Raw genomic sequence first — 288,358 nt, forward strand, 5'->3', positions numbered from 1 at the left:
TGTTGGAACAGGAAGGGGCCATCCCCAAACTGTTCCCACAAAGTTAGAAGCATGAAATTGTCCAAAATGTCTTGGTATGCTGACGCCTTAAGAGTTCCCTTCACTGGAACTAAGAGGCCAAGACCAAGCCCTGAAAAACAACCCCACACCAAAATCCCCCCTCCACCAAACTTTACACTTGGCACAATGCAGTCGGGCAAGTATCGTTCTCCTGCCAAACCACCAAACCCAGACACGTCCATTGGAGTGCCAGAAAGAGAAGCGTGATTCATCACTCCAGAGAACACGTCTCCACTGCTCTAGAGTCCAGAGCACCACATCTGACTCTTTGCATTGCACTTGGTGATGTAAGGCTTGGATGCAGCTGCTTGGCCATGGAAACATATTCGACATCTGTGCACTTCAGCATGCACTGATCCTGCTCTGTCATTTTACGTGGCCTATCACTTCATGGCTGAGTTACTGTTTTTCCCAGTTGCTTCCACTTTGTTATAATACCACTAACAGTTAACCGTGGAATTTTTAGTAGCAAAGAAATGTCACGGATGGATTTATTGCACAGGTGGCAATGTATCACGGTACCACGCTTGAATTCACTGAGCTCCTGAGAGCGACCCATGCTTTCACAAATGTTTGTGGAAATAGTCTGAATGTCTATTAAAAATAAGTGATGTAGCGCTGCTAAATAGTAGCTATTATTTAGCAGCACTACATCACTTATTTATTTTTAATTTGCTTTACTATTGATGTTAGCAGCAGCCACTGACATCACACTATTTTTATTTTTCTTTCTGCTTGTGTGCGTTTTTTTTTTTTTCCTTCTCCTCTCTCTCATTATTGAAGTAGCGCAGGGGTTTCACTCCTATATTCAACTAGTCTGAATGCCTAGGTGTTTGATGTTATACACCTGTGGCCATGGAGGCGATTGGAACACCTGAATCCAATGATTTGGAGGACGGGCCCAATACTTTTGGCAATAAAGTGTAGTTTCTCTGCACCGGTTCCCTTTTAACATTTCACATATAATAGTGACAGTTTCTTATGAGATTACAGAGCTGAAGTGAGTCATCAATATAGTTTTCTTCATCTGCAATCTTTCAAAACCAGTAAAAATGTTTGTGTATGTATCTATGCAAAAATAAAATTAAACATAACAGTTTCCTGTATATTAACGTGTGAGGACTTCAGGGGGGTTGCAGGTCCCCATGATCAGAGATAGGTTATTTGCTCCACCCTAAACAACTGCTGATCACATACTTGGTGTCTGTTAAGTGCTGATTAAAAGCTGTGCTGCATGAAGAGATATTTACCAGGAAGGTACTGAATGTAGAAACAGAAATGTGATGGCAGAAAAAGACCAAGTGGTCCATCGAGTCTTTTTTTTTTTTTTGTTTCTGCATGTTTTTGTTATTTTGTATTTATTTTTTTCAATATACTATTTTTATATATTAAATCTAAGTATTCTTAAATAGAGGAGCCCCCACCCAGCCTCAATAGCTTGTGTTAAACCTCAACAGGGACAGCATGTTGGATATGTACCACTCATACTATGTAATCCTATGTCTCTATAATGGTGACATGAGTTAATTTAAATCAAAGTATAAAGTTTAGCTACTAATAGCAGCCAATCAAAAATCAGCTTTAGTACTTGGCAACGACTAATTGGTTGCTATTTAAACTTTGGTAAAGCACTGTGCATATTTTTGGAGTTATAGAATACTTGTAATAGATATAATAAATATTCTACACCACATTGCAAAGTCTTTTTGCCAGTCAGTTTATGTTTTAAACACAACCACCTTTCAATTTAATAGCATTTTGAATTAGTTGATAGTATATTAGCATTGTAGTAGATATGCCGCAGATTTGATGTCAGTATTTATTAGGGGGAAAATTCTTCTGTTTGGGATAAAATCTGTATAATTGTACAGTGTGTAAAATATAATTACCTGGGCCTGTGAATATGGGTATGACCATTTAAATTTTCATTCTGTGGTTATGAGTTCATGTGTTTGTTTGTTTTTTTGTTTGTTTTTATTATTCATCTGTATTGTACAGAACCTTCAACAGAGAAAATCCCGATACTATTCACATCTTCCCTTTCAGTGGAAGGAGACTAGGATCTGGTGTCCTCATTACACTCACACAGACACTACCACTATTTCAGACAAGGCTGAGGAAGAAAAGTGAAGCATCCCGAGGAAAATAAACTAAATTCAAGGAAAACACAACAATTTTTTGGCGGGAATTAAACCGATGACCCCGGTATTGCAAGGCCACACTCCTGTTCTTTGTATTCCAGGCACATCTGGATTACCACTTATGTGATCACCACCAAGCAGTATAGTTATATTAATGTGACGAAGTACATGATAAAAATTGCATTATTGAAAGCGGAGATTGAGAACAAAAAAGTGTAAACATGTATGGCAAAACCAGAACACTTTATTAAAAGCTTTAAAATGACATACAATGTTTAATGTTTATGATGCAGCATGCTACTTATTAATGATTACAATGGATGTGATTCCACCGTGGTCTTGAAGATGATATTAGAGCAGCAATAGAACCCTTACCATTACTAAACTCAGTAATGGTAACGGTTTAATCGCCAACTCTACACACTTTGTCCAGGTTCTTCAGCTGATGTTGAAGGCTTTCTCATGAGGCTTCGCTTTTGTCTATCTAATAATAGATGGTATACATTTCACTAATATATATATAATGACAAGAATGAAGTACTAATGTTTATTAAAATACTACCTAATGAAGATCAATTTGGGAAAGTGGTGATTTATTACATATTAGGTGGAGTTTTCTCTTTTTCTTTGCCCATGAATTCCTGGTAGTTGGCGTTGTATGCAAGGTTTGGCATAGTACATCATCTATACTGTAGTGGCGTACAACAAACTTACAGTATATGATGATATCCCAAGCACAACTCCTAATTCCTAGACATCATCTTGTTTTGCCATGAGCCACGTTCAGATCTGTAAAGAATTGAGAAAAGGCTGAATAAAACAGTTTACAGAAACAAGGATTCATTCCCAAAGGACCCACTACCTTGCAAGCAACTACAAATCCCAGCATACCCTGGCAATCACCAATTGGGCATGCTTGGATATGTAGCATCCTAGTATCTACAAGTTAGCCATATGTATATGTGCTCTGAGATATATCCAGTGGTTAGAAAATTCCAAAACAATTCCTACATAAAGGGGTTGATTTACTAAAACTGGAGATTGTAAAATCTGGTGCAGCTCTGCATAGAAATCAATCAGCTTCCAGCTTTTATTGTCAAAGCTTCAATGAACAAGCTGATGTTAGTAGCTGATTTGCTACCATGCACAGCTCTACCAGATTATGTACTATCCAGTTTTAGTAAACCAACTCCAAAGTGTCAAACTTAAATATTCTAGAAATGACTGAATTTAGAATCATCCCAGAACTCATTAATCTCTTGCTTTTTTTGCACCATAAAAATAATGATATTTAGAGTTTTTCTTCAATGGCTGGTTTTCTTGTTCAGAGTCTGTGCAGCAATACAGATCGTTTTCATTAATAAACATTTTAATGAAAGGTGCCCTCTCTGACCACACTGCTGAACCCAAGAAGAGTCTCTAAACATTTGAAAAAACAAAATATTTCAGTAATTTACAATAGCATTTCCCACAATGAAATGTAACATTCAAATTAAATATTTGCCTTCATTAATACTTCTTTATTAACTTGACCATTTGGGCACACTTTGAGGGGGATTTACTAAAACTGGAGAGTGCAAAATCTGGTGCAACTCTGCATGGAAACCAATCAGCTTCTGAATTTTATTGCCATAGCTTAATTGAACAAGCTGACCTTAGAAGTGGATTGGCTACCATGCACAGCTGCACCAGATTCTGAGTGCACCAGTTTTAGTAAATCTCCCCCTTTGTGTGCAATATAAATAGATCTGTATTGGATGGCCTTGGAATTTCTACACAACTCTTATATAAATAAAATAATGTTCATGATAATCTTAAAAATATAGTGCAAAATTAACAATATAGCAGTCAATAAGAAATTGGTGTTTATTACACTGACTACATTTATCCACTCAAAGTCAATATCTGGTTACTAAACAACATTAGTCTAAGGCAAATGTATGGGAAATACATAATAATAATAAAAAATATAGAACAGTAAAGCATGCTAGTAAACATTTTTGTAAATAAAGTATGCCATAATGTGTTAATTATTTTCCTGGGATTCCCAGGGTTGTCATACTCTTACCTAACACATGGTAGAGAAGATTCAGGAGTTTAGCAAAGTCACTTCACCATTATCATCCTACTCCATCCACAGAGGCAAGTCCCTTGAGATTATGACTGGGGCTTGGGTCACTCTCTTTTAAAGCCACATGCTCATTTACATATTAAATAGTGGCTCTAAGATTGGGCACTCCTCTTTTCAACATTGTCAGCACCAAACGATAAAGAATGTGCATACACGGCACCTGTTTTGCATATACAGCTATGATAGGGTTGCAATGGAGGGGCTATGATAGGCAATGTAAGCATCCGATGCAGCAATTCTAGCTGTACTTTGTAGATGTAGAATGAGATCCTGAAAAGATAAATGAACAGACATTACTGTGCAGAACTTCAATTGTGTGTTTGTGTGTATATATTTCAAATGGGGGAAATGTTGCAAACAGTGTATACTGTATATTCCTATCATACAGTATATTGTAAATGTTCATGACATACAAAACCAAACTTTGTGTGATTAACTGTATATAACTATATTATAAAAAATACTGTGCCTTTCCTATTTCATTGTTAGCCTTAGCTTGTTTTCAGCATAGAATATTTTTGTTTTTGTGAATTAAACTCTAATCACCCATGCTTCTAAGTGCTAGTCTAATTCTAATGTTTTACCAACCCTCAAGCACTCAGACTTAGCCCTTATCCTAACCCAGAGAATTTTGACTTAAAGTAGTCTACCCAAAACCTAACTTATGCCGGCCATAGACGGGTCGACAATCAGATGTTTTTTTGGCCGATTTTCGCACCGTTAGTGGGTTAATTGGTTGGCCGTTTTTCGGGGTTTTTGCACATTTTTTTAATCGGGCATGTTAGAAAATTTGCGGACGATTTTGACTATCGGACGATTTTCCCGACAATGATGGGCAAATCAGCCGATTGTTTTACCAAAAAAAAATCTGCGCATGAGCCATGACCTGCAAGAAGAAGAAGAAGAAGAATTCCAGTCCGCTATTTTATTTTATATGAAAAAGTCTTGCGGTTGCAACAAATGTATCCATTTGTATCCAAAGAAAAACATCTGTATCCAAATAAAAACATTGTAATCCAAATAATGTATTACAATGTTTTTATTTGGATACAGATGTTTTTCTTTGGATACAAATGGATACATTTGTTGCAACCGCAAGACTTTTTCATATAAAATATAATAGCGGACTGGAATTCTTATTATTCTTATGTATTGCTGTCACATTGTATGGTGTGCTTCCCTGTCTCTGCAAGGGACAGAAGTTATGGGGTTAATGCCAGCCAAAGACAGGACGAAAATCGGCCGTTTTTTTAACGGTGGTAACATCGGCCGTTCGAATGACCGATTTTTCGGTTTTTTTTTTTTTTAAAAATCGGCCGATTTTCAACCTGTCTATGGCCTGCATAACTCTAAACCTACTCACAACCACATTCTAAAACTATTCTAGCTAGCCCTGTAAAGAAACCACTATACTTACCCGTTCTGCAGCTGCTCTAGTCCGGTTCCATGCTGGGCTGTCAGCGGCGGCTTCAGTGTTTAGCAGAAGCAGCCAACAATGGAAGGCCCATAGTAACTCTATAGGACCGGTGATCCCAGGCATTTCTCAGGTCAGTTCTCTCCTGCACACAACATCCAGCGCTGGAGACTGGATCGGCTTCAGAAAAGGTATGTATAACGATTTCTCCTTTACAGTGCTAGATAGATTAGTTTTAGAATGTGGCTGCGAGTAGATTTGGAGTTAGTTAGGTTTTGGGTGAATTTCTACTTTAACCTTATGCTAAGGGCTCCTTTACTTTTTAGCAGTAAAAACCTTAGATGAAAAGATCTGTGGTTTTTAAAGTGAAGTTCTACATAAAAAATGCAAACAAATTGCTGCATGCCAGAGTTAGGGAATAAAATTTTCAAAGTTTGCTGCATACAGTCATGCTGCAAAAATGTAAACAGTCCAATCAAATAAAATGGAGCAGTTCCCATGTGCAGGAATTGTCCAGTGTACAGCTGAACTAAACTGCTTGAGAGGGTATGAGCCCCAGCTTCTATCCTTAAAAGTAAACCCCTGACAGTGCTTAAAATCTAGTGTTCAGAAATTACTCTTCCATTGCAATTCAGTGGCCATAACTATCATATTATCCTTCAAATGTGATTGGAGCAAGTGGTTCGATTTATTAGAAACAGCATATGAAGGGTGGTGAAGACTGTATAGCGGACCTCTACCTCTGGAAAGGATGGCGTAGGAATTCCAAGTGATCTAAAAAAACTGCCTTATTAGCTACTATTGAATTAGTATTGTAAACGTTTATGTAATGCCCTGCTATGTAACAAACTTGGTTGTCTTATCTTGGCCCTGAGCTACCACCCTCTCCAGTTCCTCTTCAGATGACAAATCTTACCTTTGAAATCATATCCTTCATGTGACATCATTTGTTTCACCAAATACATACAATTCTGCCTTGTATAATGAAGCAGAACAATGAGATACAATAGCCCGCACCACATTTGAGAACTGTCTGTGATACCTTTTTTATTTGCATCAGCAGTTAAAGTAGAACTAAAGGAAAATGATTCATTTTGGGAAGGTTCCCATAGCCAAAACAGGAAGCGTTAGGAAATAACTGGCTGTCACCAGAACTAGTGTCCCCTATAATATTGTTCTGGGGACAACCCAAAATTTCAGATTTTCTTTCACTTTCAGTAATAATGGTTAGACAAATAGAGAAGGTGAATCCTACTAATGGGAGAACAGGCAGCAATAAAACCTGACAATAATGCTAATCCCTCTCTATCCAAAACTTAAAAAAGTTTAGTTGTACTTTAGGTTTTCAGGGCAACATTTGGGTTTTATCTCCTTTATCTAAGTTCAAAGTAGCACTGCTTTTGTACTTACTGCACAACACCACTATGGTGGTACCCTTGTGAATCATTTGCACAGTTAACTCTATGTATAGGTCCTTACTTTGGAAGGACAGGTAACCCAGAAGAAGATTAGAGCAGTAACAGAGACCCAAAGACGATGGTGGCATTACTTTACCCAATTAGTGGCTTTATTAACTGGCTGCTCAATTACAGCACCTTCACACTGGTCTTCGGACAGCTACGTCAGACCCTTCCTCTTGTGAGGATTCCACTCTTGCCATAGCCCTGTTTTTCACTAAAGCTCAGGATTTGCCAGGTTGGCTGGAATTACTCATTTTCTGCAAACCTAATTAACGTTATCCTACTTATGTACTAATGCATAAAGTCTGGAACAAAGTTAAACAACTAAAAAGGGTTCAGGGTTTTACCAGTTATGCTCTTTTTTGGCATAATGAAGCCATCCTGAGCTGGCCAAACTTCAGTTTGCTCCTAGATGGTGGACATAGGGCCTCACACACCTACGCCACATTTTTCAAGACAGTGTCCTCTACCCTTTGGGAGCTGCAGGCTAGGTTTCACCTCCCAAACTCTGTTTTTTTTTATTATATGCAGCTTAAGCATGCCATGGCAGCCCAGGGTCCCTCATGGGACTGGCGTATATCCCCTACACCTATCTTCCATCTCATTCAAAATTCATCCTCTGTGAAAGGCTTTATCTCTCAGTGCTATAGGATGCTCCTTTAAGCATATTTGGAGGGTTACCACTGTAAGGCCTTGGAAAGTTGGGAGAGGGATGTAGGAGCCTTTGATGAGGATCAATGGGATAGTGTCCTGGAATCTGTTCACCTTAATTCTCTGCATCCCAGAGACACTCACAACTGTACATTATTTTACAGGCACACAATACCCCCTGTAAACTTCATGCCATGGGCCTAGTAGATTCCCCTACTTGGTGTAAATGTCGCAACCTTATCCATATGCTTTGGCACTGCCCGAAACTACACAGGTATTGGGCCAAGGTAGTAGACACTGTGTATGCAGTGTTCCAAGTTTCCTTGCCCTTGGACCCTAAAGTATGCCTATTGGGTGTCTTGGATGACCCTCAGCTGACAGTTTACTCCCAGGTGACTAATAACAGGGCTCTGTTCCAAGCTTGAAATCTCAGTCTACAACACTGGAAGGCAGAGCAGCCGCCGACTCATAGAGGATGGGTGGAACGAATGAGCCACACATTGTGCCTAGAGAAACCTATTTTTCAACACCGGGCATGCCCTGGCAAATTTAACAAGCTGTGGGATAACTGGCTAGCCACACCAGGCCTCTCCCCCATTGATGTGGCATTGGACAGACTCTTATAGTTAATTTCCTAATGGGACCTAACTCACTACTTCTTTATGTGGGTTGCTGTATCCGCCTCATGGTAGTGTGCATTCTTGTACCATTCTTGCTACTTCAGAATGCCAATATGCTATATTCAGCCGGTATTTCTATTATTGTGCTACCTCCATGTACATGTGTGTGTATTTTTTGTATCTTTTTAAACTTTGTGTAATGATTGCGCGGTCTGGATGACCTCATTTCACTTAATAAAAATGTATTCTTGGTTTAAAAAAGTAGCACTGCTTGAATCTTAGAAAAGCTGGATACACCTCAAAAACTTGTCCAGAAAAATTAGTTGTTAGACCTCTTGCACATGGTACTGATGTTTGCGCATCAGCATTTCTGGACGTAATTATTTGTGCGTATTCAAGTGTATTTGTGCATACAATACATTCCTTATGGCAAATCTATGAAAATTCTAAATATTTATGTATTCACGCATACCAGGGCAAAATACTGACCAGGAAAGCAGATTTTTCTATTTATTTGTCTTTACTTAAGAATACACAGTGCTTGTTTACACATCTGTGTGCACAGGCACATTGAACACAATGGGCTGCATTTTCCATCTGTAAAAAACCCCGCTGTACTGAGCATTTCAAGCTGCAGTGTGCAGGAGGCCTTAGTGCAAATAAAATATTATGATGAACAGTACTCAGCTGTGTTGTGGCAAGTGCGCTAGTATGGCTACATTTATCTTTGCCAAGATGACTAAATCCATTCCTTGTAGCTGAAATTAATTTAAGGGCAATACTTCTGTTTTTCTTGTCTCTAGTTATTAACGGTATGGCACTGACTCATTCTTATAGCTTTGCTGTTTCTTTGTCACCTCTCTGACCTAAAAGTTGCCCAAACTTACAATGCTTATAATATACCCTTCTTGACTTCTTGAGTGCGATTAATTGTCTTTTATAGAAACTTGTACCTAGAGAATGATGGAGGCTGCCACTGGCAACCTCTTTCTAAAAATGTCATTTCCCTGGCTGACCTTGATAAAAGTGATTGTAAACCTATTTTTTTTTTTTTTTTAAATAAACTTGTTATGCTTACCTTCTCTGTGCAATGTTTTTGCAACCCTGATCCTCCTCTTCTCAGGTCCCTGGATGGCACTCCTTGTCCCCCACCCCTTCCCACCATAGTAAGCTACTTGCTATGGGCACTCATGCAGACTCGTTCCTGAGCCCTCCTTTGTGTGTCCATAGACACACAGAGCGTGGCTCGGCCCAGCCCCCCGCTCCTTTCTCACTGGCTGTGATTCTCCTCCAATCCCTGTCCATCATAGCAAGCCACTTGCTCTGCAGCACTCATGCAGGCTCGCTCCTGAGACCTCCTTTGTGCGTTCTTCGTGTGCCTTAAAAAAAATACTGCATGCATGTAGTACTTTTTTCCTGCGGTGTGGATTGCGGCCCAAACTACCAGTTCTGGAATAGAGTGAATAGTACCTTGGCTAATTTGGACAAATTTTTAAAAAGTTGAACAGTGCAGAGTGCCAGAATCTATGCATTGGCACTGTTCCCGCTAGTGCACACCTGTGGCTGTGTGATCAGCATGGCTCTCTGATGTGAGAGAGTCGTACATAAATCATAAAATTTTGGTGCCCAACCCCTAGCCCAGAAGCCACATCTAATGTTCAACATTTTACAAATGGGCTTTTTGGAAAATTTTTGCTCATTGAGCGTTGCAGCCAACAAATGATTGCTTGCTTAATATTTTTGCAGTCGTATATACTTTTTACAAATACATATTTAAAGTTTAACTAAATTTATAGCCAAAATCATGTGAAAATCTGTGCTTAGGTCAAGAGACAAAAAGGAAAGTCACTTGCTCTGCAAACCAAATATCTCAAACTACATATGTAAAATGTGCAGTGCTAACCCTATGGTGCTAGTGTGAAAGCATCCTTTTAGGGGGCTCAGAACAATAAGGGTTCATTTACATCTGCAGTGTGGGGGGTGGTAAAACCCTACAGTTAGCTGCAGTGGCCAGAGGTGTAACTGTTTGTTTGCTGTACTGCACAAGGTTGCAGGGCACCTGCAGTGCAGCCTCATTCACTTAAATGGGTCATGCTTGGCGGGTGCTACACCCACCAACCTTGACAGGGTGTATACGGCCCCTTTCACATGGGGTGGACCCATCAATGGATCTGCTTGGTCAGCAGGGGATCTCTCCGTTGATCCCCGTTGAGCAAGTGGATGACAAGTCGGTGTCCGCTCCAGACAGCATTGTGCTGCTTTCTCACCATCTGCTTTAACCCTTTTTACACCACAGGAGCATGCAGTTGTGGGGTGCTTGTAAAGTGACCCTATTTACTTGATGGGTCGCGATTGTCCGGCAGTAGCATCCACCAAAAGCAACCGAGGGTTTAATTCCTGCTGCAGCATGTGTACACCTTTGGCTGCTGCCTCAGCAGCCAGGATTGGGGTTGGTAAAACCGCAACTCAGCCATAGGGTTTTACTATCCCCCAACTTTACGTGTGAACTAGCCATAGGGTGCTGCTGCCAAATGCAACAAGTGCATAATTCACAAGTGCAGCAGTCACTACTGCTCCTCTGAAAAGCAATCCAAGTGTGTTTGACAGGTGGAGAAGAGGGGGTATGTTGCCTCATCACCACCTGATTTAAACCTATGATTGCCATGTGATGCATGCGATTGCGCTGCAGTAAAATGGCAATTAGAGGATTAAATCAGGTATGAGGAGCGGACACTGGTTGGCACTGGGTCTGGTGATCTTTGATTTCTCCCATGCTGTTAAGGTAGATCTCCACCTCTTTAAGGTTGCCTACCCCTGATATAAACCATGCCAACATTTAAAATAAACACAACATTAAAATCATTAAAAAGTCCATTCAGAAAATCTTCATAGCTCTAGTGTAAAAATCTCTACTAATGTCATAACGTATGATGAAATGTATAGAGTGGAGCTGGAACGCACAGACGCCATCTATGATTCTGACCAACATGTGTGACTATATGGAGCAGGATCCCAGTTTTGTACTTTTTACCATTTTTATTTTTGAGCAAGTATGTGTTTTACTAGATTGTAATAATGAAGTCTATACTCTTTTACACTATTGGAGGACTCTTCCTTTATGTTTTTATATCTATGTGTGATGCATCCTCATTGGGAGAGCCCTGGATGATCTCTCTGGGACTACATTGATCTCCCAGCCTGATTTCAGGGGGTGTCCTTTTAATATCTTAATCACATCTGACCACTCAGCGATTGAAGGTCACTGAGTTCTGGTAAGCATCTGGTGTGTGTATTGTTGGTGAGCTGTGCCTCGAGTCTTCCCTTGTCTGACGCTGGATTTTTACACTAGTACTATAAATATTTTCTGGATTGTGGGTTTTTATGGGGTTTTTTTGCACATTTTATTTACACATGTCATTTCACTTTTAGCCATTCACTTATTCACTGTGTTTGTGCTTAAAAAGTTTGGAAATAGCAATAAAAAAAAAAAATTCATACCTAGACAAGGGTGGACTGACAACTCATGGGGCCCCCGGGCAATAGGGGATCATGGGGCCCCTGTGTCCTTGCCCAAACTCAAAAAAGCCTATAAAAAAGGTACCAGGGGCATCTCATGGGGCCCCCTACTGACCCTGGGCCCTCGGGCAGTGCCCGAGTTTCCAAATGGTCAGTCCGCTACTGTACCTAGATGATTGCAGCACCGATCTCAGCTGCAACTATACCATGCTGGCTCTCCCCCGAGAATTGAGCTATCAAACAAAACGCTGATTGCTCAGTTCTCCCCTCCACTCTGAGCAGAGAGCCGTGACTGTCAATCACTGACTCAATGCTCTGCCCCTTCAGCGCACACTGGAGCGCTGGACTGTGGAGGCGGGGATGAAGCGGCTGGCTCAGGCTTTCAGCGCCATGCTGACAGGCTGAGCTAGCTGCTGGTCTAGGTATCTGGGTTGATCCCGACTGTAAAGTTGGGAACTTTCCCGAGCCTGGACTGGCTGAGCGATATCAGCAACAACCAGTGGCGGACTGACCATTTGGAAACTCAGGCGCTGCCCGAGGGCCCGGGGTCAGTAGGGGGTCCCATGAGCTGCCCCTGGTACCTTTTTCATAGGCTTTTTTGAGTTTGGGCAAGGACACAGGGGCCCTATGATCCCCTATTGCCCGGGGGCCCTATGAGTTGTCAGTCTGCCCCTGGCAACAACAGACTTTAGCCCGCTGTCAGCTGAAGACAAGTCACAGGAGTGCAGAATGAACTGCACTCCTGTGATCCATATGAGACATACTTACAACCACAATAGCTTTGGCTATACTTCTCCTGTAATATCTGCACAGTAACAAGTTAGTAACATATATTTTGTCTGTATCTAAATTTATAAATGATAGCGTGGTAAGGAATTAGAACCCCAGTCAGTTTTTTTGCTGTCTGTGTCCCTGTTAGGTAGGGACAGGTATTTTTCCTGGTGACCACTGACACTGGGACTGAGGTTCCATGCACACTAGCGGTTTTTTTTGTAGACCTCATGCACACAAGGCCACTTTTAGGGGAGTCAGGTGTTTTGTTTTTTTCTACTGCTTCCAAACGGCACCCCATGTTATCGTATGTGTCCATGCACACATAGACTTTAAGAAGCTTTTAGTAGCAGTAGCGTTTACCAGCAGGAAAAAAAATCCAGGATCAGTGCATCCAGGAGAAACAGCGTTTTGGCAGAAAAAACACTTGGTGGGGCTAAACGAGCCTAAACACATGTTAACACTAGGCAGGTTAATTCATTTCAATGCCTAGAATAAATGATTATTCTGGCCAATTAAATGAATTAAGGCCCAAACGCATGATGCTTGTAAACGCGTCTAAAATCTTGTAAAAGTGTTAGATACTTTTACAATCGTCAGGCGTTTCTTCTGCAAAAATGCAAGTGTACAATCCAAGTGCACACCATCCTGCATTAAAAATGGCTGTGTGTATACGTGGGTGCTGCAGCGACCGTCGGCTGGAACCAGAGAGAATCAGCAAGGGAGAACGTCACCAGCACACCAAGGATCACCAATATGGGTCCAAAAGTTTTAATGAACGATCACATAGTTACAGCAAGGCAACGTTTCGGAGTCTCGCAGGACCCCTTCATCAGGCAAAAATATTGCTGTCAGAAGAAAGACTTCTAGGAGAGTTTTTTCTTTAATGTCCTGTGTGCATGAGGTCTTAAGCTCAAAAAAACGCTACTAATAGTGTTTTTTAGTAGCATTTAGGAGCATTAGCATTTTTACAGTACATGAAAAAAAGGCACAAAAAAGCTGTTAGTAGCATTTCTGTTTTTTTTTTCTGCTGGAAAAATGCTCTAAAAAACTCTACAAAAACTATTGTTTTGCTGCTGCTAGACGCTGAAGCTTAAAAAAATGCTAATAGCCTATAGTAGTGTGCATGAACACATAGGATAACACTATTTAGCCTCTAGGAGCAGAAAAAAAATGCTAATAAGAGTTTCTAGGAGCTTAAAAAAAACACTAGTGTGCATGAAGCCTAAAAGTGAGTGAAAATCCAAAATTTTTCACTATAACAGAAATAGAGGGAAAAGCCTTTCATTTGGAATGCTTGTGCAGGTGACAACTATCTAAGGAATTTCCTACAGGACAAAAGACAAATTTAAATCCTCCAGTTGCGATACAGATGGCATCAAAAATAAAATGGGGGGGATGGGCTATCTATGTAAACATGGTATATATACAAATATATATATATATATATATGAGAGGGAGAGAGAGATATGCTTTCCGATCTGTTTTAAGCGCTGGTTCAAATTTGAATATGTAGTGCTAGCTGTGGCTGTGAACACACTTCACAGTCTATACAGAACATGATGGCAGGTGGGGTTCGGCCATGAAATAGGACATTTGGCCGTCACATATTTGTGTTTGCTGATGTCGGTTGTGCACAGTAACATGGCTCCCATCATGTGATCTGGGTGGGTCATCTCATCACACCTACTCAGGAACATTAGATTACAGAATGCTGCTGATGCTGGCAGGACTTATCAGTTGTCACCAGAGTCCTATTGCTTTGAACTCTCATGACCAGTCAGCACCATCCCCTCCTGGGCCGTGTGATAACACGGAGAGCCATAGCTGGGACATATACATAACTGAGCAGAAACAACAACATAGAAATAAATGTTGTCAGTTAATATACTTGTACTGGTAGCTCATACAATATTAACGTTGTGGCCTGTATAGTCATTTATTAATGTTTTTTTTAAAGTTACATTATTTTTGGTGATTTGTATTCATATAGTATTTATATCATTTTTAGCACATCCTTGTTATGTTATATATGCCAATTATTTTGCTAACTTCTCGTGTTTATCTTTATAGGATAATATCCTTTTGCTGTTGAAATTAAAGTGTATATATAGCCAAACCTTTTTTAGTTTTTAGCTTAAGTAAGGAATAAGTTAAAACCACTGTCAGTTTTTATTTCTTGCAGTCTGTGTCAGTAGATATTTCCCATCACCTTCTGTTACAGGGATTCAAAAGGAAATAAGATTCTCTGCAAAGTGTTGAGGATTTCCCTCGTAGGTAGTTGTCACCAGGTGTCCCCATTAGAAGATGTCCATTATCTCCTACTCTGATGACATCTTTAAAATTCTGGATTTCTAACCACTTTCTGTCCCGTTCAGAATGGTCAACAGGACAAATAGAGGGGTGAATCTACACAGACAGCAATGGAAGCAAGAAAGGGGTCCTAATTTTCCTCTGTCAAAATATAAAAGAATTGTTTTGGCCATATATACAACTGGCCAGAGTGGGATATAATTTTGCTAAAGGGTGTGGACTTTTGGGAAACACAGCATTCAACAGATACTGTATATGAAATGTTGTCGGATACAGGAGCGGTAACATGTCTAGGCATATGTCACCCTTGTATATCTACAGTGCTGGACCAGAGTTCTGAAAGTTAAGGTAGAAAGACTCAGAATATTTTATTCATGTTTTTTAGTTGTTGGGACTTTTTACAATCTTAATGCAGACCTAAAGTAGCGGAAATATATCCGAACAGCTGTTGGCACCACACAACAGGCACCTCCAGGTCATTGATCCAGGTGCTTCAATTCTCAGACCACTTAGTTATGAACAGATCAACCCAAAAGCCAGGATCCACCACCTTCTGCCTACTAAGCCTAACTTTTTGTCCATAGTGATGTAAAGCCATGCTAGTCAATAGTGAAGGTTAGGAGTATCTTGGAGCAAGATCTTCACCCACAAAGTTGGATCAATATGTACATACGAGAGCAACCTTGAATTTGGGGAACTTGAGCCACCTAGGAGAAAATCTGAATAGATGTGCAGGTACCTGAAAGTGTAGGGGTTATGTTCTGTTTTTACACTTCAGAATTTATTTATGTTACACTGTATTTACAGGGCCTTTATGTGTAGTTCAGCTGTAAAAAGGTATACCTCACCCACATTTGCTAATGTGTTTCATTTTCTAATTTTTTTTAACATGTCCAGGCCCCACACTTTCTGGTTTCTTGCCTAGGTGAGAATGATGTCCTTCCCAAAGCCTCCTGTGATATTTACATCAGCCAACCCAGGAGGCTTCGGAGCAATGTCCAGCACACTGCACATGCATTAGTCAATCTCGGACACACTACAAATTTACAGTAGCTGGTCATCACGGGGCTGGGTGCAAGAACTCAGAGGAGACACCTGGCCCCTGATGGCATTAGTATAGAAGATGCCAGTGCAGGACCTGTCATGCATAAATGGAGCAACTGGCTTCACCAAATAATGCTGGAACTCCTGGGTTGCTTTTTGAGGACAATCAGTGGTAGAGGTAAGAGAAGAAGAAAAAAAAAACACAAGTGGGGGGCAGTCATATTTCTCATGAAGGCCAGAGGACTATTCCTCTGTCTAAACCTTATTCTGGAGAAGAACGCCACAATAAACCATAGTGGAATAGGGTGGTGCTTTATGTAGAGTAAAATTAACATGATCTTGGGGCCTAATCTCCATCAGTGATGCAAAGAGTTGAGAACACAGAATGTGTGGCAAGCCCTAAATGTGATGTAGCACTGCAGGTATCCCATAGAAATCCACGGTGAGTCATTGGCAAAAAACAATTATAACCAGTGAATGTAACATTTCATTATAAAGATGTTGCCAGGAACTGGAATTTCCATTGTAGAAAGAAAATCCAGATGTTCAGCAACTGGTGATGAAAATGACTTCATAAGATACACACAAGAGAATACAGAACTTAAATAGGCTTTAAAAATGTGATAAAAGTTCTGTGCGATGTGTATTGGTGGACAAGCTACAAATGATAAATAAAATTATGAATTTCTACTTGAAAATAATGCTTCTTTCTATAAATTTTTTAAACGAAAAAAACAGATACAATAAATGAATATATATATTGATATTGCAGGACGACTAGCTACGTTTGCTGATGTCATGAGTACATAGCAATGTTTACGAGTACACACAGTTCTGTCATCAGGGTGCGTGCAGGACTTGTATCTGTGTGAGGAGAAGCCTGGTGATAAGAGGCACATCTTTACATGACAGTGATCCCGCCTATGGACCAGCTCCAGTATTCTTATCAGCTGCCAGATGAAGGAACTGGAGTTTTATGAGGGTTAATATTATTTATTTATTTTTATTATTTATTTATTTCAGCGCTGTCAATTTACGCAGCGCTTTACACATATATATTGTACATTCACATATCAGTATTATAATGCACATCACAGTCCAAAGTTTGCATATTCACTATAGAGATGGTTTGCCGCCCAAATATCCTACTTGAGGCCCCAAAAACCTATTAGATAACATAGTATTCTAATGAAGTGACTTTTAGGGGCCGTTTCCACTGTTGCGTTTTTAAAAACACATGTATGTTGTTTGTGACCATTAAACACTATTAGTTCTGCATTTCTGAAAACTGAAGGGAATAAGCTGCAGACCACATTTTGATAAACCAACATCCACAAAAATGCAAAGATGAAATCTGTACCATTGTATACATGCTGCTTTTCCTCCCTGTCTCTGTGCAGCTTGATTTGCTTTTAACCCTTTCGCCGCCAGAGTCGTTTTTACATTTTTTTTGCACACAAATGTAATAAATCATTGTAAACCTGAAGATTACAAAACCCCCCCAAAACATTGTACATTTTCTGAAAGCAGACACCCTAGAGAATAAAATAGTGGGAGTTTTAATATTTTGTGTCACACAATATTACTGCAAAGGTCTAGGAAAAGCAAAATTTCAGTTCAAAACTCACTAAAGTGAAATTTAGAGCAAACAAATGCAATAAATTACCCACATTTTTGGCAAAATATAAAAGATGAGGTTACGTCAAGTAAATTAATACCCAACAAATCATTAGCAAGACCTCATCTGGAGTATGCAGATCAGTTTTGGGCACCAATTCACAAAAAGAACATTGGGGAACTGGAGAAAGTACAGAGAAGGGCAACCAAACTGATAAGAGGCATGGAGGAGATCAGCTATGAGGAAAGATTAGAGGAACTGAATTTAACTCTTGAGAAGAGGAGATTAAGGGGGGATATGATCAACATGTATAAATACATCAGTGGTTCATATAGTGAACTCGGTGTAGAGTTATTCACCCTGAGGTCATCACAGAGGACAAGGGGGCACTCTTTACGTCTGGAGGAAAAGAAATGTAATCTCCAAACACGGAAAGGTTTCTTCACAGTAAGAGCTGTGAAAATGTGGAATAGACTCCCTCAAGAGTTGGTTCTGGCCAGCTCAGTGGATTGCTTTAAAAAAGGCCTGAGTTCTTTCTTAGATACACAGAATATAACTGAATACTAACATTTATAGGTAAAGTTGATCCAGGGAATATCCAATTGCCTCTCGGGGGATCAGGAAGGAATTTTTTTCCCTGCAGGAGCAAATTGGATCATGCTTTGCTGGTTTTTTTTTACCCTGTTCTGGATCAACTGTGGATATAGGATTATAACTTTTTTTTTTTTTTTTAATGGATGAACTGGATGGACGTTTGTCTTTTTTCAGCCAGACTAACTATGTAACTATGTAACATGCCAAACCTTAAATTTTTGTGTGCCTATGAAATGGCGACAAACTTCAGTACCCCATATTTTCTATAGGTGATGCTTCAAAAGTCCCTATAGGTCATCAGTTTAGCGATACGGAGGAGGTCTGAAAAAGACCCTGCATGTCTCCTCTGCATTGCAATACAATGCTTCTTGGCTATGATAGCCGAGAAAGTGATAGGGGTTACTTGGAAGTGACGTCACACACGTCACCTTCCGGGTCGCAGAAAGAAGAGGAGAAGAGCTGATGTCTGTCTGCTTTCCTCTCTCCCCTCAACCCGCCGGCACCCGCCATGGCGTTTGTCGGACCAGCAGATGGGCAAGCAGGACCTGGTTACGTGGCGGGAGCGCGTGCAAGGGGAGCACCATTATTGGGGGCTGTGGAAGAAAGGAAGTCTATGGGGTGGATTTACTAAAGGCAATTAGATGTGTGTTTTGCAAAGGCAGTTACACTCATTTTCGCCAGTGGTAAAGCTTTGCTGAAATCATCATCCAATCATGTGCAAGCAAAAATGCTGTTTTTTTATATTTTTGCACCTGATTGAAGAGATTTATGAAGAGAAGCTTCACCACATCCACTAAGCTCTGGGGGAAAAGAGTGCAACTTCAATCAACCCCTATGCACCTTTAGGCTTGGTTCACACCTATGCAGTTTGCATTTGATCCAGTTCTGTAGTGCGTTTTGCGTTTTTGCACATGCTTTTTTGCACATGTGTTTTGATGCATTTTGTGTTTTTCTTTTCCTTCTTGCTAGGCAGATTTAAAATGCAAAACGCATCAAAAACACGTTGAAAATGCACTACATGCTTTTCTGCAGCATTTCCATTGAAGTCTATAGAACCAAAAATGCTTCTTTTTGCATTTAAAAAAAGTCCTTGACCCTTTTCAAAAAATGCACCAGGTGAAAACGTGGAGATGGGAACGTGTCCCATAGGAAATTATGCTAAATGGACTGTAGTGCTGGAAAATGCTTAGGTATGAACCTAAGATCAAGCACTTTCAGAAGCTGAGTTTCTTCATCTTTTAGTCCTCATGCACACTGGATGTTTTTACAGCGGCTCTTTTTGGATTTTTACGTTTTTTTCTAAATCTAGTAAACCCCCCAGCATGTTATGATATGTGTCCATGCACACATAGACTGTAATCAATGTTTTTTGGCAGGGACGTGGCTGGAAAATAAACCCAGGACTAGTGGGTTTCTCGAGGAGCTTTTAGCTGTAAAAATGCTCTAATGCTGAAAAACGTGACAAAATGCGGTAAAATGCCGTAAACCAGCATTTTTTGGACATTTTTTGACCAAAAATTTTTTTATATTTTGGTAAAAAAAAATCTAAAAACACAAATGCGAGAAAACACCGCTAATTGCAGCTAAACGCTAATTCAAAAATGCTAAAAAAGCTGAAAAACTCACTTTTTTAACGCAACTTTACATAGCTAACATTACCAGCGGTATCAAAACGTCCAGTGTGCATGGAGCCTTAATCTTTGCCAATGTTCCTGTTTAAACTGGAGCCATGGCTACTGCTCCAGGTTTCCTATTGCAGAGTGGCATCTTTCTGTTGCAGTGTTCTATGGAGCCACAGGGAGCAGATTTAGTGCATCAATAGAAACACACAGCTCATAGCCTAGGATGGCAAGGGCCTTCCCTGCTTATTCTTCCTCTTTTTTCCTGTAAAGACCAGAAGTTCGGGAAAGCGACACTGAGAGAGCAGGTGCCAGCAGCATTGAAAGTCAGAAATTGCAAATGCTGGGATAAGAATTGTAACAAACAGTTTACTGGGAGGTGTTTTATTGTGCTCAATGTGCTATAAAACACAGAAGGTTTAATGCTACTTTAAGATTTATTATCCATGTGCCTGATCTGCATTGTACCTGTGCCTGCGTGGGTTTCCTCCAGGTACTCCAGTTTCCTCCCACACTCCAAAGACATGCTGGTAGGTTAATTGGCTCCTGTCTAAATTGGCCCTACTATGTGTATGCATGAATGTAAGTTAGGGACCTTAAATTGTACGCCCTTTGAGGGTTAGGGACTGATGTGAATGTACAATATATGTGTAAAGTGCTGCATAAATTGACGGCACTATATAAGTACCTGAAATAAATCAATAAATAATATTGATATAGAATATTATTATGAAAAGATGGTTGTCAGAAACAGCACAAAATTTCAATGTAAACTGTTAGAAAACGCAATTGAAGTAACAGTAACAACGTTTCTTATTTCCCAGTGACCAGTACAAGCAGAACCATGCTAGAACTACTGCTTAGATTGGTCTTTTCAACCAGATGAGCCTATTTGTCTGTAAAACCAACACAGCATTTGTGACACTATTCTACATCAATTATTTTTCCGTAATGTTTGCTGTCATCAAAATATAGTAGGAAATGATCACTTGCAAATGGAGACGCACAGCAAATAAAATAGGAGGATTTTTTAAAGCTATGGTTATAATTTATAAAAGAACAGCCAATACCAATTTATAGCAATTTACCATTTTGTCATTCACTCCAAATTCTGCGCCCACATTCATTCTATTATATAAAGGGTGAATGAAAGTATGACCTTCTGGCAATTCCCACCTTTACAGTATGCTGCAAAAACATATTTTAACTCGGTGTGTAAATTTGATGGCTGGAACTTAGTATGGTGAGAACTGTGTTTTAACATAGTTTCAGTACCAGGAGGGTTATATTTTTTTTTTAATTTACAAAAAAAACCAAACCCCCTTTACAGGCATAATCATCCCAACACATCAGGCAGATTGAACATATTGATTTGAAAGGGTTCCCCCAAAAACGAGCTACCCCCACAGAGTACCAATGTCTAATTCTAACTAGCACCAAGCTTGGAGTTCCAACATGGGGAAAAAGTAGGTGGCAGCCTCCTTACTAGAAAGCAGGATTTAGGGATCCTCTGGATCTGTTCATGCTAGTCAAAGTGCTAGTCAAAGTCCTCTAGTGTGAATGCAGGGGGATGCTATCATTCTGTCAGTTTAAATTGTGCAGAAGTCTGTGTCTCCCCAGAGTTCTCTGTGCCCATATTTTGTATTAGTCCTCATGGGGGGAAGTTAGGGGACAATCCACCCTTCCAAACACACACTTCTGGCCATTGCCAGTGCTGAACAGTCCAGTGCCCATCATTATTAGCTACTGGTGCTTTGGGAAGGGTTCCCCTCTTTACGAAATCCTGCTCAGATCACCTTTCCAGTCCTGAAAGGCACACAAGCTTGCTATGGGGATACTAGCCTGTATGCCTGACATGCTGGACTGGTTATGGTTACGCAGGCTAGGCAAATTGGCTAGAACTAAGGCCTGTGGAAGTCCTTTCTAAATTTTCACAGCTCTTATTTCCTTTCCATAGGTAGCGCTACCCCTGCAGGGGTTGCTTGATAATGCTTGTCCCCAGTTGTTGCCTTGACCTTGCAAGTCAGCTTTGACACTCTGGGTTCAGACATATTTCAACAGTATAGAATAAAAAGAAACACAATTCTTAGTAACACCTCTATATTAGTCTTCTTCAAAACAGTAGCCCACACGAATAATGGCTTTATGATATACAATGCATAAAAATAGAACACTGGTAAAATAGGAATAATCAATTAGCAACGTGTAACAAATTATACAGTCATGAGTAGTAGGATTCAATTATTAAATTACAACACCAGCAGTAAGAGGGGGGAGAAAAGGCTTGTTGACTTATCAGCTCCCTTTAGACCACCGACACCGCAATGGGGGATGCAGAGAATTATACTCTGGCATAAATAGATATAAGTGTCCTAATTTGAACTACAATGGCCTTAGAAGAGAGGGGGTCCCTTCAACTAGAGATTGCAACTTGATGTTTAAAGTTCCTGATATGGTGGTGTCTGTTGTCTTCTGCTTGCAATGGTGGGGTCCATAAGCATTAGTGACTACTGGTAATTCAATGATGTTAAACAGATAGATTGTAGTATTGCTCAAAGCAAAGATCTCCAGGTACAGAGGTGTAAAGGTGTCTACATGCAGAGTCTGTAGAGTGATGACAGAAAGTAACAAGAGCTCTTGCCCAGGCTCTTGGCTATTTGCAGGGGTGAGTTACCGCCTGACAGTTCGTTAGCACAGTGAGCAGAGATGTCTGTGTGAAGATTGGATAGTGACAGTCCCAATGCAGATAAGCTGATGTGATCCCAGTGTGGCGATCAGCATCACCGCTGTGCTGAACTGAAGTGCAGAGTCTCACAGCAGTAAGCCAACAAGCATTCCTTTCTGTCACCAGGTCTCTGGTAGTTCTAGTTAGATCAGCACTCAGGAATAAAGTATGTATTGGCTATTGGACTACAGGTCCCAAGATCCTCTACTGTCAGACGAACTTGATCCACTCTGCTAACAGGAAGTGATGTAGCAGTCCCAGTTCTGGGCACTAGGGGAAAATGGAGTAATCATAGTCTCATCTGTAAATGTCCCTGAAAGGCATATTGATATAGCCAGTACCTGGCTACACATATACTGGAATTAAACCTCTCTTCCTCCAGATGCAAAGAGTGCAACCATTGTCATTTTCAACAACCTTAACCTGTTCCTGCCTGGCCAATAGCAGAATGACGGCCGAGCAGGACTCTCGTTGATCCAGGTTGGCGTCGTAAGATGTCCTTCCCATATCGTGCCGAGTGTGTGCCAGCGGGGCTGCAGTGTGGCGAGATCTGTCACCGGCTGTGTACCTTGGACACAGCCAATGACAGATCTGTGTACTGAACCATTGCCAGTACCATGTGACTTGCTGTGACCAATCACAGCAGGTCACATGCAAGGGTAAACAGTGGTTGGTTGGCTTCCTGTCATGCCATCCATTGTATACAATTGTGTACCTAGCTGTAACTGGTTATAGTGATCAAATGTACAAGCTGGGACAATCACAGCCCATTTGTGTCATGTGATTAACAGTAGCCAATCACAGCTAATCACAACAAAAAAACCTGAATGAATCGATTTCATTAAGTTAAATGCTTGCTTATAGCAGAGAAATTCTTTCCTATAAGCAATCATAAGTATAAAAAACAAACAAACATTACTTCCCCAAAGTAGTACAATATTACTATAGTAACATTATGCTACTCTGGTCACAGTATATTATGAAAAACAATCTTAAAAAAAGAAAAAAAAGTAATAAAAAATAAAATAATAAACATTGTATTAATTTTTTTTTCATACTGTCACCAGTCAGTGTCCCTGATCACCACCACACCCATTATATGGTGACACAGTATTACACTGGTGATAGTATGTAAGAAAAAAAAAATGTGTAAAAAATTATTTTTCAATTTCTTAATTTTCCAAAAAATTATTACAAAAAAATTACAACTTCAGAAAACTCACCATGCCTCTTATTAAATACCACAGACTGTCTACTTTGCAAAAAGGGATTATTTGGGAGATATCTGTACTGTCTTGACATTTTCGGGCCTCAATGATCATATTTCCCCTTATTTGCCTCTTGTCAAAGGCAAATAAATTCAGTTAATCTTTGCTCATAGCTGAGAACTTCCATGCCCCTTATACAATTAGTTGCCTTTCTCTGTACTCACCCCATTGTTGCGGCATCCTTTTTGTGAACTGGTGCCCAGAACAGTACTGTTCAAGAAGAGGTCTTACTAATGCTTTGTACGGAGGCAAGAATTTTAGGCCAATTTACTAAAGGAGTTGAGAGCGTTCACATATCAAACTGTGTGAACATTTGCTTCAATTATCCAGTCATACAAATGAAATAAGTAAACAGTAAGTAAAAAATATATGTGAATATTCACAGAATTTATTGTGTGAAGATTTTCAACTCTCTTTCTCCCGTGTCTATACCTCTTTTACAACAAGTAAGTATCTTGCTACCTGTAGAAGATTGGCATTGCATGCTGTTATCAAACTCTGACTATAGAAGCAAAGCTTACCGGCCCTGTAGTTACCAAGTGAGGACCTTGATTACTTTTTAAATATAGGCACCACATTGACCAATCCTTAGCACCAAGCCAGTCAATAAGAAGTAGAAACTAATGATTAGAAGTAAGGGAGTGCAATTCTTTCATGATACGTGGGTGTAGGCAAGCTGGTCCACATTGCTTCATTTACCCTAATTTTGTCTGTTTATGGACCGTATCAGTTTGAGGCCATTGGAGTTCCTTTGAGGTTGTGTCAACACCAAATCCAACTATTTCATTTTTCTTTGTATAGACACAACTGAAGAAGTTATTAACCCCTTGGCACCCCACAAGCCCTTTAGGGGGTTCTTAAAGATGGGAGGCAGAGATGCTGGTTATATATGCTGTTGCAGCATTTACATTTGTGTTCAAAATAATAGCAGTCAGACATCACTAACTTGATCAATCACTGTTTTTGGTAGAAATGATATTTCTACATTGCAAATAATTTACTAGCAGGTGTAGTAGAGAAATAGAAATCCAACAGACCCAACAGTCATGACATGCATGCTGCTGATTCTGTGTAATTGAACTAATTGAAAGGGGCATGTTCAAAATAATAGCAGTGTGGAGTTCTATTAGTGAGGTCATTCATTCTTTGAAAAACAGGTGGCAATTATTGCCCTTATTTAAGGAAGGAAGGCAGCAAATGTTGTACATGCTGGTTACAGTGCATTTCTCTCTGAAATTCTGAGGAAAATGGGTCGTTTCTATACATTGTTCAGAAGAACAGCGTACCTTGATTAAAAAGTTGATTGGAGAGGGGAAAACATATAAAGAAGTGCAGAAAATGATAGGTTGCTCAGCTAAAATTATCGCAAATGCTTTAAAATGGCAACCAAAACCTTAAAGACGTGGAAGAAAGCGAAAAACTACCATTCGAATGGATAGAAGAATAGCCAAAATGGCAAGGACTCAGCCAACAATCAGCTCCAGGAAGATCAAAGAAGGTGTAAAGTTACCTGTGAGTACTGTTACAATTAGAAGACGCCTATGTGAAGCCAAGCTATCCGCAAGAAGCCCCCGCAAAGTCCCACTGTTGAAAAAAAGACGTGCTGAAGAGGTTACAATTTGCCAAAGAGCACATTGACTGGCCTAAAGAGAAATGGCGCAACATTTTGTGGACTGATGAAAGTAAGATTGTTCTTTTTGGGTCTAGTGGCCGGAGACAGTTTGTCAGACGACCTTCAAACACTGAATTCAAGCCACAGTACACTGTGAAGACAGTGAAGCATGGTTGCGCAAGCATCATGATATGGGGATGTTTCTCATACTACGGTGTTGGGCCTATTTATCGCATACCAGGGATCATGGATCAGTTTGAATACATCAGAATACTTGAAGAGGTCATGCTGCCTTATGCTGAAGAGGAAATGCCCTTGAAATGGGTGTTCCAACAAGACAACGACCCCAAACACACCAGTAAACGTGCAACATCTTGGTTCCAGACCAACAAGATTGACGTTATGGAGTGGCCAGCCCAATCCCCGGATCTTAATCCAATAGAAAACTTGTGGGGTGACATCAAAAATGCAGTTTCTGAGGCAAAACCAAGAAATAGAGAAGAACTGTGGAATGTCGTCCAATCATCCTAGGCTGGAATACCTGTTCACAGGTGCCAGAAGTTGGTTGACTCCATGCAACACAGATGTACAGCAGTTCTCAGAAACAGTGCTTATACAACGAAATATTCATTAAGTGATTCAAAGGAAAGCAAAATCTTCAAACATTTTTCAGTTTATATAGTGAATGTTTGAGTTTGTAAAGAAGAATACAAACACTGCTATTTTTTTGAAGAGTCTAATATTCACTTTTCTTCAATTTTTTTAGAGGAACAACACAAATTTGATATATTTTTCTTCATGTTTTGATTTGGATTAGAATGTGTAGTGTTCCCAATGCATTTGTGTGTATGGAAATAAAAGCTATTAGAAGGATTTTGAGCTTTATTCACTTTTTTCAACACACTGCTATTATTTTGAACACAACTGTATATGCTCAGCAGCCCTGCCTACTGGTTCCCAGTTGTGACCAGGCGCAGTCAGTGACAGCTTAGTGACTGATGAGAGCACACAATGAGTGCACTCTCTGCCCACCCACAGTGCTAACGCATACAGTATGTGCACAACGCCAGCTGGAGGAGAATAAAGGAAATGTGCTTTTGTTTGGTCATCAGTGTGCTAAGTACTCAGGCCTAGTCTTCTTCCTATTAATATATTTAACCGCTTTCCAACTGCCCTATAGCAGAAATACTGCTACAGGGTGGCAGGGGTGCACAAAATCACGTATATATCTGTGATTTCGCATTTTCAGGTAGGGGGCGTGCTCCATTGCCGGCCTCACCTGTCAATCACTGTGTCCTGGCCTGTGATTCCCCGTCGGAATTTGGCAATCGCCGTGTATCACCAATGGCGGAGAGACCTGTATGTAAACAATACAGATCCCCTTGTCAGCTCCTGCACACTGCTTTGTATGGCTCTGCATAGCACAGCCATACAAAGCAGTGTGTTTACACAATAAAACACAACACAGCACACAGTTAACCCTTTGATCGCCCCCAGATGATAACCCCTTCCTGCCCAGTGTCATTAGTACAGTGTCAGTGCTTTTTATTAGTACTGATCACTGTATTAGTGTCACTGGGGATGTCAGTGACAGTTAGTTCCCTTCAGTGCAGGGACGGACTGACCATTTGGAAACTCGGGCACTGCCCGAGGGCCCGGGGTCAGTAGGGGGCCCCATGAGATGCCCCTGGTACCTTTTTAATAGGCTTTTTTGAGTTTGGGCAAGGACACAGGGGCCCCGTGATCCCCTATTGCCCAGAGGCCCCATGAGTTGTCAGTCCACCCCTGCTTCAGTGTCAGAATTCCTGCAGCAGTCCTGCAGTCCCGCAGCTCCATTATCACTGCTATTACTAGTATAACAAGAAAAAAATTCCAGTATATATACCATCATTTGTAGATGCTATAACTTTCAGGTAAACCAATTAATTTACATGTATAGGGATCTTTTTTTTTAGCAAGGACATGTAGCAGAATACATTTTGGCCTACATTTATGATGAAATTTGATTTTTTACATTTTTTTTAGTGGACATGTTTAATAGCAAAAAGTCAAAAATATTGTTTTGCTTTCCTCAAAATTGTCGATCTTTTTTTTTATTGCGCAAAAAAAATTAAAAATGCAGAGGTGATCAAATACTACCGAAAGAAAGCTCTATTTGTGGGAAGAAAAGGACATACATTTCATTTGGGTGCAGCATTGCATGACCGCACAATTGTCAGTTAAAGTATCCAAAAAATGGCCGTATCGCAAAAAATGGCCTGGTCAGGAAGGGGGGTAAATCCTCTGGAGGGCAAGTGGTTAAAGTATTTTTGGGGTTTTGTTTTGCTTGCTGTTTGTTTTGAATTGTTTGCCATCCTCATTTCCAGTTATCAGCTTTTGTTGCATTTTTTGTAACTTTTAAATGAGGAAAGTGTTTCTTCAGTTTTATGTACATTTTTTAGTGTTCTTTTCTTATTGTTTATGGATTTGCATTAAATTGATGACTGAGCCAAAAAGGGTTTTGCTATTGTCTATTTGAAATGGCTACTCTACTTTTGTCTGTGCCCTCTGTTGACAACATTTCCTATCTGTTTATTTTTTGCCTAGTGGCCCTCAGCAAGATCTGTCATTATAATTTTTATTTTACATTGTTTAAGAATAACATGTTGGTCCAGCAGAGCATCATTTTTAGTTAAGACATTTATAAATTGTCCCATAAAAGTTTCTTTTAATAAGTTCATAAATGCCAATCTTTTTTCTGCTCCAGAGATCAGGAGGTTTATTGTCAAGCAGTAACAGCAGCCTTAGTATGCTTAGACGTAGTTCACGTTTGGTTACTAAGTCATAAAGCCCCAGCCAATTGTTTACGTGGTATATTGATTAATGCCATAGTGATGTCGCTTCCTGCCAACCTGTTTTTCCTATTTGGATCATGTTCTGTTACAGGTGGTCTGATGTTTAAACACTGGTAAGGAAGAGGAGCAGCCACCCATAATAACCAAAGGTGTTTGATTTTTCACATGAATCTAAGATCATATTGGTCTTAATGGTGGACTGTTCATACTTTTCCTTAAGTCTTCTTAGATGGTAAATTTATAAATCAGACCCTGAGTCTCGGATGTGTATGATTTGATACAGGATCCAAATCATAATTTTTTAATTTACTGTACCATGTTCATCGGCACGCACTCTTTGGGCAAAGGCAAGTAGTTGATCTGTTTCAGGGTAAGTCATAGTTGCCAAGTATCACGCAGTCTCTGTCCATCCCTTGCGCCGTGTCCCCAGTCTCTGTCCATCCCTTGTGCCGTGTCCCCAGTCTCTGTCCATCCCTTGCGCTGTGTCCCCAGTCTCTGTCCATCCCTTGCGCCATGTCCACGGTCTCTGTCCATCCCTTGCGCAGTGTACACAGTCTCTGTCCATCCCTTGCACCGTGTCTGCAATCTCTGACCATCTCTTGCGTCATGTACGCAGTCTCTGACCATCCCATGTGCCATGTACGCAGTCTCTGATCATCTCTTGTGCCAGGTACGCAGTCTCTGACCATCTCCTGTACTACACCTGCAGTCTCTGACTATCTCCTTTACTTATATTGGGAGTCCTCCTGCGCTGCTATGAACCACCCTCCCCTTTCCCTAGTTAACAGCCGCTAACACTCTAACTGATACCCACAAACAGTGTACAAATAAATAATATAATAGTGTAGCGCTTGATAACATATAAAAACAACTAAAATAAATAAATTAGGTACATAAACCTAGTGACAACTCACATAGTGTCTAAAAAATAAGTGCTCTAAACAAGTGTAACTTAACTCATGAGTGAAAAACCTCATAAAACATATTAGTGTTGTAATAACCATTCAGCATAATATTTGTGTTAGTGCCACTCCTAATCAATAATACATGTGATCGTGCCAAATCACTAAAAGTAAATGTATTGTCCAATATCCAAAAAACAAATATAAAACAGTGAAGTCCAAGTGATGCTTAAATACACATGCAATGTGTTAACATGGTGTCACTCGTGAAAAATCCACTCTTCCACTTTGGCTGCAATGCCTCCTCACCTCCTTCCTACGACCCCTAGGGGCCAACAAGCCTTTAGGATCAACTTGGATCCTCAGCACTCCTGGATGGTACCTCTCAGGTTATCCTTCTGTTTGTCCTCCTCCACACCTTTCCGCCTCACGGAGACCTCTACTCCAATCCTCTGTAAATCCTCACTCTCACAATGGTGAGTTCAAGAAAAGAAATCCTCCATAGTGTAGTAGTTAAAATACCAGCATTTTATTTATAGAATAGAAAGTCACTCACATTGTGTACAGCGTTTTTCTTCTCCCCTGCATGGGTAAACTGCACTCATGTAAGGCTCTAGGAAAATGGCGTCCCGTACCGGAAGTACGTCACTCGGGACTCCGGAAACTGCGTCTCTGCGTGCCTACGCGTTACGTCACGTACCTCGTGACTTCATCTGGGTCAGATGAAGTCACGAGGTACGTGACGTAACGCGTAGGCACGCAGAGACGCAGTTTCCGGAGTCCCGAGTGACGTACTTCCGGTACGGGACGCCATTTTCCTAGAGCCTTACATGAGTGCAGTTTACCCATGCAGGGGAGAAGAAAAACGCTGTACACAATGTGAGTGACTTTCTATTCTATAAATAAAATGCTGGTATTTTAACTACTACACTATGGAGGATTTCTTTTCTTGAACTCACCATTGTGAGAGTGAGGATTTACAGAGGATTGGAGTAGAGGTCTCCGTGAGGCGGAAAGGTGTGGAGGAGGACAAACAGAAGGATAACCTGAGAGGTACCATCCAGGAGTGCTGAGGATCCAAGTTGATCCTAAAGGCTTGTTGGCCCCTAGGGGTCGTAGGAAGGAGGTGAGGAGGCATTGCAGCCAAAGTGGAAGAGTGGATTTTTCACGAGTGACACCATGTTAACACATTGCATGTGTATTTAAGCATCACTTGGACTTCACTGTTTTATATTTGTTTTTTGGATATTGGACAATACATTTACTTTTAGTGATTTGGCACGATCACATGTATTATTGATTAGGAGTGGCACTAACACAAATATTATGCTGAATGGTTATTACAACACTAATATGTTTTATGAGGTTTTTCACTCATGAGTTAAGTTACACTTGTTTAGAGCACTTATTTTTTAGACACTATGTGAGTTGTCACTAGGTTTATGTACCTAATTTATTTATTTTAGTTGTTTTTATATGTTATCAAGCGCTACACTATTATATTATTTATCTCCTTTACTTAGCCTGCAGTCCCTGACCAACTCCTGTACTATGCCTGCAGACTCAGACCATAGTCCTGTACTAACAACAGTAACCTCTAGAAACCAATCAGTGAGTGGTAATGATGTGCTGTAACCTCTAGCAACCAATCAGTGAGTGTAAACCAGTTCTTTATGTTTACATTAAGTTTTTTTAAGTCTATGATTGTGTTTATTTGTTTTTTGGGATGTTGGGGTGGAGAGCAAAATTGCATGGGGGGGAGCCCAAGAGAATCTCAGACTCTGTTTAACTACACCCCCTTTAAGCCACGCCCAACATTTAAGCGTAATTTAAACCACACCCATTTGTTCGCAGGGCATGCAAAGCCATCCTCTTTTTCTTATTAGGCCACACCCATGAATTTATGCCCTACCCCTAATTAACATACTGCTCTGCCTACACTGTGTTTCTGGTCATACAGGAAAAAAGGTGTCCCTAAAAATTTTTGCAAATGTTGGTAACTATGGTAAGTAACCTGAGGTCTCACAACCCCAGCGGATTCATTACACCGACAGCATGTGATTTCCAATGTTTCCAGCATGATTTCAAAGACAAACAGTGTTTTATCTAAAGCCAGCTATACTTCAAAATCACTATACTATCAAAATTTGGCAGATTCAGCAAGGACCAGACAAATTTTGATCCTTGTATGGGCAGGCTGATTGTACCCAAGTTGATCCATCAATTGTCTTGGGTACAACTAGCCTGACAGATATTTTTTACATGCAATTACTGCCTGCGGCTATAGCCACTTGCAGTAATCATTGTGTTCTGCTGGCTGGGAAGGCTCACCGCAACCCTCGCAAGCAGCACACAATAATACTTGGTGAGGCATTCCCCCATCAACACTGACTGTGCTCATGGGGGAATCAAGTGATTTTAATCCTACCATCTGTGGTGGAAGGAAAGAAAATGGACTCATCTATGGGCTGCCTAAGGATGAGGTTGACAGCTCTGGCCAGTTTTTGGTGAATTCTTTGTAACCATAATGCACTGCATAGGCCTTTGAACATAGGTCATCTGTCTTAAAAAGGCCTAATATGGGGGGCTCTGTCATGTGCTAGCCCCTTCATTTTAAAAGGGAAAGGGTGGGGGGGGGGGGCACAAGAGCAGCCATTGGGGTTGATTTACTAAACTTCGAGAGTGCAAAAATCTGGAGCATAGAAACCAATCAGCTTCCTTTTTTTGTCAAAGAATAATTGAACAAGCTGAAGTTAGAAGCTGATTGGTTACTATGTACAGCTGCAACATATTTTGCACTCTCCAGTTTTAGTAAATCACACTGTCAGTGTATTTGAAGCTACTGTAGGGAAAGATGACAAATTGCATAGGGAGAGATTAAAGTCAGCTCTTTGGGAAATTAACTCTTTGAGAATTATTTTCTTTGTGTTGAGAGCTTATTTGCCTGTAATTTCATTTAGTGGTTGATTTAGGGTCAGCAGTTAACCAATGAGGAACACTATTTTTGGGACTTTTTTATTTATATTGAAAGTGTCTTTATTTCAGGTTAAACTTTTTTTCTAAGCAGGGCTTTATTTTGGTAGGTTCTGTTTTAAGTTTGAGGCGCTCAAGGTGCAGCATCATTTTTGTTGCCAATCTGGTCTGTAGCTGCTCTCTTTTTGCAGCACACTGCTACATCTTTTTAAAGAAAAAGAAAAAAAACACAAAGAATATCTCACACTATCACTTAAACTCACTGCACCCCCCTATTCTCTAAAAGTAGACATTAGGCCTACAGCAGTTACATCTTTATGCCCCCCCTTTGCACAAATCGGTGGCTGACAAGTCATAGTGACTGGTACTGGATTTATATCGTAGGACACTGTGAATGATGTGGGATTACTTCTGGGGATCACAAAGCACGAATTGACAGGAGTGAGAGTAGCCTGCTATTATCCCTCAATGGTGGTGTTTGATCCTTATACCAGTGTTTCCAGAGTGTGAACACCCACTGATTCCCCATCTGGATCTGATTCCAGTGGGGAAAAAAAATGTGCAAGCACCTTTCCTGCGCATGCAGTGGGATTTGTGGTGCAATTTGAGCCATAAAAAATGAATGGCTCAAATCACATGTCCATATTGGTGGTCCATGTTGTGAACTTGGTGTTGAGTTATTCACCAGGTCATCACACAGGACAGGGGGTCACTTTTTATATCTGGAGGAAGAGATTTATTCTCCCAATACGGAAAGGTTTCTTCACAGTAAGAGTGAAAATGTGGAATAGACTCCCTCAAGAGTTGGTTCTGACCATTTTAGAAGATTGCTTTAATAAAGGCCTGGATTATTTCCTAAATGCACAGAATATAACTGGATACTAACATTTATAGGTAAAGTTGATCCAGGGAATATCCGATTGCCTCTCGGGGATCAGGAAGGAGTTTTTTTCCCCCGCTGGAGCAAACAGGATTATGCTTTTTTTTTTTTGCCTTCCTCTGGATCAAATGTGCACATAGGATAGTGTATATGGAGGTATTCTATGTGTGTGTGTGTTTTTCTTTTTATGTTGGTTGAACTGGATGGACTAGTGTCTTTTTTTCAACCAGATTAGCTATGTAAATTTGTGATTTGGACAGGAATGTGATGTGATTCCTGTCCGAATCACATGCGGCTTCCTGCACCGCAATAGAGTGAACCAGCACTTAATGTGAGTGTCCCAGAAAAATCTAAGTTCTTATTTATAGGACTTGACCATGCAATATGACAGTAATGGTCATAAAGTCACAAGAAGTGTCACAAAAGTACATAGTAGGGTTTAAAAAATACTAGGATGATACAGTCATGTCACCATGTCCTTACATCAAGAGCACACAAAGGCCGAAATTACAAAATACAGCGAGCCAGACTTCTTGTTAGTTAAATACAGTATATTCTACAAAATTTCTGTTCTGGTCTTTAAAAGCCACAAATTATTTCAGAAGTGAAGCAGCAACCCTGGTATGTTTGTTTTTGTTTTTTTATAACTAGCCTACTTGAATATTTGGATGGTGAAAAACAATTCCCTGCCATAGACTAGAGTTGAATTCTACTGGCTTAAGGCGACCTCTACTGCACATAGCCAGTATTACAGTTAATTTTTAGATGCAAAGTTTTTTTTTCTTCCTTTTTAATTGGGTTCTGAAACACATGTATATTGTTTATTAATAGATATGGCAATTGTTTATTTCACCAGTGAAAACTGCCTTATTTATGAGTGGGTCAAGGGGTGTGGAATAGTCAAAGGGAAAAAAAGATGTATGGTAAGGTAAGACTTATACAACATACAATATGTACAAGAAATATACCAAAGGAAGGAGTAAGAACAAAACATTCACACCTTAAAGTTAGCCCATAGATGGTTCAAATCTTGGCTGGTTCAGCATCTATATGCATGTTGATTGTACCCAATTCAATTGTTGTGTGACTTGGGTAAAACCAGCCTGTTGGATTTTTCATGTGATTATTGTCAGCGGCAATAGCCACTAGTAATAATCACTGTGTTCTCCTGGTGGGGACGGCTCCCACTGCCAGAAGAACACATTAGCTCCGCGGGAGGGATTCCCCCATCAACACTGACTGTGTTGAATGGGGAATCAAATGATTTTTTTTACTGTAATCCATGGTTGCAGGAAAGAAAATCGCATCGTCTATCACCAGCTAGGTAAAGACAGTGTTGATAGAGAGGGTTTTGGGATAAAAAAAAAAAAGACGAGTTATAACGCTCCCTTATTCTATCCAAAAAAGAAAAAAATGTTGTGCTTTAAATAACACAAAGAAATAACACTTGAAATAATACAAACAAAAATTTCTGGAGGACTGGGGCAAAGGTTCATATGAAAGCAGACAAATGACCCAAAATACAGCCAAAGCTTCATTGTAAACCTGAATGCCTTAGCTTGTCCCAGTCCAGAGATTACAGTCCAATCAGGACTGCATGACAAGACTTGCTGTTCACCAAAAATTTCCATCCAACACGAGAGGTAGAATCACGAGAGGAAGAACAAAGGTATACCGCTCAGGCAAACAATCCAGATCAATCCACAACAGGTGCAGGCTCTAGCTCGCCACCACACACGATGCAATAGGAAGAAGGGTCAGCCGCCCACCGGAGGATAGATGAGCTGTGGCTTTTATAAATACTCTGATAATTCCAACAATATCAAGGAAATAATTCAGAGCAATCTCTTTGGAGTGCTTGGGAGCAAGGCACAAAGAGGGAAGGATTATGTCTTCAGGTGGAAATAGATACCACCTTAGGCAGAAAGGCAGGATCTTGGGTGCACTTCTTTGTTGTCCTTGTGAAGGATAAGGAATGGCTCTTTGAAAAAGAGGAACATAAGTTCAGGAACCCATTGACAGACGCGATAGAAAGTAAGAAAGCCGCTTTGCAAAATCATCCAAAGAAAGTTTCCTAATGGGTTAAAAGGGTGGTTTCTGCTGGGAGGAGAGAACCAAATTAAATGTGGGGTGCTGTAAGGGTGGTCCAATTTGAGAAACACCTTGAATAAGGTTTTTACAAAGGAAGGTGATGCCAGAGGTTTTTGGAACAAAATGGACAAGGCCAAAACCTGTCCTTTAAAAGGACCCATGGCAAAAATGTCCAGTTATATGAAGGCCAGAATGCAAGGCACAAAAAAGTATCTGGGATTAAAGTGCCTATGTTCACATCAAGCAAAGAAGGATTTCCAGGTATGATAGTACATTTTTTGGGAAGTAACTTTTCTGACTTTGAGCAATGTGGGAATGACAGAATCAAAGACACTGCTGCCCCTCAAGACCTTGCTTTCAACAGTCATGCTGACAAAGCCAGTAACTGATAAGCAGGATGGAAGCGGGGGCCCTGACATAGAAGGTCTGGCCTGTTTGGAAGAAGCCATGGATCATCTCCTAGACATTTGAGTATGTCTGTGTACCATATTTTCCTGGGCTAGTTTGGTGCAATGAGAATCACTGGTTGCTTCCCCTGCTCTATTTTTCGAAGCAGTCAAAGCAGAATACGCACTGGAAAATACTGGAACAAGATCCAGGAAAACATGAGAGTCTGATGATGCCAGTGGTGGAGGATCCTAGGTCCTGGCTACAAACAGTGGTAACTTTACCTTGTTGTAGATGGAGGCTAGGATGTCCACATCTGGAGACCCCCATTTCTGACGTAGCACCCTCTAGTGTGCTATGAGAATAGTGTAGTGTATCATAGGTAAAATCATTGTGTATGACTTCTGGTAGTTGTGTGAGTCTGTGATTGAGGTTGGGTTATTGCAGGTAAGCTGGATGACACAACTGGTTGTGGGTCTATCACCTCCTCCTGATGCTGGAGGACCATAGAACCTTCCAGAAGTTGGTAAGCAGGAAGGGGTGGAGGCCTAATCTGCATATTCATGGGGGTCTGGTCAATCACAGCTTTGGAGTACCTGGTAGAGTGGTGGACTGGACTATTAATATGGGAGAGTCAGGCTGACAGGAGAGTTGTGTGAACGATGGAGTGCTGAGGAGACTGTCGGTGCCTGGGAGGGGACCCCTAGGTGTGTGTGGGGGGGTGCCTCCAGGTTGGGCTCGGGCTGGCTCAGGAGGATACATTCAGCAGTAAGGAGTGAATGGGATTGAGACCTGGAGCAACAAGGAGCAAACAGGACAATGTGAGTACAGTGTCACTCTTTGGGATCTACAAGGGGACAGACTGACACACGTAGCAATCTTTCTAAGGACAGCGCTGGGCTCAATCATTTATCCTTGTGGCAGGAGATCTTCTGAGAAACCAGGAGGGCTGGTAGTGCTTGCAGGCTGTGGAGCTGGGAGCAGCTCTAAAGGGGGAGAGAGAGGATGTCCCTGCATGTAGCTATAAGTTAAGTTAATTTTTGAGGGGCTGCTAGTTCATCGCCAATAAAAGGCAGCTGCTACTGATCTGCAACGACTGACGGCTTTCAGGAGAACAGTCAGGGATCTGCCTTTTTACATAGGAAGGAAGTGCCTCCCTTCCATTGATTCATGCCAAACTGTGCATCCCATAATCCCTATTTCCTTGTCCAAGTTGATTTTCGCTAATAAAACAACAAAACCAAGCCCATGAACAGACTGCAAGTCTGTGTGAGAAACACCTGTTGCCTGGCTGTGCAAAGAGAGGCTTAGGGATACCCAATTACACAGTGGCCCTCACGAGGGTAGTGGTGCACTGGCAAAGGTGATTGAAGGTGTCAGAATAAAGGGTCCATTCCTCTTGGTCCAGACAGTGACTGCTAAGGTAATCTTTTCCAAATGTCCACTCCTGGGATGTGAACAGCAGAGATGGCTGGAAAGCATTTCTCTGCCCATGACATCATCAGATTTATTTCCATTATGGCTGTCTGACTCTCGGCACCCCCTTGGCAGGTCATACAGCGCCTTGAAAAAGTATTCCCCTTGAAATTTCCCACATTTTGTCATATTACAACCAAAAACATAAATGTATTTGATTGGGATTTTATGTGATAGATCAACAGAAAGTGGCACATAATTATGAAGTAGAAGGAAAATGATAAATGATTTTCAAAATTTTTTCCAAATAAATATGTGAAAAGTGTGGCGTGCGTTTGTATTCAGCCCCCCGGAGTCAATACTTTGTAGAGCCACCTTTCCTGCAATTACAGATGCAAGTCATTTTGGGGATGTCTCTATCAGCTTTGCACATCTAGTGAAATGTTTGCCCATTTTTCTTTGCAAAATAGCTCAAGTTGTGTCAGATTGGGTGGAGAGCTTCTGTGAACAGCAATTTTCAACTCTTGCCACATATTCTCATTCAGACTTAGGTCTGGACTTTGACTGGGCTATTCTAACACATGAATATGCTTTGATCTAAACCATTCCATTGTAGCTCTGGCTGTATGTTTAGGGTTGTTGTCCTGCTGTCCTGTTCCATCCATCTTCCCATCAACTCTGACCAGCTTCCCTGTCCCTGCTGAAGAAAAGCATCCCCACAACATGATACTGCCACCACCATGTTTCACAGTGGTGATGATGTATTCAGGGTGAGGTGCAGTGTTAGTTTTCTGCCATACATAGTGTTTTGCTTTTAGGCCAAAAAGTTCAATTTTGGTCTCATCTGACCAGAGCACCTTCTTCCATATGTTTGCTGTGTCCCCCACATGGCTTCTCGCAAACTGCAAATGGGACTTCTTATGGCTTTCTTTCAACAACACCTGAGCTGTGGATCTCTGCAGCTCCTCCAGAGTTACCATGGGCCTCATGTCTGCTTCTCTGATTAATGCTCTCCTTCCCCAGCCTGTCAGTTAAGGTGGACGGCCATGTCTTGGTAGGTTTGCAGTTGTGCCTTGCTCTTTCCATTTTAGGATGATGGATTGAACAGTGCTCCGTGAGGAATGCTTAGGAATACTTGGTAATGACTAAGCACATATCTGTGTGAAACGTGTTTACTGTTCTTTGTCCAATGTAGGACCTGTTATGTTTATACTGTATTGTTTGTGAAGACTTCCGTAAAGGATTTTACTGCTGCTACACTGTTGATAGTGCGACCAACCTACTTCTGTCTGCAGCTTGCTATGGGGGCACACACTGATCTGTGTGTCCATTCACACACAGAGCCGTGGCTCGGCCCCACCCCATCTCTCTTCTCATTGGCTCACTGTGATTGACAGCAGTGGGAGCCAATGATTCCCACTGTTGTCTCAGCAAATGAGGAGAGGGAGTTCCAGGATAGCCGAGACTCCAGTGCACATTGCTGGATTGAGATGGGGCTTAGGTGAGTATTAGGGGGGGGCTAGGGGATGCTGCACAGAGAAGGTTTGTTTAAGACTTAGATGGCAGAGTCTACTACTAAAACAGACCACTTTTTGTGAACTCTTTTTCCACTGGATAGAGTTTGGCAATGATTCTTGGTGAAAATATTTTTAGGGATAATCTAACCACTTGGCCTCCAGAGGATTTACCCCCTTCCTGACCAGGCCATTTTTTGTGATACAGCGCTATGTTACTTTAACTGACAATTGCACAGTCATGCAGCATTGCACACAAATTCAATTTCCATTGTTCTTTTCACACGAATAGAGCTTTCTTTTGGTAGTATTTGAACCCCTGTGTGATTTTTATTTTTTGCGCTATAAAAAAAAGGCCAACAATTGAGAAAAAAAACCTATATTTTTGACTTCTTGCTATTAAACATGTCCAGTAAAAAACTTTAAAAAATCAAATTTCGTCACAAATTTAGGCCAAAATGTATTCTGCAACATCTTTGCTAAAATCTCAATACGTGTAAATTAATTGGTTTACATGAAAGTTATAGCGTTTACAAATGGTGGTATATATACTGGAATTTAAAAAAAAATTATTTTTACTAGTAATGGAGGCGATCAGCAACTTATAGCGGGACTGCGGTGGGCATTCTGACACTGCGGGGAACTTACTTGGTGTCCCCAGTGACACCAATACAGTGATCGGTGCTAATAAAAAGCAATGACACTGTATTAATGGCACTGGGCAGGAAGGGGTTAGCATCTGGGACGTTCAGAGGGTTAACTGTGCGCTGTTTCACATTATGTGCTGGTGTGTGTGCTTCACTGTAAGCACACTGCTTTATATGGCTCTCCTATGCCGAGCCATACAAAGCAGTGTGCAGGAGCTGACAGGGGAGAGAACTGTATTGTTTACATACAGTTCTCTTCCCCCGTTGGTAATACTCAGCGATCACTGCGTGCTGGTGAGTAATCACCCGGTGATTGACAGCCGAGGCTGCGAATGGTGGCGTGGGTAGGGGGGTGCGTATATATGTGATTTTGCTCACCCCTGCCACCCTGTAGGAGTATTTCTGCTATAGGGCGGATAGCAAGTGGTTAATTGTCATCTATTGTATTGCCTATTTAACTGTTCATGAATGGAGAATGTCTTTTTAGACTTAGTAGGTCTCTTAGTGCCCAAGGGGGCAAGGCAAGATGGAAGAGAATCAAATGCAACAATGCAAAGGCTTTTGTGCACATTGTGAGCATTTCCATATTGGAAAGCATATACAGTATCTCACAGAAGTGAGTACACCCCTCACATGTTTGTAAATATTTTATTATATCTTTTCATGTGACAACACTGAAGAAATGACACTTTGCTACAATGTAAAGTAGTGAGCGTACAGCTTGTATAACATGTAAATTTTCTGTCCCCTCAAAATAACTCAACACACAGCCATTAACGTCTAAACCGCTGGCAACTAAAGTGAGTACACCCCTAAGTGAAAATGTCCAAATTGGGCCCAAAATGTCAATATTTTTTAATTTGGACACCATTGTTTTCCAGCACTGCCTTAACCCTCTTGGGCATGGAGTTCACCAGAGCTTCACAGGTTGCCACTGAAGTCCTCTTCCACTCCTCCATGACGACATCACGGAGCTGGTGGATGTTAGAGACCTTGCGCTCCTCCACCTTCCATTTGAGGATGCCCCACAGATGCTCAATAGGGTTTAGATCTGGAGACATGCTTGGCCAGTCCATCACCTTTACCCTCAGCTTCTTTAGGAAGGCAGTGGTCATCTTGGAGGTGAGTTTGGGGTCATTATCATGTTGGAATACTGCCCTGCTGCCCAGTCTCCAAAGGGAGGGGATCATGCTCTGCTTCAGTATGTCACAGTACATGTTGGCATTCATGGTTCCCTCAATGAACTGTAGCTCCCCTGTGCCGGCAGCACTCATGCAGCCCCAGACCATGACATTCCTACCACCATGCTTGACTATAGGCAAGACACACTTGTCTTTGTACTCCTCACCTGGTTGCCGCCACACACGCTTGACACCATCTGAACCAAATAAGTTTATCTTGGTCTCATCAGACCACAGGACATGGTTCCAGTAATCCATATCCTTAGTCTGCTTGTCTTCAGCAACTGTTTGCGAGCTTTCTTGTTCATCATATTTAGAAGAGGCTTCCTTTCGGGACGACAGCCATGCAGACCAATTTGATGCAGTGTGCGGCGTATGGTCTGAGCACTGACAGGCTGACCCCTTCAACCTCTGCAGCAATCATACGTCTATTTCCCAAAGACAACCTCTGGATATGACGCTGAGCACGTGCACTCAACGTCTTTGGTCGACCATGGTGAGGCCTGTTCTGAGTGGAACCTGTCCTGTTAAACCGCTGTATGGTCTTGGCCACCGTGCTGCAGCTCAGTTTCAGGGTGAAAGCGATAACATCAAATGTAACACACCCGCTCCCCATTCACACCTGAGACCTTGTAACACTAATGAGTCACATGACACCGGGGAGGGAAAATGGCTAATTGGGCCCAATTTGTACATTGTCACTTAGGGGTGTACTCACTTTTGTTGCCAGTGGTTTAGACATTAATGGCTGTGTGTTGAGTTATTTTGAGGGGACAGCAAATTTACACTGTTATACAAGATGTACACTCACTACTTTACATTGTAGCAAAGTGTCATTTCTTCAGTGTTGTCACATGAAAAGATATCATAAAATATTTACAAAAATGCGAGGGGTGTACTCAGTTCAGGGAGATACTGTAAGCCAAAAGATCAGGTGAATATGGGGCTGGGGGTGAGAAATCTTCCGCAGCCTCCTTTAACACTACCTCTGGGTCTTTTTCGATCCTCTCAATGTCTGTGCCATCTAAAGAAGGTATTTCACTTTTCAACTCTGGCATAGTTGACAGAAGGAGCTTGGCACTTTTGTACTCTGGACAGGGATTGCAGTGAAATCAATTTGCCTTGGTAAGATAGGCATGCAACAAGTAGACCTGAGATAGCGCTAGAGAATTGGATGTAAGAAACAGAGGTAAAATAGGGTTTGCGCTGATGCATGAGAAGCATTGTCAATCTGAGCGAAGGAAATTCCTTGTGTTAAAAAGGGTGGTATGAAATGAGGTTGGGACAAGGGGGAAGGGGGAGGGGTGCAGAAGGGGCATATGCTCTGGGTTCAACGGCTCTGTGTGCAGGAAAGAGGCATACTGGGAGCTCCAGTAGCTCTCATCTGTAGGCCTCCCACTGACAGGGGTTATTGCATTGTCACTCCTGTCAGCAGGGCTTTTTTTTTCCACTAAAGTGCGGTAGTAATTGGTACTCCCATCTCTGGAACTAGTCCTGTGCCGATCTCTGGTTATGAGTAGCAGTGCACCTAAAGTGACAGCACCTCCTCAGTGCAGGAGGAGTGGCATTTGGGAGGCTGGACTATCATGCTGAAGAGCAGGGAACTCTCACACAGCATGACAGCCCAGTTTCCTGACTGCCGCTCCTCCTGCACCGAGGACTGCGTAAATAGCTGGGGGTGGGTGGAAGAGCTCTGTACTGGGATAGGGAAAAGAGGGGGGGGGGGGGGGGGGGAGTAGTGATTAGCTCATGTGTATTCAGATCAAGTCTTAACCCACCTAAGCTATCAAAGCCGACAGCCAATCATAGGTGGCGGAGGCATTCCCTGTCCTGCAAGGAGCATGTATATGGTATGGGTGACTGTGAGGAAGGAATGTAGGTGGTTATTTTTTTTTTTTTTAGTGGGAGGGAATGATGGGGGTAGTTGGGATTGAGGGAAGAGCTCTATACTTTGGAGGCGGAGGTGAGGAGAAAACTATGATGGCACTTCTTTCAGCAACATCACTGATGTTTGGACAATTTTTTTCTTCCAGTGACATCACCGTCCTAGGGACATTTTAGTCCTTCAAGTGACACCACCAACACCGGGGAATTTTTTCCTTCCAGTGACACCACCGACACAGGGACCTTTTTTTTTCATTCCAATGACACTACCAATTTAGGGACATTTTTTCATTCAAGTGACACCCCTGACACAGAGACCTTTTTTTCCCTCTCAGTTACACCACTGTTAGCTCAATATTTTTGCATAGATCTTAGACTAATCAGTTTACTGCAGTGTACCACATATATTGTTACCATTTCACTGCATGCTACAAACATAATGAACATTTTGGTGTGCACCTCTATTGGTCCCATTCCCTTCTCCACCCAATGGGGAAGCAAGTGTTGCAAGTGCTGAGGTGTGTGCCCCATTCTCCCTCAAAAGGGGAGGAGGGGGAAGGAGAGCACCCAAAATTGTCCCAAACCAGTGAAATCCTGAGAGCTAATCTCCAGATATGGCTGCAAAGAATTCCTCCCTTGACACAAAGGGGAAAACTGTGCCCCTCAAACAGTAGAGATACCAGATAAGGGCAGAGATTCAGAACTAATTTAGTCCCTAGGGGAGCCAATGCAGGGTGAACTCCCCACCTGATTTTGAAGCCCATCTTATTGTCCTCCACACCTCTCTGCCTGTGCAAACCCATGTTTTGCTGAGCGATAATCAGGCCAGTATATCCAAAAAGGAAGTGGCCACTTGGCTGGGAGGAACATCAGTCTAGGTACTCCTCAGAAGGCCCAGCACTGTACTTGCTGTGCCCATATAAGATATCAATGCAGACACCATTGGTAGGAGGATGGTCAGATGTAGGCCGAATTCTGAAGAATCAGTATTGGAGTAGAAACCACGTATGAGAACTGGAGTCCAAATGGCACTCTGCATGTGCTGTAATCATACAAGTGTGCTGTTTTGGACCGTGCTTTTAAACACTGTCACAGCCTGTATAGCACTCTCTATGGTAAAAAATGCATTGTTATTGTCCTGACCCACCCAAAGCCTCCAAAACCCAGGAAACATTGCAAGGGGGACTGCCTTAGCCCTACATTAAAGACAGAGTGACTCATCAGTCCATGTTGCAGGGCCATTTCTTTCCCAAACTACACCTATTACGATGCGTGCACCCTGCAGGGCCATCAGAGACTCCACGTCCCTCCCGGGAGATCATGATCCTGGACCTGTAGACCACCATGCCAGCAAGATCACTGGGTATTCTGCATGCTGAAGGCAGCTTCCAATGGATCGAACACCAAAGGGAAGACATAATGACATCCCCACACTTGTAGGATTCGGATATAGTCACCCTTGACATGCTGGCTGTAGTGACTGATCTGGATGGAGTTCATCTCCTCCCTGGAAGGGGTGTAAGGAACAGGCTCGAAGATGTAGGAATAAAATCCCAAAAAAGCTCTTTATAGATTGATATCTTGATATGTTTAAAGCGAATTATGTAAAAAACGTGAATTTAGTACTAACTCCTCTGCGACCGGTAACATACAATTAAAGTAGGAGTTCTGTGAATGGCAGAGGGAACCGGTGAGGGACACAGTGCTTTCCAATGGCTGCTATTAACCCTCCAGTGCCAGACATTCACAGCTGTGGGGGATCTCCAGCATCACTGAGAGGTGGATTACAATGCACGTCCCCAACGTTTTTCTTTAATAGACTTCGCGTTAAAACAATTTTTTTCCAAATGCCTGGTTTTTACTTGTGTTGAAAACAGAACTGTTGAGGACCACCTTTAAAGCTAATCTACCTCCAACTGCTGCATCACATACTATGCTGGTGACCTGACAGCCCTGTACACACAGGGGCAATTGAGTCACAGCGCAGAAAAATCTACCCCATGTCGTGTTCAGCAGTCAGTACCGCTGACAAACAATTCAATTGAGCTGCTGCAAGTGTAAAGGAACCAGAAGGGTAGAAGTGATCTTTTTATTCGCTCATTATCGAGTCCCTTAAAATAACACATCCAACAGCAAAGTCACAATCTTCCACAGCAGGTTTTTTTTTTTTTGTCTTTGTTCATTAAAAACACAAAAGACTCAGTAGCATTTTTTTTATTATATATGTATGAAACACTTAAAATCACAATAGAAACAATACAACAAGTCATATGGTGTACGTATGCAGTGCATACAATTTACATGCATATAATGTGAAATCACATAACAGTCATTGAATATCAGCCTACATAATAAACAAGGGATCACATATCTCTTCTGTCTGATCAAGCTAACCAAAATCCTTTTTCCCTGAGGTCACATTGACAATTCTCACAATCCTTACCCAACTTCTAGGTCATTCATTCTTTGCGAGTCTGCATAAACTATATAATGTATACATAGATTTATGTACATAGCTAAATATGTCAGTGGTGACCTAATGTGTCTGTGTTATAGGCCATTCTGAGAATCCATACAATAGTGCTGTGTGGGATTGACCTGGGAAGGGGAATGATGTGGCTTTAATGGATGAGTTGTTACATTCCCCAACAGCTTTCATTTGGATATCCAAAGGAAAAACTACCCAATTCACATCTTTTGGTGACCCTGTATAAAAATTCAGACTTCCAGTATAGGGTATTTACATTGAAATTGATGGAGGACTGGACCAGAACTGACAAAGGAATTAATGAAAGGGTACTAAGGCACCATACAATACCTTGTCATGACAATGGGCCATGTGATGAGCCGGTAACTAAACATCATTACGTATCACTATGGCTAAAAAATATACAACTTCGAAATGCAATTACATATTTAAAAGGGTCAGTTCAACCAACATCAAATATGTTTTCTTCTGATAAGAGCTCTATTTAGCTGCTTGTAGCCTGTGCAAGCATATTATGGGCGACTCCCAAGCTTACTAGTGCCCATCAAAGCAACACAAATAAGCGAATGATGGTGATTTCTATGGTGTAGTGTTGGCACAGACCTCCTCCAAACTTCTGAAAATACCTTTATTCTGAAAAGCTCTACAACACAAGCCACTCCAGTATTTCAGTCATTTGGTAGCGTGCAAGGATGTCCTTTTTTCCCCCCATGAGAAGTTAAAGCATATCTAAACCCAAAAACAAAAATGTAATACAAGGCAACCCACCAATCCTTAAATGAGGTAGCGTCATTTTTATTCTTTCCTTTCCCCTTTATTTTTACCTGTTAATGCAGCAAACTACACACTTCCTATCCTAGGTTAGCTACACTCTGTTGTATCTATGGAGGGAGTCATGGCTGCCACACGGGTTGGTTCATCTCAATTACATTGTGGATTGCTCAAACTATTAGGTTTCACAAAAAAATACAAGGATGGTTGTGCTTTCTTTTCAGCTCACAGAAAGCGACAAGGACACTATTATTTCTAGCAAGAAAAGGCATTTTCTACTTACTGAAAACATTATTAGCTTGAGGGAAAAAAACCCCCCCAAAAAACAAAAACACAGCTACCTCATTTAAGGACTGGTAAGCTGCAATATATAACATTTTAATTTTTGGTTTTAGATATGCTTTAAAATGGAAATTCAGTCAAAATCTAACTAAGGGTAAACCTACTCCAACCTCCATTCTAACCCTGTAAAGCACGGGTGGGCAAATGTGGCCCTCCAGCTGTTGGTGAACTACAAGTCAGTTTTGCAATGCCTCATGGGACTTGTAGTTCTAAAACAGCTGGAAGGCCACAGTTGCCCACCCCTACTGTAAAGAAAAGATCTGTAAATGTACCTATTGTGAAGGTGCTCTGGTCTGGTCCTATGATCAGCTGTAATCGGTGCCTTCAATGTGGAGGAGCAGCTGATAATGGATACCCTATGGGTGGCGTCATCTTCCAGGCATTTGCAGCCATTTCTGGTGATCTCTCCTCTACACAGAAGCCACTGCTGGAGAGATCATGTGACCGGATCAGCTCAGCTTCAGAACAGGCAAGTATACAGATCTTTTCCTTACAGGGTTAGATAGAATAGAGGTGGGAGTAGGTTTAGTCTTCGTTTTTGACTGCTCTTCCACGTTACGTACACTACCTACTTTCAACTCTACTCCATGGGTAAGTTCCAGAACAGGAAAATATGTTCCCAGATAATCCTTACATAAAATGGCCACTTTTTATGAGGTACAAATGTCTGGATATGCTCAATGCAAAATTAGAGTTTTTGGCCTGTAGCTCAAAGTTAACTATAATGCCCCTTCACAATCAAATTATGTCAAGTCATCAGGCTCTACTTATTTTATTCAGGAACCATTACACTGGTTTACAATTACAATCTAAAAAAAAAAAATCAAACTAAACCTTAAACTGTTGCAAATATTCTAATGTGAAAAATATATATTTTATACACAAACAAATCCAACAATTCATAGGGCCTAACCAAAAATATGTGTCTGGCTGCTAGGTGATGAGCAGCAGTTAACACAGTATAAAGTAAACAAAACAAATCCTTCATGTAAAATGTCCTGTGTTACACTGGTATGATCCATTTCAGATTATCCTCCCTTCCTAAGTTAGTGGTTTGGTCTCAGTTTGCTACATTATTTGAGTGCTCCCTGTACTCTAGTGGATGATCTGATAAGGATATCATCGAAATGTTACTGTTATGGCGTCTTAACATATTCAAACTCCATGCCTCCAAAACCTCCTCACTACTTATCCTCTAATTCTATACAAAGAATTACAGATAGTAAGGGTGTTTGTATTTCATAAGTTAGCACATGTATTTGATCTGGAAGACTGGAGTATTATGATCCAAGTGTACGGAGTCGGCAAATCTGATTTTTCTGGATGCAGGCTGTACAGTATAAGTGCTGCTGTATACAATTAGATGCAATACAAAATGGTAGCACACTAAAAAGCTGTAATCAGAAAAGTTTAAAATGTTGTCATACCATCACAATTGTTTCTCACTATATAAAATACAAAGGGTTGTGTGGGTACAGCTGTACTTGTAAAAAGGGACCATCCAAAAAAAACCTCATGCATTAAATAGGTGTCGTGTGAAATGACCATATCAAGTCAAAAAGAAAATGCTACACTGCTGTACAAACTTTATCAAAGTGCAGCTGACATTGGCAGTCCCTGAAGACTGGAGCATCAAGTTATAAATGAATGAATTAAAACCTTACAACTACACAAAATGTATAAATCGCTTTGAGCCATCTTACTGCCTATCATCTCCTACAGAAACTATAAACTACTGCAACACAAAGAAAGGCAGCAGTTCTGTACACCTGTATTTAAAAGATATGTTCACTTTTTGGAATATGTTACATGCATCACTCTCTCCTACCCCCCCAGTGACCCCCCCCCCGCCACCCGCTGTCACTATTTGAAAGCAACACTGCCACGTGGGGCTCCGCCCACACAGCCGCGTCATTTATTCAGTTTCCTGTAAATACATAAACTACAACTACCGTCAGTCATTGCGGCTCACTGCTTTTAGTTCTGAATGACCTGTGACATTGCTGATGAGCAGCCTTGCCGTTCATTCACAAGCCCTGTAGCCTGTAAACAGTCAGTACATATGAAGGTATGAGCTGAAAGCTGCAGGGCTTGTTTGCAGGAGTCTGGAATCCATTGATCACGGGTGCAATGCTTTCCAAACTCTTTAGGGGAATAAATAAATTCACATTTTTTCCTGCAAAAATATGTGCATTATTATTTTTTTTTTCCCAAAAGGTGAACTTATTCTTTTTATCCATAGTAGTACTTAAAATTTTCATCTCCATTCTTCCTATAAAATATATTCTAGTTTAGAATTTTAACAATGAAAAGGCAGTCTTCAATATACTTTGTGGTAGAAAATACCAGCAAATACTTGGAACCAAACAATGGAGCAGGTAGGCCGTGTAACAATATCTGGTAATACAGAATGGTTTTAAGAGGGGACACTCGTTCTAACACCTTCACAAACATCCTTACATTAGTATAAAAGGTTTGAAAACGTAAGGCAGAATGCATGGACTTGGAAAGACGCTGAAAAACGGCAAAAAAAAAAAAAAGACAGAAATACATATGAACTCTTAAGGTTGTGGTCTGTGGTTTGCAATGTTTGAAGAGGCCAGCTTTCTGTGAATTGAACCATTACTCACGAAAGTAGCCCAACAACAAATATCATGGAAGCGTTTTGTATTCCAACATAGGAGAACTACATTCTCTACTGTGCCTTAGGACTTTCAGTGAAAGTTTCATATGGAATAAAGTGTTAGGGTCAGTGTTGATTCCCTCATCTGATAAAACAGATGTGGTGCACTAGGCTCCATGTATTAAAAAAAGGAGTTTTTAAAGCAGCAATTGCAAGGACATAAATAAAGCAACCATCACTACGGACTTGTTTTTAAAGCTCCAGGGCTGTCATCCTTGCTTTACTACTTGGTGAGACACTTACCTGGAACAACCCTATGCATAGCAAGTGTCTTCTTTTGGGTCAACAAACAAGCAGTGAATGTAGAATGACAGCGCTGGAGCTGGTACCTTGAAAAACCAGTCTGTACTGGCAGCTCCCATATTTCCTGAAAGGTGTAGTTTAAGAGTTTTTACTCAAAAGCAGTAAACTTTGTTAAGCTGGTCATACACAGCTTGTATTTTGACAGAGTCAGCCAATATCCAAGCTGTGGGTGTCCCTGTCAGTACCCTCAGACTTTACAAAAGTCAATCTCAAAATCAAAGGAGCTAGGTGGAAAATTGTTGGCTGTGGGTGCTGTCTGGATACAAGAGCTGGCAGTGCAGACTCCTCCATCCATGCTATTTAGTGTGGATGGGGGAATTGATTGATTCTAAGTGTGTATGATTAGCATTACTCATATTCAGCAATTCATTTTTCAGCTCAGAGCACAAGCTGTGTTAGACTTGAATCCCTATATGAAATACAATGTGCTGAAAGGGTTGATTCAGTTCTGTAAATGTTTGTTGCAGCACATCTAGTAAGCAAACCATCTCAGCCGGATGACAGCAGATAAAGATACAGGCTTCACACTGCTCTTTTCTGTGGTTAATAAGCTCTGTGCTTTAAATCCAGTAAAAGATGTTAGAAGGTGTTAGAAGTTCAAGTTTAGTAACAAATGAAAAAATTAGCACAAGGGACATTACTTACATCCAATGGGATGTGTCCCTTGTGCTGCTGGATATTACGGACCTGTGACAGACACTCAACTATGTCTGCCCTTTCTGCTCACCTCCTATACTACAGCATCTATGACTGGAGCTGGTAGGTGTAAAGACAGTGCATAGTTGGCATCCTTGATGAGTACCTGTCACAGGTACAGAAGATCCAGCAGCATAAGGACACACTCCATTGGCTTCAAGAAAAGTCCCTTCTGTAATCTTCCAGTGCGATGGGGGTTAACAGAGCTGAAAGACCTTTGACAAGAACTTATTAGAGAGAAACTGGAGGAGAAAGAGCTCATTCAATTCAGGAGCTAGCATCACAAAGGACACATCCTCTTGGCTGTGTGGGCAGCACAGGGGCTAAATGGTTAGCACTTCCGCCTGGCAGCACTAGGGTTGTTGGTTCGAATCCCAACCACGGCACCAACTGCTTGGAGTTTGCATGTTCTCCCTGTGCCTGTGTGGGTTTCCTCCGGGTACTCCCGTTTCCTCCCACACTCCAAAGACATGCTGGTAGGTGAATTGGCTCCTAGTATGTGTATGTATGAATGTAAGTTAGGGACCTTAGATTGTACACTCCTTGAGGGTTAGGGACCGATGTGAATGTACAATATATATGTAAAGTGTTGCGTAAATTGACGGCGCTATATAAGTACCTGAAATAAATGTCCCTTGTGCTGATTTTTGTAATTTGTGACTCAACTTTATTCTGTAGAAAGAAGTGTAAAATATTGAACCACAAAGCACAGTGACCCCCTACCTTTTAAAAAAATCTTCCACTGAACTGATTACAGTACAGTGGAATGGAGATTCAGGGGGCGAAAGCACTTTTTACATTGTAGAAGTATATTTATTTTATCTACAACTTTTTAACTTTGTCAAGAAATGTCAGACTATAAACATATGGTTTAAAAATCTGAAACACATTGTAGAACTGCTAATCAATGACAGCTGGGTGTTCCTCTTCAAAATCTTTTAAGAAAACCACACAAAGAAGCTCAGAGGATAAGGTTTCACCGGAAGGATTTGTCTTGCATACAGATTCACAAAGGTTTTGTCAACTTTCAGTCTTCAAAACCTTTATACAAGTCCAAAATGTTTGGGAAGTCACAGTTTAAAAACAAAATTCACATATTTCCAAGCAAACCTTGCTCAAAGCAAACTATATAGAACACAAAAATAATATGTATACCTTCACAGCTATGACGCAGAGTATTAATACCGCTTCCCAAGACAGAACAAAAAACAACTGACTTTACTATGACAATAGAAAGATGGCTTAGGTTTCTATAGGACATCTGTGAATGTAGACAAAAGAAAACAAAAATAAAATCTAAACAGCAAAGCTATCAATATATTGTATAATTTCCTTTTCTAAAAAATAAATCAAGGATAGCCAACATATTATTTAAAGTGGAAATTGGGGCATTGTTATTTATTAATTTATATTATTGATCTGCCGTCAGCATTGATATGTCAGGCACTATATCTCAGTCACAATACAGGTAACTAAACTGCAAATATATCACATTCTGCCACCATAGCTTAGGTTGGCCATAGAGAGAGCGAGTACTTGGCTACATTCAGTCTGCCCATATATGATTCAAATCTTGGTTGGTTCCTACTGAACTGGCCGAGATTCGGTCTATGGCCAGCTTTAGGCTGCATTCAGACTTGAGCGATGTGTAGCTTGAAGTTCCAACAATGCTCAAACTTAAAAAATCAATTGTTCTCTTGATTGCAGGAACAGGCACCATAGAGAATAAGATTTTTTTTAAGTTTGGAGCTTCAAGCTACAAATCGCTCAAGTATAAGTGCAATCTGAAAGTGTGCAATGAAGGCAGAACCCTTCAGTGACATCAGCACCTCTCCCTCTGCCCATGAATGCCTGCAAGGTACCTCCCTGTGCTATGGCTTATTGCAGAGCAAATCTTGCACTGTCATGTGACTTGCATGGCTACAGTATTCTTTCCTCCAATGCTAAATTTTCAGCAAGCAGGATAACCACAATATGTATGTCAGTCAGGTGACTGAGCCTTCAGGATACACACTCGGGTGTTTATTGGAGCCTTTCCATGAACCACGTTCAAGCTCACAAAACATTCACACAATTATGATTAGCTGTACCATCTGGGGTCATATGTTTTTTTTCTTTCCTCCTTTTTCTGCTGCCACCCGAAGGCTTACCACACTTCTGGAACTAGTATATGGCACAAGTTTTATGGAAAGACTTCCCCATCATATTTATGGAATTCCCACATGACTTCTCCTAAAACCCAATACACAATGTTGAAATCTTTCAATAAAATGTTCAATTTACTGTCCGTTCTATTTCAAGCAACTACATTTTCAGCAGAGAATGACTGACATCAGTTCTCCACACTGTTGTATTTAGTACCCCAAGAACAGCTTGAGCCATGCCAATCAATGCTGCCTTCGCCTTCCAACAGTTAATCAAGAGCTAGAATATTTCAGCCACTTACATTCACCAAGACTCTGCTCCCAGTGTGGTAGTATTTTAAGTTATACACTTAACGCAGAACTAAGCCCTTCTCTCCTTTTTATCCAAGAAAGCTGCTATCTTAACCTCTGATGTGCAATTGCTATGGCGCTGCACATTTGATCAGTTATGACACCAGCTATTTGATGGTTTGAGAGATTGGTAGACAGCACAAGCCAATGTGACCGTTCCAGTACATTCCTGGCATGCCTTGAATGTAACTGATTTTTTTTAAACTGGATGGGTTTAATTCTGCTTTAATAAGAAAACATCAGGTAGTGACAAGAGAGATCTAAGGAATGTTCTTGCTAGTTAACCTGATGCTTTTGTCAGACAGAATGCCTTAGTTTAACACACAAAGTGTTAGGCATCTGATACTACAGACTTAAGCCTTGTTCACACTATGGTGCAAAGACCTAAGTTTTTCTGCATGCGATCTGCAAGGGCACAAAGAAAACAATTGTTCTCTATGTGCACTGTTCACACCACAACACTAAGAACACGTGCAAATTTTTTTCTGCAAAGAAATCTGCAACCTGTATAAAACTCATTGAAACACACATGAAAACTGATGTAATCTTGTGTCTCTGCAAGTGAAATCCAAGTGTCGGTTTCCATCAGTTTTTCTGCACATATGGTATAAATGAGGTCTTATACATATTGTAAAAGGAATCTATAAAGATATGTTGAGAAAACAAACACTTTTAAAACAACAGCAATTTATAAAAGAAAAAAACCTTTACTTTCTATCCTGACAGCACAGCAGCGCCAACATGCTTTGGAAACAGAAGTGGCTAGGTCTACTCTTCCTTGCACTACTTCACTGGTTTGATGTCAGTTAGAAGACCTTCTCTGTGGAGCTTTATGATAGAAGCTACTACTGCACCAGCAACTCCTGGTAACTTTGTAAATATAGATGTTCGTTTCATATTCACAGATGTTAAACATTGAACACAAGAAATTCACATTTTAATTAAGAAAACAATACCAAAATTGTGATAGGTTCCCTTAAAAAGAATCACTTTTTTTTTCTTTTTTAACAGTTTTCAGCAGTAACATTGAGATGAAGAATTCAATTGGGCGGGTTTACCTAAAACTACAAAGATAAAAATCTGTATACAGGAAGACAGATTTAGATCTAAGGCATCATCTGGACTAAAATGATAAAAAAACAGGTTCTTAATACATACTGAATATATAGCGCAACATATATAAATAATATCCCTAATTCACGTGCAACATCACCTTCAAATAAAACAGAAATTACACTTCTGAATTGCAGAATTTGCTTTGGTAGAACTGACTGGATACAAATCAACACTAGATGTCCTTCATGAAACTATGTATATTAGGATACAACATAAAAATAACAGCAATTAAATCCCAGACATTTATTGTGAAAACGGCAGAAAACTACAGGCACAGCAAACAGCGTGCCTATTATTTGGAATATGTATAACTGTCAAAAATGTATCATCACTAACATATTCAGCCCAGATTGTCTGTTATCTTTAAATATGGCTGACAATTCATCTAATAGACTTCATGAGGCCCATTTATTAGTAGCTTGTGGAATATTATTTCCAGCCAATCCGTATTGCCCGTTTGTTACCAAACTACTTCCTTCCATGCCTCTAAGATGAAATGGGGTAGTGTGATTAGCTGTTGCAAAACAAAACTATGGAGTTGAAGGCAAATATACCGGGCACTGCAAGTGCAGTTACTTCAGAGCTCAGTAAATGAGGTATAGCTTCACTCTGCAAAAGATATCCAATCACGTGCAAAGAAAATAAAAAACAAAACAAAGAACAGCAGCATTTTCTCCTCATTCCAGAGCTTCCCCTCAGATCCTGAGCCACTGTACTTGCAGTCCACAGACTATTTGCCTTTGGTAAATCAACCCCTATATGACAATAATTCTCTCCAACACTTGAAATCAAGCTCCACCACGTCAGCAGACTTCTGGGAATTATAATATAACAGGGCCAAACTAAAAGTTCGTATAATCAGATGGGCATGACCCCGGATTATTAGAGAACCTGAAAAACTGCTTTTAAAATGAAAATGAAGGGCTTTATAAAAAAGTATGAAAAAAACCATACCAATTTTCTTAAAAGGTAAAATCACCTTTCAAATCATTCAGTATCTTTACTACTTTTAGGGAATAACTAAAAAAGTAATGACACCTCTGATAATTAGTAATTTTCTTTACAGTAAAAAGTTGCTCTACTACGTATAAGTGTCATATATATGTATATATAGCTATATCATCACTGGGTGTATATTATACTAGGGCACATCTATTTCACAAGTTAAATGCTTGCAAAAGAAATTTCAGAGAAGTTGAAAACCTTGTGTAATAAAAACATACAGTCTATTCAAAGAGGCAATAGTAAGTTGTATTTCCAGGAAGTAAAGGCTTTTGAGGCATGAGAAAGGGTATGAGCACCAGCAGTAAGCAGTGTCATTGTGTGACTAGGCCTGCGCTACATGTGATATTTACACAGCCAAGACCTAACAAAATGGCTGACAATGAGCACTTCAAGCTACTGAAGCACAATATTTAGTCACCTGCATAGATTCTCAGTAAAATGCTAAGCAGCTGTAGCCAAGGCCAGATCTTTTTTGATGCAATTATACATGGGCCACTTTGATGAAGAGCAGTCAGCTCTGACACACAAACACGTCTAGCGGCAGGCGCCATGGGTCAGTGCCATAAACAACATATCAAAACGGCTGGAGTCCTTGCATTTAAAAATGAAAAGCAGCATTTTGGCAGCACTGACAGTATACACCAGAGGGTGAAAAGCCTGAAGGCACCGAGGCAGTGACTCCAGCCAAATAAAGAAGTCTGCCTTGCAAACATTGCATTACAGAAGCAAATCAAATAGCGGTCAAACATACAAAAATAAAAAAATAAAATCAGCTGATGACAACTAAAAACACAAAATGAAATGAGACATTATATTCTGGTCCTGAAATGTAAGGCACCAGATATTTCAAATGTAACTGAAATTGTCTTTTCTGTATAAAACAGAGTCCTGACATTGTTGAAGGCATTTCACTGAAGTGAACGGGGGTGGCATCTTGTCCTCCATCTTATGTCATGATGCCGGTGGCTTTCTGTATCAGGGGGATCTGTGGAAATAAAACAGAAAATTTGAGCGTACAGAAACAGAATGCACACATACAAAATATCATTTTTCATTAATAAATTAGTACATATATACAGTATATGGTCTATGGTATTGATAACCTAAAAAACTGACTGCACGTCAACTGCATTGATTGAAAAACATGTAAACTCAACATTTTATAATCCTGATATGTGCCTGCTGTACTTGTATGAAAAAGAATCCTGTTCTTTGTATTGCTTCCTTTGTGTGAAATCCCTGGTGTTCCTGCTAGTCCCTCTGCTTTCCAATTAAAAACTGACCACATTAGGAATGAGAGCACAGTGTGGTCAGCTCTCTTGCTCCAATGAGAAGTCTTCTGCCCCCACCCCCGCACAGCCTTTCACTGGGAAGATAAGTGTGCCGGGGGGACCCCCCTTGAAGTTGCCAATTGCCTGTGGGGGGCTTGAGTCGGGATCGGACACTTGCGCCAGTGACGTTCCCCACCTAGGCCCTCAGTGTATTGTACACCACACTGTTTGCGTGTCCAGACAGCCTGTCTGGTAGATCTCTTTGTTACTTTTCTCTCTTTGTCTGCCCCTATCTCCCCATTCCCCCTTTTTTTTTTTCTCTCTTTCCCCTTCTCCCAACCCAAGGGAGGGTTTAGGCACCGTTTTGGGTGACGCATCCCACCTCCACTTGTCGCACGGCCCGACTATGACTCCGATCAAATCTTCCTCCATCAACTGTAGGGGCTTCAACACACCGGAGAAGAGGAGCCAGATGCTATATCACTTCAACAAGCACGGCTCGCAGATCCTGCTTCTCCAAGAGACCCATTTTCTCGCAGATAGTATCCCCAGCTCTCCCTAATCGCCACTTTACTCATTGGTATCACAGCACTAACCCACTGGCTAGGTCACGGGGGGTGCCGATCGCCTTCCATCACACCTTCAACCCAGAGGTCCTGGACTCACTTGCCTTTTCCTCAAGCTAAAGCATCAAGACTTTGTCTTCACGATAGCGAACGTATACGCCCCCAACCAAGACCAAGCCCCATTCCTGACAAAGGTCCTCTCCAAGCTATCTGATTTTGGAGGTCCTGTTACATAGTCGGAGGGGACCTTAACGTGGCTCTCTCACCGGAACTTGACACTTCCTTGGGCAAATCTTCTCTCCCTGCGACGACCCTATCCCTCATTAAGTCGCGCCTTCAAGACCTACGCCTAGTGGACATCTGGCGAACCCAACACCCATCGGAGCGAGATTACAGTTACTATTCCCCGGCACACCAGTCATGCAGTCGCATTGACTACTTCTTTGTATCGCAATCTCTCCTCGATTACCCGACTTCCTTCGCCATCAGCCACCTTTTATGACCATGCCCTAATACACCTGGCCATCCAAAACCGACCGACATCAAAGCGCCATTTCTCCTGGCGTCTGAACGACACTTTGCTCAAGGACTCCCTGTGTATTGCAGAGGTATCACAGACCATACAACACTTTGTCCTTGATCACTCCTGAGACACGACAGATTCCCTTAACAAAATAGGAGGCGCTCAAGTGTGTCATCAGAGGGTTTCTCATTAAATACGGCGCGCGCTTAAAAAAAAGCAAGCCCGATCGGCAGAGACGCGTCGCTTGTTCTCGCTCATCGCGCGTCTGGAATCCTCCCATAAGAGTACGCTAGACCCGAAGACCGCGGTAGATATGTCTAACGCCCGCCGGGACCTACTCCAGATGTTGGACTCCTCCTCGCTGGTGGCACGAGATAAAGCACGCAACACACACTACACTTTAGCAAATAAATGCGGGCAACACCTGTCACGTGTTCTCCATCCGCGCCCTTATCACCGACCGATCCAGCACATAAAGGCACCCAACAACACCAAAATCTATAATAACCAGGGAATCTCATCCGCGTTCGAACGTTAGTACGCTCATCTTTATAACCTCCACCCGGCGTAGCCCGTTACCCCCTCCGCCCACTCCCCTTCAGACATGGCCCAATATATCCAATATATCGAGGAGACGGCACTGCCGGTCCTTGACACACAAGAAATCCTTGCCCTGGAAGAGCCCTTCTCGACAATGGAAGTCCTTGGGGCGATCAAGGCCTTGAATTCCGGCAAATGCCCGGGCGGGTTCACCCCCCGCTTCTACAAAATGTTTTCCGCCCCTCTAGCTCCACTTCTATCCCAAGCCTTCAACACCATCAACGATCAGAATGTACCTTCCCCGGCCTGTCGGCCAACATCTCAGTCATCCCGAAACCAAATAAAGACCCATCCCTCTGCGGTAGCTATCGCCCAATCTCCCTTCTCAACTTAGACGCTAAGCTCTTCGCAAAGCTTCTAGCGAACCGCTTGTCACCTTTTCTTCCCACTCTAGTTCACCGCGATCAGGTGGGGTTTGTCCCAGGCCGCGAGGCCAGAGATAACACCTCCAAAACCATCCACCTCATATCTTACATCAAACGCCATGGCTTAAAGGCATGCCTACTGTCATTTGACGCCGAGAAGGCGTTCGCTCACGTGGACTGGTATTTCCTACGCCTTGCCCTGAAACAGATAGGCGTGGGCTCTCGGTGCCTAGCTTGGATCATGTCACTTTACTCCCGACCCTCAGCAACAGTTCTGGTCAACGGCACAACTTCCCCACCCTTCCCTATCTCGAACGGGACTAGACAAGGCTGTCCACTCTCGCCCCTTCTCTTCGTACTGATAATGGAACACCTCGCGAGAGCCATTCGAGCGAACGACTCAATCACGGGCATTCGCACTCCCTCTGCGCACTATAAAATACCCTTATACGCGGATGACCTCCTAGTTTATGTCCAACAACCACATATATCACTCCCCTGTCTCTTCCACGGGTTCCGTAGATTCTGCCTCTTTAGTAACTTTAAACTCATCATCTCAAAAACCGAGGCCCTAAACATATCTCTACCTGCCCATGTGCTGTCGAACGTTCACTCCAGCTTTACTTTTCAATGACGCCCAACGGCCATTAAATACCTGAGATTATGGATCCCTGTGAACCTCACCGCTCTGTACTCTCTCAACTACCTACCCCTCCTCTCTAGTATCCGAAAAGACTTGGCGTCTTGGGGCACTTCAGCCCTCCCTTGGTTCGGCCGCATCAACACCCTCAAAATGGACACCCTACCAAAATTACTATACGTCTTCCAGACTGTACCAATCACCGTCCCTAAGAATTTCTTTCTCTCCCTACGATCCTTGTCCATCAGATTTGTCTGGCGCCAAGGCCTATCAAGGCTAAAACACAGAGTGCTCACATACCCGAAGTCCAAGGGCGGCGTAGGTCTACCGGACTTTGAGCTGTACCACAAAGCTACATTGACGACCCGAATCCTAGACTGGTTCCCCAGGCCATTACCCAAGGCCTCCTGCATGGCTGAACAGGATCTCTCCCCGGTCGACCTCCGAGCCCTCCTGTGGGGGTACAACCGAGAACATTGGCATCTCTCTGGCCTATTCCCGCTCACCTCGGCCTCTCTGTGTTTGTGGTACAGATGGGGCATGGTTGCTCTAGTGCCATCCGACCCTTCCCCTCTATCACCCTTGTTCGACAACCCGGCCCTACCCCAGAGTGTAGGAGCTGTGGCCATCGACCCCTTCACGCGCACCTCTTGGCCCGTCGCCCGTGACTTCATCTGCCCCCAATCAGGTCTCCCACTGCTCCGGGGTGGATCTCGGAATTGGTAGACGACTCTGAAACTATCCACATTCTGCAACCACCTACACTCCTCCCCCGACATTCACCGACCACTCACTGAGTTTGAGCGACTATGCTCTCTCCCCAGTCTGCCTAGACATGTCCTAGCCACCCTATATAAATCTCTTCACGACACTCTCCACCCCGAACCCCCACCCTACACCAGGGCGTGGGCCCGAGAACTCGGCAGAGACATAACGGACACAGACTGGTGCAAATCATTTCACTTCACCCATAAGTCGTCCATCTCCTGTTATTCACAAGAGAAGAACTTCAAGATCCTCGCTCGATGATACAGGGACCCCCTCTCTCTACATAAAATATTCCCCTCCACACCGAACCTGTGCTGGCGCTGTTCTAAAGCGGTCGGTACCCAGCTCCACATCTGGTGGGATTGCGACCTAATACAACTTTACTGGCGACAGATCTTTGCCATATATGACGAAATTCACGGTGAATCTTTGACCCCCACACCGGAAATTGCCCTCCTCTCAATCCTCCCGGGCTCTTTAGCTAATCAGAAGAAAAGCTTGCTGCGCTTCTTCCCATCTGCGGCCCGCCAACTGATACCCCTCTACTGGAGGTCGACGACCCCCCTGCCCCTCCCATTGTGGGTCTCGGTGCTAAATGATACCATGCGCATGGAGGAAATGTTGGCATTCGACAGCGACACCTTCGATAAACAAGTTGTTGTGATCGGTCTGGCTCCACTTCTCCTCATCGTCACGCCTGCGAAATCTATGCGCCCCTGATGGGATTTGAAGGAGTCATAATCAACACCCCCCCGCATACACCCAGAGTTGACTATCTGACACGCCCTAAGGGGGTGACCAAGGGGTCCACCCCGGCGAAATACCAGCGGCGGACCACCTAACAGGCCTGCTCCGGCCAACCTCCCCACCCAGGATAGTCTCCCCTCTCCCCCCCCCCCCCTTTTAAATTTTTTTTTCTTCTCTCTCTCTCCCCCCCCCCTCCCAACTGTGCGCCCCTTTCTCATTCGTGACTCTCTTCGCCCCCCTCTCTCTTTCCCTCTTGCCCTACCTACATCTCTTTCCCCCTGCCCCGCGCTCTCGAGCGTTTCCATTACTCTCTACAAGGGTTTCTCATTTAGATGCTAAGGAATTACTGTATCATCTTTGAATATCGTCTGATGGGTGATGCCCCCTCTTTGACTACGACCCATATCTTCCACATCCATAGACTACGCTAATTCCTATTTGAATGTTGCTATTCACCCTTATCAATGTTGATGTTCTCATAATTCTTTCTTTACTATGTATTGTTTGATTTATTGCAAAACCAAATAAAGACAAATTTGCCTTTAAAAATTAAGCAGTGATGATAGGGTCCCCAAGTACAGAGAAATCTTCACACACACAAACCTTGGTCAGGTCCACTCCAGTGAGTGCTTGAACAGAAGCAGGGACTTCAGCGAGTAGGCGGTTCATTTCACTGGTTATTTTACTGTTTTCACCACTAAGAATGACAATCTCATCCACCTTGGACAGAGGAGCAGAAACTTTGGCAGCAATCTGGGGATACAAATAACAAAGTCTGAAGATTAAACCTATCAAGGAATAAATATACCTTTGTTATAAAACATAACTGTTAATGCTCATCGTTATACCTGGTTGATTCAATGTCAGTTGTCCTAAAATCAAGATTTCTATAAAAAATAAAAAAACCTCAAACATTTCTGGAATGTTCCGAAGCATGCAAAAAGGGAATGATCCAAGGGGAGAGGTGTGCAGGGATGTGCAATTTGTATCTCCCGGCGCCCAGGATATGTTGTTTCGGGCACCGGCTGGTAGTGCTTGTTTACGGGTAAGCAGAAGGGCTTGTCAGGTGAAAAATTTGGGTGGCTCCACTGCCACCCAATTGTTTCCACACATGCTGAGAAAGTGTCAGCTCCCCGCTATGTCCCGGATTCCGCTTGCCCATCTGTGGCCCAGGTCAGGAATAGCGGGCGCTGCCAGTTAGACAGAAAGGAAAAGAGCTGACTCTGCATGTCTCATTAAAGAGAACCTGTCACCAAAAAACATCACTTTTTGTCCACTATGTGCTGAAAAAAAGAAAAGTAAAAATATATATACAGTCATGGCCGAAATTGTTGGCACCCTTGATATTTTTCCTGAAAATCAAGTATTTCACACAAAAAAGGTATTGCATTAACACATGTTTTGCTATACACATGTTTATTCCCTTTGTATGTATTGGAACAAATATAAAACAGAGGCAGAAAAGCAAATATGACATAATGTCACACAAAACCCCAAAAATGGGCTGGACAAAAGTATTGGCACCCTTAACTTAATATTTGGTTGCACACCCTTTGGAAAACATAACTGAAATCAGTCGCTTCCTATAACCATCAATAAGCTTCTGACACCTCTCACCCGGAATTTTGGACCACTCTTCCTTTGCAAACAGCTCCAGGTCTCTCTTATTGGAAGGACACCTTTTCCCAACAGCAATTTTAAGATCTCTCCACAGGTGTTCAATGGGATTTAGATCTGGGCTCATTGCTGGCCACTTCAGAACTCTCCAGCGCTTCTTTGCCATCCATTTCTGAGTGCTTTTTGACGTATGTTTGGGGTCATTGTCCTGCTGGAAGACCCAGGATCTTGGACGCAAACCCAGCTTTCTGACACTGGGCCCTACAGTGCGACCCAAAATCCTTTGGTAATCCTCAGATTTCATGATGCCTTGCACACAGTCAAGGCACCCAGTGCCAGAGGCAGCAAAACAACCCCAAAACATCATTGAACCTCCACCATATTTTACCGTAGGTACTGTGTTTTGTTCTTTGTAGGCCTCATTCCGTTTTCGGTAAACAGTAGAATGATGTGCTTTACCGAAAAGCTCTATCTTGGTCTCATCTGTCCACAAGACGTTTTCCCAGAAGGCTTTTGGCTTACTCAAGTACATTTTGGCAAACTGTAGTCTTGCTTTTTTATGTCTCTGTGTCAGCAGTGGGGTCCTCCTGGGTCTCCTGCCATAGCGTTTCATTTCATTTAAATGTCGACGGATAGTTCGCGCTGACACTGATGCTCCCTGAGCCTGCAGGACAGCTTGAATGTCTTTGGAACATGTTTGGGGCTGCTTATCCACCATCCGGACTATTCTGCGTTGCAATCTTTCATCAATTTTCCTCATCCGTCCACGACCAGGGAGATTAGCTACAGTGCCATGGGTTGCAAACTTCTTGATAATGTTGCGCACTGTGGACAAAGGCAAATCTAGTTCTCTGGAGATGGACTTGTAACCTTGAGATTGTTGATATTTTGCCACAATTTTGGTTCTCAGGTCCTCAGACAGTTCTCGTCTCCTCTTTCTGTTGTCCATGCTTAGTGTGGCACAGACAGACACACAATGCAAAGGTTAAGTGAACGTCTCTCCTTTTTATCTGCTTTCAGGTGTGATTTCTATATTGCCCACACCTGTTACTTGCCCCAGGTGAGTTTACAGGAGCATCACATGCTTGTAACATTCTTATTTATCCGCAGTTGTGAAAGGGTGCCAATACTTTTGTCCAGCCCATTTTTGGAGGTTTGTGTGACATTATGTCGAATTTGCTTTCTTTCCTCCCTTTTTTTGTTTTGTCCCAATACACACAAAGGGAATAAACATGTGTATAGCAAAACATGTGTTAATGCAATACGTTTCGTGAGAAATACATGATTTCCTGGAGAAATATCAAGGGTGCCAACAATTTCGGCCATGACTGTATATTTTTTAATTGTATAAAAAAGTTACACCCAAGCACATAAAATTCCCCCCACGCCACATTTACACAAGTACAATCGCACACGTTGGGGTGCCTATGCATAAAAATGCAATTGTGATATAAATGTTGCATATTTGCCGCGCATGCCGGAATGAGAGCAAAAGCACCAGACCTCCCCCGTAACGCTAAACTGATGACCTACAGGGGTTTTTAAACCGTCGCCTATAGGAAATATAGTGTACTGAATTTTGTCGCCATTTCACAGGTGCATGCAAATTTAAGGTTTAACAAGTTGGGCATCTATTTACTTGGTGCAACCTCATCTTTTTTATTATATTAAAAAAAATTTAGGCCATATATTGTTTTTGTGCTCTAAAATTAACCTTAGTGCACTTTTTACTGAAATTTTGAGTTTCCTAGATCTTTGCGGTAATATTGTGTAGCATAAAAAATTGGAACTACCACTATTTTATTCTCTAGGGTGTACACTTTCAGAAAATATTTAATATTTTGGGAGTTTTATGTAATCTTCAGGCCTAAAGTGATTTTTTAAAGGTGTACAAAAAAAACTAACATCTCTGGCAGTGAAAAGGTTAAAGGGCAAGTTCACCTTCGGGAACACGTTAGACTTTTTTTTAGGGTTGAACATGTAACCTCTTCCTGCAGCGGCTTGGTGATCCAAGCCCTCTGTCTGACAGCAGTACAGGGAGATGTTCCCCGTACCATCTGTCTCAATGAACTACCACGGTGCTGTTGAGTGCTCAGGTAGTTCGTTGATTCTTCCTGTCAGTGTGAAAAGGACTGCCCATACGATGTAGGGACAGACAGTTTACACTGACAGTCTGCAGAAGCCCTGCACTGCCAAAAAAAAAAAATAAATAAATAAAATTGGTGCTAGTCACACTCCAAGGTCTCTCCCTTCCCTGCTGGTCCCTGGGTGCAGGAGACAGGCAGGGAGGGGAGCTGGAGATAAACAGCGCAATGTTAAAAATATTAAAAAGTTCAAGTTGCCATAAGCCCCGATTTGTTTTTAAAAGCACCTCAGATTTAAATATGGTTTTGGTTGAAATTATTTTTTTTTAATCAGGACAAATAGGTTGTCATGAGGGACAAGCAGATTGGGACCCCAATTTAATCCTTGGACAAGTAGTTTATAAAAAAAATGTCCACACCTCTGTGTGTAGAAAGTGGCTGCAAGTTATTTTGGTTTTATATGAAAAATGACATCCTGGCAACCCATCAGATGTGCAGAAGACAGCTTAGGCAACAGGCATAACTAAGGAGATCCTAGAGATACTTTTCTGATGTAATTTCATATGTACCTTTGGTAGAATGACTTTTTGCAAAAAATAACCTTTTCGATGCCAGGGCTGTATTTGTATTTTTTTTTGCACGTTTCAAAAAACATTTTTTAGGCCTGAAGATTACTTAATACCCCCAAAACATTTTCTGAAAGCCTGGACACTAAAGAATAAAATAGTGGAAGTGCCAATTTTTTACGTCACATGAAATTAGCACAATGGTTTTGCCAAATGCAAAAATTCAAGACATACAGTACACTAAAGTTAACCCCTTGGCACTGGCGCCTTCCGGCCCTTTAAGGGTTTCAGAAACTTGGAGGCGGGGCTTTTGGGTCATGTGACCGCTGTGATTCACTGTCTCGGCGGTCACATGATCGGGAAAGGTCCCTATCGCAAGAGGAGATCGGAACCTTTCACTGAGTACTGGACTGTGCTGGGAGCGCACAGGGCGTGCGCTCTCAGCACTTATGTTTTTCTTAATTGCATACAAATGTGCGGCCGCTCGGTGTCAAGGCCCAGACACCAGGAGTCCGCATATTTGCGTGTGGCCAGTGCCAAGAGGTTAATTTTAGGGCACGCAAACACAATGGGGGTTGTACTAAAGAAAATTATTACAAATCTGGTGCAGCTTTGCAGAGAAACCAATCAGCTTCCAGGTGTTATTGTCAAAGTTTACATGAACAAGCTGAAGTTAGAATCTGGCCAATATGTGTATGGTAGCCAATCAGCTTCTAAGTACACCAGTTATAGCAAGTATTCCCAATATATTATTACATTTTTGGTAATATATATAAGATGAGGCTGTGACTAGAAAAGAGATACCAATCATGGCATGCCTTAAAATTGTATGTGCCTGTGAAACAACAAACTTCAGTAGCCTAAATTTTAAGAGCCCCAACAGGTCATCAGCAGCGGCGGACTGGACTGACCATTCGAGCACTTGGGCACAGCCCGAGGGCCCGGGGTCAGTAGGGGGCCCCATGAAATGCCCCTGGTACCTTTTTATAGGATTTTTTGGGTGTGCTGAGTGTGGGCAAGGACATAGGGGCCCCATGAGCCCCTATTGCCCAGGGGCCCCATGACTTGTCAGTCTGCCACTGGTCATCAGTTTCGGGCTGACCATGAATAATGGATCTATGATTAAAAATGTTGCAACCTGCAATTATTGGATTAAGAATTTTTACATAATAGTTTCCTGGGGAATGTTTCATGGGTTAAGCCAAAAAACACTTAGGCCCCGTTTACATCTAGTGATTTGGGATCGCGGGTGGAATTCTGCCCACGAATCCAAGTTGTATTGCAATGCTGACAAAACATAGCATGCCTGTTTGTGTGCAAATCATTTTTAATGGCACCTAAAACGTGGTGCGGCAGTGTGCACAACGAGACCTTTAGTCTAATATGGTATCCTCCACACCGTCAGGCCTGGTGACAGCTCTTGCCTCTGAACAGGACCCCTAGATAGTATGTTTCTTGTTTTGATTGATATTTGTCTTTTCCTTCTTTGGGAGACAAGCTTTGCACAATGCAGTTTGCCACAACAAAACCACACTGCATTTCAGGGGCCAATAAAAATAAATGGCGCACAAACACACATGATGCACTTTGCCAGCATTGCAGTGCAATTTAGAAAGGCAGCAATTCCAAATTGCTAGATGTGAACTGGGTCTGATGGTTTAATATTACTTTAAGGGACAGATAATAATGAAGAAACTTGTTCACTGGTATATCTTTAAAAGCATAGCTGCAAAGTTAAATAACACAAAGGGGCTCTACATATTTTTATGTTTAGAAAAATGATTTCCTGACCAGTACTTTTCATACACCTTACGGAAACATTTGAACAGACATGATGAAAAAATGGGGAAACAAATATAACTTGGCACTGTTGTAATGGCCCATTACCTCAGGCAGGCACTCCAAAACAAGGGCCATTTTAGCAGCCTCTCCATAATTCTGATAAGCTCCAGCTTTCAGTTTCATTCTCTCGGCTTCTGCTTTACCAATAGCTTCAATAACTGATGCATCAGCTTCTCCCACTTTTCGGATTTTCTCAGCTTCAGCCTGAGCTATCAGCACTTGTTTGACCCTATACAGAAACGTCACAGATATTTAAAGTAATAGAACACATTTCTTCTCTGTATATAGTATCATTTAGTTTAAAACCCCAAATCCAAATGTGTATGTCCTCAGTCAGTCTAGTGTACATCAGGGGAAAAAACCCTCCCCAAAAAAACAAACATTCAGTACATTTCTGCAATAGGTGCACCATTTCCATGTTTTGTTTTTAAAAATGACAAGTACAGAAAAATGCCCATTGATCTGCCAGAAATCCAGAGAGCATCTAACGTCCTGGTTTATTTTCTAAAGGGGTCAAATTGCCAATGTTTTCACATACAATTCACACATTTCTAATTGACACTTATGTGAAACATGTGAATCTTGGGTGAAAACAATGAAAAATAGACCCCAAAGTGAATATAGCCAAAACATTTTTGCTACCTTTGGGACAGAGTAGTGAATTATGTCTTTAGGTATGTTTTTCTGTGTATGCACAATTGAGATTTCCTATTAGTCCTTTCTCACAGACGTACAGTAAATCTCCATATGGAAGTGTAATCACCTTCTAAACAGTTATCATCAGAACAGGTGTCACCATTAAATGATTTCTCCTCACCACCTGTTCTGGATTTCCAAATGGTTGGCAAGACAAAAAGAAGTGAATCTCCTCAACAGGAACACAAATAGCAATTAGAACCTGACAGAAGTTCTAAACAACCACCATCCTACGTTAGTTATGGTGACAATTTCCAGGAAAAATAAAATAAATTGCAGCTTACTAATCCTTAGATGTGGTGGCTACATTAGTTTTCATTTTCAGAAAGTACACAAAATACCTTCTGATCTTTCCAGAAACGTGGTGATAAATTCCTGGGAAGGATCTGGTATACCCTTCAAAAACATCTTTTATAAACTACAGATTTCCCTGTCCCTTCATGTAACAGAGATAAAGACCTGTTTGTGGTACAATAAGGTGAGCTGCCTGGTGAGAACCATGGCTCCCTCCATAAAGTACAGGAATGAGCATAGCCAGCCAGGGACAAGAAATTAGTTATTTATGGGACAGGTGGAATTAAAAGGGGGAAAAATTAAAAGAATGCAGCACTCATCTAAGGGCTAGTAAGCTGCAATATGATACATTGTTTTGTTTTTAGATAAGCTTTTAAACAACAATTCCAGAATGGTTCTCACAGAGCGTGATATTGCTGCAGCTAAGTTTCAGCCAAATGAAAATGTAATACTTAACTATACACAAACTCCTGCACACATCTATGGAGATGCTAAAATTTGCAATATGAGAAACACAGACTGAAATATTACAAAGAAAAGGGTATGTACTTCTCTCCTTCAGCAATCTGCTGCATCCTATATGCCTCAGCTTCTGCTGGTCTCCTGACCATGGAAATCAGCTCCTTGTCCATACGTACAACTTCCTTCTCTTCAATATCAATCTGCTTTTTACGCTGCACAACCTCAATCTCAATCTCTTCCTGTCGAATCTTCTGCTGTTCTTTGGCTGCCTGCAACTCATAAGCCAGCTGGGCCTCTGCTTTCTGTATAAGAAATGAGAAGATGATATAATTGCAAGAAATACAAAGACATAAAAAAAAAAGAAAAAAAAAAGAAAGATCCAAAAAATGTTAATATTTTAATAAGCAGGATGGCTTGCTCCCCTACCTTAGTGTTCACTTCCTGGCTGAATGCTGCTTTCTGAAGTTCAAATTCTCTTTTGGAATCTGCAATTTTGGTATCAGCCAGGTACTTGACATCCAGCATTTCCTTCTTACACATGGCTTCCTATAGAAGAAATAAATCAGTATCTCTTATCCAACGAACAACCTCTACCTGTATTATGTGTGGTATATGATCGGGTTTATAATGGTAATACTCACTCTAATGCCCGCATCTCTTTCAGCTTCGGCAACACCAATATCAGCATCTCTCCGCACAACAGCAGTCTGTGTCTTGCCCAGGGAGCTCAAGTACTCAACTTTGTCATACACATCCTGCAAGCATAAAAAAAATCAAAAAAAAACATTGCCTTATAGTAGATTATTCACATTACGAACGCAGTATAGTGTCAAACATCTGGCTATTGCACAGCATAATGAGACAAGTAGTGACAGCCAGTACTTTCTGGTTATTTAGATTCCTGTGCACAAATATGTACGAGAAGGTAATTTCATTAAAGCAGGTGGACAATAAAAGGTTGCGTTTTCTTGCAATCCATCATTTGTCAATGATACACATAGCTACGACAAATACACAAAATAAAGCACAAGTTACATAGTTGGTAAAGTTAAATAAAGACACCAGTCCATCCAGTTCAACCTGATGTGCACATGCATGTTTGTCACTACCATTTTCCGTATCCCTGTACATTTCATTTGCCAAAAAACACATTTAGATGTTTTCTGAATTTATCTATACTCCCCGCCGACCCAACCAACTGTGGAAAGGAGTCCCACATACTTAAAGCTCTAACCGTAAAGAACACCTTACACAGTTTAAGACGGAACTGCTTCTCAACCAAATTCATTGTACGGTCACGTGTGTGCTTTAGAGAACTTAGGTTAACCTCTTCACACCGAGAGCACGCAAATGTGCGGCCTCACGGCATCTGGGCCTTGACGCCGAGCGGCCGCACATTTTTGTGCAATAAAAAAAAACATATGTGCTGAGAGTGCGTGCCACCAGCACACACGGAAAGGTCCTGACTCCTGATCTCCTCTTGTGATTGGAAACTTTCCAGATCATGTGACCACCGTGACAGCGAATCACAGCGGTCACATGACCCTAAAACCCCGCCTGCCTCCTGGCTTCTGAAACCCTTAAAGTCACTGTTTATGTCCTTCTCTCGACTCTCTCCACTTCAAGCACATTCTCCCTGAGGACTGGTGATCAAACTGGATGACAAACTCAAGATCTTGCCAAATCAGAATTTTGTACAGTGTTAGAATGATAGTTTTATTTTTTGAGTAAATACCCTTTTAATGAATGATACTTTGCTAGTCCTGCATACTATTGCTGAGTCTGTCATCTACTATAACCCCCAGATCCTTTTACATCCTCAATTTCTCATTAAAATGTAAAAAAACAATTTACAAAATTCAGAAAAAAGTTAGCCTAGCTGTAATACATTATTTTTTCTTTTAGATGCCAACTGTTCTGCATTCAAGAACAAAAACTGATGCTGGTTCATTTCGGTACATAGAAGTGCAATTTTTTTCTGCATAACTTTAGGGATATGATAAAAGTTCTCACCTTGATGGTGAAGCTCAAGATCTCTATACCCATACGACCAACATCAGGAGCTGCCACTTCGCGCACCAGCTTAGCAAACTGATCTCTGTCCTGATAGATCTGCTCCACTGTTAGGGTACCTGAATAATACATAATGCATTCATATAATGTTGCAGTCATCTAACCCTGAATTCTTACTATATATACACACACACAGAAGTGAGTACACCCCTCACATTCTTGTAAATATTTTATTCTATCTTTTCATGTGACAACACTGAAGAAATGACACTTTGCTACAATGTAAAGTAGTGAGCGTACAGTTTGTATAACAGTGTAAATTTGCTGTCCCCTCAAAATAACTCAACACACAGCCATTAATGTCTAAACCACTGGCAACAAAAGTGAGTACAGCCTTAAGTGAAAATGTCCAAATTGGGCCCAATTAGCCATATTCTCTCCTCGGTGTCATGTGACTCGTTACTGTTACAAAGTCTCAGGTGTGATTGGGGAGCAGGTGTGTTAAATTTGGTGTTATCGCTCTCACTCTCTCATACTGGTCAGTGGAAGTTCAACATGGCACCTCATGGCAAAGAACTCTCTGAGGATCTGAAAAAAAGAATTGTTGCTCTACATAAAGATGGCCTAGGCTATAAGAAGATTGCCAAGACCCTGAAACTGAGCTGCAGCATGGTGGCCAAGGCCATACAGCTGTTTAACAGGACAGGTTCCTCTCAGAACAGGCTTCGTCATGGTCGACCAAAGAGGTTGAGTGCACATACTCAGCGTCATATCCAGACGGTTTCTTTAGGAAATAGACGTATGAGTGCTGCTAGCATTGCTGCAGAGGTTGAAGGGGTGGGGGGTCAGCCTGTCAGTGCTCAGACCATACACCGCACACTGCATCAAATTGGTCTGCATGGCTGTCATCCCAGAAGGAAGACTCTTCTAAAGATGATGCACAAGAAAGCCTGCAAACAGTTTGAAGACAAGCAGACTAAGGACATGGATTACTGGAACCAAGTCCTGTGGTCTGATGAGACTAAGATAAACTTATTTGGTTCAGGTAGTATCAAGCGTGTGGCGGCGACCAGGTGAGGAGTACAAAGACAAGTGTATCTTGGCTACAGTCAAGCATGGTGGTGGGAATGTCATGGTCTGGGGCTGCATGAGTGCTGCCAGCACTGGGGAGCTACAGATCATTGAGGGAACCATGAATGCCAACATGCACTGACATACTGAAGCAGAAAATGAACCCCTCCCTTCGGAGACTGGGCCGCAGGGCAGTATTCCAACATGATAACGACCTCAAACACACCTCCAAGACGACCACTGCCTTGCTAAAGAAGCTGAGGGTAAAGGTGGTGGACTGGCCAAGCATGTCTCCAGACCTAAACCCTATTGAGCATCTGTGGGGCATCCTCAAATGGAAGGTGGAGGAGTTCAAGGTCTCTAACATCCACCAGCTCTGTGATATCATCATGGAGGAGTGGAAGAGGACTCCAGTGGCAACCTTTGAAGCTCAGGTGAACTCCATGCCCAAGAGGGTTAAGACAGTGCTGGAAAATAATGGTGGCCACACAAAATATTGACACCTTGGGCCCAATTTGAACATTTTCACTTAGGGGTGTACTCACTTTTGTTGCCAGCGGTTTACACATTAATGGTTGTATGTGGAGTTATTTTGAGGGGACAGCAAATTTACACTGTTATACAAGCTGTCCACTCACTATTTTACATTGTAGCAAAGTGTCATTTCTTCAGTGTTGACACAGGAAAAGATAGAATAAAATATTTTAAAAAATGTGAGGGGTGTACTCACTTCTGTGAGATACTGTGTATGTGTATATATATACATATACATATACATATACATATACATACACATATACATATATATATATATATATATATATATATATATATATATATATATATATATATATATATACACACACACACACACACACACACACACACACACACACACAGTCCCTGGGTTACAAACAAAGATAGGTGCTGTAGGTATGTTCTTAAGTTGAATTTGTATGCAATTTGGAACAGGTACATTTTTTAAGTGTACTGCAGCCAAGGAAGTATTGGGATTGCTGACAGATCCACCGGACAGTAGGTGGCAGCATGCGGTAGACAACAGGATGGTCGACTGGCGGTTTCCGGGACCAGTGTGACATCACGGTAATCCGTTCTTAAGTATGAGTCGGTTATTTTTTAACTCGGAGACTGCCAGTCTATATAAACCAGGTTCATGTTTAAGAGACAATTTTTTTTTTCACCAACAAAAAGTGGACAGTTCTATATTAATCTATCTTTCATTATCTTCCATGTGACAGGGAGAGTCAACAGCAACATATAGTTTGAAACAACCCATGCTAATAGAAAGCTTTTTAATCTCCCTGGTGGTCTGATTACAGTATGTCAATATTTTTGAAAGTCAAAGCAGTACACTGTTTTACATGGAAATTTGTTGTTTTATATTGTAGGCCTGTAATTCTTAGGAATAACTCACTTAAATCTGTCCAAACAAGAGTCTAGTAAACATCCCGGGTAGGATAAAGTTTGAAACACAATCATAAATTATAATAGAATAAATATTTAAAAAAAAAATTAAATTCAATAATGTAATAAAACAAAAAACATTAAAATTTGTCCAAACAAGGGTGCAATACTACTAGGCATATCAATGAGCTCAGTCCCAGAATCGTCGCTGTCATCACTTTCAGTGTCCGATGACGAATTTCCCCATGAATCACTATCGCTCAATTCTGCAAGTGATTCTAATTCCTTATCCCTGTTCTCTAGCTGGTCTAAAACTGCTTTTGACCTAAAAAGGGAAGCTTTTTGGATGCCATGGACATTCTCAAGTTTCTAGGCAGAAAGAATGGTATACCACTTTTGGTACTGAAAATTAACCCCGAGCAACACTTGGGATTACTGCTAGGAAGGTAAATTTAATTTGTGCAGCCAGCCAAGGTAAGATGCTAGCACAAAAAGTATACATACTAAAAACAGAAATAAAAATAAAAGGTGATGCGCTATAAATCAATAAAAAGTCCACAATCAAATGTTTGAGATGTGAAAAAATACCACCAGTTCAACCAAGGGTGTGGCACCAACAACTGGGAAAACACAGGCCAATCTCTGTTCTTTTGTTGTAATACAAGGTCGCTTCTCATATCTCATGTGCATAATGGGAGGTGGAATGCGGACCATTTTCTTTACGTATTTTTGATTGATCACCTTAAAGTGGTTGTAAACACTAAAGTTTTTTTTTTACCTTAATTCATTCTCTGCATTAAGGATAAAAAATGTTTCACTGTCTGTTCTCACAGATCCCCTCCCTAACACTTACCTGAGTCATCTCTCAATCCAACACTGTGCCTGGTTGCCAGTCTTCTCCAGTATCTTCCTGGTCTCTCAGGCTTTGCTGATAGCAGTGGGAGCCATTGGATCCTACTGCAGTCAATCAAATCCAGTGAGGAGGGAGCGAAGGATGGGGCTGAGTCACACTGTGTATGTCTATGGACACAAAGAGCCCGTCTCGGAAGTGAGCCCTCACGTCAACACCATAGCAAGAGTCTTGCTTTGGGGGCAGACACAGAAGAGGAGAAGCTGAAAGAACCAGCAGGGGAGTCCAGAAGAAGATAATCAGGGCTGGCCTGTGCAAGACCACTGCACAGGGAAGGCAAATATAACATATTATTTTAATTAAAAATAAATAAAAATTACAGTTACTTTAAAAAAAGCTTGTTAGAGGGAGCTGCTGCTATAGATACCAAACTCATTCTTTATCTATGACAGCACACAGCCTTGTAAGTAAATGAGCAGATAGCGGTCAACCACTCCTTTGAAAGTTAAACGGACATTAAAGCCAATTTAGAAACTTTGTAACCTGAACTGACATCAAAGCTTATTAGTATGACATGCATGTTCTTGCTGTGCTTTTTACAAATTTCTACTCTTGCGTCTCTAACTGTGCCCTGACCGCCTTCAGAAATGCAGGTGCTCCCTCTGTGCCTGCCGAGACCTTTGGAGTCTCGACAGACTTCCGGTTCGTGCCCACTCCCTTTAGAATCCAAACTTTACATACAGCTTTTCCCAAGAAGGTGACTGAGCCAAAGCCCAGTTGACACAGGAGCTGCTGTGAATCGGCCCCAGTGGAGAAGAGGCATGGCTTTCACTCTGTGTTCCTCTTGGCAATGGTTGCATGTAAGGTTGTGGTTCTACAGTGGGTATATGTGACGGTAGTGGTGACTTTTGGGGGTGGGGAGACCCCTGTCTCAGCTCCCTAAATTACTCTTATGTTTAACCCACCCTGTGCCTGTTAAGGGGTACAGGGTGGGAATGTCCTAGTATTGTGTATTGGTGTGGGGATTGTTCACTACCATGTGGTTGTTCCATTGTTCTCTGCCATGTGGCTGCATCCTATTGTTCTGTGTCTTGGTTTGGTGGGGGGGGGGGGTGTTTCCTGCAGCCCTTCCCCCTGATGGGAGGGCCTGCTGATGTATTTCCTGTTCCTTGTGGTATTTCCCCACCCTGTGTATATATCTTGTGTTTGAGTTAAAATAAAGCAGTTTACTTCCTGTCTTAAGAAGAGTCTGGTGCTGTATTTCCTACATGATCAGCGGCGGTGTCCGGGGATTTGTGTTCGGACAGGGAAGATGGAGTATAACGGAAATACCCAAGTGTGGTCTGGGTCCGGTTCCGTTACATTGGTGGCAGCAGTGGGATTGTGCTTCCAAGCTGTGAACACATCCAAACCACCACCAGGATTCAAGCTCAGGAAAGGAGACGGTCACCCCAGTAGAGATATGGACCTGGCATCAGAGTTCCCAGGGCTGCTACAGACTGTTCTTGCAACATACCCCAGGACTGTGTCTACGGCGCTCAGGCAGCAGATTTGGGAGGTGCTTTGGAGAGGAGCCCTCCAGGCTGCTGGTATGGATAAAGGCAAGTGCTATCCAACCCCAGGGGAACCGGCCAGGGACCATCGGAAGTTACAGATGCCATTCCTGGGAAACCGACCCCAGGAGCAATGGGTGACTGAGCTGCACAGGCTGGTCCAGCAGGAAATAGAGCTGGACAACCGATATAGGGCTTTGCGATGGTACGCAGAGCAGGAATATTTAGGGGTGTCAACAGAGTGCTCTCCTGAGGGACATGACTTTGGTGGGCCAGGATTGCTGTGGGAGAGCCTTACAGATCATTTTGTGTTTGGCGATGAAGGAGAACCTACCCTGGAGGAGTTGCGAGAGGGCAGAGAGGCTATGTTTGGTACTTCCACTGCTCACAGGGGTCTCAGAGCTTGAACCAGATCTGGAATACCCGCTGAAGAAAGAACTGCATCTGGAAAGGGCATACAGGCAACTGCTAAAACATGTTCGGCAGCATGCCCAAGAATCAGCAGTGGAAGTTCCAGAGACTGGGGATTTGATAGACTTCTCGGCTGAGGAGGAACCAGCAGTAGACCTGGCAACAGGGCCAAACATTAGTGAACTCTGCCCAGCACTGGTAACGTCTTCTGAGTTCCACAGACAGGAGATGGTGAACCGCTATCCCCAGACACCAGTCCCAGAGACTGGGGATTTGATTGACTTTTCTGCTCAGGAGGAACCAGCAGCAGAAGAGCTGGCATCAGGGCATGGCGTGGTTGACCTCTGCCCACAACAATCAGCACCGCAGGAGCTACAGGAAGAAGATGCAATCGGCACCTCACAACAGCAGCTTGAGCTGATGTCCATGGATGGGACTTCGGTCTCCACTGACACAACCCCAGAAAAGGGTCTGGCATTGGGACAAGAGGATGTCAGCCTTACTTTGCAAATACTGGGGGATGTCCATCAAGTCAAAGTGGAGGAGACTACAGTCACCACCTGGATACCCCAGGGATACTGGGCGGTCGGCCCAGATCCCCCACCGCATGATGGAGTTGGCCCAGCCACCCTGTCTTCTCCCCAGCGGCTGAGAGGACTTCAGGGAGAAGGACCAGTCCGTGCTTCTCCCCAGCGGCAGGTATGTTCTACGGGAGAGGCAGAGGTTGGCTGGGTGAGTAATGCTTGGTGTGGGACAATTTGTTTGGGGTACTGTGTGGGTGCTGGCATTGGGGGACTGGAAGTACAGACTAACTTTAGAGTACATCTGGGATGTCTCAGCTCCCTAAATTACTCTGTTTAACCCACTCTGTGCCTGTTATGGGGTACAGTGCGGGAATGTCCTAGTATTGTGTATTGGTGTGGGGATTGTTCACTGCCATGTGGTTGTGCATTGTTCACTGCCATGTGGTTGTTCCATTGCTCATTGTTCTCTGCCATGTGGCTGCATCCTATTGTTCTGTGTCTTGGTTTGGTGGGGGGGGGGTCTCCTGCAGCCCTTCCCCCTGATGGGAGAGCCTGCTGATGTATTTCCTGTTCCTGGTGGTATTTCCCTGCCCTGTGTATATATCTTGTGTTTGAGTTCAAATAAAGCAGTTTACTTCCTGTCTTAAGAAGAGTCTGGTGCTGTCTATTTCCTGCATGATCAGCGGTGGTGTGCGGGGATTTGTGTTTGGACAGGGAAGCGGGAGTATAATGGAAATACCCAAGTGCAGTCTGGGTCCGGTTCAGTATAGAAAAGAATCGCCCCTATAAAATAATATTTTGTTGCTTTGCAGCCTGCTGTATTTACACAGTGCAACTTATAGAATCCAAGTAAAAGATCTAACACCAACATGTCAGAAAAAAACAAAATCATGGAGTTGGAAAAGGACCACCCCCTTGTGTCAGTATTTTGTTGAACCACCTTTTTCTTTAATTATAGCCTTTAGTCGGTTAGGATATGTCTCTACAAACTTTGCACATCTAGACTTTGACATATTTGCCCACTCTTCTTTGCAGAACTGATTAAGTTCAGGTTAATTTGATGGTGAACATTTGTGGACTGCAGTCTTCAAGCCATTCCATAGATTTTCAATGGGGTTAAAGTCTGGGCTCTGCCTAGGCCATGCACCATTTTTTCCTTCGTGGTCACGTGTGCTTTGGGTCACTCATGTTGGAAGATAAATCTTCCCATTAACAACTTTCTGGCAGAGGGCAGACTTTGACGGTATTTAGCCCCATCTATTTTTCCCTCTATCCTTAAAAGTGATCCAGTCCTTGCTGCAGTGAAAGCCCCCCATAACAGGATATTACCACCTCCATGTTTTACTGTAGGAATGGTGTTATTTGGATGGTGAGCTGTATTGGATTTCCGCTAGACATATAGTTTAGTGTTGAGGCCAAATAATTAAATTTTAGTCTCATATGACCAGAACACCTTTTTCCAATTGGCCTCAGAATCTTCAAGGTGTTGTACCAAATACCTTCCACTTCTTAATAGACTTCATTGTGCTTCTAGTCAGTGATAAAGCCTTTGACATTTTTTGGATTCATCTCCTGACGTGCCTGTCCACAACTTTATCCTGGAAATCTTTTGAGAGTGTCCAGCCACCCATAGTTGATTGTTTGCTTCAGTCGCACTACCAGAGACTGAAATGTTCCAGGAAAGCTCTTTTCATGCTGAGCTAATTAAACTGACCACAGCTGATCACAGCAGAAAGTTAAATGGCTGTGTGCCATTAAGAAGGTGATTAGCTACACCTGACAGAGTTTACAAGTAATTTTTAGGAGGGGGTGATCCTTTTTCCAACTCGGTGATTCTGTTTTTGAATGTGTTTTCCTGACATATTAGTGTTATATCTTTCACTTGGATGTTATAAGTTGCACTGACTAAATACAGCTGGATGCCTGTCTTCATGTCAGGCTGCAAAGCAACAAAAATGTGATTTTAAAAAGGGGCGTGAGATTTTTTTTCTATACCTACTGTAAACAGGAGCACGCACAACCTGGACACCCTGCAAGACGCCACAGGTTCCAGTGGAGTCAGACGGAATGGCAAGCAAAAAGGTAGCAAAGCAAGATATGTTTAAAAATTAGCAAGAGCTAAAAAAGGGAAAACATGGCTTTAATGTTACTTTAAGCGTTTACCTCTTTTTTAGACAAACTCTCTAAGCAAGTACAAATACTTTAATCTAAATGCATTGTTGAAGAGCTGAAACTAAAATGGTCCTTGTAAACCCCATACTTACACTTCAAAACCTTTCCTACCTGCCCTGGGAAACTCCAAATCCCATACACATGTAAGGGGGACCCTAACTTTGTTTTGACTTTGAAACTAAGCAATCTGAATGAATAGTGAGATATAGGTGGTACAGTTGGTTGAGCATACATATCAGACACTGCAGTAACCATTACAGTGCAACTGACACTGCCGTGGTGCAAAAAAAAAAAAAAAAGAAGGGGCACTTTAGTGAAGATTTTTAATATTTTTAAATCTGCACTTTTCATTAAAAATAGCGCCTCCCGGCCCTTTAAGAGTGTCAGAAACCGGGACGGGCGGGTTTTAGGGATCATGTGACTGCCGTGACGCGTCGTCATGGCAGTAACAATTGGGAAAAGTCCCGATCGAAAGAGCAGACCGGGACCTTTCCATGAGTACCGGACACGGTATTGTTCTTTGGCAGTTCAGCTTCCCATACAGACTACAAGTGGGCATTCAAACAATACATCTGCATGATCCATTTATCACCATCAGGAAACACACCATGAGAAAAGCCATCGCAGCAGCAGCAGATCAGCAATCACAGGAGGTGCAAAAATGAATTTAACAAAAAAAACCCCAAAAAAACGTATTTTATTAAAAAAGGGCAACAGTTCATTATACAACTGTTCATGACGTTTCAGAAAGCTAAATGCCATTTGTTTAGGGTTTACATCAAGGTTATTACTGTGATTTGTAAACACGGTGGTTTAGGGTCAAGCAAAGCAGACAATAGTGTACTGAAAATTCCTAGTGCATTAAGAAACAAAATCTAGTATTAGCTGTCATACCCAGGCCTACTGTTTATTGTTACTCTTGTAGACATAATCCCTTGGTTATAAATAGTTCCTGTCCTCAAGCTACTGATATCTGTGTCCCCAGTGTAGGTAAAAGGAGGGCAAAGGAATTCTACTAAACTCTCCGACAAAAAGGCATAAGATCCTTAGGGAAATGTACCAACATGCTACAGACCTAGTGCTCTTGCAAGAGACACATTTAACCTTAGATACAAATGTTAAGTTATACTCTAAGTACTATCCAAAATGGTATTATGCCGATTCCCCAGTCAGAAGGGCTAAAGGTATGGCAATTGGGTTCTCAAAGAATATGAGCTTCAACTTAGAGGGGAAAGTGGAAGATCCAGAGGGTCAGTTTTTATTTTTGAAGGAGAAACTACAAGGAGTGGAGTATACCCTAGTTAATATTTATGGCATAAATAAAAACCCAATAACATTATTGGAGGGTATGTTAAGCAAAATCTTTGAATATAAAAAGGGGGTTGTGGCAGGAGACTTTAATATGTGCTTAGACCCGCATTTGGAATGCATCTTCCGGTACAGTAAGAGAGGGTGGTAGGAAATTAAAATCACTGAAGAGGGTATTACATCAAGGCCAATTGGCCGATACTTGGAGAGTAAAACATCCAAGAGGAAGATTATACCTTCTCTCCTGTACATGGAATGTATTCAAGGTTGGATCATATATTGATAGAACATGGAGAGTTGGAGCGGCTGGTGAGCTCCAAAACAGAGCAACAACCATCTCTGACCATGCTCCTGCCACGGCGAGACTCCAGATTTGTGTAGAGCAGTGTAGGACAAACTTTTGGAGATTAAATGAGACACTCATACAAGATATGAAAACAGTGAAAAAGTTGAAACAGGAAATCAAACACGTTTTTTAGCTCATTGAGAGCAAGGAGGTTATGGCAGCCACAGTGTGGAAAGCCCATAAGGCATATATAAAGGGGAATACTGATAGCAATAGGGGCAAGAAAAAAAGAAGGAATGGGGGGAAAAAATAAAGAGGGTGATGGAGGAACTATATAGATTACAACAGTTGCATAAAAGGTATAAAAGGTATGGATATCCAGAAAATAATCCTTAAAAAAGAAGAACTAAAAGTTCTTATGGAACAGGAGGTGAGGAGGATATTTAATAGAATTTCTAAGAAAAGATATCAGTGGGGGAATAGACCTGGAAAATATTTAATGAGAAGGTTAAAGGAAAAGAAAGCAAAAAATGTTAGGTTCCAAGATTACAGTAAGCTTTCTAATGTAAGTTCTGGAATCCAAAAAAAAAAAAACTGAGGATGAGAAGAAGAGAAAGAGACAGAAATATTTATAAGAGCTGGAGTTGCCTAGAATAGCAGAAGATAAATCACTAGATCTAGAAAACTATAACCCCGGAGGAAGTTAACATAGCCTTGAAGAATACGACCTCAGGAAAGAGCCCTGGGCTGGATGGATACACTGTAGGTTACTTTAAAAAATTTAGAGACCTTCTGGTCCCTAAAATGTGCGAGTATATGAATGCAATAGTGGAAGGAATGCACATGAGAGAAGAATCATTACATGCACATAGAACTATCATACTCAAAGAAGGTAAGGATAGTACATAGTGTGTGAGCTACAGGCCCATATCATTAAATGCCGATACAAAATTATATGCTAAGGTCCTGGCAATGAGAATGAAGGGGCTGATGCAGGAATGGATACATCTGGATCAGGTGGGATTCATCCATGGAAGAGAGGGAAGAGACAATGGTCTAAGATCACTGCTCTTATTGCAAAAAGTAGAGTGAGAAGCAGCCGACATTACTCCTATCGTTAGATGCCGAGAAGGCATTCGATTGGGTAGACTGGGGATTTATGTTTGATACATTAGAAGTTCTGGGAATAGGGTCCAAAAAGGTTAATTGGATAAAAGAGCTTTACAACGGTCCCACGGCAGAGCTGAAGGTTAATGGATCCCTTTCCCAGCCTTTCAAAATGTATAATGGTACGAGACAGGGATGTTCGCTTTCTCCTTTGTGGTTTGTGTTATCAGTAGAACCTATTCTAGCAAAGTATAGACAGAGTGCAGATATAGCAGGAATAAAGATGGGGAAGGTGGAGCACAAGGTGGCAGCATATGAAGATATGTTATTTTATATAGTAAAGCCTATAATAAAACTACCCAATTTAATGAGACTCTTAAAACAATATGGAGAGCTGTCAAATTTGAAAATAAATCCAGCAAAATCAGAGATCTTAACTATTAATATCCCAAAACAAGAGATGTTGAGCCTTCAAAAAGGAGTTTCCATTCACGTGGAATGACAAAGACAAAAACGAACACCCGCAACAAAAAAGTTTATTTCAGGCAAATTATGTCCCATTAATAAATGAGATAAAGGAGGAGTGAGGAAACTTTCAAGGGGGGGGGGGGGGGGGGGGGAGTTTCCTGGGTAGGTCGTATAAACTTGGTAAAAGTAGTGATAGTTCCAAAAATTCTATACAAGTTCCATATGCTCCCAGTAAGTTTGCCAGGGTCTTTTTCAAGGTAATAAAGAAGTTGATACGCAGGTTTATATGGGCAAATAAGAAACCAAGAATCAGACATGAGGTACTGTGTAGGGTAAAAAAAAAAAAAAAAAAAAAAAAAAAAAAAAAAAAAAAAAAAAAAGAACGGGGGAATGGGGCTGCCCAATTTTAGAAAACATTTAGCGGTTTTACTATCACGAATAGTTGATTGGACATTTAACTCACGAACAAAAGGGTGGGTAAATATGGAAGGAACACTAAGTAAGGCACCATTAGGGATGATAGTATGTATACCACATAAATTTTGTTTGTTAGATGAAGGTATGAGTTTTCTCAAAAAATAGTACTAGGGCTTTGGGATAGAGTGTACAAGCAGAAAGGATGGGAATATAATTTAGTGTTGATTCCTTTGGTGGGTACGGAGTATTTCCCCCCCGGGGAAAGATAATTTTTGGTAAATGGATTAACAATAAAAATGCACGTTTGAAGGATATTTTGACTAAGCGGAAGTTATACACGTATCAAGAGTAAAGGAGAAAAGTTCTGTCACATTAGATGACTGGAGGTACAGGCAATTAAGAAATTTTGTTTCATCGCTCCCCCATCCATTGAGGATTGGGGAGGATATATGTATCCATTTGAAAAATTGATGAATGTTAACATAGCTCCAAAACATATTACTTTAAGGATATATAAGATCCTTATAGATATGGAGGGAGCAAATATTCCCGGGTTCTTGGAAAAATGGGAAAGGGAGTTAAGAATAAAATTAGAGGTACAATAATGGAACAAAATATTTAATTTTACACGAGGTGGTAGATATGAACACAGTAGAAATTAATTATAAATGTCTGACGAGATGGTATATTACACAGAGTGTGGCTCATAGGCAGCAAGCTGATGCTTCACCTTTATGTTGGAGAGGTTGTGGTAAAAAAGGTACAATGGCACACATTTGGTGGGATTGCCCGAAAATACAAGACTTTTGGAAGAAAATAATTAATGGCATTCATAAAATCAGTGGGAATGTTATACAAACAGACCCGTGGATGTATTTTATTTGGAGCCTGTAGCTACTAATAGTAAAAATAGGATATGATATCATCTAATTAGTGCCGCCAAGGGCCTGATCCCTAAGTTCTGGCAAATGTTGGAGCCACCAGAATTAAGGATTGGTTAAGTAGAGTGGAAAATATTTTTTAGGAAGGAGGAGCTGTGTCATGAGGTAGAAGATAAAAAGGAAGAACTTGGAAAGGTGTGGGGCTGTTGGTTAGAATTTAAAACATCTAAGATATTTGGAATGGATTGGGAGTTATGAAGAGAAAAATAGAGAGAATATGAAGAAGAACATGAAAAGTGAAAATGGGTGAGATAGGAATGGGACACAGATGAGGATAGATAAAACACTAGAGGAGTCAAAGTTAAGTTAAATTAAGAGATGGACCAGGGTGATTTGGGAAGGGAGTATGTGGGAGGTGGGGTGGGAGGTAAGAAACCATAAGTGATTTACGACATTGGTGTATGTTAATTATTATGGGTGGTTGTACCCCTTTGTATTGGAAAATTGAATAAAGAATTAAAAAAAAAAAAAATTGGGAACAAACAAGGAGGTTCAGTGGCGCTTACGGAATAAGAAAGGAAGGCACCATTGAGGATGTAAAATATGCAGAAATAGTCCTCAAAAATCAGTATAGTCTATAACACATATCTGAATAAAAGTCTGAATACTAGTCCAAAAAGGCTGTACTCTAGGTAGCTGCCACCTGTTAGAGAAGCTTCTCTGTAAAAAAAAAGGTGTAAAAAAAAAAAAAAAAAAGGTGTAAAAAAAAAAAAAAAAAAAGTATATAAATGGAAAAACAGCAGCGCTTATCTGAGTGTAGTACAGTGCATCCAGAAAGTATTCACAGCGCTTAACTTTTGCCACATTTTATGTTACAGCCTTATTCCCAAATGGATTACCGTATTTTTCGCTCCATAAGATGCACCTGACCATAAGACGCACCTAGGTTTTAGAGGCGGAAAACAAGAAAAAAAAACAAACATTCTGAACCAATGGACTGCAGACATAGTACAGGAGATGACCAGAGACTGCAGACATAGTACAGGAGATGACCAGAGACTGCAGACATACTACAGGAGATGACCAGAGACTGCAGACATAGTATAGGAGATGACCAGAGACTGCAGACATAGTACAGGAGATGACCAGAGACTGCAGACATAGTACAGGAGATGACCAGAGACTGCAGACATAGTACAGGAGATGACCAGAGACTGCAGACATAGTACAGGAGATGACCAGAGACTGCAGACATAGTACAGGAGATGACCAGAGACTGCAGACATAGTACAGGAGATGACCAGAGACTGCAGACATAGTACAGGAGATGACCAGAGACTGCAGACATAGTACAGGAGATGACCAGAGACTGCAGACATAGTACAGGAGATGACCAGAGACTGCAGACATAGTACAGGAGATGACCAGAGACTGCAGACATAGTACAGGAGATGACCAGAGACTGCAGACATAGTATAGGAGATGACCAGAGACTGCAGACATAGTACAGGAGATGACCAGAGACTGCAGACAGTGCAGGGGTGACCAGAGACTGCAGACAGTGCAGGGGTGACCAGAGACTGCAGACAGTACAGGGGTGACCAGAGACTGCAGACAGTACAGGGCAGACCAGAGACTGCAGACAGTACAGGGGATGACCAGAGACTGCAGACAGTACAGGGGATGACCAAAGACTGCAGACAGTACAGGGGATGACCAGAGACTGCAGACAGTACAGGGGATGACCAGAGACTGCAGACAGTACAGGGGATGACCAGAGACTGCAGACAGACTAAGACTGCGTACCTTAACCCCTTGACGCCGACGTAACACAAATATGCGGCCTCACGGACCTGGGCTTTTTTCCGTGGGGCCGCATATTTGCGTACCTGTCTTTGTGTTGGGAGCGCGCCGCTCAGCACGCTCCCAGCACCGAGACCGCGGTGTCACTGAGAGCACCGGGTCCCGTTCTAACGATCGGGACCCGGGACTCCCGGTCCCGGGTCACATGATCGCTGTGATAGCCTCTGATTGGCTATCACAGTGATCAGTCACTGTGCAGCCCGGCCCCCTTGTTTTTTTTTTCTCTCTCTCTCTATGAATGGAGAAGAGAGATACATTGTATCTCTCGAACTCCTGTCAGAGAGAAGAAAAAAAAAAGTTTGTAAAAAAAAAAAAAAAAGATAAATAAATAAATATTAAAAAAATAAAAGAAAAAATAAAAAAAAATACCTAGATCAAGGTTTGATCTAGTTCAGTGCCAGGGTTAGTGTTTAGGTCAGGGTCAAGGTCAAAGGTCAGGGTCAAAGGTCAAGGTCAGGATTTTAAAAAAAATGGTATCAGTGTCAGTTAGTGTTAATGTCAGTGTCAGTTAGTGTTAATGTCAGTGTCAGTTAGTGTTAGTGTGTTTTAGGTAAAAAAAAAAAAAAAAAAAAAGACAAAAACAAAATGCGCACTATGGTTTCTGGGCTGTACTACGGGTACAAACAACAAATAACATACACATATATGATATCGCTGCGATCGTCAAGAGCTGGAGAATTTATTTTGGGTTGCTGTTTGGTGGTAGGTTATGGTCATAACAAGAAACACATAGCTAAATTAAAAAAAAGGATTTTTTTTACTATTTTTGGCCAGTTTTCCTTTGATAATAAAAAAAAATCAGGAGATATCCATTACCATTTACCACCAAATGAAAGCCCAATTTGTCCTGAAAAAATCAAGGTATAATCCACCTGGATGTGCAAAGTAGTTGTGATGATATGTACGGTTTTGCTATCACATGTCAACGGTGCAGAATTGTGCTTAGGCATTTAGATTTGTTTTACCCTTAGGCGTGAAGGGGTTAAAGATAGAAAAGGGATATAATTAATGGTTTGGATACATTTGATAGTTTTGTATGTTATATGGGAGTAATGATAAAATCTGTATTTTATATGGAAAATAAATATATATTTAAATAAAAATAAAAATAAAAAAAAAAAAAGACTGTGTACCTTTGAGGAGGGAGGGGAAGCGGGTACCTGAATTTGACAGGTACCCGCTCCCACTTCCGCAGAGTTGTCCATCCTTAAGTGTGGGCACCAGGCTGACAGCCTGGTGCCCAGTGCACATGAGAGAGAAGCGCTGCGCTTTGTGATTGGTCCGGCGTCTTCTGGGACCTGTCATGTGTCCCAGAAGACGCCGTACCATTCACAAAGCGCAGCGCTTCTCGCGCATGCGCACTGGGCACCCGGCTGTCATAGATGCTGGGGCGGGAAGACTGTGCAGCGCTGGACCGAGGAACAGGTAAGGTCCTGCAGGAAAGAACAGCTGAGTGGCCGGCCCGGTATTCTGACACAGTGGTGGAGGAAATACCGGACCGGTCGCTTTATATTCGCTCCATAAAGACGCACTGACATTTTCCCCCCTTTGTGTGTGTGTGGGGGGGGGGGGGGGGGGGAGTGCGTCTTATGGAGCGATAAATACAGTAAATTAATTTTTTTCCTCAACATTCTACAAACAATACCCCATAATGACAATGTGAAAGAAGTTAGTTTTGAAATCTTTGCAATTTATTAAAATAAAAAAAACCCACATGTACATAAGTATTCACAGCCTTTGCTCAATATTTTGTTGCAGCACCTTTAGCACCAATTACAGCCACAAGTAATTTTGAGTATGCTGCTACAAGCTTGGCACACCTATTTTGGGGCAATTTCTCACCTTCTTTGCAGTACCTCTCAAGCTCCATCAGCGACGGTGCACAGCCATTTTCAGATCTCTCCAGAGATGTTCAATTGGGTTCAAGCCTGGGCTCTGGCTGGGCCACTCCAGGACATTCATAAAAGCTGGCATGTAGCCACTCATTTGTTATGTGGGCTGTGTGCTTAGGGTTGTTGCCCTGTTGAAAGGTGAACCTTCGATCCAGTCTAAGGTCCAGAGTGCTCTGGAACAGGTTTTCATCAAGGATGTCTCTGTACATTGCTGCATTCATCTTTCTTTCGATCCTGACTAGTCTCCCAGTTCCTGCCGCTAAAAACCATCCCCACAACATGATGCTGCCACCACCATACTTCACTGTAGGGATGGTATTGGCCAGGTGGTGAGCGGTGCCTGGTTTTCTCCAGACATGACGCTTGGCATTCAGGCCAAAGAGTTCAATCTTTGTTTCATCAGTCAAGAGAGTTTTGTTTCTCATGGTCTGAGAGTCTCTCAGGTGCCTTTTGGCAAACTCCAGGAGGGCTGCCATTTACCTTTTACTGAGGAGTGTCTTCCAACTGGCCATACAGGCCTGATTGGTGGACTGCTGCAGAGATGGGTGTTCTTCTGGAAGGTTCTCCTCTCTTCACAGAGAAACACTGGAGCTCTTTCAGAGTGACCATCGGGTGCTTGGTTAGCTCCCTGGCCAAGGCCCTCGATCGCTAATTTTCGCTGGGCGGACCACTCTGGGAAGATTCCTGGTGGTTCCAAACTTCTTCCATTTACAGATGTGCTCATTGGGACCTTCAATGCTGCAGAAATTTTTCTGTACCCTTGATCTGTGCCTTGATACAATACGGTCTGGAAGGTCTACAGACAATTCCTTGGACTTTATGGCTTGGTTTGTGCTCTGACATGCACTGTTAACTGTGGGACCTTATATAGACAGGTTTATGCCTTTCCTAATCATGTCCAATCAACTGAATTTCCCACAAGTAGACTCCAATCAAGTTGTGGAACCATCTCAAGGATGATCAGTGAGAACAGGATACACCAGAGCTCAATTTTGAGTGTCATGGCAAAGGCTGTGAATACTTATGTACATGTGTTTTTTTTTTCTTTTTAATAAATTGCAAAGATTTCAAAATGAACTTCATTCAAGTTGTCATTATGGGGCATTGTTTGTAGAATGTTGAGGAAAAAAAATAATTTAATCCATTTTGGAATAAGGCTAACATAAAATGTGGCAAAAGTTAAGCGCTGTGAATACTTTCTCAATGTCGCTCAAAGATCACAACTAAGTCCGGTTTCAGTCCACTTTAAACAGCTTACAAACACTTGCTGTGTGTTTATATTAGAGGGCTGCCAGGCTTCCAGAATTCTATATAATCTCAGCAGCAATGCCACCTCCTCCCCATGTCTATGCTAGGAAGATCAGCCTGCACTATTAACGCAGTAAGGAACAAAGAAGGTAGAGCAGACCTATAAAAGATTTCAGCATACAGAGTGTGCTGAAAGTGCAACTGTGGCCAGCCCATTAATCACATGTTTAGATATTCTTGGAAAGCAGTAAATGATCTTTAGAATAAGCCTTTGTTGACCTCTGTAGCTGCAGGCACTGTGGAGCTATTAACCACTTGCGCTCCAGAGGATTTACCCCCCTTCCTGACCAGGCCATTTTTTGCAATATGCTGCCGCATTATGTTAACTGACAATTGAGCAGTCATACAACGCTGCACCCAAATTAACTTTTTGTCCTTTTTCCCCCCACAAATAGCATGGTCTTTGGGTGGTATTTGATTGCCTCTGCATTTTTTATTTTTTGAGCTATAAATAAAAAAAGACCAACAATGTCGAAAAAAATAAAAAATAATCAGATTTCATCATAAATTTAGGCCAAAATGTATTTTGCTACATGTCTTTGCTAAAAAAAAAATCCCAATACATGTAAACTAATTGGTTTGCATGAAAGTTATAGTGAGAGTACAGCATAAGTATGGCCATGAGGCCTTATGGCTTCACAGCTGAGACATGTAAGCATATAATGTTCTACTCGCCAACAAGCTAAATAAATATAACCGCAACTGGATGTTACCAAGGTGCCGGCTGTATCCCATTTTGCATCTAGTTCTACGAGTGATACTGGAGAAACTATCAGCTTGGGCACCGTTTTTTCTCAGCTTCCATGTGAGATCCCGTTGAAAGCGTTGCTTTTTTCTGTTGTATGATTCATTTACATTCCAAACAGTCCCAATTTTACAGTAACAGTCAGAGATAAAGGGTGACCCTCTCTCATCTATCCAAGATGCTGGTTCTTATATAAGGTCAAGGCCAAACCACTGAAGGGGTCTTCAGGGTATGGGATCCATAGAGATGGTCCACAACACTGGACCTGTATAGCACGCAGCTGACTATATATGTACCATAGTACTGAGGTGTACTGCTCAAGATCCAGTGCCCGAAGCAACAAAGGCCTTCCCCATGGTGTGGGGTCTGGGTATGACCCCCAAGGTTTTACCAAGGTTACACCGATCTGGAGGTGCTGCTTCTAAGGTGGTATTAGGAGACAGTGAAGATTTGGTAAAGTAATACAAAGATAAATTAACAAACAGGTTAAGCTAAGAGTAATTTATCCGCAAGATAGAGATGCAAGAGGGAGAACTGGTAAATCACTTTAGGACAATAGAAAAAAAAATTGAGGACTCACAGAATGGGGTAGGGTAATAAAGGGAGGTGCCCAGAGAGTTTGTCCTCAAAGCTTTGCCAGAGTCCAATTACCTGAAGGTATGGGCCTATTAAACAAGGCTCTATGATTGCTCAGCGTGTGTCTTGTACTGTAGGATTAGGATAAAACAGTCAGTATATGTCTCAAGAGCATGTACAAATACCTTTTGATATACTAGATTTACCATGTGCTTCTAACCTCTGTTTGCGCTGACAATATACGGTCTTTTCTGCATTGAAACTCCAACCAGCAATGTCAGTCCTGCCTTGTCAACTGATGAACTCCGCCTTCATCCCATCAACCACTGTGCTTCTTCAAATCCATACAAAGACTTTCCCAGCAAAACAATGCTACTGTCTTGACTCTCAAAGTCAGCCCATATACTGTGTACACAGAAAGCGCTCTAGATGTAGCCTGTCTCAACAGGAAATGTGCTCCCAACAGCTGCCCCTACAAGGATTTTACAATTGTGCTGACGTTAAAGGAGCTTCTTGCTACAGGACCAAGGTTTAAAATAAATGGTTGGTTTTCTTGATGGACCGTTGCAATCCATTATCTTTGTACCACTGTACTCAGTTAAATTATCTGTCATCCTTTCCTAGGCATATGTACAGATGATCTAAATACTTGTATCTCTGAACTATTTGGATTCTTTATTTTAATGAAAAAAAAATATTCAACAAGAAAAAAAAATGCTTGGACATGCTCTAAAAGTAGAGAGGGAGGTTTGGGGGTAAATTTGGGTAATGCCTGGACATACAATTAAAAAAACCAAAAAAAACAAACACAGTTTAATGCTCAATGATCTTTTAGAGAACATCTCTCTCTGCTGCAAAGTTCACTGGCATTAACCGTTCAAAAAAATAAAGTATCTTTTGATTAATTTAAACCCATTATAAAAATAAACTCAGTGTGTTAACAAACCCAACATATAATATGTGCAAATCCAAAAATCACTTATGCAGAATGGAAAAAGAAATGGAAATAGGTATCCTTGTATTTAAACTATAAAGCAAGTAAACCGGTCTAAATTTTGTACCAAGAATAGATCGCAGGTGACCCTCCAAGGTCTGAAGTACGACATTCTTTATCTCATGGACACTTTTCCCAAGAAACTGCTCACACGCCACAGCCAGGAGCTCTCTCTCAGTCATGATTTTTACCTGGAAAGAGAAAAAACCCCAAACAACTGTATAAATGGTTTACGGTATATGCATTTTCACGTACATACAGCAAGTTCCATGAAAATTCATCTTTCCAAGTCAAGTGGAAAAAGTAAAACTGACATAAAATGTAGCTAGTGCATACAAGTAGCACAATTTTGTATAATGTCTAAATAAATACATTGATGTTGCTTCTTACCCTGAATGTGTAAACATTAGGGTAAGAATAGCTAGATCTAAGAACTCTTGGCACAATTGGTGTTCCTACATATGCTGGCCTACATATGATTTATAGGTGCTGAAAAACCTGTCAGTTTTTTTATCATCTCTAAGCATTGTGCAACCCATAAACAGCAACCTGTTGTAGGTTCGAACTAAGCTGTAACTCCTACATTCTTGGTACCATTTGTTTCTATGAGTTTTGTTTGGTCTGGAGTATTACCTAAAAGCCTAGCAATGACCAGCACAAAATTAACACAAGCACAAAAATAGAGCCAAAAGCACATGGTTTTGTGAGAAAATACAGTCAGGTCCATAAATATTGGGACACTGACACAATTCTAACATTTTTGGCTCTATACACCACCACAATGGATTTGAAATGAAACGAACAAGATGTGCTTTAACTGCAGACTGTCAGCTTTAATTTGAGGGTATTTACATCCAAATCAGGTGAACGGTGTAGGAATTACAACAGTTTGCATATGTGCCTCCCACTTGTTAAGGGACCAAAAGTAATGGGACAGAATAATAATCATAAATCAAACTTTCACTTTTTAATACTTGGTTGCAAATCCTTTGCAGTCAATTACAGCCTGAAGTCTGGAATGAATAGACATCACCAGACGCTGGGTTTCATCCCTGGTGATGCTCTGCCAAGCCTCTACTGCAACTGTCTTCAGTTCCTGCTTGTTCTTGGGGCATTTTCCCTTAAGTTTTGTCTTCAGCAAGTGAAATGCATGCTCAATCAGATTCAGGTCAGGTGATTGACTTGGCCATTGCATAACATTCCACTTCTTTCCCTTAAAAAACTCTTTGGTTGCTTTTGCAGTATGCTTTGGGTCATTGTCCATCTGCACTGTGAAGCGGCGTCCAATGAGTTCTGAAGCATTTGGCTGAATATTAGCAGATAATATTGCCCGAAACACTTCAGAATTCATCCTGCTGCTTTTGTCAGCAGTCACATCATCAATAAATACAAGAGAACCAGTTCCATTGGCAACCATACATGCCCACGCCATGACACTACCACCACCATGCTTCACTGATGAGGTGGTATGAGCAGTTCCTTTCCTTCTCCATACTCTTCTCTTCCCATCACTCTGGTACAAGTTGATCTTGGTCTCATCTGTCCATAGGATGTTGTTCCAGAACTGTGAAGGCTTTTTTAGATGTCGTTTGGCAAACTCTAATCTGGCCTTCCTGTTTTTGAGGCTCACCAATGGTTTACATCTTGTGGTGAACCCTCTGTATTCACTCTGGTGAAGTCTTCTCTTGATTGTTGACTTTGACACACATACACCTACCTCCTGGAGAGTGTTCTTGATCTGGCCAACTGGTGTGAAGGGTGTTTTCTTCACCAGGGAAAGAATTCTTCGGTCATCCGCCACAGTTGTTTTCCATGGTCTTCCGGGTCTTTTGGTGTTACTGCGCTCACTGGTGCCTTCCTTCTTTTTAAGAATGTTCCAAACAGTTGTTTTGGCCACGCCTAATGTTTTTGCTATCTCTCTGATGGGTTTGTTTTGTTTTTTCAGCCTAATGATGGCTTGCTTCACTGATAGTGACAGCTCTTTGGATCTCATCTTGAGAGTTGACAGCAACAGATTCCAAATGCAAATAGCACACTTGAAATGAACTCTGGACCTTTTATCTGCTCATTGTAATTGGGATAATGAGGGAATAACACACACCTGGCCATGGAACAGCTGAGAAGCCAATTGTCCCATTACTTTTGGTCCCTTAACAAGTGGGAGGCACATATGCAAACTGTTGTAATTCCTACACCGTTCACCTGATTTGGATGTAAATACCCTCAATTTAAAGCTGACAGTCTGCAGTTAAAGCACATCTTGTTTGTTTCATTTCAAATCCATTGTGGTGGTGTATAGAGCCAAAAATGTTAGAGTTGTGTCGATGTCTCAATATTTATGGACCTGACTGTAGTCATTGGAAATTCCTTAAAAGGGCATTCCTATTTAACTATTAAATGTTGGGAAAAAAACTAGCCAAAGGGGGAGTAATGTCCAGCTGTAGTGTCTCACTTCTCATTCTACCACCATTCTACAAAGTGACACCAATGCTGGACTTTGTAACATCTGAAACCTGCCCACTGGTCTTCACTCAAGAATAAAGACCGCATGGAGTTTGGTGGTAAACAACTGATTTTAAATGCCAGAGTTTCTTTGGATCTCAGCATTCCTGACCTAAAGAGCTGGATATCAAAACAAGAGACTCCAATAATGAAGGCATTTCCTTTATTTACATTTTTACTGGAATTTTAAAGCGTAACTAAAGTTCCACTGTTGTATACCACAAGCAGGCAGGTTTTTGTTTTGCAGAAGAGATATGTCTCCTCTGCAAAAAAAAAAAAAAATACAGTTACCTATTTGCAACATCCCCTGGCATGTAAATTGAGCTGCACATGCACAGCTCTGCCAACAGTGTCCAGACCGATCCTCAATGTGCCAGAACGATGATCTCCTGTGCATGTGCAGGAGTGATGTCATTCTGCACTGGCCAACAAGGATGGATGAAAACCAGCACCCAGAAGAGGCCAGCGCCAATGAGGGACAGGATCGGAGAAAAGGGGTGTTTAAAAGCTGCCTTTAGTTCCGCTTTAGGCTGAGGGTTTGCAGGGCTTAAACACTACAGGTAAAAACTATAATTTTTCCAGATGTACAGTAAAAACATGCCATGTTGACACTTATCAAGCCGTTCAGGGTGCCTGCACAACCCCACTAAGGACATGAAAGTACATTTATAACTTTAAATAAGACAGACATTCTTAAACAGAGCTGTAAAAGTCAAAAACAAAAATAATCTTATTGTATATGCACTGATCAAATCGACATTGAATTTTTAGTCACATTTTGTAATATTCACTGACCTGGCCTTATGTGTGTCTCCAACAGCACTGTGGTTACTTTGGGCTACAGATTCACTTAATCTATATTTTGCAATACAGCTAACTGTACCTCAATGAAGGATCAATAACTAAGCCAACCTTCTAACACCACCTCCTATGCAATGTAAATTCTAGTGTATAACCCATGGAAAGCCCAGGTGCTGCGTATAGTAACCCATAGACATGAATGGGTGTGTGGCTGTACCCTGGTATAAACTGGTGCATGCATAAAACACTTGTATAGCATATGGCCATATGCAGCAAATAATTTTCTATTTTCTGCTTATGCCCATAAGCTATACGAGTGTTTATGTGAACCAAACACTGGTGTATGTCAGTGTACAGCCATTCATTTGTATTGAACTGTATTGTAATTGTACTGTCCCCCTTTATAGTGTAAAGCGCTGTGCAAAATGTAAGCGCAATATAAATCCTGTATAATAATAAGAATTAATTTCTATGGGCGGTTGTGTGCAGCACCAGGGCTTTCTGCGTGGGGGTAATACGCCGGAATTTATATTGCAGACACTTGTGTGCAAGAGGCATAACGGTGCTTCCATTCCACTTGTTTTTATGTCGAAGTAGAAATCAGTCAAAACAGTTATATACTCTGTTTAAAAGGAAACCATCATGGTTTTGGGCAGTATTTTCTTATATTAACTTTGGACTGGGCTGTTTGAAAAGGAGAGTCACCCACTACAACTCAGCAAGTTTTGTGTACACATTTGGGTCCGAGCTACTGATCTCCATCAACAAGCTTCCTGCAATTCTTTGATAAAGAGTCTAGAATTTACATAAAAAAAGGGATCAAAAAGGCCCATCTGCTGGCTGGATTTGTCTACAAAACCACTATACATGCCCTTTAAATACACTGGCATAAACATTTTTTTCCCTGACAAAGGTTTTGCAGTTCAGATTTGTGATCACATACTTTTTCCACTTAGCACTGGCAAGTGGACAACTATTTTCTGGTTAAGCTTTGAAGATTCCTGTGTCCCCCTCACTACTGCCCCATCCTATTTGATGCACAGTGAATAAGCAAAAGCACACAGCAAATGTGCAACAAGAAGGCGGACACTGAAAACTGCAAAAGATGAAGTAGTGGTAACTCTGCAGATGTTCAACAAACAAATGCTGTGGCAGGCAGGACCATCCACAAAGTTCTAAATCCTATGGCATCAGTCTACACAATATTTTAACTGCTTTTTTAACTGCTTATTTAGCTGCTTGCAGGGGAAACAAAGTTTCTCCGTAAGGCTACATGTACACTGGAATGTTTATTCTACTGGTAACAAAAACCGCTAAACGTGGCAAAAAGCATGTGTAAACATGGTACCACGTCTAGAGCTTAGACATTTATTCATTTCATTAGCCAGAGTACTTGTCATTAAAATAAACGCTCAATCGCTAAACGTGGTTAGCACTTAGGTACACGTTTTTGTCGCGTTTGGCTTTTTTGGCAATGCGTTCCTCTCCTGAATGCGATTCTGCTGCGTTCAGGAGGGGGACATTTAACTGCCCCTAAATTCTGCTGCTAAACTCTGATAAAAGTCTATGTGTGCATGGAAACATAGGCTTTTATTGAGTTGAGTTCAGGGGCTTTGGCAAAAAATCCCAAAAGCTCCTAAACTCATGTTTAGGAGCAGCAGTGTACACGAGGCCTAATTGTTTTTTCAGTCTTCCAAAACATAATTTTGCTGTATTTGTAGAACGTAATCAGAAAAGCCATAACGTAGATGACCTTTTCCTAATGCAACAGCACAAATGGCACATGGTGATCAAATCTGCAGCCAATACAGAAGGCTGGCTGCAGTAATTCTCTAATGTATTCTCTAGGAGAAAATTATTTTCATTCCATTACGCGATTCACATTTCTCCTGTGTTGCACAGTGCTCTTTATGTAACTGCATTAAACAGATGAACAACCTCACAAATTACAGGCCAGCCCCAGGATTTGGGGAAAAAAAAAAAAAAATCTTGCAGTGGGACCCCCCCCCCCCCCACTCCCACTGCAAGGGTTAAATGCTCATTTAAACTTGACACAGTTGTGTACAATGCAGAACTATAAGCCTTGCATTATATTTTAGGAGGCAAATGTAAACCGGCAGCTGGGAGTGCCTTAGGGCTCGATCACATATGTGTCGATAATGAAGAAAGAAACAATGCTCATTAATGCGCCTATAGCATTTATGAACTGTTTGCTTGTTGAAGCATTGAAAAAGCTTCAAGAATGCTTGTTATATGCCCATGAAAGTGCTGTTTTTCTGGTGGGGAAGTGTTTAAAGGGGAAGTAATGTAAAAAATTATCTGCATGGCTAAGTTGTGGTGCGGTAGCAGGGATTTTTGGGAGTTCTATGAAAGATGGATTTGTATAATTTCATCTGACACTTGGCTTGGTCCAACTTGACTTTGCCAACACAAAAAGCTTGGCCACTTGCAATAATGCTTAAAAAGCTCATTGGCTGTACTTCTGTGGATCACAGGAATGCAGTTTGTTCTACACTCCTGTGACCTGTTTTCAGCTGACAGAAGTCAACTGTTGGGTGATGTTAGAGAGCCAGTCCAGGCTACAGGAGAATTCCAACCATATGGTCAGGATCCACCCAGAAGCCTGGACCGGCACCTGGCTCAGCCTCTCAGCAATCTTCTCAGAGCCTGAACCAGCAGCTCCCACCCCTTCCAAAGCAGAGCATCCAACACTTCATTAACATGCTATAAAGGCTAAATGTGCGGTTAAGGTAAGTTACCATGAAAATGAATGGAGACAGCTGACAAGCATCAATGCCCCAAGAAAGCGACAGGCTGCTTAACCACTTGCCAACTGGCCAACAATTTTACTGCTGTCTAGCGGCTTCCCCAGGCATGCGCCCTGCAAGTCTCCCAAGGTGCACAGTGGTGCAATCTGCAACTGCTGTGTCTGGTGCGGTGTTTAGTATCAGGTCAAAGTGATACCAAGTAATCGCTGTACAATCACATCACGCAAGAAACAAGAGTCATAAATGGAATGCATTCAGGATATCATTGTTTACTACTGTGGGTGATCTGTGATTGCTCACCAGTGACCACATGGTACCTAGTCCAATCAGCACCAAGTACTATGTGCTAGCTGTGAGTTTGCCCATCACCCTGTACCATGTGAGTCATGTATGAAAGCCATTCATGACAGTTCAAATGATTACTGTTACAATACACTATGTGGACATAGAGTATAAAAAAAAAAAAAAAAGTTTAAGTGATTCGAAAGGCTTTTTTTTTTTTTTTTTAAAGGAACAAATAACCAACATGTCTATACTTACCTGCTATGTGTAGTTTTGCACACAGCAGCCCAGATCCTCCTCTTCTCGGGTCCCCCACAGGCTCTCCTGGCCCTTCCCTGCTGTCGGGTGCCCCCCACAGCAAGCAGCTTGCTATGAGGGCAACTGCTGCTCAGTGTGTCCATTGACACGGAGCTGCGGCTCAGGCCCTGCCCCCCTCTCTTCTCACTGGCTGGGATTAGCAGTGGGAGCCAATGGCTCCCGCTTCTGTCTCAGCCAATGAGAAGAGGAAGTCCCAAGATGACCGAGACTCCAGCACACATCACTGGATCGAGAGAGGGCTTAGGTGAGTATTAGGGGGGCTGCTGCACAGAGAAGTTTTTTTACCTTCATGCATAGAATGCATGAAGGTAAAAAACCTTAAGCCTTTAGAACATGGAACCGTTAAACTTATCGGTAACAGCATTTCTATAAACCTGCCAGGACGGTACAGCTGAGAGATGAGAGGCTCCTCCCCACAGGAAACAATCAATTTACAGCTGTTATAAGTCCCCTCCCTTCCCCTTGCTGTCCAGTCTGTAATAAAGTAACTACTGAAACCAGTCCACACAGGAATAATTCTACAAAAGGCACTGACCAATTACTAACCTGGGAGGTTTTTTTCCTCTTCAATAGGAAGGGAAGTAGGCCTGTCGTCCTGGAAGGTTCGTAGAAATGCCATTACTGATATGTCTAACAGTTGTTTTTCTCCTTTACCTTCCAGGACGGCACACCCGAGAGGATAATCAACTAACTGCAACCTACCTTAGGGTGGGACCACATCCTGTAGCACCTTCCGGCCGAAGGCCAAGTCTTGGCCTGGAACCTGGACCGGGAGCATCCTGAAAAAATAAAGGAATTTGGGGAGTACCGTCATCTTGACGGCGCTAATCCGCCCTATCCAAGACAGAGATGGAAAATGCCAAGAACGCAGAAGGGAAGTAACCATACGCAAGAGGGGATAATAGTTAGCAACAAAAAGTGAATAGGAAGGGGTTAATTGTACTCCAAGGTAAGTGAGAGAGGAGGTTGCCCAGCGATACGGGAAAGAAGATTGGAGAAGGGAAACTGGAGTCCGGCAGAGAGACATTTAAAACAGTCGTTTTGTGGGGGTTAACCTGGAGACCTGAAAATTCCGCAAACCGGGATAGCAGAGAATGGAGGTTCGGAAGCGTCGTTATCAGGTTGGTCAAAGTCAACAGAACATCATCCGCTTATAGATTCACTTTATACGACATTCCAGCATAGGGGATTCCCAATATATTCGGGTCCATGCGAATCACAATTGCCAGGGGCTCAAGGGCAAAAAAAAAAAAAAGAGGGTTGGGGAAAGGAGAGATCCCTGGCGGGTTCCTCTGTCAATGGGAAAAGAATCGGAGAAGCCCGCATAGTAAACCAAAGCCTCTGGAGTAGACTTACGCCGAGAGCCAGGTTAAAAAGGAACTCCTAAAGCTCCAGCGATTTAGGATGTAGCGGAGGTAATCCCAGGAGAGAGTATCAAACGCTTTATAGATGTCCACTGAGAGGAGGAACCCTAGAATATTGTGGCAATTCATAAGGGAGATAAGGTGCACCACCTCCTGAACATTATCTGCTGCCTGGCAACCCGGGACAAAAACGGACCATGTCCCTATGAATCAACGCTTGTAAAATAATTTATTGACACGCGAACTCAGGATTTTACCCAAATGTCCTCATTTAGTAGAGAGATAGGGTGAAAGGCTTGGGGTTCATGGGCGTCAGTATCCGTTTTCGGTATCATGGAAATATGGGCATGGAGTGAGTCGGGAGAAGGCTTACTAACCTTGTGCATGGTGTTGAAGTAGATAGTCAAGAATGGAGCCAAGAGTGAAGAAAATTTGCGGTAATAAAGACCAGAAAATCCGTTCGGACCCAGGGCTTTTGATAAGCGGATGGACTTAATGGCCTGCAGCACCTCCAAGTCCATAACAGGAGCGTTCAACGTATCATGCGCCAATGTCAGCAAAGATGGGAGGTCAAGATCCCAAAAAAAGGCATCAGCCTTATCGATAGCAAAGGGGAATAAAGGGAGGATAGAAAAGCAGCGAAAGAGTCCACTGTGCTTTTAGAAGTAGATGAGAGATCACCGCTCGCCAGACGCAATTTGATGGGTTTATGGAGGCAACTGGAAGAGTTCAACCTCCAAGCTAGCATAGCACCTGGCTTATTAGCAGAAGAAAACTATTTATGCCTGGCCCAACGAAGGGCCTGATCCACAGCGATGCTATTGCGGGCCATTCGTGTCCTGGCAGGTCGCCTCCACCTCCTCAAGACGAGCCGTGAGATCCCAAAGTCTCCGTTCCCGCTTGCGTAGGAAATTTGAATAAGGTGGCCAAGCATTGTGACTTTGTGTGCTTCCCATAAGGAGATTGCGGAGGACACAGAAGCCACACTGTCCGCAAAGAAGGTTTATATGTTAGAATGTACTTGCTGTAAAGTGTCCTGTGTCGTGAGAAGGGAGTCGTTGAGCCTCCAGAGCTAACGAAGGCCAGAATTACCTGTGAGGGACAAAGTCAAAATGAGTGGATCGTGATCCGACCAGGGAGATGCAAGAATCTGGACCAGGTCAATGGAGTGTATGGAGCGAAAGGGCATGAAAATATGATCAATCTGACAAAAGCTATGGTGAGGGTCAGAGCAAAAGGTAAAATCCCGAGCATGGGGGTGAAATTCCCGTCAAACATCAATCAATCCATGAGAGCGCAATAAATTGCGCATTTTCCCCTCCGTCAGGTCGTGAGTCGGGGAACCTCCTGGGGCGAAGTGCCTATCAGCCAAGGAGTCCAGTGCGACATTCGGGTCCCCTAAAAAAATCAGGGTACCCAAGCTGTGGTGAGAAACAACCTGGAGAAGGTGTGAGAAAAACCTGTTGGAATTGGTTGGGGGCATAATACATAACCAGCGGGAACATCTTGGCTATTTAGGGCTCCTTGAAGAAGGAGATATCTACCCGAGGGATCTGCAATCTGTGTCTTGCAATCAAATAGGTGGCAGCGAAAGGCAATAAAAAACCCCCCTACGTTCCTCTGGAGCCGAAGCTAGATAAAAGACAGGGTAGTTGGGAGAAAGATACCTGGGAGCGGAGGTGGAGGAGAATCTGGTCTCCTGCAGGCAAACAATGTCAATGTGGCTGGTCTTAAGAGAATGGAAAACTTTAGATCATTTGATAGATCATTGAGTTGAACCCATGTACATTGTGCGAATAGATTTTCAGAGGAAAGAAAGCTATCACGTGGAGTTAAAAGTTAAACGCTCATGCCATAGCCTCCAAGATGGTGTCCAGAGGGAAGGCCTCGTCCCGCCCACGGCCCATTCATCTGGTGCTGGTTGCCTGGGCGGATGTCGAACGTTTCCCCATTCAGATTCCTTAGGACCCGGGAGCATGGGGAAGGCTTGGGGGCGGGTTAGAGACCACCTGGAGACTGAAGCCTCTTCCATGGTCCAGCATAATAAATTGGCAGATGGTCTGACCTCCCAAAATATTTGGCCCTATGCAGATAAGTGAGGAGACACCTCCGCATATCAAGATGGCAGAATTTCTCTTCTTTTTGCATTCCTGGGATTATCTCAGAAGGAAGGCAAAGTTATTTCCTGTGTCCTATTAGGCCAGATTCGATGTACCTGTCCACGATAGCTTCCTTATTGAAGGGTGACTATCTAGCAGGATCAACAAAAAGGGTTCTTTGACCAACAAATTTTGTAGGTCTCCAACTCTTCTAGCCGTGGTGATAGCCAACAAAAAAAAAATAATTTTAATGTTAAAAACTTAAAAGGAACCTCCTCTGTTGGTTCAAAAGGGTGCTTCAATAAGGCTTCTAGCACTCTGGTCAGATCCTACGCCGGAAACGTCTTTTGTGGCTGGGGTAATTCTTTCCCTGGCCATTAAAAAACAGTTTACCTAAAGGTTCTCTAGCTATTCTAGTGTCAACAAAAACAAAGTGCAGCAATTTGTACTCGAAGGGTGCAAGATTGGAGTGTTGGTACCAACTGGGGGTGACCTGTGAGAAGGAACGACCCTCCCCAGCCTCCCTCACAGGGGTACCATCCGACCCTCCCTGGTATTCTTGTCACAAAAATAACAAACATTCTGTTGTAGGGAGAAACACAATCAATACTAGAGGGCAAGGTGAAGGAAGGGGACTTATAACAGCTGTAAATTGATTGTTTTCTGTAGGGAGGAGCCACTCATCTCTCAGGTGTGCTGTCCTGGAAGGTGATAGAAGAATCCTACACTGGTGACAGTACATACTACACTGGTGACAGTAACAAAAACATTTTTTATTTAACTTCCTCTTTCAAAAAAAATTGTAACAAAAAATTACAATGAGATAGGCAGTCAGTACATCTGGACTGATCAATTTTCAAATATATATATATACACACACCATAGTTTGTAAACTGTATAATGTAAAACACAGACTAAATAATATACACGGATTTGGGTTATTTTTACAAAAGAAAATGTAGTAGAATGTGTTTTGAGCCAATTTTATGAAGAAAGATTTGTTTGCAAAATTTTATAACAGAAAAACCTGTTTTTTCCCCCAAAATTTTCAGTATGTTTTGTTTATATAGTAAAAAATAAAAAAACCCAGTGGTGATTAACACATTGCCGCCTGGCCTATAGAGGATTGACAGCCAGGCGGTCTTCTCCCTGTGAGTGGGCGTCATATGTCCTCCTGTGGATGGGGGTGCGCAGTGCGGCCATACCAGTCAGGCTGTGTCCCTCGAACACAGTGATTCCCCAATGGAGGTAAAGAGCCAATGAAATTAGCTTTTTACCACGTGATCGGCTGTGAGATCATAAAATGTCATCACGCCATCGGCTGTGACCTGTCGCAGCTGATCATAAGTGTAAATACACAGTTATGACTCACTGTTACTATCTTCTCCTCCTCACACACCGATCTTGTGTGAGGAGGAGAACCTAGGAACAGTGAAATTTTCAAATCCTTTCACTACTGTGCACCGCACTGGTCCTAATAAAGAGTCCCTGTCAGTGCCACCAGTGCATCTGTCAGTGCAGCCTGTCACTACACAGCCCGTCAGTGCAGCCCATCAGTACACAGCCCATCAGTGTACCTGTCGGTGCAGCCCATCAGTGCATCCATCAGTGTACCTATCAGTGCATTCATCAGTGCAGCCCATCGGTGTATCTGTCACCACAGCCATTAGTGCACCACACAGCCAGGTGTGCAGACCAATACTGAAATTTTTTTTTTTATTATTTGTTTTTCCCTGCAATACATTGTGGACCAGAAACCTTTTTGCTCAGCAGTATATTGATAATCCCAGCACATGCTATGCCAGTCCTTTTCTATGGCGTCGTCTCACAGTCGAGTCAAAATTGTTTTTGGGCCTTATGTTTGACATGGGGCTTACAAAAAAAACAAAAAACAAACAAACTGCATGCCTACTGGTCCACCAACCCCATCCATCATATGCCCATCTATTCTGCTGTAATGTCCCGGTTACACTATGATCTGATCATGCGATTCCTGCATTACAATGACAACTCACAGTGCCCTCCCAGAGATCATCCCAACTATGACAAGGTATACAAAATCCATCCCCTAAAATTATTTTGCTAGGAGATTTGCGAAACTTTGTTTCTGAGCAACAAATTTGTCTGGATGAATCCCTTGTCCACTTCACTTGCCGGCTGGGATTCAAGCAATATATCCCCACTAAAAGGGCCAGGTATGGATTGAAGCTGAACAAGCTCTGCGAAAGAGCTACAGGATATGTGCATGCATTTCACGTGTACAAAGGCAAAGACTCCCAGCTCCAGCCCCGAGTGCCGAACCTACATCGGCACAAGTGGCAAAATTGTTTGGGACCTGGCATTCCAACTGTTCCAAAAAGGTTATATCTACCTTGATAACTATACCAGTCTCCCCCTTTTCCAGCATCTGTACTGTGAGAAAACCTTAGACTGCGGTATCACCCGAAAAAAAATAGAAAGGGCTTCCCGCAAAGTTTACTAACCAGAAGGCTACAAAAGGGAGGAATCCGCAAGTCTGAGAAGCAAGGAAGTGTTGGCCTTAAAGTGGAGATATAAGAGATGTTTATGTCCTGCCCACCATCCAAAATGACACCTCGGTGGAAATTCCTGGAAGATGCAGTCCCATTCAAAAACCTGAATGTATCCACTATTATAAATCGGTTCATGGGGGGGTGGATTTAAATGACCAGATGCAACAGCCTTATTTGTCAACAAAAAAAGTCCCTCTTCTGGTATAAAAAAGTTGCTATTTATTTTTTCCATTTGGCCATTTACAATGCATTTGACATCAAAAGTCAACAGAAAGACCCGCCACCTTCCTCAAATATATAGAAGAAATCACTGGCCTGGTCTATAGCAAGGATCCCCCCCAGAAAACATTTTCTCTGATTGTGTGAGCAGACTTCATGAGTGTCATTTTCCAGAAACCATTCCACCCACAGAATCAGGAAGAAGACACCAAAAGAAAAAATGACGGGTATGCGGCAGGAGTTAGGAAAGACAACAGTGTTTACTGTCCACAATGCCCCTCCCAACCAGGCCTATGCTTCAGAGACTGCATCCGATGTGATGTCACTAAAATATTAGTTCCTCTTACTATTAACAGCCTGCCATTCCCAGTTTCTAAAATCCGTGCTGATCATTTGCCTGCTGCCTTGATTGATCATGCCTTTGCCTTCCACGTTAACTGATCCTGGCCTGTTTACCGACGATACCTCTGCCTGCCATCTGGATTGTTTCTAAACCGCTTTTCTGCCTTCCACCTGAACTGATCTCGTCCTGTTAAAATCGACCATGTTTTTTGCCTGCCACGTGAACTGATCTTTTGCCCTGCTACTGTAGCAGTGGGCTGCAAGATAACACAGCGGTCTCACATATGTGAGGGGCTTCAGAGTAGAGAAAAACAGTTTTTGGTTTTCACTGGGTTTTGTAATTCCCGGATCAGGGTCTGTTAGTCCAGAGGCTTTGAAGAGATTGGGTGGGACAAAGCCTCTACCCCTGTGGCCTGGTTTTACATGACTGAGGCCCTAAAGCCTGATGTTACTTCCTGCTGCCTGGACCAACAATACTGTGCTGACCATATCTCTGCCTGCTGCCTGTAATGACCCAGGAGTTTTCATGGACCATGTTCTTGTCTACTACCTGAACCAGAACTTTGGCTGTGCTGACCATATCTCTGCTTGCTGTCTGCAATGACTCAGGAGTTTTCATGGACCATGTTCATGCCTGCTACCTGAACTAGTACTTTGGCTGTGCTGACTTTGACTGCTGACGGACTTCCCTACTCCTATTACAAGACTTTCTTTGGTATCCTAGCTCCCCATCTTCTCTTTATCACGATTTCTTCAGAGGTATTGTTCCCCAAGCCAACTTTTCCTGTGCATATATCTCTGTGATTCCCAAACCTGACAAGGACCATTCCATCTTAGATAATTACCGTCCTATTGCTCTATTGAACTCTGATTACAAGATTTTTACTAAGATCCTAACCAATCGGTTATCTATGCTCATCTCCAAGCTCATACACAGAGACCAGGTTGGCTTTGTTCCTGCCAGACATGCGGCGGATAATACCAGAAGATCTATTGATCTGGTTGACTTGGTTAACCGGTCCTCCATCCCCACTTTTTTATTGAGCTTAGATGCCCAAAAAGCTTTTGACCGCCTCAGCTGGCCTTATATGTTTATGGTCTTGGAGAGGTTTGGCTTCCGTGGCAGCTTTAAAATCTCTTTATTCTCAACCTTCCTCACAGGTCAGACTAGCCTCCTTTCTTTCACCTCCTTTCCAGATGTCGAATGGTACGCGGCAGGGATGCCCACTCTCTCCCCTATTGTTTATCCTCTGTTTGGAACCCTTGGTCATTGCAATCCGGGCCCATCCTGACATAAAGGGGGTAATGTCTCATGGCCGTGAATACAAACTATCCATATTTGCGGATGATATTCTCCTTACTCTCTCGAACCCCCAAATCTCCCTCCCAGCATTACATAAACTTTTACGACAATTCGGGACTCTTTCGGGTTATAAGGTTAACACATCCAAGACTGAAGCGCTCACACATTCCACATACCACCAGTTGTTCTCTCATCCCTCCAAGACTCTTTTCCATATCGATGGTGCACCCATTCTTTAAAATATTTGGGTACTAATCTTAACTCTTCCTACACTTCTATTTATGATGCCAATTTCCCCCCACTATTTATAGCTATTTCCCGTTCCTTAAAGATTTGGGATACCCTACCCTTATTTTTGGGACGTATCAACGTCATAAAGATGACTGTACTACCCAAACTTTTATATTTATTTGCGACTCTACCAGTTACTGTTCCCATGTCCAAACTACATTCCCTCCAGAAATCCCTTCTACACTTCATCTGGCATAAGCGGCATAGAATTGCACACAATTTGCTACTGTCCATGCGCTCTAGAGGAAGCCTAGGGTCACCAGATATCGTGACCTATTATGCTACTCACCTCCGTTTCATTCCGTCATGGTCCACCCAGTTTCCTCCCAATCTGTGGACTGAGATTGAGTCCTTAGAATTAACTCCGATTCATCCTTGCTCTTTCCTCTGGTCATCCTCGGCGGTGGACCTTGCCCCTTTCCACCGTCTCTTCCTCGGCTCCATGCAATTTTCCATGAGTATTCGGCAGAAATGTAGGACCAGGTTTGCACTGACCTCAGACTGCTCTCCACTGACTAATATCCTCTTTAACCCCAATCTTCCAGATAGTTTGGCCGTGTCCCGGATGCTCCCTTGGGTCAAGCCCAGGCTTTTCCAATTGCGCCACCTAGTACATCCTGTTACTCGGAAGTTGCAACTATTCTCATGCCTCCAGAAAAAAGATCTGCCCTCCCAACATTTTTATATATACCTTCAGCTTTTCTCCACCATGTCCCCCACTTTGACTCTTGTGAAACCCTCTCCCTTTGAGCGTCTTTGTATACAGGGCCCACATCAAAGTGGTATAATTTCCAATACATACAAACGCTTAATGGACACTACCCCCCTCTCTGACACTCACCATTACATGCGCAAGTGGTCCCAGTTTTTGCAATGTGACATCGATCTAACACAGTGGAAGAAAATTTGGGAAAACGCATCTAAATCTTCTGTCTGTGTGGTTTATAAAGAAAATACATACAAAATTCTGATATTTTGGTACATTCTGATGTTGTGGTACAAAACCCCTGAGGTTATTCATACTTTTAACCTGAATGCTTCTTCTGCCTGCTGGCGTTGTGGGAAAGACTTTGGCTCCCTCTTCCACATGTTCTGAACTTGTGGATCCATTGTCCCTTTTTGGGAAGAGGTTTTGTCTTTTTTACAATTATTACATACCTCTCTCCCCTTTGAGCCCCTATACCTTTTATTGAGCTTGCCGTTCCCAGGTCTTCCCAAGGTGTCCAGGAAACTCTCCATACATATTTCGACTGCGGCCAGAAGAAGCATTATCCACTATACCGCCTTCGATGTCAACTTTGTTTAAAATTATTGCTGATGTACGACAGATGGAATACCTGACTGCTATACATTCCGGCTCGACAGCTGTGTTCGAGGCCGTATGGCACTCATGGGATAATTTCTCCCCATCCCACCCTTCTCCAACTGTGCTGTTCTGATAGCCTCCCCAAGGTAGCTATGTGATGTTATTATGTTTGTAACCATGCAGATTTTACCATCGATGTGCTCCTTCTATTTTGTTCTCTTTCAAATAAATAAATATATATATATATATATATATATATATATATATGAAAATCAATAAAAATTGTTACTACAAAAAAAATAATTTCTTCATTTTCCCAAGAACTGATGGAAAAAGATGACAACTTCCAAAAAATTCACCATGCCTCTTACTAAATAACTTGGACGGTCTACTTTACAAAAAGGGGTCTTTTGGGGAGTATTTGTACTTTCCTGGCATGTTAGGGCCTCAAGAAATGAGATAGACCGTCAGTACATCAGGTGTGATCAATTTTCAATGATTGGTATAATAGCTTGTAGACTCTAACTTTCACAAAGTCTAAATAATATACCCTGATTTGGGTTATTTTTACCAAAGAAATGTAGCAGTAAAAATTTTGGCTTAAATTCATGAAGAAAATGTTCTTAATAGCAAAATTTTTTAATAGAAACGAAAAAAAAGTTTTTTTTTTAATTTTCACCCTTTTTTCGCTTAATCACCACTGAGTTTTTTTTTAATTTTTTTGTGAAATAAGTACCACCAAAATAAAGCGCTCTCTCTTAAAAAAACGATAAAAGTTTTGTTGAGGAACAGTGTAGCATGTAGTATTTGTCATTCAAATTGCGAGAACGCTGAAAGCTGAAAATTGGTCTGGGCAGGAAAGGGGTAAAAGTGCCCTGTATTGAAGTGGTTAACTACCACCAAAAGAAAAAAACTCTACTTGTGTGAAGAAGAAAAAAAAAAAAAGTAGAAATTTAATTTGGGTAGTGTTACACCTTATTGCTTTATCCCCAGACATGATGAACAGTAAAACCCATGGTGTTTGTGCTTCAGACAGAAGTGATTTACATTTAGCTTAATCTTGCAATTTATGGTCTTTAAGGTATGAAGATGTTGTCCTGAACAACCAATATTTATATAGTATAACTTGACAGGTTCACCATAAAGCAATTTTAAAACAAGAAATTTAAAATCATGCCAAGGTTCAACTACACTTTCCAGTATTCAATAAAACATCAGTGAATTTCAAAACAATTTCTGCAAGTTGTTTATTGTGCAACCAACTGTGGATGTGTTCACCACGTCTGTAAAAGTAAACCTGGGGTGCAGACTTGTCTTGGCACTGTTGGCATCCATTCCCGGAGACATGCATTTCCAAAATGATCAGCTGTTACAGTACCTGCGCCACACCTGTGACGGTTAAAGCTACACCCTCAGCCGTCTCTACGTCCTCGCACCTGGGCTGTAACGTCATTATCTCTAGGGATATCCTGTCAAAAAGGTAAAACATTTGCATATTTTCCAGTTTGCCATCAAAAACTTCACACTTCCTATCGATCGCCTTCCCCTTCTAGCCCACAGTCACATTGTACGCAATGCTCAGCTCAGATTTTATGTTATCAGCACAATATTATTTCCACTTTTTGGGTTTAAATGCACCAGCACCAAACATAAACCAGGATCATTTTAAAACCATCAACTACCAAAAGTTAAAAAGGAGACGATCAGCTTTTTTTCCCTCATCAACATAAGCATTAAGATAAACAAGAGGCATACTAAAAATGGCAAAAAATAATGCATTCCCCGTGGTGCTGCAACAAATTGATCACGCAACACCTGCTGAGTATTGTTATACAACCTGCTGCAAAGATTAAATGCAAGGTCAAACCAAATGAATATTTCTTTTTTTGGGAGGACACTGGTAGGTTCAATTGCCTGACAACTTCTAAAGGCAGCATGTGAATCAACTTCCAAGCAAGCACTCAAAAGTTTCAGGAGTTGATCTTAAACCTCTTATGTTTCAAAATGGTTTATCTGATTGTCAATGCGATCTAAAAATCACTCTAAAAAACAAAATATGAGAAATGCAAAATTTAAACTTACTGATACTGACCAAACACTGCAAATGTACACATAGCTTCAGGGAGACAACTCTATGCAGCTTGTATGAATTAATGGGTTCTTTTTCTAGGACACTCAAGGCTTTCATTAGTCTGCAGACGTCTGACAAAATACAGAGAAGAATCTAACAGGAGGCTGCGCAGAGCATGGGAGGCCACACAGCAGAGGTCTCAATGGACTCTAGACAGGGGAGTACAAGACTGACAGAGAAGGCTGAGCACTTAAAAAATGTAACTGCATTTCCATTTTATCTTGTATGAGTTTTAAAGCTATGGAGGGAACAAAAGGTTGTTCTAAACAAAGACCTAAGGAAATTAAATCTGTCCATCCACATCCAGCAACCAATGTGGCTTCTGAACGCTCAGTCTCAATGAACTTTTAACATCTAACATAGCTAGTATAGCATAGTATGGACATCACCATTTATAGCACCATGCTTGCAAGTGATTTGACAAATATAAGCACAGCTTGTAGGACATTTTCAGCCGCAATCATAAGGGTATTGTAGGTATGCGTATGTCATCGTGCCTGAGCCATCTACAGTGATGGCCGTGATCTTACAGGTGCTGTACCAGGCATTCTGTCTTTCTGGCAAAGCAACCACTGGCACTGCCTGACTCAGCAAGGCTGCCATTCAAAGGGCACCTTACATTTTTTAATGAATGGAAAATGATCTCCAATTGGACAAGGTGAAGATTGTGACATCACTGCCCCTCTTCATTCAATCAGAGAACACTTTGAACTCATTATGAAAAACATAAGGCATTCTCCAAATGGTGGCCACACCAAGCACCCACTGTGGTGAAGGGCATCTGCTCATCATGGCACCCAAAAGTTCACGGCCATCACTGCAGTAGCTCAGGCTACCACAGTGACTTACATCTTCAATAGAAGCTGATCAAGTATCACATATGCATACTTGTACAATGTGAATATGCAAAATATATCTTCTCTGGAGTTCAACTTTAACCTAAGAAAAGTCATGTGGCTTTCACTGCATAGGCACAAAAAAAAAAAAAAAAAAAAAAAAAAAAAAAAAAAAACAAAGGAGTTGGATTAGTGGAAAAAATATTTGACAAGAGTTAGTGGGTGATCTTAGTGGTATAAATGAAGGGAAAAGGAACAGTCTATTTCACTTAAACCAGCTCTTCAGTCACGTGTGCAAAAATGAAAAAAGTAATCAGCTAGGCTGTGACTGCTTGAGACTTCACAGTCGGCTCCCCACTGCATGCGCGAGCACTGCGTAAATGGTCCCGCAGCCTTCTGGGACCTGCAATGTATCCCAGAAAAATGCTGACAGTGGTTGGAGAACTTCCATTCAGATCGCCTAGGCGAGACAAGTGGAAATGGAATGAGTACGTGTAAAACCAGGTACCTGCTCCCCTCCCCCCCCCAAAAAAAAATGATGCGTCAAATATGTCAGCGTAAGGAGGAGGAAAAGCGGAACTTGGCCTTTTGGGTGAAGTTTCGCTTTAAAAAGTGTCTCTTCCCAATCTTGCACATATCAATGTTGTAGTGTCTTGTTAGTAAATGGCACACAAGCATCATTAGATTTAGAAAGTCAGTACAACCAAAGGCTACTTGATACCTTACCGAGTATTACAACAAAATGCATATTGTTATCTGCCTTACTTCAAGAGTCTAACTAGGAGGTAACTTCAAGACATTGATTCTGTTTTTTGGATTACAAAAACTTTGCAAACTGTCTAAGAGCTTCACATTACATCCAAAGGTGACTGCTGGACATACAGGGAAAGGGGATAGAATGCATAGGAAGGAAAGTTCAAAGATTAAGCCTGGAATATGTAGAAAAATATGGTTATTATTGTTAATGGAGGATCCTCTTGCCGATGTAGCTGCTTATAATAAAACAAAACAGGAAACAGAGCAAAAAAGAGTTAGGAAGCTGGAAGTTGATTACCTGTGCAACCCCTGTTACGAACAGAGGGACCCCCTCCGATGTCTCAATATTCTCGCAGCGACAAAGGATGGTCATAACCTCCAATGACAGTCTGAGCAGCATTAAATGAGGGCAGCAAATACACATAGTGGTTATCAGAGAGCAACACACAAACCGACTCCACCAAAAGGACAGAGAAGAGTAGTGTGGTTAGTCTGATTCTCCTTTCTCAGGAGCAGCATGCAGAGTGTCTACTCAGAGCTACAAAGTGGGTTACTACAGGTGCTGTTCAATGGTGTAAGCAGCAACCTACAAGATTTTGTGACTAAATACCCCTTCCAACCTAAGCACATCTAGAACTGGCTATTTATTCTAACATTTGAATTGCTTAAGAATACAAAAATGGACAGTTAAGGTTACATGGCCACTGTAGTCAAAGTACATTGGTGAAATAGGTTGAGAATAGCAGTGAAACATTTGCAGGGGAAGCAGCAATCATTTTGTGCACAAAGTGTATAACTGCAAGCTGTCAGTTCTGCAATTCATATTTGCACCATTACAACATTAAAATATTTTGACAAAGCTGTTGAATGTGAGCTGGTAGTTCTGAGATAAATGTATGTGCATACTGAAAACTGCTAAGCATGTAAAAGCCAGTATGACAACGCTTCCCTTCAATGGGTTAAAAACAGAACTACCATTAAAGTGGTTGTAAACTCTTGCATATACCCAGTGAAGTGACTGGCCACAGAGATGGAAAAAAATCCTCAAACATAAGTTGAACCTGTTTTTCTGTTTGTCTTCTCTTCTTTACATTCAAAATCGGTAATTTTGACAGCTTGTCTGAGCTTTCACAAAAAAGCGCCAGAGAACTTTAATTACACACTGTAGAGCTCAGTGGGGAGAGCTCTGAGAGCTGATTGGAAGGAAAAGGTACATCCCCCTTTACACAGCACACAGGAACAGAGCTGAGGCTGTCAGTCACAGGCTGTGTGCTCAAGTTCACTCCCGTCACCTTTTTTTTCTGGGTCAGGAAAACTTGACAAAAGTGATTCATGCTGATAGAGGAACAAAGCAGCAGGCAGAAATTACATTTACTGCTCTTGAGACAAGTGCACACCATAGAGGGATATGCTTTATTCATATCACGTCTTTGGTTTACAACCACTTTAAAGCTGAACTCCAGCTTTTGGTACAGTTTACAGTCAAATAGGCAGGTTGATGATGTCACAAACTGGGACTCAGCCAATCAGAGGAAGCTTTGTATTCACTGATAGAATACATTGCTTTCTAGGAGTGGCTGAGCACCTCTCAGAGACTATTGTGTTCCGGGGCTGAGACAGGAAAGCCTCCACTTGAACCACAGCACAGTGTTGTATGCTGTATTTAGCTTCAGCTACAGTCAGGTCCATAAATATTGGGACATCAACACAATTCTAACATTTTTGGCTCTATACACCACCACAATGGATTTGAAATGAAACAAACAAGATGTGCTTTAACTGCAGACTGTCAGCTTTAATTTGAGGGTATTTACATCCAAATCAGGTGAACGGTGTAGGAATTACAACAGTTTGCATATGTGCCTCCCACTTGTTAAGGGACCAAAAGTAATGGGACAGAATAATCACAAATCAAACTTTCACTTTTTAATACTTGGTTGCAAATCCTTTCCAGTCAATTACAGCCTGAAGTCTGGAATGCATAGACATCACCAGACGCTGGGTTTCATCCCTGGTGATGCTCTGCCAGGCCTCTACTGCAACTGTCATCAGTTCCTGCTTGTTCTTGGGGCATTTTCCCTTCAGTTTTGTCTTCAGCAAGTGAAATGCATGCTCAATCGGATTCAGGTCAGGTGATTGACTTGGCCATTGCATAACATTCCACTTCTTTCCCTTAAACTCTTTGGTTGCTTTTGCAGTATGCTTTGGGTCATTGTCCATCTGCACTGTGAAGCGGCGTCCAATGACTTCTGAAGCATTTGGCTGAATATGAGCAGATAATATTGCCCGAAACACTTCAGAATTCATCCTGCTGCTTTTGTCAGCAGTCACATCACCAATAAATACAAGAGAACCAGTTCCATTGGCAGCCATACATGCCCACGCCATGACGCTACCACCACCATGCTTCACTGATGAGGTGGTATGCTTAGGATCATGAGCAGTTCCTTTCCTTCTCCATACTCTTCTCTTCCCATCACTCTGGTACAAGTTGATCTTGGTCTCACCTGTCCATAGGATGTTGTTCCAGAACTGTGAAAGCTTTTTTAGATGTCGTTTGGCAAACTCTAATCTGGCCTTCCTGTTTTTGAGGCTCACCAATGGTTTACATCTTGTGGTGAACCCTCTGTATTCACTCTGGTGAAGTCTTCTCTTGATTGTTGACTTTGACACACATACACCTACCTCCTGGAGAATGTTCTTGATCTGGCCAACTGTTGTGAAGGGTGTTTTCTTCACCAGGGAAAGAATTCTTCGGTCATCCACCACAGTTGTTTTCCGTGGTCTTCCGGGTCTTTTGGTGTTGCTGAGCTCACTGGTGCCTTCCTTCTTTTTAAGAATGTTCCAAACAGTTGTTTTGGCCACGCCTAATGTTTTTGCCATCTCTCTGATGGGTTTGTTTTGTTTTTTCAGCCTAATGATGGCTTGCTTCACTGATAGTGACAGCTCTTTGGATCTCATCTTGAGAGTTGACAGCAACAGATTCCAAATGCAAATAGCACACTTGAAATGAACTCTGGACCTTCTATCTGCTCATTGTAATTGGAATAATGAGGGAATAACACACACCTGGCCATGGAACAGCTGTGAAGCCAATTGTCCCATTACTTTTGGTCCCTTAACAAGTGGGAGGCACATATGCAAACTGGTGTAATTCCTACACCATTCACCTGATTTGGATGTAAATACCCTCAAATTAAAGCTGACAGTCTGTAGTTAAAGCACATGTTGTTTGTTTCATTCCAAATCCATTGTGGTGGTGTATAGAGCCAAAAATGTTAGAATTGTGTCAATGTCCCAATATTTATGGACCTGACTGTACATACAGTTTACATAGCACATCCAACAGCCTCACATGTTAGTGAGGGAAATAGTATGTTTGAGCCAGCTTGTAAAGTGTAACAAATGCTGGAGATCAAACTTTTTTTTTTGTACAGGACAGAGTAGACAAGGGTAAAAATACATCAGGTTTCTATTGCGGACATGCTGGGGAAAAAAATAAAAACAAAAAAACACACACACCTGACAGTAACGTACCAATGTGTCGCTGGACTTCAAGTAGTATACTGGTATGATGCCCACGGTGGATAGTCGTCTCTCTTATAAAAGCAATCCTAGCAGCTAACTAGTCATTGGATCGCTTTCACAAGCAGCAGGAGCAGGATGTGACCTCTCATGGCTTTCTTGAACTGTCCCCATCCTACCGGGACACCTGTCAATCTAAAAAACCGCAGCCGTGCTGGGCTCTGCCCACCCGTGTCACTCATTCACCGTATTCTGAATTATGAATAAAATAGAAGTTTGACATCCTTAGAAGTTCCTCCTTCCTGCTCGTTAGGGATGTAGGGGCAACAAGATATACTGACAGATCTGCATGGCACCAGCAATCTGCTGGTGCAATGCTTTCCAGACTCCTGCAACCAAAATAAATGCACATTTTCTTTACCTGCAAAAAAATATGCGTTTATTATGTCAAAAGGTGAACTTATCCTTGAAATTATTGTGCAGCATATACATACACACACACATACAATCTCCCTTTAAATTGTTTGCCCACGCTATTTAAGAGGTACAGTAAAAAGGCGGAGTGAGGCTTTAAGGAGAACCTGCAGAAATCCTGGACACATCAAACTGTCAGCAGGAGGCCACGGTATCCTCAATTCCCAAGGTGTTCTATGCTAACTGTAGCCAGACTTTAGCTACACTGTCATGCTCTATCTTTCTTGGCCAGTGAAACAATTGCTGGCCAAATCGAAGGTGCAGCGGGCAGACTACACAGTGTCCCTACAGACTCTGGTCACAACTGGGAGAACTCTAATGCCGATATATATTTAGTTATAAGAGAGGCTGTCATGGACATTTAAATAGTATCACCAAAAAAAGGGCAAACCGATTTTTCCACTTTACTCCATAACAAGCATTAACAGAGTTGACTGACAAATTAGAATCTCAGACTGCGACAATGGCTTGAAGAATGCTGGCATAAAGAATAAGAGATGGGATTGCTTGGCAAAATTATGTTTAGTGACAAAAAAAAGAAAGAAAATCCTGTTCTGTAAATCAAAATATACCCGAGAAATGGCCTAGCGTACTAGAATGCTCAGCAAAAACAGCTTACAGTGAATTTCCAGTTTTGCAGCCAAGTTGGGACAACAGCTACTTTATATATGTTACAAGTCCCAATTCACATAGCTTAATTTAAAGCAATAAAACATAAAAACTAAAGCTTACACCCTTTTAGATTCTCTAATCTGGATCATCCAGCAAGGAAAATGCTACATTTTTTCATGAAGGGGCTGGGTAGCTATGTTTGCCATATTTAACTATCTGTACTGTGCAGGCAGATCCTAATTATCATTTGTAACTAAATTTGAACACTGACCTCCAAAGGTTAAAGGTTTAGTCGATAGGCTCCTTACTTTGTATGTTAATCAAGACAGACTCACTCTGACATTGTTCAAAAAAAAACCTTGCAGTCAGCCATGACACCACCTCATGATAAACATCTAAAAATGTAAGAAATATATATATATAAAAAAATAATAATAATTTGACCGCAAGAGTGTAAAACACATTTTAAAACAAGTCTAGCACTAAGTACACCAGTTATGGGAAATAAAGCGAATAGGTAAGAAACCTAAAAGATCACCAAGGGAGTTTGATTCTGGCTCAGGCTATATGATGTTGCAGTGTTGTCTGTGATGATGCTGATAGCCCTACCTCTAAGGAAAGCTTCTGATCTTTGAAGTATTAAAGTGGTTGTAAAGGCTCAAGGTTTTTTGCCTTCATGCAATCTATGCATGAAGGTAAAAAAAAAACCCTCACTGGGCAGAAGTGTCCCCAGCCCCCTCAATATTTACCTGAGCCACGTCACAATCCAGAAATGTGAACAACAGCCTTGGCTGTCTCCTCTCATTGGCTGAGACAGCAAGCAGAAGCCATTGGCTCTTGCTGCTGTCAATCACAGCCAGTCAGCCAATGAGGAGAGAAGGTGGGGCAAAGCCGGAGCTCCGTTTGTGAATGGACACACGGAGTACCGGGTGCCCCCATAGCAAGCTGCTTGCTGTGGAGGCACCCGACAGGAGGGAGGGGCCAGGAGAGCCTGCAGGGGACACGAGAAGAGGATCCAGGCTGCTCTTTACAAAACCACTTTGCACAGCGGGTAAGTATAGCATGTTTATTATTTAAAAAAAAAACAAAAAACATTTAACTATTAACTTCATGCAACAGAGCTTTATAGAGAACGGAAATATGCATTTCCCTTGTTCAGAAAGGTAATAATCAGAGTAGTAATGGTCATCATTATGAAACTTTCTGCATTCATGGTTCAAACAGGAAATTTTAGATGGCTATTAAAGTGTTCCTAAACCCAGGACCCTGCATTCACTATATCTGGTCTCCCACAGTACACAGAACATGGAAGTGCAATTATTTTAGTAAATATAAACTGCTAAATACCTTTTCTCATCAGAAGTATACAGCAGTCTTGTGACTTCCATCAGTGTCCAGCATAGCATTGGTTAAAGCTTGTAGGAGTTTTAATTTTAGTCAGAATTACTCAGGATTCAGAACTTTTGACCTCTTTCTGGACAGTGCTGATGAGCCCTGTGCTGATCAAATGCACTCTCCCAAGGAAAAAAAAAAAAAAAACACTCTAGCAATACACACCAAACTGAGCATGTGCAGAATGACTCCACTTGATATGTCTTATCAGGAGATAAGAGGGGGACAGTAGAAGAAGGGGAGGATCAGAGAAGTCAGGATCGAACAGTACTTTTACACAATGCAGAGAATTAACCCCTTAGGTTCCATAGTGAGTATAACAAGCATGCTTTACTGCATATACAGACTGATTTTACGGTTGTGGGTTTAGGAACACTTTAAGCCTGAATGGTCATTCACTTTGTGCACCACAGTGATTGGGTAGTATCTTTAGTTCATGTCTTGCAAATAAATGTAGGACAGATACATTTGGTCAAACCAGAACCTTGATCACTGCATCCCAAATCTGCTACCATGCCTAGGATCCTGAGTTAAAGGATAAGTCCACCTTTTGGATAAAATAATAAATGTACTAAATGTTTAGAGAAAAAATGTCTTGCAAAAAAAAAAAAAAAGCCTACAAAGCATTGTAAACATGATCAGTGGATTGTGTGTGCAATGTCCGACTCCTGTAGACTCCTGTAGACCGAGGCATGGACTTTGCCTTGGAGAGCTGAAGAAACTGTCATATGGGCAAACAGGACTTGAAGTTCATTCTTTTACTGGTGCCTGCTGTGCAAAATTTAAATGTGACAGCAGCTGTGGGGGAGAAGAACTCCTGCAAGCTGTCACCCTAAATATGGGAGTAACATGGTCTAAAAAGATAGTTAGCCTTTAGGCTACTTTCACACTGATCCGTAGCCAAAATGCATATGCATGGATTTCAATGGGGAGGTGCATTTTTGGTACAATTTTTTACCATATCAAACATGTGCCAAAAATGCAGCAAGCAGTATTTTAAAAAAATTCACCGGCCCTGCAACAGATCAGAGTTCCATAGGAATACATGGTCATGCATTTTTCTTCTGCTTTTGAAAAAAAAAAAAAAAGAAGAAGAAGATCAGTGTGAAAGCAGCCTTAAACAGGTCAAATCAAAACTCCAATAAAAATGTACAGTTGCTGTAATCTGAAATGGGTCTAGATCCAGCTGTAGAGACATGTAGGTAGCTACACAGGCACCCTGAACTCCAATTACAGATTCACCTATTATATCATGCACCCATGTCAGCTGTATAGTGGTTAAGTCCTACCTGGAGGGGATACATTTATGGCTCCAAGCCTACCTCCAGGACAACTCCTAGCAGAAATGCTTGTGTTCGGCAATATACCAGTCTGATCTGTGTAAAAACCAGCCATCATTAGTACCACACCAGATCACACAAAAACTAGTTCTCTCTCACTCCTCATTGATAAATGTGCTATCCAGATGAAACAGATAATTGTGCATCACTCTGCTTTCTAGTCACCCAAAGATGTTACATCACCATCACATGCTACTGGGTGGTCCATTTGGACTTCAGATCATTCAATGACTTACAGGAGATATCCAGAAGGGTCATTATCATAACCTGTATGGTAGAGGATAAGATGCACTGTACACTACTAAATGGGATACTGTACCCCACAATAATTTTGTAATGTCAGTTATGGTACTGTGCACTTTTGAGTTACCATTATGGTTCAAGCCATTCGACACCTCGCATGTTCCCCCAGAAAGAGCCACATCCAACACAGTGAGTGTTTTGAAGAGGTGTATAATATTCTGGTTGATTTTACACCGCGTTCCAAATTATGCAAATTCGATTTAAGTGTCACAAAGATTAAATATTTTGTTTTTCAGTTTAACTCTTGGATGGCATTGTGTGTCAGGGCTCTTTTGATCACTGAAAACAATCTCGGACACCTGTGATAATTAGATTGGCCGGTGAGCCCAATTTAAGGAAAAACTACTAAAAGAGGGTGTTCCACATTATTAAGCAGAGCACCATTTTCAAGCAAAATGGGGAAGAAAAAGGATCTCTCTGCTGCCGAAAAGAGTGAAATAGTTCAATGCCTTGGACGAGGTATGAAAACATTCGATATTTCACGAAAACTTAAGCGTGATCATCGCACTATTAAGAGATTTGCAGCTGATTCAGAGCACAGATGGGTTCGTGCAGATAAAGGCACATTGAGGAAGATTTCTGCCAGATCCATGCATCGGATCAAGACAGCAGCTGCTAAAATACCATTACATAGCAGCAAACAGATATCTAAACCTTGATGTCCATGGGACTCCAGAGGCACCAGCAGCTTCAGAGTCCTCCAGAGTCTTGAAACTGTGCATAAAACTTCTATTCGGCCACCACTAACCAATGCTCACAAGCAGAAACGGCTGCATTGGGCAGAAAAATACATGAAGACTAATTTTCAAACAGTACTGTTCACTGATTAGTGCCGTGCAACCCTGGGTGGTCCAGATGGATAGAGTAGCGGATGGTTGGTGGACGGCCACCCTTTTCCAACAAGGCTGCGACATCAGCAAGGCGGTGGTGGAGTCATGTTTTGGGCCGGAATCATGGGAACAGAGCTGGTCGGCCCCTTTAGTGTCCCCGAAGGTGTAAAGATGACCTCTGCAAAGTATGTGGAGTTTATGACGGACCACTTTCTTCCCTGGTACAAAAAGAAGAACTATGCTTTCCGTAATAAAATCATCTTCATGCATGACAATGCACCATCTCATGCTGCAAAGAATACCTCTGCATCAATGGCTGTTATGGGGATAAAAGGAGAGAAAGTCATGGTGTGGCCTCCATCCTCCCCTGACCTCAATCCTATTGAGAACCTTTGGAGCAACCTCAAGCAAAAGATCTATGAGGGTGGGAGGCAGTTTACATCCAAAACGTAGCTCTGGGAGGCTATTCTGACATCTTGCAAACAAATTCAAGCAGAAACTGTCCAAAAACTCACAAGTTCAATGGATGCAAGACTTGTGAAGCTGCTATCAAATAAGGGGTCCTATGTTACAATGTAACATGACCTGTTAAAATGTTTAAAAATTTAAAATGTTGTTAAAAGTTTGATTGAAATAGCTTTTGATTTCAGTAAATATGCTGCAAACACAAAAAATGACAATTTTCAGTTCTTTACAACCTATAAAGTGTTTTGAAACTGTGCATTGTAAGTTTTTTATGTTTAACAAAAATACTGTTATCATTAGGTTTGTTCAATAAAATTTGAATTGTACTGTTAATAGTTGATAAAATGAGAATTATGCTGACTGTTATTTACATCAATTATTTAGGTAATGAGAAAAATATCATTTGCATAATAATTTGGAACACGGTATATAATCAGGATACTGGCACCAACAAAAATAACTGTTTTGGCAAATCTCAAACCCAGCCTCCTAGTACCAACCACGTAAAGCCCACCTTTCTGACCAGGTTTCATGCGACACCCATATCTAGGGTGCAACATGAAACATGCTTAGATTTTTGCAGCTTCTCACCCTCAAAGAGTCAGAACATAGCAACATGATCCACTGATCATGGTTGCAATGCTTTACAGCAGTGCTATCCAAACTATGGCCTGGGGGCCAGATGCAGCCCTTTGTTTGCTTTTATCTGACCCTTGGGGTATTGTTCCATCTACCAAAACCAACAATTGGGCATCTGACACCAACGAAGGGGCTCTATTCCTACCAATGATACCAAAGATACAGCATAGTTTACTCCTACTGACACCAGCATATCTTCTACTCCCACTGGCCTCAGTCTGCCCCCCCTCCCTCCCCAGTCTGAAGGACCATATACTAGTCCTTTGTTTAGAAAGCTTGGAGAACACTTTACAGGCTTCAATGCAGAAAAAGAATAATTGCATATTTTTGCTTTGTGCAATATGGATGTATTTATTATTTGATGTAGAAAGGTGGAATTCTCCTTTATAGTCTGTAAAGTCACATTTAGGACCAATCTGTAAATACTTAATTAGCATAAAATATATTCAGCCAGCATTTAACGCTGGGAGATACATGCATCCCAAACCTGCTGCCCCACAACAGAACACTAGTTTGTGCATACAATCACAAATCTTTTTTTTTTCTCGGCAAAACTAGATTAAAAAGAAGTCTACAAAATAGAATTTGTATGCCACCATTTAGGTTTATTTCAGGGATCTGTTCTCAGACCATTTCTGACAAACTTGGCTAACCGCCATTGGGGGGTTGAAGCAAACAGCTAGTATCAATCTTTTCAGATGATTGCCATTTCTAACCCAAAGAATACCTGGCACTCGCTGTTTCCTTCTCTGTAGGTCAGAATATGAACATCTGCCCAACCTGACGATGCCGGTTTGTGCTTTGCGTTTTTGTTAGATCCAGCGGTTGTTCTGATGTCGCCATCTGAAGTCTATGTAGTCTGTTAGGTCGATTGAATAAAATGCTGTTTGCACAGTTCAAAGGCTTCAGTATACTGCATAATTTTACAAGCCTGTAAAGTCATTTTATAGACGTACAGATCACAAGTTATCGTTAAACAATTTCCAATTAAATGTAAAATGGAATCAATTCATACAGTATAATCTTCAAATGGTTTTATATTTAAGAATAGTTACTTGAAGTTTTAAACACAAATTCTTAACTCTAGTAATTTTTTTTTGTTGCTGGTGCATTTAATAAGAGTCCAGATAATCTGCAGCACAACTCTACCTGATAACTGGGATATTAGCTGCAAGTCAAAATATAATACCACAATATCTGAGCATGCCATTGGTTGAAATTGTAACCAATTAACTTTAATTCTAATATAACCACCCCAGAATTTGCCGACAATTATAATATTATTATACAGGATTTATATAGTGCCAACAGTTTGCTCAGAGCTTTACAATATAACGGGAGACAATACAGCAACAATACAGTTCAATACAAGGAGGGATAGGAGGGCCCTGCTCCTCTCCTAGATTGTAAGCTCCAAGGAGCAGGGCCTTCCTATCCCTCCTTGTATTGAACTGTATTGTTGCTGTATTGTCTCCCGTTATATTGTAAAGCGCCGAGCAAACTGTTTCAGTAGCGTTCTATGTGCTCAGAAAAACTTGAAAAGATTCTGTATCCTACTCATAGCCTATGTTTTACACTTGTAAACGTCAACAGAAGGGACAGTCCACCCAAAACCAATATTTTTGTTTTTGTTACATGCTTGACAGCTAAATCATCTTTAATGATTTCTAGCTCCAGCTGGAGAGGCCTCAGGTTCAATTCAGCAAACCTCTTGCAACCATTTAGATAGTTCTACCTCTGAATTTTTGGGGATTTTTAGAGCTTGGTTATAGCACGTCTAAAAAAAGAGTCAGGTGGTTCCGCCCCTGCCAAGCAGCTTCTAAATAACAGAGCCAATTGTGTGTACTTAGCTGGAGAGCTCAGTGAACAATGGTAGGCAGGGCTGGAAAGTACAGTAGGCTAAATGTCAGATGCGACATTTAGGCTGAGGCTACCTATTGCTTTTGTTGCTCCCCATCCAGTGCTGGGAGAAAAACAAATGTTTTTTTTTCCATCCAATCAATGTAAACATACCTTTAATATATTTTTACAATACATAATACAATAGGGAGGTAAGATCTAAGGTAATAGGCAAAATCTAAAAATTTAGGAATAGCAAGAGCTGACCCAAGATTTATGATTTGGGGAGGGGGGTAACCTCATTGACTGGAGTCCCCCAACAGGTAAAGAAAAGGGGGAGGACTCATTCTACTAAACTTTACTTAAATCTGAAATATCACTTGTGGGTGGACTTACCCTTTAAATATTACAATGAGGCTTTTATACAGCAGGGTCAACTTACTTCAAAACAAAACTAAGCCCCCAACCTCAAGAAAGCACATTTAGTCATGAGGGGGTGGGGGTAGTCCAGTGGTGCTCATTACAGTGTCTCTAATCCATATTTACAGTGTATGTGCATGCCACTTTTATTAGACACATACAACATGTGCATGACTAAACATACATGTTCCTCAGAGTAATCAGCGTTTAGAACATGCACCTGAAAATGCACAGGAATGAAAGAAAAACGTGCAACAACCATTCAGAAATGGACCTTTGTGTATAGGGACACACAAATATAGTGTGTTGAATGTGTTAGTTTTGCTGGGATATACTTGACTACAGCAGCCCTCGTATTTTGATCGGTTGGAATTTATATCTACCTCAAAACCATAGGCCTAGAAAACCTTTGACAGAAGCAGCAAAAACCAGACATCATGCATTTATTTTGAGCCTGGCTTTTTAGATTCCAAACCAATACATCAACAGTGCTTACTCTTCAGGTGAACTTCATTGTTCTAGTATTGATTTTTCAGAAACATTGTACAGGAAAAATTAATAGAAACCAAACTGCCATGTACCAGGAGTGATTGAGTAAGCACTAGTGATGTCACATTAGTTTTGGCCACAGTGAAATCTGAGGATTGTCATCTTGAAATCTAGCTCTATCAAATATTTCTGATGTTCAATGGGAGGCCACTCAGGTTTCTAGGTGCCCCCATGGCTTGGTATCAGTGTGCTATTAAAGGACAACAAACTAGTTTACTGAAGAAATACAGGTTAAGGGGAGAGGGATTGTAACAACTTCTACATAATACTAGTTGTGGTAACCTGAGGTTTCATCAGCAAGTCAGTTCTCCTACCTCTGGAAACATCAGGAACAGGAAACACTATTATAGACAGGGCCCTAAGAGAATTACTCCACCCAGGTGCTCCACCAAGGTGCACACTTGGAGATCCAATTTTCTATGAAATTTCAGTTCTAAATGGAATTATTCCTTAATGGAATCTTCCAGCTTGAAATACCTTGTGCTAACCCACTTCTAATAGAGCTTCAAGGAGTGTGACAATTGAGGACAGTGTGCAGACGCTACAAAAACGGCCACAAGACTGAAGCTATAGTAACAGAAAACATGCAAGACATGAAATATGAACTAATAGGTAACTCTCCAAGATCAACAGGATTTTGGCATCTCTCGATCTAAGCAGTTGTTTCCAAAACATGTATTCACAGTAAGCCCATCATAAGAGAATTACAGGACTCATCACTGTAACCTCTTCCAGAAAATGATAGCTGACTAGCTGTTATGACAACTATTAGCCCTAATACTGGGCTAGAAACAAGTAGGTAGATTACAACAGTCAGAGAAAGGGAGAATTTATTCTCTGCATACTTGTTTCAAGCTCATTATCAAATGGATTGAAGTGAAGAGTGTTAGGATGACAGTCAGTCAACCAATGTATTCAGAAGAGCTCAACAATGCCAGCTCCTATTCTTCTCTAATGTAAAGGCATTTTTGAATAGATTTTTTTAAAATTATGAAGGATCAACAGACTGTGCTGGGCTACAGTACTTTTATGAATGGCATAAAATTTCCTCAGACAATATTCCTGGAACCCTGAAACTATATGAATTAAAAGTGGTAGTAAAGGCTAGCTAGAACGATCCTTTAAAACGTCCCCTTTCTTCTCCTCTTACCTATCCTGCAATAACCTGTAAAAAAAAAAAAAAAAAAAAGATCTGGGTATTTTTTTAATTTCGTCTGGTCATGTGATCCAGCACCCATGTGTAAAGGAGCGTTCGAAGAAAAAAAAAAAAATTATATACCTAAAACAAATTGATGAGCGAGTGCAACCCAATATAAAATATAAAAAATGAAAATGATGGGGAGCTGCTAGCATATAAAGGCAATCCTAAGCACCTCAGTAGCAAATGGTAAAAACAAATATGCAGCGCTAGATATAGATACAAAGAAAACCATGAATAGTGACTGATACAAATGCCAGATAGCGTAATAGTGTCCACAAAGAGGGAAGAGCCGATTATGTGCTTGTGGCTCCAAAACTGACAATGTTACGACAGTCAAACATGCTGGTCGCACGAAACATGTCAGGGGAATCCTTCAATTTGATGCCTTAGAACCTTTATGAGCATGTGAGGAAGGCCTGATGGCCATTTATTTTATATTCATGTGAGTTTATTTTGGATCCTTTACTTTAATAAAGCAATAATACACACTATTGGTACTATTGCCCCCTGGCTCGTTACTTTGCGAGCCTCTCAAGGTGGAGCCCTTTGAAGAGCATCATTAGGAGTCTGGATGACGTTGGACCTGCCGGTGAGTCTGAGGTGACCCCCAAGTGTGAATCACATCATTCCTGAGAGTCTGCCACAACACCGGATGTCGCCATAACCGATGACCAGACCTGGATACCGCTACGGATTTTATATACATACAACGTTCAGATTGTATGTGCTTCTGGTAAGTGCATTATTGTACTACAACTTCACGCCAACAAGTTTTTATCACGGAACATAAAGTGCAATTCTGCATCACTTGGCCCTTTGACTGTCATAATATTGTCAGTTTTGGAGCAACAAGCACATAATCAGCTCTTACCTCTTTATGGACACTATTACGCTATTTGGCATTTATATCAGTCACTATTCATGGTTTTCATTGTATCTATATCTAGCGCTGCATATTTGTTTTTACCATTTGCTACTGAGGTGCTGAGGATTGCATTTATATGCTAGCAGCTCCCCGTCATTTTCATTTTTTAAAATTTTATATTGGGTTGCGCTGGCTCATCAATTTGTTTTAGGTATATAATATAGTATAGAATAGGTATTAGCCTCATGTTCCACTTTAAAGGTTACAGCAGTCACTCTGTGCCCAAAATTTCTATGATGTTTCTAGTTGCTCAGGTATTGACCACCTGAATATCACTACCCTTCATAAAATTACTCTTTCCTTTAATTTGCTGCAAAATGAATAAAGTAGTCTAATTAACCAGCTTTGTTTTTGTTGGGTATCAACTGTTAAAAGGATAAGTTCACCTTACAAAAATAAATAATGCACATCTTTTTGACGGTAAAATAATGTGCATTATTTTTATTATATTAATCGGAGCCTGTAAGGCATTGCACCCGCGATCAGCAGATCCTGGGTGCAGTGCAGGGCTCCTGCACACTAAGTGTAAGCTGTCTGCCTGCACCTTGTAAGGGCAGGCATTTGCAAACTCACAGGAACCATCAATGAACTACCTAGAGCGCTCTGGTAGTTCATTGAGAACTACAAGCAGTTAGCTGCTAAGGCGGTTGGTACTTGTAGTTCTTCAATTCACAGAACTTTGAATGAATGCAGCCAGGTGGGCGGAGCTCCATTGTGACAGCAGACACATGGGAGATGGAGCATGCCTGAAAAAAAGAATCTGGATGATGTCCTGGGGGGTTATTTATAGTGGACAGCAGAAACCACTACCCACTCATCACCATGCTGTTTACTCCATAACATGTCCCATGGAGTTTGCTCTGTGTTGAGCTGTAAAAAAAACAAACAAAAAAAACCTTTGTGATTGAAGGAAAGGCCGGTCACATGACTAACAAATCACATGACCATGTTCTCTATTCCCTGGCCTTTTCTATTCATTCACATAGCATGATGTAGCGAAGTGCTGTGTTTTATGCTATCTGGTTTTTCTTTAGCTTTTTTTTTTTTTTTTTTTAATAAGTGGTATGGCCGTTTTAAGGTCATATCAATGCTTTATAAATGGAGCCCTTACTGTTACTACGACAGGAAGTGAGAAAACAATGCCCAACAAGAGCACGGACAACAATAAAATCCTGACAATAGTGCTAACACCTCACTCCCCCCCTCCAAAAATAAATAAATAAATAAAAATCGGATGGATGGAAGTCTGCCTTGGTAAGTTACAAATGCATGCCTGGTATGTTATTCTGAATTTTTTAAGAATGTATTAAATATCACTGTTGACTGGAGAGTATACCCTGCCAATATCACTATGACAAAACAAGGCAAACTTTAGCACCCAAGCTTTTGCTGAACATCTTTTCCTATGATGTTCAATTAGCAATGCTCTTCAATAACTTTAGCCAAAATTGGAACCATCTGAAAACTTGACAAAGAATCTGTTGTAATGTCAGATGTTTTAAAAATGATTTAATGTGTGCCCAAGTGTTGCCTTATCTTTAATTTTTATAGCCACAACATTTTTTCTATCATGAGACAACCTAGTACATGCACAGTTCAATATTTGGCATAATTTAAAGGTGCAAAACTTACTCATATATTAATGAGATATTACAAAATTAAGAGTGTGCCAATAAATTGTAATAGGACTTCTGATATCTGGATATCAATGCAGTTGAACAAAAGTTTGCACCTTTAAAATAAATGAAAATTGCAAAACAGTAGCATGCAACAGACCAGACACAGAAATAACTGTCCTGGTTTTGTAGACACTGCAGTTTTTGCTGACTTAAATCTAAGTTACGTACTTCTGAGTATCGGAGATGCACCACCAAGCCCAAGCCCATCCTCCGTAAACATACTGTTTAGAATCGGAGCCACAGCAGCCACCTAGAACAGAAAGATACAGTCAGGAATGTGCATGGATTACACCAACAAGAAACAGGGACATTGTCAAAATTTCAAAACAAAACAAACTTTGAGCACAAGTAGATCTCAGCACATGGTACTGATTTACTTTTGCAGTTCAAGAAGAACCCAGTAACCCAAGTAAACTTATAACAAATCTAGACAATTAAAACTTACCATGTGATGAAAAATGCCAAAGCAACAGTTACCTTCAATAAATAATATAAAATACTGTAAATACAATTATGGGGAGGAAGGGGCCAGGAGAGTCTGCGGGGACCCGAGAAGAGGAGGATCAGGGCTGCTTTGTGCAAAACCACTGCACACAGCAGGTAAGTATAGACACGTTTGTTATTTTTTCTTTTAAAAAAGCTTTGAAAAATCACTTTAAGCTTGACATCACTTATTACAAAAACCTTTGCCTTTCAAGGGGTGTGCAGAGCAGACGTGCCCCCTTACCATAGGAGACCACTCACACCACTGCAGTCTGTTCGCACAGGACAATTACTGTGCCTTGAATTAGGATGCATAATGCACCAAAAATGTACATGTACCATTTCTGGCAGTACACCTCAACAAGCATTCATCGGCACGGTGCACTGCAGCACTAAACAAAATGAATGGCATTCTGGCTTTATGTCATGGTGATAGCTGTCTCATACTGGACAAGTAGAGCCTTAGCACTCTCCTATGAAGACAGGAAATAGAAACTGCAGAACAATGCCAGAGTAACATCAGCACCAACATTCATTTGCATCCACAATTCTTCTAAACACATTCTGAATTTGTTTATATATGTGTGTACTGGGTTCCCACTAAGCTGACCAGAGAAAATATTCTCTAAGACACCAAATGCAATGCTTTGGATGTATTTAACCACTTGCCTACCAGGCACTTATACCCCCTTCCTTACCAGGCCAATTTTCAGCTTTCAGCGCTGCCGCACTTTGATTGACAATTGCGCGGTTATGCAACATTGTACCCATATGAAATTTTGATCATTTTTTCCTCACAAATAGAGCTTTCTTTTGGTGGTATTTACTCCCCGCTGGGCACTTTACTTTTTGCGCTATAAATAAAAAAGTGCAAAAAATTTGAAAAAAAAAAAAAGTTTCTTTGTTTCTATTATAAAATTTTTCAAACAGGCATTTTTTCTCCTTCACTGATGTGCGTTGATGAGGCAGCACTGATGGGCACTGATAGGCGGCACTGATGGGCACTGATAGGCAGCACTAAAGGGCACTGATAGGCAGCACTAATGAGGTGTCATGATGATGGGTACTGATAGACGGCACTGACTGGCATCACTGCTAAGCACTGACTGGCAGCACTGACTGGCACAACCCCTGGGCACTGACTGGTGGCACTGACTGGCAGCACTGCTGGGCTGCACTGGTGGGTGGCACTGGTGGGCAGCACTGGTGGGTGGGCACAGGTGGGCACATGTAGGTGGCACTTCTGGGCACAGGTAGGTGGCACTGCAGAGTGGCACAGGTGGGCGGAGCTAGTGGGCGCACTGCTGGGCAGAACTTGCGGGTGTCACTGCTGGGCACCGATCATCAGGGCACTGATCATCAGTGCCCCGATGATCGGTGCCGATCCCCGCTCTGACAACTGCCGGTTCTCGGCAGTACTTTCCTCACGATCTGACAGAGTGAGGAAAGTGCAGCCGAGAACCGGCACTTGCATTTCCCTCTGATCAGCGTGTCATTGGACACCGCTGATCAGGTGGTAAAAGGCCGCTGTGATTGGCCTTTTACCACATCACGTGATCAGCTGTGTCCGTAGGACACAGCGATCACGGAGATCGCCGGGTGCGCGCCCAGGAGAGCGCGTTCTGGGAGGACGTCATATGACGTCCACCCAGAACTGGCCGGCCGCGGTGAAGCCGTCATTCGGCTATGCGCGGTCGGCAAGAGGTTAATCAATCAATTTATCCTAACTCAAACTTTATTTTACTTCACTTGCGTCTTCACATGTTTGTATTCATTTACACAACACATCATCATCTGCTTACATGTAACAAAAAATGGGATTATATTATGTAAGCAATTGTATTTGATAAACTGCTGTGCAAATATTGTGTGACATTGTAAATTGCAACAGCCACCATTTTCTTCTTCAGGGACTCTGGAGAGTCCTGCTGTCACAATACAATATCTGGGTGGGGGTATTGGTGGTGGAAGATAATTCCTCCACCGACCTCTCTTGTGTGGATGAAGGAATCTATTAGCTCCAAAACCGAACTGTTTGTGCCAAGCCTTTGACTCCTATGGGTGCCTGCTGCAGAAGATGATGAAGGGTGGGATTTCTCCAACCTTCTACATGGAGGATAAGCACACACTGGCCACCTGTGGCATAGATAATCAAGGTGTCAAGAAAGGTCTGGAAACAGAATATCCATCAGAAGCCAATTAGGTCAGATGTTCCTTGAATCAGTGTCCCGACTACAAAGCCAAGGTGCTCAGAGCATCTGTATAGAGGCATATGTAGTGAAATGTGAGCACACATTTGTCCATTTTAGTGGTATTCCTGTTAAGATGGATCATTGGTACATCTACAGTGGTAACAGACCACCAATTTACATACTACCTCTCAAAGGTAAACATTTCTGACACTCTCAGGCGGAGCCTAGGACCCTTCAGGGTGTTTCCAGTCTGCATAGAGGAATTACTCAAATAGTAGGTGAAGCAGAAAGGTCTTTGCTGCTGTAAGAGCTCTGGAAGACCCAATGCCTGAATGGCAGGCTAATCCTCCAGATGCAGGGTAATCCAAACTGCATAACACGGTAACAGTGGCCCCAGGCCCAGTTTGATAGAAGAGCTCTGTGGGGTCACAGATAGACTCTGCAGGGGATGGCTCCAGAGCGTGCCAACAGTCACTGCAGGCAAAGTGCCCCAATAGCTGGTAGAAACAGCTAGGAAGTAGACACTCCCTATGGACAAGGGGTGAAGCCTCAGCACACGACAGAGCTAAGGAACACTCTGATAACGATGACTAACAAGGTGTCCCTGGTTCTGGATTACACCAGAAGGCAGGCAGTGGAAGCAGACAGAAGACTGGACATCCACATGGTGCTTCAGGAGAAAAGGCAGCAACAGGATGGTGCTTCCTTCAGTGAACGGCAATAACGAGCAGGTAGTGCTTACCACTACACTAAGCAGATTATGTCCGCAGTTCGTCCCCCTCCGTTAACCCCCACTTTGATAAAACTGGAGGTTGGGGGAAATTTGAACGAGGCTCATCCTGGGGCTGTGCCATGGCTCTGCACCTGGAAAGCGCCCCGCAACTAACACACACAGTACACTATGGTTTGAAAAGTGCCACAATGCAGAGCCCCCAGTGCATACAGGTCACAACCCAGGCTAGCCCCACACATCCAGTTCAGCAGGGGTTGGGTACATGCTCCAAAGCTGAGAAACGTCCAGTACAGATAGCTTCTATACATAGACAAACTCAAGCAGTGATGTAGCAAGACAACTTTTTTGAAGTCCTCCAGGTAAAAAAAAAAAAAAAAAAAAAAAAAACTAATTCCTCAAAGCAATAAAGGCTAGAAAAAGACGTTTTGTGTCCAACCTCTTAGTACACTAGCAAAACACTGGAGCATGATGAGTGAGGAGAGGTTATAGGGGGCTGTCTTACAGTTTTTCTGTTTGTCAGTACCCCAACCATCTTCAAGCATCAGCATATCCCAATTATTTCTGAATTCCTAAGTCCCTCAAAATATGATAAAGAAAAACACCAATAATTTAAAAAAACCAGGGCTGTCCTTTGCCCAGTGCTCATTCTCCTTGTCATTTCAAGGAAAGTAATAGGCCCTCCCAGTCCTCATCTTGCAACTACAGAACGAGTAGCTTTTATGTACTGAAGATAGAAGAGTAGGTGAGCCTGATCAGTTTAACTGGAGCTGAACAGACTGACAACACTTCAGCTAGCCAGAGAAGGACAGAAATTCAACAGGAACCAGCTGAAATTTCGATATATGGTCAGGCTGGAGGACAGTACAACAGCCTGTCAGGTTTTTTCGAACAATCACCATTGCTGGAAGCAGTGATCATTGTATTCCAATAGCCAGGCAACCTTCAGCTGTCAGAATACAAGAGCTCAGTGGGAGGCATTCCGCTATCAACACTGACTGGGTTGACAGGGAAATCTAGCAGTATTCTTTCAGTCAACCCATGGCTGAAGGAATGAAGGAAAGAAAATTGTGTAACATATGGCCATATTACGGTGCTGGGAGGTATGCAAACTTTTTTTTACCTTCCTAGTCCTTGCTATCAGTTTTCATATACAAGCAATTCTTATACATTACTGGAAAAGAGTTTTCTGCCCTCAGTTGCAAAGTTGTAAAATAGTCTGTGCTCACTAGGGGAGAAAAAAAAAAAGAAAATTAATGACCGGTTACGGTCCTGTTAGGCATTTAAAAACTTCACCATTGGACAATTTTGGCAACTGTATTTTTAGGCAGTTTCACAGGCATGCACTAGTTTGAAGCTTAAAATATTTAGTATCCATTTACTTGAGACAACCCCATGTTTTATAGCTTAACAGAAATTGGGTATCAGATGTGTTTGTGTACACGTAAACAAAATTCATAGATTTATTTTTACTGAAACTGTAGCAAGCTGTAGAAAAAAAAAAAATGTAGCCCAAATTTGTTTTGACATTCTACAGTGTCTATGTTTTCAGAAAATATATAATGTTTTGGGTTTTTAAATGCTTTTCATGCAAAAAAAAAAAAAAAACAAAATGGGTAAAATATGTGTAAGGAAAATATGGCTCTGGCAGCAAAAGATTTAAAGGGATGAAATGTGGAAAAAACTGCATGTCTTGTTGAAATGTTCTGCATCTTTTATTTTGCACTTTCATACACTTAGTCACATTAGACATTGCACAATTTCCCTACAATGCTGGGAAACGTATGACATGAGCTGGGAATTTCTGAACACAAAACATGACAAGACAATTCTGAAACAAAATCAGAGCACAAAGAAAATTAGAATGCATATAGCTTATACTAGTGTTTCTTAACCTTTTTCAGTCAAGGCACCCTTTAAAATTATGGACAGTAGTCCTGAGGCACCCTTTAAAATTATGGACAGTAGTCCTGGGGCACCCTTTAAAATTATGGACAGTAGTCCTGGGGCACCCTTTAAAATTATGGACAGTAGTCCTGGGGCACCCCTTAAAATTATGGACAGTAGTCCTGGGGCACCCTTTAAAATTATGGACAGTAGTCCTGGGGCACCCCTTAAAATTATGGACAGTAGTCCTGGGGCACCCTTTAAAATTATGGACAGTAGTCCTGGGGCACCCTTTAAAATTATGGACAGTAGTCCTGGGGCACCCTTTAAAATTATGGACAGTAGTCCTGGGGCACCCTTTAAAATTATGGACTGTCTTAAGGCACCCCATTTTAAAATGGGGTGCCTCAAGACTGTCCATAATTTTAAAAGGGCACGCCATTCTAAAATGTGAAAAACTATTCTAATAGTTTTGAATAACACAGCAACATCCACACATGTAGAACACACAACATTAGAGGTGATTTATTCTTTCAAAGCAAATACTTTTGCACACTGGTACTGAGTGATATTCCAATGTTTCTCTTCTCCCTCCGTTTTTCTCCATCCCTGAGCTAAAATGACCCCAGTACTGATGAAGAGGGGAAGGGGAGGGTCAAACTATGATGCAGGCAGCTGACATCCTCCTTATCAACTGATGAGGTAATTGGCTGTCAGGATGCTGGTGGCTAGAAGGCTGTAATGGAGCACGATGAAAACCTGTGACTTTTTGTAATTAAATAGCAGGCTTATTCCACCCGCTGGCTTGTATATAAGTTTTGGGCAATTTTTAGAAATTTTGCCAAGACACCCCTTAAGAAACCTCAAGGTACCCCAGGGTGCCTGGGCAACCTGGTTGAGAAAGATTGGCTTATACTGTAGCTGCCAGACCAAATTATAATAAAGAGAAATTAGAACAACTTAATTAAGTTTTTAAACATTTTAAGTCTATAAATTGAGCTTTTTACACTTTAGTGCTAAAGTGGGTTTAGTGACACTTTAAAACTCATACAACATTCAATTTACATGTATTGGGATTTTTTTTTTTCTAGCAAAGACGTAGCAGAATACATTTTAGCCTAAATTTATGACAAAACTTGATTTTTTAAATTTTACAGGACGTTTAATAGCAAAAAGTCAAAAATAGTTATTTTTCCTCAAAATTGTTGGTCTTTTTTTATAGATCAAAAAATAAAAGCACACAGGGGGATCAAATACCACCGAATTAAAGCTCAATTCATGGGGAAAATTTCATTTGGTTGCAGCGTTGCATGACCGCTCAATTGTCAGTTAAAGTAACGGCACCGTAACGCAAAAAATGGCCTGGTCAGGAAGGGGGTAAATCCTCAATAGGGCAAGTGGTTAAACAGAACCAACTCTGCAAGCAGAAGGTGGGTAAATCCCTCCTCTGACTCATACAGGTCTTTGTTTAGCACAGCAACTATTTAGATTTGCTTGAGCTGCACTATAAGTGATTGTTACATAATATTCATATGTAATATTTATCATTTTATTCCTTTTTTATTTTTACTATTGAACTTAAAGTGAAGTCCAGACTATAATTAACGAAGCTTAAAACTACTCACACCCAACTTCCAACTCCTATACTAATTACCCTTTAAAGGAAGATTCTTATACTTACCATTCTCGGAATGCTCTGGTCTGGTCATGTGATCCCCCCAGTGACTGGCTTCAGGGGAGAGAAGGGAGCACCAACAATGTATGGCATGCCTGGGTGGTGACTTCACTGATAAGCTTACGTTGTTGGATGTGCCTCTTCTATTCTGAAGCCGGCCACTGGAAGCCGATCATGTGAGTGGACAGGAGCGCCCTAGTTCTGGCCTGAATATCCACTTAAAAGTGAATAATCTGAGACCTGAGTGGAGGGAACGGACACCCTTACATCTACATGGTTTCAAAAGGGAAACATGCATAGCTGAGGCTGTAAATCATCCGTTGTGTGCTGAAACAGGGCAGGGCTTCTCCCAGGGGTTACTTATGTCTGTAAAAACTGTCAGTGACTCATACTGAGAGAAGAAGGAGACAGCAGACAGGAACCACACTAAGTGCTATGGACTGAAACACGTAAACAAACATGGAGATAGATATATATATATATATACACACATACATACATACATACATACACACACACATAAATATATACATATATATATACACACACATATACACAGTATCGCCCAGAAGTGAGTACACCCCTCACATTTTTTAAATATTTTATCTTTTCATGTGACAGCACTGAATAAATTACACTTTGTATAGCTTGTATAACAGTGTAAATTTGCTGTCCCTACAAAATAACTCAACACAGCCATTAATGTCTAAACCACTGACAACAAAAGTGAGTACACACAGAAGTGAAAAAGTCTAAATTGTGCCCAATTAGCCATTTTCCCTCCCCGGTGTCATGTGACTCGTTCATGTTACAAGGTCTCAGGTGTGAAGGGGCAACAGGTGTGTTACATTTGGTGTTATCACTCTCACTCTCTCATACTGGTCACTGGAAGTTCAACATGGCACCTCATGGCAAAGAACTCTCTGAGGATCTGAAGAAAAAAAAAATTTGTTGCTCTACATAAAGATGGCCTAACTATAAGAAGATTGGCAAAACCCTGAAACTGAGCTGCAGCGCGGTGGCCAAGACCATACAGTGGTTTAACAAGACAGGTTCCACTCAGAACAGGCCTCGTCATGGTCAACCAAAGAAGTTGAGTGCACGTGCTCAGCGTCATAGCCAGAGATTGTCTTTGGAAAATAGATGTATGAGTGCTGCCAGCATTGCTGCAGAGGTTGAAGGGGGCAGCCTGTCAGTGCTCAGACCATACGCTGCACACTGCATGAAATTGGTCTGCATGGCTGTCATCCCAGAAGGAAGCCTCTTCTAAAGATGATGCACAAGAAAGCCCCGTATTCCAACATGATAACGACCCCAAACACACCTCCAAGACGACCACTGCCTTGCGAAAGAAGCTGAGGGTAAAGGTGGTGGACTGGCCAAGCATGTCTCCAGATCTAAACCCTATTGAGCATCTGTGGGGTATCCTCAAACGGAAGGTGGATGAGCGCAAGGTCTCTAACATCCACCAAGCTCTGGTGCAAAAAACAATGGAGAAGCACCTGCGCTACCCTGAATACACTATTATTCTAGGAATGGGTTGCCGCTGACACCTGGCTATACACCTGGATAGAATGGGATCAAAATTATAACAAAATTGGTGCTGCGCTCCCACACTTATATAAATAATTAAATAAAAAATTAAGTTTCAATTACACCCCTAGTGAATCCTCCTGTGTGTAATTATCCCAAACTCAATTCTTCATATTATTATACAAGCTTATACAGTGATGTTTGATAAACCATATGAAACAAAATATAAATGTGCAAAACGCATAAAAACACAATACATAAAACCACTTGTGTCCCTAAACAGGGTGAAATCACAAACATGTATTAAACCACACGTGATAAAACACTTGGCATAAATGAATGCCCAAAGGTGTAGTGGAAACAGACTGACAAATGGCACTATTGTGCCTATAAAAACAAGCAATAGGATGGACAGGATAAATTAACCCCGACTATAACACAAATCTACAAGGACTATAACAAATCCTTCAACATAAATGTGCAACAACCACTCAACAAGTCTAAATAAATAGAAATGCAGCGCTTTAGCAAAACATAATGGTAAAAGATTATAAATATATATACAAAAATGAATGTGTTTATGTAAACATACATGTGCAAACACCAATAGATAAAAGCTAGCGTATTTAGCAGCCAGACCATGTACAGTCCCACCAGAAATAATAAATAAATGCGCTATATGGCCCCGCAGTGAGTGTGTTGATTGCGTCCGATTATGGCGCAAATGGTGCATAGGTGAGAGCAAATGTCCAGCATACAGGTCGGTGAAAATCCGTGCTCCAAGCGAGTGTGGAAATGAGAATATATTGCACTGACCAGACAGCGCAATAAAAAGCGCCTTTGAGTAACTTGGACCACTCCTGGTCATCATCATCCTGGGGTAATCACGGGGATCATCTGGCATACGTCTGCACATCAGCTGATCATCCACTGCTACTCTCCGGACTCCAAGAAAACTCCACTCCAAATGTGTGTGTACCTAATAAAAGCACTTAAGAAATCCACCTTGATAGCTCAGAATAAATGAGCCAGGAAGAAAAAGTGCTAATATAGTGCAGAAAGTTTATCAATGATAAATAAGCAATTTTACAGAAAGCACTCACATCTGGTATACAGGAATGCTGTGAAGGTATACATGGATGTAGAAAAACCGATTCAAAGATGGCCGCCGGCTACCCTCGTGGCTCATGTGGTGTCAGGTCACTGGCTTGGATCCTCCCTAATGTATTTCGTGCACTTGCACATTTTCAAGGGGCCCTTTTTTATAAACCATTTATCATTTTCCTTCCACTTCACAATTATGTGCCACTTTGTGTTGGTTTATCACATAAAATCCCAATAAAATATAGTTACATTTTTGGCTGTAAGATGGCAAAAATTTGGAATATTTCAAGAAGTATGAATACTTTTTCAAGGCACTGTGTGTCTGACAGGCAACACAGTCTAGTCCTGAACCTTTCTGTGGAATACACAGTGAGTAAACGGGATATCCTGGGCAAGGGCAGCCCTGAAGCCTGTGAATTGCTGATAAATGAGCAGCCATGTATTGATGAGGCCATCCTTCTCACCTGAAAGCATGTTGTTCAGCGTTAGGCTAATGAACACTGAAAACAATAAAGCCCTAATTGGCTTACAGTGCTGGCCCAAACTCTACTGTGCCAAGTTAAAGTGTTACTAAACCCAAAACAGCAAAATTAGTTTTTAAATGCAGTAAAGCATGCCTGATATACTCACTGTGGGACCTAAAGGGTTAATTCATTGCATTGTGTAAAAATGCTGTTTGGTGTGTATTGCTAAAGAGGTTTTTTCTCTTTTTGGGAGAGTGCATATGATCAGCCCAGGGCCAGTCAGCACTGTCTAGACAGAGGTCATGGGTTCTGCATCCTCCTAGAGCTAAAAGATAACTCCTAAAAGCTTTGACCAGTTCTCTGCTGAACACTGATACAAGTTACAAGACTGCTCTAACTGCTGATGAGAAAAGGTATTTAGCAGTTTATATTTACTAAAATAATTGCATTTCCATGTTGTGTGTACTGTAGGAGACCAGATAGAGTGAATGCAGGGCCCTGGGTTTAGTAACACTTTAAGCTGGGTACACGTGGTTCAGCAGGAACAGGCCAACAATTGGACAATGTGTATAGCTTTTCTTCCAAAAGAGGCCGGTCTAAAGACTAGCTTATATATATATATATATATATATATATATATATAAAAATAAATAAACAGACATGCTGGAAAACCAGAATCCAATCAGTGCTTGCAGCCCATGTTTCCCTGTCAGAATACAAAAGCATAACGGGAGACGTCACTGCACGAACGTCTCTCAGCAGGCTGTGTTACCACTGATAGCCACAGATTATGCAGTTATCCTGCCTGCAACCAGGGTTGCCACTGGCAAGAATTGCATGCTAAAAACCTAACAGGATGGGTGTGCCCAAGTACACTGATTGACTGACTTGGGTACAATCAACCTACCCATAGATGGATCAAATCTTGGCTGGTCCCTGCTGAACCAACAGTGATTCAATCAATCTATATAAAAGATCAAAACAGTGCAAATATATAATACAAATTAATAAATAAAAATATATGATGAATATACACTCCAGTGAAAAATTTAATAAAATAAAAATATATATTAAAAATATAAAAAATTAATAAGTCCCACTCCAATTCAATAAAGTGAAAAATAAATTCATAAAAGTCCTTTTCCAAAGAGCCTTTGACCTGTGTGAACACCGTAATAGTACTCAAATAAACACACCGCACTCACCAGATATTGGTAAAAAAAAAAACACCTTTTTAGGGTTTTTTTGGGATCCTAGACACAGTCAATAAGCCTCCAATCACAAGATATTTTGGATTTCCCCTGCTCCAGACAGGAATATAACCAGCCTCCAACCTCCAGGATCAACAGACACCACTCGCCAAGAAAATTCATGAATGATACAGAGAAAAAACAAATATATAGTGTAATACTGCAAAACTCAGGCAGAATCAATTTCCAAGTACCAAACCACTCACATTCTTAAAAAGTGTAATCAGCATTTATTGTATTTCAAATGGAGCCAAAACGCCACATCACTCACGGTCAGCAAGAGATGACAGCACAAGAATCACCCACAAGCAAGATGGCCCCCCGGAATGCTGACTTGCGTTCCACTCACCGGAAGTGACGTGGTACGTTGGACGGCGAAGCCGGAAATGCATCAACGCGTTTCGCCCCTTCTCTAGGGCGTTTTCACAGACCAATCTAGGGCCAGCTTTACGCAAGCTTTTATATCTTAAATACATTTGTACATGCACACACAGCCACTGTCTCAGTCGGTTTCCTTCTTACGGATTCAGCAGATTGTGCTTTACCACTGTCCCCTATCAATGAAAGTCTACCAGTCTGCTAAAACTGCCTAAAAACTAAATGCACACCTGATTTACAGACAGCCAATAGATGGAACCTAACAATCTACACATATTATAAATGGTACTGCAAGCTTATAGAATTGTGAAGAATGGTTCAATTACAAATTACTGGAAATATGCAAGCCTTCAAAATACACTACAGATTTACAGTCTGACAGGTTATACAGCTCAAAGCAAAGACTCTAGACCTGCTGTGGAGGAATGCAAAGGATTGTCCAAGCAGTATGGTTTCCAATAAAGGAGGATTTAATCTACAGCTCTCCTGTATTCTTTGTACAGTCACTGCTCAATTCCACAAAGTAAAAGGAAATGGTGTGCGGAAATTAGTGAGGTCTCTAAACATGTCTGTTCAGAACTATGTAGGTCAGAACCACCTACTGAATACTTAAAAGACAACTAAAAAAAAAAAAAACAAAAAAAAAAAAAAAAGTCTTCTACCTACTCACATTTTTCTGTCTAACCACTTGCCGATCAGTCACGTACCTGGTACTTCAAATGATTGTACCTGCAGGCATGTTTTAAAAAGGTATGTTTATTTTTTTTTGTTTTTAGAGCAATCGGTCGGCTCTCTAGTGCTCTCAATCGGAGTGACTAACTAGCCGCTCGATTGCCATTACAAGTGGACGCCCCTTTCCCCGCAGCTTTACCGAGATTTCCCATCCCACCGGGAGTCCCGATCTAGCTGGCGCTTTCACTTGCTGTTCACAGAGCCGAACAGACTGAATTGGCTTTGTTCGCCTCTGTATCATAACCTGGAAGCTATGACCTTACATTACTTTTGGTTTACTAGGCAATAGCCGGTGCCATTTTTTGAAATAGAAAAGCATTTGATCACACTGATCTTGGTGTGATTAAATGATCTCCATAAAGAGCACCTGCCACATGCCTATTGCAGTCACAAGGGATGTTTACAGTCTTTGTGACAGCAATAAAAGTAATGGGGAAAAAAAAAAAAAAAAAAGCGACAGTGTAAAGAGAAAAAAAAAATAAAATAAAATATTAAAATGCCCCTGTCCCCCCACGCTTGCGTGCAAAGGTGAACTCACGCGTTGGTCCCACACACACACAAACAGCTGTCATTTCACACATCTGTGGTGTGCGTCAGATACTGAGCAGAAATTCTAGCACCAGATCTCCTCTATAAATCTAAAGTGGTAACCTGTAAAGGCTTCTTTAGGGTTGGCTATGGATAATAAAATTTACGTCGTTTGTTGCCATTGCAAGGGCGTGTGCAATTTTTTGGCAAAATATAAAAGATGTTACTTAGAATAACATCATCTTTTATATTTTACCAAAAAATTGGAGTTATGCATTTTGCATTAAAATTAAGTAGTTGAGTGTGCACTTTTTCCAAAAACATTGTGTTTGATAAACTGCTGTGCAAATACCGTGTGACATAAAAAATTGCAAAAACACGCCATTTTATTCTTTAGGGCCTCAGCTTTAAAAACATATATAATGTTTGGGGGTTCTAGGAAATTTTCTAGCAAAAATTACTGATTGGTTCATGTAAACAAAAAGTGCCAGAAAAGGCTTGGAATTCAAGTGGATAATGTCCTCTCTTAAAAATGTCACCTGTATCAGTCTTGGATCTGGGGAAGTTTTAGATATGCTGAAGGTGATATGAATGAGGTAGCCCATCATAGTAACTATACATGATACAATATGACCACATCATATCTGTACAATCAACTTTAGAATTACCAAAACTATGCATTATGAGGATCTGCCTAATCTATTCAATTTGTACCCAATGAGGTAGGCCCTTGCACTACATATTTGGTGGTAAAATTAGCCGAGATCATGCCATCAGATTGTATTGTGTGGTAAGCTTGAGTGAGGGTAGAACTGTTCACATATAGGGCCTTGAAAGGAATCCCATAAAAATGTAATTTAAAGAGGTTTACTTCAATTTGACATTTTGAAGTGTTGGTGTCATTGCTGTAGTGTACCAAAATTCCAATGCTAAATGATAAAACCTCATGCATTTAAAAAGATTTCTGTTAGTCTACAGCAGGTCTCCAAACTGCGGCCCGCAGACTGGGTCAGTGGTGTATCCTCAATGCGCAGAGACTGACGATATAAGTCAGCTGCCTATAATCTCTACTCTCCCCCACCCCCTTCTCAAGCAAGTTAGTAAGGTGTTTCCAAAAGGAGTGCTGGAACATTAACAGGAGAACTAAACTTGCTTTGTCCAGACCTGCTCAACCTTCCAGCTCCTTTCCTGCTGCTACAGCCTTATGCCTAGTACACACGATGAGAAAATTGGACGAACAATATCGCTTTTGGAGCGATCGCCCGATAATCTGATCATTGGTACACAATTTTCGAGATCGGATCATGACAGTTTATTCGACAATATCCGAAGGGACACGTACGAAAATTCTCATACGATACCAGAACGACTGATTTGTTTAATCAGTACAGTACTCCTCTGAATAAAAATAAAAAATTGAGTGACCAAGACCAAGCGTGCTCGGAAACTAAATACATTACATCACATCCGAAGTTGTATTCCGTGTTATGAGAAACATTTTCGAGACTAGCATGCAAAAAACGAAAAAAATTGACAGACATTCGTTCAATATGCTCACTGTGTGTACGGGGCTTTACCGTGGTGGTGGTGGGGGGGGTTGGGGGAAGTTGCCCGATTAGGACTCATTCATAAAACTGATTATTTTTGGCCTGCAAAAATTTCCATAGTATATAATGCGACCTTCATACTGAAAAGTTTGGAGACCCCTGCTATACAGCATAAAAAAGGTACTTAGCCATAAACCAAATCCAGGAGGTCCACAAGTACAACTGGACACATCTCAGGTGCCACACTGCCCAACAGTGGGGAAATGGAATGACAGCTGGCATCTAATGTTTGAATATCTGGTACGAGTGAAAAATTAACTGTGTGCTACTTGGCTCCTAAATTAGTCACACAATATATTGCAGTATAAACATCTGAAAAATTCCTAGCCCACCCTCAGAACGAAGTCTGTTCACTTTCCCAGTGCCCCCTCATAGCTCAAATCCAGCATAAGCAATTTACCAGCATATGCAATCTATTATCGTTGTCCCTGTCAGTTGAGATTGTGACACCACAACCCACAAAAGGTAGAGAAGGAAACTTAAACATTCAATACATTTGTGCAGATATTTTCAAAGCCTTTCCCTGTGGTTTGGTTTCGTTACAAACTTCGAGCAACATTGCAATAGTGGAAATGAAAAAAATACACCATTTGCTTTAAAAAGCAACCACCCAAGTCTTAAAGCAGGCTTTCACCATTAAAAATGATCTGAAATACCTCTGACGGAAAATCATTTACCAACAGTGTTGAGGTTGTTAAATAACGGCTTAAACCTCATTAGAAGAAATCCCTGTCCCACGTGCTTCCTTAACATAACTGTAGTTAAAAGCGGAGGTCCAGTCAAAATACAAACTAGAAAAACAAAACACTCACCTGTCCCTCGATCCCACGGTGTCCTCACACCAGCCGGGTTCACCAGCTGTCCTCTGTCCCCAGCATCTTCAGCTTGCGGCTTCACAGCCGGGTGCCCACTGTGCATGCTCGAGTAGTGCTGCGCTTTGTGAATGGTTTTGTAGTTGCCTAGGCAATCGCAGCAGAAGTGGGAGCGGGTACCTGTCAAATTCGGGTACCCCCTCCATCACCAGTTCTCCAAAGGTGCCAATCCTTAATGGGGGACGAAGCCTTAAAGCAGAACTACCTCTTTTTAGAAGAATTTTTCATTCTGCTCTGACTGTCCTATGAGGCTGCATTACCCCTGACCCTCTGTCTGGACAGTGTTGATTGGTTCTTTACAGATCACATGTACCCCCCCCCCCCCGAAAAAAAAAAAAAAAGCCCCACTACCAATACACACCAAACTGAGCACATGCAGATTGCCTCCTAGAGCTCTGTAATATCAGCAGATGGATTGCGAACTGTGGAAGAAGGGGATGATCAAAGGAGACAGCCTTTTACACAATCTGGAGGATTAACCCCTTATGATCCACAGCGAGTATGCCAAACATGCTTTACTGCACATGCAGACTGATTTTACTGTTGTGGGTTTAGTAACACTAACTTCAAAAAACTCGAGGATTCTATGCATGGTCTAAATTCAACTGGTTCAGCAGGAATTGGCCAAATTTTGATCAATGTGTACCCCTCTCTGTTCATCAGAAGCCGATCGTTAGACCAGCTTTTGTCAAAAGGTGCTGGAAAACCAGCAACTGATCAGCTGCTACAGCACTGATCAGTGTATTCTGATAGGGGGGGGAGGAGCACCTGCTGTCAGAATACAATAGCGCAGCGAGGGAGATCCCTGCATCTACATCATTTGCGTGGATGCAAGAATCTAAGGGGTTTTTTTTTTCCTGTTCAACTGCTTGTTGGAAAAAAAACAAATAGTGTGTATACCAAGCTTAAATATAAAGTAAGAAATGGAGGGGAGCAGTTATGTCAGTGTTTCTCAACCTTCTTTTTCAGTCAAGGCACCCTTTAAAATTCTGCACAATCTTGAGGCACCCCATTCTAAAATGTAAAAAACTATTCTACTAGTTTTACATAATGCAGCAATATCCATACACGTAGTATACCCACATTATTCTCCCAAACCAAGTATACCTCTGCACACTAGTACTGACGAATTCCAATGTTTCTCCCTCAATTCTTCTCCTTCACTCAGCTTATGTGACCTCAGTGCTGACGGAGAGGGGTGCTGTGCAGGCACCCAACATGCTCCTTATTAACTGATGGTATCTGAGTGTTAGGATTCCGGCAGCTAGAAGGTCATAAGACTGCACAATGAAAACCTGTAGCTTTGTGTACTAAAAAGGCAGGCTTTATCCACTTCCTGGCTTTTATACAATTTTTAGGCATATTGCCAAAGCACCCCTGAAGAAGTCTGAAGGCACCCTGATTGAGTTATGTTATGTAGTCCTCAGAGATAACTGGGAAACAATGTTGATAAGACTGCAGCAGAGGAAGAAAGCTGAAGCTATCAGCTAATAAGATTACTCACAAAATCAACAAGTATTATTCTGTTCTTCTTGATCGAATATAAAAAAAAATATTTCATTTGTATAATTTAGCAGATTGTAAGGGAATAATTTGAATTGTCATGGTTTACATACACTTTAACCCTTCCTTTCATAAATAAAAAGCACTTTTGCTGTAATGTTTTCCAGGTATTATCAGTGGTAGGCAACAAGTAATGAGATCATCCCAAAAACTGAAGGCATCATTTCTGCCATTGGTGGGGGAGAATATACTTAACAAAATAGTAATTCCTTAAAGATAAGATTGCACCATTATAATATTTCCAGGATGGAGATTCAGACTTTTTGCCGCTCACAATAAATCGCATGAACAATCCATAGGCTGGTTGTACCCAAGTCGTACAACTATCAAATTGGGTACAATGAGCCCATTGATGGTTCATATCTCAGCCGGTCTTTGCTGAATCAGCCGGGAGTTGAACCATCTATGACTGGCTTAAAGCAGAACTATACTCACCTCAGCTCCAGCAATGCAACATCCCTCTGCTCCAGCAATGCAACATCCCTCTGCTCCCTGCCTGGCCGCTGAAACCTCCAAGCTTTGGGGTTTCGATCACAAGGTCGCTGTTATTGGCCGGGTGGGCATGGCATCACTCCCGCACATGCATGGGTGTTCAGATTCGGCACAGCTCACTGTGTAGGGGCAGACAGCACGTAGGTATGTAACTTTAATGCCGGCGTGTAAGATGCCCTTTGCGGGCGGAACATGTGATTGAACCCTGTTTACACTTTGGAACCAGTTTTTGGGTTTTTCAGTTGTCCATGGAGTGTAGCATGATTTTCTGTCTTAGAAGGGGCCTCTTCCTGGGATGTTATCATTTCTCTTCTATCATCGGGCATATCAGCATCTTCTTGTGGGTGATTCCACACATATAAAGGGGTCTTTCCTCTCCTATGGCCACAGCCATCCAAACCTGGGGACCAACTGATGCAGGACTTACTCTTTATTTTTGGATATCTTTGAATATTTAATACATATACTCTTGACCTGGTGGCATTCTTGAAGTATTCATAGGTCTCCTGAGGAAGCCAAAACTGTGGCGAAACATGTAGAGCTGAATTATACTGCACAGATCCTCAAGCCGCATTAGAACATTTGTGGTGGTTTTATAATCAGTATTGTGGTTGTACTTTTAATATTTTTGTAATAAATATTGTCATAAGTTTTATGATACAACGTTTATGAGTTTTGTGTTGTGGCACCTTTAACCGCCTCCCGCCCGCCATATAAGGCAATGACGGGCGCAAGGTGGTTCTCTCGTTCTGGGAGGATGTCATATGATGTCCTCCCACTTTAACCACGGGGGGCACGCAGTGCGGTGATCGGTGGTGCGCTGGGTCCCTAGGACACAGCGGATCACCAATCAACAGAAACAGCTGATGACGTCGGCTCTGTCATGTGATCAGCTGTGTCCATTCCTCAGGCTGACAGCTTGTGAGGAGTGGAGAGACGGTAATCAGCATTACTCAGAGGAGACATGTACACTGATCATCAGGGCACTGACGATCAGTGTGCCCTGATGATCAGTGTAGCCCCATCAGTGCCACCTACCAGTGCCCATCGGAGCTGCCTTTCAGTGCCACCTTCCAGTGCCACCTACCAGTGCCTCCTCAGAGTCCATCAGTGCAGCCTCATTAGCGCACATCAGTGAAGGAGAAAAATCACTTTACAAAATTTTATAACAAAAACTAATGAGAAAATGTTTTTTTATCAGTTTTTGTTTAGCAAAAAATTAAAAACCCAGAGGTTATTAAATACCACCAAAAGAAAGCTCTGTCTAAAAAAAAAAAAAATGATAAAAATTTCATATGGGTACAATGTTGCATGACCACGCAATTGTCATTCAAACTGCGACAGCGCTGAAAGCTGAAAATTGCCCTGGGCAGGAAGGGGGTATAAGTGCCCTGTAGGCTAGTGGTTAAGGTCCCTTTTTTCACAACAAATAATTAATGCAGAAGAGACAAAACATGTCTCCTCTGCAATAACATTCCTGCTTGTTCATTTTTATTAACCTAAAAGTTCCATTCTAAGTTGGCTATCAAGAAAGCCATCAGTATTTGAACCTGGTGGCTAAGTGGACCAGCTATGTAGCTAAAGCAATGCTCACAGAGGACTCTATATAAGGCCAACTGACATTGTCACATGTTTAGAAGTCACCTGACTAGAAAATGAGAAGGACTTCTATTTTTCTGTTTATTTTGAGATAAGCCAGAAGCAACATTAACCGTCTAAAGGCAGATCTCTCAGCAAACACTGAATAATGAATGTATGTCAAGGGACGAAAAGAGAAGTTCAACAGGTGCAATCGTGTCCATGTCAGGAATAAAAAAGGAAGGAAATTCCGCGAGTCAGAAATCTCATGAACAGACAAACTGTTTTCATCTTAAAGTGGAACTTTTGTCAGACAAAGTGGAAGTAAAGTCCACTTTAGAACTTGTACCTACAGGAAAGCCAATAATAAGGATTACCTATAGGTACAGTGAATATTTCCTAAATTTGCATCGTTAAGGAGATATTTACATAACATGCAGCGGGTGACGTCACCGGCACATGAGCTCTGAATGGACGGCATACTGTGCTTGACCTTCAGAGCTCTATGCCGTAGCCGATGAAGTGAGGTCATCACAGCCCCAGCCATTCATTCAGCCGGAGCCCACGAGCCCCGAAGGACAGGGTGAAGATGGCAGCGCCAGGGAGCCTTGACAGCGCTGTGCTGGAGGCACTGCTGAAACAAGATCATCCAGCGCCCCAGGGCATAGATACCAAACTGCACCCCCCTTCCTTCATGTGAACGTTAAGGGGATCCTACGCCCAGCAGTCACTCGCTTGTCAAAATCACTGCCGCTGTCAATACTCCTGTTAGCCTTGTAACAGAAGGAAGGCACCCCTATCTCTACAGTAAACCATTGCGCCCAGGGCAGCTTTCCCTTTTGCCCACCCCTTGTCCCAACCCTGGCTGGAGGTATCCGTGTAAAGGTAAGTGTCATAATATAATAGTATGTGATGCATACTAGTACATTATGACCTAAACCTGCAGTTTGCTACTGCTTTAAGTCCTGCTAGGTTACTTCACGCTGGTCCCTTTTGCAGGTATAGTTATGTAAAACATTAGAAATAAGCACCTATACTGTTTAAAATCCAGCAATACACTGTCTCACCCTGCTCTGCACATGCTCAGTTGCTCTCTATTATTAAGCTGGCCATAGATGGTTAGAATTTCGGCCAGTTCAGCAGGAAGCATATATGGGCATGTTGATTGTACCCAAGTCAATCCATCCATCGACCTGGGTACAACCAGCATGTCAGATTTTTAGCCACTAGCAAAAATCAGTGTTTTCCTGGCAGGGACAGCAAGTATTGGTAAACAATGACCATCAGACATTTTGACATCTTTACAATGTATGGTCAGGATAGAATTTACATAGCCAACAACGATGGATTATTTAAATACCTTTATAGTCTGGGGGACAATAATGAAGGTCTAGCCATGACATATATACATTTGTTTGATCTGAAGATCTTCACATCAACTAGGATGTTCAAGTGGCTGTTCCCTTGGATCAGTTTTGGGCATACCCTCCGTTCCTTTATGTGTACACATATTGTCCCCGAGGACCACTGAGAGCTCAAGGGCCTGAAGACCTGGCATCTATCTTTAAATTTCCTTGATGAGTTTTTGTGGTGACACATCTGCTATGCAAGTGTGATTATAAAAGATTGAGATATACAAAGGTTAGCCCATGTAATAAGATAATTTATGATGCGCTACATATCTTTTTTTTATAGACTGGCAAACCCTCCCCTGAAGATTTGTAAAAAGAAATTGAAAACTCATTGGGTTTCTCTTGCTGGAGTTTCTTACATGGGTTGTATTATTGTAAGCAATCCCTACCAGGTGTATATGGGTATTTATTTATTCCAGGTACTTATATAGTGCCGTCAATTTACGCAGCACTTTACATATATATTGAACATTCACATCAGTCCCTAACCCTCAGGGGGCGTACAATCTAAAGTCCATACCTTACATTTATATATACACATACCAGGGCAAATTTATATAGGATCCAATTAACATACCAGCATGTGTGGGAGGAAACCAGAGTACCCGGAAGAAACCTACATAGGCACAAGGAGAACATGCGAACTCCAGGCAGGTAGTGCCATGATTGGGATTCGAACCAACAACCCTAGTACTGCCAGGAGGAAGTGCTAACCATTTAGCCACCATGCTGCCCCATTGCAACTACTCTCACCGGCCATTTTATTAGGTACACCTGTTCAATTGCTTGGTAACACAAATTGCTAATCAGCCAATCACATGGCAGCAACTCAATGCATTTAGGTATGTAGACTTGGTAAAGATGACTTGCTAGAGTTCAAACAGACATTCGGAATGGGGGAGAAAGGGAATTTAAGTGACTTTAAACGTGGCATGGCTGTTGGTGCCAGACGGGCACATCTGAGTATTTAAAAAACTGCTGATCTACCGGGATTTTCATGCACAACCATCTCTAGGGTTAATCACCTGATCTCCCAATTGAGCATGCATTTCACTTGCTGAAGGTAAAACTAAAGGCAGAAAGACCCACAAAGAACAACTGAAGACCGCTGCAGTTAGAGCCTGGCAAAGCATCAGAAAGGAGGAAACCCAGTCTTTGGTAATGTCCATGGGTTCCAGACTTCAGGCAGTCATTGCCAGTAAAGGATTCTCAACAAAATATTCAAAATGAACATTTTATTTATTAGATTCAATTACTTTTGGATGGCTACTCTTAAGAGCTGTAATTCCTAAACCCTTCCTCCAATTTGGATGTACATACCCTCAAATTAAACCTGAGAGTGTGCACTTTCAGCCCATATCTATTATATAAAACTATAGCTGGAATATGTTTTGGTGAACTGAAAAAACTACAATTGTACCTGTGTCCAAATATATACAGACCTAACTAACTGCATATAGGCTCAATTTATTTACCATATAAACCAACTTCAATATCCTTTGTTAGTTTTAAGTGCTATGTGCTACCAATCTCTTTCCACAACTTCCCTGCCTACTTTGTCTCCTCTGCCGTTTACTTTGAATTTCTAAGGACTACATATCTCAAGGTACCTTTCTACCTGCAATCTGCGATTCTTGTACTAACTCCATCCCCTGAAATTCCTCCTCAGCATCCTGTAGTTCAGAAGGCAGACTCTGAAATGTGTGACATATCAGTGCCCATCAACAGGGCATAACAAATATATGTCACAGTCAATGTGTTGGAATCTTCACAAAGTTGGTTTACAAATTTCAGGGCGTAGGCTAGAAATAATTAAAAGACAAATGTGGAAATATAGGATTTAAAATTTTGACCACAGATATACTTAGGTCTTTTTGTGGGTTTTTTTGGGGGGAGGGAGCATTTGATCAGAACAGGGCCAATCAGCACTGTCTAGACAACAGGTCAGGGATCATACAGCCTCATAGGACAATCCGGAGAATGAAATCTCCTCCTACACGATTAACAAGTGCTCAGCTGGACACTGATAGAAGTCACAAGACTGCTATATACTGCTGAGAAAATGTACGTAGCAGTTGATATTTACTATAATATTTACATTTCCATGTTCTGTGTACTGTGGAAGACCGGATATAGTGAATGCAGAGCCCTGGCTTTAGTAACATATTAAAGTGTATGTAAACCCGAACATTTAACTTTTATTTGCTCTGTTTGGTTTGCTACATATACCATTAAAAATGTTTTGCTGAAATCCATCAGAAATAAAGTAGGCAGGGCTGACAACATGTTTTGGAATTCTGAGCTGAAAATAAACAGTGTTGTCATGTCAAAGAGGAAGGTACAAACACACCAACAGTTATTTGTTCGGTACTTGTAGCTGGTTTAACTTGACATTACAGAAAAGTGCGGCAGAGATGCAAGGTTTTTTTTTAATTTGCTTTAACATATTTGTTAAGTGCATGCTTGTTCCAAGAATGTGACTTTACTGTAACCTTTGAAACAGTATGATAGCCAGGGAACAAGTATTTTTGAGAATAATTCGCAAAAGGGAAGCATCCTTACCTCCTCACTACAGGTCTCTTATTACTTAATGAATACAAAGCTTATGTAATTAAAGACTCATACCAAGTAGTGTATCAAAGGTTATCAGCATATGTTCAATAACAGTGCGAAAAAGAAGGACCACAGAAAGTTACTAATTATGTTCAGCTGTGTTTATTATCAACAAACTATCTGTAACTATCTGTGTTTATCTGTAACAAGCCATGTTAGGCAAAAACTAGAAAATCTGCTTGCAGATGACACCAAGCTGTGCAGTGGAATAACGTCCTTACAGGATGTCTTCAACTTACAAGCCAACCTCAATGCTCTGTTTAATTGGGCAACTATGTGGCAAATGAGGTTTAATGTTGATAAATGTAAGGTTATGCACTTGGAGGCTAAGAATATGCATGAATCATACATACTGGGGGGGGGGGTACACCTGGGGGAATCAATGGTGGAGAAGGATCTGGGAGTTCTGGTAGATCACAAGCTTAATAATGGTATGCAATGCCAAGCTGTGGTTTCTAGAGTGAGCAAAATCCTCTCTTGTATTAACCACTTGCCTACCAGGCACTTATACCCCCTTATTTACCAGGCCAATTTTTAGCCTTCAGCTCTGTCGCACTTTGATTGACAATTGCGCGGTCATGCAAGATTGTACCCATATGAAATTTTTAGCATTTTTTTCTCACAAATAGAGCTTTCTTTTGGTGGCATTTAATCGCTGCTGGGCACTTTACTTTTTGTGCTATAAGCAAAAAAATTGCAAAAAAATTTGAAAAAAAAAAGTTTCTTTGTTTCTATTATAAAATTTTTCAAACAGGTAATTTTTCTCCTTCACTGATGTGCGTTGATGAGGCAGCACTGATGGGCACTGATAGGCGACACTGATGGGCACTGAAAGGCGGCATTAATAGGTGGCACTGATAATGGGTACTGATAGACAGCACTGATAGACCGCAGTGACTGACATCACTGCTGGGCACTGACTGGCGCAACTGCTGGGCGGCACTGGTGGGCACAGGTGGGTGGCACTGGTGGGCACAGGTGGGTGGCACTGGTGGGCGGCACAGGTGGGCGGAACTTGTGTGTGGCACTGCTGGGCACCGACCATCAGGGCACTTTACGATCAGTGACCCTGATGATCGGTGCCGATCCCCGCTCTGACAACTGCCGGTTTTCGGCAGTACTTTCCTCACGATCTGACAGCGTGAGGAAAGTGCAGCCGAGAACCGGCATTTGCATTTCCCGGTGATCAGCGTGTCATTGGACACGGCTGATCACGTGGTAAAAGGCCGCTGTGATTGGCCTTTTACCACGTCACGTGATCAGCTGTGTCCGTAGGACACAGCGATCACGGAGATCGCCGGGTGCACGCCCCCGAGCACGTTCTGGGAGGACGTCATATGACGTCCACCCAGAACTGGCCGGCCGCAGTGCAGCTGTCATTCGGCTATCTGCGGTCGGCAAGTAGTTAAAAGAGGTATAGACTCCAGAAAGAGAGGTATTATATTATCCCGGTACAAATCATTAGTAACACCTCATCTGGAATATGCAGTTCAGTTTTGAGGAACTGGAAAAAGTGCAGAGAAGGGCAACCAAACTGATAAGAGGCATGGAGGAGCTCAGCTATGAGGAAAGATTAGAGGAACTGAATTTATTCTCTCTTGAAAGAGGAGATTAAGGGGGGATATGATCACCATGTATAAATACATCAGTGGTTCCTATAGTGAACTCGGTGTAGAGATATTCATCCTGAGGTCATCACAGAGGGTGCGCTCTTTACATCTGGAGGAAAAGAAATGTAATTTCCAAACATGGAAAGGGTTCTTCACAGTAAGAGCTGTGAACATGTGGAATAGACTCCCTCAAGAGTTGGTTCTGGCCAGCTCAGTGGATTGCTTTAAAAGATACTTTCTTGGATACACAGAATATAACTGGATACTAACATTTATAGGTAAAGTTGATCCAGGGAATATCCAATTGCCTTTTGGGGGAGCAGGAAGGAATTTTTTTCCCTGCAGGAGCAAATTAGATCATGCTTTGCTGGGTTTTTTTCTTGCCTTCCTCTGGATCAACTGTGGGTATACAACTACAACATTTTTTTTTTTTTTGGTTGAACTGGATGGACTTTTGTCTTTTTTCAGCCAGACTAATTATGTAACTATGCTTGGACTAACTTAGTCATCCCCTTGCTCTTTTTTGCTACATACAAATCCAAATCAGAAAAAGCACACCACTACCTGCCACTATACTAATGCTAGTTAAATACACACAATTCTGATAGCTTGAAACAAACTCTGAGTTTTGCACAACCCTACACATATGCCAATACTAGAATGTCAGGTGATCTTTCAGTACTACTCTGTGTTACATGCAGGCCTGATATGGCAGAGTAAAGAGCAGTATCAACAAAACTTTCTAATACATTAGCTATCCCTTGATTCTGAGCTGAAGTCCCAAACTCAATATTTTGTTATATAGCATCCTAGCTATTGTCTACAACTCATGAAGGCGAGTTCTGATAAGAGAAAAATAGAAGATGCCTAGTTACTCCCCTTCCAGAATATACCATTAGATAATAAGGGGATAAGTCCTATTTTTAACCACTTGCCCTCCAGAGGATTTCAGCCCCTTCCTGACCAGGCCAATTTTGCGATACAGCGCTGTATTAATTTAATTGACAACTGCGCAGTCATGAGACGCTGTACATAAATTACATTTATGTCCTTTTTTCCCCAAAAATAGAGCTCATCCAGTGGTATTTGATCACCTCTGTGGTTTTTATTTTTTTGCGCTATAAACAAAAAAAGACCAACAATTTTGAAGAAAAAAAAACAATATTTTTGACTTTTTGCTATAAAACATATCCAGTACAAAAAGGTTTTTAAAATCAAATTTCTTCATAAATTTAGGCCAAAATGTATTCTGCTACATGTCTTTGCTAACAAAAATCCCAATACATGTAAATTAATTGGTTTACGTGAAACTTATAGCGTCTACAAATGGCGGTATATATACTGGAATTTGTTTTAATTTATTTTTATACTAGTAATGGTGGCAATCAACTTATAGAGGGACTATGGGACTGCAGCGGGCATTCTGACCCTGGGTGGGAATTGACCAACTGCCACTGACATCCCAATAACACTAATACAGTGATCAGTGCTAATAAAAAGCACTGACACCTTACTAAGGACACTTAGCGGGAAGGGGTTAACATCTGGAGTGATCAAAGGGTTAACTGTGTGCTGTATTACATGATGTGCGGTCTGTGTTTTAATAGGGAAACATGCTACTATGCATTTCTCTGCTGTGCAGAGAAATACAAAACAGTATGTCCTTGCTGGCAGGAGAGAGACCTGTGTTTACACACAAATCTCTCCCTGTTAGCTTTCCCCGACTATCGCTGGGTGCCTGCGGGGAACCTCCGGCCGGGACTCGGGGATTGACATCCCGAGGCCGCCAATGGCGTGCGCCCCCCAACCCGGAAATGCAAATCATTATATAAGATTTTGCGCAGCCCTGCCACCCTGTAGCAGTTCTACTGTAGGGCGGTGGGAAATTGGTTAAACTCAACACATGTACACTCACCAACCCCTTTATTAAGTACACCTGTTCAACTGCTTAGTAACACATATTACTAATCAGCAAATCACATGGCAGCAACTCAATGCATTTAGACATCAGAATGGGGAAGAAAGGGAATTTAAGTGACTTTGGACGTCGCATGTTTGTGTGTGCCAGACGGGCTGGTCTAAGTATAAAAAAAACTGCTGCTCTACTAGGATTTTCACGCACAACCATCTCTAGGGTTTACGGAAGATGGTCCAAAAAATATCCAGTGGGTGGCAGTTGTGTGAACGAAAAATGCCTTGTTGACGTCAAAGGTCAGAGGAGAATTGGCAGACTGGTTCGAGATGATAGAAAGGCAACAATAACTCATGTCAATATGAACCAAAATCTGAGGAATGATTACAACACCTTGTTGAATCTATGCCACGAAGAATGAAGGCAAAAGGGTGGTCCCACCAGGTGCTAGCAAGGTTTACCCTAATATACTGGCCGGTGAGTGTATGAAGCAGCAGAGCGGGTGGGTCTTAACACCCATGTGCTGTATATGTGTCCATGGTGCACCACTGCTTTGTTCTGAGATCATGTTGACTGCAGGCTCCTAACATGCTCACTGAGCTGTCACCAAAATATTTTGGTCACCAATTACAACTGGAAAGCTGGTAGAAGGGATTCCTGATCATATGACTGCTGTGATAGCCAATCACAGTGGTCCAAACATTAGGAACGCAACCTCCTGTCATACAGAACACCCCAAGGCTGGTGATAGATTTAGACCCTTGCTGCCACCTATCTTAAAAATACAGCACTATCAAATGGCCAACTTCACTCCAACTTACTTCTTCTGCCTCTGGCACCCTTTCATTTTCTCTACCAGGTTGGGATAACCCTACTGCATTTTCTTAGGGGACCACTCAGAAATTTACACTGCTACATGACTTTAAACAATGGGGTAAAATTAAAATATGGGCATATACAACATAAAAACAATATCCTGCAGAAACTGAATGATTGAGATATATCAGATCAACCATCACTGAATTAATAAAGACCTATCAACATTTAGGTCTTTACTCATTGACTGGTTCCAAATGTATCTCTATTTTATATACTACTTGTCAACTCTCCCACAGCACACAAGACAAGAATATGTTAGACAGACCGATGTAGGACAAAACAGCTGAATACTGGAACATAATTTAGTGAGCCCTTGCTAAATGCTCACTCCATGTTGCCAATTCATAAAAAACAAAATGATGCGGTGGTATAAGGTCCTCTCAAGCAGAGCTCATATGAATCCTGCCTACTATGACCAATGCTTTCATTGTTGCATAAAAAAGGGAGATTTCTACAGATCTGGTGGCCTTCTGATTACAATTTCTGCACAGAACACAACATTTAGCACAGTTTGTCAAACACAGATACCAAAAGGCCTACAGACTGCACTTTGTCACAGTGAAGTGTGAAATATTACTACGTTGCAACAACTTCTAATGCAGTTATAGGGGCCACAGATTATAGAAGGCTCCTGGAAAAACTAACAAACCCTCTTTTCAGAGGTTAACTAATTGTGGACATTGGGCTTGCTTCACCCACCCAAAAAAATGGAATCAAAGTACACAGGGAGTGTATGGAACATCCTGGCCTACCTACTTGTGAGTAAACGGACAGCCAGGGACCTTGCATTTTGAGCTTTCATGTTGCATTCTGTTTTCTTAAAAGAGGTGCCTGTAGCAAATATTCAGCTCCTGGATCCAAAAGTTAGGACCGAGTTAAATGGCTCAGTACACATATTCCGCATGAGACTGATTTCCTACCATGCTGTTCTAAAGGCTTCCTACAACATTCAGGCCATTCCTGAAACATTGAAATGTCTAATGCTACTTCCTCCAGAAGCATTGTGAAACTGTAAACGCTGGCACTGGATTCTGAATGAACACACTCGTACAAAAATTCCACCAAGTCATGTGAGCAAATGTTCTTGAAGATTCTTATTCAGTAAGGCAGTATAAAGTGCACTATGTACAAATATATAATAAACCAGAGCAGCAGTAACTATGCAATGTTCTATATTTATGTTTTGAAAAGGGTCATTTATTTTATTACAAAAAAGTTGACATATCCTGCTAATCACATGCTTTGTCCTTTCAGACACATCCCACACAAAGTAAACGCAAACAATAATGCACTCCTTTAGCTGGCCATATACAATGAAAATTTCAGCTGGTTCATCAGTTGGACAAAATTCACTCCATGAGGTTGATTGAAGCTGCTTTCACACTAATCCTCTTTGATCGATTGATCATTCCTTCGAATGATCCACTGATCTACTGTTTGATGAAAAGATTAATCGTTTAAAGAATGGATCAATGCTGCTTCAGTGTGAACCTAGCATTAGGCAGCAAGGATGACCAGGGAGGAGGGGTGAGGGGAAAAAAAAATGCTCATACATCAAAGTTGCATAGGAATGCCTCTTACCTATGCTGATGCAACTTCTAAAGTCACACTGAAGTCACATGAAAATCGTAAGCAAGCCACACTGCATAGTCAAACTGGAAGTCATATGAAAATCACATTAGAATAGTGGGAAGCGATTTGGGGAAACCAATAGGGTTGCACCAATATCAGTGCCGACACTAAGCATTTGCACAAGTATTTGATACAGAGTATCAACGCATACATATGCATTTTTGATACAGAGCAGTGTGAAAGCCTAACTAGAGCCAGCCATAGACAGTTCAGATATCGACCAGTTCAGCAGGGACCGGCCGAGATTCGAACCATGTACAGGCATGCTGAATGTATCCAAGATGATCGATCAATCAACTTGGGTACAACCAGCCTGTTGGATTTTACATGCAAGTATTGCCAACAGCTATTGTAGCAGCTAGTAGTAATCACCGTGAGAACACAATGGGGTTGATTTACTAAAAAGCACACAGGCTGTGCAGTGGCTCTAGATCTGAGGGGGACATGCAAGGGGGGAAAAAAATAAACCAAACTTTTGCTTGCTCGTGATTGGATGGAAAAAAAAACGGAAAAAAAAAACCAACAACAACAGAGCTTCACCTCAGATATAAAGCAATTGCACAGTATACTTACCTTTAGTAAATCAACCCCATTGGCTCAGTGGGAGGGATTTCCCATCAACACTAACTGTGTTGATGGGAAAAATCAAAGAATTTTCTTTCCTGTAACCCATGATTGCAGGAAAGAAAAATCGCTCCATCTACAGCTGGATTTAAACTGGAATCCACAAAATCTTGTGTAGCTGTGCATGGTGGCCAACACCTTCTAACTTCAGCTTGTCCAATTAAAAAATGGAAGCGGATTGGTTTCTCCAGTTTTAGTAAATCAATCCCTTGTGTTGCCAACGTTAGAGCAAGCAAACATTTTTACCCTAGATGAACCCTCACTAATTTTGAGGTCTCAAGGAACCCCTGTTAAAATTACATTTTCCTGTAAAGTAGCATGATCAGTAAGCGGTTGAAAGTTTTAAATATGGGAAGAACATGACATACCTGGAATATTTGACACCCAAAGCTGATTATTTTAAAACCCTCCCTTGCACTAGATGTCAATAAGTAACAATCATGAAAAATATTAAATTAGTGACAAGAAAAGAATCGCAGACTAAAAATTGTAGCATCTCCTTACATTTGTAGTCAGTAGAGAAATGCCTTTTACATTGGTGGTTAGTTGAAAAAAAAAAAAAAAAGCCCCCTTGCACTGGTGATCAGTGCAGAAGTGATTCCTTCTATTAGGCTCCCTAGCAACCTCTGGATGGGCTGTACTGTTCCACAAAACCCTGGCTAGGAAAGGCTGCCTCGAGTAACACACATTGATTACTTGATAGCTCCTGCAAGCTCACTGTACAGACTTCGGATGCAAATCTAACAACCTGAAGCACAGATCAAGCATCCTGATCATATTTCCTCTAAGTGAGCCTAGAGAACACACATTCCTACCAAACCCTGCTCAGTGCTAGGGGGAGCTGCAATATGAATGTGAAACAAATCTCACCAGACAGGAAAGGGTCAACCCTTGGATCTATTGGGAATAGGATGATTACTCTGCATGGAGCCAATCCTAAGTGCTGCCACTCCCTGCAGATTCTACATCTTCTATAAACAAGCGTCAGGTCGGTCATTGGAGGGCAGCTCCGTGGTCCCCGCTGGACCGTTCAACCCATGATGACCACATTACCAGACTTAGAATGAAAAAGGCCCATTATGTAAATAATTAGCTGTACGAACCTTCAACATGTCAGCAAAACAAATTAAGACCAATATGTATCTGGGTGTGTATCCCTTCCAGGCTCAGATTAATTCAATCCTGAAATGCAGGATATATTGTATACATGTTGCCTGGATTTGTAAGATAAATGGCCTCTTGGAGCAGAGAAAGGTTTCCAAGTAGCTGTAATATATAGGCTTACATTTACACAGCATAGGGCTTTTATTTCACCGTCTGATCTGTGTCAGAGAGGAGGTTATACACCAACAAAGAAACTGACACCGAGATTCCACCTATTGATCACACATACACAACAACAGAATCCAATCAGAACTATGCAATACATGAACGATGATCAAATCAGGAGATCAGCAGCCTTCTTTAGAGAAATCCAATAAAATGACAACTATTGTATACCTTTCTGCTCATCTATGAAGATTTAAGCAGCTCCAATGTATTGCTCCATAGGCGTATGTGTGTTACCATCAGCTGCAGGGGACGTGACATCATTGGACTGCATCTGAAGTAGCCCCCCTCCCATCTGATGTAGGGTGCAGTGAGCCCCATTACACAAGACGTATGAGGGATCACCACACTCTAAGTGGCCATCTACCTATTTGATGGGTATTAGAGATCTCTATACAAGAGGCTGTCCACTTCCCTGATGCCTTTAGGGATCACTGTACTCTACAAGGTGCTGTCCACCTACCTGATGCATTTTAGGGATCAATGCACTCTAGAATCAGCCATCTACCCATCTGATGGATATTTAGGGATCATTACACCCCCCAAGCTGCCATCCACCTACTTGATGGTTTAAAGGGATCGCTACAACCTACAAGAATTTGTCCCCTAGTATTAGGCGATCTTCCTAAGAAACATACCCTATTAGGGCTCATGCACACAGGTGTACTGGGGCTCACTTACACTATTGAAGTGATCAAGGTTCAAGATCAATATGCAGTGAGCTTTTGACAGGCAGGGAGGGGGCACTGTAACGCCTCCTGCAATAACCCCCTACATGCTGGACAACCATGCTGCAACCGCACATGCTGTGTGCGGTTACAGTGTGGCCCCATTCACTTGAATAGGTTGTGCTCAGAGGATGGTGCTGCCCTCCAAATGAGGCAAGGGGAATATTTCCTCTGCAGCAAAAGTGGGAATGATCAAGGGATGGTAAAAACACAGCTCAACTGTGGGGTTTTACCCCCCCCCCTTCCTCACAAGTGTAGACAAGCCCTTAGGACCCATTCTTGCCACATGCAGTGGGATACATTTTTGGCTGTATTCTAACTGCATAAACAGTCCAATTTCCAACTTCTGGCCATGGTTCTCACCATTATAGTGCACTGAAATAAGGCACAGCACGCCGCATTTTTCCAAATCACAGAGCACATAAAAGCTCAAAGACAGAAAGAAGGTCACAGGACAAATGTCATGTGCCAACAAATACATGAGCCAATTGCCTGTAAATGTCTAAAACACACGGATCCATTTTTCTTTTTTGCATTAAAGAAAAAGCAGAAGATAAAAGGTGTGACCATGTATTCCTATGAAACTCTTCACACTGATCCGTTGTGGGTCCGCTGCGTTTTTCAAAGTCTGGCTTGCTGCACTTTTGGTGCAGTAAAAAAACTGCAACAAAACACACCTTTCTGTTGAAATCAATGGAAAACATGTCAAACACGAACTTGGTGTGTTTTTGAGTCACATCATGTTATAAACGCACTGCAAACGTGGTAAAAACACATATGTATTTTTGCTGTGGATCAGTGTAAAGGTAGCTTTAGAGCCGCACATACCTGCATACCACTGTCTCCTGTAATTCATTGGTCCATGCGGTTCCATGCCACACCTGTGACCCCTGGGTGCCAGACTACAGACTTCTATTACATTATACACCCAGTATGTCTGTGTAGATGACCCTCAGTGGGTACGTTTCTTGGTTAGACAGCCAGGTGCTGGGGTATGATGATCCCTAAATATCATCAGGTAGGTGGTGGTCCCTTTCTGGGGTGTAGTGATCCCTAAATATCAGGTAGGTGGTTGTCCCTTTCTGGGGTGTAGTGATCCCTAAATATCATCAGGTAGGTGGTTGTTCCTTTCTGGGGTGTAGCGATTCCTAAATATCATCAGGTAGGTGGTGGTCCCTTTCTGGGGTTTAGTGATCCCTAAATATCATCATGTAGGTGGTTGTCCCTTTCTGGGGTGTAATGATCCCTAAATATTGTCAGATAGGTAGTGGTCCCTTTCTGGGCTGTAGTGATCCCCATCATCAGGTAGGTGGTGGCCCCCTTCTGGGGTGTAATGATCCCTAAATATCATCAGGTAGGTGGTGGCCCCCTTTTGGGGTGTAATGATCCATACATATCATCAGGTAGGTGGGTGGCACCTTCTGGGTTGTAGTGATCCATACATATCAGGTAGGTGATGGTCCCTTTCTGGGGTGTAGTGATCCCTACATTTCATCAGGTACGTGGTGGTCCCTTTCTGGGAAGTAGTGATCCCCATCATTGGGTAGGTGGTGGTCCCCTTCTGGGGTGTAATGATCAATAAATATCATCAGGTAGGTGGTGGTCCCTTTTGGGGTGTAGTGATCCCCATCATCAGGTAGGTGGTGGTCCCCTTCTGGGGTGTAGTGATCTCCATCATCAGGTAGGTGGTGGCCCCCTTCTGGGGTGTAGTGATCCCCATCATAAGGTAGGTGGTGGCCCCCCTCTGGGGTGTAATGATCCCTAAATATCATCAGGTAGGTGGTGGTCCCCTTCTGGGGTGTAGTGATCCCTACATATCGTCAGGTAGGTGGAGGTCCCCTTCTGGGGTGTAGTGATCCCTACATATCGTCAGGTAGGTGGTGGTCCCCTTCTGGGGTGTAGTGATCCCTACATATCGTCAGGTAGGTGGTGGTCCCCTTCTGGGGTGTAGTGATCCCTACATATCGTCAGGTAGGTGGTAGTCCTTTTCTGGGGTATAGTGATCCCTACATATCGTCAGGTAGGTGGTGGTCCCTTTCTGGGGTGTAGTGATCCCTACCATCAGGTAGGTGGTAGTCCCTTTCTGGGGTGTAATGATCCTTAAATATCATCAGGTAGGTGGTATTCCCCTTCTGGGATGTAGTGATCCCCATCATCAGGTAGGTGGTGGCCCCCTTCTGGGGTGTAGCAATCCCTACGTATCATCAGGTAGGTGGTGGTCCCCTCGTGGGGTGTAGTGATCCCCACCATCAGGTAGGTGGTGGCCCCCTTGTGGGGTGTAGTGATCCCTACATATCAGGTAGGTGTTGGTCCCTTTTTGGGGTGTAGTGATCCCCATTATCAGGTAGGTGGTGGCCCCCTTGTGGGGTGTAGTGATCCCTACGTATCATCAGGTAGGTGGTGGTCCCTTTTTGGGGTGTAGTGATCCCCATTATCAGGTAGGTGGTGGCCCCCTTCTGGGGTGTAGTGATCCCTACAAATCAGGTAGGTGTTGGTCCCTTTTTGGGGTGTAGTGATCCCCATCATCAGGTAGGTGGGCGGCATACACTCCTTTGCACTCAATAATCAAATCCTAACGCAGGAATCGCACATGGTCACCATAGAGACCGTCCATAAACGCAATATGGAGAATCCCACACTGACATGAGGTGATTTATATTCTCGAGCGCCGTTCTATCCTCCATCTCCGGGCCGGCCCCCCCCTCTCCCGTTCTCCGCATTAGGACTCCATCTGTGCCCCCACAATGCACCGGGCACATCACACTGCGGGGAGGGAGAGCCCCCGCCAGGCCCCGCACTCACCAGACACCACCAGCGCCTCGTTGGGCCCCACCGTATGACAGTTCCCCATTACTGCGAGCGGCTAGGCTGTTCCCCGGTACAGATATTCAGGCGAGTCCTCTTCTTCCACCAAAACACCAAGCCGTCCGTCCCTCCCTGTCCACTCACACACCCGACCGAGGCGGAGCCTGCTCACTGACTGAGGCGCCTCCCCCCTCCTCCTCCTGCCCACTGGGCGTAGCCAAGCAATTTCTACTACTACAGGCACTCGCCGAAGCTACAGGGCGGGGCTGGTGGTGAAAGTGTTAATGGGCGGGAGGCGAGGGAGGAATATATAGCTGGCAGCCAATCAGCGTGCAGGAAAAGGGTCTGCGCCGCCGCGGTTAACTCTTTGTAGGTCAGAAGACAGTTGCAAAGACGGCAGCCCCTATTACCTCCCCCGCCCAGTGTTTATGTTGGGCTGGAATGTGGACGATATCAATTTGCTGGGAGAGAGAACATTCCCGGGCTCGGGTCACCGGCTCTCTGCTCGCCATGTACGGGGCTAGCTCTACATGCACTATATTGGCAAAAGTATTGGGCCAGCCCTACAAACCATGTGATTCAGGCGTTCGAATCACCTCTATGGCCGCAGGTGTATAAAATCAAGTACCTAGACATGCAGACTGCTTCTACAAACATTTGTGAAAGAATGGGTCGCTCTCAGGAGCTCAGTGAATTCAAGCGTGGTACCGTGATAGGTTGTCACCTGTGCAATTTATTATTATTATACAGTATTTATAAAGCGCCAATAGTTCGCTCAGCGCTGTACATTACAAAGGGGGACAGAACATGTGACAGAACAATACCAATACAATGCAAAACATGAGGGGATCGAGGGCCCTGCTCTTTGGAGCTTACAATCTAGGAGGGAGGGGATGGTGGCACAGGAGGAGATAGCTGTGGGGGATGGAGTGGTAGGAAGAGTGGAGGAGGTCGGCAAGTTAGCAGGCGGTGGGGTAGGCTTCGCTGGAAGAGGTGGGTTTTCAGGGTGCGCCTAAAGGAGAGGAGAGTAGGTGATAATCTGATGGGTTGGGGCAGGGAGTTCCAGAGGATGGGTGACACCCTGGAGAAGTCCTGGAGGCGGGCATGGGAGGAGGAGACCAGGGAACTAGAGAAGGAGGTCTTGTGAGGAGCGGAGTGTGCGTGCTGGGCGGTACTTGGATATTAGGTCAGTGATGTAGTTCGGGGCAGTATGGTGGACAGCTTTGTACATCAGCGTTAGGATTTTGAATTTGATCCGTTGCGCAATCGGAAGCCAGTGGAGGGATTGGCAGAGGGGGGTGGCGGAGACGGAGCAGTTGGAAAGGTGAATGAGTCTGGCAGCCGTATTCAGGATCGACTGAAGCGGGGATAGCCAGCGGCGAGGCAGGCCAGTGAGGAGGGAGTTGCAGTAGTCGAGTCGTGATATGATGAGAGAGTGGATGAGCTGTTTAGTGGTTTCTGGAGTTAGGAACGTGCGGATTTTGGCGATGTTGCGGAGGTGGAGTCTGCATGAGCTTGTTAAAGATTGGACTTGGGGCTGGAAGGATAGGTTGGAGTCCAGAATGACACCAAGTACTCTGGCCTGCAGGGCGGGTTTGATGGTGGCATTGTTGGATGTGATGGAGAAGTCAATGGGGGGTGGGGTTCGGGCTGGGGGGAAGACAAGAAACTCGGTTTTGGAGAGGTTCAGTTTAAGGAAGTGGAGCGACATCCAGTCTGATATGTCGCTCAGCAGGTGTGTGATTCGGGCGGAGACCGAGGGGTTGAGGTGGGGGGGTTGAGAGATAGATTTGTGTGTCGTCGGCATAGAGGTGGTAGTTGAAGCCGTGAGAGTGTATGAGTTGGCAAAGGGAGGAGGTGTAGATGGAGAAGAGAAGGGGCCCGAGGACAGAGCCTTGAGGGACCCCAACAGAGAGGGGGAGTGAGGGGGAGGTGGTAGCATTATAGGTAACACTGAAAGAGCGTTGTGACAGGTAGGATGAGAGCCAGGAGAGAGCAGAATCTCTGAGGCCGAGGGAGTGTAGTTTTTTGAGGAGGAGGGGGTGGTCGACTGTGTCGAAGGCCTCAGAGAGGTCAAGGAGTAGGAGCACTGAATAGTGGCCATTAGCTTTGGCGGTTAGCAGGTCGTTGGAGAGTTTGAGTAAGGCGGTTTCGGTGGAGTGCAGGGGACGGAAGCTGGACTGTAGGGGATCGAGGAGGTTGTTGTCGTTGAGGTGAGAGCATAGGCGGGTGTAGACTAGGCGCTCGAGGAGTTTAGATGTAAATGGGAGCAGGGAGATGGGTCTGAGGTTGTTCGGGTCATTGGGGTCCAGGGAGGGCTTTTTAAGTATGGGGGTGATGTGTGCATGTTTCAGAGGGGAGGGGAAAGTGCCGGAGGAGAGGGAGAGATTGAAGATGTGGATGAGGAAGTGTAGGATGGAGGGGGAGGGAGGTCGTAGGAGTTGTGAGGGGATAGGGTCGAGGGGGCAGGTGGTGAGGCGGGCATCAGAGAGGATCTTGGAGACTTCCTCGATGGTAGTAAGGTCAAAGGTGCGGAGTGTTGGGGGAGCTTCAGTATGAGGAATGTAGGGTGGGGTGGAAGAGGAGGTCAGAGCAGTGGTGGGGCCATGGGAGAGGGGTAATGAGGGGGTAGCTGAGTGAGGGGGAAGGGGGTTGGAGGGAGTCCATCCGTGACATTTCCTTGTTACTAAATATTCCATGGTCATCTGTTAGTGGTATTATAACAAAGTGGGAGCAACAGCAACTCAGCCACGAAGTGGTAGGCCACGTAAAATGACAGAGCGATGTCAGTGCATGCTGAAGCACACAGTGCGCAGAAGTCGCCAACTGTCTGCAGAGTCAATAGCTAAAGATGTCCAAACTTCATGTGACCTTCAGATTAGCACAACAGTGCATAGAGAGCTTCATGGAATGGGTTTCCATGGACGAGCAGCTGCCTCCAAGCCTTACATCACCAAGTGCAATGCAAAGCGTCGGATGCAGTGGTGTAAAGCACGCCGCCACTGGACTCTAGAGCAGCAAGGACGTGTTCTCTGGAGTGACGAATCACGCTTCTCTCTCTGGCAATATGATGGACATTATTATTCTACAGGATTTATATAGCGCCAACAGTTTGCTCAGCGCTTTACAATATAACGGGAGACAATACAGCAACAATACAGTTCAATACAAGAGGGATTTGAGGGCCCTGCTCCTTAGAGCTTACATACTAGGAGACATGTCTGGGTTTGGCGGTTGCCAGGAGAACGGTACTTGCTTGACTGCATTGTGCCAAGTGTAAAGTTTGGTGGAGGGGAAATTATGGTGTGGGGCTGTTTTTCAGGGGTTGGGCTTGGCCCCTTAGTTCCAGTAGGGAATGAAATTCTTAAGGTGTCAGCATGCCAAGACATTTTGGACTTTTCATGCTCCCAACTTTGTGGGAACAGTTTGGGGATGGCCCCTTCCTGTTCCAACATGACTGAGCACCAGTGCACAAAGCAAGGTCCATAAAGACATGGATGAGTGAGTTTGGGGTGGAGGAACTTAACTGGCCTGCACAGAGTCCTGACCTCAACCCCATTGAAGACCTTTGGGATGAATTACAGCGGAGACTGTGAGCCAGGCCTTCTCCTCCGACATCAGTGCCTGACCTCACAAATAGAAGAATGGTCAAACATTCCCATAGACACACTCCTAAACCTTGTGGACAGCCTTCCCAGAAGAGTTGAAGCTACAAAGGGTAGACCAACTCACTATCAAACTCTACAGCCTAAGGCTGGGATGCAATTAAAGTTAATGTGCATGTAAAGGCAGGCGTCCCAATACTTTTGGCAATATAGTATACTGTATATACACAGCTCAAAAAATTAAAGGAACACTTTGAAAGCACATCAGATTTCAATGGGGAAAAATATGCTGGATATCTATATTGATATGGACTGGGCACTGTGTTCGGAACGTAAGGATGCCCCATCATTTGATGGAAAGGAAAATCATCAACCTACAGAAGATTGATTTCAAATACCTCGAAAATCAAAGTGTAAAAATGATACAGTAGGTTAGTCCATTCTGCTGAAATTTTATTGCAGCAACTCAAAATGGTACTCAGTAGTTTGTATGGCCCCAACGTGCTTGTATGCATGCCTGACAAGGTCGGGGCATGCTCCTAATGAGAGGACAGATGGTGTCCTGGGGTATTTCCTCCCAGATCTGGATCAGGGCATCATTGAGCTACTGGACAGTCTGAGGTGCAACCTAGCGGTATCGGATGGACCCAAACATGATATCGCAGAGGTGTTCTATTGGATTTAGGTCAGGCAAGTGTGGGGGCCATTCAAAGGTATTCAATTCCTTCATCCCCCAGGAACTGCCTGCATACTCTCGCCACATGAGGCTGGGCTTTGTCGTGCACCAGGAGGAACCCAGGACCCACTGCACCAGTGGAGGGTCTGACAATGGGTCCAAGGATTTCATCCCAATACCTAATGGCAGTCAGGGTGCCATTGTCTAGCCTGTAGAGATCTGTGCGTCCCTCCATGGATATGCCTCCCCAGACCATCAGTGATCCACCACCAAAACGGTCATGTTGAATGATGCTACAGGCAATATAACATTCTCCTCGGCTTCTCCAGACCCTTTCATGTCTGTCATGTGCTCAGGGTGAACCTGCTCTCATCTATGAGAAGCTCTCATCTTTGAAAAGCAAAGGGTGCCAGTGGCAGACCTACCAATTCTGGTGTTCAATGGCAAATGCCAATCGAGCTCTGTGGTGCTTGGCAGTGAGCACTGAAGGACGTCGGGCCCTCAGGCCACCCTCATGAAGTCTGTTTCTGATTGCTTGGTCAGAGACTTTCACACCGGTGGCCTGCTGCAGGTCATTTTGTAGGGCTTTGGCAGTGGTCATCCTGTTCCTCCTTGCACAAAGGAGCAGATACCGGTCCTGCTGATGGGTTCAGAACCTTCTACGACCCTGTCCAGCTCTCCTACAGTAACTGCCTGTCTCCTGGAATCTCCTCTATGCTCTTGAGACTGTGTTGGGAGACACAGCAAACCTTCTGGCAATGGCACAAATTGATGTGCCATCCTGGAGGAGTTGCTCTGCCTGTGCAACCTCTGTAGGATCCAGGTATCGCCTCATGCTACCAGTAGTGACACTGACCCTAACTAAGTGCAAATCTAATGAAAAACAGAAAAGATGAGTAGGGAACAGAAAATGTCAGTGTCCTCCACCTGTAAAACCATTCCTGTTTTGGGGGTCATCTCATTGTTGCCTATCTATTGCATCTGTTCTTAATTTCAGTAACTCCAAAGCAGCTGAAACTGGTTAACACCCCCTCAATATCCCAGGAGTGTAATTGACTTGATGCTATACTCTGATTAAAAAGTGTTCCTTTTTCTGAGCAGTGTGCATATAAATATATATACAGTCATGGCCGAAATTGTTGGCACCCTTGATATTTCTCCAGGAAATCATGTATTTCTCACGAAACGTATTGCATTAACACATGTTTTGCTATACACATGTTTATTCCCTTTGTGTGTATTGGGACAAAACAAAAAAAGGGAGGAAAGAAAGCAAATTCGACATAATGTCACACAAACCTCCAAAAATGGGCTGGACAAAAGTATTGGCACCCTTTCACAACTGCGGATAAATAAGAATGTTACAAGCATGTGATGCTCCTGTAAACTCACCTGGGGCAAGTAACAGGTGTGGGCAATATAGAAATCACACCTGAAAGCAGATAAAAAGGAGAGACGTTCACTTAACCTTTGCATTGTGTGTCTGTCTGTGCCACACTAAGCATGGACAACAGAAAGAGGAGACGAGAACTGTCTGAGGACCTGAGAACCAAAATTGTGGCAAAATATCAACAATCTCAAGGTTACAAGTCCATCTCCAGAGAACTAGATTTGCCTTTGTCCACAGTGCGCAACATTATCAAGAAGTTTGCAACCCATGGCACTGTAGCTAATCTCCCTGGTCGTGGACGGATGAGGAAAATTGATGAAAGATTGCAACGCAGAATAGTCCGGATGGTGGATAAGCAGCCCCAAACATGTTCCAAAGACATTCAAGCTGTCCTGCAGGCTCAGGGAGCATCAGTGTCAGCGCGAACTATCCGTCGACATTTAAATGAAATGAAACGCTATGGCAGGAGACCCAGGAGGACCCCACTGCTGACACAGAGACATAAAAAAGCAAGACTACAGTTTGCCAAAATGTACTTGAGTAAGCCAAAAGCCTTCTGGGAAAACGTCTTGTGGACAGATGAGACCAAGATAGAGCTTTTCGGTAAAGCACATCATTCTACTGTTTACCGAAAACGGAATGAGGCCTACAAAGAACAAAACACAGTACCTACGGTAAAATATGGTGGAGGTTCAATGATGTTTTGGGGTTGTTTTGCTGCCTCTGGCACTGGGTGCCTTGACTGTGTGCAAGGCATCATGAAATCTGAGGATTACCAAAGGATTTTGGGTCGCACTGTAGGGCCCAGTGTCAGAAAGCTGGGTTTGCGTCCAAGATCCTGGGTCTTCCAGCAGGACAATGACCCCAAACATACGTCAAAAAGCACTCAGAAATGGATGGCAAAGAAGCGCTGGAGAGTTCTGAAGTGGCCAGCAATGAGCCCAGATCTAAATCCCATTGAACACCTGTGGAGAGATCTTAAAATTGCTGTTGGGAAAAGGTGTCCTTCCAATAAGAGAGACCTGGAGCTGTTTGCAAAGGAAGAGTGGTCCAAAATTCCGGGTGAGAGGTGTCAGAAGCTTATTGATGGTTATAGGAAGCGACTGATTTCAGTTATGTTTTCCAAAGGGTGTGCAACCAAATATTAAGTTAAGGGTGCCAATACTTTTGTCCAGCCCATTTTTGGGGTTTTGTGTGACATTATGTCATATTTGCTTTTCTGCCTCTGTTTTATATTTGTTCCAATACATACAAAGGGAATAAACATGTGTATAGCAAAACATGTGTTAATGCAATACCTTTTTTGTGTGAAATACTTGATTTTCAGGAAAAATATCAAGGGTGCCAACAATTTCGGCCATGACTGTATATAGAGAGAGATAGAGCGAGCTTGGCTTAAAATAAGTACACCCCAACAGATTTGTCAGAAAACCTTTACTTTACTTTCAGAATCCACATTTTCTATGGGATACTATACTACAAAATACTCCCACAAATATGAGTCATTGATTGCAAACAAGATTTGTTAATTTGCAGACTCAAAAAAGTATTTTTCCTAAAAAATTCATCCAGGACCATGTTGCAAAAGTGAATATACCTGTAAGGGATTTCCGGCAAGACGAACCGCGATCAGAAATGCACGATCACGCACGTGCACATGCATGGCGAAGATTGGCGCCAGATGGCCTATTTAAGGAGTGTCTCTGTTCATGTTCAGTGCTGACTGGTCTTCAGCTCCCCCCTGTGTCCTGCTTGTTTCTGTGTGATTCCTTTGTTGTTGACCCGGCTTGTTCCTCACCTGACTCTGATTACTCTCCTGCTTCAGGTTCCTGACTTCGGCTCTGCTCCTGACTTTGGCTTCTTCTGATTCTGTACCGCGCTGCTCGACTGTTGATGACCCTGGCTTTTCCATGACACTGCTCCTGTCTCTTGTCCTCACTACCTGCCTTGCTTTGGTTCATGCCTGGCAATCTGCCAAACCTGCCAAACCTGCTCTGCCTGCTACTCCTGTGCCAAAATGAGAGGATCTTCAGCCTTCCAAGGTATTCATCTGCAAGAGCTGCAAACAACAACTACTGGCACTCTTGTTCTGCTGGGTCCTAGACTCCCTCTGTTTCAACCTCAGCGGGGTCAGGGCTGGTGACACAAGTGAGGCCGACCTTGTCAATTCAGTCTCCCATCAGGTACGTGACAACACCCCAATGAAAGTCTTAGGAGCAAAGCTACATTTTAGACAGCAAAATTCTAATTAACAAGAGTTAAACTACAGGTGAGTCTATTTATTCATGAAACAGATGTCCAGCAGACAGTTAATTATAAAATAATTATAATTATAAAAACAAAAATTCCCTTGAATTCTCCTGGGAAGTACAGTATAACATAATTTTGGTCTACACTATAAACCAGGAAGCAACTGAAAAAAAAAATATATATATATGTTTAAGGCTTCATGCACAATGCTGCTCATAAACATGAGTTTAAGAGCTCTTGGCATTTTATTGGCAAAGCCCCTGAACTCAATAAAAACCTATGTGTCCGTGCACACATAGACTTTTATCAGAGTTTAACAGCAGCAGAGTTTAGGGCCAGTTAAGCGTCCTCTTCTGAATGCAGAAAAATCATGTTTAGGAAAGGAACGTTTTAGCCAAAAAATGCTAAAAACACATTTTAGCCAAAAAATGGCACAAAACGCATGTAAACGCACGTAAGCGCTAACCCTGTTTAGTGCTTGGGTGTTTATTCATTTCATTGGCCAGAGTACTTGAAATGAATAAACATCCAAGCGCTAAATGGGGCTAACTGCGGCCCACATTTAGCATTTTTCTCCTGTCAGTAGAAAAACGTTCCAGTGTACATGGAGCCTAAGACAGTAAATATAATATACATGTATATAGTGCAGCGCTAAAGATTTTATATGATATAAATATATGATCATCAACATATTGATGAAACATCAAATATAACACCAGTGCAAGTTGAATAAAATATCTCTCAGTGAGACATGGATGGAAAATTATCAACATATAACTCAGTGAATCAATGAACAAATAAAATCCATCCAGTATATGTCAATGTGACAAGAGAACAGTCAATTAGGTGAACAAATAATGTCAGTGGCACTACAAGACACAGCAGCAACGTGTTCAATTCCAAACAGTTGCAAGAGGATCCAGTGAAACATTCCACCGCCACTATGCACTCACCAGAAAGCTACTGGTATAGTAGCAGTAATCGCTGATCACTCAGATATATGCTTCTTTTATACATGCAGCTGCATGGTGGGGAATGCATCGGCCACTTATGATTGTATTCTACTAGATTGTAAGCTCCCAGGAGCAGGGCCCTCTTAACCCTCTTGTACGGAATTGTATTGTTAATGTATTGATTCCCTTTATATTGTAAAGCGCTGAGTAAACTGTTGGCGCTATATAAATCCTGTATAATAATAATGATGATGATGATGATTAGCTGTCCATAGTGACAGGTTCTGGTGGAATAGCTCAGGCAGGTTCCAACTAGCATTCAAACACACCTGAGCTCATCCCCATTCTGGGAGAACCCTGCTGAAGGACATCCAATAGGTAGTATCAATACAAGCCCTGATGAGGATAACCAAATTCCATGTGTGGATTTTATTCATAGTTACATTGGGTCAGGTTAAATCAATGTAAGTATGCATATTCCATATCTGTGGGGTCCCTGTGGAAGTATAGAATTACAGGTATGGCATATAGTCAGGTCCATAAATATTGGGACATCGACACAATTCTAACATTTTTGGCTCTATACACCACCACAATGGATTTGAAATGAAACAAACAAAATGTGCTTTAACTGCAGACTGTCAGCTTTAATTTGAGGGTATTTACATCCAAATCAGGTGAACGGTGTAGGAATTACAACAGTTTGCATATGTGCCTCCCACTTGTTAAGGGACCAAAAGTAATGGGACAATTGGCTTCTCAGCTGTTCCATGGCCAGGTGTGTGTTATTCCCTCATTATCCCAATTACAATGAGCAGATAAAAGGTCCAGAGTTCATTTCAAGTGTGCTATTTGCATTTGGAATCTGTTGCTGTCAACTCTCAAGATGAGATCCAAAGAGCTGTCACAATCAGTGAAGCAAGCCATCATTAGGCTGAAAAAAACAAAACAAACCCATCAGAGAGATAGCAAAAACATTAGGCGTGGCCAAAACAACTTTTTGGAACATTCTTACAAAGAAGGAACGCACCAGTGAGCTCAGCAACACCAAAAAGACCCGGAAGATCACGGAAAACAACTGTGGTGGATGACCGAAGAATTCTTTCCCTGGTGAAGAAAACACCCTTCACAACAGTTGGCCAGATCAAGAACATTCTCCAGGAGGTAGGTGTATGTGTGTCAAAGTCAACAATCAAGAGAAGACTTCACCAGAGTGAATACAGAGGGTTCACCACAAGATGGAAACCATTGGTGAGCCTCAAAAACAGGAAGGCCAGATTAGAGTTTGCCAAACGACATCTAAAAAAGCCTTCACAGTTCTGGAACAACATCCTATGGACAGATGAGACCAAGATCAACTTGTACCAGAGTGATGGGAAGAGAAGAGTATGGAGAAGGAAAGGAACTGCTCATGATCCTAAGCATACCACCTCATCAGTGAAGCATGGTGGTGGTAGTGTCATGGTGTGGGCATGTATGGCTGCCAATGGAACTGGTTCTCTTGTATTTATTGATGATGTGACTGCTGACAAAAGCAGCAGGATGAATTCTGAAGTGTTTCGGGCAATATTATCTGCTCATATTCAGCCAAATGCTTTAGAACTCATTGGACGCTTCACAGTGCAGATGGACAATGACCCAAAGCATACTGCAAAAGCAACCAAAAAGTTTTTTAAGAGAAATAAGTGGAATGTTATGCAATGGCCAAGTCAATCACCTGACCTGAATCCGATTGAGCATGCATTTCACTTGCTGAAGACAAAACTGAAGGGAAAATGCCCCAAGAACAAGCAGGAACTGAAGACAGTTGCAGTAGAGGCCTGGCAGAGCATCACCAGGGATGAAACCCAGCGTCTGGTGATGTCTATGCGTTCCAGACCTCAGGCTGTAATTGACTGGAAAGGATTTGCAACCAAGTATTAAAAAGTGAAAGTTTGATTTATGATTATTATTCTGTCCCATTACTTTTGGTCCCTTAACAAGTGGGAGGCACATATGCAAACTGTTGTAATTCCTACACCGTTCACCTGATTTGGATGTAAATACCCTCAAATTAAAGCTGACAGTCTGCAGTTAAAGTACATCTTGTTTGTTTCATTTCAAATCCATTGTGGTGGTGTATAGAGCCAAAAATGTTAGAATTGTGTCGATGTCCCAATATTTATGGACCTGACTGTATGTATACTTACATTGGTCCAAGCTGATCCAATGTAAATATTCAATAAAATCCATACTTGGAGTTTTAAAATGAAGTTGAACAAATGTCCCCAGAAGAAACTCAGAGCCACTTATGGCATCCAACAAGGTATTCCACATCAGTCACGATGTACACGTCACATTCCTGCTGCTAAATGACAGATTGCCATGTGTGGTAATTTAAATTTACACAAGGAACCCCAGGTGATGTCATTCACCAAATTTTGTCAAATGACATCATTTGGGAATCCCAACAGCAGCTGGGATTACCACAGCTGGGAATCTGTCATTTAGCAGCTTTAGTGGGGTGTGAAAGCCTATCCGAACTCTGTTACTATTGACTTCAAAGTTTAGGTTAGGGAGTTTTGGCAGTTTTCAGCCTGTTTAGCTGAACTGTCGGAAAATCAAACATCAGCCACCACTAAGTTTTTTTTAACCTCTTAATAGGAAATCAGCACAGCTTAAAACGTGCTCTGAGATACTAAAATACTAACAATACTAGTTACCTGGCTGCACACAAATCTTTCCTCAGAGAAACATGGTGGCTGCCATTCATGACCTTCTGAAAATGATGGTTGTCTTGATAGTGTGCTAACCCCTTGACTTTAGTACACTCTCTGTCACTGACCTGAAACAAGTATTCAGATCAGGCAAGTCAGATGTCCCTACCTGCATACTTGTTCCCAGTCTGTGACTTGAAATGATAAACTATCTACAGCTCAATTTTTTTTTCTAATTTAGGATAGAGTTGGGAAGGGTTAGAATCTCCACCAGATGCTAGACAACCACCTCTTTCCTCTTGGATACTTTCAGGGCCATCATCTCCCAAACAAGGGGAAAGACCTGACCAAATGGCTCCAGTTTTCAAACTATTTCCTTTCAGAATGTAGGCATCGCTGGTGCCCGGCAGGTCTCCTGAAGATCTGTCAGTATATCTGCTTCCCGTAGGGATGTATGAGCAAGCAGATATACTGACAGGAAGAATGCATTAACTACCATTGCAAACAGATTACTCCTCATGATCCATTGCATCATTCATAAAGACCAGGTGTGGGTCAAAGGATAAAACTACTAAAGCACTAAAATGTGTAAAGTGTTAGAAATTCTTTATATAGCCCTACAGAACAGACGGTGCACCGTCCACATGTGTTTATCTGCTTGATTCACTGCAAACAGGAAACTTTTTATTCAGAGAAAGGTTAGAGTATACAGTACCATAGATACAGCTACAAATTTATAAACACACTGCCTTCTACTGGTTGAAGAATATATCTCTACTGAATACTGATGTAGTTGTTGCATAAAATACATGAACGCTGTATTCCAATACCCCCACTCAACAACTACTCCTTATATTAGTTCCATTTCGGATTTCAGTTCTAATCAACTTTTGTTTCTCATGGGTTGGAAGTCTTTGTATCTCATCTCATGACTCTAGTTCTAGTTTTAATGCTACAGGAGCAACATAGGACAGCCGTTTGGCTAGCATGCCTTTATTGCTTCTGGTGGATTTCCTGGTTGAAACCTCTTATAGCCTGGTTTCTTACAATATTTGGATTGTTCCGTGTTAATTTATATTTCTGTGCCACTTTGTTGCTTATCTTCATGTAAGACTGATGTGGAATTTCTCTCAGTTTAACCACTTGCCGACCGCAGATAGCCAAATGATGGCTTCACTGCGGCCGGCCAGTTCTGGGAGGGCGTCATATGACATCCTCCCAGAACGTGCCACTGGGGGGTGCACACCTGGCAATCTCCGTGATTGCGGTGTCTTATAGACAAAGCTGATCACGTGATATAGTAAGAGGCCAATCACAGTGGCTTTTTACCACGTGATCAGCCGTGTCCAATGACAAAGCAGATCACTGGTAAATGCAGTTGCTGGTTGTCGGCTGCACTTTCCTCATGCTGTCAACATGAAGAAAGTACTGCCGATAACTGGCAATTGTCAGAGGAACGATCGGCACCGATCATCAGGGCACTGATGATCAGTGCCCAGCAATGCCACCCACCAGTGCTACCCACCTGTGCTCAGCAGTGCCACCCACAAGTGCCCAGCAGTGCCACCCACCTGTGACCAGTGCCACTCACCAGTGCTGCCCAGCAGTGCCGCCAGTCAGTGCCACCTATCAGTGCCCCTCATTGTTGCATGTCAGTGTACAGTGCAGCACATCAGTGAAAGAGAAAAATTACCTGTTTGCAAAATTTTATAATAGAAACAAAGAAAAATAATTTTTTTTTTCAAAATTTTTGCTCTTTTTTTGGTTATAGCACAAAAAATAAAACACCGAGTACATATCTCCAAAAGAAAGCTCTATTTGTGTGAAAAAAATAAATAAAAATTTCATATGGGTGCAGTGTCGCATGACCGCACAATTGTCAAAACAATTGTCATTCAATGGAAGTGAATATACAGGCAATAAAACATATGCGATTCTCAGAAAGCATGGCATAACATTTCGAACTACTGTACCATACAACCCAGAACAAAGCTGAAAGCTGAAAATTGGCCTGGGCACGAAGTGGGTATAAGTGCCCGGTAGGCAAGTAGTTAAAGTGTTTATATTAGTTCATGAAATTTTGAACACACTTAAGTTTCATCAACAATTACACTTCTACTAATGTTTACCTTGTTTGGTGTCTTGGTGTAGAATTCTGTATCCCTTTTGACATTCTCTGTACCCCACAATTACACCTTCCGTGGCATATGCAGCCCAATTTGTATATTTTAGTTTGGGGATGTGCATATAGGCTTTGCTTCCATACATTTTTAGATGGTTCAAATTTGGGGTCTTTCCATTCCACTGTTCATATGGAGTTTTCGCAGTTGATTTTGATAATAGTCGATTTTGGAGATAGCATGTGATTATAATAGCCTCCTCCAGTATGTGGTTGACATATGTTCAAACAGAATTGTTCTTCCACGCTTATATAGAGTATGGTTCATTCTTTCTGCAACCCTGTTTTGTTCTGGCTTGTTTGGTACAGTAGTTTGAAATGGTATGCCATGCTTTCTGAGAATCGCCTGTATTCAGTTCCATTGTCTTTGCGCAATACACTTGAAATTTTGCCAAATTTGTTGCGCACTTGAGTTAAATACTGTTCAATTTTCTCTGGTACTTCACTTTTGCTGTGTAACAAATAGTGTAGTATACCTGGAGTAATCATCTATAAAAGTGAGAAAATACCTCTTCTTTCCTGAAGTCAATTTTTCCATTGGACTGCAAAGATCTGAATGAATTCAGTCCAGATTTATTTTTAGCTCTGCTGTTACTCTGCTTTGGAAAGGCTTTTCTTGAAATTTTTCCTTTTATACAGCTGGTGCATTTCATTGTTTTGATCACAGTCTAATTTTTATTCCACTTGCATAGTCACCCTCTCTAATTTCTTTATTACATCAGAACTTCTGTGGCCAAGTTGTCAGTGCCATGTGTGAATGCAGTTTGAATGTTTTCCTCCTTGGCAGTATTAACCACCTCATTGCATTTCAGCTGATGCAATTAATCTGTAATTTTAGCCTTTGGAAGTAAGATATCCTATTTTGTGATGGCACAACTCTCACCTTGGAAGGTCACTACATTGCCTTGTTTTGTAAACTTCTTCACTAACAAAAGATTAGTTTCCAGAGCAGAGACATGCAGGAAATTTTTCACAGGTATTTTTCTGGTGACACTCTGGGGCTGAGTGGATTATATAGTTTAAATAAGGTTTTTGGGTGGATGCAGTATAGTGCATCAGCAGTAAGCACACAGAGGTCCAGAGTGCAGTAACCAATGTATTGAAAAACAGTACAACAACCCTGTGGGGGAGCTCACCCAATGGGGAACTTACAGTCATTGCAGCAGAGAGGTTAGTGGTTAAAGGCCTGAACAGAAGATATCACTTGCCAAGGGGCATGGAATGCAGCCTGGCCAGTCCAACCCAAAAAGGAAGCTTGCTCAGGTGTACACGTTGGCCCTGAGCTGTCCTTACTACTCCGGGACCTGTCCCTACCGCTACTGCTGTCTCTGACATATGGGAATGCTCTCCCTTACACTAACCACTTCACTTCCAAATGCAAGGCAAAAGCTGGGGGCAGGGACTTAAAAGACTCTGCATGATCAAAAATGGCCACCAGGGTCACCTGGATGCAGCATAGCCAACCAGAATTCTGCTCCTGGGAACCATAGAGAAATCAAATTTCTCATGACTTCCCTCCTCAGCTAAACTACCGCTCCAGTTGAGCACCATCTACAGTGGAAAAACTAGACTGCACCTGGCTACAGGTTTTACACATTCCAAAGTAACTAGATCCATGTGTGGCTATAAATATGAAGGTATGTTCCTGACATTCATTACAACTGAGGAAGCAACTTGGATAAACTACAAAAAAATTAAACATATTAAAAACAACAGAACAAGTTCAATTGGAGTGTGACTAACTAGTACTAGTAGGCTAAAATAATTCATCACTCTTATTTCAGCAAGATCAAGATGTCCTTTTTAGCACATGAGCAGAGCTGCATTATTGACCGGCTCCTTGTACTGCCTCTCTTCCAGTCTGAGCTCTTCTATAAAACATTGCAAGAGGCTGATACCAAATTCATGTACTTACACATCTTACATTAGGAAATACATTTAAAAGGAGAAGTATAGCCAAAGCTCTTTTGACTATATTTCTATGGATCACAGGAGTGCAGCTAAAGTTCGCTGTTGGCTGATGTCACAGAGCTGGTCCAGGCTCTGAAAAGATACTGACCATATGGTTGGGATCCACCCAGAACCCTGGACTGGGCCCTGGCTCAGCTTCTCAGCGATGTGCTGAGAGCCTGAGCCAGCCCCTCCTGCCCCCTCCACAGCCCAGTACTCCAGTGAGAGGTGGAGGGGCAGAACAGAGAGCCAGACACTGACAGTCCCGGCCCTCTGCTCAGAGCAGAGGGAGAGAACTAAGCGATTGAGGTCTTTGATCCCTCCACTCTCTGTGCAGAGCCAGAGGGGATCGATTCTGCATCCAACTATGTGAGTATAATGCTTTTTTTTTTTAAAAATTGTATTAATAAATGCAGAGCTGCAATATAGTTATGTCTTCTATATCTGTGTGGATTTCAGCTTGAGAGAACAAGTCTAGTCCAAATTGACCAGTCTCATCCTAATTCAACCAGTTCTGGACTGTGACAAAAACATGCTAAAATCAGAAACAGCCAGCCTCTCTAGGTGGCCTATAATGGCAGCCCCCATACTTCTTTCAAGCCAAATTCACTTTAAGGCACATAAGATGTCTGTTATACATGTCTTTCATACACACATACACATAAAAACACATGCAACCTTCTCAAACCGTGTCAGGCCGCTTCCATACTGATCCATTGTGGTTTGGTCACAACGCAGGTACACTGGTGGTTTTTGTGCGGTTAACCTGTTCTTTCCCATAGACTTCTATTAGATTAAGCGACTTTGGTGCATTTTCTTTTGGTGCACTTTCAGAAAATGCACCAATACCACCGATCTAATAGAAGTCTATGGGAAAGCACAGGTGGGCTGCATGAAAATCCGCAGGTACACTACACTGCGGCCAGACTACAGCAGATCAGTGTGAAACTGCTGTAGTCTGTTACGTGAAAATGCATGCAAATATTGTTAATCTGTAACTTTCTGAGCTCACAACACTGACCACCAATGTAAAGGGGTCTTTTTCTTTTCCAAATTGCAAAGAAAAAAAAAGAAAAAACATTACAACAGGAGCAATGCAATATACAAGGTATTTTAGTTACACAACTCAACAGACATACATAAGAAATAGGTGAGTGTAAAAATCTTGTATCTTGTTTTCAGATTCGTCATTGTCCTCATTTCACTTTTATAAGTCTAGAGCACATGACGTGATAAGGTTCTGTATAGCAGAGCAGATGTCATGTCTGTGGAATGCCAGCAGAACATTAGTTATATCCGGTGTCTAAGCTCATCCCAGAAACAAGCCTCGCATTATAATGCTGTACTGTGCTACATTACATTAGCAAGAAATTCCATGTTTAGCCAAAATGACAAAAACTACTCCATCCAGATTAATTCAGGGATGATGCTGCCTCTGAATGTTATCTCTTAATAAAAAAGAAAAGGGCAGAGTAATCAGAATTACCTAACCAGATTGATAGAGAAGTGACAGGCAGTGGCAGTGCTGGTGACCGCTATCTTATGAGATGAGACGGCATAGCAGCACACAGCATGCAGAGAAAAGCTGTTGAGTTTTTATGGATCTTATGGATACCTTAACCCAAACTTTGCGGCACGATTTGCATTAATGGACGCAAATTGTGCTGCAAAGATTAGCATGCAACTCTTGTCCAAATCACATGCCGTGTCCCCATTGCTCCTGTGTGAAATCAGGCTGGTCATAGCCTGAGTTCTCACAGGAGCGGTGCGGGAAACCTTCCTGCAGGCATCCTATGTTTAGTGTCAGTGGTAGGACAGGAGAGAAAACAACAGCTGCATGAAAATCCGCAATCTGTCTCAGCCAATGGGGAGGAAAAGTCCCCAGACAGCAGAGGCTGCACATAAACTTTACCTTCATGCATAGAATACAAGAAGGTAAAAAATACTGAGCTTTGAGAACCACTTTATACGAAGATGTAAATTAAAAAAAAAACTCTTTCAGCCTGTACACGGACTAATCAGTTTACTTCTATGCAGATTTGTTCTCATTTGTAATGCTGGCCATAAACCCCAGTACCAGCAGAACAATAAACCAAAAAAGAACACTTACATGTGTGTGACTTGTGCTGGAGTTCCATAGATACAAATATACCCCCCCAATAAAAAAGTAAGATTCCATGCTGTGGTGGCATCTTTTAGTCAAATTTGTGAATGCAGCCCCTATTTGCGTAGGTATCTACTATGATACCCTCCGCACTTTCCTACGTACTGCTTACAGACATACTATTGGCCCTCTTCTTCACATACTGCTTACTGTTGTACCCTCGCACTCCTTCCCTGCAAAAATATTGCCTGTCATACCTGTGACGATTGCGGATGTCAGACCCCTGCCCTTCTCACCAACTTATGACAAAGTATTGGCCAATCTCACACTGTGCTGTCACTTACGTAACAATGTCACTCTCAGCCACACAGTGAAGCTTGTGTGACCACAATCTAGGTGCCCACAGCTTGAGAGTAATTGTCACTGGGGTCAAGTTTCCCAAGTAATTAACCCTTTTGAGTTACCACCACCTTTTTACCAAGAAGGAGGAAACTCAGAATGCTAGCAATAACTATGATTTTAAGAATAAATGTCTGTAACAGGCACTGTCATCGCAGACAGGTATATTTAAAGAGTGCTACTATATATGGTAAATCTTTAAAGAGACAGGGATTCTTTTAGTTTGCATTAAAAGCCCTAGAGACAGTTTTAACACTTTTCAAAATAGGGTTTAATAATGAAAAAGGTCAAAAGGGTGCAAATAAAATATTTATAAAAACAAAAGATATAAAAAGGTCAAAGGGGTGAAAATAAAATATTTATAAAAACTAAGATATTACAAAGTAACAGAGAACAAGCAACAGCAAGACAAGAGGTAAAGAAAAGTAAATACTTGCAAAGTCCTTGGTTTCAGTTAAGGACGAGCAAGGTGTTATCGGCTCTCATAACTTGACAGATGTTCCTTGGTTGATGGTACATGACAGCTGTGAAAATGTCTTGACATTCCCTTTTCCTGTTGTGTTAAAGGGGTGTTGACAGAGACCATCTGACCATTCATCCAGTTTAAGGGGTGGGCCCTGGGAGATAATCACATTTATGACCCAGTCCCAAATACAGTTTCTTATAAGTATTCATATTTCTGAATACCTACTGTTTACTGTCTGCTACCATGCAGATTACTGTCCAGTATGAAATTAGCTTCAAAATGGATATAGATATGACAGGTCTCAGATATCCATTTTTCATAGGAGGGGTGTGGAGGCCCAATCCACTCTGGTACCTCCGCAGAGAGATGGTAGGGTTCAAAATGCTACCCAATAACTGATGAAGGTGAATATGTGTATTCTGGCTGTGCTGTCATTATTTCATGAGTTATGAAATATGCTGAATTTAAGAGTCTTGACTGATAACTAGTCAATCAGGGATGTGTATTCTCCTGACTTCCAACTAAGGCATTTATGACTGAATGTCTGGTAACTTTCTGGTCATTGAAGTGGCTACGTTAGACACTTATGGACCCTGCGGTATATTGAGGGTTAGATCCTGATAGTGCTATTACCAGGCTGATAAGGTGTGCCTACCAGCAACTAAGATTTTGTGGATTGTATGAGCTGGGAGGGGGAGAGAGGAAAAGGTCATTGTGATCCTTTCTCCCTTCTGACAAAATGGCATGGAAGACTTGTGACCTGAACAAGATGGATGATACCTACAACTTTCATGTACCTAATGCGCACAACCATTACAGTACCCTTTTCATTCCTCTCCCGGCTGTCATTTCCTGAAACTCTATTGTAATAAGGATTCCTGTCTGCCTTTAGTATCCGAAATTTCTCAATGTTTCAAACACCTGGTTCACTCCCTCTCTATATCTATCCATCCATCCATCTAGCTGCCCTTAGGAATTTCAATTTAAAAGAAAAGTTCAAGAATATAAAAAAAATAAACCTACATACTCATCTAGGTGGATGCAGCATCGGTCCAATGCGTCCTTCAAGATTGTGAACAGAGTGATCAAAGATCACTGATCGTTCAGTTCTTGGTCTTCAGTGAATAGAGAGAGGTGAAGAGAGGTCAGTCTCCAGCTCTCTGCTCTGCCTATCCAATTCTCATTGGCAGAAGTGGCTGGCTCTGGCGCTCTGTGGCTCACTGAGAGGCTGAGCCACCTGCTGCTCAAGAATCTGGGTGCATCCCAACTTTAAAGCCGGGATCTCTTCAGAGCCTGAACCAGCTTAGTGACATCAGCCGACAGAGGATTTTAGCCCACTGTTGGCAGAATAGGGGTCACAGAAGTGCATTTAGTTCTGCACTCCTGTGACCTACAGGACAAGCAGGACCAAAAGAGCTTTGGCTCTACTTCTCCTTTACAGGGTTTGACACAAATCTTGCATGTCTTTTTTCACAGATTTCAAGACTGATTTATGTTTGGTCCAAAAGTATTATGGGATTTTATAGAAGTAAAATATTGAAAGGGGCACACAGCCTGACTTGGGAACAAGCCTACACATCTTTCCCCATAGCAAGTAGCTTGCTATGAGGGCAGACAAAGAAGAGGAGCCAAAATCGCTGGCGGGGACCCCAGAAGAGGAGCTAGGGGGCCACTCTGTGCAATACCATTGGATAGAGCAGGTAAATATAAACCTGTTTTTTTTTTTATTATTAAAATAAACTACTTTACAATCACTTTATTAACTTTGTTTGTGTGAGTGTATGCGTGTTGGTTGTTGTGGGAGTTTTTTGAGCAACTAAAATGCAGTTGTTAGATAGAGATGGTGTAACGATTATACACAATAGGGACATGAAAGCTATAGGCGACAGCCATTTTGTTTTTCATGAGCAATGATCTTCCTTCCCTCCCTCCTCCTGAAAACTGTGGAATTTGTAGCTAAGTTTTAATGAACTTCAAAAGAGCCTTTTATCTTAACCAAACACACAATAGGCACAACCTCCAGATCTGGTCACAGTTGTAAACAGCTAATGAGTCTTGGCAGGATGTCTGTTTCAATGAACAATGAAAAACTCTTTCATATGCCCCATCGTAAAACAATAATAACTCAGTCAAGCCATCAAACATGACCTGTACAGCCATTTAATGCAGAGCGTGCCATAAAATGTCTATTCCACAACCTAACATTTCCACATACAATTCATAGAATTCAACAGGAACAGGACACATTAATATTAGGCATATATTTGAATGGAGAATATCATACCGAATAAATCAAGGTCATACATGACTACCCTAGCACATACGAAAGGAGAAAAAGCAGTCGCCTCCCTCCTGGATGACAAAGGTACGCTGTTTGGTATCCCTGGATATGAAATAGAATTCTGAATAATATTCTGACACGATCTAGAATACCGCCTGCACGTATTGGAAGTTAATATTATTGTAAAACTATTTGGTAATTGAATTATCACAGAAAAGGGACTGACAGGATCTAGTAAGCAAGCTCTTGTTTTTACATCAACCAAGGAACACCCAAGAGAGCCACGGTGTTTATGCTTGGACAATTGGACACTGCTAAAACCAAGGACTTCTTCCTTTTCAACTCCTTTGTGTTATTTCTCTATTGCGTTATGGTTCTCTTTATTTCTTTGTAACATCTCTTTCTGTAAATATTTTAATTGCACCATTTGACCTTTTCATTAATAAACCCTATTTTGAAAAGTGTTAAAATTATCTCCAAGACTTTTAATGCATACTATTATTATTATTATTATTATTATTACTACTACGAGTTTATATAGCGCCAAAGGGTTTGCTCAGCGCTGTACAATAGGGGGGACAATACATGGCACAGTACAACAACAACAAACAATGTACGAGGGGTAAGAGGGCCCTACTCTTACGAGCTTACAATCTAGGAGGGAGGGGGTAAAAGGTACAGTAGGAAGTGGCTGAGGGGGATGAAGTGGTGGGAGGAATGAGGGAGGATGGCCGTTAGGTGAGGGTGGGGTAGGCTTCCCTGAAGAGATGGGTTTTGAGGGAGCGCCTGAATGTGAATAGGGAAGGCGACAGTCTGATGGATTGGGGCAGTGAGTTCCAGAGGATGGGGGAGGACCTGGAGAAGTCCTGCAGTCGTGCATGGGAGGAGGAGACCAGGGAGCAGGATAGAAGGAGGTCCTGTGAGGAGCGAAGGGTACGGGTAGGGTGGTACTTGGTGATAAGGTTGGTGAGGTAGTCAGGAACAGTGTTGTGAACGGCTTTGTAGGTCAGGGTTAGGAGTTTAAATTTGATGCGTTGGGCAATCGGGAGCCAGTGGAGGGAGAGGCAGAGGGGGGTGGCAGAGGTGGAGCGGGTGGTGAGGTGGATGAGTCTGGCAGCTGAGTTCAGGATGGTCTGGAGCGGGGAGAGCCTGCACTTGGGTAGGCCAGTGAGGAGGGAGTTGCAGTAGTCAAGGCGTGAGATGATGAGGGAGTGTACTAGAAGTTTGGTGGTGTCTGGGGTGAGGAAGGAGCGTATCTTGGCAATGTTGCGAAGATGGAGCCTGCATGTGTTTGTGAGTGATTTGGCATGCGGTTGGAGGGAGAGGTTTGCGTCAAGAATGACGCCAAGGACTTTGGCTTGCGGGGCGGAAGTGATAGTGGAGTTGTTGGTGATGATGGATAGGATGGGGGGGGGGGTGTTGGCAGGGGGAAAGACGAGAAGCTCGGTTTTGGAGAGGTTGAGCTTGAGGAAGTGTAGCGACATCCAGTCTGAGATGTCATTTAGGAGGTGAGTGATGCGGGCGGAGATAGTGGGGGTGAGGTGAGGGGTGGAGAGGTAGATTTGGGTGTCGTCAGCATAGAGGTGATAGTTGAAGCCGTGAGATTGTATGAGTTTGCTCAGGGAGGAGGTGTAGATGGAGAAGAGAAGGGGTCCAAGGACAGAGCCTTGGGGGACCCCAACAGAGAGGGGGAGGGAGGGGGAGGTGGCACCATTGTAGGTGACACTGAAGGAGCGTCGGGATAGGTAGGATGAGAACCAAGAGAGAGCAGTATCTCCGATGCCAAGGGAGAGTAGTTTATTAAGGAGGAGGGGGTGGTCAACTGTGTCGAAGGCCGCAGAGAGGTCCAGGAGAAGGAGGACAGAGTAGTCGCCCTTGGCTTTGGCGTTGAGTAGGTCGTTAGTGATTTTGAGGAGGGCAGTTTCAGTGGAGTGTAGGGGACGGAAGCCGGACTGTAGAGGGTCAAGGAGGTTATTGTCTGTAAGGTGGGAGCTTAGGCGATCGTAGACTAAGCGTTCAAGGAGCTTGGAGGTGAGTGGCAGCAGGGAGATGGGTCTGAGGTTGTTGGGGTCCGCGGGATCCAGGGAGGGCTTTTTGAGGATGGGGGTGATATGCGCGTGCTTTAGGGGGGAGGGGAATACGCCAGTAGAGAGGGAGAGATTGAAGATGTGGGTGAGGGAGCGGATGAGGGAAGAGGGGGGTGACCGGAGGAGTTGAGAGGGGATAGGGTCCAGGGGGCAGGTAGTGAGGCGGGCTTTTGAGAGGACTTTGGCGACTTCCTCAGTAGTGACAGGGCTGAGGGAGTGCAGTGCGAGGGGGGTTATGGTGGGCGGGGCATTGGGAGAGGAGGGGGGCAGTGCGGTTGTGAGGGCAGAGGAGGGGGGAGATGAAGGGGTGACGGGGGCGAGGAGGCTAGGTGGGGAGGTAGATTGCAAGTTGACGATGTCCTTACGGATAGCGTCAATCTTGTTGTGGAAATGGGTGGCAATCTCGTGGGCGGTGAGAGAGGTACTGAGTGGAGGAGGGGGGGGGGAGAGCAGGGAGTTGAAGGTGGAGAAGAGTCGGCGGGGGCAGGAGGAGAGGGTGTTTATTAGGTTAACAAAGTAGGCCTGCTTGGCGGCGTGGAGGGAGGAGGTGTAGATAAGAAATGCAGATTTGTAGAGGGAGAAAGTATGAGGGGACCTGGTTTTGCGCCACAGTCTCTCCAGTGCGCGACTGCGACGTTTGAGGCGTTTAGTGCTGTCGGTCTGCCACGGTTGAAGCGGTCTGGGTTTGATGATGCGTGTGGTTAGGGGTGCCAGAGAGTCTAGGGCAGCTGACAGTGAGTCATTGTACAAGGTGGTGGCTATGTCAGGACATGACAGTGGGAGGATGCTGTCGTGTAGGCGGTCGGCGGCAGAGTGGCGGGGGGCCGGGTTCAGGTTGCGGAGGTTGCGGCTGGTGATGGTTTGGCGTTTTTGAGGGGGGGAGTTGGGGGAAGGGGAGATGGAGAAGGTGATGAGGTGGTGGTCGGAGAGAGGGAAGGGGGTGTGCGAGAACTGGTTGAGGGTACAGAGGTGGGAAAAGACAAGGTCCAGGGTGTTCCCTCCGAGGTGGGTGGAGGATTGAGTGTGCTGTGTGAGCGCGAAAGAGGAGGTTAGGTGGAGGAATTGGGAAGTAGCCGGGGTGTTGTCGTTGATGGGGATGTTGAAGTCCCCGAGGATGATGGTCGGTAGCTCAGAGGAGAGGAAGAAGGGGAGCCAGGCGGCGAAGTCATCCAGGAAGCGGGCTATGGATCCGGGAGGCCTGTAGATCACTGCGATCCTTAGGGGGGTGGGTGAGAAGAGTCGGATGCAGTGCGCCTCAAAGGAGGGGAAGGAAAGAGAGGGTGGGTTAGGGAGGACCTGGAAGGTGCTAAGCGGTGACAGGAGCAAGCCGACACCACCACCTCTGCGATCGCTCAGTCTTGGTGAATGGGTCCAGATGAGACCTCCATGGGTGAGTGCCGCAGGGGAAGTGGAGTCAGTGGCCTGTACCCAGGTTTCGGTGATGGCTAGGAGGTTGAGGGAGCGGGAGATGAAGAGGTCATGGATGGCGGTAAGCTTATTGCAGACCGAACGGGCATTCAGGAGTGCAACCGAGAGAGGGGGGATAGATATGGGGAGGAGGGGTACATGTATGAGGTTGAGGGGGTCGCGTCGGCTGGCGTGAGCAGGGGGGGCTCTAGGGGGGGTGTGAGGTGGTGAGGGGCCAGGGTTTGGGGAGATGTCCCCAGCTGAAATGAGAAGGAGGAGGGTGAGGAAGGTGGCGTGGGAGCGGGAGGTGTAGGAGCGCTTGGGTCTGAAAGTGGTGGCAAGTGGGTCAGCGGGGAAGTGGAGTAGCAGGAGGAGGTGGTGGGTGCCATAGTGGGGAGAGGGGAGAAGTGAGGGGGCGATATAGAGCTGCTTAGCGGGGGTGGGTGGGTAGAGGAAGGCGGTTTTAGGGATGGAGGAGAGGAGGACAAGGAGGAGGAGCGCGGGCGGCATGTTGGGGTGAGCGGGGTGCAGGAAGGGTCGGGGTGGGTGAGGGGGTGCTGGTCAGGGATGGCGAAGCAGTGTCCGAAACGCAGTGGGAGGTGGCTGGTAGTCCCAGGTGGGGTGGAGGGCAGGGGATCCCTGGTGGGATGGTGGCCGTGCTATCCCTGGTGGGTTAGTAGCGATCGCTGGAGGGATAGTGGTTAGGGGTCCCTGGTGGTTAGGGTTTCCGGTGGGTGGTGGGATCGTGGTTGGGCTCCCTGATGGGTAGTGGGTGCCCCTGGTGGAGTACCTGATGTCCTGGAGCGTCGGGGTGGAGGTGGATCCCTCCTATGTTAGGAGGACCGTTGGTGGTGGTGGTAGCTTCCCCGGAGGAGCGGAGGCGTCCCGCTGCGATTCCAGCCACGGCCGGCAGGAAGCACCGCGGCTTCGGGTGCCGTGGTAGGCCTCAAGCCGCTTCGGACCGCCGGAGCTCCGCTGGAGGGACGGAGTGTCTGTGTCCCGTTCAGGGTGTTGGTGGGGACATCGGCAGCAGGCTCAAGGGCCCGGATGGCAGCAGATCGGGCGCGGGGGCGCCGGAGCTGACGAGCACGTGGCTGCTCCGGGCGAGCTGGTACCCGGTGGTCGGGATGGACCCAGGGCCAGTGAGGGGGGCCCTGGGGAGGCTGGCTGATCGGCGGGGACCGGGGAACAGAGCAGCGGCAGCCTTGGCTGATGCCCGGCGATCCGGGTCGGCCGCGCCAGAAATCGAGGCCGCGGCTTCGGGTGCCGGGTAGGCCGCAAGTCCCGGAGGTCCGGGGAAAAGGTCCAGTGGCCTTACCTGGCTGATAAGCAGGGACCGAAGGATCGTGGGGCCCCCGTTAGGGTCCGCTGCTGCCCAGATGGCAGCGGATTGGGGCCAGGGGAGCAGGAGCTCGCCGACGCACGTCCTTCTCGCCGGACGTCCAGGGAGTACTAAAGAATCCCTGTCGCTTGAAGAGTGCTACTGTATATAATAATCCTCTGAATATACAGGTCTGTGGTGACAGTGTGTGTTACGTTTATGATTAACATTTGTTCTTGCCAACATTGTGAAGGGTTGATAGTCCCAAAGCTATCTGGTGGCAGTTTGGAGTTTGAAGAGTTAATTGTATAATTAACTTAACTCAGTGACAATCGCTCTCAGGCTGCTGGCACATAGATTGTGGTCCCGCGAGCTGGAAAATCTCTGTGCAGGGTGCAGCTGAGGGTGGCATTGTTGCGCAAGTGACAGAGTGGTGTGAGATTGTCTGGTCCTTTGTCACGAGTTGGTGAGAAGGGCAGGGGTCGGGCACCGCATTCATCACAGGTGGGATAGGCTTCCTTGAAAAGATGAGTTTTCATAGTCGGAGAGAACTGTACAGGTTGTGTAAGGGAGTGGCCAATACTAACTTGTACATGCTTATTGTGCTTTATTATAAAGTTATACTTTTCCACATGTCCTTACATGTTTCTGTATTATTCCTTTTTAACTGTGATCTACAGTGTTCATTTACAATAGGCTAGGAGATTCAAGTTGTTTTTTTTTTCTTGCTCTCTGTATATATTTGACTGTGCAAAAGTTTGTCTCTGCTAATGGTGTTATGGTGAACAAGACCTGCAATCCTCCTGTCTTTCTTCTGTCATGAGTGGCACTGCCAGGATGGCTCATTAAACCTTTAGAGCATTAAAACACACCTCCTATTAATTTCATCTGTTCCCTACATATTTCCTGAGTCGTGTCTCTGCTTTCGTCAATTTACTTCAACCCTGATAAAAGGGGAACTCAATCTCCCCCAAAATGTGCTGCGTCCATATGCAAAACAATCTGTTTTAATTGAGTAAAACCTTGTGATCTCAGAATGAGTGTAAGAAGAAATATATCCAACACAGCAGGTTTCATAAAGTAAAACCACCGTTAGTAGGGTTAAGATGGCCATAGATGGATTTTTTCTTTTTGATTTGCTACCTGGGTGAAGGAAAAAACAAACCAAACAAAAAACACACACCACCAAAACCACCCCCCATCTGCATTTTCAGTGGATGAAAGGAACCTCCCTGCGGCACTCTTAAGTCCTGGTTCACACTGGTGCAACTTGTCATGCAATTTGCACACTGGTATATACCCTTTCAAGCATACTCTGCAATCAATAGGGATATTTGGTTCACATATATTGCAATACATGCTTAAGCTGGCCAACTGCGTCAAAGTAATCCCTCTATGGCCAGTCCTACTCTGCTCTACCTACACAAATGCTACTGTGGACACAATGCCAACATAGGGGAAAAGACAACGTGGGGGAGGGCTACCAGGTTTAGGTCTGGGTACTGACCACAATACAACAAACAAGATATACCTGTGCTCAAATCCGAATAGCTAGTACATGCATTTAAACCACTTTGATTTCCATATGTTATGTTATACCTGGCCAAACTCAGGGTTGTGGATGGCAACAATACACAGTACTTTGATATTCCATCTGCTGCTTGTTCCTTGTCGGATTGCAATGAACAGCAACTGCATAATGCTAACAAGTGATGTGCCCATCCTAATAAGGATGTGTTTTCTATGTGCCTTACATATCCTGCTAGGCGGGTGGCGAACCTCCATTATATTACCTTATCAGATGTTTGGAATATGTCACCAAAGTGCTGATGCATCTCTGGTTTCCAAGCTACTGGAGCTGCCCCCAGTAGTATTCCTGAGGGGAATTTATTGTTGCTTGTTAATACTAACAGTTTGAATGTTTTTTGTTTAGTACACAGGTTGACCTTTCGACATCTCGGAGCAGCTCAGGCTGGTTCTCTATGTGCTGCAATTGTGCCATATGCCCCCGATTACCTAGGTGCCTTCTTCCTTCATAGCTGGCACATGGGGTCCTCTTCTACGACTAATCAATATAAAGTGTTTTGAGACTTTTGTGGTCTTCTACAATCTCAACAACTTCAGCAAAGCATACCAAGATGGCTATCCACTTGACTTTGATGTCCTGGAACGTTAGGGGACTGGGTGATGCCTGTAAAAATCAGGCTGTGCTGAGTGCTCATTGTCCTACGATCTGACTGTAGTTTGTTTGCAGGAGACACTTGCTGACCAGGGGATGATTAGCCTTTTTAGTAAATCTGTTTAAATTTAAGTATCGTTCCATTCGATCTACCTATGCGAGGGGGGCTAGTATTCTGGTTAAGTCCTCGACTTCCTTCTCCTGTGTACGCAACGAGGTGGATTCTCAGGGTAGATATGTCTTTCTGTTGTGCATCTTAGAAAACCGGACATATATACTGGCAAATATCTATATACCAGCACCATATAAAAAAATGAGGTTCTTCATTTTATGGCACAATACCCTACCGTCCGTTGTGGCTGTTGGAGACTTTAAATAGTGTTTTGAATCTGACACTGGATAGATATGCACAGGTTTGGGGGGGCAATATGCCTGTAATCACCAGCTTTGCCAGGCAGGTGGAAGAGCTGGGATTGTATGATGTATGACGGAAGCAACATCTTCATGAGTGTGCATACTCTTGCTATTCTAGCTCTTATCAGTCTCTATCTCGCATTGACTTAGCATTGTGTTCATCAGTGGTTCTTCCATGGATCGAGTCCTCTTCGTATGGTACTCGAGGTTTGTTGGACCATTCCCCCTTAATTCTTAAGCTCGCCAGGCAGGGGGTGAGGGGGCTTATTCCCTGGAAGGTAAACCCCTTCTGGCTTACCATAATTATGGATTCTGATATGGTATTGCAGGTTATTACTGTTTTTTTCAATCTGAACGATGGCTCTGCTTCTCGGTTGGTATTCTGGGACACCTTGAAAGTATCTCAGAGGTGTGCTAATAAAGCACATTTCTAGAAGTAAATCCACTATTAGGCAGTGGGAGTAGACCTTGGGTAGAGCGCTACAGGAGGAGAAGCGCCAATTTGAGTACCCCACTCCCTCAAATCAATGTAGATGGGAAACGGCCCATATACAAATCCCAAGCGATACAGAAAGCAGATCATAAAAAGATTTTGTTCAGCATCAGAAATACTTTGAGGAGGGGGAAAGTACTGGCCACCTACTGGCAGTCATAGCTAGGTCCCAATTAGATCCTATTGTTGTTACTTCGGTGGTTAATGCTCAGGGGAAGACCCTTACAGATACAGTGGGTATTTTGAATTGCTTCAAAGACTTTTACCAGGATCTCTAGAATACTAAACTTGAATCCCATGCCAGTGGCCACATTCTTACATGGCCTCTTGATCCCTATAGTGACCGTAGAGGAGAGGCGTAAATTGGATTCCCCATGCAAGCTAGAAGAACTCGTAGAGGCAGTCACCGACTGCCAATAATAAAGCTCCTGGCTTTGATGGCCTTCCTACTGAAATTTATACTATATATGGCCAGGCCATGCTTCTCGAGTTGTTGGAGATGCTGCAGAAAGCCTTTTCTCAGAGCTCCCTCCCTCAATACCATGGAGGAAGCAATTATAGTGAGGATTCCCAAGCCTGGTAAAGATACCACACTCCCAGAATCATATAGGCCAATTTCCCTCCTCAATACAGATGTTAAAATTCTTGCTAGGGCGTTAGCCAAGAGACTTACAAATTATGTTAGAAGACCATTTCTTAATCTGCAAATACCTGCTGACGATTTGGGAGGGAGAGCAGTATTATCACTGGATTCTGGTAAGGACTTTAACAGTGTAGAGTGGCCTTACTTGTAGGAGGCCTTGCGGGCATTTGGAATAGGCCCCATTTTCATTAAATGGATTCAATTGCTATATTCTTCCCCAAATGCTAGAGTCAGGATTAATGGAGTGCCGAGTCGTTTAACCTCCATAGGGTCACAAGGCAGGGGTGTCCGTTATCTCCGCTACCATTTGCACTGGGAGTGAAACCACTTGCAATCGCAGTTAGACAGAATACCAACATTACTGGTTTTAGATGGGGTACCAGGGAGGACAACATTAGCCTTTATGCTGAAGATACTTTATTATATTTAGGTGATACACAACAATCTCTGATTACCCTTATGGAATTTATTTTTTTTTTGTCAGATTCTTGGGTTTTAGAATCGATTGGGACAAATCTGTTCTGCTTCCATTAAACCCATTAAAACACGAGTGGCCCGCTGCCGCTTCTAAAATGAACATTGTTGACTCCTTTAAATACTTAGGCGTTCTTATTCATCTGGTAGTGTCTAGATACTTGGAGTTGAATTTGGGTACCCTGCTAGCAAAATTTAAACAAAAGCCTGCTTGCTGGTGTAGGCTCCTCCTAACGGTAGTTGGCTGCTCCAATTTGATTAAAATGATCTGGACCCCTCAATTATGATATATCCTGCATAACTTGGATATCAAAAAAGTGGTATAAAAACGGGTTGATGCTCTATTCCAAGAACTTGTCTGGAAGAAGAAATCTCCCCAAATTAAACTATCCCCACTTCAACTGCAAAGGGATGCTGGTGGATTGTCCATCCCACACCCCAAAATGTATTTTTTTGCCACCCAGCTTCAGCATTTTCTGGGTTGGGATACCCTTGATTTCGCAGATCCTATTCAGGCGATTTTATTATCTCTTAGGTCTGAATACACTTTGCTTTCCCAGATGGAAGTTGCAATGTTCGCATCATCCCACATGGTTTCTTTTCCATCAGTTATGGTCTTCTGTTAATAAGCAACTGAAATGGGAGGGTTTTACTAATTAGTACCCCACTCTGGAATAATTTCCTCCTTCCGGAGGTCAACAAATTAAAGGGTTTTGGTATGTGGCAAAAAAGGGCGGGGGTGATAGATTTGTCCCAGTTGTATGATGATCATGGCTTAGACATTTCAGACCCTTCAGATGGAATTTAATCTCCCGACACAGAAGTTTTTTCAATACTTACCTTTGAAACATACCCCAATTACCCAGGCTCACATATATAGCAGAAAGAAAAAAAAAAAAACACCCAATCTTACAGTTGCTTAAACAGATTCTAAAAAAAGAGCTAATTTCTCAATTATATGGGGCTTTGATGATGGAGATACACTCATGCACATCTATCACGGCTAGAAGGGGATGGGAGGAAGATTTAGGACCATTGGCTGTGGGAGCAGGCATTGAAATCCCTCCCTAGAGTGTCTTTGTTGCCAACGCATAGACTCACTCAACTTTTTATACTTTATACTCCGGTTAAATTGTATGGATAGAATCGTAGACACAGATTTGTGTCCTAGATGTGACAGCGGTCCGGTGGATCTTATTCATATGCTATGGAGATGCCCGATCTACTTCAAAGATATTGTCTCTCTCATATCCTCCAGTTATCAACTTACCTTTTCTGCAGTACCTAAAATATGCCTGCATAACGTTTGATAAGTCTATTGTACCCACTGAGCTGATGCCTTCTCTCACTAGGTTACTCTATATAGCATAAAAATTGATATCTATTTTTGTGCTATCGGCCAGCCCTCCATCCGTAACAGAGTGGAAAACTAAGGTTAACCCCCATAGTGGTCTGATTATGTCCATATTTCTGTGCTCAAAGCGGTACATTTTTTGCATGGAAATATGTATTATTTTTTTTTTTAATCATAGGCCTGTAATTTTTAGGAATAACTCACTGAAATCTGTCCGAACAAGAGTCTAGTAAACATCCCGGGTAGGATAAAACTTGAAACACGAAATCATAAATTATAGTTTAATAAATAATCAAACCAAAAACACTGAAATTTGAAATATAGCGCCAAGTTCGCACATCACTGAGCAAAGTCGCAAAATTGTTTTCAGTGTCTGATGACAAATTTCCCCCACGAATTATTATCACTCAATTCTGCAAGTGGTTCTAATTTACTATCGCTGTTCTCTAGCTGGTCTAAAATTGCTTTTGACATAAAAGGGATGTTTTTTGGACACCATGGACGTTTCTCAGTTTCCAGGCAGAAAGAACAGTAAAAATGCAGGCAGGGCACAGGACAAAGCACTGGGCACAAAATGTATGTGAAATGGTTTGATACAGGAATGTTTTACTATGTGATTTTAGTAAATGCCACTTTTTGTCATTTTCAAATTTCCCAACTTTCTGTCCCCGTACATCCCGACGCTCGCAGGGGACGGAATCCAGATAACAAATGCCGGCATCCGCCGGATTACATTGTCGGGGACACTGCAGGAGGGACATCGCAGGAGCACAGGACAAGGTGAGTGATCGAGGGATCACAGAGCAGCGCCACATGGTAAGCCCAAGTGTAGCTTGTAGTACTGAAACTTTACCCCGAGCTACACTCGGGAATACCGCCAGGGAGGTTAACAATATAATCTCCAGAGAAAAACTAATATTTCAAACACAGAAACTGTATTAGAAAATTTTAAATTATATGGGGTCCCTGGCTGGTAACACGCGGTTTCGCTCCGCTCCATCTGATAGCAAATAGATTGTTTTCTCTATAAACACGAGGCCCTTAACTGTAAGATATAACTGCTGGAATTTACAAGTTTGTGGAAAAGACAAGTGCAGCTAGATACAATAGGATACAGTGTATTTACGGATTGTTATATCACTGTATGACCAGTGTATGCATTGTAGTGTGGTGTGCACGTTTTCCATTTGTTCGTTAGTTAAAAAAAACTACGTGTTCAAAAACCAAAAAAAAAAAAAAAAAAAAAAAAAAAGGCGTTTCTAAATGTTTGTTTTTTTTTTTTTTACCTTCAAGCATTCTATACACAAGGGGGGGGGGGCAGAGCTGAGTCATGGCACACGGAGCAGTGGGTGCCCCCATAGCTTGCTTGCTGTGGGGGCATCAGACATGAAGGAGGAGACAGGAGAGCCTGCAGGAACTCGAAAAGAGGAGGATCCAGATTACTCTGTGCAAAACCACTGCACACAGCAGGTAAATATAGACATGTTCGTTATTTTTTTTTCTTTAAAAATAAACCTTTAGAGTCACTTTACATTTTGGAAAAAAAACTAAAAGCCAATTGGTTCCTATGTAGAGCTGCACCAAATTTTGCACTCTCCAGTTTTAACCACTTGCCCTGAGGATTTACCCCCCTTCATGACCAGGTCATCTTTTTTGTGTTACGGCGATGCGTTACTTTAACTGACAATTGCGCAGTCATGCAAAGCTACACCCAAATAAAAATTACATCCTTTTTTCCCCACGAATTGACCTTTCTTTCAGTGGTATTTTATTGCTTGTGCAGTTTTTATTTTTTGCGCTGTAAATAAAAAAACTTTTTGCTATTAAACACGTCCAGTAAAAATGTATAAAAAAAAAAAAATCAAACTTAGTCATAAAAATTTAGGCCAAAATGTATTCTGCGACATATTGCTAAAAAAAAAAAAAATCCCAATACGTGTAATTTAATTGGTTTACGTGAAACTTATAGCATTTACAAATGGCGGTATAGATAATGGGATTTTTTTTTCTACTAGTAATGGCGGTGATCAGCGACATTTAGCGGGACTGCTGCGGACATTCTGACATTGGGGGGGGAACTAACTTGGTGTTACTGGCACCCAAGTGACACAAATACAGCAATCAGTGTGTAGAAAGGAGAAAAAAAAAAAAAAAAAAAAAAAAAAAAAAAAGCACCGACACTGTACTAATGGCATTGGGCAGGAAGGGGTTAATGTAAGGGTAACTGTGTGCTGGGAGTGGTTTATTAGAGGGCGGGGGTGTGTTCTTCACTGTAAGCACACTGATCAGGATGGCTGTACTGTCCACAGCCTCCCAGAGCAGTGTGCTAGAGCTGACAGGGAGGAAGATGGTTTGTTTGTAAACAAAAACAAAACAAACAAACCATCTTCCCCCCCAAGGGAGATGCTCAGTAATCACCGGCCGCTGGTGGGCAAATACCGGCCGTGAATGGCGGCGCAGGTAGGGCATGTGCACCCCCTTCTCCCCGGAAATGCAAAATGACATATATACATACATACAGACACGTGATTCTGCGCACAGGTGCTGCCCTGTAGCAGTATATCTGCTATAGGGCGGTCCTTAAGTGGTTAATAAATCAACTCCATTGTGGAATATTAAAATTCAACAATAGTGGACTAAAATATGTAGAATAAAACCTTTGAGGGGGTAGGATTATGCCTTTATAGTCTGTATTTTGGCACTCACTACAGGACACAGGCTGGATATTCTTATACCCTCAAGTTATAACCTGCTAACTTCAGGTGATTGGGCTGTACAAGTCTTTGGACAAGTGGCCCTGGCCACCTTAATCCGAGTTGTCTTTTTTTCTTTTGGAGGGTGTCCTGTACTATACTCGAAGATATGGTAATTACAAGAAAGTCAAAATTCCATTCATCTTAAATCACACAGGACAAAGGCTAGATATGCATAGACCCTGGAACATCCCCATGCAATAAATAAGAAGGGTGGGCAAAAAAAAAAAACCACAACCAAGTATGCTAATGGGCCCAAAAAACAGAAAGGGGTTAAAGATCCAAATGAGAGTGCAACTAGAGGCACTTGGTGGCCAAAATCTGTGGTCTGGACATCCACCTGTTAGAACTTGGAGAAGGTATGAACAGAGAATCAGGTGGTGACCTTATAAAATTGAGCACCAGGCACCTGATGGCAGAATGTCCAGGAAACCCCCTCTGATCTGGTGGGTTTATCATAAGGATACAAAAAGTACCATAGTTTTAATACAGCAGAATATAGGCTCTGACAATACATTGTCTTATCCACCTGGCAATAGTGACTTGGATGCAGGGTGTCAGGACTTGGATGACCCTGTGTCAGGACAAAAAGCGGTTTTAGTATAGAAGGTCGTGGTTTTCAGATAAACCGCTTACAGCCCTGACTACATTCAAACAATGGAAAGCAATTTCCTTGGAATGCTAGGGCATAAGGTAGGTAGAACAATGTCTTCATTAAGGTGGAAGGCTGATACCACCTAAGGGAGAAAGGAAGGTTTTAGACGTTTTCCCTTAGAAAGGACTCCTTACAAGAGAGGGACGCCAATTCTGAAGTACATGTGAGACTTGAAAGCCAGCAAGGAGGCCATTTGGCAGTAGAGATCAACCAAGGGGAGTTCCCTAATGGGTTCAAAGGGTGGTTTCTGCAGGGCATAAAAAAAAAAAGGACCAGATTGAGATTTCAAGAAGTGCAAGGTGCTGTAATGGGGATCTGTTCTGCAAGACACCCCGAAATAAAATTTTTTACAACAGAGAAGCCGAAGACTTTTGGAATAGAAAGGACAAGGTCACAACCTGTCCATTAAGGAGCAAGTACAGCCAAGTTTTGGTCAAGTTCCTTGATAAATGATAGGTACAGCGCTAGAAAGACTCAAATGACTCTCAAACTAGTATACGTGATAAAGTGCAAAATATCATAAAGTGCTAATGCAATCATGAAAGTCAGAAAAAAAAATTATTATAAACACACACATATATATATATATATATATATATATATATATATATATATATATATATATATATATATATATATATATATATTACACACACAGTTCTGTTCAAAATAATAGCAGTGTGTTGAAAAAAGTGAATAAAGCTCAAAATCCTTCTAATAGCTTTTATTTCCATACACACAAATGCATTGGGAACACTACACATTCTATTCCAAATCTAAACATGAAGAAAAATATATCAAATGTGTTATTCCTCTAAAAAAATTGAAGAAAAGTGAATATTAGACTGTTAAAAAAAATAGCAGTGTTTGTATTCTTCTTTACAAACTCAAACATTCACTATATAAACTGAAAAATGTTTGAAGATTTTGCTTTCCTTTGAATCACTTAATGAATATTTAGTTGTATAAGCACTGTTTCTGAGAACTGCTGTACATCTGTGTTGCATGGAGTCAACCAACTTCTGGCACCTGTGAACAGGTATTCCAGCCCAGGATGATTGGACGACATTCCACAGTTCTTCTCTATTTCTTGGTTTTGCCTCAGAAACTGCATTTTTGATGTCACCCCACAAGTTTTCTATTGGATTAAGATCCGGGGATTGGGCTGGCCACTCCAAAACGTCAATCTTGTTGGTCTGGAACCAAGATGTTGCGTGTTTACTGGTGTGTTTGGGGTCGTCTTGTTGGAACACCCATTTCAAGGGCATTTCCTCTTCAGCATAAGGCAGCATGACCTCTTCAAGTATTCTGATGTATTCAAACTGATCCATGATCCCTGGTATGCGATAAATAGGCCTCACACCGTACTATGAGAAACATCCCCATATCATGATGCTTGCACAACCATGCTTCACTGTCTTCACAGTGTACTGTGGCTTGAATTCAGTGTTTGGGGGTCGTCTGACAAACGGTCTCCGGCCACTAGACCCAAAAAGAACAATCTTACTTTCATCAGTCCACAAAATGTTGCGCCATTTCTCTTTAGGCCAGTCAATGTGCTCTTTGGCAAATTGTAACCTCTTCAGCACGTCTTTTTTTTTTTTTCAACAGTGGGACTTTGTGGGGGCTTCTTGCAGATAGCTTGGCTTCACATAGGCGTCTAATTGTAAAAGTACTCACAGGTAACTTTAGACTTTCTTTGATCTTCCTGGAGCTGATTGTTGGCTGAGTCCTTGCCATTTTGGCTATTCTTCTATCCATTCGAATGGTAGTTTTTCGCTTTCTTCCACTTCTTTCAGGTTTTGGTTGCCATTTTAAAGCATTTGCGATCATTTTAGTGGAGCAGCGTATCATTTTCTGCACTTCTTTATGTTTTCCCCTCTCCAATCAACTTTTTAATCAAGGTGCGCTGTTCTTCTGAACAATGTCTGGAATGACCCATTTTCCTCAGAAGTTCAGAGAAATGCACTGTAACCAGCATGTACAACATTTGCTGCCTTCCTTCCTTAAATAAGGGCGATAATTGCCACCTGTTTTTCAAAGAATGAATGACCTCACTAACAGAACTCCACACTGCTATTATTTTGAACATGCTCCTTTCAATTAGTGATTCAATTACACAGAATCAGCAGCATGCATGTCATGACTGTTGGGTCTGTTGGATTTCTATTACTCTACTACACCTGCTAGTAAATTATTTGTCATGTAGAAATATAATTTCTACCAAAAACAGTGATTGATCAGGTTAGTGATGTCTGACTGCTATTATTTTGAACACAAACTGTATATATTACCCCAAATAAGTGACAATAATAAATAAGGTGACTGTTGCTGCTGATAAAGTGACAAGCACACCCCTTATGACTAAGTACGTTGGCACGAAATGCATCAAGGAGGAGCCGTAACGCCATGCTTCCGAAGCCTCGAGTAGGACCGGTGGCCATCTTGGATTTCTCTCATGGTCAGTTTTTTGTACGCTTATCATTGTAATACCAAATGGATGGAATAAATTTAATTTTAAGCAGTATCACGCTATTGGCATCCTTTCTGTGGGCTCCTACCAACCCACAGAGCTTAATACGGAGGACGGCAGAGGTACTGCAGATGACCAAGAGGAGGGGATTACAGACCAGGCTGTATACATCCTTAAAAGGGACCTCCGGCTGACCACAGTGTATATCTGTACATGAATATTATTACGCAACTGGTAAGTGCGTAATTCTACTACTTACCTGGCACATCACCGAATCATTGAGTTAAGCGTGTGGATCACCGAATTTGAGATCATACTTACCCAGATCTCCACTTTGTCACTTTATGGACATATTGTTATTTCTTTGCAATTGATATCTGTTTATTATATTGGACATTTTATTGTAACACCACATAAAGTGATCACGTTCACCTTTATTTCCACTTTGTCACTTTATGGGCATTGAATTGTCATATCTGTGCAATTGGTAGCTGCTTAATCATATTTCTCACTTTATCAGCATTAACAGTCACCTTATTTATTTATTATCGTCACTTATTTGGGGATATAGAGATATAGATATATATATATATATATATATATATATATATATATATATATATATATACACACATACATACACACATTTTTTCTGACTTTGATGATTGTATTTGCACTTTATCACGTATACTAGTTCGAGAGTCATTTGAGTCTTTCTAGCGTTGCACCTATTATTTATCAGTGATTTTGGAAGGTTTATTTGGTTACCTTTTCAGTGCTACAGCAGCTTGGGATTTTTAGCGCTCGCTTTCTTGTTTATGTTTACATTTGGTCAAATCAAACTGCAGAAAAGCCAGAATAAGAGGTACTAGGTAGGCTCTGGGGTTGAAGTGCCTATGTTCACACCGGGCAAAAAAAGATCTGCAAGTAAGGTACTAGATCTTCCGTGAAGTGGCTTTTTTATACTGCAGGAATGACAGCGTCAGATATATCTCTATACATACAGCATTAAATACTAATCAGTTTACTACTGCAATTTAGTCTTTTATTGAGATACCACCTATCATTCTATTAGTTTTACAGTCTGCTTATGAAGTATTGTGACCTCTGGTGCCTGGATATAAGATACTATCTCGTACTTTGCCATTTACTGGAATCATATTATAAGCAACTTGTGTATATACCATTTTCCCTTTTTTATATTACGTGTATATAATCATTTTTATATTTATGACCTTAGTTTCAAGACCTCTGTACTAGTACATAGCCCAGATGAAGGGAGAGTGTGCTTGGCCACCAAAACATGTTAGCTTTATTTTGCTATGAATCAAATTTTATCAAATTACTTTGGACTCCTGGATGTTTCTTTGGCACTTTAATTGGATTATATATTGTATGCATGTGGATTCTCAACTCTGGGTCCTTTTTATGTTACTGAGAGTGGTCCCCATTTTGTGAACTTCTGCCAACCCAGAGCTAGTGTGTCCAGTAACTATTTCAATGACACTTCATAACTATGAAAATACAAATCCAGCTCTACAACAAAAGTGTAATGTAAGTCCTGGCAAAGTCTACATACACTGTATATACACAAAATAGAACAGATCTTTGTTCAGCAAAACAAAATGTGTTAAAACAATCGCCACCTTGTGCCTCCACCCAAAAGGAAAGCAACTCACCTTTTTTGACCCTCACATCAAGGAAGATCAAACAGTTTTCAAATGATCCACGCCAAAAAGTAACAGCTCCACGCACAACTGGACTTCTGAAGATGTAACCATATATCTTATGAACTGGAATTCCATATGTATATCCAAAAGGAATAAGAAACTCACAATAGTGAAATACTGCTATGCCTTCTTTATTAAAATAAAGCCATTATGCACTCACATGATTCAAAATGCAAGTATAGCATCATTAGAACATATTCATATATAAACCTCAAGCAGGCATAAGAACAAAAACACCAAGTCAATCCCTCAACCCCATCACCACAGGGTCACTCCTATAAAAGGAAACACCCTGTAAAAGAGGAAATAAACTTGCCTTCCTGCGTTAATGCTGCTGCTTTGTTTCATCCTGGCCGTTGCAAATATTCAACCTTTCCAGAGTTGAATACCTGCCCCCCCCCCGCCACATGCAGTGGTTGTTCCCGGGGCTCTTATGTCCTGTAGTAATGTACGAGCCAAGAAGAAGAACCAAAGAAACAGAGCAGCAGGTATCCCACACACCCAGAAGTGTGGTTAATTACGCCTCCTCTTTTTACAGATTGTTCCTTGTACAAGTGGCAGTATGATGACAATTTCTTGAATATTCATACCAAAAATTAAAAGGTTCCAAAAATGTATAGAAAAATACATTATTACTTTGCTGTGTAGAGTTTAGTCAGTTATCTTTGGAAGTAACATATGCCACTAGAGACCTGAAGCAAAGAAAGAAAAAAAGAAAAAAAAAAAAAGTTATATTCACCAGTATCCATACTCGAGAATGCCATCATTTATTCTGAAGCAAAGAATAACCAGTTATGCAGAAAATCCAAGTCTTTGCTCAAGAAGTGTTCTGTACAGCTTTTGACAGAATGCAGCCTGGCTTAAAGAACCCACTTTTAGTGGCTCTAAATATGGTGGAGCTGCCTAGCATTTAACAAGGCTGATCAGTGGTTGTAAAATATGACTGTACAAAATGTCAAGAAAGATTAGCTGGAGTATTATTTAACTGGAAAACTCAAGAGGTTTCTATTGTGGAAAAAATAAAAAAAACATACCATCCATCTACTATGCAGACAGCTCAAATATCTGTTACATATAAAAAAAAAAAAAAAAAACACAACTAGCCTGCTATCTATTTTAATCCCCATAAATCAGATATCCAGATCAGTTTCTTTTAAGACATCTGTGCAGAAACCCCTAATTTTCAAATGATTCAAGTTTAATCAATACACATTAGAGTACAAATAGAGATGTAGAGTGCATCCAGAAAGTATTCACAGTGCTTAACTTTTGCCACATTTTGTTATGTTACAGACTTATTCCAAAATAGATCAAATTAGTTTTTTCCTCAACATTCTACAAACAATACTCCATAATGACAGACAATGTGAAAGAAGTTAGTTTTGAAACCTTTGCAATTGATTAAAAAAAACAAAAAACACACACACACACACACACACACACACCCTTTGCCATGACACCCAAAATTGAGCTCTGGTGCATCCTATTCCCACTGATCGTTCTTGAGATGTTTCCACAACTTGATTGGAGTCCACATGTGGGAAAATTCAGTTGATTGGACATGATTAGGAAAGTCAAACCTGTCTATAAACATCCCACCGTTAACAGTGCATGTCAGAGCACAAACCAAGCCATGAAGTCCAAGGAATTGTCCGTAGACCTCCGAGACAGGATTGTATCAAGGCACAGATCTGGGGAAGGGTACAGAAAAAAATTTCTGCAGCATCGAAGGTCCCAATGAGCACAGTGGCCTCCATCATCTGTAAATGGAAGAAGTTTGGAACCACCAGGAATCTTCCTAGAGCATGCCACCCCCTCGGCCAAAATGAGCGATCGAGGGAGAAAGGCCTTATCCAGGGAGATAAAGCACCCGATGGTCATTCCGAAAGAGCTCCAGTGTTTCTCTGTGGAGAGGGAACCTTCCAGAAGAACAACCATCTCTGCAGTACTCCACCAATCAGGCCTGTATGGTAGAGTGGCCAGATGGAAGCCACTCCTCAGTAAAAAGGTAAATGGCAGCCCACCTGGAGTTTACCAAAAGGCACCTGAGGGAATCTCAGACCATGAGAAACAAAACTCTCTGGTCTGATGAAACAAAGATTGAACTCTTTGACCTGAATGCCAAGTGTCATGTCTGGAGGAAACCAGGCACCGCTCACCACGTGGCCAATACCATCCCTACAGTGAAGAATGGTGGTGGCAGCATCATGCTGTGGGGATGTTTTTCAGCGGCACGAATTGGGAGACTAGTAAGGATCAAAGGAAAGATGAATGGAGCAATGTACAGAGACATCCTTGATGAACACCTGTTCTAGAGTGCACTGGACCTTAGACTGGGGCGACGGTTCATCTTTCAGCAGGACAACGACCCTAAGCACACAGCCCACATAACAAAAGGAATGGCTATGGGCCAACTCTGTGAATGTCCTGGAGAGGCCCAGCCAGCCTTGAACCCGATTGAACATCTCTGGAGAGATCTGAAAATGGCTGTGCACCGACGCTCCTCATCCAACCTGATGGAGCTTGAGAGGTACTGCAAAGAAGAATGGGAGGAATTGCCCAAAAATAGGTGTGCCAAGCTTGTAGCATCATACTCAAAACAACTTGAGGCTGTAACTAGTTCTAAAGGCGCTTCAACAAAGTATTCAGCAAAGGCTGTGAATACCTATGTAAGTGTTTTTTTTTTATTTTTAATAAATCGCAAAGATTTCAAAATTAACTTCTTTCATGTTGTCATTATGGGGTATTGTTTGTAGAATGTTGAGGGGAAAAAAATTGAATTTAATCCATTTTGGAATAAGTCTGTAACATAACAAAATGTGGTAAAAGTTAAGCGCTGTGAACACTTTCTGGATGCACTGTATACCAGAACTTTATTGGGCCAGAGGAATTGAAGTTTGCATTAATGGTCCATACAAAACACCTACAACTGAAGTAGGTTAGCAGTCAGAAATAATGTATTATCCTTCAGTGCTTATTAGTGTAAAACACATATGAGAAGGTAGCAGGAATGTGACATTATCAGATAAAATACAAACGTCAAAAATACCTTTAGCTCCTTTAATTTGGCCAGCAGCACTTGTATTGAGATGGTGATTCAAACATTATACTTTAGTTTGGGCAGCCAGCAACAGGTTGAATGGCTCTGGGGGAATCTGGAAGGAAGGTCTCTTATACAAGTTCTTAGGTCTGCCAATCCACTGCAGGCATTTCGTTGTGCCTGTGGGCTTTTACTTATTTTAAAGCATTTAAAAAAAAAAAAAAAAAAAAAAAAAAAAAAGCAGAGACTCCATGGCAGACATGTGCACAGCCAGAAAATCTGGAACAAGAATTTTATATTATTTTGGAAGGAGCACAACAGGTATTCCTCTGTATCTGCAGGCTTTGTATAGGGATAAAACATTTTCCCATATATACGCGCACACACACTTAACACTGTCTTTTTTTATTGTAAATCTGTAAGAGTGCATCTAGAGAACAGACAAACATGCAGGCATGATCAGACTGATGTAAGGCCAAACCTCTGCATAACCAAAATGGACTGTGCATTTTAGGACAGACTTTTAGCACAGCGGAACAGTATTCAGTGTGTCGTGTTTAAATAGGGATTTCAGCACCAGTTTCTTATAGGTTGCCACACTGTATGTAGGAATCATCATTTTGTTGCTACATTGCAGTACAGGAATGAGACAGTCATAAAAAATTGTGGTTACTGTACAGGTAAATGTTAAAAGGATAAGTTCACCTTTTGACCAAAAATAATAAATGCAGGTTTTTTTGCAGGCTTGAAGGAGCCTGTAAACCATAGCACTAGCAATCAGCAGTATTGCAGATGCCAAGCAGGTCTCCTACAGACATCAGTATATCTGCTTGCCCGTACGGAATGTATGGTGAGCAGCGGCTGCAGCATGTTACACCCTAAAAACGGGTGGAACATGTAACATCTTCCCAAAAGGTAAACTTTTTATAACCCTCTCCACCCTAAAAATGAGGGGGGAACATGTAACATGTTCCCAAATGTAAAAACTTACCTTTTAAGCTAAAGGTTAGGCTTTGCTTTCAGATTTGGCTTGAGAGCCAAATTTAGAATTAAGGAATGATTATTTCGACTCCAAAACATTAAGTGTTATAAGTGCAAGTGCCAAATACATATATCATTGACTTAAAGCAGTATTACATCCAAAAACAAAAAAGTAATCTTTAGCAGCTTACCAATTCTTAAATGTGGTGACCACATTAGCTTTCTCTTTCAGGCTTCCCCCCCCCGTTTTCACCTGGTGATACAGCCAGCTACACAGTTTCGATCTCAGACTGTCTCCATTCTGACTGGAGATGCAACAGAGACACCTTTGGATATCAGCATTATCAATCTGGGGAGAGGGTATTAGATGCACTAGAAAATTCAGAGGGACCTGTAACAAATTAAAGCTGAACTCCTGCTAACACTTTTTAAGAATTTCCTTTTGGGGTAAAGGTTTCTTATAAATTGATTAAAGCTGAACATTGTAAGCAGCCCTGTCAGTGTTAAATGGTTTGTCTTAACCCTCTAACTGCCACTTTTGCTGGACAGTTTGGTCTGTCAATAGAAGCTGAAAGATAACAGACTTACTGGCTGGATCACCAGGTGAAAATAAAAGGGAAAACGTCCAAAAGGAAACTAATGTAGCCAACACATCCAAGAACTGATATACTGCGATGTAATACATTTTTGGAATTAATACGGTTTTAAAGTATTGGTGCTTAATCGAACAAAAAAAAAAAAAAAAAATCCACAACAAATTTCAGAACATAAAACAGAAGGTCACACCAAAAAAGATGAACAGATCCTAAAATTGCAACAGTGCAGAAATGCTTTTACTAAAGTCAAGCCACCTAAGGTCAGTTATAGGTAAAGTCTAGTGGACTGAACCACTGTTGGAAATTCCCTGCCATTGTTGCCGGCTCTGTTTTCACGCTCATTAAGAGTCTCGCTCTTCCTGCTGGGTCTTCCCCTTCTAAAACAGTTAAGAATCTAAGGGGGAAGGACAGTAGGACTGTTATTATAAAACGGCAACACAAAACTCAAAAACGGAAGTTATGCCACCAGAATTCCTGAGAGGTAAGAAACAGTTCAGTGGTTCCAGCATCTACAAAAAATGAAATAAAGGTATTCCTTTAAAAAACACAAACAGTTGGCTGGCTGAAGTTCTAAATGAGATGAGATCTACAGGTCTAAAAACAGACATGAGGAGTGAAGCCTGGGAAAAAAAAACAAAACAAAAAAAACAAAACAAAAAAAACACAGCTTTAAAAGATTTTGGCCTACTTTCTTGAAATAAACCAGAGCTCTACAACCTAAGAAAAGTTCCTAGGCTCATTCATGGGACCTTTTGCTCCATTGCTACATAACCAAGGTTAGGTGCCATATTTAAACCCAACTTTGCCAGTTACCCCATAATAAGCAACAGTAAATGACTACAAGGGTTTAGGCAGAATTTGGAACATCCCTGGAGTTAAAGGATATGAGGTACAATTATTTGAGGCTCAGGAGATCCTCACTAGCTTCCCACAGCTTCTTGGCCACAGCATCATCACGGGCGTGGGACTTGACCTGTTGAACCTGGCAGTTGCTAAAGTAACGTCCACTGTACTGTTCAATTCCTTCTTCCACAGCACAGTAAATGGAGGTCTGTGCACCATCCATGGGTGTCCGGAGGAAGAGCCAAAGTAAAGGGAAGAGTGCTACCTGAAGCCAGTATGGCAAGCTGCGTCCTAAATTAGTAAGAACTACCCCTGTGAAGAGAGAGGAGAGAGATTAACAAAAGAGAATCATTTCTTTGTGTGCTTCCAGAGTACACACTAGACATGTCAAGAATTACACAGATTGTACAAAATAAGTCTCCTCCTGAGCACAATGTACAACTATGCGCATATACAGATCAAAACAGATGGCTACCGACAAAAATAAAGTATGATGATTAATGAACAAAATCATATAAAAATGACAGCATTCCCTTTTTCTTTTTAAATTTACGTTAACCACTTGCCTACTGGGCTCTTTTACCCCCTTTCTGCCCAGAACAATTTTCAGCTATCAGCACTCTCATACATTGAATGACAATAGCGCAGTCATGCAACACTGTACCCAAACTAAATTTTTAGACAAATAGAGCGTCCTATTGGTGGTATTTAAACACCACTAGAGTTTTAATTTTTTTAGATAAAACAAAAAAAAAAAAAAAAAGTTTTAGTTTCTGTTCTAAAGTTTTGTAAAGAAGTCATTTTTCCCCTTCACTGATGGGCACTGGTAGGCTGCTCTGATGAGGAGTCACTGATTCAACTGTGTGTACACACACACACACACACACACACACACACACACACACACACACACACACACACACACACACACACACACACACACACACACACACACACACACACACACACACACACACACACACACACACACACACACACACACACACACACTGAGGAACAGAAGTATTTAAACACCCTGCGATTTTGCAAGTTCTCCCACTTAGAAATCATGGAGGGGTCTGAAATTCACATTGTAGGTGCATTCCCACTCTGAGAGACAGAATTAAAAAAAAAAAATTCAGGAAATCGCATTGTATGACTTTTAAAGAATTTATCTGTCTTGCACTGCTGAACATAAGTATTTGAACGCCTAAGAAACAGCAAGAATTCTGGCTCTCAAAGACCAGTTACTGTGCCTTTAAAAAGTCCACCTCTACTCCACTCATTTATCTAACTTAGTAGCACCTGTCTGAGCTCTTTAAAGACACCTGTCCACCCCACAGGAAGTCAAACACCAACTGCTACCATGGGCAAGACCAAAGAGCTGTCAAAAGACACCAGAGACAAAATTGTGGACCTCCGCAAGGCTGGAAAGGGCTACGGGGCAATTGCCAAGCAGCTTGGTGAAAATAGATCAACTGTTGGAGCAATTGTTAGAAAATGGAAGAGGCTAAAGACGACTGTCAGTCTCCCTCGGACTGGGGCTCCATGCAAGATCTCACCTCGTGGGGTATCACTGATAAGAAAGGTGAGGAATCAGCCCAGAACTACACGGGAGGAGCTGGTCAATGACATGAAAAGAGCTGGGACCACAGTTTCAAAGGTCACTGTCGGTAGAACACTACGCCGTCATGGTTTCAAATCATGCATTGCACGGAAGGTTCCCCTGCTCAAGTCATCACATGTCCAGGCCCGTCTGAAGTTTGCCAATGACCATCTGGATGATCCAGAGGAGGCATGGGAGAAAGTCATGTGGTCAGATGAGACCAAAGTAGAACTTTTTGGTCTAAACTTCACACGTTGTGTTTGGAGGAAAAGAAGGATGAGTTGCATCCCAAGAACACCATCCCTACTGTGAAGCATGGGGGTGGTAACATCATGCTTTGGGGGTGCTTTTCTGTTAAGGGGACAGGACGACTGCACTGTATTAAGGAGAGGATGAATGGGGCCATTTATTGTGAGATTTTGAGCAACAACCTCCTTCCCTCAGTCAGAGTATTGAAGATGGCTCGTGGCTGGGTCTTCGAACATGACAACAACCCGAAGCACACAGCCAGGATAACCAAGGAGTGGCTCCGTAAGAAGCATATCAAGGTTCTGGAGTGGCCTAGCCAGTCTCCAGACCTAAATCCAATAGAACATCTTTGGAGGGAGCTGAAACTCCGTGTTGCTCAGCGACAGCCCCGAAACCTGACAGATCTAGAGGAGATCTGTGTGGAGGAGTGGGCCATAATCCCTGTTGCAGTGTGTGCAAACCTGGTCAAGAACTACAGGAAACGTTTGACCTCTAATTGCAAACAAAGGCTTCTGTACCAAATATTAACATTGATTTTCTCAGGTGTTCAAATACTTATGTTCAGCAGTGCAAGACAAATAAATTCTTTAAAAATCATACAATGTGATTTCCTGAATTTTTTTAAAAATTCTGTCTGAGTGGGAATGCACCTACAATGTGAATTTCAGACCCCTCCATGATTTCTAAGTGGGAGAACTTACAAAATTGCAGGGTGTTCAAATACTTCTGTTCCTCACTTGTATACACACACACGGAAGTGAGTACACACCTCACATTTTTGTAATTATTTTATTATATCTTTTCATGTGACAACACTGAAGAAATTACACTTTGCTACAATGTAAAGTAGTGAGTGTACAGCTTGTATAACATGTAAATTTGCTGTCCCCTCAAAATAACGCAACACACAGCCATTAAATGTCTAAACCGCTGGCAACAAAAGTGAGTACACCCCTAAGTGAAAATATCCAAACTGGGCCCAATTAGCCATTGTCCCTCCCTGGTGTCATGTGACTCGTTAGTGTTACAAGGTCTCAGGTGACTGGAGAGCAGGTGTGTTAAATTTGGTGTTATCGCTCTCACTCTCTCATACTGGTCACTGGAAGTTCAACATGGCACCTCATGGCAAAGAACTCTCCGAGGATCTGAAAAAAAGAATTATTGCTCTACATAAAGATGGCCTAGGCTATAAGAAAATTGCCAAAACCCTGAAACTGAGCAAGACCATACAGCAGTTTAACAGGACAGGTTCCACTCAGAACAGGCCTCACCATGGTCAACCAAAGAAGTTGAGTGCACATACTCAGATTCATATCCAGAGGATGTCTTTGGGAAATAGATGTATGAGTGCTGCCAGCATTGATGCAGAGGTTGAAGGGGGGGGGAGGGGGGTCAGCCTGTCAGTGCTCATACCATATGCCACACACTGCATCAAATTGGTCTGCATGGCTGTTGTCCCAGAAGGAAGCCTCTTCTAAAGATGATGCACAAGAAAGCCCGCAAAACAGTTTGCTGAAGACAAGTAGACCAAGGACGTGGATTACTGGAACCATGTGCTGCGGTCTGACGAGACCAAGTTAAACTATTTTGTTCATTTGTTCAGATGGTGTCAAGCGTGTGTGGCTGCAACCAGGTGAGGAGTACAAAGACAAGTGTGTCTTGTCTACAGTCAAGCATGGTGGTGGGAGTGTCATGGTCTGGGGCTGCATGAGTGCTGCCAGCACTGGGGAGCTACAGTTCAATGATAAAACTGTGAATGCCAACATGTACTGTGACATACTGAAGCAGAGCATGATCCTCTCCCTTTGGAGACTGGGCCGCAGGGCAGTATTCAAACATGATGACGACCCCAAACACACCTCCAAGATGACCACTGCCTTGCTAAAGAAGCTGAGGGTAGAAGGTGATGGAATAGCCAAGCATGTCTCCAGACCTAAACCCTATTGAGCATCTGTGGGGCATCCTCAAACGGAAGGTGGCCTTCAGATTAGCACAACATCACTGCGTACATACGTCACACACACACACACCTTTTTGTGCATCTTAAAATGCACATATTAGGCCTGGAGGTTTGTCAAAAGCCCCAAACATTTTGTAGCACCCTGTCCTAGTCAGGCTAAACTTAGTTTTTCACAAACAAAAGATTTCCCAGCACACAGCAACATGTTACAAAAAGGTGAACCTATCCTTTCAAAGGATGAAATTTAGTAAAACAAAAAAAAACCCTTTATACTCACCTAGGTGGATGATCCGATGCTGCATCTGCCCTCCCCGCCCTGCAGTGAGAACGGAGCAATCAAAGACTGCTGATTGCTCAGCTCTCAGCGAGCAGAGCTGGGGACCAAGTTGTCAGCTCTTTGCTCTGCCCCCTCCAGCACTCTCTGGAGTGCTGGGTTTTGAAAGGGGATGAAGCAGCTGACTCAGGCTCTCAGTGGATCACTGAGAGGCTGAGCCAGGTGCCGGTCCAAGCTTTTGGGTAGATCCCAACTATATGGTCAGGATCTTTATAGAGCCTGGACCAGCTCTGTGACGCCCACTGTCAGCTCAAAATGAGGAGAAACAAACATTTTCCTTTGAGGAGCTTGAAAACAGATAACTAAAATCATCTACACCATCAGCCCCACCCCGCAAGCCAGAGTACTAGGTGTCATTCTAGACTCCAATCTGTCTTTCCAGCCCCAATCGCTGACAAATTCATGCAGACTCCACCTCCGCAACATCTCCAAAATACACACGTTCCTAACTCCAGAAACTACAAAGCAATTCATTCACTCCCTGATCATATCACGACTTGACTACTGCAACTCCCTCCTCGCCAGCCTACCCACACACAGACTATCCCCGCTTCAGTCTATCCTGAATTCTGGGGCCAGACTCATATACCTTACCAACCGCTCCGTAACCGCCACCCCTCTCTGCCAATCCCTCCACTGGCTTCCGATTGCCCAACGCATAAAATTCAAAATACGAACATTGACGTACAAAGCTGTTCATAACACTGCCCCAAGGACTTCTCCAGGGCTTCCCCCCATCCTCTGGAACTCACTACCCCAATCCATCAGACTGTCACCTACCCGCCTCACCTCTAGGCGCACCCTGAAAACCCACCTCTTCAGAGAAGCCTACCCCGCCCTCACCTAACTGCTGATCTCCTCCGCTCTCCCACCACTCCATCCCCCACAGCTATTTCCTCCTGTACAACTCTCCCCTCCCTCCTAGATTGTAAGCTCTAAGGAGCAAGGCCCTCGAACCCCTCGTGTATTTTATTGTTACTGTACTGTCTCGTGTATTGTCTCCCATTGTAATGTACAGCGCTGAGCAAACTGTTGGCGCTATATAAATACTGTGTAATAATAATAAATAATAATGTGCTGCCTTCTTAGCTGCAACCAGTCAGGAGCTGACAGTTGAGAACCCAAAATGTGCTCAAAAGCAGAGTACTTCTGAGCTCAAGCTATCGAGGGACACTCAAGGATCAGCCCTCTCAGTAGACGCCCTTGCCATTCTGAAGTGTTTTTTTTTTTTTTTTTTTTTTTTTTTTTTTTTAAGTGATCCCAGGAACCACTGGTTGTTGAAAGAGGAGTGGATCCACACTTCCGTCAACTGTAAAAGTGCTGGCCATGTAGTTGCCAGTGAAAGGCTTAAAGGCGTTAATGGTCAATATGAGATAAATACATATTTTTACGCTATAACCCATGGTCTCTGTTTTACGGAAAAGCTTCAAATTATTAAAAGGGTGCACACCAATTCAAAAAGGTTCACATATCCCTGAAATCAGTTAAAAAGGGAACCTGGCAAAAGAAGAAGCAAGCCAAAAAAGGTAAATTTGCCATAGGTCGAATACGGCTACTACTCTATACCCTGCTTATCCGCTGAGCTTTGTTCCTTACCTGGATGGACAGAGTAGCAAGTCACTTCAGTTCCTTGTAATTGGTTGGCCAACTCCCGGGCAAACAAGACATTTGCAAGCTTGCTGTCACTGTAGGTCCTAAACATTTCTAACCAAGTTTCACCAGCCGGGTTTAGATTCTTAAAGTTGATTCTTCCCCACTTATGTGCATTAGATGCAAGAACAACAATGCGGCTTGGGGTACACTGCTTAAGGCGATCCAGAAGTAAATAAGTCAGTAGAAAATGCCCTAGGTGATTGACGCCGAAGACCATATTGAAGCCATCTAAAGTCTTGCCTTTAGCTGAAAGTCCTGCAGGGATCAAAAACATGTAACATGATTAGGGCTGTAAATACTTTCACATCATTAAATTCTTCACACATCGTTTGTTAAGGACATCCACTTTGACTAAGATTACCATTTTAGCTTCTGAAATGTACTGTGTTTTTCGCAGCAGTATCTTCAACAGTATTTTAAGGCAGAAAAATGTGGATTTTTTTGGTTTAACAGTAAAAAAGTCATTTATAGAAAATCACAAGGCACAGTTTCTTATCCAGAACTGCTGGGTTATGCTGCCTTCTTCTGGTGGCAAGCTTCCCCGTCTAGGCATATCCCCTTCCTGCACAGGACAGCCAGTTTTAAAGCAAGCAATGAGGAACCATACAAGAGGGGGAATTCCTTGTGTCTTGTGATGTACCCCAAAATTTTACAGGTAAAACCAAAAATTTATTGACATCACAGGACACAGGGTTTCTTCATATCCATAACAATTGGGATGTCCCAAAGCACTGAATATTAAGGGTGGGCAACCAACAACAAGCCCCACAATCCACAAGAAAACGTGAATCAGGAAGCAGCCTTTCCTTTGCAATGACCCACAGGCCGAACAAACAGATTCCTGAAATGTAGCCATCCAAGGAGTGAAACACCTTTTATTGAGGGCGTTAATTAGGACAGAATGATAGTGACACAATGGGGTTGATTTACTTTCTTTTGGGGGGGGGGGGGGTGGCTCCGTCCCCCCACCCCTTCCCCTGGCAGAAGTGGCACAGGACACAGTGATCTGAGTGCTGTAACTGGGAGTGGCCAGCACTCAACTCTGCTCATTGTGTATGCAATGGGGAGGCTGACCAAAGCAGAGTCCATCAGTAGGGGCACCAGCTACACTTATCCGCAGCTCTGTCCCCAACTGGCTCCCAGCAGAGATCACCGAAGCCGCCTCCCTCTCCTCCGCTGTTAACATGTACACGGGAGGAGGAGAGAACTATTTTCTTATACTGTTCCTAGGCAGAGGAGGGGGATAGAGTGACTGGGACGGGGGGGTTTGAAATTCTGAGAAGGTGCCAAAAAGGTTTGACCACTAGTTGTAGAATAGTGGAAAACCATGCCCTCTTTGGCCAGAAAGGAGTAATCATAATTACTGGAACACTCTCCTGGATTTTTCTCAATACTAGCAGGATCAACTGAAAGGGGAAGGGGGGGCAGAGGCATAACACAGGTGAAATCTCCAATGTAGTGCCAAAGCATCTGTCCCCAGAAATCCTTTGTGTCTGTGCAGAGAAAAAAAACTGAGGAAGTTGTGCATTCTCCCTGGAAGAAAACAGGTCCACCTGTGGTTGCCCCCAATTGCGGGTGATCAGAGCAAAGACCTCCGGGTTCAGTGACCACTCTGCCTCCTGGATACGTTGCCTGCTCAGGAAATCTGCCACCTCGTTCAATGTGTCTTTAAGGTGGATTGCTGATAAGGAGAGCAAATGGTTCTCGGCCCAATTTAAGATCTCTACGGCTAGCAACTGCAGGGACTTGCTTCCCAAACCTCTTTACCTTGGTAGGGACCTTTACTACTGTGTGCAAGGATTCTTGACTGTGATCCCACACCTGAGGTCAGGGTTCCCAAAGCACACATGACTCTCCTTGATTGGACTGCAATAGAGATACAACATTCTGAACTTTGACTCTTCTCCCCTGGTAAGAAGATACACTGTTCCACTGAATTGATCCGGTAGCCCAGAAACTGCACTTCCTGTGCAGGCTCGAAATTAGATTTTTGGTAGTTTATAATCCATCCAAAAGTCTCCAGATGATCATGGGCCCTGACCAAATCCTCCTGCAATTTTCCCCTAGAAGGGGCTATAAAGAGAAAATGGTCTAGATAAGGAATCACTGCAATCCCCTGGAGACGAAGTGGTGCGAGAGCTTCCGCCATTACTTTCATGAAAATCCACAGAGCGGACATAAGGCTGAATGGAAGAGCTTTGATTTGTAAATGAAGAATCTGTTTCCTTATATTTACTGCAAACCTGAAGAATACCTGAGACTGAGGAGCAATGGAAATATGAAGGTATGCGTCCCTCAAATCTATTGACGCCATGAAGCATCCTCAAGTCAAAACGTTCCTGACCATGAAAATGGAGTCCACGTGGAATTCCTGTATAGGACAGACTTGTTAAGAGGCTTCAGGTTGAGGATGAGACAATCATTCCCTGAAGGTTTCACCAGAAAGACATGAGAGTAGAAACCCTGTTTTTCCTCTGGTGCTACCTGTATCACAACTGTGTTGCATTAGATCCTGTAGAAGGGTCTTCATAGCCAGTGCCTTGGTTGTGTCTTTCGGCAGATTTGTGACCTAAAACCTGTCTGGAGGGCGATCCACGAATTCTATCCTGCGTCCCTGGGAAAGCAAAGTCAAAATATACTGACTTGATATGTTTTCCCACTGATGCAGGAACCCCTGAAGCTTGATTTTTGTGAGGACAAAATTTCTCTCTCTTTCTCCTGGGCCTTGTTAACCAGCTCCCAAGCTTTTTTGAGGTCGGGGAAAAAAACAAAACAAAAAAAAAAAAAAAACAACACTACACGTTTAGGAGGCTGAATATATATAGGAAAATATTTTTTTGCCCACTGTCCTATCCAGAATAGAATCTAGATCTGGACCAAGCAAAAGATCCACAAGTAAAAGGAATTCCGCAAAGTCTACTTTTTGATGCCATATCCCAGGGCCAGGTTTTTAACCATATCGCTCTTCTGGCCAAATCGGATAAGGCTGCTGATCTTGCAGACATTCAAATAGATTCAGCTGAAGCATCCACTACACAGGTGAAACTCGAAAAATTAGAATATCGTGCAAAAGTTCATTTATTTCAGTAATGCAACTTTAAAGGTGAAACTAATATATGAGAGACTCATTACATGCAAAGCAAGATAGTTCAAGCCGTGATTTGTCATAATTGTGATGATTATGGCTTACAGCTCATGAAAACCCCAAATCCACAATCTCAGAAAATTAGAATATTACATGCAATCAAAACAAGGATTGTACATAGAACAATATCGGACCTCTGAAAAGTATAAGCATGCATATGTACTCAGTACTTGGTTTGGGCCCCTTTTGCAGCAATTACTGCCTCAATGCGGCGTGGCATGGAAGCTATCAGCCTGTGGCACTGCTGAGGTGTTATGGAAGACCAGGATGCTTCAATAGTGCAAAAGTGCAGTGTTCATAAAACAAAGCAAAACTAAAATCAGCCCAGTATGTGAATAATAAAGTGTCCAAGCAAACGAAAGATCTCTACCATGAATTAGGTGAACTCTTCATAAAAATATCCACATAATAGTGTAGAAAACTCTTGAAAGTTATTAGCTCAAATATACATCGCCAGAGCACTCCACCATATATATCAGTAGCCATTCAGGTGATATAAAATGAGAACGCTCCACATAGTGTAAAATCAATGCATCAAATATCAATTAAAAACAGTACACACACTAATTATATATATATATATATATATATATAAAACACACATATACAGTGGGGCAAAAAAGTATTTAGTCAGCCACCAATTGTGCAAGTTCTCCCACTTAAAAAGATGAGAGAGGCCTGTAATTGGCATCATAGGTAGACCTCAACTATGAGAGATAAAATGAGAAAAAAAATCCAGACAGACAATCACATTGGCTGATTTGGAAAGAATTTATTTGCAAATTATGGTGGAAAATAAGTATTTGGTCAATATCAAGAGTTCATCTCAATACTTTGTTATATATCCTTTGTTGGCAATGACAGAGGTCAAACGTTTCCTGTAAGTCTTCACAAGGTTGGCACACACTGTTGCTGGTATGTTGGCCCATTCCTCCATGCAGATCTCCTCTAGAGCAGTGATGTTTTGGGGCTGTTGCTGGGCAACACGGACTTTCAACTCCCTCCAAAGGTTTTCTATGGGGTTGAGATCTGGAGACTGGCTAGGCCACTCCAGGACCTTAAAATGCTTCTTACGAAGCCACTCCTTCGTTGCCCGGGCGGTATGTTTGGGATCATAGTCATGTTGGAAGACCCAGCCACGTTTCATCTTCAATGCCCTTGCTGATGGAAGGAGGTTTGCACTCAAAATCTCACGATACATGGCCCCATTCATTCTGTCCTGTACATGGATCAGTCGTCCTGGTCCCCTTGCGGAGAAACAGCCCCAAAGCACGATGTTGCCACCCCCATGCTTCGCATTAGGTATGGTGTTCTTTGGATGCAACTCAGCATTCTCTCTCCTCCAAACAGGACGAGTTGTGTTTCTACCAAACAGTTCTATTTTGGTTTCATCTGACCATATGACATTCTCCCAATCCTCTTCTGGATCATCCAAATGCTCTCTAGCAAACTTCAGATGGGCCCGGGCATGTACTGGCTTAAGCAGGGGGACACGTCTGGCACTGCAGGATCTGAGTCCCTGGCGGCGTAGTGTGTTACTGATGGTAGCCTTTGTTACGTTGGTCCCAGCTCTCTGCAGGTCATTCACTAGGTCCCCCCATGTGGTCCTGGGATTTTTGCTCACCATTCTTGTGATCATTGTGACCCCACGGGGTGAGATCTTGCGTGGAGACCCAGATCGAGGGAGATTATCAGTGGTCTTGTATGTCTTCCATTTTCTAATTATTGCTCCCACAGTTGATTTGTTCACACCAAGCTGCTTGCCTATTGCAGATTCCATCTTCCCAGCCTGGTGCAGGTCTACAATTTTGTTTCTGGTGTCCTTCGACAGCTCTTTGGTCTTCACCATAGTGGAGTTTGGAGTGTGACTGTTTGAGGTTGTGGACAGGTGTCTTTTATACTGATAAGTTCAAACAGGTGCCATTGATACAGGTAATGAGTGCAGGACAGAGGAGCCTCTTAAAGAAGAAGGTACAGGTCTGTGAGCCAGAAATCTTGCTTGTTTGTAGGTGACCAAATACTTATTTTCCCCCATAATTTGCAAATAAATTCTTTCCAAATCAGCCAATGTGATTGTCTGGATTTGTTTTCTCATTTTGTCTCTCATAGTTGAGGTCTACCTATGATGCCAATTACAGGCCTCTCATCTTTTTAAGTGGGAGAACTTGCACAATTGGTGGCTGACTAAATACTTTTTTGCCCCACTGTACATACACACACATACATACTAGAAATGGTTTGCACACATTACATTATATTGTAAAGTATATGACACATAAAAATCCCCTGAAAGGAAAGCAAATACAAAAGTATATTGCACTGAAAAATATAATGGAAAAAACAAACAAAATGAATAGCATAAAAAAAAAAAATTACAAAAAAACATTACTATAATATATATCAAAAAGGACATAGAAATGAAAATTACCTGCATTGTTGATTAGTATATCCAGCCGGGGTTCACTCTGAAGAAATGTTATGCAAAATGACCTTATGGATGCCATAGAGGCAAGATCAAGCTTCATGAACAGTACCTCGTTGTTCCCAGATAACTGCAGAAAATATACAGGAGAGTGATCCTGTTATTATAAACCATTACCTTACCACGTGAAGTATAATGCACACAATCATTGTATACATTGGCACACCCCACCTACTGAAAGGAATGAGTGACTTTGTATGATTTTAAAGCAGTGATGCATGTGACATGGAGTGCGTATGTTCCCGTGTTATCTGCCTCGCTGTCCTCTGTGCTGGTGCATCTATTTTGTTCTGTTGAATCAAATATTACACAAAGCTCTTTCCTACAGATGTATTACAAAATGCTGTAAATAAGAACAGCCATTATGGAGTGTTCTCTACCTGCACAGCTACAGCAGATGTGAAAAAAAATCAGCAACCTATTAAGAGAAGTTGAGGAATACACAACTTCTCTTAATAAGTTGCAGAACTAGGGTTGTTGGTTTGATTTCCAACAGCGGCACCACCCGCCTGGAGTTTGCATGTTCTCCCTGTGCCTGCGTAGGTTTCCTCCCACACCCCAAAGAAAAGTTGGTAGGTTAATTGGATCCTGTGTAATTTGGCACTGGTTTGTGTATGTGGAGTTGGGGACCTTAGATTGTACGCCCCTTGAGTGTATGTAAAGTTGGGGACCTTAGATTGTACACCCCTTGAGGGTTAGGGACTGATGTGAATGTACAATATATATGTAAAGAACTGCGTTGACGGAGCTATACAACTACCTATGATAATAGAGAAAAAAAAAGCCAAAACACATACATACTCACCTATATGGCTGCAGTACTGATCCCAGCTGCAGCTGTCCCCTGCGGGTTTAACATGAAAAACGGAATGAGCTGTTCTCAGTCTTCACTGAGCAGAGACTCCATGACTGTCCCTTACCATCTCTTCAGGCTGTGGAGGGGGGCAGGAGGGGCTAGTTCAGGCTCTCAGTGGAATGCTGAGAAGCTGAGCCAGCTACAGATCCAGGCACCTGGGGGAACCTGACTTTAAAGTCAGGATCTTTCCAGAACTGGCTGCGTGCCATCAGCCAATAGTGGACTTTAGCCCTCTGTCAGATGAGTACAGGTCAAAAGGAGTGCAGAAGGAAATGCACTCGTGACCCACTGGGGAAGTAGGGCCAAAAGAGCTTTGGCCCTACTTCTCCATTAATGGTGCTTACAGACACTGCAGAATGGGGGGTGCGCTGACTGCAATTGCTGGCTTTTTTATAGTGCCGAGAAGGAGCGGTCATTTAGTTCCACCACTGAAGTAAACAAAAGGGCAGGGTCACCAGGTAATGCCACTACATGACTCCACCCATTTGTTTACTTTAGTATTGTGTTGGAATGACAGCTTCTTGGCGCTTTTACTCAATGCAACTTCATCTTTTACCGAAAATTGGGTAAATTATTGTGTGTGCCCTAAAATTAACTTTAGTGTATTTTGTACTGTAATTTTGCATTTTATAAACTGTTGCGCTAATATCATGTGACCTAAAAAATTTTAAATACCACAAATGTATTATCTAGGTTGTATGCTTTCAGAAAATGTATGTTTGAGGGTTTTCAAGTAAATATTCAGGCCTAAAATTATTTTCTAATCATGTGAACCTAAAATGTTAAATAAAAAAAAAAAACAAAACATGTGGCTGAACTGATGGAACAAACAGGACACCCCTAGGAAGGGGGCCTAAAAGACATGAATTCAGGTTAACACTTCATATACCACACATCTGAGGTTGTCCACTCACTCTGCGGATGTCATAGGCAGCAGCTTCCGCCGTCTCCTGGTTACGGCAGGCGAGGATAACCCGAGCTCCTCGTTTAGCCATGTCTAGAGCCGTCATTTTACCGATTCCTACATTTCCTCCTGTAAAACAAAGAATGACTTTTGGTGTTACACTTTAAGGGCTTAATTTATTTCAGCTACTTATATAGCGCCTTCAATTTACGCAGCACTGTACATATATATTGTACATTCACATCAGTCCCTAACCCTCAAGGGGCGTACAATCTAAAGTCCCTAACTTACATTCATACATACACATACTAGGGACAATTTAGATAGGAGCCAATTCACCTACCAGCATGACTTTGGGGTGTGGGAGGAAACCCACGCAGGCACAGGGAGAACATGCAAACTCCAGGCAGGTGGTGCCATGATTGGGATTTGAACCAGCAACAGTAGTACTGCCAGGCGGAAGTGCTAACCATTTATCCACTGTGCTGCCTTAAAAACCAACATGTAAAAGAATGCATCAAAAATAGAACTGTCTGCCTATCTGGGTACATTACCAGGGTGTGCGCCGTCCTCTCGGACACTATACTCTGTGCACCCCCATCACTGTATTCCGTATGTCCCCCCCATCCCTATACTCCATGTGTGTCCCCTCCTCTGTCGCTATATTCCGCGTGTGTCTCCCCCCCCCCTCCTGTCACAGTGCTCCGCGTGCCTCCCCCCTCCTCCTCCTGTCACTGTGCTCCGCGTGCGTCCCCCCTCCTCCTCCTGTCACTGTGCTCCGTGTGCGTCCCCCCTCCTCCTCCTGTCACTGTGCTCTGCGTGTCCCCCCCCCTCCTCCTCCTGTCACTGTGCTCTGCGTGTCCCCCCCCTCCTCCTCCTGTCACTGTGCTCCGCGTGTCCCCCCCCTCCTCCTCCTGTCACTGTGCTCCGCGTGCGTCCCCCCCTCCTCCTCCTGTCACTGTGCTCCGCGTGCGTCCCCCCCCTCCTCCTCCTGTCACTGTGCTCTGCGTGTCCCCCCCCTCCTCCTCCTGTCACTGTGCTCCGCGTGCGCCCCCCCCCTCCTGTCACTGTGCTCCGTGTGCGTCCCCCCCTCCCCTCCTGTCACTGTGCTCCGCGTGCGTCCCCCCCTCCTGTCACTGTGCTCCGCGTGCGTCCCCCCCTCCCCTCCTGTCACTGTGCTCCGCGTGCGTCCCCCCCTCCTCCTCCTGTCACTGTGCTCCGCGTGCGTCCCCCCCTCCTCCTCCTGTCACTGTGCTCCGCGTGCGTCCCCCCCTCCTCCTCCTCCTGTCACTGTGCTCCGCGTGCGTCCCCCCCTCCTCCTCCTGTCACTGTGCGTCCCCCCCTCCTCCTCCTGTCACTGTGCTCAGCGTGCGTCCCCCCTCCTCCTCCTGTCACTGTGCTCCGCGTGCGTCCCCCCTCCTCCTCCTGTCACTGTGCTCCGCGTGCGTCCCCCCTCCTCCTCCTGTCACTGTGCTCCGCGTGCGTCCCCCCTCCTCCTCCTGTCACTGTGCTCCGCGTGCGTCCCCCCCTCCTCCTCCTGTCACTGTGCTCTGCGTGTCCCCCCCCCTCCTCCTCCTGTCACTGTGCTCCGCGTGCGTCCCCCCCTCCTCCTCCTGTCACTGTGCTCCGCGTGTCCCCCCCTCCTCCTGTCACTGTGCTCCGCGTGCGTCCCCCCCTCCTCCTCCTGTCACTGTGCTCCGCGTGCGTCCCCCCCTCCTCCTCCTGTCACTGTGCTCCGCGAGCGTCCCCCCCTCCTCCTCCTGTCACTGTGCTCCGCGTGCGTCCCCCCCTCCTCCTCCTGTCACTGTGCTCCACGTGCGTCCCCCCTCCTCCTCCTGTCACTGTGCTCCGCGTGTCCCCCCCTCCTCCTCCTGTCACTGTGCTCCGCGTGTCCCCCCCTCCTCCTCCTGTCACTGTGCTCCGCGTGTCCCCCCCTCCTCCTGTCCCCCCCTCCTCCTCCTGTCACTGTGCTCCGCGTGTCCCCCCCTCCTCCTCCTGTCACTGTGCTCCGCGTGTCCCCCCCTCCTCCTGTCCCCCCCTCCTCATCCTGTCACTGTGCTCCGCGTGTCCCCACCTCCTCCTCCTGTCACTGTGCTCCGCGTGTCCCCCCCTCCTCCTGTCCCCCCCTCCTCCTCCTGTCACTGTGCTCCGCGTGTCCCCACCTCCTCCTCCTGTCACTGTGCTCCGCGTGTCCCCCCCTCCTCCTCCTGTCACTGTGCTCCGCGTGTCCCCCCCTCCTCCTGTCCCCCCCTCCTCCTGTCACTGTGCTCCGCGTATCCCCCCTCCTCCTCCTGTCACTGTGCTCCGCGTGTCCCCACCTCCTCCTCCTGTCACTGTGCTCCGTGTGTCCCCCCCTCCTCCTGTCCCCCCCTCCTCCTCCTGTCACTGTGCTCCGCGTGTCCCCCCCTCCTCCTGTCACTGTGCTCCGCGTGCGTCCCCCCCTCCTCCTCCTGTCACTGTGCTCCGCGTGCGTCCCCCCTCCTCCTCCTGTCACTGTGCTCCGCGTGCGTCCCCCCCTCCTCCTCCTGTCACTGTGCTCCGCGTGCGTCCCCCCTCCTCCTCCTGTCACTGTGCTCCGCGTGCGTCCCCACCTCCTCCTCCTGTCACTGTGCTCCGCGTGTCCCCCCCTCCTCCTCCTGTCACTGTGCTCCGCGTGTCCCCCCCTCCTCCTCCTGTCACTGTGCTCCGCGTGTCCCCCCCTCCTCCTCCTGTCACTGTGCTCCGCGTGTCCCCCCCTCCTCCTGTCCCCCCCTCCTCCTCCTGTCACTGTGCTCCGCGTGTCCCCCCCTCCTCCTGTCACTGTGCTCCGCGTGTCCCCCCCCCCTTCTCCTGTCACTGTGCTCCGCGTGTCCCCCCCTTCTCCGTCACTGTGCTCCGTGTGTCCCCCTCCTAGTCCGTCACTGTACTCCGTGTGTCCCCCCCCCCTCCTCCTCCGTCACTGTACTCCGTGTGTCCCCCCCCTCCTCCGTCACTGTACTCCGTGTGTCCCCCGCCTAGTCCGTCACTGTGCTCCGCGTGTTCCCCCCCCCTTCTCCGTCACTGTGCTCCGTGTGTCCCCCTCCTAGTCCGTCACTGTACTCCGTGTGTCCCCCCCCTCCTCCTCCGTCACTGTACTCCGTGTGTCCCCCCCCTCCTCCGTCACTGTACTCCGTGTGTCCCCCCCCTCCTCCGTCACTGTACTCCGTGTGTCCCGTCGTCCCCCATCCTTCTCACCGGTGACGATGACGGTCTTCCCCCTCAGGCTCTGCTCGCTCTTGCACTGTCTCCCCCGGATGAGGTTGTAGTAGAGGAGGATGTACAGGCCCACTCCTATGGCCGGAATGAGGAGGACAGGAACCATGTTGTCAGCTGATTACAGAACACTGATCCCGGATTATCTCATTCTCGGAGCTCAGCCCTCCCCGCCATAAATCCGATATAATGCCAGGACCGCCCACTACGGGACAAACCTCTTCCGTGTCCTGGCCTGGGGTGGGGGGGGAGAACTCTCCTATCACTGTTACATGGGGCTCGTCTATGCGATGTGTGTCTGCCATTGGTGTCAGGAGAGTCCCCTCCCCTCAGAATCCCGCCCTTTTGGTTTGTGTTTTACTCTGAAAGACTACAAATGTCACAACCCCGTCTGTGTGTGTCTGAGAATCCACCTCAAATGATGGATTACTTTGTGTGGCCTTATAATGTGGACAATGGACGGTTTATAGCGTGGAATTCCCACTGAACGTTCAGTCTATTCAGTCAGATCCATCTGAGGTGATTCCAGAGGTGTGGAAAGTCTCATTTATAGGCTTCATCCGCACAGGAACCACATTCTCCCACGTCCTAGATTCACATGGGTGGTGTATTCAAACAATAGATTCACATGGGTGGTGTATTCAGACAATAGATTCACACAAGAGCTATGTTCTTAAGGGTGCCTATGTTCACACGGCTGCTACATTCACACAAGTGTTATATTCACACAGACACTACATTCACACAAATGTTATATTCACACAGACACGACATTCACACAAATGTTATATTCCAACAGACACTACATTCACACAAGTGTTATATTCACACAGCCGCTACATTCACACAAGTGTTATATTCACACAGACACTACATTCACACAAGTGTTATATTTACACAGACACTACATTCACACAAGTGTTATATTCACACAGACACTACATTCACACAATTGTTATATTCACACAAGTGTTATATTCACACAGACACTACATTCACACAAGTGTTATATTCACACAGACACTACATTCACACAATTGTTATATTCACACAGACACTACATTCACACAAGTGTTATATTCACACAGACACTACATTCACACAAGTGTTATATTCACACGGACACTACATTCACACAAGTGTTATATTCACACAGACACTACATTCACACAAGTGTTATATTCACACGGACACTACATTCACACAAGTGTTATATTCACACGGACACTACATTCACACAAGTGTTATATTCACACAGACACTACATTCACACAAGTGTTATATTCACACAGACACTACATTCACACAAGTGTTATATTCACACAGATAATATATTCACAAGGCCGCTACATTCACACAAGTGTTATATTCACACAGCCGCTACATTCACACAAGTGTTATATTCACACGGACACTACATTCACACAAGTGTTATATTCACACAGGCACTACATTCACACAAGTGTTATATTCACACAGACACTACATTCACACAAGTGTTATATTCACACAGACACTACATTCACACAAGTGTTATATTCACACAGACACTACATTCACACAAGTGTTATATTCACACAGATAATATATTCACAAGGCCGCTACATTCACACAAGTGTTATATTCACACAGCCGCTACATTCACACAAGTGTTATATTCACACGGACACTACATTCACACAAGTGTTATATTCACACAGGCACTACATTCACACAAGTGTTATATTCACACAGACACTACATTCACACAAGTGTTATATTCACACAGACACTACATTCACACAAGTGTTATATTCACACAGACACTACATTCACACAAGTGTTATATTCACACAGACACTACATTCACACAAGTGTTATATTCACACAGACACTACATTCACACAAGTGTTATATTCACACAGATAATATATTCACAAGGCCGCTACATTCACACAAGTGTTATATTCACACAGCCGCTACATTCACACAAGTGTTATATTCACACGGACACTACATTCACACAAGTGTTATATTCACACAGGCACTACATTCACACAAGTGTTATATTCACACAGACACTACATTCACACAAGTGTTATATTCACACAGACACTACATTCACACAAGTGTTATATTCACACAGACACTACATTCACACAAGTGTTATATTCACACAGATAATATATTCACAAGGCCGCTACATTCACACAAGTGTTATATTCACACAGCCGCTACATTCACACAAGTGTTATATTCACACGGACACTACATTCACACAAGTGTTATATTCACACAGACACTACATTCACACAAATGTTATATTCACACAGACACTACATTCACACAAGTGTTATATTCACACAGGCACTACAATCACACAAATGTTATATTCACACAAGTGTTATATTCACACAGACACTACATTCACACAAATGTTATATTCACACAGACACGACATTCACACAAATGTTATATTCCAACAGACACTACATTCACACAAGTGTTATATTCACACAGACACTACATTCACACAAGTGTTATATTCACACAGACACTACATTCACACAATTGTTATATTCACACAAGTGTTATATTCACACAGACACTACATTCACACAAGTGTTATATTCACACAGACACTACATTCACACAATTGTTATATTCACACAGACACTACATTCACACAAGTGTTATATTCACACAGACACTACATTCACACAAGTGTTATATTCACACGGACACTACATTCACACAAGTGTTATATTCACACAGACACTACATTCACACAAGTGTTATATTCACACAGACACTACATTCACACAAGTGTTATATTCACACAGACACTACATTCACACAAGTGTTATATTCACACAGATAATATATTCACAAGGCCGCTACATTCACACAAGTGTTATATTCACACAGCCGCTACATTCACACAAGTGTTATATTCACACGGACACTACATTCACACAAGTGTTATATTCACACAGGCACTACATTCACACAAGTGTTATATTCACACAGACACTACATTCACACAAGTGTTATATTCACACAGACACTACATTCACACAAGTGTTATATTCACACAGACACTACATTCACACAAGTGTTATATTCACACAGACACTACATTCACACAAGTGTTATATTCACACAGACACTACATTCACACAAGTGTTATATTCACACAGATAATATATTCACAAGGCCGCTACATTCACACAAGTGTTATATTCACACAGCCGCTACATTCACACAAGTGTTATATTCACACGGACACTACATTCACACAAGTGTTATATTCACACAGGCACTACATTCACACAAGTGTTATATTCACACAGACACTACATTCACACAAGTGTTATATTCACACAGACACTACATTCACACAAGTGTTATATTCACACAGACACTACATTCACACAAGTGTTATATTCACACAGATAATATATTCACAAGGCCGCTACATTCACACAAGTGTTATATTCACACAGCCGCTACATTCACACAAGTGTTATATTCACACGGACACTACATTCACACAAGTGTTATATTCACACAGACACTACATTCACACAAATGTTATATTCACACAGACACTACATTCACACAAGTGTTATATTCACACAGGCACTACAATCACACAAATGTTATATTCACACAAGTGTTATATTCACACAGACACTACATTCACACAAGTGTTATATTCACACAGGCACTACATTCACACAAATGTTATATTCACACAGACACTACATTCACACAAATGTTATATTCACACAGACACTACATTCACACAAATGTTATATTCACACAGACACTACATTCACACAAGTGTTATATTCAGACACTACATTCACACAAATGTTATATTCACACAGACACTACATTCACACAAGTGTTATATTCACACAGACACTACATTCACACAAGTGTTATATTCACACAGACACTACATTCACACAAGTGTTATATTCACACAGACACTACATTCACACAAGTGTTATATTCAGACACTACATTCACACAAATGTTATATTCACACAAGTGTTATATTCACACAGACACTACATTCACACAAGTGTTATATTCACACAGACACTACATTCACACAAGTGTTATATTCACACAGACACTACATTCACACAAATGTTATATTCACACAGACACTACATTCACACAAGTGTTATATTCAGACACTACAATCACACAAATGTTATATTCACACAAGTGTTATATTCACACAGACACTACATTCACACAAGTGTTATATTCACACAGACACTACATTCACACAAGTGTTATATTCACACAGACACTACATTCACACAAATGTTATATTCACACAGACACTACATTCACACAAATGTTATATTCACACAGACACTACATTCACACAAGTGTTATATTCAGACACTACATTCACACAAATGTTATATTCACACAGACACTACATTCACACAAGTGTTATATTCACACAGACACTACATTCACACAAGTGTTATATTCACACAGACACTACATTCACGTGCACTATAGTCACACAGACACTACATTCACACAGACACTACATTCACACAAGTGTTATATTCACACAGACACTACATCCACACAAGTGTTATATTCACACAGATACTATATTCACAGGGCCGCTACATTCACACAAGTGTTATATTCACAGGGCCGCTACATTCACACAAGTGTTATATTCACACAGACACTACATTCACAAAAGTGTTATATTCAGACAGACACTACATTCACACAAATGTTATATTCACACAAGTGTTATATTCACACAGACACTACATTCACACAAGTGTTATATTCACACAGACACTACATTCACACAAGTGTTATATTCACACAGACACTACATTCACACAAGTGTTATATTCACACAGACACTACATTCACACAAGTGTTATATTCACACAGGCACTACATTCACACAAGTGTTATATTCACACAGACACTACATTCACACAAATGTTATATTCACACAGACACTACATTCACACAAGTGTTATATTCACACAGACACTACATTCACACAAGTGTTATATTCACACAGACACTACATCCACACAAGTGTTATATTCACACAGATACTATATTCACAGGGCCGCTACATTCACACAAGTGTTATATTCACAGGGCCGCTACATTCACACAAGTGTTATATTCACACAGACACTACATTCACACAAGTGTTATATTCACACAGACACTACATTCACACAAGTGTTATATTCACACAGACACTACATTCACACAAGTGTTATATTCACACAGACACTACATTCACACAAGTGTTATATTCACACAGACACTACATTCACACAAGTGTTATATTCACACAGACACTACATTCACACAAGTGTTATATTCACACAGACACTACATTCACACAAGTGTTATATTCAGACACTACATTCACACAAGTGTTATATTCACACAGACACTACATTCACACAAGTGTTATATTCACACAGACACTACATCCACACAAGTGTTATATTCACACAGATACTATATTCACGTTCACTATAGTCACACAGACACTACATTCACGTTCACTATAGTCACACAGACACTACATTCACACAAGTGCTATATTCACACAGACACTACATCCACACAAGTGTTATATTCACACAGATACTATATTCACAGGGCCGCTACATTCACACAAATGTTATATTCACACAGACACTCCATTCACACAAGTGTTATATTCACACAGACACTACATTCACACAAGTGTTATATTCACACAGACACTACATTCACACAAGTGTTATATTCACACAGACACTACATTCACACAAGTGTTATATTCACACAGACACTACATTCACACAAGTGTTATATTCACACAGATAATATATTCACAAGGCCGCTACATTCACACAAGTGTTATATTCACACAGCCGCTACATTCACACAAGTGTTATATTCACACGGACACTACATTCACACAAGTGTTATATTCACACAGGCACTACATTCACACAAGTGTTATATTCACACAGACACTACATTCACACAAGTGTTATATTCACACAGACACTACATTCACACAAGTGTTATATTCACACAGACACTACATTCACACAAGTGTTATATTCACACAGATAATATATTCACAAGGCCGCTACATTCACACAAGTGTTATATTCACACAGCCGCTACATTCACACAAGTGTTATATTCACACGGACACTACATTCACACAAGTGTTATATTCACACAGACACTACATTCACACAAATGTTATATTCACACAGACACTACATTCACACAAGTGTTATATTCACACAGGCACTACAATCACACAAATGTTATATTCACACAAGTGTTATATTCACACAGACACTACATTCACACAAATGTTATATTCACACAGACACGACATTCACACAAATGTTATATTCCAACAGACACTACATTCACACAAGTGTTATATTCACACAGACACTACATTCACACAAGTGTTATATTCACACAGACACTACATTCACACAATTGTTATATTCACACAAGTGTTATATTCACACAGACACTACATTCACACAAGTGTTATATTCACACAGACACTACATTCACACAATTGTTATATTCACACAGACACTACATTCACACAAGTGTTATATTCACACAGACACTACATTCACACAAGTGTTATATTCACACGGACACTACATTCACACAAGTGTTATATTCACACAGACACTACATTCACACAAGTGTTATATTCACACAGACACTACATTCACACAAGTGTTATATTCACACAGACACTACATTCACACAAGTGTTATATTCACACAGACACTACATTCACACAAGTGTTATATTCACACAGACACTACATTCACACAAATGTTATATTCACACAGACACTACATTCACACAAATGTTATATTCACACAGACACTACATTCACACAAGTGTTATATTCAGACACTACATTCACACAAATGTTATATTCACACAGACACTACATTCACACAAGTGTTATATTCACACAGACACTACATTCACGTGCACTATAGTCACACAGACACTACATTCACACAAGTGTTATATTCACACAGACACTACATCCACACAAGTGTTATATTCACACAGATACTATATTCACAGGGCCGCTACATTCACACAAGTGTTATATTCACAGGGCCGCTACATTCACACAAGTGTTATATTCACACAGACACTACATTCACAAAAGTGTTATATTCAGACAGACACTACATTCACACAAATGTTATATTCACACAAGTGTTATATTCACACAGACACTACATTCACACAAGTGTTATATTCACACAGACACTACATTCACACAAGTGTTATATTCACACAGACACTACATTCACACAAGTGTTATATTCACACAGACACTACATTCACACAAGTGTTATATTCACACAGGCACTACATTCACACAAGTGTTATATTCACACAGACACTACATTCACACAAATGTTATATTCACACAGACACTACATTCACACAAGTGTTATATTCACACAGACACTACATTCACACAAGTGTTATATTCACACAGACACTACATCCACACAAGTGTTATATTCACACAGATACTATATTCACAGGGCCGCTACATTCACACAAGTGTTATATTCACAGGGCCGCTACATTCACACAAGTGTTATATTCACACAGACACTACATTCACAAAAGTGTTATATTCAGACAGACACTACATTCACAAAAGTGTTATATTCAGACAGACACTACATTCACACAAATGTTATATTCACACAAGTGTTATATTCACACAGACACTACATTCACACAAGTGTTATATTCACACAGACACTACATTCACACAAGTGTTATATTCACACAGACACTACATTCACACAAGTGTTATATTCACACAGACACTACATTCACACAAGTGTTATATTCACACAGACACTACATTCACACAAGTGTTATATTCACACAGACACTACATTCACACAAGTGTTATATTCAGACACTACATTCACACAAGTGTTATATTCACACAGACACTACATTCACACAAGTGTTATATTCACACAGACACTACATTCACGTTCACTATAGTCACACAGACACTACATTCACACAAGTGCTATATTCACACAGACACTACATCCACACAAGTGTTATATTCACACAGATACTATATTCACAGGGCCGCTACATTCACACAAATGTTATATTCACACAGACACTCCATTCACACAAGTGTTATATTCACACAGACACTACATTCACACAAGTGTTATATTCACACAGACACTACATTCACACAAATGTTATATTCACACAGGCACTACATTCACACAAGTGTTATATTCAGACACTACATTCACACAAGTGTTATATTCACACAGACATTGTATTCACACAAATGTTATATTCACACAGACACTACATTCACGTGCACTATAGTCACACAGACACTACATTCACACAAGTGCTATATTCACACAGACACTACATCCACACAAGTGTTATATTCACACAGATACTATATTCACAGGGCCGCTACATTCACACAAATGTTATATTCACACAGACACTCCATTCACACAAGTGTTATATTCACACAGACACTACATTCACACAAGTGTTATATTCACACGGACACTACATTCACACAAATGTTATATTCACACAGACACTACATTCACACAAGTGTTATATTCACACAGGCACTACATTCACACAAGTGTTATATTCACACAGACACTACATTCACACAAGTGTTATATTCACACAGACACTACATTCACACAAGTGTTATATTCACACAGACACTACATTCACACAAGTGTTATATTCACACAGACACTACATTCACACAAGTGTTATATTCACACAGACACTACATTCACACAAGTGTTATATTCACACAGACACTACATTCACACAAGTGTTATATTCACACAGACACTACATTCACACAAGTGTTATAATCAGACAGACACTACATTCACACAAATGTTATATTCACACAGACACTACATTCACACAAGTGTTATATTCACACAGACACTACATTCACACAAGTGTTATATTCACACAGACACTACATTCACACAAGTGTTATATTCACAAAGACACTACATTCACACAAGTGTTATATTCACACAGACACTACATTCACACAAGTGTTATATTCACACAGACACTACATTCACACAAGTGTTATATTCACACAGACACTACATTCACACAAGTGTTATATTCACACAGACACTACATCCACACAAGTGTTATATTCACACAGATACTATATTCACAGGGCCGCTACATTCACACAAATGTTATATTCACACAGACACTCCATTCACACAAGTGTTATATTCACACAGACACTACATTCACACAAATGTTATATTCACACAGACACTACATTCACACAAGTGTTATATTCACACAGGCACTACATTCACACAAGTGTTATATTCACACAGACACTACATTCACACAAGTGTTATATTCACACAGACACTACATTCACACAAGTGTTATATTCACACAGACACTACATTCACACAAGTGTTATATTCACACAGACACTACATTCACACAAGTGTTATATTTACACAGACACTACATTCACACAAATGTTATATTCACACGGACACTACATTCACACAAATGTTATATTCACACAGACACTACATTCACACAAGTGTTATATTCACACGGACACTACATTCACACAAGTGTTATATTCACACGGACACTACATTCACACAAATGTTATATTCACACAGACACTACATTCACACAAGTGTTATATTCACACAGGCACTACATTCACACAAGTGTTATATTCACACAGACACTACATTCACACAAGTGTTATATTCACACAGACACTACATTCACACAAATGTTATATTCACACAGGCACTACATTCACACAAGTGTTATAGTCACACAGACACTACATTCACACAAGTGTTATATTCACACAGACACTGTATTCACACAAATGTTATATTCACACAGACACTACATTCACACAAGTGTTATATTCACACAGACACTACATTCACGTGCACTATAGTCACACAGACACTACATTCACACAAGTGTTATATTCACACAGACACTACATTCACGTGCACTATAGTCACACAGACACTACATCCACACAAGTGTTATATTCACACAGATACTATATTCACAGGGCCGCTACATTCACACAAATGTTATATTCACACAGACACTCCATTCACACAAGTGTTATATTCACACAGACACTACATTCACACAAGTGTTATATTCACACAGACACTACATTCACACAAGTGTTGTATTCACACAGACACTACATTCACACAAGTGTTATATTCACACAGACACTACATTCACACAAATGTTATATTCACACAGACACTACATTCACACAAGTGTTATATTCACACAGGCACTACAATCACACAAATGTTATATTCACACAAGTGTTATATTCACACAGACACTACATTCACACAAATGTTATATTCACACAGACACGACATTCACACAAATGTTATATTCCAACAGACACTACATTCACACAAGTGTTATATTCACACAGACACTACATTCACACAAGTGTTATATTCACACAGACACTACATTCACACAATTGTTATATTCACACAAGTGTTATATTCACACAGACACTACATTCACACAAGTGTTATATTCACACAGACACTACATTCACACAATTGTTATATTCACACAGACACTACATTCACACAAGTGTTATATTCACACAGACACTACATTCACACAAGTGTTATATTCACACGGACACTACATTCACACAAGTGTTATATTCACACAGACACTACATTCACACAAGTGTTATATTCACACAGACACTACATTCACACAAGTGTTATATTCACACAGACACTACATTCACACAAGTGTTATATTCACACAGATAATATATTCACAAGGCCGCTACATTCACACAAGTGTTATATTCACACAGCCGCTACATTCACACAAGTGTTATATTCACACGGACACTACATTCACACAAGTGTTATATTCACACAGGCACTACATTCACACAAGTGTTATATTCACACAGACACTACATTCACACAAGTGTTATATTCACACAGACACTACATTCACACAAGTGTTATATTCACACAGACACTACATTCACACAAGTGTTATATTCACACAGACACTACATTCACACAAGTGTTATATTCACACAGACACTACATTCACACAAGTGTTATATTCACACAGATAATATATTCACAAGGCCGCTACATTCACACAAGTGTTATATTCACACAGCCGCTACATTCACACAAGTGTTATATTCACACGGACACTACATTCACACAAGTGTTATATTCACACAGGCACTACATTCACACAAGTGTTATATTCACACAGACACTACATTCACACAAGTGTTATATTCACACAGACACTACATTCACACAAGTGTTATATTCACACAGACACTACATTCACACAAGTGTTATATTCACACAGATAATATATTCACAAGGCCGCTACATTCACACAAGTGTTATATTCACACAGCCGCTACATTCACACAAGTGTTATATTCACACGGACACTACATTCACACAAGTGTTATATTCACACAGACACTACATTCACACAAATGTTATATTCACACAGACACTACATTCACACAAGTGTTATATTCACACAGGCACTACAATCACACAAATGTTATATTCACACAAGTGTTATATTCACACAGACACTACATTCACACAAGTGTTATATTCACACAGGCACTACATTCACACAAATGTTATATTCACACAGACACTACATTCACACAAATGTTATATTCACACAGACACTACATTCACACAAATGTTATATTCACACAGACACTACATTCACACAAGTGTTATATTCAGACACTACATTCACACAAATGTTATATTCACACAGACACTACATTCACACAAGTGTTATATTCACACAGACACTACATTCACACAAGTGTTATATTCACACAGACACTACATTCACACAAGTGTTATATTCACACAGACACTACATTCACACAAATGTTATATTCACACAGACACTACATTCACACAAGTGTTATATTCAGACACTACATTCACACAAATGTTATATTCACACAAGTGTTATATTCACACAGACACTACATTCACACAAGTGTTATATTCACACAGACACTACATTCACACAAGTGTTATATTCACACAGACACTACATTCACACAAATGTTATATTCACACAGACACTACATTCACACAAGTGTTATATTCAGACACTACAATCACACAAATGTTATATTCACACAAGTGTTATATTCACACAGACACTACATTCACACAAGTGTTATATTCACACAGACACTACATTCACACAAGTGTTATATTCACACAGACACTACATTCACACAAATGTTATATTCACACAGACACTACATTCACACAAATGTTATATTCACACAGACACTACATTCACACAAGTGTTATATTCAGACACTACATTCACACAAATGTTATATTCACACAGACACTACATTCACACAAGTGTTATATTCACACAGACACTACATTCACACAAGTGTTATATTCACACAGACACTACATTCACGTGCACTATAGTCACACAGACACTACATTCACACAGACACTACATTCACACAAGTGTTATATTCACACAGACACTACATCCACACAAGTGTTATATTCACACAGATACTATATTCACAGGGCCGCTACATTCACACAAGTGTTATATTCACAGGGCCGCTACATTCACACAAGTGTTATATTCACACAGACACTACATTCACAAAAGTGTTATATTCAGACAGACACTACATTCACACAAATGTTATATTCACACAAGTGTTATATTCACACAGACACTACATTCACACAAGTGTTATATTCACACAGACACTACATTCACACAAGTGTTATATTCACACAGACACTACATTCACACAAGTGTTATATTCACACAGACACTACATTCACACAAGTGTTATATTCACACAGGCACTACATTCACACAAGTGTTATATTCACACAGACACTACATTCACACAAATGTTATATTCACACAGACACTACATTCACACAAGTGTTATATTCACACAGACACTACATTCACACAAGTGTTATATTCACACAGACACTACATCCACACAAGTGTTATATTCACACAGATACTATATTCACAGGGCCGCTACATTCACACAAGTGTTATATTCACAGGGCCGCTACATTCACACAAGTGTTATATTCACACAGACACTACATTCACACAAGTGTTATATTCACACAGACACTACATTCACACAAGTGTTATATTCACACAGACACTACATTCACACAAGTGTTATATTCACACAGACACTACATTCACACAAGTGTTATATTCACACAGACACTACATTCACACAAGTGTTATATTCACACAGACACTACATTCACACAAGTGTTATATTCACACAGACACTACATTCACACAAGTGTTATATTCAGACACTACATTCACACAAGTGTTATATTCACACAGACACTACATTCACACAAGTGTTATATTCACACAGACACTACATCCACACAAGTGTTATATTCACACAGATACTATATTCACGTTCACTATAGTCACACAGACACTACATTCACGTTCACTATAGTCACACAGACACTACATTCACACAAGTGCTATATTCACACAGACACTACATCCACACAAGTGTTATATTCACACAGATACTATATTCACAGGGCCGCTACATTCACACAAATGTTATATTCACACAGACACTCCATTCACACAAGTGTTATATTCACACAGACACTACATTCACACAAGTGTTATATTCACACAGACACTACATTCACACAAGTGTTATATTCACACAGACACTACATTCACACAAGTGTTATATTCACACAGACACTACATTCACACAAGTGTTATATTCACACAGATAATATATTCACAAGGCCGCTACATTCACACAAGTGTTATATTCACACAGCCGCTACATTCACACAAGTGTTATATTCACACGGACACTACATTCACACAAGTGTTATATTCACACAGGCACTACATTCACACAAGTGTTATATTCACACAGACACTACATTCACACAAGTGTTATATTCACACAGACACTACATTCACACAAGTGTTATATTCACACAGACACTACATTCACACAAGTGTTATATTCACACAGATAATATATTCACAAGGCCGCTACATTCACACAAGTGTTATATTCACACAGCCGCTACATTCACACAAGTGTTATATTCACACGGACACTACATTCACACAAGTGTTATATTCACACAGACACTACATTCACACAAATGTTATATTCACACAGACACTACATTCACACAAGTGTTATATTCACACAGGCACTACAATCACACAAATGTTATATTCACACAAGTGTTATATTCACACAGACACTACATTCACACAAATGTTATATTCACACAGACACGACATTCACACAAATGTTATATTCCAACAGACACTACATTCACACAAGTGTTATATTCACACAGACACTACATTCACACAAGTGTTATATTCACACAGACACTACATTCACACAATTGTTATATTCACACAAGTGTTATATTCACACAGACACTACATTCACACAAGTGTTATATTCACACAGACACTACATTCACACAATTGTTATATTCACACAGACACTACATTCACACAAGTGTTATATTCACACAGACACTACATTCACACAAGTGTTATATTCACACGGACACTACATTCACACAAGTGTTATATTCACACAGACACTACATTCACACAAGTGTTATATTCACACAGACACTACATTCACACAAGTGTTATATTCACACAGACACTACATTCACACAAGTGTTATATTCACACAGACACTACATTCACACAAGTGTTATATTCACACAGACACTACATTCACACAAATGTTATATTCACACAGACACTACATTCACACAAATGTTATATTCACACAGACACTACATTCACACAAGTGTTATATTCAGACACTACATTCACACAAATGTTATATTCACACAGACACTACATTCACACAAGTGTTATATTCACACAGACACTACATTCACGTGCACTATAGTCACACAGACACTACATTCACACAAGTGTTATATTCACACAGACACTACATCCACACAAGTGTTATATTCACACAGATACTATATTCACAGGGCCGCTACATTCACACAAGTGTTATATTCACAGGGCCGCTACATTCACACAAGTGTTATATTCACACAGACACTACATTCACAAAAGTGTTATATTCAGACAGACACTACATTCACACAAATGTTATATTCACACAAGTGTTATATTCACACAGACACTACATTCACACAAGTGTTATATTCACACAGACACTACATTCACACAAGTGTTATATTCACACAGACACTACATTCACACAAGTGTTATATTCACACAGACACTACATTCACACAAGTGTTATATTCACACAGGCACTACATTCACACAAGTGTTATATTCACACAGACACTACATTCACACAAATGTTATATTCACACAGACACTACATTCACACAAGTGTTATATTCACACAGACACTACATTCACACAAGTGTTATATTCACACAGACACTACATCCACACAAGTGTTATATTCACACAGATACTATATTCACAGGGCCGCTACATTCACACAAGTGTTATATTCACAGGGCCGCTACATTCACACAAGTGTTATATTCACACAGACACTACATTCACAAAAGTGTTATATTCAGACAGACACTACATTCACAAAAGTGTTATATTCAGACAGACACTACATTCACACAAATGTTATATTCACACAAGTGTTATATTCACACAGACACTACATTCACACAAGTGTTATATTCACACAGACACTACATTCACACAAGTGTTATATTCACACAGACACTACATTCACACAAGTGTTATATTCACACAGACACTACATTCACACAAGTGTTATATTCACACAGACACTACATTCACACAAGTGTTATATTCACACAGACACTACATTCACACAAGTGTTATATTCAGACACTACATTCACACAAGTGTTATATTCACACAGACACTACATTCACACAAGTGTTATATTCACACAGACACTACATTCACGTTCACTATAGTCACACAGACACTACATTCACACAAGTGCTATATTCACACAGACACTACATCCACACAAGTGTTATATTCACACAGATACTATATTCACAGGGCCGCTACATTCACACAAATGTTATATTCACACAGACACTCCATTCACACAAGTGTTATATTCACACAGACACTACATTCACACAAGTGTTATATTCACACAGACACTACATTCACACAAATGTTATATTCACACAGGCACTACATTCACACAAGTGTTATATTCAGACACTACATTCACACAAGTGTTATATTCACACAGACATTGTATTCACACAAATGTTATATTCACACAGACACTACATTCACGTGCACTATAGTCACACAGACACTACATTCACACAAGTGCTATATTCACACAGACACTACATCCACACAAGTGTTATATTCACACAGATACTATATTCACAGGGCCGCTACATTCACACAAATGTTATATTCACACAGACACTCCATTCACACAAGTGTTATATTCACACAGACACTACATTCACACAAGTGTTATATTCACACGGACACTACATTCACACAAATGTTATATTCACACAGACACTACATTCACACAAGTGTTATATTCACACAGGCACTACATTCACACAAGTGTTATATTCACACAGACACTACATTCACACAAGTGTTATATTCACACAGACACTACATTCACACAAGTGTTATATTCACACAGACACTACATTCACACAAGTGTTATATTCACACAGACACTACATTCACACAAGTGTTATATTCACACAGACACTACATTCACACAAGTGTTATATTCACACAGACACTACATTCACACAAGTGTTATATTCACACAGACACTACATTCACACAAGTGTTATAATCAGACAGACACTACATTCACACAAATGTTATATTCACACAGACACTACATTCACACAAGTGTTATATTCACACAGACACTACATTCACACAAGTGTTATATTCACACAGACACTACATTCACACAAGTGTTATATTCACAAAGACACTACATTCACACAAGTGTTATATTCACACAGACACTACATTCACACAAGTGTTATATTCACACAGACACTACATTCACACAAGTGTTATATTCACACAGACACTACATTCACACAAGTGTTATATTCACACAGACACTACATCCACACAAGTGTTATATTCACACAGATACTATATTCACAGGGCCGCTACATTCACACAAATGTTATATTCACACAGACACTCCATTCACACAAGTGTTATATTCACACAGACACTACATTCACACAAATGTTATATTCACACAGACACTACATTCACACAAGTGTTATATTCACACAGGCACTACATTCACACAAGTGTTATATTCACACAGACACTACATTCACACAAGTGTTATATTCACACAGACACTACATTCACACAAGTGTTATATTCACACAGACACTACATTCACACAAGTGTTATATTCACACAGACACTACATTCACACAAGTGTTATATTTACACAGACACTACATTCACACAAATGTTATATTCACACGGACACTACATTCACACAAATGTTATATTCACACAGACACTACATTCACACAAGTGTTATATTCACACGGACACTACATTCACACAAGTGTTATATTCACACGGACACTACATTCACACAAATGTTATATTCACACAGACACTACATTCACACAAGTGTTATATTCACACAGGCACTACATTCACACAAGTGTTATATTCACACAGACACTACATTCACACAAGTGTTATATTCACACAGACACTACATTCACACAAATGTTATATTCACACAGGCACTACATTCACACAAGTGTTATAGTCACACAGACACTACATTCACACAAGTGTTATATTCACACAGACACTGTATTCACACAAATGTTATATTCACACAGACACTACATTCACACAAGTGTTATATTCACACAGACACTACATTCACGTGCACTATAGTCACACAGACACTACATTCACACAAGTGTTATATTCACACAGACACTACATTCACGTGCACTATAGTCACACAGACACTACATCCACACAAGTGTTATATTCACACAGATACTATATTCACAGGGCCGCTACATTCACACAAATGTTATATTCACACAGACACTCCATTCACACAAGTGTTATATTCACACAGACACTACATTCACACAAGTGTTATATTCACACAGACACTACATTCACACAAGTGTTGTATTCACACAGACACTACATTCACACAAGTGTTATATTCACACAGACACTACATTCACACAAATGTTATATTCACACAGACACTACATTCACACAAGTGTTATATTCACACAGGCACTACAATCACACAAATGTTATATTCACACAAGTGTTATATTCACACAGACACTACATTCACACAAATGTTATATTCACACAGACACGACATTCACACAAATGTTATATTCCAACAGACACTACATTCACACAAGTGTTATATTCACACAGACACTACATTCACACAAGTGTTATATTCACACAGACACTACATTCACACAATTGTTATATTCACACAAGTGTTATATTCACACAGACACTACATTCACACAAGTGTTATATTCACACAGACACTACATTCACACAATTGTTATATTCACACAGACACTACATTCACACAAGTGTTATATTCACACAGACACTACATTCACACAAGTGTTATATTCACACGGACACTACATTCACACAAGTGTTATATTCACACAGACACTACATTCACACAAGTGTTATATTCACACAGACACTACATTCACACAAGTGTTATATTCACACAGACACTACATTCACACAAGTGTTATATTCACACAGATAATATATTCACAAGGCCGCTACATTCACACAAGTGTTATATTCACACAGCCGCTACATTCACACAAGTGTTATATTCACACGGACACTACATTCACACAAGTGTTATATTCACACAGGCACTACATTCACACAAGTGTTATATTCACACAGACACTACATTCACACAAGTGTTATATTCACACAGACACTACATTCACACAAGTGTTATATTCACACAGACACTACATTCACACAAGTGTTATATTCACACAGACACTACATTCACACAAGTGTTATATTCACACAGACACTACATTCACACAAGTGTTATATTCACACAGATAATATATTCACAAGGCCGCTACATTCACACAAGTGTTATATTCACACAGCCGCTACATTCACACAAGTGTTATATTCACACGGACACTACATTCACACAAGTGTTATATTCACACAGGCACTACATTCACACAAGTGTTATATTCACACAGACACTACATTCACACAAGTGTTATATTCACACAGACACTACATTCACACAAGTGTTATATTCACACAGACACTACATTCACACAAGTGTTATATTCACACAGATAATATATTCACAAGGCCGCTACATTCACACAAGTGTTATATTCACACAGCCGCTACATTCACACAAGTGTTATATTCACACGGACACTACATTCACACAAGTGTTATATTCACACAGACACTACATTCACACAAATGTTATATTCACACAGACACTACATTCACACAAGTGTTATATTCACACAGGCACTACAATCACACAAATGTTATATTCACACAAGTGTTATATTCACACAGACACTACATTCACACAAGTGTTATATTCACACAGGCACTACATTCACACAAATGTTATATTCACACAGACACTACATTCACACAAATGTTATATTCACACAGACACTACATTCACACAAATGTTATATTCACACAGACACTACATTCACACAAGTGTTATATTCAGACACTACATTCACACAAATGTTATATTCACACAGACACTACATTCACACAAGTGTTATATTCACACAGACACTACATTCACACAAGTGTTATATTCACACAGACACTACATTCACACAAGTGTTATATTCACACAGACACTACATTCACACAAATGTTATATTCACACAGACACTACATTCACACAAGTGTTATATTCAGACACTACATTCACACAAATGTTATATTCACACAAGTGTTATATTCACACAGACACTACATTCACACAAGTGTTATATTCACACAGACACTACATTCACACAAGTGTTATATTCACACAGACACTACATTCACACAAATGTTATATTCACACAGACACTACATTCACACAAGTGTTATATTCAGACACTACAATCACACAAATGTTATATTCACACAAGTGTTATATTCACACAGACACTACATTCACACAAGTGTTATATTCACACAGACACTACATTCACACAAGTGTTATATTCACACAGACACTACATTCACACAAATGTTATATTCACACAGACACTACATTCACACAAATGTTATATTCACACAGACACTACATTCACACAAGTGTTATATTCAGACACTACATTCACACAAATGTTATATTCACACAGACACTACATTCACACAAGTGTTATATTCACACAGACACTACATTCACACAAGTGTTATATTCACACAGACACTACATTCACGTGCACTATAGTCACACAGACACTACATTCACACAGACACTACATTCACACAAGTGTTATATTCACACAGACACTACATCCACACAAGTGTTATATTCACACAGATACTATATTCACAGGGCCGCTACATTCACACAAGTGTTATATTCACAGGGCCGCTACATTCACACAAGTGTTATATTCACACAGACACTACATTCACAAAAGTGTTATATTCAGACAGACACTACATTCACACAAATGTTATATTCACACAAGTGTTATATTCACACAGACACTACATTCACACAAGTGTTATATTCACACAGACACTACATTCACACAAGTGTTATATTCACACAGACACTACATTCACACAAGTGTTATATTCACACAGACACTACATTCACACAAGTGTTATATTCACACAGGCACTACATTCACACAAGTGTTATATTCACACAGACACTACATTCACACAAATGTTATATTCACACAGACACTACATTCACACAAGTGTTATATTCACACAGACACTACATTCACACAAGTGTTATATTCACACAGACACTACATCCACACAAGTGTTATATTCACACAGATACTATATTCACAGGGCCGCTACATTCACACAAGTGTTATATTCACAGGGCCGCTACATTCACACAAGTGTTATATTCACACAGACACTACATTCACACAAGTGTTATATTCACACAGACACTACATTCACACAAGTGTTATATTCACACAGACACTACATTCACACAAGTGTTATATTCACACAGACACTACATTCACACAAGTGTTATATTCACACAGACACTACATTCACACAAGTGTTATATTCACACAGACACTACATTCACACAAGTGTTATATTCACACAGACACTACATTCACACAAGTGTTATATTCAGACACTACATTCACACAAGTGTTATATTCACACAGACACTACATTCACACAAGTGTTATATTCACACAGACACTACATCCACACAAGTGTTATATTCACACAGATACTATATTCACGTTCACTATAGTCACACAGACACTACATTCACGTTCACTATAGTCACACAGACACTACATTCACACAAGTGTTATATTCACACAGATACTATATTCACAGGGCCGCTACATTCACACAAATGTTATATTCACACAGACACTACATCCACACAAGTGTTATATTCACACAGATACTATATTCACAGGGCCGCTACATTCACACAAATGTTATATTCACACAGACACTCCATTCACACAAGTGTTATATTCACACAGACACTACATTCACACAAGTGTTATATTCACACAGACACTACATTCACACAAGTGTTATATTCACACAGACACTACATTCACACAAGTGTTATATTCACACAGACACTACATTCACACAAGTGTTATATTCACACAGATAATATATTCACAAGGCCGCTACATTCACACAAGTGTTATATTCACACAGCCGCTACATTCACACAAGTGTTATATTCACACGGACACTACATTCACACAAGTGTTATATTCACACAGGCACTACATTCACACAAGTGTTATATTCACACAGACACTACATTCACACAAGTGTTATATTCACACAGACACTACATTCACACAAGTGTTATATTCACACAGACACTACATTCACACAAGTGTTATATTCACACAGATAATATATTCACAAGGCCGCTACATTCACACAAGTGTTATATTCACACAGCCGCTACATTCACACAAGTGTTATATTCACACGGACACTACATTCACACAAGTGTTATATTCACACAGACACTACATTCACACAAATGTTATATTCACACAGACACTACATTCACACAAGTGTTATATTCACACAGGCACTACAATCACACAAATGTTATATTCACACAAGTGTTATATTCACACAGACACTACATTCACACAAATGTTATATTCACACAGACACGACATTCACACAAATGTTATATTCCAACAGACACTACATTCACACAAGTGTTATATTCACACAGACACTACATTCACACAAGTGTTATATTCACACAGACACTACATTCACACAATTGTTATATTCACACAAGTGTTATATTCACACAGACACTACATTCACACAAGTGTTATATTCACACAGACACTACATTCACACAATTGTTATATTCACACAGACACTACATTCACACAAGTGTTATATTCACACAGACACTACATTCACACAAGTGTTATATTCACACGGACACTACATTCACACAAGTGTTATATTCACACAGACACTACATTCACACAAGTGTTATATTCACACAGACACTACATTCACACAAGTGTTATATTCACACAGACACTACATTCACACAAGTGTTATATTCACACAGACACTACATTCACACAAGTGTTATATTCACACAGACACTACATTCACACAAATGTTATATTCACACAGACACTACATTCACACAAATGTTATATTCACACAGACACTACATTCACACAAGTGTTATATTCAGACACTACATTCACACAAATGTTATATTCACACAGACACTACATTCACACAAGTGTTATATTCACACAGACACTACATTCACGTGCACTATAGTCACACAGACACTACATTCACACAAGTGTTATATTCACACAGACACTACATCCACACAAGTGTTATATTCACACAGATACTATATTCACAGGGCCGCTACATTCACACAAGTGTTATATTCACAGGGCCGCTACATTCACACAAGTGTTATATTCACACAGACACTACATTCACAAAAGTGTTATATTCAGACAGACACTACATTCACACAAATGTTATATTCACACAAGTGTTATATTCACACAGACACTACATTCACACAAGTGTTATATTCACACAGACACTACATTCACACAAGTGTTATATTCACACAGACACTACATTCACACAAGTGTTATATTCACACAGACACTACATTCACACAAGTGTTATATTCACACAGGCACTACATTCACACAAGTGTTATATTCACACAGACACTACATTCACACAAATGTTATATTCACACAGACACTACATTCACACAAGTGTTATATTCACACAGACACTACATTCACACAAGTGTTATATTCACACAGACACTACATCCACACAAGTGTTATATTCACACAGATACTATATTCACAGGGCCGCTACATTCACACAAGTGTTATATTCACAGGGCCGCTACATTCACACAAGTGTTATATTCACACAGACACTACATTCACAAAAGTGTTATATTCAGACAGACACTACATTCACAAAAGTGTTATATTCAGACAGACACTACATTCACACAAATGTTATATTCACACAAGTGTTATATTCACACAGACACTACATTCACACAAGTGTTATATTCACACAGACACTACATTCACACAAGTGTTATATTCACACAGACACTACATTCACACAAGTGTTATATTCACACAGACACTACATTCACACAAGTGTTATATTCACACAGACACTACATTCACACAAGTGTTATATTCACACAGACACTACATTCACACAAGTGTTATATTCAGACACTACATTCACACAAGTGTTATATTCACACAGACACTACATTCACACAAGTGTTATATTCACACAGACACTACATTCACGTTCACTATAGTCACACAGACACTACATTCACACAAGTGCTATATTCACACAGACACTACATCCACACAAGTGTTATATTCACACAGATACTATATTCACAGGGCCGCTACATTCACACAAATGTTATATTCACACAGACACTCCATTCACACAAGTGTTATATTCACACAGACACTACATTCACACAAGTGTTATATTCACACAGACACTACATTCACACAAATGTTATATTCACACAGGCACTACATTCACACAAGTGTTATATTCAGACACTACATTCACACAAGTGTTATATTCACACAGACATTGTATTCACACAAATGTTATATTCACACAGACACTACATTCACGTGCACTATAGTCACACAGACACTACATTCACACAAGTGCTATATTCACACAGACACTACATCCACACAAGTGTTATATTCACACAGATACTATATTCACAGGGCCGCTACATTCACACAAATGTTATATTCACACAGACACTCCATTCACACAAGTGTTATATTCACACAGACACTACATTCACACAAGTGTTATATTCACACGGACACTACATTCACACAAATGTTATATTCACACAGACACTACATTCACACAAGTGTTATATTCACACAGGCACTACATTCACACAAGTGTTATATTCACACAGACACTACATTCACACAAGTGTTATATTCACACAGACACTACATTCACACAAGTGTTATATTCACACAGACACTACATTCACACAAGTGTTATATTCACACAGACACTACATTCACACAAGTGTTATATTCACACAGACACTACATTCACACAAGTGTTATATTCACACAGACACTACATTCACACAAGTGTTATATTCACACAGACACTACATTCACACAAGTGTTATAATCAGACAGACACTACATTCACACAAATGTTATATTCACACAGACACTACATTCACACAAGTGTTATATTCACACAGACACTACATTCACACAAGTGTTATATTCACACAGACACTACATTCACACAAGTGTTATATTCACAAAGACACTACATTCACACAAGTGTTATATTCACACAGACACTACATTCACACAAGTGTTATATTCACACAGACACTACATTCACACAAGTGTTATATTCACACAGACACTACATTCACACAAGTGTTATATTCACACAGACACTACATCCACACAAGTGTTATATTCACACAGATACTATATTCACAGGGCCGCTACATTCACACAAATGTTATATTCACACAGACACTCCATTCACACAAGTGTTATATTCACACAGACACTACATTCACACAAATGTTATATTCACACAGACACTACATTCACACAAGTGTTATATTCACACAGGCACTACATTCACACAAGTGTTATATTCACACAGACACTACATTCACACAAGTGTTATATTCACACAGACACTACATTCACACAAGTGTTATATTCACACAGACACTACATTCACACAAGTGTTATATTCACACAGACACTACATTCACACAAGTGTTATATTTACACAGACACTACATTCACACAAATGTTATATTCACACGGACACTACATTCACACAAATGTTATATTCACACAGACACTACATTCACACAAGTGTTATATTCACACGGACACTACATTCACACAAGTGTTATATTCACACGGACACTACATTCACACAAATGTTATATTCACACAGACACTACATTCACACAAGTGTTATATTCACACAGGCACTACATTCACACAAGTGTTATATTCACACAGACACTACATTCACACAAATGTTATATTCACACAGGCACTACATTCACACAAGTGTTATAGTCACACAGACACTACATTCACACAAGTGTTATATTCACACAGACACTGTATTCACACAAATGTTATATTCACACAGACACTACATTCACACAAGTGTTATATTCACACAGACACTACATTCACGTGCACTATAGTCACACAGACACTACATCCACACAAGTGTTATATTCACACAGATACTATATTCACAGGGCCGCTACATTCACACAAATGTTATATTCACACAGACACTCCATTCACACAAGTGTTATATTCACACAGACACTACATTCACACAAGTGTTATATTCACACAGACACTACATTCACACAAGTGTTGTATTCACACAGACACTACATTCACACAAGTGTTATATTCACACAGACACTGTATTCACACAAATGTTATATTCACAGACACTACATTCACACAAGTGTTATATTCAGACACTACATTCACACAAATGTTATATTCACACAAGTGTTATATTCACACAGACACTACATTCACGTGCACTATAGTCACACAGACACTACATTCACACAAGTGTTATATTCACACAGACACTACATTCACATGGGTGCTATATTCACACAGACACTACATCCACACAAGTGTTATATTCACACAGATACTATATTCACAGGGCCGCTACATTCACACAAATGTTATATTCACACAGACACTCCATTCACACAAGTGTTATATTCACACAGACACTACATTCACACAAGTGTTATATTCACACAGACACTACATTCACAGAAGTGTTATATTCACACAGACACTACATTCACACAAGTGTTATATTCATGGTCGGCAATGAATCAGTGCGACTCCAATGATTTTGAAAGTGGTTCCTGCACTATTTTCTGCAATTTCAGGTGCGACTGGCATAGACGTCGGTGTGTGAAGTCATACAGATGTCTGCAGAGTCACGCTGACATACGACTTCAAGTGAAGTCGCACAATTTCAAAGCTGGATCCAGTGTGAACCAGGACTTCTAGTCTATGAGAGATAAATCGCACTGAAGTGGTGAAAAAGTAATGCAGGAACTATTTTTCAAATCGTGCGACCTGAAATCACGCCTATTGACCATTCCACGCCTCCTTATAACAGAAATACCACTACAGGGCGGTACGGGTGTGCAAAATCACGTATACATGATTTTGCAGTTCCAGGTAGGGGACACGTGCGCCCTACCATAGCCGCTAGTCACAGCCTCAGCTGCCAATCACGAGTCCCAGCCAGTGATACCCCGCTAGCACCCGGCGATCTCCGAGTATTACCGATGGGGGAGAGACCTGTATGTAAACAATACAGCTCTCTCCCGTCAGCTCCTGCACACTGCTTTGTATGACTGCATAGCACAGCCATACAAAGCAGTGTGCTTACAGTGTAAAGCGCACACACGGCACATAGTTAACCCCTTCCTGCCCAGTGAGTGTCATTAGTGCAGTGTCAGTGCTTTTAGCACTAATCATTGTATTGTTGTCACTGGGGATGTGAGTGATAACCAAGTCAGTTCCCCCCAGTGTCAGAATGTCTGCTGCAGTCCTGCTAGTCGCTGATCGCCGCCATTAAGAAAAAAAAAATCCCAGTATATATACCGCCATTTATAAACGCTATAACTTTCACATAAACCAATTTACATGTATTGGGATTTTTTTTATTTTTAGCAAAGACATAGCAGAATACATTTTGGTCTAAATTTATGCTGAAATTTGAGTTTAAAATTTTTTTTACTGGACATGTTTAACCCCTTCCCACCGGCGCCTCCCGGCCCTTTAAGAGTTTCAGACGCCGGGAGGCGGGTGGGGCGTGGTTTAGGGATCATGTGACCGTTGTGACGTGTCGTCACGGCGGTCACATGATCAGGAAAGGTCCTGATCGAAAGAGCAGATCGGGACCTTTCCGTCAGTACTGGACATGTGTGCTGGGAGCGCGCTCTCAGCACATATATTTTTTCTTACATGAATGCAAACGTGCGGCCACTTGGCGTCTAGGCCCAGATGCACATTTGTGTGTGGCTGGCGGGAAGGGGTTAATAGCAAAAAGTCAAATATTGTTTTGTTTTTTTTTTCAAAAGTGTCAGTTTTTTTGTTTATAGCACAAAAATAAAAACCGCAGAGGCGATCAAATACCACCGAAAGAAGCTCTATTTGTGGGGGAAAAGATAGAAATTTCATTTGGGTGCAAAGTTGCATGACCACGCAATTGTCAGTTAAAGTAATTCAGCGCTGTATAGCAATAAATGGCCTGGTCAGGCAGGGGGGTAAATCTATTAGAGGGCAAGTAGTTGAGCCCCAGTTCACATATATGCGGCCATGTGGGCCACGTTTTGCATGGGCACGAGAGCCCATTCATTTGAATGGACTCTTTCCCTGCGTGTCACAGGCATGGAAGTCCCTGCACTTCTTCCGAAAACGTAGCCCGCACGGGAATCTCAGTTCCCAGTATGATTGCATTTTCCAGTGTGGGCAGCGTGCCATTAGAACAGCTGCATGGATTTTCGTGTGGATCCGCAGCGGCACCACCCGCACAGATGTGTACTTAGCTTTAGACAGTGCCATAGAAATACACTATATTGCCAAAAGTATTGGGCCCACCCTCCAAATCATGTGATTCAGGTGTTCCAATCACCTCCATGGCCACAGGTGTATACAATCAAGCACCTAGACATGCAGACTGCTTCTACAAACATTTGAGAAAGAATGGGTCGCTCTCAGGTCTCTCTGAATTCAGCGTGGTAACGTGATAGGTTAGCACCTGTGCAATAAATCCATCCGTGACATTTCCTGGCAACTAAATATTCCACGGTCAACTGTTAGTGGTATTGTAATAAAGTGGAAGCAACTGGGAACAACAGCAACTCAGCCATGAAGTTGTAGGCCACGTAAAATGACAGAGCGGGGTCAGTGCATGCTGAAGCGCACAGAAGTCATTAACTGTCTGCAGAGTCAATAGCTAAAGACCTCCAAACTTCATGTGGCCTTCAGATTAACACAACATAGAGAGCTTCATGGAATGGGTTTCCGTGGCCAAGCAGCTGCGTCCAAGTCTTACATCACCAAGTGCAATGCAAAGCATCGGATGCAGTAGTGTAAAGCACCCAACCACTGGACTCTAGAGCAGTGGAGACGTGTTCTCTGTAGTGACCACTCTTCTGGCAATGCAATGAAATGTCTGGGTTTGGTGGTTGCCAGGAGAACGGTACTTACCTGACTGTATTGTGCCAAGTGTAAAGCTTGGTGGAGGGGGGATTATGGTGTGGGGTTGTTTTTCAGGGGTTGGACTTTTCAGAGTTGAAGCTGTTACAGCTGCAAAGGGTGGGCCAACTCATTATTGAACCCTACGGACTAAGACTGGGATGCAATTAAAGTTCATGTGCGTGTAAAGACAGGCGTCCCAATACTTTTGGCAATATACAAGTGAAACTCTAAAAATTAGAATATCGTGCAAAAGTTCATTGATTTCAGTAATGCAACTTAAAAGGTGAAACTAATATATGAGATAGACTCATTACATGCAAAGCAAGATAGTTCAAGCCGCGATTTGTCATAATTGTGATGATTATGGCTTACAGCTCATGAAAACCCCAAATCCACAATCTCAGAAAATTAGAATATTGTGAAAAGGTGCAATATTCTCGGCTCAAAGTGTCCCACTCTAATCAGCTAATTAAGCCATAACACCTGCAAAGGGTTCCTGAGCCTTTAAATGGTCTCTCAGTCTGGTTCAGTAGGAATCACAATCGTGGGAAAGACTGCTGACCTGACAGCTGTGCAGAAAACCATCATTGACACCCTCCAAAAGGAGGGAAAGCCTCAAAAGGTAATTGCAAAAGAAGTTGGATGTTCCCAAAGTGCTGTATCAAAGCACATTAATAGAAAGTTATGTGGAAGGGAAAAGTGTGGAAGAAAAAGGTGCACAAGCAGCAGGGATGAGCCTGGAGAGGATTGTCAGGAAAAGGCCATTCAAAAGTGTTGGGGACTTTCACAAGGAGTGGACTGAGGCTGGAGTCAGTGCATCAAGAGCCACCACACACAGACGGATCCTGGACATGGGCTTCAAATGTCGTATTCCTCTTGGCAAGCTGCTCCTGAACAACAAACGTCAGAAGCGTCTTACCTGGGCTAAAGAAAAACAGACCTGGTCTGTTGCTCAGTGGTCCAAAGTCCTCTTTTCCGATGAGAACAACTTTTGCATCTTATTTGGAAACCAAGGACCCAGAGTATGGAGGAAGAATGGAGAGACACACACTGCAAGATGCTTGAAGTCCAGTGTGAAGTTTCCACAGTCTGTGTTGATTTGGGGAGCCATGTCATCTGCTGGTGTTGGTCCACTCTGCTTCATTAAGTCCAGGGTCAACGCAGCCGACTACCAGGAGATTTTGGAGCACTTCATGCTTCCTTCCACAGACGAGCTTTATGGGGATACTGACTTCATTTTCCAGCAGGACTTGGCACCTGCCCACACTGCCAAAAGCACCAAAACCTGGTTCAATGACCGTGGGATTACTGTGCTTGATTGGCCAGCAAACTCTCCTAACCTGAACCCCATAAAGAATCTATGGGGCATTGCCAAGAGAAAGATGAGAGACATGAGACCGAACAATGCAGAAGAGCTGAAGGCCGCTATTGAAGCATCCTGGTCTTCCATAACACCTCAGCAGTGCCACAGGCTGATAGCTTCCATGCCACGCCGCATTGAGGCAGTAATTGCTGCAAAAGGGGCCCAAACAAAGTACTGAGTACATATGCATGCTTATACTTTTCAGAGGTCCGATATTGTTCTATGTACAATCCTTGTTTTATTGATTGCATGTAATATTCTAATTTTCTGAGATTGTGGATTTGGGGTTTTCATGAGCTGTAAGCCATAATCATCACAATTATGACAAATCACGGCTTGAACTATCTTGCTTTGCATGTAATGAGTCTATCTCATATATTAGTATCACCTTTTAAGTTGCATTACTGAAATAAATGAACTTTTGCACGATATTCTAATTTTTCGAGTTTCACCTGTAGTGTACATTAGATACGCCTTCAGGTGCGATTTGTAAATTGCATGTCGCATCTGAAGTCCCAGCAGTGTGATTCAGGGCCCATGCAGACAGATGCCCACTATGATTGTTGGTGGAGAAATCTGCTCTTTAGACACCTTGTATGCAAACAGCTGCATAGATAGAGGTGTAGGCTGCACAGTGGCCAACTCCACCAATGTTCTCGCGTAACAACTCCATACCAAATGCCAGAGGTCACATGCGACTAGGGCTTCTGACTGGTGCTGGCCACACAGTTTGCATCCAGGGGCAGTCGTTTTGGCCACACACAAACTGGACGCAGCTAATAATGTGCAGTTTGTATGCATCCAAAGCAGATTGCTGTTTAGGTCCCAATTTGTGTACCATGAACTGGATTGAATAGAATCCTCTGATCTGTTTCTGTAAAGATATTGTCATAACTACTCCCTGGACCAAGAGACTGTTCAGGGCATTCTGCAAATCTGGCTGTCCGTGGGCAGATTGTGGTTGCTATAAGAGAAGAAAGCAGTAGTCTTGAACTTTATTTGAAGCCATTGATTGAACCAGGCCTGGACTGGGACAAAAAATAAACCTGGGGATTTTAGCCACTTCCCCACCCAGAACTACTGCTACAGGGCTGCGTGTGTGCGTGTAAAGTGATGTGTCAGGGACTGATGTGAATGTACAATATACATGTAAAGTGCTGCGTAAATTGACAGCGCTATAAGTACCTGAAAGAAAGAAATAATGTGCATTTCCAGGTGGGGACATGCGCTGACCTACCCACACCGCCATTGGCTGCTACAGATGTCAATCACCGGCCAGAGATAACCAGCTGTCACCTGGCAAGATCACTGTGTAATGCTCCATGTACAAGGGGCAGGTTTATGCACATTTGTGTTTAGAAGTTTTTTTTGTGTTTTTTTTTTTTTTTTTTTTTAAGATAACCTCAGGAGACCTTCCAAAATGCCCAGAATGCACAAAAAAAAAAACAATAAAAAAATTAACTATTTCAGACATTTTGAGAGAGCAGAACCAGAGAGAGCAATATTTGAGATTAGCTGTACTTTTTTTGTGGTGATTGGATGTGTTCCGGCTCATTCCTGTTGAGAAATTATTGCAGCAGTGTAACATATTTTCTTTCATGCAAAACATCAAAGTATGGTGTACCAGGTCCATTTTAGTACTGGGAAAACTGTTTGCATGCATATTTCAAGATGAAAAAAGGCTCTGGATAGCATCTGGGAATGGGGGAGTTAAAAAAAATTAAAAATTTCCAAACGCAGACGCTTATAAAAGCAGTTAGCCACGTTTACAAGCATTTGGCGGTTGAAATGCTGATAAAATCTACTCCTGAACACAAGTTTGTTGCGTTAAAAAAAAAAAAAAAAAAAAGACTAAAACTCTACTGCCTGTAAAGGACAGTGTACATGGACACATAGGAATACATTAGGGAGAGTTTAGGGGCTGCTGAAATAAGAAAAAACCTTGTGAGTTTATCAGCTGCAGTGTAGATGGAGCCTAACACTGACAACACAGGTCTCTCTCCTGCCACCAATAACATGCTGCTGTGTATGCACAGAAATACACAGCAGGATGTTTCCCAAGTAAAAAACACACACACAGCACAGTTAACACTTTGATTGCACCAGATGTTAACCCCTTCCTGTCCAGTGCCATTAGTGCTTTCTATTAGCACTGACCACTGTATTAGTGTCATTGAGATGTCAATGGCAGTTGGTTCCCCCCCATGTCAGAATTCTCATAGCAGTCCCGCTATAAGTCACTGATTGCCATTACAAGTATGGGAAAAAAAAAAAAAAAAAAAAAGTAACGCAGCGCCGTAACGCAAAAAAAATGGCCTGGTCAGGAAGAGGGGGGGGGGGGGGGGTAAATCCTCTGGAGGGCAAGTGGTTAAATGAGCAGTCCAGTGTAATATCACCCAGTGTAAATCCCTGCAGGGTAACTCCCCCAGTGTAATTTTTACACTGTAATCCCCCTTAGTGTAATCCCTCCAGAATGGTGGAAGAGCCTAGGCTGCATCCACTCTTATGGGTGTGTTTTTTTTTTTTTTCTTCTTTTCAACATGTCCTGAATTTTTCCAAAATTCAGAAATTTTAATTTAAAAATTGTGTTTTTAAATTTTTCAAATTGACAAATTTCGACATTTTAAACATTTTCTAAATTTTCCAAATTTTAAAAAAATTCAAATTTTTTTTAAATTTAATATTTTATGAAATTTTCTGAAATATTCCAAATTTTTCATAAATTTTCAAAATTCAGATATTTTCCAAATTCAGAAATTTAAAAAATTGCAAGAAAAACAGACATGCACTATTTTTAGACCCCAGATGTCTCCTCTGCCCTTAGCACAAAATCAGGTCAGACCAAGATCAGTCTGATCTGATGCTTGTACTAGCCAGCAAACAGGGCTGAAACTGAAAGTGACCAAATACATGACGCTTTTGGTTTCTAATACCATAGACATGATCGGGGATGATCCGCTCCTCAATCAGCTCTATGGTAAGCTGGCACAACTGCTGGCTTCAGTGCTGCTAGGATGGCCTTTACATAAAAGAGAAGAGAATCGCCAGCCCTAAAAAAAAACACCAGGATGATGCCTGTAGCTACAGGCATCATCCTGGTATAACCACTGAAAGTCCAGGATGTCATAACATCATATGGACTGGAAATAATTAGGACAGTGGTAAGATTTCTCACATCTGTGTGTAAAAGCGCATTAAGGGCGATTATAAACCTCGGACAGGAAAAGTTAAAGCATATTCCTCTACAGTGTGTACTTGTCTCAATCCAGAGCACCAAATGTCATTTCTGTCTGCAGCTTTGTTCCTCTACTATCAGTATAAATAATTTCTGACAAGCTTTCATGACGCCAAGAGAAAATTGGTGACGGGGAGGGACCTCCAACAGAATGACAGCTTCAACTCTGTTCCTGTGAGCTGTGTGGAGGGGTATGGGTGTCCCTTCCATCCAATCAGCTCCCAGAGCTCCCCTCACTGAACTCTGCAGTGTGTAACTTAAGCCCTCTGTCCCCCCTTTTTTTTTTCTCTAAATGCTCAGACAAGGTTCATAAATTCCACACTTTCTACAGATGTAGAGAAGAGAAGATTGCAGATGGACAGGTACAACTTATGTAGGAGAATTTGTTTAATCTTTCCATCACCTGAGGCTAGTGACTTCCCTGGGTATATGTAAAGGTTTACCAAGCACTTTAAAGTGCAAGTGTGCTGTGCTACATAGGTGCATTGGGGTGCTACTGAAAAATGATGGCACCACAATACACCATACAGTGGGTAGTACATTCCTGCAGGTTACTACATCACAACAGGATGAATCAGCGCAGACATTTAAAATATTTACCTTGTAGCCACAAGTTTGCCTGTGTGGCAGGGAGAGCAGAAGATATTTTTTTCTTTTCAGAGCAAAGAACAGTTAACATACAATCAATCTGAGCATTTGACATATCAATGATTAAAAAATAAACAAACAAAAAAAACACTTCTGCAGAAACATCTTAGTTTTGATAGAGTGGGGAAGAGTATACACATCAAAAATTTGCCTGGTTCAGTAGGAGCTGCGCCCCCACTGTTGGAATACAGGAGTGCAGTGGCGGAGATTCCAAAATTCATATTTGTGTGGATGTGGAAATCTGCTGGGTTATAATTGCTGGAGAGATTTCCCTTCACTTTCCATTTTAGCGTGGTGTGGAATATCTCTGTTGACAACAGAACAGATAAACAGTCACCAGCTTAAGCCATTTTTTTGCTTGATGTTTTTCTGCTCTGGGTTAGCATGCGGACGTTTGCTTTCTATCAACTGCCTATGGGTGCATACATACTTCTTTATTACTGGTGCAAAAACGATTATAATAGTCAATATGAAAAGAAAAAGTTAAACACAAGCTCAGAAAGAATCAACTTTTTATATATATATATGTATATATATACAGAATACAGGAAAAAAGGTTTTGTAAAATCTAAAACAATACAATTATATTTACATTGAATCTAGCTTTTCCAACCTCCTTGAGAAGTGGCAGTATTACATTAAAAATAAAAAAAAAAAGGGGACAAATATGTATACAACAAAATGTTTTGTTACAACAGACAGGAGCCAAAAGGCATCACACGCGGCACTGTATACATTTTAAAAATTTTTAAAAATTAACAGGGCAAAAAAGGGCAGCCGTCTGTGTATGTACAAAACTTTGAATGTGGTTCTTGAAGCTTGGAAGGAGGTAACCTTTATTGCAGTTGTGGTCATGTGAAAGGTTCTACGGTGGGACATTTGTAAAGGTAACAAAATTAGGAGGAAAATCTTTCATGAAAAAAAAAAAACAAAAAAAAAAAAACATTGTTTTACTGTATAAAATTGTCACTTGCACAAAATAGATGAGTTTGTGTCCTATTAATTTACAGCGACATGATGAAAAAAATCCTATTTTTGTAAATTTCTGGTCTCCAGATTTTAGATCGTGTCGAGGTAAATTCACAATAGGGGGGTGGTTTGAGTTTTACAATAAAAAAAAAATATATATTTATATATATTTATAATATATGAAATGTATGATAGAAATATATGTGCAAATGCCCCTAAAAACTGAGCAAAGTAGAGAGGAAAAAGGGAGAAGTTTCTTCATATCATGCAAATGTGCAAACTCTTTCTGGCCAAAAACGGGGTCTTGGGAGGCTGCCTCATATGGTCGCTCAGACGAGTGCGTCTTAATAGAAGAGTCCTAAATCCCCTAAGAGATTTGCTCCTAAGGGACAGAGTTAGATCGTAAAACCGGAACCTGGTGAGGCGACTTTAGAGGCAGCTTTTCTTCTAAGTCCAGGTCTTGTGCTAAGGCATCACTTTCTCCTTTCGGCTGTCTTGTTGCAAACTCTGTGATAGAGAAGAGAAATTGGATGCATCCTAATTTAATGTAGCTCCCGTGGTGTAGAAGAGCTGTGCCTTCCCAGCCTGCTCCACTTCCTCCAATAAGACTAGAGCTGCTGGCCTTGCAGTTACATGGTTGTGCATGGGGACCTTGTCCCTGAGAGCTCATGACCACCTCTTCTTTAACAGGTTCCGGCTCAGGATTTTGGCTCTTGCGGCGCTCTGGGTTGAAAAAAAAAAATATAAATAAATAAAATGATAGTAACAAAAGTTGCAGTTCTCTGCAACAACTAGATTTTAGTAGAACATTAAAAGGTGTGGAATTGGCAGCTATGCCTTACAAAACCTTGGATTAAATCTGCATAGTTCAAACTAAGCACAAGATTAGAAGACATTATCGTAAGGGAAACGTAGTGTGTAAAGGCAATCAATAGGTCCTAAAAGGTATAAGCAAAGCTTTTCTTTTGCCGTTTAAATTGGACTTGCTTCTCCAAAAATCCCTTGTTAATAGTCTGCTAATCTTTTTGTAAATCCTTGTTCACCTGAGGCATACAGCAGCGTATGAATGTGCCATGTCATGTTTACCGGCACGGGGATACACAGGTGTTCTGTGCAAACACCACACAGTCCCATTCATGTCAATTGGGGCACAGTGATTTTACAGACATAGCTGCTGCTTTCAACTTGACACCAATGTAGGTGCGGGTGAGGGTCCTGAAACCCACACACTTAGGAAGGCCAAACGTTTATATACGTTTTATTTGTTCATTAGAGGCGCATGGGGGAATCACTCCCGCAGTTTCTTCCCTGCTGGCAGAGTCCAATGATCAGTGTCGCCAGCTATGGCAGAACAACCAACTAGCCCATACATGGATCGTAATTCCGCTGTTCGTTTTTGATCTATGTATGGCCCTCTTCAGCGTCTGGAGGCATTCACCGGCACAGCTGTCAAATTGGAAGCAGCAGCTTTGTCCGAGCAGCCACTGTCCACCAACACAAATGGGACTGCCTGCACAGGAAAGCATGAAATCCCTGTGCATGGTATCCACATGGGTGTATGCTGTAGTATGTGTGAACAAGACCTAAGGGACAAAACTGCAGACATTTCCCAAAACGCAAACAAAGTACTTCACCGAAATCATGAAGCTTGTTTGTATTAAAACTTGTTGGCAAACAAGACACCGCTGCTAGTGTAACGCAGAACCCCCACACATTTTAGGAACAAATAAAAGTATCTCTGTATTCATTAGTTCATCATATAATGGTATCAGCCTCCTGCAAGCTGCACAGCAGAGCTCAGAACGGGACAGCAAGAAGCAGCACAAGGAGCCAGTCAATAGTATTGCGATGCTCATGGGACAACAAGAACATGCTGAGGGGGGGAGATCACAGTGATAAGCACATTTGTTTGCCGCTTCTGCTATCACTGTCTAGTCACAAGCTGCTAGAGGTACATAAACTAATTATAATTGGAACTTTAATTAACCACTTCACAACCGTGCTATAGCTGAATGATGGCTACAGCACGGTTGTCCTGTTCTGGGAGAGATTCTTATGACGTCTTCCCAGAACGCGCCCTTCTGCACGCCCCCAGCGCTCTGTGATCACCGTGTCCTACGGACACAGCTGATCACATGATGAGGTAAAAGGCCAAACACAGCTGCCTTTTACCACGTGATCAGTGGTGTCCAACCACAGCAGCAGTTCGAGTAAACACAGTTGCTGATTATCGTCAGCACTTTCCTCGCACTGTCACAGCATGAGGAAAGTACTGGCAAATGTCACAGAACAAATTGGCACTGATGATCAGTGCCAAGCAGTGCAGCACCGCCAGTCGGCACCCATCATTGCCACATCAATGCCCACAAGTGCTACCTATCAGTGCGGCCTCATCTACGCACATCAGTGAAGGAAAGTTACCTGTCTGCAAAATTTTATAACAAAAACTTTTTTTTGCCACCCAGTGATGACTAAATACCACCAAAAGAAAAGTTCTATTTGTGTGAAATAAATTAGAAAAATTTCAGATGGGTACAGTGTTGCATGACTGCGCAATTGTCAAAGTGTGAGAGCACTGAAAGCTGAAAATTGGCTTGGGTATGAAGGGGGTAAAAGTGCCCGGTAAGAAAGTGGTTAAAAGAAAAAAATTGCGAACAGGCAGGCTTTTTAACCACCTCCCACCTGGCCAATGTACATAAACGGCCTGGTGGGAGCTTCCACATTCTGAGTGGACGTTCCTGTACATCCCTCAGAACAGGAACCAGCATGCGGTCTCAAGGCTGCGCAGCAGCAGGATTCTGGGCTATGGGCTCTTTCACTGTCCCTCATGATCATGTGATGGCCGTGTCCAATCACAGCCATCTCTGAATTTCAACAAAGTGTCTCTGTAGTGGTTTCCCTCCACTGAGCTCTGTGAGAGATCAGGAGAAAAAGGGGGGGGGGGGGGGGATTTGGTTGATTGATGCTGCAAACAGATGTGTAGCTAATGATTTTATTGATCAGTTAAACAAATCTGCAGCTATCCCACACCAGTGTACCAAGCACCATTTGTCCCTGTGCACATGCTAACATCTGTCACCATGTCCCACAAAAATATGTCAACATCTGTCAGTGTACTAGTGCACAAAACATAAAAATTTAAAGCAACCCTATCCCCCCTTGCTCACGTGCAAAGGCAAACGCACACACTGGTCTCGTACGCATACGTAAACAGCGATTGCACCACACGTGAGGTATCACAGCGAATGTCTGAGCAAGAGGAATAATTCTATCACCAAACCTCATCTGCAGCTCCAAACTGGTAACCTGTAAAGGCTTATAAAGTGTCGCCTATGGAGATTTTTAAATACTATAGTTTGGCACCATTCCATAAGCAAGCGCAATTTTAAAGCGTGACATGTTTGGTATCTATTTACTCGGTGCAACACCATATTTTATATTTTATCATGTGGGCATTATATTGTGTTTGTGTGCATTAAAATTCTTAAAGTGTATTTTTTCCCAAAAAATTGATTTTTACTTGTAAACAAAAAGTGTCAGAAGGCGGACTGGTCTGAAAGGGGATAATGCCTGTACCTCTCCTCCTCCTAGACCTCTCCGCGGCCTTTGAATCAGTCGACCACCCCCTCCTCCTTAATAAACTACTCTCCCTTGGCATCAGAGACACCGCTCTCTCCTGGTTCTCGTCCTATCTATCCCAACGCTCCTTCAGCGTTTCCTACAACGGTTCCACCTCCTCCTCACTCCCCCTCTCTGTTGGGGTCCCCCAGGGCTCTGTCCTTGGACCCCTTCTCTTCTCCATCTACACCTCCTCCCTTGGCAAACTCATACACTCCCACGGCTTCAATTACCACCTCTATGCCGATGATACTCAAATCTACCTATCCACCCCTCACCTCACCCCCACATTCTCCGCCCGCATCACTCACCTCCTAAACGACATCTCTGACTGGATGTCGCTCCATTTCCTCAAACTCAACCTCTCCAAAACCGAGCTTCTCATCTTCCCCCCAGCCCGCGCCCCCCCCCCCCATCCTTTCCATCACTACCAACAACACCACCATCAATCCCGCCCAGCAAGCCAAAGTCCTTGGCATCTTTCTGGACTCAAACCTTTCCTTTCAACCTCATATCAAATCTCTCACAAACACATGCAGACTCCACCTCCGCAATATCGCCAAGATACGCTCCTTCCTTACCCCAGACACCACTAAACTACTAGTACACTCCCTGATTATCTCACGCCTCGACTACTGCAACTCCCTCCTCATCGGCCTACCCCAGTGCAGGCTCTCCCCGCTTCAGACCATCCTGAACTCAGCGGCCAGACTCATCCACCTCACCAGCCGCTCCACCTCTGCCACCCCCCTCTGCCTCTGCCTCTCCCTCCACTGGCTCCCCATTGCCCAACGCATTAAATTTAAATTGCTCACCCTGACCTATAAGGCCATTCACAACACTGCCCCTAACTACCTCACCGACCTGATTCCCAGGTACCACCCTACCCGTACCCTTCGCTCTTCACAGGACCTCCTTCTATCTTGCTCCCTGGTCTCCTCCTCCCACGCACGACTGCAAGACTTCTCCAGGTCCTCCCCCATCCTCTGGAACTCACTACCCCAATCCATCAGACTGTCACCTTCCCTCCTCACCTTCAGGCGCTCCCTGAAAACTCACCTCTTCAGGGAAGCCTACCCCACCCTCACCTAACAGCCGCTGCCCTTCCCTCCTCCTACCACTCCATCCCCCACAGCCGTTTCCTCCTGTGCCTCTACCCCCTCCCTCCTAGATTGTACGCTCGAAAGAGTAGGGCCCTCTAACCCCTCGTGTGCTGCTTGATGATACTGTTCTGTTTCATGTATTGTCCCCCCTCTATTGTACAGCGCTGAGCAAACCCTTCGGCGCTATATAAACTCGATAAATAAATAAATAAATAGGTGCCTGAACGAGAAAAAGTCTCACATGTGGTATTACCTACTCAGAAGAAGCCAAATGTGTTTTGGGGTGTAGTTGCAAAATATGCCTATGCTGTGTGTGAGAAATAACTTAATATGACGTGTGTGTATGTGTACATGTGTGTACGTGTGTGTGTGTGATAATAATGTTTTACTCTATTTTCCAAAGAACTGTGGGGAAAAAATTACAACTTCAAAAAATCACCATGCCTCTTACTAAACACCTTGATAGGTCTACTTTCTAAACATGGGTCATTTGGGGGGGGGTTCTTGTACTGTACTGGCTTGTTGGTGTCTCAAGAAATGAGAGGCTGTCAGTAGATCGGTTGTGATCAATTTTCAATGATTGGTACCGCAGGTTGTAGACTTTCACACAGACCAAATATACACAGATTTGGGTTATTTTTATCAAACAATGTAGCAGTATAAATTATGGTGAAAATTTATGAAGAAAAAAGTTACTTATTAGAAAAATTCTATAACAGAAACCCAGAAAAACGTGTTTTTTCTTCAAACTTTGGTACTTTTTTATTTATAGCGCAAAAAATAAACCCAGTGGTGATTAAATGCCACTAAAAGAAAGCTCTATTTGTGTGAAAAAAAAAAAAATGATAAAAAAAAAAAGGTCATAAGGGTACAGTGTTGCATGACTGAGTAGTTGTCATTCAAAGTGTGAGAGCGCTGAAAGCTGAAAATTGTCCTGGACAGGAAGGGAGTGAAAGTGCCCGGTATTGAGATGGTCAATATAGAAGTTACACTAGGTCTCTTCTGCATTTAAGTATTCTTACTGTGCTCAACTCAGTGTACAATTTCAGCATCTGTTGAGCTAAATGAACGGTGAATACACCAAAGTGGCATCTTTTTGGCCCACCCAAATGAAATGGCTAAAGACTGGATTCGCCAAGATCGTCCAAAGATGTCAGAGGCCAGCAAGGCGTGCTAGAGTGGGGGGGGTTGTATAGTCCTGCTTTAACTCCAAACAGAAAAAAAATAAGGTCCCTTGCCCTGCTGCACAGGGCTGTGTGTCATAACATCTGTAAGTTTCTGAACTAGATGAGCAGAAATACAAAAACTGACAGGTAAAACAGCCCTCCTTTATATGTATTTACCCATTTGCCTGGAGTTACACTTTATATGCAATTCATGCTATACTGCTTTTACAGCACTTTTGAAAGGATTTCATGTACCCATTTTAGGGAACCTTTAATAAACCGTTATTATTGCTGCAAAAACAACCAGTAAAAACTTTTTTTTGTATTTAAAATGATTGTAAACCCTCACCCTGTAAAACAACCAGTATTCAACTTAAAATAGAAGTAAAAACATTTTAACATAAATACGTTCCCCCCCACCCCCTTTTTTTTTTTTAATAAATGATCACATACACTCTGTACTGCATAAAGAGCTATAGAAGGAGAAATGGCAGCACACTGATCTTTCCAGTAAATGACTGTGCGGGAGGACTTGTCATGCAGGACAAGTTTAATCGTTGAAGGAGAGCACACCGAGTTCCCAAAGCAAGTGAACTGACCACAATGTGCTCTCATGCCAAGTGTGGCCAGGTTTTAATACCTAAGCAAGGGGATTGGCGGGAATTCCAAGGATTGCCCACAAAAGGAACCAATACCAACAACAGGATAGATTTTCATACAAGTACATGGTACTACAGGCACATATCAGGAATATGAAATGTTGGGTTTACATATTTTATAAAATACATTCACTGGTCAAGACAATTTCACACCTGGTAGTGACAGACCAAAAGATATATGCACTATTCAGCAGACTAAAAACAAGCTTTGCACCAACTAAACGTCACACACCACTGATATGAGCACACTACATCAATTGAATAGGTAAAGGTTGCACTGTGGACACGACACTTACTTATAACGTTCTGCACTTTGGCAACAATACTACTGGGAGGGGTAGGGAGGATCTTCTCCGAAAAATCACAGGAATAGAGGACATTGTCAACAGTCGTACCATGTTCACTGTAGTTCAGCAGCTCATAATGCTTTGTGTTCTGTAAGTAAGGAATGCAAACAGAAAAACGGGTTAGCTTTACAGTTTATTACTTTGTACAACAAATCCTTGTTAGTAAAATGCTAGTTCCCCGACTCTCATGCTGACCTTCAAGCTCTGTAAAGATCAGTGTCACCAAGCCAGAAACATTATGCAGATTATGAGTTCTGACTTCTCTGATTTCCCCTGCTGCTTCTTGCAAGAATGAGTCAGATGGCTCAGAAGGTTAGTTACTCCAGCAGTGAACACTAGAGAAAGGTCTGCAATACAAGGTTCATTTTTCTCGGGATTCATTTTTCAGGACAAAAATATATGTACAATATTCCAAAAAAGCAGTTGCTGTGTGGCCCCAGACAATCTGAAAGCACTTAAAGTAGCAACACCACTTTAGACCATTGGGGAATCCCCAGGGCATGGAGCACCTGGGCCCATTGTGGTGTCCAATATGGTTGCTGGATATGGTTGCATCCAACAAGCACCCAGTAAATTTCTGATCAAGCTATTTACATGAAAATGGATGCACTTAATTTTCTAAGAACACATTATAAAAAAAAATGATATTCCATTTGGGTAAAAACTTACTATCTTGATTCCCAAACCACCTTCAAAGTAATTAAACACTGGCAAAAGCTTTGCTGGAAGCCGCCCCCAGCATACCCATATAGCCTCACCCACTCTGCGAGGCTGCATGCCCCCAAAGAGGAAAGGAACCCATGCAAATGAGACACTGCTTCAGGTAGTCTCCCACTCCAGTATCAGGTGCTGGCCCTGTCCATCCCAGGCTCCGCTGGGACGAAGGAAAAGCTGGTTTGCCGCACATCCAAAAATCACCTTTATTGTAGAAATCAAATACATGTTAGAAAGACAGCAGGTGCAGCTGACGTGTTTAATGTCCTTAATCAGATCGCTGAACTTGGTGTGAAACGTGTTAGCTGGATCTGCTGTCTTTCCAGCATGTATTTGGAGTTGTTTTTATGAGATTTCAATAAAAGGTGATATTTTTGGAAGTGAAGCTAAACAGATTTACCTTCTTACCAAGGCAAGGAACCCAACTAAGAGGTTGCCTCATTAACCACTTCCATACCGGGCACTTTTACCCCCTTCCTGCCCAGGCCAATTTTAAGGTTTCAGAGCTCTCACACTTTGAATGACAATTGCGCGATCATGCAACACTGTACCCAAACTAAAATTTTATCATTTTCTTCACACAGCTAGAGCTTTTTTTTGGTGGTATTTAATCAACACTGGGGTTTTTATTTTTTGCTAAATTAACAAAAAAAGACCAAAAATTTTGAAAAAAAAAATACGCGTTTGTTATAAAAGTGTGCAAATAAATAATTGTTCTTCATAAATTTAGGCCAATATGTATTCTGCTACATGTCTTTGTGAACTCTGTAACTTTCCTACAGAATAAATAATACATCCTAATTTGGGTTATTTTCACCAAACTATGGGATATATCTGCAAATTGATTGATCCTGAAGTACTGACAGCCAATCTAATTTCTTGAGGTCCAAGAATGTCAGAACAGTACAAATATCCCCCAATTAACCCTTTTTTGCAAAGTAGACAGTCTGACGTACTTCATACCAGTCATGGTGAGATTTTTGAAGTTGTAATTTTTTTTGTCATAATTTTCGCAAAATGAAGAAATTCAAAAAATAATTAAATTTTTTTTTTTACATACTGTCACCAGTGCAGTACAGCGTCATCATATAACTGGCATGGCGGTGATCAGGGACACTGACTGGTGATAGTACAAAAAAAAATTATACATTTTTTATTACATTTTTTTCTCTAAGTTTTTTTTTCATATTTCACTATGACCAAAGTAGTATAATGTTACCATAGTAACATTGTACTACTTTGGGGAAGTGATCAGTATTTTTTTTTATTTTTTAATACACAATTTGCTTATAGCAAAGAATTACTTTGCTATAAGCAAGCATTTACCTGAGTGAAATCGATTCATTCAGGATTTTTTTTTGTGATTAGCTGTGATTTGGCCACGGCTAATCACATGACACAGCTGGGCTGTGATTGGCCCAGCTTGTGCATGTGATCACTGTGACCATTCACAGCTAGACACACTTATATACAATGGACGGCATGAAAGGAAGCCATCTCTTAGATTGTAAGCTCCAAGGAGCAGGGCCCTCAAATCCCTCTTGTACTGAACTGTACTGTTGCTGTATTGTCTCCCGTTATATTGTAAAGCACTGAGCAAACTGTTGGCGCTATATAAATCCTGTATAATAATCCACTCTATACAGCTGTCATCTGACCTGCTGTGATTGGTCACAGCAGGTCACATGGTACTTGCAACGGGGCCGGTATACAGATCTGTCATCGGCCGTGTGTGAGGTACAAGGCAGGTGACAGATCGTGCCGCAGCACAGCCCTGCAGGCATGCGCAATGCGCGCTCTGAAAAGGACGCCATATGGCATCCACCCAGATGGACAAGGTGTTTGCCCGGCCACCATCTGGCTATAGGCAACTAGTTAATATGAGAAGATAAGAAATGGTGGGAGATCTCTAGGCGTGTCTCTGTAAAGCAGTCACATAAAATGAATAAGTTTGGTGAGATGGGCAAATGCCAAGGTATCTACAGACCGCACATGGAGGAAAACAAACACATAAAAGGGGGTACTGATGAAAGAGGGTAATGCAACTTTTTCCAGTAATAGGTCAGCATTAAAATCAGCCAGTGTCAAGGCTAATGGTTTTAGGAACGCGAGAGCTGAAAGACTACTGGGTCACCCGTTATATGAGCGGAGCAATCCTTTGATTTTGATTCAAAGATTGAAGACATATCAAGATTCAGGGCCAAGTCTGGAGGGCCATAGGTCAGACCAGCCATTTTCAACCAGGGTACCTTCAGGTATCTTCAAGGATGCCTTGACAAAATGCCTAAAAAAGTGCCCAAAAATTGTATACAAGCCAGCAGGCAAATCAAGCCTGATTTTTAGCCGCTGGACATAATTAGTGGTACCCTCAACTTAATATTTGGTAGCATACCCCTTGGAAAAAAATAACTGAAATCAAATCACATCCTGTAACCATCAATGAGTTTTTTTACACCTCTCTACTGGAATTTTGGACCACTCTACTTTCGCCAACTGCTCCAGGTCTCTCAGATTGAAAGGGTTCCTTTTCCCAACTGCTGTTTCGAGATATTTTCACAGGTGCTCCATGGGATTTAGATCTGGACTCATTGCTGGCCAGTTCAGTACTCTCCGGCACTTTGTCTTAAACCATTTCTGGGTGCTTTTTGTCACTGTCTTGCTGTAAGACCTGTGTCCTCTGACAAAAAAAACTATCTGACACTGGGCCCTACATGAACCCCAGAATTCTTTGGTAGTCTTCAGATTTCATAATGCCATGCACACAGTCAAGACAACCAGTGCCTGAAGCAGCAAAGCAACCCCAAAACATCAGTGAACCTCCATCATGTTTGACAGTAGGGACTGTATTCTTTTCTTTAAAGGCCTCATTGCTTTTTCTGAAAACAGAATGATAGGCTTTACCACAAAGCTGTAAATTTTTTGTTTTGTCTGTCCACAGCACATTTTGCCCAACGGATCCAGGGAGATTAACTACAGTGCCATTGGCTGCAAACTTCTTAATGTTGCGCACAGTGGACACAGGAACATTTAGATTTCTGGAGATGAACTTGTAATCTTGAGATTGTCCATGCTTTTCCACAATTTTTTGCTGCTCGTTCTCTTCTCCATGCGGTGTACACACACACGAAAGGTTGAGTCAATTTTTCACCATTTTAACTGGTTGCCGGTGTGATTTCTATATTGTCAGCACCTGTTAACTGATACAGGCGAGTTTAATTACAAATTACTGGAACATCACAAACTTGGAATGCAATTATTTCTTACAATTTTGAGAAGGTGCCAATAATTTTGTCCAGTCCATTTTTGGAGTTTGAAATGTGTCAGATTTGGCTTTTTGTGTCATACCAACTCAAACCAAAGAAACATGAGAATGCCTGAACATCTGTAATTGCAACAATTTTCTGGGCAAAGTTGTGCATTATCTGTAAGAAATGAGGGGGTGCCAATAATTTTGTCCTATATAAGCAGAAGGTTTACAACTCCCTGTGTCTCTCAAAAGAAAAAGACATCTTCAATTAAACAGACCGGATACACATAAAAAAAATGCTTAATTTTAAAGTGCAAATCATACTTACTTCATCATAAAATATGCAGGCGTGCTTGCCAGACACGTAGTTGCAGTGACCATAGTTTGTAAGGCACACGTCCATGTCTGCTCCTGCAGTAAGGAGGAGAAAACACACACTGAACAGACTTTCACTGTAATGGAGAGTTATTTGCACATTTAGCAGACAGTGCTCTAACAGGTAGGAATGTATCAGAGCCAACAGTGTTATACAGAAAGCACTGTATTTTTCCAATTTCTGAGTGATACAAAAATTCCTTTACTGCTTCCCTACCTATTTTTTGCTATCGTCAAACAGCATACAACAATCACAGATAATGAATGAAGAGTGATGCAAATAAATAATGCAAATAAGACTCTTGTCAGTGCTATTAGGTGGGGGGTCCTCTATTTGCAGCTTACTAGTGAATCTGCACTTCAGACTATTCTTCACTTGTCCATATAAAACTGTTACCACCAAACTTCTTGACATTGCACGCTAGATTGGCCTTGCAGCCCACTTCATTCTGGGAAACCAACGCTGAAACATGTAATGTACCTTTGTATCAGAAACCAGTCCTGTAACAGGAAACCTGTCCATCCACAGGAGCACAGCTGATGCATTTCAAGGGCCAAGCCCTACTCTTTAGAGCAGCTCTGAAGAGGAAGGCTTACCCTTTGAAATGCGTCAGCTGTGCCCCTGTGGATGGACACGTTTCCTGTTAGGGACTAGATTCTGATACAAAGGTACATTACATAGTGCATGTGAGTACATTGACGTTTGTTTTATTTATTCATTAACCACTTGAGCTCCATAAGGTTTTACCCCTATTCAGCACAGTGCTACTTTTAACTGGCAATGGCATGGTCCCAAAATACCGTACGCAAATTAAATTAAGGTCTACTTTGTCTTAAAACATATCCACTAAAGATCAAGTTTTATCACAAATTTAGGCCAAAACGTATTCTGTTACATATCTTTGGAAAAAAAAATCCCAATAAGTGTATATTAATTGGTTTGTATGAAAGTTATAGAGTCTACAAACTATGATAGATATATATAAAGAGATATATATAGATATCTATATATCTATATATATTTGATCCTGACGTACTGGCAACCTCTCATTTCTTGAGGCCCTTAAGCCTGGACAGTACAAATTCCCCACAAATGACCCCTTTTTTGGAAAGTAGTCAGTCGGAGGCATTTCGTATTTCAATTTGCAATTTTGCTACAATTTTTTATTTTTTGAACACAATTTTTTTTTACGTACTGTTACTAGTGCAGTGCGTCACCATGACTGATGAAGCAGTGATCAGGGACACTGACTGGTGACCGTATTAAAAAATAAAATAACTTTAATCCTTTTTTTTAACTTTTTTTTATAAACTTTCATCAGAGTATTTCAGTGTCACTATAGTAACACTACTATTTTTTTTTTTTTTAATGCATATCATAACAGCAAAGGTTTCAACAATCATGAATGGGTTAACCATTCATGACAGATTTAATGCATGAATTCATTCATAACAGCTTTGTTGACACTGATCATGTGATCACATAGTTATCACATGGCCCCAGGTATCGGGATCTGCCTTCCCTGTGCTCTGTTTACACAGCAGTTGCGGGGGCGAGGTCCAGTGTTGCCCCTTAGCTTGAGCAGGAAAAATGATGTGCATGTACGCTACTTTGCCTGCAGATGCCAACCTGCTGCAATATACGTATGAATAACGTTTATGGCAACAAAGTCTCTAGGCTCAAATACCTTATAAAGAACCATATAGGAATACTATATGGCAGGATTTTTAACCTCATTCTTCAAGTACCCCCAAGAGCCTATATTTTGAGTGCTTCCCTTGCATAAAATAGCGATCATAATTACTAAGCCACTGACTAACTTTGATTTAAAGCATATTAGCACGTTTGCAGTAAATTTGAGAAAACCCCACTAGGTGTGCGTTTTGTGTTCCTCTTAAGGCTACTTTCACACTGAACCGCTTTTTACAGGACATGTGACTCAGAAACAGCCCCAAAAACACAACTTGGGTGCATTTTTTATGTGTTTTTGCTGCATTTTCTATTGAATTCAATGGGGAGATGTGGTTTTGGTGTGTTTTTTTTGCTTACTGCACCAAATATGCAGCAAGCAGGATTTTACAAAACTGAGCCGGACATGCAACAGATCAGTGTGGAGAGTTCCCTAGGAATACACGGTCACGTTTTTCTTCCATTTTTTTTCTCGTTTAGACGCAAAAGTGGAAGAAAAACAGATCAGTGTGAAAGCAGCCTAACAGCATCAGTAAAAAAATTTTTTAAAACATTTCTGAAATTTTAGAAGGTGTCATGGCTGACTGCAAGGTTTTTTTTTTCTGTCAGAGTGAATCTTTCCCATGTCTGTATTCATTGACATGCAAAGCAAGAAGCCGAGCCACTAAACATTTTATCCTTTGTTAGGACACACAGTGTTCAAATATTGCTATAATAATGATCTGCCTGCACAATACAGACAGGGTTAATTGTGGCAAACACAGCTGCCCAGTCCCCTCAAAGAAAACTAGTATGATTTTCCTCTGCTGGAGGATCCAGAATAGAGCATCTAGAAAAGATGAGATTTTTTTTTTCTTTATGTTATGCTATGAGAATGGGGACGTGTAACAAACTATAAAAGCAGTTATCCTAATTTGGCTGCAAAAAGTGGACATACACTTTAAGCCACTTGACTGTGCAAGCTGAAAGGAAATCCTGAAAACATTAACTACTGGAAAATTTAGGACTGAGGTTGGGAACTGTTATATAGTTTAGGAATCCTACAATGAGAAAAAAGCTTTTGGATTTCAATACTGACCTCACCAATAATACGAACAGCTTGGCTGTACTGATCCTTTGGCTTCCCTAATCTGAGGGGGAAGAGTCAGGTATGATTATCAGTCTGGTTCAGGTGTGATTTCAAGTGTCATACACTTTAAAAATTCACACCTGAATTGCTTAATGAAACTGAACAGGACTCTTTCGAAAAATGGCACTGAAGCTGGTCCCGCACATATATTCTGCATAATAAAAAGTATAAATTAAAAAAAAAAAAAAATTATTGTGGCACCTGTTAACCTTGTAAGGGTTAATGCACTAAAGTAAAGCTACAAGTTCTGCTCTTCCAACACCGCATGTAATAATGAATCTAATACAAGGTATGGTAAAGTCCAGAAAATGTAAACTGGCGAGATTCCCATAGGAGGGTGTCACATTGCTCTAATAGGTTCTTCTCCACCACTTATGAGTAATAAATGAATTTCCCACTCACCAGATGGTGTTGACCCCCAGTCTGGGTGGTGAAATAATGCTAGGATGATAAAATGACATACAGATTCCCAACTGTAGGCTCTGGTATGGTGGGTCTCCAGGCTCCCCTTCTTACAGTAGCTCTCAAAGAAGCTCAAAATAAAAACGAAAATCCATAAAATATGCTCTAAATGTAGTATTTTTTAGTAACCATGGTTCATAAAATAGGTAAAAATGCACTGACATGGTATGGTGCCTGTACCCCGGTACCAGTTTGTACAGCCAATGTGGGGATAACATATCTCTCTGTATTTAGCTGGCGTACGTTCCAAGTGTTAGTGATCCAGACGTGATATCATGTAGAACCCAGAAGTAACGGGATCATGCTTTTACGTACATTTCACCTGGTGGCATCTTCAGTAAGTCCGTAGAATGGGGATCCTGTCACTTCTGAGCCCTACATAACGTCACATCCGGCTCAGACATGTTCCCACATTGACTGTACAGACTGGTGCTGGGGTACAGGCACAATACAATGGGAGTGCATTTTTATCTATTTAAGAACCATGGTTCCTACTAAATACTACATTTAGAGCATATTTTATGGATATTTGTTTTCATTTTGAGCTTCAAGAGCTACTACTATAAGAAGGGGCGCTTGGAGACCCACCATATGAGTGCGCCTACAGTTGGGAATCTATAAGTCATTTGATCATCCTAGCTTTATTTCATCACCCAGAGTGGGGGTCAACACCTTCTGGTGAGTGGGAAATTCATTTATTATTCACAAGTGGTGGAGAAGAACCTATGAGATCAGTGTGACACCCTCCTAAGGGACTCTCATCCATTTACATTTTCTGGACTTTACCATACCCTGCATTAGATTCACTATTACATGTGGTGTTGGGAGAGCACTTTATATATATTTGCATTTCAACATTCAGGTTTTATGACATGCATGTAAATGCTGTAATTTTAGTGAGCAAGCGCCTGCCAATTTATGGTTTTGATAATAAAAAGTATGGTGTGTCTTAAGTAAATGTATTTAGGGGAAAAAAAAAAAAAAAAAAAAAAAAATTATTCTCTGGCACATCCTGAAGCCAGTCTCCATTTCCATAGATCTTACATAAAAAAATTTGCAAAGCAGGTTATATTTCATGTCACAAGGATAAAATGACATTGTTTATTACAGCAGATTGCCACTGATCTGAAGAGTACAGTAAGAACGCACCTGTGCCAATGTAGAGAGTGCGGTAGCACATGTTAACGGGAGCCCCAACGCCCATCATCAAGGGGTAAAAGACTGCTCTGGTCTGAACGTCTCTTCTCTGAGCTGTATGGAAGCAGACAGGACATAAGCAACTGTACAATGGTTATACAGCCTAATGCAAGATTCACTGATAAGCTAGTAAGGGAAGAGAATGTTATATCATATACTACACACAGCAATGTATTTAAAGAATTAAACATTGTAAAGGTTAGAAGATTTTTCCCATTATTCATTTTATTTTATTTTTTTTGTTGATCAAGAGGTTTAAAAATTGCTCACACATTTTATTTGTCCTCACTGGGAAGGGTCTCTCTCATTTACTGCCGAGGTAAAACCATGCAGGTCAGGAGGAACAAAGCTAGGGGAAATCACCCCAACTGGGAGAGAGTGTAGCAAAACCTGACATTTTTAACGCTTCCCAAACCTATCCAAAACTAAGAAAAAAAAGCTTTTGGCTGGAGATGGGCTTAGCTAGCATATAAACACCACCTGTACGAAACACATGGATTTACCATCAAACTTTTTTCAAACACATTCAAATGCCAATGCATTATTTGTCTAAAAGCTAAAAACTTAAATTCCCCTGTCATGCTCAAAGCCATCGACAGACAACAGATGACATTCCCTCATCTAGCCAAAGCAGACAACAAAATGACATCTATAGTTTCCTCACATGGTTGTGTACTATTAGTCATATGGCTTATGCCTGTCTATGGGCAACTTAGATTCAACACAGTCAACCATCCTCTCACTTTCGGACATGATAGCATAGGGAACCCTCTCAGATGGGTATGCATACACACAGGTTACTGTAGTCATCTTACGCTAGTGTTATATACAGTGTAGTGAACGGTTACATGGGTTACTGCATGCTAGACAACATTTTAGGTCTATCAGTGTCTGCCACTTTGTATACTAGTGTTGGAAGATCCTATATATTTATATGATGAAACTCCTGAGTACAGTATGACATGTTAAAAACAAAATATTTACAGGTCATCACTTGAATATCAATCCAAAAAACAAACAAGTAGTTTATAACAGACATGGCTTGGCTTTATACTCAAAATCCACATGAAATCCTTGTATACTAATTTACAGCAATGGGTAAATATTAGGCCAGCAGTTCTTTGCAAAGCTAAAAACTGAGACATTTTATCATACAGAACTAAACTCTCAAAACTATCAATACACCAGCCTTAACCAATTCAAAAGGAATTTAAAGGCAACGCTGGATCATGGGACAGGTGAGTGGCTGTTTTTTTTTTTTTTAAAGTCAGCAACTACAGTTTTTGTAGCTGCGGACTTATTTTTTTACAGAGTGAGTGGAACTCCGCTTTAAAGAGGGGTGCTGCGCTCTCTGTCACTGATAATTCAAGGACACAACTGCTTATTTTAAGATACCGGTAATGACCACTTTATACAAGTGCTGGAGTTTATTAGTGATAGCTACCAGACATTGTAGGCCTGTAATTTTTAGGAATAACTGAAATCTGTCCGAACAAGAGTCTAGTAAACATGTCGGGCATGATAAAATTTGAAACACAAAATCATAAATATAATAATCATAAAAATATAATAAATTTAATTCAATGTCGTCAAACCAAAAACACTGACATTTGAAATATAGCGCCAAGTTCGCACATCACTGAGCAAAGTCACAAAAATAGTTTTCAGTGTGATGACGAATTTCCCCCACGAATCATTATCACTCAATTCTGCAAGTGGTTCTAATTTACTATCGCTGTTCTCTAGCTGGTCTAAAACCGCTTTTGACCTAAAAGGGACACTTTTTGGATGCCATGGACGTTTTTCAGTTTCTAGGCAGAAAGAACAGTCAAAATGTAAGCAGGGCACAGGGCAAAATGTATGTGAAATGCTTTGATACAGAAATGTTTTACTATGTGATTTTAGTGTATTGAGTGAATGTCACTTTAAAAATGTTTGAATTTCCCGACGGTTCTGTCCCCCGTACGTCCTGACGTTGCAGGGAACAGAACCTGGAAGACGGATGCCGGCATCGGCCAGAGGAGATGGCCGGGGACGCTGCAGGGGGGACATCGCAGGAGCGCAAGACAAGGTAAGTGAAACAGGGATCCCGGAGCAACGCTGCAGGGTATTCCCGAGTGTAGCTCGGGGTTACAGCTTCTGCTACTGAAAGTTTACCCCAAGCTACACTCTGGAATACCGCCGGGGGGTTAAACCATGAAAGGCAGGAAGTAAACCACAGGTGTATTCAGCATATACCTCTGCCAAACAGACTAGAATACTCAAAAAGTTTAACCACTTGAAGACCAAGCCTTTTCTGGCACTTTTTGTTTATATGTTAATCAGTATCTTAACTTTTTTTTTTTACACTAGCTTAAATTTTTTTTTTAATCACTTTTATTGCTGTCACAAGGAATGTAGGCATGTGAAAGGTACTCTTTATGACGGGGTCAATAAGACCTCAAATCCCTCCTCTGCCCTTAAAAGCATTTAATAACACCAATATCAGCGTGATTAAATGCTTTTCTTTTTAAAAAATGGTGGCGTGCATTTTGAGTAAACCAGAAGTGAGATCAGATTCCAACAAAGCCAATTCCAGAATTGTTGGTCTCTATGATCAGGCGGCGGAAGTAAAGGCTGGTCAATCAGGACTCCAGATGAGAAGGAAGATCTTGCTAAACCTGCATAAGGCAGTGGCTGCTTGTAATAGCAATCAAGCAGCTAGTTAGCTGCTCCAATTGCCATTACAAGAAAGCAAACCATCGGCTCTAAAAAAAATGATGCTTGGATGAGGACTCCAGCTGCAGGAATCATCCCTGTATAAATGGCTCAAACTCCAGAGACATACGGGTATGCTGCTGGAGCTGAAGTGGTTAAAAAGCAACAGGTTTTTGTTATGATCATGTACATTTATGGTAAACTTTAGTCCTTAAGAATGACAAGGTGATTGTGAATGCAAATATTGAGGCATATAGAGGCAGCTACACCAATCAGCAACATTATGACCACTGACAGGTAAAGGGAATTATATGGTTTATCCATGTCCAATGGCATCAGAAACAGGGTAGAATAAACTGCAGCCATTTTATAAGTGATCACAGTAGCACACCGAACTTCCCAGTGAGTGGCTGTGCGGGGGGGGGGGGGGGGGAGCATGTGAGCAGAAGTTTGATTATAGGAGGAGATCAGGTTGAGTTCCCAGCACAGCCAGAAAACCGACTACTCTCTGCCCTCGTGCCTAGTGTAGTCAGTTTGTAATAGGAAAGTAGAGGGACTGCAAAGAACACCAGCGACCTCACGCAAAGAAAGCAATACAAACAGAACAGGCTACATTTTCATACAAGTACATGGTACAGCAGGCAAATATCAGAAATATGAAATGTTGGGTTTACATATTGGTGAATTGATTTTCTGCAGTAATTTGCCATAAAATGTAATCTGATTCTCATCTAAATCACAACAAAAATGTTGTTAAGCTGATAACATAAAATTCTAATTTCTCATGTCTTTATTAACACACCCGTTGAACATTCACAAAGATGGAGGTAAAAGGGAATGAACCCATAGACCAGTGTTTCTCAACCTTTAAAATTATACAGTCTTGTGGCACCCCATTCTAAAAATGGGGGCCTCTCTAGACTGTCCATAATTTTAAAAGGGCACCCCATTCTAAAATGTGAAAACTATTCTAATAGTTTTATATAATGCAGCAACACCCACACATGTAGGACACCCAACATTAGAGGTAATTTGTTCTTCCAAAGCAAATACACTTTTGCACACTGGTACCAATATTCCAGTGTCTCTCTTCTCCCTCAGTTTTTCTCCATCACTGAGCTAATGTGACCCCAGCACTGATGGAGAGGGGAAGGAGAGGGTCAAACTAGTGTGCTGTGCAGGAAACCGACACCTCCCTTATCAACTGATGATGTAATTTGTAATCAGGATGCCAGAGGCTAGAAGGTCGTAAAGGTGCACAATGAACATCTGTGGCTTTGTGTAACTAAAAGGCAGGCTTGTTCCACCCACTGGCTTGTATACATGTTTTGGGCAATCTACACATTTTGCCAAGGCACCCCTGAAGAAACCTCAAAGCACCCTGGTTGAGAAAGGCTGCCATAGACTAATTACTTTAATGAAAGTTAACTTGGGTCAGTAGTTTGCACACCTGGAGTCCAATTAAGGAAGTGCTTTTAGAGGTGTGGTTTAGAGCTACTTTGATAAAAGACACTCAAACGTTTTAAGATCGCATTTCATAAGAAGCATCAGCTGCTGTGAACCATGCCTCCCATAACGGAGCTCCCTGAAGACATGCCAACAAGAGTAGTTGATCTGCATAAAGCTGGAAAGACATACAAAGCAATTTCAAAGTGCTTAGGCAGCCATCAGTCAACATAAATGGAGACATTTTAGTATTGTGGCTACTCTTCCTAGAAGTGGTCGCCAAGCCAAGATGACTCCCAAGGCACAATACAGAATCCTCAATGAGGTAAAGAACCACCCATGAATAACAGACATCACTGGAACTGGCAGACATCACTGGAACTGGCAGACATCCCTGTTATTCAGTCTAACATACACAAGTCTTTGAACAAGCTGGGTGTCCATGGCAGAACACTATGGAAAAAGCCACTGCTCTCCAAAAAGAAATAGTCAAGGTGCTCTTTGGCTAACTTCAGATGCAGCAAACTGCAATGCTACTGGGAAAAGGTTTTGTGGACTGATGAAACAAAAGTCGAATTGCTCAGGAAGAATATTGAGCACTGTATGCAGCAAAAAAAAAGGCACAGTTTACCAACATCAAAACATCATCCAAAACGGTGAAGTATGGTGGAGGGAACATCATGATTTGGCTTGTTGCACTGCCTCAGGGACTAGACTACTTGCCATCATTGAGAGGAAAATGAATTAAGTTTTACAAAATATCCTATTTTTATCCTAGGATAATGTCTGGGTGGCTGTTCAACTGGAGCTTAGTAGAAGCTGGGTGATGCAGCAGGACAATGACCCTTCGCATCAAAGTGAATCCACCACAGACTGGTTTCAGAAAAAGAAAATGCGCCTTTTGATGTGGCCCAGTCAGAGACCAGACCTTAAGCTCATGATTTAAAGGATCTACTCCTGACAACTTGCTGCCAGATATCACAGCATTCCTTCAGAGGTCTAGTAGGGTCCATGCCTTGAAGGGGTTATGGTGGGTAGTCATAATGTTGTGGCTGATTGGTGTATATTTGCTTCCTACATACAGTAAGGCAGTCTGCATTCCTGTATGCTGTACAGCACAGAGATTATGATTTAATGCTCCTCTGTCAATGCAGCTCTGCTCAGATTTAAAGTGGAGTTCCAGTCATTTGTGTGTTTATTAAAAGTCAGCAGCTACAGTTTTTGTAGCTGCTGACTTTTAATAAACATCCACTCACCTGTCCCAGGGTCCAGCAATGTGCTCACCCGCACCGTCCCTTCTCTCCCCGGTGCCAGCATCTCAACTGTGGGCATCAGGCTGTGACAGCATGCGGCTTCACAGCCAGTTGTCCACAGCGCATGAGCGAGTCGTGCTGCACATCCTCATTGGTCCAGTAGTCTTCTGGGACCTCTGAAGTGTCCCAGAAGACAGCGGGAGGAAGGATGGGGGCAGCCACTGTAAACTGAGCCGGAAGTTGAAACGTGTACTTGTCAAAACCAGGTATCCGCTCCCCCAAAAAAGTGCCAAATATGGCAGTGGTGGCGGGAGGAGGCAAACAAGCGGAGATTCCGCTTTTGGGTGGAACTTCACATTACGTGGCAGGTGTTTAGTAGGCTATTGAATACACAGGCTATAACACATTAGGTGGTCTACAAATCTGAATAGGTCACATCAAATTACTTGATATAATTACAACAAAATCGACAAGCATATAAACTGAAATACACTATACTCACATTCAGTTTGATGTCCGCTGGAAGGAGCTGGCTGCAGTCGGCTGGCACTTGACACAGGATGGTCTTTTGATGAAAAAATCTCCTGGATTCTTTGCATGGCTAAAAACTTCACCAGCTTCTCATCTAACATATTTATCTGGATCTCTACAATGTTAACACACAACTTGTGAGTACAACAGAAGAAGAATACTTTGCGATATCTGTACATGAAAGTTAACCAAATTCAAATGCTAGCTTGAATTATCTAAAGAGGAGGTGCACATACACCCTGTTCCAAATTATTATGCAAATTCTATTTAAGTGTCACAAAGATTAAATATTTTGTTTTTCAGTGTAACTCATGGATGGCATTGTGTGTCAGGGCTCTTTTGATCACTGAAAACAATCTCGGACACCAGTGATAATTAGATTGGCCGGTGAGCCCAATTTAAGGAAAAACTACTAAAGGAGGGTGTTCCACATTATTAAGCAGAGCACCATTTTCAAGCAATATGGGGAAGAAAAAGGATCTCTATGCTGCCAAAAAGAGTGAAATAGTTCAATGCCTTGGACGAGGTATGAAAACATTAGATATTTCACGAAAACATAAGCGTGATCATTGCACTATTAAGAGATTTGTGGCTGATTCAGAGCACAGACGGGTTCGCGCAGATAAAGGCACATTGAGGAAGATTTCTGCCAGATCCATGCATCGGATCAAGAGAGCAGCTGCTAAAATACCATTACATAGCAGCAAACAGATATTTGAAGCTGCTCGTGCCTCTGGAGTCCCACGGACATCAAGGTGTAGAGCCCTCCAGAGTCTTGCAACTGTGCATGAACCTTCTATTCGGCCACCACTAACCAATTCTCACAAGCAGAAACGGCTGCATTGGGCAGAAAAATACATGAAGACTAATTTTCAAAGAGTCCTGTTCACTGATGAGTGCCGTGCAACCCTGGATGGTCCAGATGGATGGAGTAGTGGACGGCCACCCTGTTCCAACAAGGCTACGACGTCAGCAAGGCAGTGGTGGAGTCAGGTTTTGGGCCGGAATCATGGGAACAGAGCTGGTCGTTCCCTTTAGGGTCCCCGAAGGTGTAAAGATGACCTCTGCAAAGTATGTGGAATTTATGACTGACCACTTTCTTCCCTGGTACAGAAGGAAGAACTATGCTTTCCGTAATAAAATCATCTTCATGCATGACAATGCACCATCTCATGCTGCAAAGAATACCTCTGCATCAATGGCTGCTATGGGGATAAAAAGGAGAGAAAGTCATGGTGTGGCCTCCATCCTCCCCTGACCTCAATCCTATTGAGAACCTTTAGAGCTTCCTCAAGCAAAAGATCTATGAGGGTGGGAGGTAGTTTATATCCAAACAGCAGCTCTGGGAGGCTATTCTGACATCTTGCAAACAACTTCAAGCAGAAACTGTCCAAAAATTCACAAGTTCAATGGATGCAAGACTTGTGAAGCTGCTATCAAATAAGGCGTCCTATGTTAAAATGTAACGTGACCTGTTAAAATGTTTAAAAAGTTAAAATGTTGTTAAAAGTTTGATTGAAATAGCTTTTAAATTTCAGTAAATATGCTGCAAACACAACAAATGACAATTTTCAGTTCTTTACAACCTATAAAGTGTTTTGAAACTTACTGTGCGTAATAATTTGGAACAGTGCATTTTAAGTTTTTTATATTTAAAAAAAATCCTGTTATTAGGAGGTTTGTTCAATAAAATGTGAATTGTATTCTTAATAGTTGATAACATGAGAATTATGCTGACTGTTATTTACATCAATTATTTAGGTAAATAAAAATAAATATCATTTGCATAATAATTTGGAACAGGGTGTACTGAGACTCTAGAGAAAACCAAAATCTTTTGACAACCTGTAGGACTGGCCACATTGGCTGGCATTATATACAAACTGCCATCCAAAAGACTGATTCAAAGTAGATTTAAACCTTAAAATGTTGGCCATACATGTAAAGATTTTTGTTCGACAAGTTTAGACTGAGAATGGGGGTGGAAGCAGGTTTAAACTTATAAAGCATTAGCCCTGATTTCTACTTTAAGCGATTTTCTAAAATACTATGGGGTAAATTCGCTAATGCTTGTTGCATTCTATATACGTGTTGAATACAAAATATTTCATGTGATATGTAAACTTTCATTTCACTACCAGTACATACCAAGAACACAGTTATTACCTGTGATAAAATATTGGAAAATGCATTACATTAAAGTGGTTCTAAAGGCTACACATTTTTAACTTAATGCATTCCCTTCATTTAGATGGAAAATGTCCCACTGGATGTACTGTCCCCTCATCTTCCTTTATACTTACCCAAGTCCTATCTCGTTCCAGCGCCTTGTCTACAGTGGTGCTGTTCTCTCACCTCACAGGCTCAGAGACCGCAGCGGGAGCCATCAATGAACGCACACAACCACCTTGTTCACGGTGGTTGTAGTGGTTTGTGGGGGGGTGGGGTTGGGTTATCAGGATTTGGAACTCCCATTAATAATTATCAATGTCGTGCTCAACCCCTAGTCTGAATTTAGTAAATAAAAATGAAATGTCAGTACATAAATGTCGGTTCCTTTCAGCTATCCAAAATATGCTCCAGCAAAAAACATTAGTGCCAACAGAAAAAAATAAATAAATAAAACACAACACACAACAGCAGCTTGTAACCTCCATCTGAAGGGTGGCAACAAGCAGATAGGCAGCACACAACTTGGAACTGGGACATAGCGCTATGACTCTACAAACAGAAAGTGGCTGCACAAGGACCTTTGTGGCAGGACCACAGAAGGAGTAATAACTTTTGTCTATTGCAGATCTGTAAATGGCCACAGACACATACAGAACCATCAGTAAAAGCTGTCCAAGAAATAACAGGGCATGTCAAGTCACCTACCTCCATTCCCATCCATCAGTGCTCTTAAAGAATTTGTAAGTTCCATCATAGATGAAGGGTTTACTGCGCAGGATGAAAGACTGGCTGAAGCGCCATCAAGCATTAATGTACTAGGTCGGACTTTTCCATCTGTAAAAACAACACTGTGAGATTAGCAGGTTAAATGGTAAGGAAGATATGCAATTATACTGGAAGAAAGAAGGAGAATCTAATCCATGGGCTTAATCTCAGCAGACCTCAACACTTTTTCTGCATTCTCAATATGGAAAACAATCTATGTTGTGTATTTATACCAATATAAAAACATTAAGATTATATATATGCCAACAGATTACCCAAAAGGCCTGGACCACTCCTGTTCGGCAAATCCTCCCCAACCTTTACATTATCCCATAGAGGGATGTTCCTCTATCAGAGTGAGGTATGCTACAGGACAGAGGTCTTATGGAAGGCTTACTTAAACGTAAACATATGTTTTAGTCTCAAACACATTATCTCTCCATTTTAAAGCGGAATTCCAGGAATTCAGGCACTTTGATAAAATGTGCAGGCAAATAAAGTCCAATAAGGTGCACGTCACCTCTTGGATTTATCTCTACAACTGACAGATTTATGGCAAACTGGAGGAAATCAGAGCTCAGAGGAGAGAAGCACACACAGAAGCTGTGTCTGCTTCTCCCCTATGATGCCCATTCACAGAAGCCTTTGTCTCATGTGAAAGTTCACATAATACAAAGGCTTCTGTGATTGGGCAGAAAGGGAAGAAGGGTGGGCATAGCTGTTGCATCGACTCTGCATTTGAAGAAGCCAAAACCAGAGAAGTCCGCTATCTTTCAGGAGCACAATAAACCTGTCAGCTGTAAATGAAAGATACAGAAGTTAAATACAAAAAAATGGAAACACTGCACGATTTGCAGGTGTGAAAGTGACATTTCTTGTGGAAAACGAAACTGATATAACATTCTTTTGCTTCCACTGTGTGAGGAGACACCTAGTTAACAGGTGGGAAGCCTCACTTTCGTCATTTACTGTGTGTGCTGCTAGTAAGAGTCATGTCAGAGCTTAGTGAGCTTCAAAGAGGGCAAATAGTTGGTGCTCGCTTAGCTGGTGCATCTGTGACTAGAGTTGCCAATTTATTTGCGGTGTTGCGAGGTACAGTATCAAAAAGGTAAGTACAGTATATACATTTTCCAGGAAAAAGTCTGATGAGCTTAATCACAGTCGACATGGTTAACTGAGTGAAAGACAGAAAAAAAAAAAAAAAAAGACATTGAGCAGGATTGTGACCCAGAATAAGGAAACGGACTACAGAGTACAATCTCAGTCTTTATATTACACATATAGTGCTCAGCATAAAATGAGTACACCCCTTTTGAAAAGTAACATTTGATCTCAATGAACACAAGAACAATTTCCAAAACTGACCGTTTTATAGAACATTTTTTAGCTCATTACATGAAAGTAGGGTTAACCACTTGAGCTCCAGAGGATTTACCCCCCTTAATGACCAGGCTTCTTTTTGCTACTCGGCGCTGCACTAATTGAACTGATAATTGCGCAGTCATGCAATGCTGCACCCAAACGAAATTTACGTCCTTTTTTTCACACAAATAGAGCTTTCTTTCGGTGGTATTTGATCACCTGTGCGCTTTTTATTTTTCACGCTATAAACAAAAAAAGGCCAAAAATTTTGAAGAAAAACAATATTTTTTACTTTCAGCTATAAAAAATATTTAGTAAACTCAAAGTTGGTTATAAATTTAGGCCAAAATGTATTCTGCTCCATGTTTTTGGTAAAAAAAGCCCAATAAGTGTATATTGATTGCTTTGTGTGGAAGTTATAGCGTCTACAAACTATGGTATAAATACTGCAATTTACGCCATTTTTCTGCTATACAGCGCTGCGCTAGTTTAACGGACAATTGCGCGGTCATGCAATACGGTACATAAATGAAATTCACATCCTTTTTTCCCCCACAAATTGAGCTTTCTTTCGGTGGTATTTGATCGCCTGTGCGGTTTTTATTTTTTGCGCTATAAAAAAAAAGGCCGACAATTTTGAGGAAAAAGAAAACAATATTTTGGACTTTTTGCTATAAAATATGTCCAGTAAAAAAAAAAAATGCAAAAATCAAATTTAGTCATAAATTTCTGCCAAAATGCATTCTGCGACATGTCTTTGCTAAAAAAAACCCCAAAACGTGTAAATTAATTGGTTTACGTGAAAGTTATAGCGTTTACAAATGGCGGGAAAGATACTGGGATTTTTAATTTTTATTTATACTAATAATGGCGCCGATCAGCGACATACAGCGGCAATCAGCGACATATGACGGCGACCAGCGACTTATGGCGGGACTGCGGGACTGAGGCGGACATTTTGACACTGGGGGGGAGCTGACTTGGGGTCACTGACATCCCCAGTGACACCAATACAGTGATCAGTGAAAAAAACCCACTGAAACTGTATTAATGTCACTGGGGAGGAAGGGGTTAACATTTTTAGTGTTCACTGTGTGAGGGGAGTGTTTTACTAAGGGGCGGGGGTGTGTACTGAACGGGGGAGGGAGGGGGGAGCTGATCGAGGGAGAGAAACTGTATTCTCCCTCTGCAGCTTGGCGGCGAACTGTCACAGAGCAGGCTGTGTGTAAACAATGCAGCTCTGCTCTGTTTCAGTGTTCACCGCTCATCGCGGGAAAACTGCCGGTGAAAACCGGCCGTGACCCGGCGTCGGGGACCCGCTGCTGACACCCGCGGGACAGGTAGGGCGGGCGCGTGCCTCGCGCGCGCCCCCTGCCTGTTTTGTAGGCACACGTTTTAAAACGTGCTTTTGCCTACGAGTGCAGCCCTGCCACCGTTTATATGCGGTGGCTGGGCGGCATGTGGTTAATAATATAATGATCAGTTTTCTCAACCTTTTTCCAGTTGGGGTTCCCTTGAAAAGTATTTTCAGTTATGAGGCACCCATGCCAAGGCTTGGTTCAAATTACTGCATGTCGTGGAGCGCTCATTCCTGACACGCAGACAAATGTGCTGCTCTTTAGAGGTACCCCCATACATTGGCAAATGTGGGGTGTTTTTGATGTGGTTAAATAAAAAAAAAGTCAGGGATGACTTTCCCTGCATTTCTGCGGGTAAGGCAGGCCATTTAAATTAATTGGATTGCCCAACACACAGCCACACAGATGTGAACAAAGGACCTGTGAGGTTGAGGTTTTTACCACCAAAGCAGCAGCGGCGGTATACACATGCTGTGGCCACAGCTGGAAGTATACCTCGAGGTGAATGGGGTTGAACTACAACCACCCAGCAACTGTGTGTGCATTGCACGTAGTGTGGTGATGCTAATTTTATGGGGTTAAAATAGGTGGTGAGGAGGCAACATATTGCCTCTTTACCACCAGTTAAATGCCTCTGAGCAATCTACTGCTTTTCAGGGGTGCAGCAATTCTTCCAGTAATTATGATTAAGTCTTAAAAAAAGCAGTTCTGAAAAGACAGGAATAGTGGGTCAAGATTAAAAGTAACACACACACACAGATGTACGTACACACACGTATACAGCCCTATGAAAAGTTACAGAACCTCAGCTTCACTCACACAGCTGAGTACTGCACTCTAGAGGAAGGCAGAGAGCACAGAAGACACTCCGCCTCCCTTTGCTTTCACTTTGTTCAGCAGTCTGGTGCCTCCCAGTGCAGATGGGGGAATCGGGCTCAACTGACAGCCTCCCTCTATCAGGACACCACGGCACCCCTGAAAACCTCTGGCAGCACCCCGGTTGAGAAAGACAGACTTCGATTACAAGATCTTCAGTTTTACTCAAATTAGTTGATGCAAAAATGAATACACCCCACAACAAAAACTACTATATCAAGTATTTTGTATGACCTTCATGATTTGTAAGGACAGCACTAAGTCTTCTAGGCATGGAATGAACAAGTTGACGATATATTGCAACATCTATCTTTTTCCATTCTTCAAGAAAGACCTCTTTTAGAGCCAGAATGCTGGATGGAGAGTGATGCTCAACTTGTCTCTTAAGAATTCCATAGGTGTTCAATTGGGTTCAGATCAGGAGAAAATACTTGGCCCCTGAATCACTTTCACCCTGTTCTTCAGAAATGCAACAGTGGCTTTAGATGTGTGTTTTGGATAATTGTCATGTTGGAAAAGTGCACGACGACCAAAAGGCACAAGTGATGGTAGCATTTTCTCTTTTAATATGGAGAAGTACATCTGTGAATTCATGATACCATCAAGAAAATGAAGCTCCCCAGCACTAGCAGCACCACAAAAGGACACTGCCACCACCATGTTTCACTGTAGGCACCATGCATTCTTCTTTGTACTCCTCTCCTTTGCAATGCCATACAGTTTTGAAGCCATCAGTTCCAAAAACATTTATCTTGGTCTCATCACTGCAGAGTAGAGTCCTAGTAGTCTTTCAGCATGGCCCCTGGGAAATTCTAGGCAGGCTTTTCTATGCGTGGGCTTTAGGAGAAGCTTCCTTTGTGGATAACACCCAGGCATTCCATTCCTCTGCAGTGTACGCCTTATTGTTTCATGGGAAACAATCACCCCAGTTTGGCTTTCCACTTCATTAGCTAACTGTAGTGAACTTGCATGGCGATTTTCTTCATCCCTTCTCACCAGAAGATGCTCCTGTCAAGGGGTTAACTTCCGTGGACGGCCTGGACATCTGTGAGTTGGATGCATTTCCATCTTTGCTAAATTTTTGCTACAGTATGCTGATAAGTATAGCTTTGCTGATCTTCTTGTAGCCTTCACCTTTGTGTGAAGAAATTATTTTCTCTCTCAGGGCTTATGACATTTCTCTTCCATGTGGTGCCATTGCTGACAGCATGAAATGGGAAGGGATTTTCCTTGTTAAGTAATGCCCTTTTATAATAAGCTCTCTGCTGGACACCTGTTTAATGAATGAGAAGACTCACCTGTAGTTGAATTCTTAATTAGGATTTTGTCTAAAATTTAGCTTTGCTCCCAATTCTTTCCTTGGGATGTATTCATTTTTGCAACATGGTCTTGAACAAATTTGTTAATAAAAAGACTGTGTGCAAATGTACAAATCTTGTTTGCAATCAATGGCCCACATTTGTGGGAGTATTTTGTAGTATAGTGTCCCATAAAAAAAAAAATGTTGATTCTGAATGGAATAGTAAAGGTTTTGTGACAAATCTGTTTGGGTGTACTCATTTATGCTGTGCACTGTACATACAAACAGTAGCAAATCATTATTTGATCCCCTACAGATTTTGTAAGTTTGCCCACTTGAAAAGAAATGAAGGGTCTTATAATTTTTATTATATGTGTATTTTAAGTGATAGAAACAGAATGTCAACCTAAAATCCAGAAAAAACCCAAAACACATGAAAGAAATGTTATAAACAGTTGCAGTCCAGTGAGTAAAACAAGTAATTGAACCCCTGCCAATCAACAAAAATTCTAGCTCCCACAGACTGGCTATGTGCTACACAGATTAGTCCTGTCAATTTAAGAAGGTGCTCCTAACGACAACTTATGTGTATAAAAGACGCCTGTCCACAGAATCTTTCTTCCATTCAAACCTCACCACCATGGGCAAGACCAAAGAGCTGTCAAAAAAAGACGTCAGGGACAAGATTGTAGACAGGCACAAGGTTGGAATGGACTACAAGACCATCAGCAAGAAGTTCGGTGAGAAGGAGACAACTGTTGGAGCGATTACTCGGTCTGGAGCTCCATGCAAGGTTTTGCCTCATGGGGAAAGGATGATCATGAGAAAAGTGAGGGATCAGCCAAGAACTACACGGGACAAGCTTGTGAATGATCTCAAGGCACTTGGGACTACAGTCACCAAACCAATGGTAACATAATACACCGCCATGGATTGAAATCCTGCAGTGCCCGCAAGGTCCCCTCCTCCTCAAGAAGGCACCTGTACAGGTCCATCTGAAGTTTGCAAAATGAACATCTAAATGATTCAGAGAAGGATTGGGAGAAAGTGCTGTGGTCAGATGAGACCAAAATTGAGCTCTTTGGCATTAACTTGACTTGCCGTGTTTGGAGGAAGAAAAAAAAGCTGACCGACTATGACCCTGAGAACACCATCCCTACATTTAAGCACAGAGGTGGAAACATTGTGATTTCGGCTGCTAAAGGTACAGGCCAACTATGCTGCATTGAGGGGCCAAGTATTGTAAAATCTTGAATGAGAACCTTCTTCCCTCAACTAGAACACTGAAGATCGGTTGTGGATGGGTCTTCCAGCATGACAATGACCCCAAAACATACTGCCAAGGCATCAAAGGAGTGGCTCAAGAAGAAGCACATTAAGGTCATGGAGTGGCCTAGCCAGTCTCCAGAACTTAATCCTATAGAAGATTTATGTAGAGAGCGGAAACTTCGAGTTGCCAAGTGACAGCCAAGAAACTTTTATGATTTAAAGAATATCTGTAAAGAAGAGTGGACCAACATCCCTCCTGAGATGTGTGCAAACCTGTAACCAACCACAAGAAACCGCTTACTTCTGTGCTTGCCAACAAGGGTTTCCCCACCAAGTACTAAGTCATGTTTTGCTTGGGGGTCAAATCCTTATTTTACTCACTGAACTGCAACTCAATTTATAACATTTGTATCATGTTTTTTTTTTTTCTGGATTTGTGGTTGATATTCTATCATTTAATATACACCTAAGATAAACCTAGACCCTTCATTTCTTTGTGGGCAAACTTATAAATCTGCAGGGGATCAATTATGTTTTTTATTTTCCCCACTGCGTATAAAAAAAAAAAAAGAATTCTATATAATTTTATTATTAGATTACAATGTACCAGTATCAATACATTTAACACACCACACTACACACCAGCCACTGCACTGAAACAAAAACCTGAAGGTTTATACAAGAAGATGAAGGCCAGAGGTTTTTAAAATTAAAGGACAAGGCCAAATCAGAGCTTTCAGAGTGCTTACCCCCAAATTCTTATCAAGTCCTGATTGAAGGAAGGCCAGAGTGCAATCTCTGGAGGATTTCCAGGTACAATAATAGATCTGTCTGGAAGTAACTTTTTTTGCTTTCAGCAAGAAAAACAGCAAGCAGTAAGGAGATGCAGAGAACCTTCTCTCTCCTAAATGGCAGGCGGGGGGGGAGCAGTGGTTTTATTTCCCCTTCATTATAGCTCCAAGAAGGAGCTGTCATTCTCCCACCGTTAACGGGACCACGCCCCTCCATTTCCTTTAGTGGCGGGGAGAATGACAGTTCCTTCTTACAATCTACTCCTAGATTGTAAGCTCCAAGGAGCAGGGCCCTCTAATCCCTCTTGTATTGAACTGTATTGTTACTGTATTGTCTCCCTCCATAATGTAAAGCGCTGAGCAAACTGTTGGCGCTATACAAGTCCTGTATAATAATAATATTGAAGTGAAAAAAAGCCGGCAATTACAGTTAAAAACTGGCACTGACATATAGCAGCAGCTAGTGAGAGCCTGAGTGTATACACTGCTCCTCTCCTGCCCCCTCCTTGCACACACTGCCCCCCTACAAAGAGGACTTGTCACTCATATGCTATCACATAGGGGACTATTGGTCCCGTATTTAATTAAATCATAAGTTAAAATAAATAAAAAAACAAAATTAACTGATTTCCAACCGCCCTATAGCATAAATACTGCTACAGGATGGCA

The 288,358-nt window shown here is 41.9% G+C and overlaps 3 protein-coding genes and 1 long non-coding RNA gene across 6 annotated transcripts in view; all 4 read right to left on the reverse strand.

Annotated features, from left to right (window-relative positions):
- Positions 1-2,425: 2,425 nt before the first annotated feature.
- LOC149457947 (uncharacterized) lies at positions 2,426-4,376 on the reverse strand. The gene is made up of 2 exons (XR_016313546.1): positions 4,270-4,376; positions 2,426-2,990 (listed from the first exon to the last, which is right to left on the reverse strand). It is a non-coding gene; the product is annotated as an uncharacterized LOC149457947 (long non-coding RNA).
- A 40,089-nt stretch (positions 4,377-44,465) lies between these two features.
- FLOT2 (flotillin 2) lies at positions 44,466-159,889 on the reverse strand. 2 transcript variants are annotated; one of them, XM_089682991.1, is made up of 11 exons: positions 159,722-159,889; positions 125,281-125,362; positions 106,575-106,665; positions 89,138-89,261; positions 69,220-69,338; positions 67,848-67,961; positions 67,633-67,752; positions 67,294-67,508; positions 65,800-65,983; positions 60,249-60,398; positions 44,466-55,150 (listed from the first exon to the last, which is right to left on the reverse strand). In XM_089682991.1, the coding sequence occupies exons 1-11, from the start codon at positions 159,768-159,770 to the stop codon at positions 55,112-55,114; spliced, it is 1,287 nt and encodes a 428-aa protein (XP_089539117.1). In that variant the 5' UTR covers positions 159,771-159,889; the 3' UTR covers positions 44,466-55,111. The 2 variants fall into 2 exon arrangements, with proteins under 2 accessions (XP_089539117.1, XP_089539118.1); XM_089682992.1 differs by lacking the exon at positions 106,575-106,665 and adding an exon at positions 109,218-109,308.
- A 38,882-nt stretch (positions 159,890-198,771) lies between these two features.
- DHRS13 (dehydrogenase/reductase 13) lies at positions 198,772-220,841 on the reverse strand. Its single transcript, XM_089682993.1, has 6 exons — positions 220,519-220,841; positions 217,316-217,434; positions 215,492-215,615; positions 209,862-210,173; positions 202,688-204,428; positions 198,772-199,348 (listed from the first exon to the last, which is right to left on the reverse strand). The coding sequence occupies exons 1-5, from the start codon at positions 220,643-220,645 to the stop codon at positions 204,169-204,171; spliced, it is 942 nt and encodes a 313-aa protein (XP_089539119.1). The 5' UTR covers positions 220,646-220,841; the 3' UTR covers positions 198,772-199,348; positions 202,688-204,168.
- A 34,847-nt stretch (positions 220,842-255,688) lies between these two features.
- PHF12 (PHD finger protein 12) overlaps positions 255,689-288,358 on the reverse strand; it is a 102,796-nt gene continuing 70,126 nt past the window's right edge. For both annotated transcript variants that reach the window (XM_089682995.1, XM_089682994.1), the window contains exons 10-15: positions 280,674-280,802; positions 277,768-277,911; positions 271,822-271,923; positions 267,345-267,427; positions 263,005-263,143; positions 255,689-256,885 (exon numbers count right to left, since the gene is read on the reverse strand). In XM_089682995.1, the coding sequence (XP_089539121.1) occupies positions 256,545-256,885; positions 263,005-263,143; positions 267,345-267,427; positions 271,822-271,923; positions 277,768-277,911; positions 280,674-280,802 (938 nt within the window). In that variant the 3' untranslated portion in view covers positions 255,689-256,544. The remainder of the gene's footprint in view (positions 256,886-263,004; positions 263,144-267,344; positions 267,428-271,821; positions 271,924-277,767; positions 277,912-280,673; positions 280,803-288,358) is intronic.

This window comes from Staurois parvus, unplaced genomic scaffold, assembly GCF_062004578.1.
Source record: "Staurois parvus isolate SC_StPar_1 unplaced genomic scaffold, SC_StPar_1.0 ptg000299l, whole genome shotgun sequence".
In the NCBI taxonomy this organism is placed as follows: Eukaryota; Metazoa; Chordata; class Amphibia; order Anura; family Ranidae; genus Staurois; species Staurois parvus.

Excerpts from the sequence above, each read along its gene's own strand:
- DHRS13 (XM_089682993.1), bottom strand. The coding sequence starts at position 220,645 with ATGGTTCCTGTCCTCCTCATTCCGGCCATAGGAGTGGGCCTGTACATC. Across the intron at positions 215,616-217,315 it reads CTGCCTATGACATCCGCAGA|TTATCTGGGAACAACGAGGT; the intron begins GTGAGTGGACAA and ends TATTTTCTGCAG. Across the intron at positions 210,174-215,491 it reads TATACTAATCAACAATGCAG|GACTTTCAGCTAAAGGCAAG; the intron begins GTAATTTTCATT and ends TGATCCCTGCAG.
- FLOT2 (XM_089682991.1), bottom strand. The coding sequence starts at position 159,770 with ATGGGGAACTGTCATACGGTGGGGCCCAACGAGGCGCTGGTGGTGTCT. Across the intron at positions 69,339-89,137 it reads TCACCTGCGATCTATTCTTG|GTACCCTAACAGTGGAGCAG; the intron begins GTACAAAATTTA and ends TGTATTATTCAG. Across the intron at positions 60,399-65,799 it reads TTTTGGAGTGCCTGCCTGAG|ATTGCTGCCAAAGTTTCTGC; the intron begins GTAATGGGCCAT and ends TTGTATCCCCAG.